Source organism: Fringilla coelebs (genome assembly GCF_963513975.1).
Source record: "Fringilla coelebs genome assembly, chromosome: 24".
Taxonomy (NCBI): Eukaryota; Metazoa; Chordata; class Aves; order Passeriformes; family Fringillidae; genus Fringilla; species Fringilla coelebs.
The window spans coordinates 3,502,868-3,781,832 of record NC_140050.1 but is presented as its reverse complement, the minus strand read 5'-3'; the positions used below and the strand labels follow the sequence as shown (position 1 = coordinate 3,781,832).

The 278,965-nt window shown below is 51.9% G+C and overlaps 10 protein-coding genes and 1 pseudogene across 20 annotated transcripts; 7 read left to right on the top strand and 4 right to left on the bottom strand.

Annotated features, from left to right (window-relative positions):
• Positions 1 to 13,123: 13,123 nt before the first annotated feature.
• Positions 13,124 to 14,938, top strand: LINGO3 (leucine rich repeat and Ig domain containing 3; the record flags this gene model as incomplete). Its single annotated transcript, XM_084220977.1, has 1 exon — positions 13,124 to 14,938. The coding sequence occupies one exon, from the start codon at positions 13,124 to 13,126 to the stop codon at positions 14,936 to 14,938; it is 1,815 nt and encodes a 604-aa protein (XP_084077103.1).
• Positions 14,939 to 22,672: 7,734 nt separating this feature from the next.
• PEAK3 (PEAK family member 3) lies at positions 22,673 to 25,913 on the top strand. Its single transcript, XM_084220908.1, has 3 exons — positions 22,673 to 22,785; positions 23,242 to 23,873; positions 24,346 to 25,913. The coding sequence occupies exons 1-3, from the start codon at positions 22,719 to 22,721 to the stop codon at positions 25,336 to 25,338; spliced, it is 1,692 nt and encodes a 563-aa protein (XP_084077034.1). The 5' UTR covers positions 22,673 to 22,718; the 3' UTR covers positions 25,339 to 25,913.
• A 2,561-nt stretch (positions 25,914 to 28,474) lies between these two features.
• OAZ1 (ornithine decarboxylase antizyme 1) lies at positions 28,475 to 32,159 on the bottom strand. Its single transcript, XM_084220969.1, is given in 6 exon segments — positions 28,475 to 28,915; positions 29,025 to 29,110; positions 29,613 to 29,785; positions 29,894 to 29,980; positions 29,982 to 30,039; positions 31,984 to 32,159. Coding segments are annotated over 6 exon segments (651 nt in total). The 5' UTR covers positions 32,100 to 32,159; the 3' UTR covers positions 28,475 to 28,784.
• A 36,817-nt stretch (positions 32,160 to 68,976) lies between these two features.
• On the bottom strand, positions 68,977 to 72,858 carry AMH (anti-Mullerian hormone; the record flags this gene model as incomplete). Its single annotated transcript, XM_084220941.1, has 5 exons — positions 68,977 to 69,892; positions 70,055 to 70,256; positions 70,410 to 70,530; positions 71,136 to 71,314; positions 72,309 to 72,858. The coding sequence occupies 5 exons, from the start codon at positions 72,856 to 72,858 to the stop codon at positions 68,977 to 68,979; spliced, it is 1,968 nt and encodes a 655-aa protein (XP_084077067.1).
• A 1,986-nt stretch (positions 72,859 to 74,844) lies between these two features.
• On the bottom strand, positions 74,845 to 86,448 carry SF3A2 (splicing factor 3a subunit 2). Of its 2 annotated transcripts, none has more exons than XM_084221032.1 (9): positions 86,387 to 86,448; positions 84,429 to 84,599; positions 83,419 to 83,490; positions 82,084 to 82,130; positions 81,205 to 81,314; positions 79,932 to 79,981; positions 78,606 to 78,746; positions 76,388 to 76,456; positions 74,845 to 75,314 (listed from the first exon to the last, which is right to left on the bottom strand). In XM_084221032.1, exons 2-9 carry the CDS (start codon positions 84,552 to 84,554, stop codon positions 74,982 to 74,984), a joined length of 948 nt encoding a protein of 315 aa, XP_084077158.1. In that variant the 5' UTR covers positions 84,555 to 84,599; positions 86,387 to 86,448; the 3' UTR covers positions 74,845 to 74,981. The 2 variants fall into 2 exon arrangements, with proteins under 2 accessions (XP_084077158.1, XP_084077159.1); XM_084221033.1 differs by lacking the exon at positions 86,387 to 86,448 and adding an exon at positions 86,307 to 86,358.
• A 52-nt stretch (positions 86,449 to 86,500) lies between these two features.
• On the top strand, positions 86,501 to 93,626 carry PLEKHJ1 (pleckstrin homology domain containing J1). Its single transcript, XM_084220949.1, has 6 exons — positions 86,501 to 86,630; positions 88,083 to 88,150; positions 89,148 to 89,214; positions 90,856 to 90,946; positions 91,131 to 91,194; positions 91,648 to 93,626. The coding sequence occupies exons 1-6, from the start codon at positions 86,516 to 86,518 to the stop codon at positions 91,711 to 91,713; spliced, it is 471 nt and encodes a 156-aa protein (XP_084077075.1). The 5' UTR covers positions 86,501 to 86,515; the 3' UTR covers positions 91,714 to 93,626.
• A 1,243-nt stretch (positions 93,627 to 94,869) lies between these two features.
• DOT1L (DOT1 like histone lysine methyltransferase) lies at positions 94,870 to 184,659 on the bottom strand. 8 transcript variants are annotated; one of them, XM_084221302.1, is made up of 29 exons: positions 184,407 to 184,659; positions 165,503 to 165,546; positions 163,034 to 163,108; positions 160,745 to 160,808; positions 155,423 to 155,651; positions 152,795 to 152,889; positions 150,152 to 150,214; positions 141,033 to 141,088; positions 137,886 to 137,965; positions 136,363 to 136,431; positions 131,883 to 131,989; positions 130,374 to 130,415; positions 128,229 to 128,312; positions 126,496 to 126,730; positions 125,603 to 125,716; positions 123,345 to 123,436; positions 120,481 to 120,582; positions 119,789 to 119,926; positions 118,816 to 118,941; positions 117,348 to 117,829; positions 116,380 to 116,503; positions 115,479 to 115,625; positions 114,148 to 114,274; positions 112,249 to 112,838; positions 109,389 to 109,594; positions 108,001 to 108,065; positions 106,150 to 107,109; positions 104,408 to 105,005; positions 94,870 to 101,975 (listed from the first exon to the last, which is right to left on the bottom strand). In XM_084221302.1, the coding sequence occupies exons 1-28, from the start codon at positions 184,485 to 184,487 to the stop codon at positions 104,443 to 104,445; spliced, it is 5,160 nt and encodes a 1,719-aa protein (XP_084077428.1). In that variant the 5' UTR covers positions 184,488 to 184,659; the 3' UTR covers positions 94,870 to 101,975; positions 104,408 to 104,442. The 8 variants fall into 8 exon arrangements, 5 of the variants coding, with proteins under 5 accessions (XP_084077428.1, XP_084077427.1, XP_084077429.1 ...); XR_014616734.1 differs by lacking the exon at positions 94,870 to 101,975 and adding an exon at positions 105,231 to 105,986 and having other exon boundaries at positions 104,867 to 105,005; positions 184,407 to 184,658; XR_014616732.1 differs by lacking the exon at positions 104,408 to 105,005 and having other exon boundaries at positions 105,830 to 107,109; positions 184,407 to 184,658.
• An 11,369-nt stretch (positions 184,660 to 196,028) lies between these two features.
• On the top strand, positions 196,029 to 238,534 carry AP3D1 (adaptor related protein complex 3 subunit delta 1). Of its 2 annotated transcripts, XM_084221089.1 has the most exons (33): positions 196,029 to 196,336; positions 209,673 to 209,768; positions 210,585 to 210,665; positions 211,248 to 211,328; positions 213,150 to 213,257; positions 213,585 to 213,714; positions 215,028 to 215,167; positions 215,430 to 215,503; positions 217,237 to 217,286; positions 218,777 to 218,826; positions 219,232 to 219,280; positions 219,727 to 219,872; positions 220,609 to 220,757; positions 220,843 to 221,073; positions 222,493 to 222,724; positions 223,112 to 223,257; positions 223,383 to 223,524; positions 224,271 to 224,342; positions 225,101 to 225,176; positions 225,897 to 226,096; positions 226,739 to 226,812; positions 227,943 to 227,966; positions 228,983 to 229,190; positions 230,399 to 230,461; positions 231,085 to 231,183; positions 231,938 to 232,087; positions 232,208 to 232,255; positions 232,584 to 232,773; positions 233,828 to 233,916; positions 234,872 to 234,957; positions 235,296 to 235,417; positions 236,137 to 236,216; positions 236,359 to 238,534. In XM_084221089.1, the coding sequence occupies exons 1-33, from the start codon at positions 196,241 to 196,243 to the stop codon at positions 236,452 to 236,454; spliced, it is 3,678 nt and encodes a 1,225-aa protein (XP_084077215.1). In that variant the 5' UTR covers positions 196,029 to 196,240; the 3' UTR covers positions 236,455 to 238,534. The 2 variants fall into 2 exon arrangements, with proteins under 2 accessions (XP_084077215.1, XP_084077216.1); XM_084221090.1 differs by lacking the exon at positions 227,943 to 227,966.
• A 2,207-nt stretch (positions 238,535 to 240,741) lies between these two features.
• Positions 240,742 to 255,847, top strand: MOB3A (MOB kinase activator 3A). Its single transcript, XM_084220893.1, has 4 exons — positions 240,742 to 241,585; positions 251,598 to 252,140; positions 253,719 to 253,921; positions 254,754 to 255,847. The coding sequence occupies exons 2-4, from the start codon at positions 251,723 to 251,725 to the stop codon at positions 254,781 to 254,783; spliced, it is 651 nt and encodes a 216-aa protein (XP_084077019.1). The 5' UTR covers positions 240,742 to 241,585; positions 251,598 to 251,722; the 3' UTR covers positions 254,784 to 255,847.
• Positions 254,906 to 255,927, top strand: LOC311162791 (annotated as a pseudogene). Its single transcript has 2 exons — positions 254,906 to 254,917; positions 255,106 to 255,927. The product of its transcript is annotated as an uncharacterized misc_RNA (transcript).
• Positions 255,928 to 264,959: 9,032 nt separating this feature from the next.
• Positions 264,960 to 276,212, top strand: MKNK2 (MAPK interacting serine/threonine kinase 2). Its single transcript, XM_084221300.1, has 14 exons — positions 264,960 to 265,044; positions 265,136 to 265,322; positions 267,239 to 267,320; positions 267,482 to 267,583; positions 267,705 to 267,802; positions 268,733 to 268,812; positions 269,267 to 269,340; positions 269,431 to 269,535; positions 269,873 to 269,928; positions 270,258 to 270,353; positions 271,717 to 271,911; positions 272,003 to 272,167; positions 272,269 to 272,312; positions 272,555 to 276,212. The coding sequence occupies exons 2-14, from the start codon at positions 265,275 to 265,277 to the stop codon at positions 272,820 to 272,822; spliced, it is 1,413 nt and encodes a 470-aa protein (XP_084077426.1). The 5' UTR covers positions 264,960 to 265,044; positions 265,136 to 265,274; the 3' UTR covers positions 272,823 to 276,212.
• The last annotated feature ends 2,753 nt before the right edge of the window (positions 276,213 to 278,965 follow it).

Below are 278,965 nucleotides of genomic sequence, written 5' to 3'. Positions count from 1 at the left end.
AGGGAGCTATTTAAACTCCCTCTTCCTTTGCAACAGGCAAATTAAACTTGATCCACAGAGCTGAAAGCAATTCGGTAAAACCACAGCGAATCATTTGTTCAGCATCTGCTGCATCAGTGCTGGGAGCATCTCCCGACCCCCCCAGGTCCCCCAAAATCCCCAGGGTGGGGACACGGGGCTGATATAATTTTATATTTCTATAAAACACAAATATATAATATTTATATGTTATAAAATATACTTGTTATAAGATATGCATATTATATCATTAATAATAATATTTAATATTATTCTATTTTATATTATATATGTTTGTATGTTTTATAGAATAATGTATATTTAATATAGATAAAATATATATAGCATGCAGTAAATATGACTTGAAATATAATATAATATAATATAATATAATATAATATAATATAATATAATATAATATAATATATAGCTTGTTTTAAATATAATCTATTGGGAATATATTATAAAATATTTTAAATATATAATATTTTATGTAAAATCATATCTAATATTTATATATTTACAGATAATATATAAGTGGTCAGGTCACACATCTGGCTGGAGCAGCTCTGAGGATGTTCCTCCTCTCTGGGAAGTGCCTGGGTGCCACATGCCTGGCCTTTGGAGGAGTTTATTTGGGATTTCTGTGGCAGACACTGGGGAAGGGGACTGACAGAGCTCTCCCTGTGCTTTCTGTGCAGAGGAGCCGAGGCTGGCTGTGCTGGACTCTTCACCATGTGAACATCCCCAGGCTCCAATGCCTCAGCAGATCCCCATGTCGGAGCTGCCCTGGACCTGCAGAACGGTGAGAACTCCCTGGGCTCCAGTGGGACTGGGGGTTGTGCACTGGGACACTCCAAATCCAGCTCATTTTGACCTCGTGGCCACCCCTGCTTGGTGGCATTGGCCCCCTCCTTGTCCCCACTCAGCTGGTCCCGTGGAGCAGCTGGGAGATGTCCAGCCTGTTGTCACCACCCCAGAATGAGCCCGAAGAAGCTCAGGCAGAGCTGTGGTCTGAAACTTTGGGCTGCTGAGCTCAGGTACTTGCTCAGGGTAGTGGAAGGCAGCAGTGGGACCCCAGCCTTGGTCTCTGTTGGACCCTCAGCCTTGACCATGCCAGGATCCATGTGCAGCAGTGGGTTTGGATGGATTTCCTGGGATCTGGGAGTTCATCAGCTCAGAGAGGAGCTCTGGAGGCTTTGCCCCTGCTCTGCTGTCAGATGCCAGACAGGGAGTGAAGCCACACAGCCCCACCATCCCCCTTCCCTTCCCCCATGGAGATTTCTGGCTTTTGGGATCCTCTTGGGGCTGCACATGGCAAGGAGCTGAGCTGCTCTCCTGGTGCCCCAGCTGATGCCCTGCAGCCACAGATCCGGGACTGACGCCAGCGTGTCTCGCTCCAAATGTCACCGCTGCCACATCAGTGTCACCCTCCAGCCCCGGGGGGGGTTTGGGGCTGGCACAGCTGGGCCCCCCTGGGCTCTGCTGGGCCCCCCTGGGATCTGGAGTGAGGCCAGGAGGGATCAGTGCCGGATACCCCTGTCCCCTCCCCTCTCCAGGATGATCCTGAGAGTTGGTCCCGCTCCCGCACCCCACCAGGGCTGGGCTGGGATGTCAGGAGCTGTGTCACCCCTGCCATGGGCTGGGATGTCAGGGGCTGTGTCACCCCTGCCATGGGCTGGGATGTCAGGAGCTGTGTCACCCCTGCCATGGGCTGGGATGTCAGGGGCTGTGTCACCCCTGCCATGGGCTGGGATGTCAGGGGCTGTGTCACCCCTGCCATGGGCTGGGATGTCAGGGGCTGTGTCACCTCTGCAATGGGCTGGGATGTCAGGGGCTGTGTCACCTCTGCAATGGGCTGGGATGTCAGGGGCTGTGTCACCCCTGCCATGGGTTGGTTTGTCAGCAGTCATTTCACCCCTGCCATGGGCTGGGATGTCAGGAGCCATTTCACCCCTGCCATGGGTTGGTTTGTCAGCAGCCGTTTCACCCCTGCCATGGCATTTTGCTCTCGCTGCTCCCATGATCACAATTGGGATGGCAATAAAATCTCCAGTGAAGCAGCAGCTGTAGACAGATCTTAAAAGATGCTCTCAGCTCAGGACTGATGCTGAGCAGAGCTGGGAGGGGGAGGGAAAGCTGTCACTCTGTGCTGCTCCTGGCTGGAATTCCCACTCCCAGCAGGGTTTCCAGCAAATTGGGGGCTCCACCTCTGCCCCCTTTCCCCCCTGCCCCTGCAGAGCTCCAATCTGGGTTCTGCAGAGCCGAGCAGTCCTGCTGGGACCAGGCTGCTCTCCAGCCACAGCTGCCTGTCCCTGCTGGCCTCAGAACAGGCAGCTGTCCATCAGTCTGGCCTGTCAGTCTGCTCCTCTGCCCACATGTCCAGCAGTCCAGTGGGATTAAAGCCTCTGGAATGATGGATCATCCTGCTGAGGTGCAGGGACTGGCTGGGGGCAGCCAGGACTCTGAGCTCCCTCTCCAGAGGGCAGCTGGCCTCGCTGGGCACCCCTGCCATGGATGAAGGCTGCCATGGGGCTGAGCCCTCAGGAGCAGGGTGGGTCAAGGCTGCAAAGAGCCTTTGTTTTATCCAGGAGCTCAGAGGGGTGGCCAGGACTGCCCTGACCGGTGTCACCGCAGCTCAGGTGAGGGATTAGGAGGAGATTTTGCCATCAGAGGTCCAGCACTGGCAGCCAGTGACAGCAATCAGGGTTGATTTATGTGCCAGCCCCCCGAGGGGCTCAGGCCAGCCTTACTGAAATGATGCTGAGCTTAATGAAGGAGCTGATCTAACGAGGGCTGGCACGGCTGGGCCGGCTGGACAAATGAGGTCGTGTGCTGGGGCAAAGCCCCTGGGAGGCAGCTGGCACTGAAATCACCAGGAAATCACTGTCCAGCAGCAGGGCAGGGCTCTGCAGGCACTGAAATCACTGTCCAGCAGCAGGGCAGGGCTCTGCAGGCACTGAAATCACTGTCCAGCAGCAGGGCAGGGCTCTGCAGGCACTGAAATCACTGTCCAGCAGCAGGGCAGGGCTCTGCAGGCACTGAAATCACTGTCCAGCAGCAGGGCAGGGCTCTGCTGGGCACCTCTGGGCAGACTGGGACCAGTGCTGGCACTGGGGGGTGGCTGCACGTCAGCATCCCAGCGCTCTGCACGCCCCCGAGCAGCGTCATCGTCATCATCGTCACCCATCAGCGCTCTGCAAGGTGCCTAATTACAGCCTCTGCTTTCCTGTTCCCTTACTCATCCCCCTGCCCCAGCACCTCCTTTGCTACCCAGCTGCTGGGCTGGAGCTGCCTGGGTTGGAGCAGTGAAGGCACAGGGTCCCTTCCTGTGACAAGGTCTCACGTCCTCCCTGCTGCTCAGAGCCCCTGTGGGTGATTTGTCCCCCCCAGCAGGATGAGACACCCCCAGAGGTGTCCCCACCATGTCCCAGTGCTGTGCCTGGGGATGTCCTGCCTGGTCATTCCCTCTGTCCCTTCCCACGTGGGGTGCTCTCAGTTTGCTCCCAAGCTGTGTTTTGGTGCAGAAGGTGAGGGATGAGCTCAGGAGGGAGGCAGGAGGAGGAGGCAGCTGCAGAGGAAGAAGCAAATTCCCCTCTCTCATTTAATGCTCTGTATTTGTGTCTCTGTGGGGGCAGGAGCCCTTGCCAGGAGCGTGGTCCTGCTTTTCTCTGCCTGTGGCTGTCCCTGGCTGTCCCCTCTGTGCTGCTGGGGCTCTCGTGGGCTCGTGCTTTGTACATCCAGCAGCAACAAATGTCATGTGAACCCTACAACTGAGGTGCCAGGACAGTTGCCAGGGGTTTGGGTTCCTTGTCCCTGCTCCCAGGCTGGGGACAAACCTGAGGCCAGGCAAGCCCTGGCCAAATGGTTGGGATGGGCACCTGTGGGCTTGGAGGGAGCTTGGCAAAGCCCAGCTTTGGTGGGAGAGGACAGAGCTGGGTTTGCAGTGGGAGTCTCCTGGGCTGTCACCCTGCTGCTGGGTGGCTCAGTGCTCAGGGACAAGGACACCAGGGGACTGTGGGCAGCACCCAGTCCTGGTGACAGACTGGGATGGGACAACACCAGGAAGTCCTGGCACCGTGGGCCATGGGCTGTCACCCTGCAGTTGCCTCCCAGCCCCTCCTCATCCTGCCCCTGATGTTAATGAGCTTCTGCAAATTAAAAGTTCTCACTTGAACCCTCCAAATCTGGGCCCCTGCTGTCCTTGCAGGGACCAGAGCCACTGTGTGGAGTTCAGCTCCAGGGCTCCTGGTGCCATCAGTGGAACAGCTCAGTGGCAGCTCTGGGATGCAGCTGAAGAGGGGGAGTCAAGCTCAGCCTCTGCTCCGCTCCTGCAGGTTCTGAGGCTGTTGAGATCCAGGTCAGGTTCACTCTCAGCCTCCATTTCCCAGCAGCAGTCGAGATTCAGCTCCGACTGTGGTTCAGTCAACCTGCCTTGGGTGGAAACCAGCCCACACCCACCTGCCCTGCCCCCCTCCCCTACTTTTAGAAGAGTTATCCACTTTGGTAGAGAAATAGAGATGCTCATGGAATATTAAACACCTCCCTAAAGCCCCTGTTGCTGATGAGTGGCTTCTGCTCCTCATTGCCTGGTGCAGGCAGTGACCTTTCAGAAATGTTGTACGTTGTGGTCGTCTCCAAATGTCTCCTCTCCTGGGAGCATCTTGTGGAGATAGAGATTCAGACATGATGTCTGTCAAGAAGAAAAGCAGATTGTGGCCAATCTGGGGCTGCCTGTGCAGTGTTGCCTGGGCCACGTGCTTGGGAATCAGAAGGTTGGCTCTAAAAATAAGCGGTGGCTTCTTTCAGGTCGTCTCCTTGGTGCCGTGGCTCATCAGGGAATCCTCGGTGCTGGGGAGTTCCCACGTGGGAGAGGAGTGGAGAGTCCTGTGGCCACAGCTGCTGAGGACTCAGGATGGGATCCTGGGGTGGGAAGACAGTGTGGAGACGCCAGGGAAGGAAGGGCAGATCCTGCCTCCCTGGGAGCTGCTCCAGCGCCGCCCGGCCGCCCCGAGACCTGGGGCTGCTGAGCAGGAGGAGCCTCGTGAGAGGCAGCAGCTGCCACTCACCAAAATAACTCCCTTCTGTGGAAGCTTTGCATGTTCTCCAGGCATCCCTGAAGTGACACTTGGGATGGTTCAGTGGTGACCCAGCCAGCTCCTTCCACACTCCCCTCCCCTCCTGTGCCTTGCCAGCAACATCTGCTCTGCCTGAGCAGCCTTGAGAGGGACACCAGGGTGACATCACCAGCACGGCCACCACAGGGCTGTTGGGGATGGCCACTTGGCCACCTGGTGGCCTGAAGACCCTCAAGGTGTCCCCCAGGTCCTGTGGGGTGGAAGATGCTCTGTAGGGCCCCTGCTGGGTGCCCTCAGTGCCCACCTGGTTCTCCCTCTACTCCTCCAGCCCTGCCCAGCCCAGCCCTGACCCAGAAAAGTGTGCTGAGAGCCTCAGAGCCAGAAGAATTTGTTTCCCAGCCAGCCCCTGATGGGATTAGGAATAACTCTCTCCTGGATAATTCTCCATTAGGTCTGGTGATTGATTTCCTTCTGTCTTACCCCCAGCTCTGTCCCGCTCTCCCTGTTTCAGCTGGATTATTTATTTTCATGCTTGGCTTGCTAATTGCCTGATCACCAGAGCTGAGGCTTGGACACATCCCTGGCCTCCTTTGACCCTCCAGTTTCTGCCTCTTTATTTCTGTCTCAGCTCTGATTTAATCCCCTCCACACCCCAGCATAAACCAGGATCTTTCTGCTGCCCTGTGCAGAGGGAGAAGCCTGCTGGTGTCACCCCAGGAGCCAGGGAAGGTCCAAGGGAAGCTCCTGAAGCTTCTCCCCATCACCCCTATCCCCCCCATGCCCCTCTGTCTTCTCTGGGGTTTTGCCAAGCTCATTGTGGCTCCAACCCCACTGACTTTGCAGACTCGAGGCAAGGGCTAAAATAAACCTGCAGCAGCTTTTGGTTTGTTTTTGGAGGGTGGCACAGGTCACCTTTGGTCCTCATTTCAGTACCCCTGGGAACTGTGCTCCGCTCTGAGCTGCAGCAACAGCTGGAAAAACACAGTTGGATTCCCTGAGTTCACATTTGGGCATCAAACTGGGCTCTGCCAGCTCTGAAGGATGCCAGGACACCCCCCTGGGCATCCCCAGCAGCCCTGGTGGCCCCATCAGTGTGGGTGGTGTCACCAGTGAAGCTCAGCATGGAGCAGACCCCAGGGACCCACTTTTTTTGCCATTTCAGCCTAAAACCATACAAGGGGAAGGGTGTTTTTGGAAGGTGTGACAGGGTTCAGGGTTTTCCAGCAGGGAAGAAGGAGCAGACGTCTGGACAGGCTTTGGCACAGGACTGGGGCCTGGGCTCCTCTTCAGGTCTGGAGGAGCTCTGTCCTGGGACAGCTCTGGCTGCAGTTTTCCCTTCCCTGTGGGCAGAGCTTGGAGCCAGGGAATTGTTGGCATCAGCAGCCAGAGTGCCCCATCCTCTGCTCCGAGCCCCTGCCAGCAGCTCGGGGAGGCTCGAGCCCTTGGAGCCTGCTGGGTCCAGCACAGCCCTGCTCCTGGCAGTGCAGATCTCATCCTGCTCACACCCAGGACAGGCAAGTGTTAGAACAGGCTCTTCGAGCCAAGTCTCATAAGCTCTTAAAGGCCTGTAACACACCCAGGATAGCTCAGCTATGCTTGGAAGCATCAAAATTAACAAGATAGCTTCTGTTGCAGTGTTAGAAACAAAAAAGTTTAATAAAAAGCAAAATAACAAACAAAGAAAATCCAAGCCAAGTGCAAAAAGTCCTTGCTCCTTATAAAACACCTTACAAAAGTGATTAGTTTCTTTGTTCACTTCTTTTTCTAGTAAATTACCTAAGCATGACTTTTTAGCTTCTGTCCAGTTAGCTATCCTTAAGGTAAAGTCCCTTACGCCTATGAAGTAGCTTTTTCACCTAATTGAAGAGAAAAACTTCTAGGCTTCTTTCCTTTTTGAAAAGACAAAAGATAGTTTGGTCACTCTGTCAACAAAGAGCACATTCCTGCAGGGGGGCCCACGGAGAGTCCAGCAGCAATCCTGGACAGCTGCCAGTGAGCTGGGGAGCACCCAGGGGTGCTTGGATGCTCCATCCAAGTGTCTGAGCAGGGTGACAGTGTCTGTGAGGATGCTGGCACAGCCCAGCATGGTTGGCATTGCCTTCCCTGGCACGGAGCTGGGCTGGGGACAGCAGCCAGCCAGTGGGGATGGCGTGGGGACACTCAGCTGCCAGGCAGGGCTGGGCAGCACTCAGGGTGTTCCCAACAGCACTTGGCTGCTGCTGGTGTTTGTAGGAGCCCTCTGCTGTCTCGTGCCAAGTTTGGGAGACACTGGCACTGGCAGGAGGTGCTGGCAGCTCCCTGATACCCGTGTGACAGAGCACTGGGGTTATCCCCCCTGTTGGTGTTTTCAGGGTGGGCATCCCACAGTCGCGTTCTGTCCATTTGCTCCCTCCCTGCCTTGGGGTCTCCATCCTCTCCTGGGGTTCCCTGCATCCCTGGAAAGATGCAGCAGCATCCCCTGGCTGCCCCTGGCCCCCACTGTGGGCCTGGAGCAGCAGCTGTGGGGTGTTGGAATGAGGAGAGCTCAGCAGGAGCATTTTACATCCTGCTTGTCAAGGGAAGGATAAAACAAGACCTTGCTCTGACTGAGGTGTTGGTGCTCATGTGATGTCTGAGCAGGGGAACCTGGAAATGACAGCCTGGGCTGAATTTTTGGTCTTTATTCACAAAAAGGGAGAAATCATGGCAGCTGAGGAGCAGCTGCTCTTGGAGGAGCTGGCAGGGCCAGAGGAGCAGGAGCTGTTTGAAGGGTGCAGAGGGAGCAAAATCCCACCTGCAGGAGTTGTGGAGTCCCAGAGTGGTTTGGGATGGAAAGGACTTTAAAAACCATCTCATTCCACCCCCTGCCATGGGCAGGGACCCCTTCCACTATCCCAGGCTTCTCCAAGCCCTGTCCAACCTGGCCTTGGATATTTCAGGGATCCAGAGGCAGCCACGGCTTCCCTGGGGAGCCCCAAGCCAGGGTGGCTGGAGAGCAGCAGTTCCTCTGTGCTGCTGGTGCCTGGGACAAAACAAGCTCAGTGGTCACAGATCTTGGTGGGGAAGAAGGGAATGAGGCAGGGAAGGCTCCAGGGGCTCACAGAATTGTCAAATTGTCCAAAATTGCTCTGCTCCGCTTCCCCCATCGCAGCCCCTCAGCCCCGGGCTTTGCTGGCTCCGTCCCCAGTGCTGCATGCAGCAAGCTTGTTATTTTTAAAAACAAATTAAATGAGGAGAAGAGCCTCTATCTAGGCCTTGCTCTGGATCTTAATTGCCCTGGCTCCCCAGGGGCCGGGCGAGCCCGGAGAGCGCTGCACAATCGCCGTAATGAGCTATTAATAAACAGCCCGGCTCCGCCTGGCTCTGCCCGGCACGGAGGGACCGCGGGTCCCGATGTCCCTGCAGGGGACACAGCGGCCCTGCAGCTCCCTGCGGGATGTCCTGGGGCCGGCAGAGACCCCGGCAGAGCCAGCCTTGCTCCAGAGCTCGGGTCTGCCTGGGTTTGCAGGGAATGGCTCATCCAGCTGTGGGGTTTGCTATGGGGGCAGTGGAGCATCCCTGGCTGGGGCTGGGGGCAGCAGGGCTGGGTGTGGGCAGGGAGGGTGAGCCCGGGGCTGGGGGCAGCAGGGCTGGGTGATGCTCTGGGTTAGGAGAAGGAAGGAGAGCCCAGGGCTGGGGGCAGCAGGGCTGGGTGATGCTCTGGCTCTGGAGGAGGAAGGTGAGCCCAGGGCTGAGGAGCAGCAGGGCTGGTTCTTGGCAGGGAAGGTGAGCCCAGGGCTGGCTGATGCTCTGGCTCTAGAGAGGGAAGCTGAGCCCAGGGCTGTGGCTCCCGCTCTCCATCTGCCAGGGAAAACAACTCCAGTGGGGCTGGAGCTTTGCTTAGAGGATCAGGTGGCCGGAGTAGGAAGCAAAAGTGGAGTTGGGTTACTCCAGGCTCATCCATAATGAACACGGGGCAGAGCCTCAGGCAGGGAGGGGAAGGGCTGGATCCTCCCAGGGCTGGCAGGGCGACACCATTAAAGAGGCTCCAGGGCACATTTATTTAATGTAGAGACTCTGAATAGATGAAAAAGTGTCACAATAAATGGGGAGGGTTTTGTCCTGTGGGTTTGCAGGTCGTGCTTGGGGCATCCTTCCCATGCAGCCCCAGGGCAGAGCAAGAGTGGGGCCTCCAGAACCAGGGGGACCAAGGGGAGCTGCCCCCTCTTCACCCCAGGGCCAGCTCAGGTTCATGGGGCCACCAGCCAGGCAGAGCCTTCACAAAGTGGCTGCCGGGCAGCTCCAGTGTCTAGGTGGCATTTGGGGACCTCCAGTCCCCAAAGGGGGTTTGGTGCAAGGAGTGAAGCTGAGCAGTGCTGGAGAGAGGGGAGAAAGGGGTAGGGGCAGCAGTGGGGTCAGTGCTTCCACCCCCCTGACCCCCAGCTGCATCCACAATCCTGTGGTTGTGTGAAATAGTGACACTTTCCACTTGGTTTGATTTGTTGGAAGAAAAAGGGAAATGTGGCAAAATTAAGACACACAAAATAAAAGGAAAAGGTGTCACAGAATCAGAGTAGAGTTGGTGAGGTTGGAAATCCCTCAAAGACCATCGAGTCCAAGCCCAGCACTGCCAAGGACAGCGTGGTCTCTCAGGGCACATCCCCACATCTGTAAAAGATCACAGAACTCTGGGGTGTCCTGAGGGGAAGGGACCCTCAGGGATCATCAGGCCAACCCCTGGCCCTGCACAGACACCCAACAATCCCACCTGAGCATCCCTGACAGCGCTGTCCAAACACTCCTTGAAGATCTCCCATCCTTCCAAAACTGCACTGGGCAATGGGTTTAATGCCAGGGATTGCTCCTCTGGGATAATGGGATCAGGAGAGGAAATTACCCGTGGAGATGGCATCCTTCCCTGAGGCCTGAGCACAGAGAGGCAATCACAGCCCCCCAAGGCTGTCCCATGTGCCACCAGCCCGTGGGGACAGGAGGGAGGGTGACACCAGCCTTTGGGGTCCTTAATCAGCACAGTGAGGAGCAGGACATGCTGGGCTGGGCCAGCTCCTGCTGTCCCTGCTCCAGCAGTGTCACCCCTCTGGGGGATCTGGGTCCCCATCACTCTCCTGCTGTCCCCCCCTAAGCCAAGCAGCAGCCACCTCAAAATGGGCCTTTTGGGGACCTTTTGGGGACCTTTTGGGCCCTGAGGACCTGCAGTGGCACCAAGGTGGGGCACTTCAGCAGCCACAGATGTCCCATTGTCCTCTTCCCATCCTGCTGGGCTCCCACAGGCAGGTTTGGGACAGAAGGGAGTGTGAGAGGGGCTCCCTGGAGGTCAGAGGGGCTGGATCCACCCCCAGGGACTGCACCCCAGTTTGTCCCAGTGCTGTGGGAGCGATGGCACAAAGCCCCCCGTGCTGGAGGTGTCAGTGCCCCACTCCCTGCACCTCCCCAGGGGCTGGCTCTGCTCCTGGTACCCCAAATATTCTCTTGCCAGGCTCTAAAACACCCCGCAGCTCCCCAACCGAGCAACTCTGCCACTTAATTAGGTTAATGACCGTGCTTCATTAAGGAAAGGCGGCTGAGGAGTTCGTGGTGGCGTTTCCAGGCAGATTTGGGGCACGGATGGGGACAGGGAACGGGAAAGGGGAAGCAAAGAAAAGGGAAAGCAGCAGCCAAGTGCTAATCCCTGGAAAGGAGGGCAGCCGGGGCACGGCGCCGCGGGGTCAGTGCTAATCCCTCCTCGGCAAAGATTGTGCCCGGGGCCGCCTTAATCTGGGATCCGAGAGGGCGGGACGGGGACGGGACGGGGATGGGGACAGGGGGGACGGGACGGGGATGGGGACAGGGACGGGGACAGGGACGGGGATGGGGATGGGGACGGGGACGGGGACGGGGATGGGGATGGGGACGGGGACGGGGACGGGGACGGGGATGGGGACGGGGATGGGGATGGGGACGGGGATGGGGATGGGGATGGGGACAGGGAAGGGGATGGGGATGGAGACAGGGATGGGGATGGGGATGGAGACAGGGATGGGGATGGGGATGGAGACAGGGATGGGGATGGGGATGGAGACGGGGATAGGGATGGGGATGGGGACGGGGACGGGGACGGGGACGGGGACGGGGATGGGGATGGGGATGGGGACAGGGAAGGGGATGGGGATGGAGACAGGGATGGGGATGGGGATGGAGACGGGGATAGGGATGGGGATGGGGATGGGGATGGGGATGGGGACGGGGATGGGGACGGGGATGGGGATGGGGATGGGGACGGGGATGGGGACGGGGATGGGGACAGGGATGGGGACAGGGAAGGGGATGGGGATGGGGACAGGGATGGGGATGGGGATGGGGATGGGGACAGGGAAGGGGATGGGGATGGAGACAGGGATGGGGATGGGGATGGAGACGGGGATAGGGATGGGGATGGGGATGGGGATGGGGATGGGGATGGGGATGGGGACGGGGATGGGGACGGGGATGGGGATGGGGACGGGGATGGGGACGGGGATGGGGATGGGGATGGGGATGGGGACGGGGATGGGGACGGGGATGGGGACAGGGATGGGGACAGGGAAGGGGATGGGGATGGGGATGGGGACAGGGATGGGGACGGGGATGGGGACCGCGCCTCTATGGGACCCCTCCAAGGCGGGGGCCTTGGATAATTTGTGCCACTGGATGAGACCTCACACCAGGAGCAGAGGAAATGGGACATCCCAGCTGTGTCACCAGAGGGAATGGGACATCCCAGCTGTGTCACGAGTTGGCAGCGTCTCTGCCAGCATCTCTTTGCTCCTTCCCTGCCCTTGGGGCAGTGTCTGTGCATGATCCCAGGGCGCTCACCACCCCCTCTGCCCATGCCTGCACCATCAGGGGCACAGGCAGGGATGAGCCAGTGGGAGCAGAGGCTCAGGTGTGGGTCTGCAGCCCTGGCTCCTCTCACAGACCTCTATCCCTGCCTCAGATTCCCTGTTCTGATGGAGAGTGAGGCTCGTTTACCCCAGCTTTGCACAGGGCAGGATCCCCAGGTTGCATGGTCAGTTAAAGGGATCCAGAAGGTTTCCTGGAGAGCACAGGGCCTCATCAACCCCAGGGGCTTGGGGAGCAGTGTCCAGTCCCAGCTCACAGACAGGCGATCTGTGGGGCCAGGTACTTTTGCGCTGTGATTTCAGGGTTCACCCCAGAACCTCAGCTCCCTCCCCTGATGATTCCCCCCAGGTGTGTCAGTCCCCTCTCCTTTCCCCTCCCAGCACTGTCTGTCAGTCCTGGCATTCCAGAAGGGCCTCGAGTGACTGGCAGGTTCAAAGGATGCCCTCTACCCCCGGGGGCACTGGGCCATCCAGGTGTCCTTTGTCCCTTGAGACCTCCCCTCCTGTGCCTGGCTGGTGGCTCCTGCCCCTTCCCTGCCCCTCTCCCGGGGTTAAAGGAGCAGCAAACACACAGTCAGGAGTTCTGCTGGAGCTGCTGTGGGTTCAGAGGCTGTGGGCCAGAATAAAGCTCTGGATCCAAACCCTCCATCAGAACCCACTCCTTTCCTTCCCCATCACCTTCAAGCTTCTCCACAGAGGGAACCCTGAGGAGCAGCCCCTGATACAGGGGGAAGCTCCATCCCAGCACCACCAGAGCTCCTGCACACCTGGGCTTGTCCCCACGTGCCCAGGGCAGCACCCAGCCAGCCCAAAGTGTCTGTGGGGTGAAACACCACACAGCCATGGCCAAAAGTGTCTGTGGGGTGAAACACCACACACCCATGGCCAAAAGTGTCTCTGGGGTGAAATACCACACACCCATGGCCAAAAGTGTCTCTGGGGTGAAACACCACACAGCCAGCCAGCCAAAAGTGTCCCTGGGGTGAAACACCACACAGCCAGCCAGCCAAAAGCGTCTCTGGGGTGAAACACCACAGTGCTGCTGTTTGGTTCAGCAGCAGGGCCAGACAAGCTCAGGACATCCCATCTGGCTGTATTGGCAATATTCCAATAGGGTACGACCTCGTCCCCCCTGACTTGGCTCTCTCTCTGTCACAGGCGCATGGCAGAACGGCAGTGAGCCCCTAGACCATGCCCCACACAATGACATGGTGGCTCCTGGTGCTGGCCCTGCGCGTGCTCCCGCTGTCCCCGCGGGCGGGCGCGTGCCCCGCGCGCTGCGAGTGCGCTCCGCAGCTGCGCTCGGTGCTGTGCCACCGCCGGCGCCTCACCGCCATCCCCGAGGGCATCCCCAGCGAGACGCGCGTCCTGGAGCTCAACAAGAACCGCATCCGCTGCCTGAACCCCGGGGACCTGGCCCCCTACCCGCTGCTGGAGGAGCTGGATTTCAGCGAGAACATCATCTCCAATGTGGAGCCCGGCGCCTTCAGCAACCTGTTCAACCTGCAGACCCTGCGGCTGCGCGGGAACCAGCTCAAGCTCATCCCCCCGGGGGTCTTCACCAAGCTGACCAACCTGACCCTGCTGGACATCAGCGAGAACAAGCTGGTCATCCTGCTGGACTACATGTTCCAGGACCTGCGCAACCTGAAGAGCCTGGAGGTGGGTGACAACGACCTGGTGTACATCTCCCAGCGCGCCTTCTCGGGGCTGCTGGGCCTGGAGCAGCTGACCATTGAGAAGTGCAACCTGACCTCCATCTCGGCAGAGTCGCTGTCCTACCTCCAGAACCTGGAGGTGCTGCGGCTCCGGCACCTCAGCATCTCTGCGCTGGAGGACCAGAACTTCAAGAAGCTCTACAATCTCCTGCAGCTGGAGATCGACAACTGGCCGCTGCTGGAGGAGGTGTCCCCCACCAGCTTCCAGGGCCTCAACCTCACCTCGCTCTCCATCACCTACACCAACATCACAGCCGTGCCCGCCGCTGCCTTGAGGAACTTGGTGTACCTGCGGTACCTCAACCTGTCCTACAACCCCATTAGCACTGTGCTGAAGGGCTCCTTCAAAGACCTGATCCGGCTCCAGGAGCTCCACATCGTGGGCGCTCTCCTGGTGTCCGTGGAGCCGCAGGCTTTCTCCGGCCTGAGACAGATCCGGCTGCTCAACCTCTCCAGCAACTTCCTGTCCACGCTGGAGGAGAGCACTTTCCACTCGGTCAACACGCTGGAGACGCTGCGGGTGGACAGGAACCCCCTGGCCTGCGACTGCCGCCTCCTCTGGATCCTGCAGCGGCGGAAGACGCTCAACTTCGACGGGCAGCAGCCCATGTGCTCCTCGCCGCCCGAAATCCAGGGCAACGCCCTGCGCGACTTCCCGGACTCGGTGCTCTTCGAGTACTTCACCTGCCAGAAGCCCAAGATCCGCGATCGGAAGCTGCAGCACGTGACGGCGCGGGAGGGGCAGTCCGTGTCCTTCCTGTGCCGCGCCGACGGGGAGCCCGACCCCTCCATCGCCTGGGTGTCCCCCCAGCACCGCATGATCACCACCCGCAGCACGGGGCGGGCCACGGTGCTGCCCGGGGGCACCCTGGAGATCCGTTTCGCCCAGGTGCAGGACAGCGGCACCTACATCTGCATCGCCAGCAACGCCGGTGGCAACGACACCTACTTTGCCACGCTGACGGTCAAGGGGCGCCCGGCCGACGGCGCCCACCACGCCAACCGGACTTTGTACCTCAGCGACTTCAACGACACCTTCCACAACAACACCCAGGTCTTCCTGAAGTTCACCTTGGACCTCAAGACCATCCTGGTCTCTACGGCCATGGGTTGCATCACCTTCCTGGGCGTGGTGCTCTTCTGCTTCCTCCTGCTCTTCGTCTGGAGCCGCGGCCGGGGGCAGCACAAGAACAACTTCTCCGTGGAATATTCCTTCCGCAAGGTGGACGGTCCCACCACCACCACCGGCCAAGGAGGGGCCAGGAAGTTCAACATGAAGATGATCTGAGCCTCTCCCAGAGGAGAACCTTTTTCTGCAGCCCGGCCCTGGGCACGGCCGTGGCGGGACGGGGCTGGGAGGGCCATGGGAGCGCCGGCCGTGTCCGGAGCTGGCAAAGTGACCTTGCTGTGCTGGGACATGGCTGGAGACAGAGGTGCCACAGGCCAGCAGGGTCAGAACCGTGGGGACCTCAGGGTCGGGGAGGGATGACCCCGATGTCCCAGCCCTGTGGAGAGCCCTCAGGGCTCAGGGGCTGTCCCAGGGGCTCCTGATGTAGCGAGGTTTTTGCTACCAACTATGCATTTCTTGAGCCAAAAGATCAGCAGTGTTTGGGCCTGGGAGAAAAATGCTTCCTGTTTTCCCCCCACCCTTTCCCTTTTTTTGTAAGGGACTCTTCAGAAAACTTTCCTGGTAGTTGTTTGTGGTTCTTTTCTTGTTGTTGGTGGGGGTTTTGGTCCAATTTTTTTTTTTTTTTTTAATGAATTTCCAAGAGAAATGTCTTCCGGGGCAATGTAGGACTGGGGAGGTTGTGCCCAGCTCGGGGGTCCCCTAGCCCCTTGGCAAAGACAGACCCCCCTCCTCCCGGGCACAGATGTGCCTTGAGAGCTTCTCATCCATGGATTTAAGATCCAGCATCTGCCAATGTGGGTGCCCGGGGACGCTTCTGCACAAGCAATAATAACCCTCCAGGGCCAGGCTCTGAGGAGGTGTCAGCAAGAAAAAAAAGGGAAAAAAGGCAAAATGAGGCCAAAATCATTAAAATCAGGAGGAGCAACCCCAGGGTGATGCAAGGCCACCCTGTCTCTGCATCCAACTGATGAGGGGGGTTGGGATTCCTACGGGTTCAAAAGGCACTTTTGGGTTAATTTTCTTGGAGTTGCAAAGTCAAAATCTGCAGGAGAGCGGGACCTGGCTCATCCAGTGCAGGGAGGCCCTACGGCCCAGGAAAGAAGAGGAGAGAAAAGCTGGGAAGAAGCAGTTCTGGGAGAACGTCCTGGCTGGCACCTCCATCCCAGATCCTGCAACCTCCAGCAATGAGGACCTTGGGTCGATGTCCCTGGGGCTGCTCCTGCTGCCACAGGGCTGGTTCCTGCCATCCCATCCCACTCCTTCCCAGGCTTTGCCCTGGCTCTGCATCAGGGCATGGATTTTTGTGTGAGGGAGAGGGAATAAAGCTGGAATGGAAGAGCCTGGATGTGACCTGGAGGATCTAGGGAGTTCATTGCTTCCTCCTCCTCTTCCTCCTCCCACATGCACCCTGGGGGTTGCTACAGGTCCCACCTCTGTCCCCATTCCTGCAGGGATATTCCCCACCTGGATGTCCCTTCTCCAGCCAGTGATGGTCAGGCTGGGAGCTGGAGGGGGCAGCTGCCCATTCCCTGACAGGCATCCCAGAGTGGCACCAGGGCATCCGAGGGGTTGGGAGCTTTGTGGGGCACAAGTGGCTGCTCAGAATATACCCCCAGCCCTGTTCTGCTGCCACAGGGTGCCCCCATCCATCCATCCATCCATCCATCCATCCATCCATCCATCCATCCATCATCCATCCATCCATCCATCCATCCATCCATCCATCCATCCATCCATCCATCCTCCATCCATCCATCATCCATCCATCCATCCATCCATCCATCCATCCATCCATCCTCCATCCATCCATCATCCATCCATCCATCCCTCCATCCATCCCTCCATCCATCCATCCATCCATCCATCCATCCATCCATCCCTGTCCATCCATCCATCCATCCATCATCCATCCATCCATCCATCCATCCATCATCCATCCATCCATCCCTCCATCCATCCCTCCATCCATCCATCCATCCATCCATCCATCCATCCATCCATCCCCATCCATCCATCCATCCATCCATCCATCCATCCATCCATAATCCATCCATCCTCCATCCATCCATCCATCCATCATCCATCCATCCATCCATCCATCCATCCATCCATCCATCCATCCATCCATCCATCCCTGCCATGGGTCTGTCTGTCTGTCCTGCTGGGCCCTCATGCCCGGTTCCCCTCGCCCCCAGCCGTGCATGCCGTGTCCTCCCAGGGTCCTGTTTGGTGTCTGGGGTTTTTTATCCTTGGGGAATGGGTGGGAGGGGGGTGGGAGGGTGGGGAGGGGGTCAGGCATGGACCCTCACAGTGGGAGCAAAGGGCAGTGCAGACCTGGCACAGTTTTCTATGTAACGAGCATGTGAGATGTATTTGTGAGCAAAACAAAGCAAAAACAAAAACAAAAAAAAAAAGGAACAAAGGGACTTTTGTGGCTCATTTGGGTTTTTCTCCTCCTTGATAAGAAAAGGCAAAATCAGTGGGCAAAGCCTGAGTGAGCAGGAGCTGGAAAGCGCAGGTCCACCAGAATTCACACCTCTGAGCTCTCCAGACCTGCTGCAAGCTGGGAAGCTCCTGGAATTCCACACACCTTCCCCCCTTCCCAGGGCTCTGCTGGGATTTGCAGCCCCTGAGTCCATCCCCACCATCAGTCCCACAAACCCCCATAAACAATGGGAAACCACCTCCCAGAGGGTACCAAAGTCCATATTAATAACTAATAAATGATTAATGCACGTGTGCTAACGGACTGCTGCTGCTATTAATCGATTATTAATTATTAATGCCATGTTTAGAAGGATGTGCCAAAAGTGGAGGGTGCAAAGGCAGCACCTCGAGTTCTGCTGGCAGGAAAATTGAGGTTTGGAGGGGTGAAAAGGAGTCACATCCACCCCAGAGTGCACACAGGGAGCCAAATCCCTTGGATGGGGCTGGAAAATCCTGCCAGGGGAAACTGAGGCACGGGTGGGGGCACTGCAGTGGGGCAGGAGCCAGTGGGGAAGAGGAGGTGGTTGTTCCTCCACAGGGGACACCTTCCAGTGCCCTCCCCATCCCCCCAGCCCCAAGGCCACCCCTGCCCTTGGCACAGCTGCCACCGCTGTCCCCACCAGGGGTTCAGCCAGCCCAGGGTCCCCTTGCCCAAAGAGAAAGAGAAGCTGGGAAAAAAGTTATGGAAAGAGTGCCTTGGAGCATCCAGGTGTTCCAAGAGATTACAGAAAGTCCCAGGTGCTGCCTGGAAAGATCAGACTCAAACTGAGTGTTCCCATGGGTCAGATCATCCATTCCAACTGCAGGAACTACCAAAAACAAAAATTAAAAAGCAGATTTTCTTGGTCTCTCTATGTATTAACGCCATTTTGCTTGGAAACTCCGAACAGGAGCACATTCACACTGAAACACAGCTATTTTAAACCGTTTCATCCTCTGGTTCTTGGGTAAAAACCTCATTGTTTTAACCTGTTTCACTTCAGAGAGGCCACATCCTGTGAGCTGCACCTGCCATGGGGCAGTGTTACCTTTGCACCAGTTTAATATTTGAGGGGGCCACCTGTCCTTGTGTCCCCCTCAAGGGGGGCAGTGTCCCTCCCCAAACCCCCCCATGTCCCTTTGCCAGGCTCAGTGCCTGCCCTGTGCCCTGCCAGCCCCAGCCTCAGCTCTCCCAGCACAGACTGGGCTGGCACTGGGAGCAAAGCAATATTGCAAATCAAAGGCACCTCCCACAAAGGGGAGAGAATGATGAGGATTCTGTGGCTATCAGAAGCTTAATGAATTACTTCATTTTACCATACTATATACATTTCATCTAAACTGAATCTCTAAGACTCACTTTGCACACAACTGTTTACACTGCCCAGAATCTCGTGACTGTGAGCTGACAGTCTCAACACACACACACAGTTAGCCCTGATAGGCCAAGCAAACAAAACATCTTCACTTTGGATAAACAATCTCTGTATTTGTCCTGGTTTAGGGCAAATTTGGGAGAAAACCTCCAAAAGGGGGCCCCTCCAGAAAGGAAACCCACACAGCCCCTCCTCCCAACCGGTTTGGGAAGGATTCCTCGGAGAGAAGTGGAAGGAACCTGTTTATTGAACAGGCACAGCACCCCCAGCACACAAAATGAACAACACTGGATGACAGCACTCTGTCACCACTCTGGAAAAGATGACAAATTCAGAAAGTCTCTCCTGGGGTGGTCGCTCTGTTATCGGTCCCTCTGGCGCTGGGGCAGCTGCTGCAGCCACAGGGTGCAAACTCTGGGTGTTCCCAGGGCCCAGTCCGGAGCAGGCTCGAGTGGTTCCAAAAAAGGGAAAGGAAAAACAGTGCAGGAAAAAATTCAGAGTGCTTAGCTAAACTAAATAATGAGCAGAAGTGAAAAGCAAGAGCAAAGCAGGAGCAAGAGCAAGAGCAAAGCAAAAAGCCAGGCAAAAAAGCAAAAGCCACACTATGTACTGCCCCATCTCTGTGTCCCACCAGCTGTGGGGGAGCAGGCTGATAACAAAACCAAAACAAAACACTCACTCTTCAGAGGCACAGAACATAATATCCAGCATGAAACAGAACAATTCATGGCAATACAAGCATCATAACGTCACCCTAGGAGAATATTGTATTCTACTTTGGCACAACACAGGCACAGCAAGTGATAAGAATTGTGTTTTCCCTTTTTCTGGGGTTCAGAGAATGTGAACCTCAGAAATCCTTGGGAAGAATTGCGCCTTGCTTTTCTCTGTGAAGAGAAATGTGGCAACAAAGCAACGCCTCCATCTGCTGGAGAAACGAGCCCTGGGCCGCTCCAGCCGGGAATTCCAGCGCCCAAAACCTCCCTGGGGTCGGGGAGGCTCCCACTCCCTCCCCACCACACGAGGGGGTTGGCCCTGGTTGCCAAAGAGTTGCGAGTCTGCAGCCCCCACCAGAGAGAGCTGCCGGGGCAGGAAGGAGGAAATTGGGGTTTTTCTCTCATTTCCTGCTTCAAGATGCATTTCGTGGCAAGGGGAGGTGAAGGGTCCAGGTTCAGCTCCTGCCTGTGCCCAAGGGTGTGGGAGCACCGTGGGAGCCAGGGCTGAACCCCCAGCTCCTTTTGGGGGGTGGTGCAGGATGGAGATGCTGAGAGAGCACCCGGGTGGGTTCAGTGCCCCAGGGATCAGCCCTGAGCTGAGCTCGGAGCATCCCCACAGCACCCTCGGGCTGCTGAACGATGTCATGGCAAAAAAAAAATAAGAACAGCAAAAACCAGAAAACATTTTTAAAAAGACAATTAGAGAGCTGCCATTTTCCAGCGGCTGCGATTAAAGATCCTATCTCCCACTGGGAAGAGAAACCAATTTCCTTACAAAGCAAAAAGGCTGGAGCTAAGAAAAGCTTCCCTGTATCAGTCCCCCAAATCCAGGGGGAAAAGAGCTCAGCAGCTCCTGGACCAGTCTGCAAATGCTGTCAGGGCCATCAGGGCCACCAGGGCTGTGTCCTGCAGCTGATTTATCCACCTGGAACAGGCAGGAGAACCCACCACAGGATCCAGGGATGCTCCATGGCTTGGAGAATTAAATCAGAATTTTGCACAGTCCTGCAGAGGTTGGCAACAGGAAATGACTGATCTTGTTTAAGGACTTGGGTGGCTTTTAAACTTGGCATTTCCTCCTTGGTTGGAATAAGACAAATGAGGAATTTCACAGCTAAAAGGTAATTCTTGGCTGCCCCTCTTTCCCTGGCCACCTCTCTCTAGCTTGGCAGGGTCACAGGCATGGCAGGAATTCTGTAATTTTATTCCTACCATTTTTTGGTACTTCTTAAAGGTAATTTTATTCATTAGGGCAAAACAGTGATGCTTCTAACAAGTTTTTTATCTGGGAGGGTGGGCAGGCCCTGGCACAGGGTGCCCAGAGCAGCTGGGGCTGCCCCTGGATCCCTGGCAGTGCCCAAGGCCAGGCTGGACAGGGCTTGGAGCAGCCTGGGACAGTGGGAGGTGTCCCTGCCATGGCAGGGGTGGCACTGGATGAGCTTTGAGGTCCCTTCCAACCCAAACCAGTCTGGGTTGCTGGTGCACCATGGGGTGGACGGGGGAGGTTGTCTCCTCCCAGAGCCCTGCACCTCCTCCCTGAGCTGGATCCAAGCATGACTCAGCCCCACAGGGTTTTTTATCAGCTCTCACACACGGCCTCAGCACCCAGAAACGGCCCCAGCCAACAGCCACAACCCCGGGCTGGCCTGGGGAAGACAGAAATGAATACACAGGAGGGAGCTGTGGGCTCCTCACAGGGGTGGCTGCAGGCTGCACCCCACCCTGCTGAGCTGCCTGGACCCAGGGTCCTGAGGCTGCTCATCCCAACCTCGCTGCCCCCAGGAGAAATCCCTGCAGCTGCCTTCCCACAGCACCCACAGTGGCACCACTGGTCATTCAAAGAGTGAATAGAAAGGAGGAAATATTGAAATATTTGGGCTTTAGAGTGTTTAAAAAGTTACTTCATCCTAGAGGGGACAGACACCAATGGGAAGATTTTTTTCCAGCTGAGTTGGGTCACTTGGTGCACTTTTAGCATCTGTAAAGCTCTGGGAGACCAAAAAAACAAAACAAAAAAAAAAAAAAAAAGTTTTTTTTCCCAAGGGCTGGGCTCCTCTCGAGCAATGGCTCCAGGAAATCCCAGCAAAAGACAGATCAAAGAATATTCTGAGTTGGAAGAGAAGCACAGGGATCATCAGCTCCAACTCTTAAAGGAACTGAACCCACAACCTCGGTCCATGGAAGAAAATGAAAATATTCCTCCTTGCCAACCCAGCCAAAGGAAGGGGAATTAATTCTGTGACTTGTGGGGGTTTGGGGGGGCAATCCCGTCCCCAGAGCAGCTGCCACCCTTAAAGCCATCCCCGGAGCCATCCAGGACTGAGGAGCAGCTGGAGGGACACAAACCCACAGGTGGCACTGACGGTGACACGGTGACCATGGTGGCACAGTGACCACGGGGCAATGCCGGGGGGCTCCGGGGGCTGCCGGGGGGCGAGGCCAAAGCCCGGCTGAGCCAAGCCCGGCTGAGCCAAGCCCGATTTTTTTGAGCCGAGCACGAAGCAAGTTTTGAAAGCACATCCTGCCCGGCCGGGGCGCAGCGCAAGGCGAGCCCCGAGCGCCATGGGCAGCGCCGGGAGGGGCTGGGATGGGCAGCGGGAGCTGCTGCGGCTCCGGGATGAGCGGCTGGAGCCCCGAGGGATCCCCCCGCTGCCAGGGACACCCCACAGGTACCGAGGGCTCTGCAAAGGGGAAGGAGCTGCTCAGCAGGGCTGCTGCCCCAGCGCTCTGTGGGGTCTGGGCGGCACCGGGGAGTTGGGGGCACTATCTGGGGTCGCTCAGCCAGAGCTGGACTTTGGATATTCAGGCAGAACTGGGAGCTTTAGACAAAGCCACCGTGGTTTCGCTATCGCTGGTGGCAGCAGAGGCAGAGCCCAGCGCCGAGACAGGGAAGTGAAACCAGCGGCTCCATCCAGTGTCCTCCTCCTTGGGGCTCCCTCTGCCCCCTCCCCGTGCCCAGACCCCTGCCCTGTCCCCCTGGGGGTGTCCAAGGCCTTTCCTGCTCTTGTCCCACACCTCTGCCAGCCTTGTGCCCTCCCTGGGGTCACCCAGCGGGGACCGCAGGTGCCACATCGCGTCCTGTCTGTGTCCCATGCGGGTGGGAACCAGCGCGTGTGGAGCCCCTGGGGCAGCCCCCACCCCCAGGATTTCCCAGCGCGGCAGCTGGAGTCACTGGGCCGCCCAACTCCCCGCGTTTCTCCCCAAAACCACCCCGCCACGGCTCCCCAGGCCGCTGCTTCCTCTTTTCTGCGCGTTCCTCCCCTGAGCCGGCACCGGGGGCAGCGGGAACCGGGGGTGACGCCGGTCCCGGCCCCGTGCAGGGCTCGCTCCGCGCTCCGCAGCGCCCGCCCGGACCCGGCTGCCCCCGGACCGGCCGCCCCCATGCCGGACACGCCGGGGGGCTGCCCCCCTCGGTCCCCCAGATCAGCCCTCATCTACAGCAACGTGGGTGAGTGACCTCCTGACCCCGCCGTGCCCCTGCCTGCCGAGGTGTCACCTCGGGCAGTGACACTGCTGTCCCGGTCCTCCCCCCCCGTGTCACCCCTCTGGCTGGTGCTGGGTGCGGCTTTGGGGCTGGAAATATGCGGGGGCAAAGAACAACGTCCTGTACTCTCACCCCATCCCATCCCCACCCCACCCCATCCCACCCCTTCCCATCCCATCCCATCCCATCCCATCCCATCCCATCCCATCCCATCCCATCCCATCCCATCCCATCCCATCCCATCCCATCCCCATCCCCATCCCATCCCATCCCATCCCATCCCATCCCATCCCATCCCATCCCATCCCATCCCATCCCATCCCATCCCATCCCATCCCATCCCATCCCATCCCATCCCATCCCATCCCACTCTTCTCCTCTGTCCTGTCTGTCCTGTCACGTCTGTCCCTCCCTCCCCAGGAGAGCTGCGGGCCCACCTCGTTCCCCGCAAGGCCAGCCGAGGGGAAGGCGCTGGGAGACCCCTCCCCCAGGCCGAGCAGGACCCCCTGCCTCCCCCACTGCCCAAAAAGCAGCTCCAGCGAGCCGAGTCCCTCCCGGAGCCGCCACCATCCCAGCGCTGCCATGACGACCCTGAGCCCCGGGCTGGCAGCATCCTGTACAGCATCCCCGCAGGGCAGGGGGCTCCCCCCCGGGACGGACCCTCCTGGGCACCCAAGAAGCCCCTGAGAAAGTCCCAAAGCCTGGGGGAGCCGCTGGCCCGAAGCAGCTCCCAGAAAGCCCCCTCAGGCATTTTGGAGCTGACATTTGGGACAGCGGACGGGGAGCTGGGGCAGCTCCTGGAGAGCCCGGCCGGGGTCTCTGGGGTGGTTTTGGGGTGCCAGGAGGCCTCCCTGGCCCGGCTCTCGGCTCTCCTGCAGGAGGAGCTGCTGGGGCCCGAGGAGAGGCAGCAGCTGCTGGAGGCAGAGCTGGTGGGGAAGCGCTGGGCAGCTCTCGGCGTCCTGGACCCACAGCCCTGCTGCCAGAGCGGGGACGCCTGGTACTTCAGGGTGGGCTTCACCTTCCAGCACAGCCAGCTGCAGCTTGCAGCCAAGGTAAGGGGGAATTGGGGTGAGAGGTCTGGGTGGTGCAGAGGGAGCCAGGAGATCCAGGAGTGTTGGCTTTTCCACGGAACAAAACACTGGGGCCACTTCCCCTTTCTGCAGCCACTTCTGCATTTGCTGGATGACACAGTGCTGCTGACAGGGGCTGGCTGATGAGGGTGACACTTCCCCTGGGGCCAAGGGACACGTCAAAAACGGCCCTGCTGGGGGACATGTCCTGCTAACTCAGCCAGAGGGGCCAGCACATGCAGAGGAGAGGCTGGAGCAGAGCTGGCTGCCCAGGAGAGCAGGATGAGAGCCTGGCCCACCTGGGAGCTGCAGCTCTGGCTCCATTCCTGGGTTCAGAGGGTGCAGGGGGACCCCAGCACCATGGTGGGGCTGTGGCCCTGTGCTGGCAGGGTGGCCCAGCCCAGGACAAGGCTCTATCCTTGCACAGCTGGCGCTGTCCTGTGTGTCCCTGCAGGTCCCCAAGTTGTGCTGCTCCAGCCCGGGGGTGCAGAGCTCCCTGGGGACTCACTGCAGCATCCAGCGCCTGCTCGGCCGCTTCACCGACCGCCTCCCTCGGGAGCTGGTGCTCCCAGGAATCCCTGGAGCGCAGAGCCAGGGCCCTTCCAGAGAGGAGCCAGCCTGTCCTGCCCCCCAGCCGGCCCTGCAGGTGCTCCTTTGTGCCGAGGTTCCCCAGCAGACCCTGGCAGACTTTGTGAAGGGCTCCTACGCTCTGCACAGGACCAGCCCCGGGCACTACGAACGCCTGGGCTGCCTCCTGCTGCTGCAGCTCTGCATGGGGCTGGAGCACCTCCGGGGGCAGAACGTGGTCCAGGGGGACCTGTGCCCCGAGAACCTGCTGCTGGTGCAGTGCCCCTGTCCCCCCCAGAGGCAGGAGGAGCCGCTGGGACTGTCCCTTCCACGGCTGCTCATCAGCAGCTTCTTCAAGGTGCAAGAGAAGCAGAGACCTCAATCCAGCAGCCAGGAGCTGGACTGGAGCCAGGCTCTCGCTGCACCCTCTCCTCCAACAGCAGCTGAGCTGAACTTGGGCAGGCTGATCTTTCAGATCTTGCACGTGGACATCTCCCTGGAGAACATTTTGGGCTTCAGAAGCAAAAGGCTTCCCGAAATCCCCTCGCTGTCCATCTACTCGGCGGGACTGAAGCGCTTGGCATCGCTGCTGCTGCACAGGGATCCTCACCAGAGGGTGTCCATCCAGCAGGCCAGGGCCATCCTGCAGGTGCTGCTCTGGGGGCCACGCCAGGAGCTCTTTGCCAGGAGCAGGAAGAGCCTCGAGCTGCTCCAGAGCTGGCTGCAGGTCAAGAGGGCTCTGCTGCTCCTGAAGTTTGCAGAGAACTCGGCTGGGGCTGGGGTCAGACCTGGACTGGAGGAGTGGCTGTGCTGCCAGTACTTTCAGGGGGTCACTGAACACACCCTCTACCAGGTCACCCAGCTTCTCTATGCTCCCTAAACAGCCTCCAGGTCAGCCCACCCAAAGGTCTCTTCAAAGCTCATGAGACCCCAGCCAAACCTGTCCCTGCCCAAACCTGTCCCTGCCCATGCAGGGGAGTTGAAACTAAATTATTTTTAGGGTCCTTTCAGCCAAAATCATTCCACAATTCTGTGAAATCCATCAGTTTCTGAGAAATCCCAGCAGGTCTTCACTGGGAAAGCTCTGCAAACCCAAACCCAGTCCCCCCATAGCTCATGGATGATGAAGTGTGTAAAACCACAGGGTACTCTCAAACCATTTTTGTTTGATACTCTGGTTTATCAGAGCAACTGAGGAAAGGCAGCTGGATGTGAGTCCCAAGCACCAATTTAGTGGCTGATAATCCCAAATAAAGTTTATGGGGTTCACACTTTGAACAAAACCCCCTCAGAGCCTTTTTGCAGCTACCAGGTTTTTTGCTGCTTTAAATAACTCCCAAAGTGACCCATCACAGCTCACCCTTCTCAGCAAAGGAGAAACAACAGCTCCTTCAGCCTGTGCTTCCCAGAGACAATTTGTGGCACAGTCACTAATAAAAATGACATTTTAAATGGAAAAATACAGCTTCAATAAAACCTGGAGCCAAGCTCTCAAACACTGGTCCTTTATGTGCTTCTCTGGCAACACTACACACTCCAGGGATGGATCCAGAGGGAAACACAAAGCCAAACTGCCCTGGACAGTGGTGATTACCCAGAACAGCCTCCATAGGCTCTGGTGAACAGCTCAGGTGAGTTCATGGGCACCAAGGCAGGGCTGTGGCATCTGCTCCTTGCTGTGAAACACCTGGCAGCACATGGGACCTGAACCCAGTCCTCAAATCCACACAGATGTTAAGGGATCAGCATGGTGAAAGTGATTTAAATTATTCCTCAGCAATTATGAATTCCCTCACAGCCATCTAGACTGGGTATCAGGAAAAATTCCTTCACTGAAAGAGTGATCAGGCATCAGCACAGGCTGCCCAGGGCAGTGCTGGGGTCACCACCCCTGGGAGTGTTCAATCAATGTGTGGATGTGGCACTTGGGGACATGGCTTAGTGCTGATGGGGTAATGGTCAGACTCAGGGTCTTAGGAGGCTTTTCCAACCTAAACAATTCCATGATTCAGTGACTCCATCCCCTGTGCACACCATGGGACAGAGCCTCCCCACAGCTGCTGTGCCCATGGATGTGGCAGTGGCTCCCCAAGCAGTCACCAGAGCCTGGGGCATGGCTGGAGTGGGGAGGATTCCTCCTAGGAGTCCCTGAGCTCCAAAAAACCAAAAATAAACCAGAGCTGAGACCCTGCAGAGAGCAGCTCAGTCCCAACTCCATGGTTGGTTTGCTCCCACCTGGAGCAGCACCCAACTCCCCCAGTGCAGCCTCCCTGGCCGGGCTGGACCCCATCAAGCCTGGCACAGCAATGGGGCTCAGATCTCATTCCAGGCACCCCGGGAGAGCCCAGCCCTGCTGTCCCAGTGTCTCCTGCAGTATTTGCCGTGGCTACCAGAGGGCAGTAAAGGCCATGGCACAGCCCCTCATCCCGGGGAGACAAAGCCAAACCCGCTCCCGCGGCTCCGGCCCGGCAGCTCCAAGGCCCCCCAGCCCCCCAGTTCTGGTTTGCAGCGTGGGTGACCCCCTCCCCTCCTGCCAGGAGCATCCAAAGTCAGCTGGAGGCAGGACCAGGCACATTCCACACTCCTGTCCCTGGGGAGAGCAGAACATGGCACAGGTACCACACTGCAGAGGAAAACAGGGATTTTTCCAGATAACCAGAGCAGGAGTTCAGCCCTGTGCCAGCCTGTTGAGAAAAACAAGGACACCCTCCTCCCTTGGTCATGCCACCACCATGAAATCCTGAAATATCCTAAGTGGGAAAGGACCCTCAGGGATGATCAGTGCAGCCCCTGTCCCTGCACAGGCAACCCAACAACACCCCCAACAATCCCCCTAGAGCTCTGGCAGCCTTGGCACCATTCCCTGGGGAACCTGGGCAGTGCCCAGCAGCCTCGGGGGGAAGAACCTTTCCCTGAGCTCCATCCCAAACCTCTCCCAGCCCAGCTTTGGGCAGTTTCCCAGAGTCCTGTCACTGGCCTTCCAAAAATCCCCCCAGGACATGCACAATTGTAGGGCCAGGAGAGAATTGGGAAGAGCCAATTTAAGAGCCCCCACTTAGCTGCACAGCACTGCTCACACACCCCCAGGTTACTCTGTGCTGCATCTCTGAGCAGTTTCAGAGAATATTTCAGTGTATTCCATGAGATCCCAGCACTGCTGAGCCCAGGGATGGGCTGTGGGGGAAACTTTAAGGCCTCACTCACACATTTCACAGCACTCAGACCTCCTAGGGCCCCACTCAGAGACTTCTCACACCCAGCAGAACCCGGTGAAATAAACCCATCCCAAGGATTCCCTGCTCCAAGGTTTTATACAGGAAAGATTCATTAGCTCCAAACAAGCCTGCAAGTATTGAAAAACGTGGAAATACCCCACTTTATAGCTCAGCCCCTTTAGAGACTTATTTGTTGTAACTTCAGTTCAAGGTTTGTTAATGCCAGCATCTCAAGGAGCCCCTTTCCCGTTCTGCTCACCATCCTGAGCACCAAGGGGTGTCTGTGGAGCCCCAGCACAGCCCCCTCCTCCTCACCCCTCCACCACAATGTGCCCCCCAAGAAGCCTGTCCAGCCTCGGTGACACCACTGAGCTGCAGGAGTGCCACAAACCTTCCCAGCTCACAGCCAGAACTCCTGGAGTCACCTGCACACACTGGAAAGGCTGCACTGTTACAGGAACACTAAAATTAAAGTTGCATATTTGGTATTTAAAGCAGCCATGGGTTGAGCTGATCACATTCCACTTGAGACTTCCCAAGCAAATCATACCCTGAATATCCTACAAAACACTGGCAGAGCAGGCAAGCACTGGTCCTAATTAGCACACCTGCTAATTACCCATTAAAAGTAGACTTTTCCAGGATTGCTGGATTATTCCAAGCCCTGTCAGAGCACACCCACGAGTTCCAGTCAAGCAAAGAACAAGCAAAGCCTTTCCACACCTGCAACTTTAATGGTTGGGGCAGTTCCAGAGCCACCTCTTCAAGAGTGCAAGTCTTTAAACAGCTTAAAACCAGCAATAAAAAGTAAAATATAAATTTTTATTTAGAATTAAAGCAAATACTTCCGTATCACAAACACAATATTAAACTTCAAGAAATATACTGCTAAATTTGGAGGGAGCATTTATTTTTGCACAACCACGACATGCGCACAAAATCCAGAGAAAGATGTGGAGTCTGAAATTTTCAACATCTCACCACCAAAGCAGCTGGGTCACACAAAGTTTCGTACAGGAGTTAAGATAGACTGGAATAAGATGTTGACAAAATTTCTACAGAATCATCTTTATAGACAACAAGAAAGCTCTAAAGAGGCAAACATTGCAATCTAGTCTTCTTCTGCTGAGTCTCTCTCAAACGTGTAGGCCATGAAGCAAGCATCTGGTCTCTTGGGGACAAGGGGATGCCCTGGTCTCACAATCTCAAAGCCCAAAAAGCTGAAAGTACGGAGCAGTGCAGCTAGAAAATAAAGCAGGAGACAGGTTTCACCCATGGGATACTGAAAAAAAAACCCTTAAATTTCCACCAGAAGGCATTTTGTGTTTCTGGAGGCGCAGGGAACACCCACCTCTGTCATCTCTGTTCTTGTGGAAACAGATGAACACGTGCTCAACTCGGAGCTGCTCTTCAGCAAACTCGAGAAGAACTGCAAAACTGCAAGGGAAACACCAGGGGTTCAGTGCACAGAGAATGTCCTGGGATGGGAGGGACACACAGGGATCATCCAGGCCAAACCCTGGCCCTGCACAGGCACCCCAGCAATCCCACCCTGATTGTTGGAACAATCCCAGAGCTCTGGCAGCAAGTGCTTCTTCAGAGAGAGTTACAAGGCCCTGAGAGCCAATCCACACAGGAATTCCTAGGGAACAGGCACAGGTTGGACCTGTCACACCACCAGATCCCTGAACCCCAGGCAGAACTCAAGGGCAGGACTCCTCAGTGGCACAGAAAAAGCTGAAGGAGCTGCAGTGACTGGAAATCTCAGTGCCTAAACCAGCCCAAAATCCCAGACTTTGGGCTGGTTCTGCCTGCAGCCCTGAAAGCAGGCTCACAAGAGAGCCTCAAACCCCAAAATTAAAAATACAAAGAGCAAAGTGTTCTCCCATCCTCCTGAGAGGCCTCATATTAACCCACAGCCAAGTTTTCCCTGACCCACCTGTCCTTGCTCCCCTCAGGCAGAGCACCACTGGGAATTTCAATGTAGAGGTTGTTGTTGTTCAGCACTGCTCTCCAACTGATGTGTTTGGCATCTGTAAGCCTTGACTGGACATTGAGAATTCTTGTCCTGTTGTTAGGTGTTAGTTCTTCTGTGACATTCAGCCGATTATCCTGCAGCAGGGACAAGGGCAGAGTGATTTTCCTGTTCATTTTCAGAGGGATTGAGGCAGCAGGGAATGCTGTCAAGCTCACCACGAGCTCTTTACACCTCATACTCACCGAATAAAATAAATTAGCTGAAAGATTGTGATCCCTCTGACTATTCCCTCGCCCACCTGGGATCTTCAGGGGTGGGTGAGGGACATCAGGAGCACCACCGAGGCCCCGGACCCAGGTTACTACAGCAATTGAAGGGAACCCTGGAACTGCAAAGGGAGCATGGTTACACAGGCAGGAGGCCTTGGACACAGCCCTGGGACCTGCAGGATTTAAAGAGTGTTAAAAAACCCAAACCTAGGCCAAAGGACTCCTCCTACTGCAAGTGGGAAGACAAAGGAAGCTCCACAGCAGGGACAGTGCCCAGGGAGCTGCCAGTGCAGTATTTTGAGTGAAGACTCACTTGGAGATGACAAATACTCAGGCTGAGCGAGCCAGGTGTGTTTCTGTGCCAGGACAGGCCTGATGTGAGCTCAGGAGAACCTTTCTGCAGGAATGTGCTGGTTTCTGCCTTCCTTGTTCTGAGGCAGCACAAACCCCAGCCCAGCAAGGCAGGGATCACTGTTCCCTGGGATATTCACCACCAGAGCTTCCCATGCAATTCCAGGGAATCATCTCCACCTCCAGAATTTTCTGTTTGAGCTGAGGCCACACCTGAACCTCTGCAAAACCTCCAAACCTCTTCCCACTGCACTCCTCAGAGCGATCCCACAACGCTCAGCACTCGAGGAGAAAAACACTGTATTCCTGAAGACGTGAGGAATATTTTTAAGTTTCTCCCCATCCTTTTCAAGGCTGTTTCACTCCTCCCGTGGCAGAGCAGCGCTGGCCCCTCCCTCTGCACCATCCTTCACCCGCAGGCTCCATTCTTGAGTTGCGTCATCTCAGCAGATGCAGCAATCGAGGCCCTTGGGGGAATTTTCACAATCGTCCTGTCTCCGGGTGCCAGCAGCAGCCACTGCAGCCATTTGCAAATCCGAATAAACAGCTACAAAATAATCCACCATTTTGCACCCGAGTTGCGGGGTTTGGATTGGTCTGGGGTTTTTTTAATTTCTTTTTTGGTTTGTTTTGGTGTTTTGTTTTTTTTTTTAATGAGCTTGAAAACTTGTGTTGAATAATCCGTATTAGAAAGGCTGGGAATGGGCAGAGAAGCTAAATATTATGTGCTGGAAGGTAAATTATATTTATATTTTAATATAAAGCAAGGGTAACAATTGCAAAGTTTCATTAAAAATACCAAATCTGTGCTAACTGAATGCGTTATTTTAATTAAATAAGTATCCAACCCACTATTTTAAGCTCTTTGAAAGAGACATTTTTCTTTAGTACCAACATTATTTATTTTTATCTGAGAATGACTATGAACTATGTATTTTTAATTTGCCTTACAAATAAACCTTTAAAAACCTTTCCCTAAGGTGTGTGCTGTGGCAATCTTCAATTATTTCACGTTTCTGCCTCAAAAAGGTGGCGCAGAAGGAAGGTTTGCAGCCATAAACATATTTTAGCGATGTTTACGTGCTCTTAGGGAGGGAAAAAAACCAATCTTTAGCTCACAAACAAAAAAAAAAAACGTTAAAGAACTCCTTCCACAGTCCACACACGAGGTGGAAAGGGCAGATCGATGTCCTGAGCATCCACCGCTCCACACCAGCCACCTTAATTCAGGTATTTTCTTTCTTCCCAGCACCTGTGGGGGGTGTTTTAATCTTTCGGTTGAGTTTTTAACCAACAGCTCTCGTAACACTCTTACCCTCGATTCGTTTTGCGGAGTATCCACGGTTACATAAGGGGATAACAGCCTTCAATCCTTCAATATCTTTGCTTAATTGTTATTTTCCCCTCGGCCCCCCCCCACCCTCCCCCCCCCAGCCCTGCCCGGAGCCTCTCCCAGCCCGGGGTGCCCTCGGGGGTCCCTCCCAGGGCCGGGACAGCTCTGGGGTCTCAAAATCTCCTTTTTTCTGTGCTTTTTCCACCCTCCCCTACCGCCTTTCCCCGCGCGGCGGGGGCCAGGCCGCCCCTCCCCCGCTGGCCACGCAGCGTCCCCCGCCCCTCTCCGGCCACCAGGGAGGCGACAACGAGGACAAGGACGAGGAAGGAGGCAGCGAGGGCCCAGCGGTGCGAGGCTGAGGGAGGCCGCGGCGCCTCACCTGCTCTGTCCGGTACTGAGGCTCAGCACAGCGGGCATGATGGTGCTTTTATTCCCCTCTTTCTCTCTAGCGAAGCAGTGGCTGTTGAGTATCCGTTGCAGGGAGGATTTCACCATCCGGCCGCTCTGGTCCGAACCCCGAAACCCTCCGCCGCCTCCGCCCCCCGCTCCCCAGGCGCTGCTACACAAAATGGCACCGCGGCCTCACTGCCTCCTTATATACCCTCTCTCTGCCTCGCCCCCTAAGAGACCACGCCCCTCAGGGCGTGCCACGCCCTCGCACGGGGAGAGTCTTCTATTGGACACTTCAGGTGTCTATTAGACTATCTCGTTGAGTATTGGCTGAATGGAGCGCGGGGGGCGGGACATCGACGAGGGGGTGCTGCACGGGAGACGGAGGTAACGGCGCGTGATTGGCTGTGCGCGCCGCGGGCGGGGCGGGGCCTGGCGGGGCATCGGCCGGCGGGCGCTCCGCAACCCCTCACTGCCCTCGGAGCCGCCGGTTCGAGTCCCGCGCCCGCGCCCCGCCCGGCTGAGGTAACCGGGGGGGCCGGGGGAGGAGCGGGGTGTGAGGGAGTACAGGGAGGGAGAGACGTGAAGAGTCATGGAAAAACACGGGCACGTCCGTAGGGTGCAGCCCTGGGGCTGGAAGCAGCGGAGGGGCGGCCGCAGGACCACCTGTGGGACCGCCGGGGGCATCCCGCCCTCAGAGCTTCGCACAGAGCTCGGTGCTGAGGGAAAGTTTTAATTAAAAACTAATTATAAACCCAGCACAAGTAGTGGGGTGGGTCCCTGAAAAGTCGGGCTCTGGAGTTGTGAGCTGGTTTTGTGGGGAGTGTTTGGGCTGGTCCCCTTTGGCCTTGCTGTGGTTTATGGATTTATAGGGGAATGGGGATGGGGAGTAGTTGGTTTGTGGGTTTAGAATGGAATAAGGATGGGAAATAGTTGGTTTATGGATTTATAAGGGAATAGGGATGGGGAATAGTTAGGTCAAGGATTTATAAGGGAATAGGGATGGGTAACAGTGAGTTTATGGGTTTATAGTGGAAAAGGGATAAGGAATGGATGGTTTATGGATTAATAGGGGAATAGGGATGGGAAAGGTTGGTTCATGGATTTATAGTGAAATAGGGATGAGGAAAAGGTTGGTTTATGGATTTCTAAGGGAGTAGGGATGGGAAATAGTTGATTTATAGGGGAATGGGGATGGGGAATGGTTGGTTCATGGATTTATAGGGGAATAGGGATGGGAAATGGTTGGTTCGTGGATTTATAGGGGAATAGGGATGGGGAATGGTTGGTTCGTGGATTTATAGGGGAATAGGGATGGGGAATGGTTGGTTCATACATTTATAGGGGAATGGGGATGGGGAATGGTTGGTTCGTGGGTTTGTAGTGAAATAAGGATGGGGAAGAGTTGGTTAATTGATAATAGGGGACTGGGGGTAGGGAATGGTTGAGGATCTTTTAGGCTAAAAAGGTTTTTTTGCTGTGCCTTCACCAAGAAGTGAGTAAATTCTGGTTATTTGCACAGCAGAAGTTGGGCTCATCCCTGTAATGGCCAAGCCATGCCCTCTGCTTTCCATCTCCTGCCAGGGGCTTGGAAATCCGAGGCTGGGGGGTGTGGTTGGGTCTTTCTGCAGTCCCACAACAAGAACAGTCAGAGGAAAGGATGGGGATTTGGAAACAGGACACCCCCACTGCACTTCTGGACTGATGGAAACACAGCTTCATGCCTTGGGGGTGAGGGTCAGCCCTCAAAATCCAAAAGCCTTCAAAATCCATCTTGAAGCAGGAAATGTGCACAAAAAGCTAAATAGGTTGTCATTCCCATAGGTTTGGGAATCAAATCTTTGTCTGAGCCGTTTCTGATAATTTCAGCCTGAAAACCAAGGCAGAGCCACATCCAGGGCACATCCTGAGCAGTGGATTTTATCCTCTATAGAAAGAGCTCAAAATAATGGTGTAAGTGATGGTGTTTGCAGGCAGGGATGCCTTGCAAGTGAAGTGGGGAAAGGTGTTTATAGTACCAAATAAAACTGCTAAAGAGACATTGTAATGGTTTTAAAAAATGATGGTTGTCTATTAAAAAACTTGTAGATGGCTGAATTTCTTTTTTCTTCATCAACTTGGGCCACAACACACCTGTTTTATTGCCTGCAGCTACCAGAGCTGCATTTGGCCACTTCTTAGGGGGTTTTATTACTACCTTATTTTTATTTGCTTGAAAATATCCCCATCCAGGAGCTCTGAGCACAATGGATTGATCAGCTCCACTTTGCAGAAGGATCATTGTCTAAACCTCCACTCACCTTTTGTGTCCTGAAGCTGGAGGGATAACCCAGGATGGAAAAAAGTGTCAAAATAAAACAGTGTTTGCTCTGCAGCTGAGAGGAGAAGCCTGGCCTGGCCAGCAGCCAGGGGAAAAAAAATATTGGAGTCCTGAAAAGTAAAAGGGATGAGAAGAAAGTCCTTTTCCTGCTGCAGGCATCTGCCCTTAGCTCCCAGAACAGGACATAAACAGAGCTTGTGCTCACCTCAGCCTCGAGGGTGTTGATTTATGGAGGGGAAACTCTTCTGTTTAATGCATTGCCCAGAGTCCAGCCTGAAACAATGGGAGAGCTGCAATTCCGGAATATCCGGAGCACATCAGAGGAGATTTAGCAATTCCTGGTTTGTGTATTGTGGTAGGCAGGTTTTCCTGCTGGGGGCTGAGGGTGTCAGGGGGTGGAAGGGCCACATTAGCATTCGGTGATAGATTTCATTATTTCCAATAATGGCATTTATTATTCCTGTAGTAATCCTCCTGTAATTCCTTATAATGGCTCTGTGTGAGCAGAATCAGCGCTGCAGCTGTTTCCTCTTCCCTGAGAACTGGGAACAGCTTTGCCCTTTGAATCCCTGTCACCTCCATGGTCCATCACTCCATTTCACAGCTGAGTGCCTGGAGAGCTCTGCAAAAGCCCAAGCAACCTGTGCTGGGTTTGTGTTAAACACGACGGGGGATTAGTTCCAGCTGCAGTTTTGCTGAGATAGCCCAACTTCCACTTTAGCAGGGACACTGATTCAGAAATCCTCACACAGAAGGCTCTGACTCACAATTTCAGGATTATGTCTGAGGGAGTTGGAGATGCTGCCATCCCCAGCTGGTTTTTGCCATGACTGCCCTTCCTGTGGCAGAATAACTCTGCAGCAGGGTTGTTGCTCCAGCTGCATTCCCAGTTTGGCATCGCAGTCCCTGGAATTACCTAATTCAGGGGCCAGTGAACCCTGAGAGTCTCAGCAGCCCAGCTCTGCTGTGGCACAGCAGCTTTCAACACACAGGGAAATTCACAGAATCCCAGAATATCCTGAGCTGGAAGGGACCCTCAGGGATGATCAGTGCAGCCTCTGTCCCTGCACAGGCACCCCAACACCCCCACCCTGAGCAGCCCTGAGAGCTCCTGCAGCTCTGGCAGCCTTGGCACCATTCCCTGGGGAGCCTGGGCAGTGCCCAGCAGCCTCGGGGGGAAGAACCTTTCCCTGAGCTCCATGCCAAGCCCTGGCACAGCTCCAGCCCTTCCTGGCCCCCTGTCCCTGTCCCAGAGCAGAGCTCAGCCCCTGCCCCTGTGCCTGCCCTGGGCAGGAGCTGCAGCCCCCGAGGAGCCTCCCCTCAGTCTCCTGTGCTCCAGCTGAACCAGCCAAGTGCCCTCAGCTGCTCCTCAGCCCCTTCCCCAGCTCCGTGTCCCTCCTTTGGGCACTCTCCAACAGCTCTGGATCCTTCTGATCCTGTGGTGCCCAAAGTGCCCCCAGCACTGGAGGTGAGGCTGCCCCAGGGCAGAGCAGAGTGGGACAATCCCTCCCTGGGCCTGGTGCCCCCAGGACAGGGTGGCCCTTTGGGCTGCCAGGACCCAGCAGTGACTCAGATCCAACTTGCCACTGACCAGGACCCCCAGGTCTCTTTCTGCAGTGGTCTGAGATCAGCCAGAATTGCTGTGATGCATGGAACAGCTGCTGTGCACATCCCAAGGGATGCTCCTGCCTTAGAAGAGCTCAACTTGGGCACCTTGGTCTGGTTCTCTGGATGTCTGCTGATTTCCAGGACATCTGGGTCCTGGTTGGCTTTGGGATTTGCTGCTGAACTTCTTTTTTCCTCAGACCCTTCCCCAGCTCTGTGTCCCTCCTTTGGACACTCTCCAACAGCTTTGGATCCTTCTTTATTTCTTTATTACATTGCATTTTTACAACCATTGCAAACAGAGAATCTCATCCATCACGTTCATCCCAAATGCTGTGCAGGTGTCATCAAACACACAAAGTCCTCCTCATTCCAGCTGCCACAGCCTTCCCTTCTCCAACAACTGCATTCCCAAGGACTCTCCCAGTCCCACAGCCAGGAGCTGGTGTTTGTTCTCCGCTGTTGAGGGAGCTCTCCAAAGAGCCCCAGCAGGTCCCAGTTGCTCTGTGCTCTTACCCCAAGCAGGTCACAGCAACTGGGCTGCCTGAAACCTCCTGGGAAAGGATCTTGTACAGCTGAGTTACTCAATAACCAGAGCAGTTAATGAGGAAAGGACACAAGCACCAACAAACTGATCTCTGTTAAGCATCCAAGTTGAAATTGTTTCAGGCTGAGAAAAGCCAAGGTGTTGATTTTCCCAGATTTTCCTTTCTTAGTTTGTTTCCTTCTGCTTTTTACCCTCTTTTCGCAAAAGGGGTCTCAAACAATAGTTAAAATCGCTAGTCAGTGATTCTTTCTCAAGTTTTTATGGGTTTTACCTTCTGAAATAGTCTGGAAGATGAGTTTATGGCAGCACAGGAAGAAAACCAGATTAAAAACCGTTGTGAACGTATGAGAGCAAGAAATGGGTGTGGGATAAGTGACTGTCTTCCCTCTTCCCTGTGTTTTCAGGTGTGCAAGTGTTTGTGATCAGATAACACAAGATCAGTGCTTAGAAAGACGTTCAGGAGCTGAAACACTCATAAATCTCCCAAGGTTCTGAAATCCTGCACGTCGAAACCACAGCTCTGTAACATCATTTATTCCAAGAAGGAGAGATAAACCCTTCTGTCATTCAGGTGATTAAAGCAGGATTAAATCACACAGCTGCAAAAACTGCTGCTTCTGCCTGGTTTTCTGCCACTGATGGAGCTGAGGCTGCTCCTGCCTCTGTGTTTTAGAGGAGCAACAAAGCTCCAGGGAGGGGGAATGGGACAAAAATCCTTTTTGAAGAGTAGCAGAAGGCCCTGTGTGTTTTGTGCTGTGCTGCATCACGCTCTCAGGGCTCTCCTGGAAGGTGGAAATGGATGTTTGTGGCATTTAGCAGCATCAGGGGAATCCATCCTGCTCTGATTTGCTGACAGGGAAGAACATGAGAGAAAAAACATGAGCTCCCTTCCAAAGCATGTGCACTCCATGCATAGCATTGCCCATTTAGTACCTCCCCAAAAATGGGAATGAAATAAAGTAATTTATTGATTTATTGAAGCAGGCTTTCAAATCAAGTGGATGTGATGCCTTTTCTCTCCATTCCACTGCAAGAAGACTCTGCTTATTCTTGCAGTTTTGAGAGGTGTCTGTAGATACAGCCAAGCACCAAAACAGGACAGAAGCTGAGGCAGAGATGTCCATCAGGACATGTTTTCATAGAAATCATTGTCTGTGATGACTTCACCCTCTCATTTAGCTGATTTTAGTCATGGAATAATTTAAATGTTCCTGTTGGTCAGCTCTCTGGGGAGACAAGGGACAGCAAAAACTTGTGAGGCATTATCAAAACACTGGAGAGTCATTTTTCTACACTTATCAGACCTATCTTTTATAAGTCTTAATAAAAAAATGGCTCTTAAATCTACCCCTCTCCTTCCTTAGTACTTCTGGTTCATCTCCTCACAGGTAACAGTTAAGTACCAGTTATCTAATTTTAAATACTCCCCCACTAAATCACTCTTTAGTGTGTCAGAATCTATTCTGATCTTTGTGGGACAAGTAATTAGAACACCTTTCCTAGCAGGAAAACCTCATTTTCATTGTCATCCCCGTGAGAATGATTTCATTTGAAGGTCAGGCTTTCTGCAGACCCACTTGTGCTGGAAGGAGACTCTGCCAAATGAAGCCAGAATTTTTAGGTGTTTACCAGCACAGGGAAGAATTTATTTTTCCAAGATCTTTTTGAGATACTGAACTAGAAGAAAACAGTCATCAGGCCAACAAAAAAAAAGTCTGTGCTCTCAAAAAAAAAAAAAAACAACTTTGGATCTCTGTTTTTCCACTTCAAAACAGCTGGCATGGAGAGGGATTGAATGCAGATGAGGTAATAGATGTTTAAAATGCTGTAAATTCTCATTTATCTGAATTAAGGGTGGAATCCAACATCAGTTGAGCACCTGGGAAAGGCTGAGTTGTTCTTTTTGAGTTTGCAGCATCAAACAGAGCAGTTTCCACATAAAAAATAATGTGGGGGCAGAGGGAGGAGATTGAAGTGAGAACAGGAAATCAGCTGGAAAGGGGCTTGGCCAAGAGCAGGAGCTCAGAGGGTGGCACCTTGTGATTTCTGGGAAGTGTGCTGGGGCACTCTGATGTTATGGGTCTGCAATTTAGGGATAATGTTCCACAACACTGATTCCTGTATTGATTTTTCTCTGGCTGTTGCTGCCAGTTATGAACAAATGGCCCTGAGGAATTTGGAGGTGGTTGCAACACAATGGAGTGAAAGAAGTTGCATCAGCCTCCCCTCCCCACCCCATTTTCTGTTTCGTTTCTGCTGGGCCAGAGGCAGCTCAGCCCCAGCCCCTGTCCCAAGTTACCCAGAGGTGATGGATGTTGGATTATGCTCCTTTCTGAGATTTTTCAGATTTTTCTGAGATTTTTCAGATTTTTCAGAGGTTTTTCATGCTCTATTCTCAGCTACCCAGGGATGGGGCAACTGAGAGGCGTTTTAAAAACTTTTATTCTATCTTCAGTCTCATGTGAAGGGTGAGAAAATATAGATGTTATCATTCACACCATCACCATGGGAAGCCAACTGTTTTCTAATTGTAATACATTTTAAGCATTACCTGGCCTATCAGCTTTAGCCACATCATACTGTAAATACCTTAAAGCCAGTTATCTAAAATTTCCCTTCATGGGTAAATTTCCTCATTTTAATAATTTTGTACAAATCCATTTCCCAAATTGGAGCTCTTTGTCTTGCTGAGGAGTCACAGAGGGGAGTTAATTTGGGGGAGATGAAGCCTTGTCCCTCCTGTTTGTATGGAAAGGGTGTTGGGGTCCTGAGCAAACCCTTTGCAAACCCCTCACAATCAATCCCATCATAATCAGCATTTCAGGCTCCCTGGAATTCCTCCATGACCATTTTCCTTCCTCTCTCTTCCTTGCTGGAGCCTGTGTGGTGGATTTAGGAGTTTATTTTTTGTTTCCATTCCCCCCCACCCAGAATCCACCACCATTCCAGGTTTTCCTGCAGGACAATCCCTTTGCCCAGCCCATGCTGAAAAGGGGAATGGGACAACCTGGCTTGTTTTCCTCCAGTTCCTCTTGTGCTTGGCTCAGGCAGCCTCAGGGATGAGGAAGTGCACGGTGCAGCTCTGCTTTTGTAACCCCTAATTTCGTTTGGAAATGTTATCCAAACAAACAGCTGCCAGCAGGATGAGCGTTAAGACCTGTGCAGAGGCTGCTCTGTCAGAAACCAGCTCAGAGGGAGCTGTGCCTGCTGAAACATCTCACCCAGCAGCTCATTAACGTGGAGATACTCAAAGGAGACTTTCCCCCCCATTAGATCCTGCCTGTGATAAGAGCATTAACGAGCATATTTTCCCATAAATAAAATGAGCAGGCCTGGAGGGCAGGGAAGGTTATTTTGCCTGGAATCAGTTCTATCCCACACTCACCCCTTGGAGAGCTGAGGCTGAGGGAACCAGTTCACCCTGAGAGCCAGAGACCAACGGGCTAAGGTGGATTTCTTCCAGCTCTGTGTGCTTTATTTTGGGGATAATCCATGTGGATTCTGTCACTGGCCAGAAATCCCTGTGCTCAAAGCCAGGACAGCCCTTGGGGTGCTGCAGGAGGAACAGGAAGGTCCAACTTTGGTAAAAAGTTTCTCTTGCCAGGCTGGTTTTTGAGCTGCAGGAGGGACAGGAAGGTGCAGCCTGGGGAAAGCTGCTTTGGCCAGGCTGTTTGTTGAGCTGCAGGCGGCCTCGTGCTCTCTGCATCCGTGTCTGAACCAATATTTACTCAGGGCTCTGTGTACTGGGATTGTCAGCAATCCCTGCAGTGAGAGCAGGGCTGGAGCCTGCCCAGCTGAGCAGCTTCCCTTGTTTACATCTTTTTTAAAAATACTCCTGACTTCCAGGCTGGGGAGAGGTGGCAGCGTGACAGCTCTGGTGAGCACCAGCCCTCCCTGCAGCAAACTGCCCACCCCAGAGCCTCTGCAGGCAAAAATCCCCTCTGGAAGGGTGTGGGCAGCAGCCCCCCAGCCTGGGCAGGCCTTGGCATCTCCCCAGGAAGTGACAAACCTGCTTTGGAAGTGACAAACCAAAGTCCAAAGACTCAGTGCTCCCTAAGGGCCTGGCACTGCCGTCAAAGGAGCCCCCAGGCTGCCACCACACTCAGGAGTGGAGGCTTTAAAATGAAAGCAGCTCTAGTTCAGTGCCAGAATGTTCCAGTTTTATTTATGAAGCTGTTCTAGCTACAGATTAACTTCCCCTGCCTCCTGTTGGTCATTAACTCTGGGAGAAGCTGATGTTTGAAGCGTTCATTGCTCCAGCAGAGGGGTGAGCAGTGCAGTGTTTCACAGCCACCATCCTGATGTTCCAGAGAAGCCAGACTCCAGGGAGCTGGTTATTCCCATGTGTCACACACAGACACCCTGCCTCCTCTCTGGGAGAGCAAAACCCCACTTCCAGCAGAGCTGAGCACGTGCCCTGAGCTCTTAATGAGAGCAGCAGATTTCCTAATGTGCTGTGAGATAAAGAGGTGGCATAAGGAAGGTAAAGACCCTTGAAATTACTGCTCAGGCTTGGAGCTGTGACCTACTTAGTTTGATTTCCTGCTCACGGTGACTTTTGCCAGCTACATCAGGTGATGAGCTGAAAATCTCTCTCCTCAGAGGTGTGTGGAAGACTGGGAATGGCTGTGAGTACTGGAAATAAACTGGACAGGAGCTGAGATTTCGTTGTCAAATCTGTTTTCTGGGGTATTTAGCACCTTGCTGATTCCCCTTATAAATGTTTTTCTGGTTTTGGGTCAGAGTTTCCCTGTTGGATTGTCCAGTGAGTAAATCCTTTCAGATTTTGGTGGTGCTCTGCCTTCCTGCTGCTTCCCTGCTCTTTTGTCCTACAGCACTTTCATTTTCCAGTTCTCAGTTCCTTGTTCCTCTCAACATTCCCGTGTTTGTTTGGCTTCACACACAGCCTCACCTGGCTCCAGGATCATAGACTGGGCCCTCTCAGCCCATCTTCAGCCTCCTTGGGCTCTTTAGGGAGGAAAATATCACCAGGAACCCTTGGAGGAACAGGATGTGACAGGAAGCAATGGGAGTCAGCAGGTCAGGCCTTAGCAATGTGCACAGAGCCACCACTCTGCAGCTCTGCTAAACCCAGGCTCTGGCTTAACTTAAACCTGATCCCTGCAGGGTGCATCCCACAGCATCCCTGGGACTTTGAAAAGTCTCTTTTGTAAATAATGTTCCAAAGCAAAATGTGCCTTTTAACAGAAAATATCTGTCCTAATCCTACCTCAGCTCCCTTTTTTTTTTAAATTTTATTTTATTGATCTCCTTGTCACCTTTAAAAGTATGGGAAATCACTTTGGCACTGATAATCATGTTTAATTCTCTTTTCTGTCCCATTTGGCTTATTTTCCCATGGTTTCTCTGCTGTTTTGGCATTTGGTTTATGTTCTGCAATTTTAAGGCTTTAACTGTGATCAGGAATATTGCAGCTGGGGGGAACTGGATGCTTTTCCCCATGTTATGGATGTGTCTGCAGGATATCAGTTTATAGAAAACTGGATTTATTTGATCATTTTCAGGGTAATGGGCAGGAGCCACCCCTGTCCTTGCCATGAATGGCACCAAAGCTCTGGTTATTTGTGTCATTGCTCTCAGTGTCCCTGGGACCTAGAAAACTCTGAATTTTACCAACAAGCCTTTCCTGAGGCTTCCATGTAAATCAGTGCAAATAAAGTTAAATAATATGATTAATCCTTTATCATTCTGGTCCAAACTGTGATCCCAAGGTTGGGACCAGGGTGTTCAGCTGCTTCAGGAGGTGTTTCCAGGTCACTGTGGGATGTGCAGGGTCCCTGGGGTTCCTGCTGGCAGCCAGCAGCAGTTCTGTGTCCAGCTTTGGCCAGAGGGGGTCAGAGGAGCCCATTTTGGGTCACAGGTGGTGTTAGTTGCCATTGTAGGACAAATAACCCAGGATCCTGCCCTAAAAAAGCAAGGGATTTTCAGGAACCCTTCCTGACACAGCTGTTCAGAAAACCCTTCAGAGAGAGGGAGGCCAAGCTTTCCCTACACAATCCCTTCCAGTGCTTGCTGTGTTCACAAAGTATTTGGGGTTTTCCCCTTAAATCCATGGCTGCTGTTCATCCCTCACTTCCCCAGTTTCTCTCCATTCTGTCTTCACTGGATTCAGCCAGGACACATCCAAAGTCTTTTCTTTAATCCAAAATACTTATTAGTTCCAATGAGGTCTTTTTTCCATGACTTTTTTTTCCCCTGACCTCCAGGTATGACAGCTCTGACGTGTTGGGAGGAAACTGGGATTTGAGAAAACGAGCTGAACTTCATTTTCCTTGGAAATCAGCTATTGTTGCAGCTCTCCCAGATCCCTGCTTGTTGGAATGTTTTGAAAAGTTCCAAGGCATTCCCAATCTTTGGATTGACTTTTCATCTGGGAAGGTTTCAAGTGCTCTTGGTGCAGCTTCATGGGGACATTGAGCATTCTCCACCTGCAAAGTTTGGCTTCCCAGTTTGAAGACTTGGATGTGGAATGTGTTTGCTGTTGGAGGGGTAGGGCAGGGAGGGACCTTCTGAGCCCAATCCTGCTGTCCACAGGTGGTCCAAGGATCCATAAAGGCCCAGAGCTCCCCCTTCAGCTCCCAGTGTGTCCCTTGCACAAGCTGGGAGCTCTCAGAGTTACAAAGCTCCTCTTTAATTCCAGTTTTATTTATTTTAGCCAATTTTTTTCCCCTGTTGGTTTCATGCCAGCATTGTCTTTATGCTTAAATTGGCATCTTGGCTCTCTCTTGGTGCTTTTGTGTGTAGCAATCCAACCCCTTTGTTTTGGTAGGCAAAGCAAACTGAGACTTTCCTCTGTAAATCTTCCTTTCTGCTTTCCCTGCTTCTTGTCAAGGAAGCCTCTCAGCCATCCAGAATCATTCCCACACAAGTTATTTACAGAAAGCATCTCTCCACGACCACCTCAGTGCCATCACCTCTTAGGTAAAACCCAAGTGTTTCTAAATTCATTTGCTGAATGTTGGAAACAGAGCTAAAAAAGCACAAACACCCAAGCAGAACAAGGAGGGAAGAGTTTGGCACATCTACATGGCAGGGTTAGGATTTGACAAGGATCACAGAATCCTGCAGTGCTTTGGGTTGGAGGGACCTCAAAGCCCATCCAGTGCCACCCCTGCCATGGCAGGGACACCTCCCACTGTCCCAGGCTGCTCCCAGCCCTGTCCAGCCTGGCCTTGGGCACTGCCAGGGATCCAGGGGCAGCCACAGCTGCTCTGGGCACCCTGTGCCAGGGCCTGCCCACCCTGCCAGGGAACAATTCCTGCCCAAGATCCCATCTGAATGTTGCTGTTGGATCCTCACACTGGATCCTGTGATCCCTGTGGGTCTCTGCTGTGATGTTCTGTTGGAAGCTGCCTCCAGTGCTCTGGCAAAGGGATCCAAACCAGCCCTGGCTGAGCCCCTGCCTCCGGAGGATGGAGGTGGAAGGAGTTTGGTGGAAGGAAAACCTCACTGCACCACAAAAATGTTGTTTAGAGATCTCCAGGCAGGAGTTTGGGTCTGTTTAGCTCCTGTGTGCTGATCTTTGATAAGGAACTAAGAATTCTTGTGGGGGGCTTTGTGGAAACGGTGGGCTTTTCGTATTTCTTCACAGCCAGAGCTAGGGGTCCTCTTGGTAGGATTCCCACAAGACCAGAGGTGCTCCCAGAGGGTTTAACAGGCACACCCCAGGGAAGAGGAACAAAAGGGGCTCAGAAATGGTGTCATGACTTGATGTGCAAGAGCAGCAAAGCTACCAGACCAAATCACACCTCCTGCTGTCCTGCAGGTCCCAGAGATGGACATTTCAAAGTTCTCTTTGGTTCAGAAATCTGAAGCTCTTCCTTGGGGCAGGTCTGGGCTATAAAATTTGATCTTCTCACAGGTTTGACACCTGGGGAGGGAATTTCTAAAGACCCTTTCTCCTGGGGGGTGGGTGGGTAGCTGAGGGTGAAGCTTGGAGTGAGGGATGAAATTCCTCCCTCTGAAGAGAGACTTGGGACAAGGACTGCAGAGGCAGGACAAGGGGGAATGGCTTTCACTGCCAGAGGGCAGGGTTGGATGGGATATTGGATGGGTGAGGGTGGGCAGGCCCTGGCACAGGGTGCCCAGAGCAGCTGTGGCTGCCCCTGGATCCCTGGCAGTGCCCAAGGCCAGGCTGGACAGGGCTTGGAACATCCTGGAACAATGGAAGGTGTCCCTGCCATGGCAGGGGATGGCACTGGATGGGCTTTGAGGTCCCCTCCAACACAGACCATTCCAGGACTCTTTGAAAGGAGTTGGGATGGGAAGGGAATCAGGGACCAAGGGGAAAAAGGATCCTGGCAAGGCTTTGCTTGACTTGGAGTTCACCCCACTGTGCTGCAGGACTGACCCCACTGCCAGGTCCTGCCCCTGCCCCACCGCTGCCCAGCCCCCTTCGGGCTGCGGGGGATGATGCTGAGGGTGCCCAGGGCTCCTTGCTCCCCTCTAAAGCTTCTCCCCAGGTGGTGCCAGGATCCATCCTGTCCCCAGGGAGCAACCCTTGGATGGGGCAGGGGTCTCCGTGTGAGCAAGGGCTGGATCCCGGGAGAAATCGGGCACAAGGCTGAAGCAAAAACCGCTGTGAAGTCACAGTGGGCTCCTTCCTCCCCCGGACTCTCTCTGCATCAAACCCGAAGATGCCCCCGAATCCCAAACCCGAAACCCACGGGTGCCTTCTCCCCGTACCAAAGCCGCCCGTCCCCTCTCCCGTCCCTGGGCAGGGCGGGGGCTGTGCCCGGCCTGCCCGGGGCTGACTCAGAGCCGGCTCCAGCCATCCCCTGCCCAGGGAGCGGAGCTGCAGCATCTCCCCCGCTCCTCCCGTCCCCCGCACCTCGGCACCGGCGGCTGGAGCAAGACACGACCGGTCCCTGCATGTGCATCGCCTTTGTGTGCCGGGGATGAGCACGAACTGCTGCAGGGAAGCGTTTGAACCAGAAAAACCGTGCGGGGCTCGATTGTTCCCTGCATCCGTGGAAAATTACTCCCGTTCGCTCTCCCCTTTGCTCCAGCAGCTCCAAAACATGCGGGGAGGGGAGGGGGAGGGGGAGGAGGAGGAGGGAGGTGTCTGCGCCTTTGGGGTCGGAGCTGCTGCTTTTTTCTCTCTCTGCCTCAAAATGATTAATTCGGAAAGGCGCCTGCCTTGGTGTCACTGGGGCAAGCAAAGCAATCAGAAAGCGTTTTGGGGCCAGCCGCTTAAATGGCACCGGGAAAAGAACGGGAAGAAATGAATCCCCGCCATCCTAGCGATGCGGCTCCATCCCCCATCCCTCCCTCCCTCCCCTGCCCATCTGGCACAAGGAGCAGCAGATGGGAGAGGTGCCCGTGGCGGAGTGTGCTGGTCCCACTCCCGCGGGGGCTGTGCTCCATCCCTGAGCTCCTCTGGAGCTTCGGGAACGCTTCCCTGGGCAGGGGAGGGCAGAAATGGACAGGGACACCCTCCAGTTCCCAGTCGCATTCCTGCAGCCTGTGGGTCCATCCCTCTTCCCATCACTCCCGTCCTCCAGGGCTGCCCGGGCTGCTTCTTCCCCAGGGGTTTTTGCTGGGCTGCTCCGTTTTCCGTTCATTGCCTTTTTCAGACCCTGCTTTTTTAACCCGAATTTTTGGCTCGTTTGCTCGCCCACGTCCCCGATTCTTTTCCTTCTTCCTTTTGCATTCCCTCCTCCCTGTGCTCCCAGTGCTGCCCAGCTTTTCTCTTTACCTCCCGCTCTCACTCTCGTTGTATTTTCCTGGTGGTCCTGCCAACAACCTTCTGGGATGTAAAAAAAGCAAAATCTCAGGCCTACACAGCTGAGAAGCTTCCCTTGGGAACTGAGGCTGGCTGGAATGACTTTTTAACTCCATTTTCTTAAATTCTTTTTTAATTGTGCCTTCCCTTGCTGCTGCATTCCCAGCTGGATCCCTGGAGCTGTGGGACGCACCCCGACCCCAGCTGCATTGCAGGGATGGAGGTGGGAAAGCTCAGGGCAGAAACAGGAGCTGGCTCTGTGCTGGACCTGGTTTTATCCCCAAAAACCAGGGAAAATCAGATATTGAAGTTTTGACTGAGCAGTTGCTGCCATAGCCAGGCACTTCCAAAGGAGGAAGGCAGAGGCTTGGCTGGAGTGTTGTGAAAGGGATGAAGGGAAAGGAATGGAGTTACAGGCTGGGGGAATCAGGGATGATTCCTGGTTGTGGGAAGGTGAAAGAGGATCAAGGATGATTCCTGGTTGTGGGAAGGTGAAAGTGGATCAAGGATGATTCCTGGTTGTGGGAATGCAAACACTGGATCAGGGACGATTCCTTGTTATGAGAATGTGAAAGTGGATCATGGACAGCTGTTCCTGGCTCCTGCAATATTTTTGCACCTGAGGAACTGGGGTTGGGCTTTTTTCCTTGAATTTTTGCCTTTCTGATTTGTTTTCTTCTGCTTTGAAATCCCTCTTGTGCCCCTGGTATTTCTGAAACTCGGTGAGATCTTCTTCCCAAGGAGGTGGAACATTCCAGGTCCTCAGCAGGGGCTGTCTGTGGGATGCTCCAGGGATGTGACAGGACCCACCTGACTGCCATGGCAATTCCTGTCACTCAAATTCAGCTTTGTTGCAAAATCCTGACTCTGACAATGACCAAAGGAAGGAGGAATTGTAGAATCATGAAATGTCCTGAGCTGGGAGAGACCCACAAGGATCATCCAAGGAGCTGGAGGCATCTCCTTGTACAATCAGGGAGCTGCTCCTGACATTTCTCTGCATTTGTTCACCTTTTCTTCCCAAAACCTTGAGCTTTGAGCTTTCTCTGCAGTACCCAGGCCTGGTCAGACCAGCAGGGATTGGTGTTGAAAGTGTTTTATTTCAAGTTCTTTAAAGCATTTGTGAAACTGCTGCTGAGCTGGAGGAGCTCTGCAGTGACCTCCTCTCCCTCCTGGCCTTTGGATTCCTCACTTCCCTCTTTTCCCTGGTAGTGGGGAGCTGCTCTGTTTAATGGCTGGTGAATTCCTCATCAGAGGCATCCCCAGCAGCAGGTTCCTGTGGCTCTTGGAGTCCAGATTCCCTGCTTTGCTCTGGAATGATGGTGTGAGGAGCCAGGCTCAGCACAGCTCTCTCCAAGCCAATCTCTTTTCCCAGCAGTCTTTCACTGCAACCTCCCTTCTCCCTTCTGCACAAACCCAGCAGCCTCTCCCTCCTCACTTTTTGAAATTCTTCCACTCAGGGATCAAGAATTGTGAGCTGAGCTCATGGGACCAGTTAGTTCTGGGATTGAAGCAATCCCACAGCATTTTTTCCATGTGAATAACACTGAGGATCCCTTTCTGGGCACACATTGCCTCCCACCATGGGCACTGCTACACTGTGGGGGATGAGCAGGGCAGGGAAACCTCAGCAAAACTGGAGAAAGGTTCTCCTGGCAGTGGGTGGGGTGGAAGTGTGTCAGTCCAGAGTCATTCTGTCAGTTCCACCAGAGTCACAGCAGTGTCAGTGTCACCCACATCGCAGCCCTGACACTTTTCCATGTGGGATTCCAGCCTGAAGGACACAGGTCATTTAAGCAATGAGGAATTTCATGGCAGTCACCTTCGTGCCAAGAGGCAGAATTCAGGGTAGGAGCAAAAACAGCAGCTGGAGGTTGGATCTAGGCTGGATCCTTCCATCCTGTGCCCAGGAGTTTCTTCCCTGTTTTCTTGCTGCAAGTCCACCTTTGCCTCACTTAGTTTGTAAATCCCCCTCCCTTTGCACATCTCTGTATCCAAAATTGGCAGAGGTTCCTCAGCTTTCTCCCTTATGCCATTTTCTGGCCTGTTTATATCCCATAAATCAAGTCAGTGATGAGCTTGGCATGGGATGGGGAAGATTTTCATGGCAGGATCAGTTTCTCCCCTTTAATTAAACATTACAGGTTCCTCATGAGCCCTCCCCCTGTGAAACAGTTTGGAAAAGCTTTAACAGAGTAATTTATGGGGAATCTGTTTTGATGTGCAGATCTGGCCCCCAGTTCTAGCCTTGCACACAATTCCAGAGCTCCTGTAAATCATCTGCCTTTACTGGATCTGCCCTGGCACTGGGAGTCAGGGGGTAAGGCTGGGCTGGGCAGAAGAGTGACCAGCTTGCCCAGCTTTGGGCTCTGGAGTCAGGATTTGGGATCTCAAGTATGAATTTGGTGGTGGGTTGATGGTTGGACTTGATCTTAAAAATCTTCTCTCACCTTAATTCCATGGTGTCCTGGTCACTGTGGGATGGAAGATTCCAATGGTGAAGATCTCAGCAATCTGCAGACCAGATCCCAGAGTCTGATTTCACAGATCCTTCCTCCTTTGGGTTTTAAAGCCTTTCCCAGAGTATGGAACCCTTGGCTCCAGTCACATCCCACAGCAAAGAGATCCATGAGTCCCTTCTGCAGGCACTGAAATCTCTGGGACAGGGACAGAGCCCAGGAAGGGCTGGAGCTGTGCCAGGGCTTGGCATGGAGCTCAGGGAAAGGTTCTTCCCCCCGAGGCTGCTGGGCACTGCCCAGGCTCCCCAGGGAATGGTGCCAAGGCTGCCAGAGCTGCAGGAGCTCTCAGGGCTGCTCAGGGTGGGGGTGTTGGGGTGCCTGTGCAGGGACAGGGGCTGGGCTCCCTGATCCCTTCCCACTCAGGAACTCCAGGATTCTATGAAGGGATCTTTGCTGGATTTCAGACTGTGACTTTCCAGTTACCTCTGGACCCAAATTTCTGTGCTTTGTGGGTTAGAGGGAAACTGCTCCTTCTCCAGAGCTCCCTGGGGTTGTTGTTTCTCTTCCAAGCTGACATTTCCCTCTCTTCAGCCTTTCCTCCTGGGGAAGCTTTGCCATTTACACCATTTGCTCCCACACCCATCCCTTTTTCTTGCTTTTCTGTCCTTTTCCAAGGTGACCAAGAGCTGCTGGCAGACGTGGGGAGGCAGGGGCTTCCTGCAAACACAGCATGATCTTTCCAAGCATCAGCCCTGCACCACAGCAATTCCCTGGCAAGGCTTTTTGCTGCCTTAAGCCCCGAGCTGACATTTGCACAGTGACATCCTCTGAGGTCTCTGAGCAGCTTTGGCTCCTTTACAGCCCAGTTCTGCAGAAAAGTTATTATTTTTTAAAGAACCAGAGTGGTTTTGGTTACAAATTGTGCTGTGACTTCACCCCTCCTTCTGATAACTGTAGCAGGTAAACTGGAAGGAAGGAGAAGCATCCCTGGGAGGGGTGATTTTCCCATGGCAGTGAAGAGGGAGATGCAGGGCCTGTGCAACATTGGCAGCAAGGCTGTCTCTGCACCCCCTTGTCCCACCCAGGGACATGGATATAGAGGACAAAAATGGGAAAAAAAATTCCTCCAGTTCCCTTGGGCACAGCTGAAGTTGTCCCATGTGATGGAAACCCCAAATTTCACCTCCTGTCCTGCTGTTGCCTGTCCCAGCCACAGTGTCCAGGGACAAATCCCACATTGCTGGGGCAGGATGGCTCCAGGCAGCTCCCATCAGGGACAAGATGCCCTCTGAGGGGTGCCCAGAAGCTATTTTTGATAAAACCCCAAAATGCTGACACATGTATGAGAAGTGTTCTGCAGAGCCAGCCCATGTCCAATCCCACTGTGGGTGGCAGATCCTTCTCAGCCCTTTTCCACATCAAGTTTTTTCTCCTGTTATTCCCACTGCTCTGCCTACTTCATCCTATTTATAGAGCACCTTTCATTGGAGTCTTCAGGCTTTTAACCTTTATTCTTGGAATATTATTCACTTCTTGGACCTGCCATGGAGCAATTACTCACCAAGGCCCCTCCCCAGCCTGAGTTTAAAAGGAATTCCCACGGGGCAGCTCAGGGTGTCGAGCTCCCCACAGCCAAAATCCCAGTTCTTCCTTGTGCCATGGCCTGTCCCAGCATGTCCCAGGTTCCCAGCCTGGCTCTGCTGCTCATTCACCTGCAGAGAGGCTTTGATGCTTCTCTGGTGAGATCATTCACCTCCCAGTGCAGGAGCAAAACATTCCCAGGGGGATTCTGGCACTGCTTTCTCCAGGTTTCTTCCTCATTCTCTTGTGTCTTGGTTTGAACAGACAGGTGTCTGCTAAGGAAGGCAGGAGCCTTCCTTGAAATGGAAAATGTAAACCCTCTCCTATGAATTATTATAATTTTGAAATTAAAGGGCTCTCAGGCAAAGATATGGGAATAGGAATAACAGTTCTGTATTAGGAAAATTAAAAATACAAATGCAACAGTACAAAAAAGAAAACAAACCACTGACAGAGTCAGGATGGGAGCTCACCCCCTGTGTGTCAGGGTGGGGGCACAGCCCCATCCCAGGGGGGCTCAGCCCTCCTGCAGTGCCAGCTGTGGTTCTGCTGCAGCAGGATCCTGCACAAGGGGGGAGTTCTCCTCTGCAGCTGCAGGGCTGCTGGAGATGGGCCTGCTCTCCCTCTGGGAATGCAGGGCAGGAGAAAGCTGCTCCTCTGGGAATGCAGGGGGCAAAGGCTGCTGTGCTGTTCCAGGGCAGATTGTATCCAGGTAGGAATGCTTGGCTCCTCCCCTGGGCACAGCATCTCCCCATGGGATGGTGGAATTTGATCAGCCCTGCAGGGACACTCAGTGGCCATGGACAGAGGAGATCTCCTGGAGGGAGGATGGGCTGTGGGAGAGATAAAGAAAACTGCCCATGAACAGAGAGAACTGCCCCAGCTCTGACAGGTGGGAATAGAACACACATCTCCATTTCCAACCTAAGACATCTTCTCATCACCTGCTGGGCCAGCACTGTGTCTGTCTGGGAGTGTTCTAAAAATGTCTGGATGTGGCATCTGGGGACATGGCTCAGTGGTGGCCATGGTGGTGGCCTGATGGTTGGACTTGATCTTGAAATTCTTCTCCCACCTTAATGACTCCATGGTTCTCTGGTGCTGGTTGCTGTGGGACAGAAGATCCCAATGGTGATGATCCCAGCAATTGGGGGGGTTTTGTCCCCCATCTGAATTTGGATTTTGTCCCAGCCATCTGGGGATGGCTTCTGTGAGTATGAAAAGGACAAATTGCCCCTTTCCCCCCAGAATTCCTGCAGCACCTTCCTGGCCTTGTGGAGGGTGGGGATAACCAGCAGGCTGTTGGAGATGAGTGGTGTTTGTGATCCACCAACACCACAAGGGGCTGGTGGGGATGGGGAGGTCTCATGTCCCACTTCTCTGCAGGGCAGAGGGGGGTGGAGGGGAGGTGACTTCTCCTCTCTTCACTTTTGCTGTTGAAATCCTTGGATATCTAGACCAGGAAAGCACCTGCTGCACTGCAGGGACCTGAGCCTGGCTCAGGAAATGTGTCCTGCAGGACCTGGCTCCTCCCTGAGCCTGGCAGATGTGGTGTTTGGGTTTGGAGGACACTGCTGCTTGAGACTCCTGCAGCATTTCCTATGGAAAAACCTCCTCATGGATTACAGTGTCTCATTTGGGGCCTGGCTTGGGACTCAAGGAGGGAATTCTTCCAGGCTGTGGCGGGTATTTCAGTGAAACAGTCAAAGAAAACAACAGAAGGATTCCACTGCTTTTGGTTTGGTTCCCCCCAGCTGAAGCAGGCTGGGCACAGGTAGGGAGAGTAGGAGGGAATGGGGAAATTGTGGGTAGTGGTGCCCAAACACTGGTTTTGGAGCTGTGTTGGAGACTTAATGTCCCTTAATGTCCCTTCACTGGAGCCCAGAGGCACCACTTGAGGGCAGCTGAGCTAAAGTGGGGCTGGGAGAGGACACAGAGCTCCTGCCAAACCCCCTTCCACAGCTCTGCCTCCATTTCCTTCCCAGGATGGAGCCTACACCTGGATCCAGGTCCTTGCTCCTCTCCTTGGCATCTACAAAGTCATGGAGTCTGCACTGGTCACTTGAGGAGTCCCAAGACAGGAGATCACAGAAACCAAAATGGTTTGGGCTGGAAGGGACCTTAAATCCCATCTCATCCCACCCCTGCCATGGCAGAGACACCTCCCACTGTCCCAGGCTGCTCCCAGCCCTGTCCAGCCTGGCCTTGGGCACTGCCAGGGATCCGGGGGCAGCCACAGCTGCTCTGGGCACCCTGTGCCAGGGCCTGCCCATCCTGCCAGGGAACAATTCCTGCCCAAGATCCCATCCAGCCCTGCCCTCTGGCACTGGCAGCCATTCCCTGTGTCCTGTCCCTCCATCCTTGTCCCCAGTCCCTCTCCAGCTCTCCTGGAGCCCCTCCAGGCCCTGCCTGGAGCCTTGTCCAGGTGAGCACCCCCAGCTCTGCCAGCCTGGCTCCCCAGGGATGTGAGGGTACTCTCAGGGACAGATCCTGGCTGCAGGGACACTGAGCACTTTTTTGCTGGCAGAAGCCTGGGCAGCAGCAGCTCCTCTCCTGCTCTTCTGCCCACCCCTACACCCATGTTGCCATGTTTTAATAATTCCATCATCACTTTCAGGATTGTTACCACCAGAGCCTGCAGGCTTCTGCCTCAGCTCCTGGGCACGCTGCCCTTCCCCTGCATGTCTCTGCACCTTCCTGCCCCATCCTGGGGCACATTTTCATTCCTTTGTGCCTTTTTGCCAACAAATACCAGACTGGTGTCGTATCTGATCATGGGAACCACTTCAGTCTGTGTTGAACTCTGTGATCCAAGGTGTGATCACAGCCCTGCCCAAAGTGCAGCACAGGCTGTGTGGGAGTGAGGGTGCTTGGGCAGGAGGGAGGAGAGAAGGCTCAGTTCTCACATCTCCATGTGGTGTTGGTGAGAACACAGCCTAAAGTCCAGGGCAGTGCTTCAGGCTGGAGGATTCCTATGCTCAGGAGCTGCCTGGGTGGAGGTGCTTGTCCAAATCCCTTGGATCACCTTCCCCCAGCCAGGTGGGCAGAGCCACTGCAGGTTCATTCCTGAAGCCTCTTGTCTGTCACTCAGTGAAAGATTCCACCTGACTTTGCATTAATCACAAGCTGGTGGAGGCAGCCTGGCTTTCGTAGGACATTTGCTTTCTCCTGGTGCTGGCAAGGAGCTGAGGAGGAGGAACACTCCTAAAGCTGTTTGATGCCTGTGAGCTCTGTGATTTCCTTCTAAAACTCCTGTAGCCCCATGAGAGCTGGGGGTGCTCACCTGGACAAGAGAAGGCTCCAGGGAGAGCTCAGAGCCCCTGTCAGGGCCTGAAGGGGCTCCAGGAGAGCTGGAGAGGGACTGGGGACAAGGATGGAGGGATAGGACACAGGGAATGGCTGCCAGTGCCAGAGGGCAGGGCTGGATGGGATCTTGGGCAGGAATTGTTCCCTGGCAGGGTGGGCAGGCCCTGGCACAGGGTGCCCAGAGCAGCTGTGGCTGCCCCTGGATCCCTGGCAGTGCCCAAGGCCAGGCTGGACAGGGCTGGGAGCAGCCTGGGACAGTGGGAGGTGTCCCTGCCATGGCAGGGGTGGCACTGGATGGGCTTTAAGGCCATCCCAACCCAAACTCTGACTCCCTGACTCAGTGGAGCTGCCTCAGATGTATCCAGCTCCAATGCAGCACCCAAAGCCCAGCCCTGGCAGCTGTGGGTGTGAGGGGTGACCATGACATCAGACACAGCCACATCCCTGCCCTCAGTGCCACACAGATGGCCCTGCCCAGCTGTCCCAAGGGCTTTGTGTTTGTGCTCCAGGCTGGAGGAGACATTTCACTGCTTGGCTGCTGCTCCAGCCCAAACCAGGCTGTCTCTGGTGTGGTGGAGCTGGGTCCTGGCTTCCAGGGCCAGGCTGATGGCAATCCAAGATCCAGGATCATGGCAGGGAGGGTGAACTTCTGTCTGTCTCTCTCTTCCCTTCCACTCATTCTCTGGCTTTCCTGCAGGTTGGTGATGCCTTGAGGAGGCTCAAGCTTTATTTTAAACACAAATCTTGTTGTTTGAGCAGGATGTGTCTTAGGATGTGTCCAGCAAGGACATGTTGGGGAAGAACTGAAAAACATTAAAGACCCTGAGCTTTGTCATCTCCTCATTGCACTGGAATGGCCAGCACTGGACAAAGCCTGGTCTGCAAGGGTGGTGAGCAAAAATGAGAGAAAACTGACTCATTCAGAGTGTGGCTTTGGAAAGGGAGTTTCCTGCTGTTTGCAGTCCTTGCTGGTTCGGTTCTTGCTTGTTCCCATTACATAATATATTGCATTTGGCACTGCTGTGTGAAAGTAGGAAGAGGGAAAGCTGGAGCAGAAGGGGCTTCACTCACAAACCTCATCCCCAGGTCCCAGCCCTTCCTGTCCCGCTATAAATCAGGGGAGTTTGGACACCAGCTACAATTTTGGAGAGGTAAAGTCATCATCAAAGTTTCCAGACCTCAGAGAGATGACAAGGCCCTTCCATGCAGACCCCAGCAAGTGCCTTATGGGGACAAAGAGCCCCAGAGCACAGGAGCACAGTCCTGGTTTTGGCAAGGGGATCAGGAAGGAACCCAAACCCATCCAGCCTTCCTAGAGAGTCCCAAAGGAACTGAGAAATCCGTGGTGTGAGGCAGGCAGGGGAGAGCAGAGGGGCCTGGCAGGGTGAAACTTCTGCTCTTGGTGTCTGGAGGCTGCTAAGTTTTAATTTGGGAATTCCTGGTCTGATAACAGAGAGAGAAAATGGGGAACAGTGTAGGAGACACAGAGAAACTGGGAAACCCCAGCTGAGGTCTGGAGGTGGGTAGGAAGTTCCTGCTATTCCTGCTGTCCCTGCAGGACTTTTTGCTGTACTTTGTGGTGGATTTTGTACTTTTATGACTCTTTTAAGACCTGAAGCCTGCCTGGAGCATCTCCTCCCTCCCCATGTCCCACAGCCCAGCAGCTCTCAGCTGCCAAGTCTGGGATCATCCCCATGGCACAGGGATGTTTCTCTGGACATGGATTTGTTGCTTCAGAACTGGCTGTTCAGTGCTGTGGGGCCAACCTGGAGCCCTGGGAAAGGTGTTAAATCCACCAGGACCTACTCTCCAGTGGGTGCCACCATCCCAAAGAGGCTGGTGGCTCTGTGGGAGGAGCTGAGGAACAGCTCCTTATTCCTACAGGAGGCAGAGCCCTCTCGTTCCTGCTGCCCTGGGTTGTTTGCAGGTCTGTTCAGAGCAGAGGGAAGCAGCTCCTTCACTGGGAATTATTTGGGATCTGCAACCCCCAGTGCCAGAACCTGTCTGGGTAAATGCACCAATGCTCCACCCATCAGGAAGGCCAAAAAAGGGGAGGATTTGTGATCGTTGGGTTTAAATATTGCCAGGCTGTTCCACTTCCCCTAAATCTCCCTTTGCCTCAGTTTCCCATGGCATGGCTGTTCCAGACTGAGTGTGCCACAGCCCCAGCCCTTGGCTGGACAAATATCATGGCCACTTTCCCAATCCCAAATGGCACTTCCAGGGATAATTCCTTGGAGTGGAGTCACATCCTCCTGTTCTCCTGGGAGTGATAAATTGCAAATCTTTAAAGTGATCAGCCCTGAGTGGTGCTGAGCTGTGAGAAAAGGGATCATGGAGCAATTACAACAAGGAGCCAAGACTAAAAGCAGGATTTAACAGGATCTGGATCTTCTGTCCCCCTGACCTGAATGAGCTCCTGCTGCCAGGGAAAAGAGCAAAACCTCTGAGATTTGTGAATTGGAGTTTTTAGGGCACACATGGATTTGAGGCTGGGCAGAGTGGCTTTAATGTGGAGCTGCTCCAGATAGCTGTGGGTCATTCCAGGGGGTGATGGGATGAGCCCATGGAAGGCTCTCCATCCACTGTCACTGTGGTCTTCTGCCCTGGCTGGTGGCCTGAGGGTGTCCCTCACCCCTGTGGGGTCCCAGTCACACCCACAGGGCAGGGTCCTGTGCTGTGCTCAGGCTCAGACACCAATGTCACAGCAGGATGTCCCTCTCTGTTGCCTCTCTGCTCTTCACAGACCCTGCCAAGCTCATTTCACCCAACAGCACATCCACAGCCCCTGACTGGTGACAAAGGAGTTCCATGTGTGTTTTGTGTCCCTGCCAGCCTGATCTTGTCACCGTGCTGGGTGGCCTGAGCTCCAGCCTGTCCTGGGACTGAGATCTGTGACAGGACCACAGTGACCTGCAGGCACCAGGACCAGAGAGCAGGACCTTGTGTGCTCCTTGTCCTGCTCAGCTCTGCCAAACCTGTCCCCAGCAGGACTCCTCCATCACTGGGAGTGACTGAGACAGCCCCGACCCTGGAGGTGACCAGGACACTGCTGTCAGGTGCACTGCTCCAAGGATGGATGGATGGATGATGGATGGATGATGGATGGATGGATGGATGGATGGATGGATGGATGGATGGATGGATGGATGATGGAGCGATGGATGGAGCGATGGATGGATGGATGGATGGATGGATGGATGATGGATGGATGGATGGATGGATGGATGGATGATGGAGCGATGGATGGAGCGATGGATGGATGGATGGATGGATGGATGGATGGATGGATGGATGATGGATGGATGGATGGAGCGATGGATGGAGCAATGGATGGAGCTGGGATGATGGATGGATGGATGGATGGATGGATGGATGGATGGATGGATGGATGGATGGATGGATCCAGCTCAGGGCTGGGAAGACAGAGGTGACATGGGAGAAATTTTCCCTTTTTCCATGCTCAGCTGGAGGAATGTGTTAAGCTGCAGTACCTGCTCCCAAAACCCTGTGGTGGGGTGTCCTCTCTTCCTGGGACCCCTTCCCTCTAAACAAAGAGCCATCATTTTTCTGGCTTGCATTCCCTCCAGACTAAAAGGGTAAAAGAAAGAAGATCCTCCAAAATCCCAGAATCCCAGACTCATTTATGTTGGAAAAGACCTCTAAGACCATTGAGTCCAACCTGTGCCTGATCCCCACCTTTTCTTCAGCCCAGAGCACTGAGTTGTTCTGTTCAACCACCTCCAGGTGTTCCTTGGTGACTCCACCACCTCCCTGGGCAGCCCCTTCCCATGCCTGACCACCCTTCCCGTGAAGAAATTCCTCCTGATGTCCATCCTGAACCTCTCCTGGAGCAGTTTGAGGCCATTTCCTCTTGTCCCATCAGTGCTTCGAGCTGTGGCTCATTAAACCAAGGTGGTACCAGCCCAGAGAACTCCCATCTTCCCTCACCAGTTCCACACCACCTCAAACCCAGGAGAGGAGGCAGAAGATCTCCTTGGCTGTGTTTTCCAGCTTAACCAAATCCCTGAAGCCACGAGGGAGGGCTCAGGTCTGAGTTCTTGGTCAGAACAGGCATCAGAAGCTTTGCAGGCCCATGATGTGCAGTCAGCCCTCCTGGGCACGTGGAGCCTGCCCAGGTATCAGCTGTGGGAATCAGCTCATGCAGAGGATGCTCCATCTCCTGCTGGCTCCCTCCAGCCCTGCTGCAACACCTGGGGATGTGGAGCCACAGGAACATCCAGCATCCAAACTGCTCCAGGCCTTCCATCGTCCACACCTCTGCAAGGAGATGGCTCAGCTTGGCAGATCTGAAATCTCCATGCTGACAGATGGGATCTGACAGGAGCAGCACAGCTGGCAGAAAGGAGACATTCCTTCCCTTCCTGAAACCTCCCAAGGGCTCCTCAATAACGCCAGTGCTCGGGAAGCTCTGTGGTTCCTGCAGGAATCATCTCCCACGTGGATGTTTGGTTCCTCAGGGGAAGGAGGCAGCAGCTGTGCATCAGCACAACCATTGCACAACCCCCCCAGCTGGAGCTGATGGATCCAGCTGAAAGAGGAATTTTGGGTCAGTGGAATATCGCTGTCAGCACTGGGCTGTGCCCAGGTTGCCATGGGGACACCTGTGCCTTTAGGGTTTGGGTCATGCAGGGAATCAAGGTGCTCTTTCACCCCATTTCCTGGAGAATTTTGGTGTTTCTGTGATCCTCTCTTCCACCAGCCCTGCTCTGAATGCATCCCCAACCACATCTGAGGGAAGGGTGGAGGGCTGGGAGACACCAAGCTCCTCCAACAAGCCTGTGCAGCACCTGGGTGAGCTCCACGTGCATCTCCAGCAGGACTTTGGTGCCAGCAGTGGGGGACCTGCCCTGTGCAGCCTCAGACCTGTGGCCCCCAAGGGACAATGCCAGCATGGGGGTGACACAGCTGAAGCTGGGCATTACCTGCATAGCTGTGCTGTGCCCAGGGCACTGGGCTTGGCAGACAACATCCAAATTCCCATCTCTAAAATCAAGCCAAGAGCCCAACCCTGCCCAGGTTAGAGGGTAAAGGCTCCAAAGGCTGGGAAGTGTTTTGGAGTCCCAAGCCTTGGGAGCATGGTCAGGCAGGTTCTGATGGAGCCAGGGATGAAATCCAAGGGGAAAAAAACCTGCAGCCAGCCTGGTGAGCAGTGGGAAAGCCACCTGAGCAGCCAGCTCGAGCATCTGCCACCCCTCACACCCGTGGCAGGAGGAGACAGAGTCAGGCAGGGGCCGGGGGCTCTGGCGGGAGAGGGAATTGTGAGAATTGAGAGAAGATCCATCCCCAGAACCAACCTGTGCCAAAGATACTCAGTGACTAATTTTATGCCTTTCGGATTGCCTTTTAACTGTGAGTTATTAAAAACGGGGAGAAGGGAGATGATGTCCTGGTGGGAGGAGAAGTGAGCGTTGCCATGGCAGTGAGGGGATGCTGCAGCACAGCCCGGACCACAGTTCCTGAGGACACAGGCTAGGAGGCAGCCCGGGAAGCCAGGGAAGAGGGGCTGGGCCATCCAGCCCAATCCAAAGTCACTCTTTGGCCTGGACGCTGCTCCGCTGCCCTCCCTGCTCCCCCACCTGGCTCCCTCCTCCTGCAGTCCCAGCCGGATCGGGTTTCCCCCTCCCTGAGCTCACCCCGTCCCAGAAACACTTTTGTCAGGCTCAGGGCACGGAAGAAGCCGGGATTTGGGGGGGTTCAAGAGATTAGGAAAGAATTTGCCTCCGGGAATCTCTTTCCTCCATCTGCCCAGGATAAATTGTGCGGTGGAGGTGGAGGCTTTGCAGCTCCACGGGGAACTGCTCCGAGCTACACGTGTGGAGGCAGAAACGCTGCCGGCCCCTCCCCGCTGCGGGAAGGGGGTGTTGAAAGGTCCTAGGAAGGGTGAGGAGAGCTCTCTATCCTCTGGCTCCATGTAAGGATGAGGTGGGAGGGTGTTTTGCCCGAGCTCTGCGAGTGCAGACGGTGCCGGTTCAGCCCCTGGCATCTTTCCTGGAAGGACCAGCTCAGCCACGGGAGGCAGGAGCAGGGAACAAACCTGGGGGCAGCATGAGGAACGTGATTAACTGGGAGGAAAAGGGATTTTATTTGGCCTGTTGATGATTTTCTTCTTTCATCACCTCCCTATAAAGCAAATGCCATGCCGGTGAACAGCTCTGACCCTGCTGGAATGGGAATACAACCGGGAAAACCCTCCTGAGGGTGTGTCCAGCACTCCGGCTGCTCTGGGGGCTCTGTGCAGCCCCTCCCTCCGGCTTCCACGGCACATTGTTCTTCCCTCCGTGTGCTGAGTCCTGTCCCTGCCAGAGAGGGCAAATCCCTGCCCTGGGGAGCAGAGGCTGCTCCTGAGCCCCCTAAAGCAGGACCTGGATCCAGCCTCAACTGGACAAGGCAGTACCTGGTTTATTCCTCCTTTAGATCTTGCTAAAGAAAAATGTCAATACTGCAGGTAGGAAATGTTGCAGTTTCAGGGACTTGGGGGTTTTTGAGCCTGAAGCCTCTGCCTGACAGCAATGTCCTCAAAGTGGGATGTGCCAGACTGGTCCCAGGCACTGCTGCACCACATCCCTGGCACAGGAGCTCCTGCCTGGGGCTGTTCCTGCCCGCGCTGAGCTGGGGCTCGGGATAACCCCCACAGGCAGGGCCAGAGCCCAGGGTCTTTTGCTGCTCCCCAGATGGGATTCTTCATCTCTTCCCTGTATGCTGGGGTGGGTGGGATGAGGCATCCCCACTCCCACCTGCCCAGGAGGTGCCTGTGGCTGTGACAGGCTCCTGGGGACAGGAACAGGGACATCAGAGGGGTGGGAGGGCAATGGGCCTCTCCAAACACTGCAAAACGGGATTTTCACTGGGGTTGTCTGAGCATGCTGCCCCCAGGGGGATTTCTCATCCTCTCTCCTCACCTGTGCCTGGCTCCACCTCTGCACCTACAGCACTCACATCCATTCATCCATCCATCCATCCATCCATCCATCCATCCATCCATCCATCCATCATCCATCCATCCATCCATCATCCATCCATCCATCCATCCATCCATCCATCCATCCATCCATCCTTTATCCATCCACCCATCCATCCATCATCCATCCATCCATCCATCCATCCATCCATCCATCCATCATCCATCCATCCATCCATCCATCCTTTATCCATCCATCCTTTATCCATCCATCCATCCATCCATCCATCCATCCATCCATCCATCCTTTATCCATCCATCCTTTATCCATCCATCCATCCATCCATCCATCCATCCATCCATCATCCATCCATCCTTACCCATCCATCCATCCATCCATCCATCCATCCCAGCTCCATCCATCCATCCATCCATCCCTCCATCCATCCATCATCCATCCATCCATCCATCCATCCATCCATCCATCCATCCATCCATCCATCCATCATCCATCCATCCATCCATCATCCATCCATCATCCATCCATCCATCCATCCATCCATCCATCCATCCTTTATCCATCCACCCATCCATCCATCATCCATCCATCCATCCATCCATCCATCCATCATCCATCCATCCATCCATCCATCCATCCATCCATCCATCCATCCATCCATCATCCATCCATCATCCATCCATCCATCCATCCATCCATCCATCCATCCATCCATCCATCCATCCACCCCTCCATCCCTCCCACACCTGGCTCAGTCACCCGGGGCCGGGGCCCTGTCCCCCTGTCCCCTCCCCGTGCTCCCCGGGGGTGTCACAGAGGGACAAACCCCTCGCAGGTGCCCCGAGAGCCGCCGCCCGTGCCCGGGGCAGCCGCTGCGCTCGGGGCCGGGGCTGAGCTGCCTTTTCTGGCGCTCGGGCCCCGGTGATTGGGCGCTATTTTGCTCCGGCTCCCTCCGGCAGCTGTTGCTGTTCTTTACCCGCGAGAGCCGGGGCCGCCCGGGGGCTGCAGCCGAGGAGGAGGCGGCGCCGACCCCAGGTAGGGATTTCTGGAGCTTTTAAGCTCTGATGTGGGGCAGCCCCCGGGCAGCCCTGGCCACAGCCCGGCTCTGTGTGGGGAGCGGGAGCCACGGGGCTCATCCCCGGGCGGGGGTGACCGGGACAGCGGGGCAGGCGAGGGCACTATTTTTGGAAGTTTCTTCGACGTGAGTCAGCGGTGAAGGCGACCTCGGGAGCCCGTGCAGGAGCAGAACCAGGGGCAGCAGAGCGGAGCTGATTATTTGTTAAGTGCCTGCGATTTTGAGCCTTTACGGGCGGATCTGGCGGGCGGGAAGGGAGTCCCGGAGAGGGATGGGCGGGGGAGAGGGAGGGAGGGAGGGAGGGAGGGAGGGAGGGAGGGAGGGATGGATGGATGGATGGATGGATGGATGGATGGATGGATGGATGGATGGATGGATGGATGGATGGATGGATGGATGGATGGGAGCACTCCTGGGCAGGCGCACTGCAAGCAAGGACTTGGGGGCTGTGGGTGACCAGCCCTGCCATGGGCAAAGTGTCCCTGGCACGGGTGGCCATCCCTGGCACTGTGGCCATCCCTGGCACTGATGGCCTCACATGGCACTGTGGCCACCCGTGTCATCCCTGCCCTGCTTGGCCTGGCAGTGGCTGTGCCTGGACCACCAGCCCAGGCCAGCTGTTCCTGCAGGTGACACGGCCCATCCTGCCTGGGGACAAGGACCCTGCGTGGGCTGTGGAGCTCCAGAGTGCATCCACCCCCTGCCAGGGCGTGGAGCCCCATCTCCTGCCAGAGGGGACAGACCTGCACATGGATCTGGTCAGCTCTGGGGCCCAGTTAATGCCTTTGGGGCCCATGGCAGGGAAGGGCACCTGCCTGCCCCTGTGTCTGGAGGCTGTTTGGGCTCCTCCATCAGGGTGGAGACGTGGAAAGAGCCTGGCACTCTGTGACAGGGCACTGGGCTCAGCTGAGGACTGGGGAGCCCAGCAGGAGTGTGCTGTGGGCACAGTGTTTGAACCCTCTCCGTTTGGTGAGGGTCCCTCAAGGTGACATTGTCCCTGTGTGGTGTTGGAGAAAGAGTTGGGATGTCCTGAGGCCACCTAAGGGCTGTCCAGGTGGGCAGGGAAAGCTCAGAGGTGGCCAGGGAAGGACAGGAGAAGAGGTTCCTTGTTCTCACCGTGAGCCATGGCCACTGGTGAGGTGTGTGAGACTCTGCAGGACACAGCTCAGCCTGGCAGAGATGGTTCTTCGTGGTGGTGTCACTTCAGGTGTCACTTCAGAGTGACCTCAGGCACTGAGGGACACCTCTGTGACACCAGCCCCATGGGAGCATGGATCATGGCCAGGCAGAAAGGAACAGAGTCTCTGGCCCTCCTCCACCTTCCTGGTGCTCATCTGTGCCCCAAGCCAGGGTGAATGATTGAGAAGCTCAAAAACAGGGCAAGCACATGGGGGGAAAACACTTTGAGGAAAAGTTCCTCAGTTTTGTGCTTTCCCTGGGTCTGGAACCCCCCCAGGCACCACCAGAGTCCTGGGGCAGCTCCATCCCTTCCCAGCAGAGAAAGGACCAGACTTGCATCACTTAAAACAAACCAAAGACTCTTTTATTGTCTCTTGAAAGACCTTTCAGATCATGGCCAAAAGGTTTCCTCATATTTATCTGTTCTGCTTCCAACATTGAGTGGTAGGTTTCATCCTGGGTACTGGTCTCTTTTTCTCAGTGTTCCACAGGGGGAAATCAACCAAATCTGGTGCAAAGGGGGCAAAAATTCTTCCTTCTGGGGAGGATGTGGCACCTGAGGCCCTGGACTCAGAGATGCCAAAAGGGCTGGGGCCAGCCAGGGGTGCTGGGACCTTGTGGTGCCTTTTCCCCCTGCAGCTCCCCCAGGGCAGAGAAACCCCCAGGACCCCCTCCCCAGCCCTTCTTGGTGTCAGAGCCCTGGGGACATTCAGTTTGCTCTGCCACTTCCCAGCTGGGAGAAGCCCTGAGAGTCCCCCCTGAGCTCCCTTGAGCTCCTTTTGGAGCTCTGGTTCCTCCATGGTAGCTGGGCCTCTCCTGCTGCCAGGCTCCGGCCCCCCAGTGTCCAGCCTTGTGGTTTTGGGGTGTCCAAGCCCACCCTGGGCTGCTGGTGCCCCCATGTGCCTTGGCAGGGAGGTCACTGTCCCTTTGGCTGCCACCCCCCTGGGATATGCAGGCTGGTGACCTTTTGGGGCTCAGAGTCCCAGAGCTCCCCTTGCACCCCTCGATGCCTGGGGTTTTTTTTGCCTGGCTTGGGACCCCTCTGTCCATCCACGGGGGACACGGGAGCACCAACAGGGGAATCATGGCCAGATGTCCCCTCTGTGCAGGCTGGGGGTGTCCCTGAGGGGCCCACACCCCCCAGCCCCTGGTGATTCCCACCTGCCCAGGTTTATCACCTGAGGAGCTGAGCCGTGCTGGTCTGTGACAGATGGCAGCGCCGCGGTGAGCAGCGACAGCCACGGAGAGCGCGGAGCCCATGTGAGTGCCCGGGGCAGGGAGGGGCCTGGGGGATCCTGTGCCAGGGCAGGGGGGCCTGGGGGATCCCTGTGCCAGGGCAGGGGGGGCAGGGATGGATCCCTGTGCCAGGGCAGGGGGGCAGGGGTGGATCCCTGTGCCAGGGATGGATCCCTGTGCCAGGGAAGGGCAGGGGGGCCAGGGATGGATCCCTGTGCCAGGGAAGGGTGGGGATGCTGGGGATGGATCCCTATGCCAGGAAAGGGTGGGGGTGCCAGGGGGGATCCCTGTGCCAGCGATGGATCCCTGTGCCAGGGCAGGGTGGGGATGCCAGGGATGGATCCCTGTGACTGGAAAGGGTGGGGGTGCTGGGGATGGATCCCTGTGCCAGGGAAGGGTGGGGGTGCCAGAGATGGATCCCTGTGCTGGGTCCGGGGGTGCCAGGGATGGATCCCTGTGCCAGGGCAGGGTAGGGCGCCAGGGATGGATCCCTGTTCAGAGCAGGGGGTGCTAGGGATGGATCCCTGTTCAGAGCAGGGGGTGCCAGGGATGGATCCCTGTGCTGGATCAGGAGGTGCAGGAATGGATCCCTGTTCAGAGCAGGGAGTGCACGGATGGATCCCTGTGCCGGGTCAGGGTTAGGGGGCCGGGCCGGGGCTGTCCCGCAGTGACATTCCGCCCGGCAGGGTTGCAGCACGTCCATCCCGGGGCAGCCCGAGGTCCCCCAGCTGTCGCTGTCACTGATCCGTGCCGGTGGGCAGCTCTCTCTGGTGGCACTGACCAACGCCCAGCCCGGCCGCCACAGCCCCGCTCAGCACCGGGCCCGGAGCACAGCGCGGCTCCCTCCGCTCCCCGCACACCGACCCTGTCCTCGGTGGATGCTGCAGCCCCAATCCAGCCCCGGGGACATCCCAAACACAGCCTCAGTCGCCAGCCCGCCCATGTGTTAGCCGGGGTTAACTTGTGGCTAAATCCAGCTTAAATAACATAAAATACACGCCCGTTTTAAGGCTGTTGAGGTGAACACACGCCCCGGGTGCTGCAGGAGCCGGGCTGGTGCCTCTCGCTGGGGCAGCCCCGGGGACCCCCGGAGCAGCGTGTCCCTGTCCCTGTCCCCCCAGCCACTCCCGTGCCCTCCCCGCAGGGAATAGAGGAGAAGAGTCTCTCCGAGCAGGACCGGGAGCAGCCCGAGGCAGAGCCAGGAGCCGGACATGCCAGAGCCAGCCCCGCTCGGCGGGGACAGGAAAGCGGCGGAGAAGAAGCGGGTGGAGAAGGTGGGAGCCAAGGGCAGCGCTGCAGGGCCGCCAGGTGGGTGTGTGGGAAAGGCCTTCCCTGCCCCAGAACGGCCACCCCGGCCCCAGCTGGGCACAGAGGCACAAGCCCGTGTCCCCGGCCAGCCTGGGAGGCGGTGTAGGGCCATGGAAAGGGGAAATCAGTGGGGAAATCACTCACACGGGGATGGACATGGGGCTCCTCAGCCGCCTGCCAGATCCTCCTCCTCCTCCTCTCCTCCCTGCCCAGATTTGCTGCTGGAGGAGGAGAACGGGCAGAGCTTTTCCCAGCTTGATGGCCAGGATACTCTAATGCCACCATGGCCCAAACCCCTCGGTCTCAGCCCCCGGGACACTCTTGTCCCCACTCCTGCAGTGCAAACACTTGGTGGGAGCAGCTCCTGCCCCTGTTCCTGCCCCCTGTCCCTGTCCCCTGCTTCTGTCCCTGTCTCCTGTCCCCTGCTCCTGTTCTTATCCCTGTCCCATCCCTGTCCCTGCCCCTGCTCCTGTCCCTCTCCCTGTCCCTGCCCTGAGCGGGCTGTGCAGGACGATGTTAAGAGCTCTTCCCGCTCCCCAGCTCAGAGCCTTTTGCCTCTTCCCAGTTCCCCCCAGTAACATTTTCCATGCCCCAGTCCCCAGGAGCCTCCCTGTGCAGAGCAAGGCGGAGCCGCCCAGCCTGGACCCCGCGGAGGAGCCGCTGCTCTGGGAGGGGCTCACCCTCAACAAATGCATCCTGGTGGCCTCCGTGGTGGCCCTGCTCAGCGTCACCTTCCAGGTGCTCCAAGGTGAGTCGGGAGCCGGGCGGAGCGGGAAGGGGTGGCCAGCCCGTGCTGCCAGCTCCTGCCTCCTGTCCCCTCCTGTCCCCTCCTGTCCCCTCCTGTCCCCTCCTGTCCCCTCCTGTCTTGCAGCGCCATGCTCCAAGGAGGGACTCGCCCGCGGCCGCCAGGAGCCTCCGCCCCCTCCCGTTCCCGGTGGGTCCGACCGTCCGTCCCTGCCCCATCCCTCGGGTCCGGCCTGAGACGCGGCCGCAGCCCGCGGAGCCCCTGGCTGGGATATCCCGCCCAAGCGGCCTCATTCATCCTCAGCTGACAGTGGCCTGTCCCTCTCCCCTCCCAGAGGCCGTGAGCCCCAAGGTGGAGATCCCAGAGGCGGTGACTGCCCAGCCTGCGCCGCCACCCGAGAGCAGCGCGGTGGAGGATGATGATGATGATGAAGACGGTGACGATGACTATGACAGCGAAGCTGACAGCAACCTGGTACGGGTCAGGGTGGCACCTGGCGGGGCAGGGAGCATCTTGTCCCCAGGGGGAGGGATGGACAGGGGTTCAGGTCCCCTGAGCTACATCTTCAGTTCCTGGTCCCCTCTGTCCCCACAGGCAGAACCCTGGATCTTCAAGAAATGGTTTGGCCGTGCAACACCAGAGGATGAGGACAAGGATGGGGACAAGGATGAAGACAAGGATGAGGACAAGGATGAGGACAAGGATGAGGATGAGGACAAGGATGAAGAATCTGCAGATGTCCCCGAGGTGACAATGGCTGTGACAGAGGGGAAGAAGAGCCAGGAGAAGAAGGTGGAGAAGGAGGAGGAGGAGGAGGAGGAGGAGGAGGAAGAAAAGGAGGAGAAAGAGGAAGAAAAAGAGGAGAATGAGGGGGAGGAGGATGAGGAGGAGGAGGAGGAGAAGGAGGACAAGAAGAAGGATGAGAAGAAGGAGAAAGCCCGGGAAGGCCGGGCTGTCCATGTGGAGCGGAGCAGCCGGAGGGAGGCACGAGCCAAGGACAGGACAGCGGGGGACAGACCCGGCCGAGCCCCCAGGGCCCCCAGGGAACCGGAGCAGCAGCCCCAGAAGAAGCGGGACCGGGAGAGGAAGGAGAGGAAGGAGAGACGGCGGGAGCGGGATGAGTCCAGGAGGGAGGGGTGGAGGGGCCGTCCCGGCAGGGCTGACGGCGGCCGGGAGAGCCCGAGGCGGGACTGGAAGCAGCAGAAGGGCAGGAAGCCCTGGGAGCCGGCGCCGGGCAGGGACGGCAGGGCCAGGGAGGGGAAGAGGCGCGACTGAGGCCGGGGTGGGCGCGGGGCTGGATGGCGCTGGATCCAGGGGGATCCAATCCCAGCCCTGCCAGCCCTCCAGAGACACCCCCGGGCACGGGCAGCCCCAGGACCCCCGAGCAGCAGCAGAGCAGCCCAGGAGCCTGGCACGAGCCTCCCCGGGGACTTTGGGCTCCTCTGGATCAATGGTGACCCGAAAGGACTCATGGAAGGAGCTTCTTTGGGCCTCCTGCCTTCTCCATCCCCACCCAAACCCCTCTGCAGTTGCCTTCCTCGTGGTTCTGGGGATCCCAGTGAACAGAGTTGTGTCCAGACCGTGCAGCTCTTGGGTTAATGGTTTTATTGAAAGCAAATCAAGAGAGAAGAATAATCTGGGTTACGGAACCAGGCTGCAGCCATCCTCAGAGGGACATCAGGGACAGACCCCCGACCTCAGCCAGCCCAGTGCCATTGCTGGGGGGTGGCCCAGAAGGTGCTGGTGACAGAGCAGGGCTGGAGCCCTTCACCCAAGGATCCCTGCGGGCCTCGCCTTCTCCGAGTCGCTTTAGGAAGGAAACACAAGAGCAATATCACACAGCCAGAGATGTTCACAGCCCCCACCCATGGCAGGTTTCAGTATTTGCTAAAACAACAGTGGTTAAAATAAACTATTTTCATTTTTAATAAGGTATTCAAGTGGATGTTTTTAAAAAATAGGGTAAAAAACAAAGGAAAACAAGAAAAGCCCTTATCCCTGGTTATGTGTTTTGTCCCTGGTTATGTGTGTGTGTGTTTTCAGAGTTAATCCTGCAGGGCTGTGAGGTGGGATTGGTGGGCACCAACCTCCAGCCGTGTCTCCCTGTGAGGACACTGCAAAACCCAAGGAGGTGTAGCCAGGACAAGCCCAGGAGCTGCTCCCGGGGGTTTGGCTCCCCGGCTGAGGGCCAGGCTCCGCTGGAAGATGATCTGGGGCAGGCGGCCGTGCTGACGCCGGCGGGGACACGGAGCAGGTGGTCTGGCAGCCGTTTGCTCCCGCTCCCATTAATGGTGTGAGCAGCCCGGGAGGTGTAACGGGATCGCTCCCTCCCTCCTCCCCTCGCCCCGGCAGCGGGGTCAGCGCGGGGTGACGCAGATGTGACCTGGCCGGGAGCCCCAAGGCACGGCCAGCGGCTCCTCACACAGAGCCGTGTCCCCAGGGCAAGGCTGGTCTCTGCCAGGGGATTTGGCCTCTTGCTCTGCTGTCACAGGTGGAGCCGTGTGGCCAGGGGGGTCTCGTCATGGGCCGTGGGCTGGGGAATGGCCAGAGGATGCTGCAAGGCTTGGAGGAAGCAGCAGCTGCCCTTCCCAGCCACCACAGGAGCAGAGAGTGAGGGATAAACAAGAATGGTCCTGCCTGGATCTGCCAAGCCTTGTCCTCCCCCACGGCCCTGCCGTGCCCGTACCCAGCGGAGGCAGAGCCCGCGGGCACCTCGGGCACCCTCGGCAGCGGCGGGGGCACATCCCCAGGGGGACACGGAGCAGCCCCAGGGACAGGCATGGATGAACCCAGAACCAGAGCGATGCTAACGAGCCAAACCACGGGGAAAGGACGCACGGGAGCTCCCGTCTCGGGAGAAGTACCGGATCCCGAGCCGGGAGGGCAAACCGGGAGAGGGGCCGGGGTGGGGCGAGCGGGGAGGCCGGCGGGAGCCTCACCGGCAGCCGCACTCCTCTGCCACCATGTTGGGGAACTTGCGGATCTCCAGCCCGTCCGAGGAGAGGCTGATGATGAGCTGGTCCGAGTAGCGCACGGGCACGCAGCAGGGAGCCCTGCGCAGCGGCGAGCCCTGGTCCTGCATGCCCAGCAGCAGCACCGTGTGCGAGAAGTAGCTGGGGATGCGCGCGGAGAGCGGCAGCCGGCAGGGCCCCTCGCAGTTGTTGGCCGCGTACATGGTGGGCATGAGGATGAAGTGGCGGTCGCGCAGGTCGATGGTGAGCTCCTGCAGCCGGCAGTGCGCCTGCTGCCGGGCGCTGCGGTTCTGCCGCTGCACCTTCCTGCGCTCCTGCCAGCGCGCCCGCACCGACTGCAGCGCCTTCAGCAGCAGCAGCGTGCGCAGCTTCCGAGAGCCCGGGCCCCGCTCGGCCGCCTCGGCCTGCCCCGGCTCCGCGGGGTAGTAGCAGAAGGTCAGGAGGTGCTGGAAAAGCGCCGCGTTGGCTTGGAAAGCCGGGATGTCCCTGAGCTCCTGGATGACCACCTGCAGTTTGCCCATCAGCAGCTGCAGCACGGTGTCCTCCGGCTGCCAGTCCCCCAGGTGCTGCTCCAGCACGGCCCCGCTGTCCTGGGCCAGCAGCAGCACCGAGGGCTCCTCCGACTGCACCAGCCGCTCCAGCGCCGCCTCCTCCGACAGGTTGAGCAGCTGGTGGGGGAGGGTCTCCATCATCTCGAAGTCCAGCCGGTGGTGGGCACTGGGCTGGGGGGGCGGCTCGCTGGAGGAGCTCAGGAGCTGCCGGATGAAGTGGCTCAGGGTTGCCAGGAACTGGGCGCTGCCCCCGGGAGCTGGGGACGAGGTGTTGGCGTGGCCCGGGGCAGTGGGGGTCGGCAGCTCCTCGGTGCTGGCCTGGGGTGGGCTGCAAGGAGAACACGGGGAGAGTCACGGGGCCCCCGTGTAGCCCGGGGGTCCCACCAGGCTGTGCCCTACAGCCATCCCTGGTCCCACAGCTGGGGCTGCCCCTGTCCCACTCATCTCCCAGCCCCTGTGTTCTCCCGTGCCTGCAGCGACGGCCACGGACCTGAGTTGTGGGTACGGAGCTGTGTCCACCACCCCCTCAGCAGAGAGGTAGGAGGATGGGGCCAAAGCCTCCTCTTCCTCCTCTTCCTCCTCCTGCTGCCGTGACTTGGCCAGCAGCAGCAGCACCGGGGTCATGCGGGTGAAACATTTGTCATCGGAGCCGAACAGGAGCTGCTGCACCTCCGTGCGGGGCAGGGGGGCACCTCCTGCGGCCACGAGAGGAGAGGACGTCGGTCGGTCTGGGGTCTCCTGCATGTCCCCACCACCTCTCGCCGGCCCGAGAGGACCCCAAAGGCCCAAGCGAGGACACGAGGGCAGGGATGCTGCTGTCCCCAGGGCGTCCCCCCCGTCCCTACCTCCCGCGCCGCCGTGGATGGTCAGGGAAGCCGAGAAGCGGAGCCGCTCTGCGCTGCGGGTGACCGAGGCTGCGGCGGCTGCCAGGGCCAGGTACTGCGTGTCCCTGGAGAGGCAGAGCCTCTGCACCGAGGCAGAAACCACAGAAGCCCCGAGGGCGTGAGTGCGACATCACGGGGGACACACTCACCCCCGTGTCACCCCGCTGCGGTCCCTGGTTCTGGTCACCCAGCCCGCGGCGGCCCAGGGAGCAGCGGCAGGGAGGGTGGGGAGCACTGGGAGCTTCGCCCCCTGCCCCAGAGCTGCTCCGGGGGCCGCGGGGTGCAGGGAACCCAGAGAACCCCCGAGGGGCTGGGCTCAGGACCCCAGACCGGGCTCGGTACCGGGGCAGCCCCGCCGGCCCTGCGGCAGCTGCGGACAGGGTGAGAGCTCCATCTTCAGGCACGGCGGGAGCGGGAGACGGGGCGGAGCAGCCGGGCTGGGGACGGCAAAGGGACTGGGAGGGTTGGCCAAGGGGCTGGAGGGGTGACAAAGGGGCTGGGAGGGGATTGTGAATGGATTGGAAGTGGATGGTGAATGGACTGGGAGGAACGATGAATGAATCGGGAGGGGATAGCAAAGGGAGCTGGAGGGGCTGTTGAATGGACTGGGAGGGATGACAGCGGCACTGGGCAGCAGAGCCGGGACACCCCCTCCCGCCCCCTGCTCCCACCAAGGCCCGGACCCACCTGGTCCCGCGGCAGCCCCGGCCCGGTGGCCAGCAGCTCCTGCGGGTGCCCGGAGCCCCGGCCCTCCCGGCGGCCCAGGTAGAAGAGCATCACGGCCGCCTGCAGCTCTCCCACAGCCCGTCCCACCTCCGCCTGGAAAACCAGCTGGAACCGCAGCTTCACCTGCGCCTCCCACTGCACTGCAACGGGGGAGACACGGCCGTGAACCCCCCCCGCCGCCGGGGCTCCGGGGGTGGGGAAGGGGCTTCGGGCTGAGCACTGTCCCCGTGAAGGGACCGGAGCACCGGGACGGGAGCCGAGGGGGAGAAGGGACGCAGCAAATCCCATCCCCGGCTCCATGGAGATGGAAAGCGGGACACACCCCGCACCCCGCGGGCAGGGAGCTGCCTCCCCCCAGAGCCCACGGAAATCTGCTCTCCGGTGCCTCGGGGACGCTGTGGCCGCTGCCCGGGGAAGAGGCACTTCCCCGCTGCCCGGCACTGCAGAGTGCAGCTGAAAATCCAAAGCCCAGGAGAGGCGGAAGATTTCAGGACCTCTCGTTAGGGATTAAATTTGAGTCTGTAACCCCCCTTCCAGGACCAGGATCACCCCCGGGATGGGACAGGGGAATGTGTGTTGAGGATCTCCCACAAGGCTGAAGCTACAGGAGCTCCACAGCCCGAGTGGAGATCAGCACGGGCCAGGCTCCCGGCACAGCAGGAGCAGCTGGGTCCGAGCTCCTCCTTTCTCCCCAGAGCTGGGATGGGACCCAAACCCATCTGCCACGTTAAGGCAGAAAGTGAGAAACACTGATGAGAGTGGAGCCAACAAGAGTCATAGAATGTCCTGAGCTGGAAGGGAATCACCAAGAATCACCAGTCCCACCTCTGGCCCTGCACAGATTCCCCAACAATCCCACCCTGTGCATCCCTGAGAGCGTGTCCCAAACGCTGCTGGAATGTGGACCTTGGTCAGAGGCGGGGACAGATGGCAGAGCCACGCTGCCATCCTCACCTCCTTCAAAACATGCCCAGAAACATTTTACTCCATCACTTTTTAAAGGGAACCCAACCCCCAGATTTAATTCTGTGTTTAAATCTCTGACTTCGGGCCAGCAAACAGCACCACCACCCCAAGCCCTGCATCCTTCCCCTCCCTGCTCCACCTCGGAGCCCGCAGGGCTCTCCCACCAACCTTCCTCCAGGTGCAGGACGAGGAATCTCTCCAGCCCCGGCTCCAGCACGTGCTCGTGGATCCTCTGCAGGGGATGGGGAGCAGCCCCGGCCTCCCCGGGCCGGCACAGCCCGAAGGTCCCCGGGAAGTTCCCGTCCCAGCTCCGGCGCCGTCTCAGCAGTTTGATGAAGCTGCTCTCGTAGTGGCTGAGCACCCCCACCACCTCCAGCTGCCTCGGGGTGGCCCCGTCCTGCTCCATCCTCACCCTGCACACGGGCCCTTCCAGGCCCCCGAGGGGCCAGGGCTGCGGGCTAGAGCGGGACCAGCCCGGGCCCTCCTCCTCAGCCACTCCCTGCGGGCATTTGGCTCCCGGCTCGGGCTTGGAGAAGAGGCGAGTGGCAGCAGCCCTCCTGGACCTGGGTGTCTCCTCTGAACTTCCATTTCCCACCTTTCTCCCTTCTGCTTCCAGCAGGCTCAGCTCCACCAGGGAATCCCTTCCCTCTTTCCTGGGCAGAGCTGCAGAGGGGAGCAGCAGCACCAGGCACAGCAGGAGCCCCCTGAGAGCGCTCATGGTCCCACCTCAGCTCTTCCCTGGAGCAGCTCAGGATCCCAAGCCTGGGCAGGAAGAGGGAGGACAGCTCTCCCTTTTAACCACGGGTGGCCTTGAGTGGCCGAGGCGCAGCCACCTCCCCTGAGCCGCCCCGGGGCTGTCGCGCTGCAGAGCAGCGAGGGAGGTGGCAAAGAAACTTTTTCTTGTTCTATTTTTGGGTCTGCGGCTCGTTTTGGAAACGTGCAAAGATCGAAGCTGTTGCACCCGCTCGTAGGGATGCACGGCCTTGACTTTGGATGTTTTCTAAAGGAGGATGAGTGTCTGGAATGGGATCCTCATGGGGACTGGCACGTACGACCCCACCAGCACTGAAACACCAGGAGGGGAGAGAGCCAGAGAAGGAGGAGGGGGAGAGGGGCAGATAATGGGCTGAAATCAGTAAATGTATGGAAAGCATTCCTTCTTCTGGCTGGAAAACCTTCACCCTGCAGCTCAACAGGCTGCCCTGGAATAGGGCTTCATCCTGGGAATGAGAATCATGGGGGGCAGCAGCAGCCTGAGGACTTTGAGCACTCAGTACAACCCTTAGAGAGTCTCACACACACACCATTGTAAAGACCTTTCCCTCCATGAGATGCCCAAACCTACTGGAGCAGCTGGAATTGCCAATGCCACCCGCCTAAACCATCCTGGAAACCCATTCCAAGAGAGTTCCTCATTTTGGGGAAATGTCCAACAAAAAAGTTCCAGACCCTTCCCTGAGTTTCCAAGTATTTGCAGTCTGGAGCTCAGGATCCTCAGAAAAGGATGGAGCACCCAAACTGGAGCAGGACATGGACACAGCGAGGCCTGGAGGCGTCTGAGGTCATTTCTAGAAGAGCTGACAAAGGCCAGGGAGCTGCTCCAGGGCTGGAGCCGGGCTGGCAGAGCTGGGAGTGCTCACCTGGACAAGAGAAGGCTCCAGGGACACCTCAGAGCCCCTGGCAGGGCCTGGAGGGGCTCCAGGAGAGCTGGAGAGGGACTGGGGACAAGGATGGAGGGACAGGACACAGGGAATGGCTGCCAGTGCCAGAGGGCAGGGCTGGATGGGATCTTGGGCAGGAATTGTTCCCTGGCAGGGTGGGCAGGCCCTGGCACAGGGTGCCCAGAGCAGCTGTGGCTGCCCCTGGATCCCTGGCAGTGCCCAAGGCCAGGCTGGACAGGGCTGGGAGCAGCCTGGGACAGTGGGAGGTGTCCCTGCCATGGCAGGGGTGGCACTGGATGGGATTTAATGTCCCTCCCAATCAAACCAGTCTGGGATTTTTAACTAACTGGGACCATCTCAGCCCAGTAGCAGAGGAAGGTTTTGATTCCCCCATCAAGGGGGTGCAGCTGCAGGGCTCCCATGGCCTCTCAAACAACCAGAACTGGTCAGGAACCCCAGCCCTGGCCATGCCCTCACCCACTGAGCCCCCCAGGATCCCCCACTGATCCCCCAGTTCAGGGACAGAATCCTGGGAAAGGGCAGAGTAATGGCAGAACTGCTGCTGGTGCTGCTTTTTTATGGGAACCAAGTGATGGCTGGAAGGAAACATTCAGGATAAATAAACCCACAGAGAACTAAAAACTTGCCTGAACAGAGCTGTCAGTGGGAGGAGGGCACACAATAGAATCATGTGACAGCAGGTGCTACACCATGGTACTGACACTTAATGAATTATAACAATAAACAAAGATTTAGTATCAGCAACAGGAGCCTTTCCATGTCCCCCCCCAGTGAATGAAGAGAGATGAAGGGCTTTGGTTGAATCAAAACTGATTAATGGGGGCTAATTAATAGGACACTCTCAGGCAGCCTAAGGGGGATTCCTCAGGCCAAGACAGCTGATGGAAGGAGATGCCTTGAGATTCCCAATTCTTTGCCTCCTCTTTGGAGAATTTCCAAAATATAACCAGCTTGGGAATGTTTCCTTTATCCAAGGGGTGAGGAAAATGAACCCACAGCAGCACAGGAAAGCAGAGGGGAAGGAGAATCAAAAACCTTTTAATGAACCTACAGAGTTCAGTCAGCTTTCCAGAGGTACAAAAAGGATCTGTTCCCTGAATGGGGGGTGAGCTGCAGTTAAAAAGACACAAATCCCGGGGGATGGAGTCCAGGAGGGGCCTCAGTTGGAGGGAGGGGGAGGGGGGATGGTGCCCGGCCCCTCGGTGGGGAGCGGCGGCCGCATCATGGGGGGCAGGGGAGCAGGGGGGGGCACCCCGGGCGCTGGGGGCAGCTGGGGGGGCACTGGGGGGGGTGGCACCGGCCCCGAGGGGGGCATGGGGGGCAGGGCCATGCCCCCAGGGGGAGGGGGGGGCATGGAGTCGGGCAGGGGGGGCCGCGGGGGCAGCCCGTTCATCAGGGGAGGGGGCGGCGGCCGCTTGACGGTCGGGGGCCCTGGGGGGAGGTTGGGGGGGGCCGGGGGCTTCTCCATCTTGAAGTGGAATTGAAGGAAGAACTGGGAGAGAAAAGGGAACAATTAATCAGGGATTGACAGAATCCTGGAGTGCCCTGAGCTGGGAGGGACCCACAGGGATCATTGATCCAACTCCTGTCCCTGCACAGCCACCCCAACACCCCCACCCTGAGCAGCCCTGAGAGCTCCTGCAGCTCTGGCAGCCTTGGGGCCATTCCCTGGGGAGCCTGGGCAGTGCCCAGCACCCTGGGGACAGCTCTGCCAGCACCCAGGAGGTGCTCTCTGCCCCACAGCACAGCTCAGGCCCCTCCTGTCACCCTCAGATGTCCCAGTCCCAGCAGCATCTGTGACTGGCACCAGTCTTGCCCCAGATTTGAACTCCTCTGGACTCTGAGCACTGAGGTTCCTGTGAGGGTGGGCACCCCCCCAGGCACTGTTCCCTGGATACAGGGGAGCAGCCCCAGCCCCAGGCTCCCTCAGGCAGGTGTGTGCAGGGAACACAGGGCACAGAACCATGGAGAGGACACGGTGCTGCACATTAATCATGGAATCATCAGGCTGGGAAAAGCCAAACCTAACCCTAAGATCAACAAGTCCAGCCACCAGCCCAGCAGCACCACCACATTCACCACTAAGCCATGGCCATAAATGCCACATTCACACGTTTTTGAACACTTTCAGGGGTGGTGATTTCACCACTGCCCTGGGCAGTCTGTTCCAATGCCTGACAATTATTTCAGTGAAGGAATTTTCCCAGTATCCAACCTAAACCTCCCCTGGCACAATTTGAGGCCGTTCCCTCTGGTCTCTTGTCCTGCTCCCTGGGAGCAGAGCCTGACCCTCCTCTGGCTGCACCCTCCTGTCAGGGAGTGTAAGAGCAAGAAGGTTCCCCCTGAGCCTCCTTTTCTCTGGGTATTTGTGCCCCATCTTGCTGCTGCTGCCAGAAATTGAATCCTCTCCAAGATCCCACACAGGAGGATCTCTGTCAGCTCCCACTGCACAGGTGCACTAAGGGAATGGAGATTTGAACAGCAGAGGCAGCAGGACAGAACTGATGTCACTCTCTCAAGTTGCTCTGCTCTCCTTAAGGACAGACATTACAAAACCTCAGTTACCTGTTTGGTTTCTCTGTTCCAGTGAGTCCAAAATTTTCCCTCTGCTTTATCAATTTCTCTGCTTGGCACCTGCACCAAAAGAGAACACAGAGCTATTCTTAGCAGCACCAGATTAGCTCAAAGGCCCTTTTTAGCCCCAGAGCCTGAGAGATAAGCACAGTTATTCCAGGCCTTGCAGGGCTGTTATTAGACAGAGGTGGGGGCAGGAAAGAATTAAGTTACTTCCCTATCGGTCAAGGACAACCAGCAAAAATCCCTCCCTGAACATCTGCACAGAGACTGAGGAGTGAAGCCCAGGAGGCTCCTGTCTGTGCCAGACACTGGGAATTCACAGCTCCCCAGGGCTCTGCACAGTCTGGTTTTCATGCCAGAGTCCTCCACCAAACCTCAGTGGGGTTTAATGACTTCCAGCCATGTCTTCCTGACCCCCCCCTTCCACTCCATTAACCCCTGAGGGTTAGCACAGACCATTCATTAGGAATTACAGAACGTCCTCAGTTGGAAGGGACCCTCAGGGATGATCAGTGCAGCCCCTGTCCCTGAACAGCCACCCCAACACCCCCACCCTGAGCAGCCCTGAGAGCTCCTGCAGCTCTGGCAGCCTTGGCACCATTCCCTGGGGAGCCTGGGCAGTGCCCAGCAGCCTCGGGGGGAAGAACCTTTCCCTGAGCTCCATGCCAAGCCCTGGCACAGCTCCAGCCCTTCCTGGCCCCCTGTCCCTGTCCCAGAGGAGAGCTCAGCCCCTGCCCCTGTGCCTGCCCTGGGCAGGAGCTGCAGCCCCCGAGGAGCCTCCCCTCAGTCTCCTGTGCTCCAGCTGAACCAGCCAAGTGCCCTCAGCTGCTCCTCAGCCCCTTCCCCAGCTCCGTGTCCCTCCTTTGGGCACTCTCCACCAGCTCTGGATCCTTCTGATCCTGTGGTGCCCAAAGTGCCCCCAGCACTGGAGGTGAGGCTGCCCCAGGGCAGAGCAGAGTGGGACAATCCCTCCCTGGGCCTGGTGCCCCCAGGACAGGGTGGCCCTTTGGGCTGCCAGGACACAGCAGTGACTCAGATCCAACTTGCCACTAACCAGGACCCCCAGGTCTCTTTCTGCAGTGGTCTGAGATGAGCCAGAATTGCTGTGATGCATGGAACAGCTGCTGTGCACATCCCAAGGGATGCTCCTGCCTTAGAACAGCTCAACTTGGGCACCTTGGTCTGGTTCTCTGGATGTCTGCTGATTTCCAGGACATCTGGGTCCTGTTTGGCTTTGGGATTTGCTGCTGAACTTTTTCCCTCAGACCCTTCCCCAGCTCTGTGTCCCTCCTTTGGACACTCTCTAAAATAGCTCAGTATGTTCCTCACAACACTGATGGTGAGGGCACCCCAGTGCAGAGCAGAGCAGAGCAGAGCAGGAAGGGAACCCTCCCAGCTTTCCCAGGATTCCTCTCTGTCTTAAGTAGGAAACAGGCAGACTCTATTCCCATCTGTCAGAGCTGGGGCAGTTCTCTCTGTTCATGGGGCAGTTTTCTTTATCTCTCCCACAGCCCATCCTCCCTCCAGGAGATCTCCTCTGTCCATGGCCACTGAGTGTCCCTGCAGGGCTGATCAAATTCCACCATCCCATGGGGAGATGCTCTGCCCAGGGCAGGAGCCAAGCATTCCTACCTGGATACAATCTGCCCTGGAACAGCACAGCAGCCTTTGCCCACTGCATTCCCAGAGGAGCAGCTTTCTCCTGCCCTGCATTCCCAGAGGGAGAGCAGGCCCATCTCCAGCAGCCCTGGAGCTGCAGAGGAGAACTCCCCCCTTATGCAGAATCTCTGCTCCAGCAGAACCACAGAACCAGGAGGTGCTCTCTGCCCCAGAGCACAGCTCAGGCCCCCCTGTCACCCTCAGATGTCCCAGCCCTGGCAGCATCTGTGACTGGCACTGCAGGAGGGCTGAGCCCCCGTGGGATGGTACTGTGCCACCAGCCTGACACACAGGGTGTCAGTTCTATTCTCTGTCAGTAAGGTTTTTTTTTTTTAATACTATAACACTTGTATTTTCAGTTTTCCTAGTAAAGAACTGTTATTCCTGCTCCCACTCTTTGCCTGAGAGCCTTCTAATTTCAAAATTATAATAACTCAGAGGGAGGAGGTTTACATTTTCCATTTCAGGGCAGACTGCTGCCTTCCTTAGCACACACCTGTCTGGTCAAACCAAGGCAGTGTGCCAGGTTTCCCCTGGCAGGTCTCACCTTGAAGGCGATGGTCTCGTAGGGCTCTGCTGCCATCAGCAGGTACTGCCAGCGCCGGTCCGGGGGCTCGATGCGCTGCTCGTAGGCCGACATGAAGCGGTGCCGGGGCATGATGCTCTCAGCTATCTCTGGGTAATCGATCTGGGGGGACAGGGCAGCATTAACAACCCCTCCTCTGCACCCCCAGCTCTGCTCAGAATCACAGAATAATGAGGTTGGAAGAGACCTCTAGCCTATGCCCTAACACCTCAACTAGACTGTAGCACCAAGTGCTGTGTCCAGTCTTTTTTAAACACATCCAGAGATGGTGATTCTACCACCTCCCTGGGAAGAGCATTCCAGTACTTTATTATTCTTTTGGTGCAAAATTTCTTCCTAATATCCAACTTGCACCTTCCCTGATGTAGCTTGAGACTGTGTCCTCTGGTTCAGTCAGTGCTGCCTGGTGGAAGAGACGACCCCACCTGGCTACAACCTCCCTTCAGGGAGTTGTAGAGAGCAATAAGGGCACCTCTGAGCCTCCTCTTCTCCAGGCTAAACAACCCCAGCTCCTTCAAACATTCCTCACAGGGCTTGTGTTCCCAGCCCCTCACCAGCCTTGCTGCCCTTCTCTGGATGTGCTCAAGTGTCTCACCATCCTTCCTAAACTGAGGGGCCAGAACTGGACACAGCACTCAAGGTGTGCCCTCACCAGCACTGAGTACAGGGGCAGAATGACCTCCCTGCTCCTGCTGGCCACACAATTCCCAATGCAGGCCAGGAGCCATTGGCCTTCCTGGCCACCAAATACATCCCCCAGTGTGGAGCAAACCCAGAGCAATCCCCAATGCAAAGGAAACAAAGAGCAGAGGAAAGGCTGAGAATCTCAAAATGGTTTGGGATTAAAGACCCCAGACTGAATTAGGGGCAATTCAGGAGACATGTTGGGAAGGAATTGCTCCCTGTGATGGGTGGGAGGGCCTAGTGTAGGTTAAGCTGTGGCTGCTCCACCCCTGGAAATGTCCAGGGTCAGGGTTAGAGCACCCTGGTCTCATGGAAGGTGTCCCTGCCCATCGCAGGGGGATGGAAATAGATCATTTTAAAGGTCCCTCCCAGCCCAAACTCTCCTGTGATTCTCATCTCATTCCACCTCAGACTCCATGTTCCTCTCCCACTACACAGCCGATAGCTGAGCTCAGGGATTTGCTCAACACAACCAGCTCCAGCAACTAGGAAGATAAGGCCTCCTTATTATTACTGATTTCATGGATCCTGCAAAGAACTGCTCATTTAGCAGCAGTTCTACCTGGAAAACCCTGACAAGGAGAGTTTGAACCCTGCCCTTACCTGGAAGAGAAGACTCTGCTGGCCTGTTTCTGGGTCTCTCTGTTTGGTCACTGTAAAAAAAAAATATAAGAAAGCTGAGAACATGCCACAGCAGGGTGAGAGCAGCATTAATCTGCCCTGGGAAACACACAAAGTTTCCAACAATTAAATATTACGAGACTTTTCTCCTGTTTATCAAACAAAATGTCACATTATCTTTAACCAAAGCTATTTCTGTGAGGGTGGGCAGGCCCTGGCACAGGGTGCCCAGAGCAGCTGGGGCTGCCCCTGGATCCCTGGAAGTGCCCAAGGCCAGGCTGGACAGGGCTGGGAGCAGCCTGGGACAGTGGGAGGTGTCCCTGCCATGGCAGGGGTGGCTCTGGATGAGCTTTGGGGTCCCTCCCAACCCAAACCATTCTGGGATTGTGTCCCTGCAATGGGCAGGTTTGGGCCCCTCTCCCCAAGGACACTGAGGGACTGGGGGTGTCCAGAGAAGGGAGCAGAGCTGGGGAAGGGTCTGGAGCTCCAGGAGAGGCTGAGGGAGCTGGGAAGTGGCTCAGCCTGGAGCAGAGGAGGCTCAGGGGGGAGCCTTGTGGCTCTGCACAACTTCCTGACAGGAGGGGACAGGTGGGGGTGTCAGGCTCTGCTCCGAGGGAACAGCCACAAGCTGTGGCAGATTTAGGTTGGATATTGGGAAAACTCCTTCCCTGAAAGGGCTGTAAAGCATTGGAAGGAGCTGTCCAGGAATCACTGACCCTGGAAGTGTTAAAACATCTGTGGATGTGCTACCTGGGGACATGGTTTAGTTGTGGCCTTGGCAGTGCTAAGTCTACTGTTGGACTCAATGATCTCAAAGATATTTTCCAACCTAAATTATTCCATGATTCTCCTCTACTGAAGTTCAGCTGCTGTGGAGCGAAGCACTGGTGAGATTAAAAAGCCAAATTTTGTAATGAAGGCCAAAAAACCATGAAAAACAGAATAAAACCCCACGAGTTCTGCATAGAGTGAGTGATTTACAGCATTAATGAAAGGTGCTGCAGCACAAGAGAAGGAGGAGACGAAATGCCATCATCTCCCTGGCAGCCTGAGACACACCCATCTATTATTGAAGTGGTTCTCCCTGCCTGTCAGCCATAAAGAGATATTCCATGAGCAATTTAAACAATAAAAAGACTCCAGGAAAGAGCCCATATCTTATTCATGGGCAAAGGTGCTCAAAAGACTAATGAATAATTCACATCCCACCAGGCAGGGACTGCCCATCAGGGACCTCCTTGCCACCCTGACTCACCTTTGTAGCCTGGGCGCCCAATTTTCACAAATTTCTTCACTTCCACTTTGACCTTCTCAGGGGCAGGCTGGGCAGGGGCTTCCTTGGCTTCCTTGGCAGCTCGTCGGGCCCTGGGGATTAATTCAGAATTTAAGGGTTACCTGCCCTTGTTTCTAAAGGAAACCCAGGAGCAGTTTGAATCCCTCAGCACAGCATTCCACAGGAATCATGCCAGGAAATCCTATTTTATCCCCAGCTGTATCCATCCTCCCCCTGGCTAAAGGCTGTCACTCAACCATCTGATCCACCCTCACCATGACCTTGAGGCCAGGCTCCACAGATGGATTTGAGAAGACTTTAATTCTTGAAATCAACATGAAAAAAAAAGAAGCAAAAAGAAAGCCAAACCCACAGATCAAGCAAAGCAAACTGGATTCCTTAAATCAAAACGTACAAACTTCTCCAAACCTGTATTGACAAATCGAGATTTACAGAATCTTGGAATCTCCTGAGTTGGAAGGACTCACAGGGATCATCAAATTCACCCCCTGGCCCTGCACAGACACCCCAACAATCCCACCCTGAGACCATTGTCCAAATGTTCCTGGAGCTCTGGCAGGCAGTGTTCCTATTACCTAGACTCAGACAATTTGCTTTTAAAACTCTCCCTCCCTCTTCCTTCAGCAATTTCACAGCTGGATTTGAACTTTAGCTTAAAAGGGAGATCTTCAGCACCATTTTTCAAGTAGATCCAGGCTGTTCCTCCTGGCTGCATGAGGAACCACAGAAAAATAACAATCAAGCAGAGTGCAATGAAGTTAAATGACTACAGACACCCAACATGATAATATTAAAGTGCTTCAGTAATGGAGAATAAAGTTAGGGTAGAGGATAACTTACAAATTGGTCTGATGCTTCTTCCCCTGGGTATGTGCTAAGTAACTCCCCTGAAATAAAAACCAAGGGAGAAGTTAAATGAAGCCATGACTGAAACATTCCTGTCACTCCCTGAAGAGGGTGTTTTAAACCTCAGCACAGAGGAATCTCACTCCAAAAGTGCAGATTGCTCTCAGCTGCTGAGCTGTCATAATGTCTTGGGTTATAAGATCTGTGTGTATTTTATTTCTTCTATGTTAGAAGTGGGACAGTTATTTTTAGTTAATTGGGCAGTTTACTTTATCTCTTCTACAACTAATCTTCCTTCTGAGATCTTTTGTTAATGGGCTATTGAATCTCACTACATAACTGATAAAATTACATCATCTCATTGAGAGATGTCCTGCTCAAGGAGAGGAGCTAAGCATTCTTACTTAGATATAATCTGAGATTTAGAACACTAGAAGCAAAGTTTCTCTACTAGATTCTAAGAAGAACAGCTTTCTTTTTTACTACATTCTCAGAGGAAGACCAAGCTTATCTACACTACTACTGAACCTTCAGAAGAAAACGACACCCCTCAACAAAATCACAGTGCACACTGTGTCAGGTTTAACCCCTGTCCTACACTGCAAGGCAATGTGCATTCTGTTCCCATCTGTCAGAGCTGGGGCAGTTCTCTCTGTTCATGGGGCAGTTTTCTTTATCTCTCCCACACCCAATCCTCCCTCCAGGAGATCTCCTCTGTCCATGGCCACTGAGTGTCCCTGCAGGGCTGATCCAATTCCATCATCCCATGGGGAGATGCTGTGCCCAGGGGAGGAGCCAAGCATTCCTACATGGATACAATCTGAGATGTTGGGACACCAGAACAGCCTTTGCACTGCATTCCCAGAGGAGCAGCTGCCTTTTCCATTGGACCTTCAGAGGAAAACTCCCCCCTTGTGCAGGATCCTGCTGCAGCAGAACCTCAGCTGGCACTGCAGGAGGGCTGAGCCCCCATGGGATGGGGCTGTGCGATGGGACACACAGGGAACAGGGACTGCTCTGACTCTGGCAGTGTTGTTTTGTATTACTGCATTGTTTATTTTATTTTTATTTTCTTCCCTAATACATAACTGTTATTCCTGCTCCCCTATCTTTGCCTGAAAGCCCCTTAATTTCAAATTTATAACAATTCAGAGAGAGGGAGTTCACATTTTCCATTTCAGGGGAGGCTCCTGCCTTCCTGAGCAGACACCTGTCTTTTCAAACCCAGATACCATCCCTCACATCTCAGCAGTCACTGCCCAGGTGCTGAAACTCCTGTTATTCCCAAGTTGCTGCTGCTGGGATCAGGACAGGCAGGTGTTCCCTCACCTCATTGTTGTGGAGCGTCAGGCAAAGCTTGCACTCGTAGGAGCCCAGATGATTTTTCATAAAATAGGGGTCCTGGGAAAAGAATGATGGACAAGTTATGAGCAAAATCCATTGGCAAAGCAGGAGAATAACCAAAATACTGCAGAGTTCTGCACTGGAGAAAGTGATTCTTCCCCCGAGGCTGCTGGGCACTGCCCAGGCTCCCCAGGGAATGGACCCAGTCCAAGGACAGAGCTCCAGGAGCACTGGGACAGCGCTCTCAGGGCTGCTCAGGGTGGCGGTGTTGGGGTGCCTGTGCAGGGACAGGGGCTGCACTGATCATCCCTGTGGGTCCCTCCCAGCTCAGGAAATCCCAGGATCCTGTAGCTGAGTTTACATTTTAAATTAAAAGCACAGGAGAGCTTTAGGAGGAGGAAACAGAGAGAACCAACAGCAGCTGTGTGCATTGGTGACAGAATCCCCAACTGCAGCAGGAAACACCCCAACCCAAACCAGCCCTGGGAAGACTGGAAATAAATGGATACACAAGAGCTGGCACCTTCTTGTCACTCTGCCCCAAATATTCCTTATTCAAACAGAATAAATACTTCCACAAACAGAAGTATTTAAAGCCAATCCACACCTCAGCCTGGACACAAGAAGGCTCTGGGGTGACCATGGAGCCTAAAGGGGCTCCAAGAGAGCTGGAGGGGAACTTTGGAAAAGGGCCTGGGGGGACAGGACAAAGGGGAATGGCTTCAAATAGACCAAGAATAGGTTTAGATGGGATATGGGGAAGAAATTCTTGGCTGTGAGGGTGGGGAGGCCCTGGCATGGACTTCCCAGAGCAGCTGTGGCTGCCCCTGCATCCCTGGAAGTGTCCCAGGCCAGGCTGGACAGGGTTTGGAGCCCCCTGAGATAGCTGCAGATGTCCCTGAATGAACTTTAATGCTCCTTTCAACCCAAACCCCTCCCTGACCCCATGGATGTGACCCTGCACCGTGTCCCCCGGGCCGTGGGGGTCCCTGCACCTTGTTGATGTCGATGGTCTCCAGGGCCAGCTGCCGCAGCCGCTCCCGCCGGTCGCGGTTGCTCTCGGAGGCCGAGGCCACGCCCCCGCTGCCCGTTTTACCCCCGGGGCGGTGCTGGAAATCCATGGTGGGGATTCCTGGGCTTCAGCTCCTCCTGGAGAAACAGCCAGGCTGGAAAAGAAAGTGGTAACTGAACCCCAGGATTGTTCAGCCCCAGCAGCGAGGATGGGGGTGACACCCAGACATGCCCCGGGCACACACCATGGGATGCGATCCCACACGGGGCACATCGGGTACCACCAACTCAGGAAAGCAGAGTAAAAGGATCCAGAAAATCCCCCCGGAGCCCTTCCCATCTCCTCAGCCACTCCCAAGCCCAGCTGCACCCCAGCGAGGCCAAGCAGCCCCACCAGAGGCCCCCCAAGCCCCCCAACAGGAGCCTTCCTCCCTCACCTGAGGCACCAACAGCCCCTGAGCTCTCCCCTCTCCACCAGCAGAACTGCTGCTCCCCCACCACCCCCCAAAACCCCCGGGCCACCCTCCCACTATGGGAGGCTCAGAGCCCCCCAAGCCCCCCCAACAAGGTCAGGGGCTCTGAGCAGTGTCCCCAAGCCCCAGATGAGGTCCTGGAGACCCCCCTGCTCACAGCAGGTCAGAGCCCCCCCCAAACCTCCCCACACAGAGCACTAACACTGGAAAGACCTTTGAGGTACCCCAAATCCCTCCCCACAGAGCACCCAGCTCTCCCAGTGTCCCTCCCCCAGTCCCTCTCCACCCACATCCCTCAGTAGCTCCAGTCCTGATTCTCCAGCCAAGGCCCCCTGACTCCCACTCAGGTGCTCCTCTGATCCTCCCCTGGCCCTACTCCAGCTTCCCACTTGTGATTCTCCAGTTCTCCCAGTCCTGTCCTGATCCTACCCCTGGTTTCCCAGCCTGGATTTCCCAGAGTCTCCCAGTCCCTCTCCTCTACCTCCAGGCCTGATTTTCCTATTGAGGCCCCCCAAATACTCCCAGTCCTGCTTCTCCATTACCCTCAGTCCTCCCACCCACCCCACCCAGTTCTCCCAGTCCCCCTCCAGCAACTCCAGTCCTGATTCTGCACCCAGGGGCCTCAGTCCTGCCCTTCCAATGCTCCCAGTATCCCCAGTGCTGCTCTGCTCCTACCCCAGTTTCTCACTTGTCATTCTCCAGTTCCCCCAACCCCACATCCCAGTTCTCCTAGTCCTGCCTTTTCCAGCATCCTCAGTTTCCCCAGCACCCCCAGTCCTCCCACCCAGGGCACCCAGTACTTTTCCAGTAACTCCATCCCAGTTCTGCACTTGGGGCTCCCCAGCTGCCCCCAGTCCTGCCTTGCTGATCCTCCCAGTAGCCCAAACCCTGCCTTGGCCCTACCCCCAGTTTCCTACTCGTGATTCTCTGTCTCCCTCAGCCCCACCACCCAAGCTGCCCAGCTCTCCCAGTCCCTCCATGCCCAACACTTCCAGTCCCTCCTCATCCAGCTCTCCCAGTCCCTCCATACCCAACACTCCCAGTCCTTCCTCACCCAGTTCTTTCAGTCTCTCCTTATCCAGCTCTCCCAGTCCCTCCATACCCAACACTCTCAGTCCCTCCCTACCCAGCTCTCCCAGTCCTTCCTCACCCAATTCTCTCGGTCTCTCCCTACCCAGCTCTCCCGGTCTCTCCCTACCCAGCTCTCCCAGTCCCTCCTCCCCAGCTCTCCCGGTCTCTCCGCACCCAACACTCTCAGTCCCTCCATACCCAGCTCTCCCAGTCCCTCCATACCCAACACTCCCAGTCCTTCCTCACCCAATTCTCTCGGTCCCTCCTCACCCAGCTCTCCCGGGCTCTCCGCACCCAGCTCTCCCAGCCCCTCCTCACCCAGCTCTCCCGGTTTCCCAGCTCCAGTTCCCCCAGTCCTGCCCAGTTTCCCCTCACGGCCCCTTCCCCCCTCTCCGTACCTGGCCCCGCTCTCTCCCCGGCGCATGCGCGCTCCCGTCCCGGCGCATGCGCGCTCCCGCCGCCCCGCCAGCGCTTCCGGTGCCGCTGAGGGCGCTTCCGGCGGCGCTGGCGGCGGCCCGGGCGGGGCCATGGGCCGGGGCGGGCCCGCCATGCGCTACAACGAGCGGGAGCTGCTGTCCCTGGCCCGCCAGCCCGCCGAGAAAGCGGCCGAGATCCGCATGAGCGTCCCCAAGAAGGGCAACGGTGAGGGGGAGTGCGCGGAGGGGCCTGTGTGGAGAGTCAGGGCTGGAGTTACTGCGGTGGGAGCAGGGCAGGATCGGGAGGATCGGGGGGGACCGGACCGGGGGTACCTGAGGGGCCCCGAGTGGGGAATCAGAGCTGGGGTTACAGGGAGTGGGGAATCAGGGCTGGGAGAGGGACTGGGAGAGCTGGGGATACTGGAGGATCCGGGAGTAGGGGGCGAGGAGAGACTGGGAGAACTGGAGTGGTGGGACTGAGGGGACTGGAGAATCACCAGTGGGAAACTGGGGTAGGACCGAGTGCTGGGGGAAGCAAGGTTGGAGGGCGGTGTGGGGAGAAAGGTGAAGGTGGGTCAGGACCGGGGGTTCTGGGGGGCCCCAACTGCAGAATCAGAACTGGGGATACTGGGCAGGGACTGGGAGAGAGAGAGGCTCGGTGCCCTGGGTGGTGGGGCTGAGGGAACTGGAGAATCATGAGTGAGAAACTGGGGGTAGGACCAGGGAGGGACTGGGGGTACTTGAGGGGCCCCAACTGCAGGATCAGAACTGGAGTTACTGGGGGGCAAGGCCAGAGAGGGACTGGGGGAGCTGGGTGGGAGGATTGAGGGTGCTGGAGAATCCAGGCTGGGAAACCAGAGCAGCACTGGGCACAGGGGCAGGGTGGGACTGGCTGTATTGGGTGGGCAGCACTGGGAGCACTGGGCACAGGGGCAGGGTGGGACTGGCTGTTTGGCTGTTTGGGTGGGCAGCACTGGGAGTGCTGGGCACAGGGGCAGGGTGGGACTGGCTGTTTGGGTGGGCAGCACTGGGCACAGGGGCAGGGTGGGACTGGCTGTTTGGGGTGGGCAGCACTGGGCACAGGGGCAGGGTAGGACTGGCTGTTTGGGTGGGCAGCACTGGGAGTGCTGGGAGGCAGGACTGGGGACAGGCAGACTGGGAGGGCTGGAGTGTGGGAATGAGGAGCATGAGTGGTGGGGTCCAGTCTGGGTGTGGAGGGAGGTTCTGGGATTGGGCTGGGGCCAGGGAGATCCCCTATTTCCAGGGGATGTGGGGAAGAAACTTCCCTGAAATCTCCCAGCAAAATTCCCTTGCAAACCAGCCCTGGAGTGTTGTACTCACTCCCTTGTCCTGAGCCTTTCCTCCTCTGAGGACCTGCTGGACTTTGTCCCTTGGAGGTGACACCCATGCTGGCAGCTCCAGGCAGGGCTCCTGTGTTCTGGAGCTTTTCCTGGAGTGCCTGAGGCCCTGTGGTGCTGCTGTGAGCTCTGACTGCCCAGGACCTGCTGGAGGAGCTGCTCAGGGGCTCTGTCACCCTGAGGACACTTTGTCACCCCCAGGCAGTGTTTGGGGTGGGTGCAGGGGGTGCTTTGGGGGGGTCAGTGCCGTTCTCAGGGCTGGCAGGGTGCCCTCTGCTCCCTGTGCCTCAGCCCTGCCCTGCTCCCCCGTGTCCCTGCAGTGCTGAAGAAGCGCCTGGTGAAGCTCGTGGTGAATTTTCTCTTCTACTTCCGCACCGATGAGGCCGAGGTAGGGATTGGGCCTCTGGCTGGGGTTTGTTCCTCTCCTCCTTTCTTCTTTTTCTCTGCCTGGATTGTGTGGGCTGGGAAAAGGGTGCAGGAACAGGGTCTACCTTCCCTCTTCCACCAGCTCAGCAGGGCTCCAGGAGAGCTGGAGAGGGACTGGGGACAAGGCCTGGAGGGACAGGACACAGGGAATGGCTGCCAGTGCCAGAGGGCAGGGCTGGATGGGATCTTGGGCAGGAATTGTTCCCTGGCAGGGAAAATGGATTGGAATGGATTTCCCAGAGCAGCTATGGCTGCCCCTGGATCCCTGGCAGTGCCCAAGGCCAGGCTGGACAGGGCTGGGAGCAGCCTGGGAACAGTGGGAGGTGTCCCTGCCATGGCAGGGGTGGCTCTGGATGGGCTTTGAGGTCTCTTCCAACCCAAAAAATTCTATGAAATACAAGATAAATCAGATTTTCAGTCCCTTCCCTGCTGTCTGATTTGTTTCTGACACTTTGGTTCACTTCAGCAAGGATTTCCTGTGGTTGCTCTTGTTCATGGTCAGTGTCAACCACTGTCTTCACATCCCTGAGTAGTACCAAGGGGATTTTTGTCCATCCTGAGCTGCTCCAGCTCCCCTCACACTGTTTAACCCCTTGCAAGGCTCCAGGACAGCCCTTACACAGCTCAGTGTTGGTTATTCTGGGTGTGACAGTAAATGTTTCATCTTTGATTTTAAAACCAAAAGTTCTTCTCTGGTATCACAGAGTGGTGAAGACTAGGCTGAATCTGAGCCAGTAGAGGTGATTAACATTTAATTAACAAATGCAAAGTGCTACAGGTGAGACTGGCATGAAGAGGTTGATTAAAGGAACATGAAATATGGTGCAATCAGACTGAATTTTTTAAAAGCAGCACCAGCTTGTGAAAGTTGCTTTAAAGGCTCCAGGGAAGCACTGTGGGTTCAGCCCTCGTGGTGTGGGGGCTCTGTGGGTTAAACCCTCTCTATTTGTGTTTTCCAGCCCATTGGAGCTCTGCTGCTGGAGCACTGTAAGATCACCAAAGAGGAGGAGAACGTCTTCTCCATCAGTGAGTGCTGCCTGTGCACCCTTTGCCTTCCCCTGGGGCACATGGGGAGGAAATGTTGGACTGCTCAGTTCCTGCTCTCCCTGTTTCCTTGGTGGCCCTGGGGTCAGCTCAGCCCTTCCCCTCCTCACTGGGGTCACTGTCCCCAGCCCTTCTCCTCTCCCTCTGTGGGATCAGGCTCTGCTACCAGGGAACAGGACAAGAGGGAATGACCTCCAGTTGTGCCCAGAGCAGGTTTAGGTTGGGTGCTGAGGGAAATGTGCTCACCAAAAATGTTTGGAAGCGCTGGCACAGGCTGCCCAGGGCAGTGGTGGAGTCCCCATCCCTGGGAGTGTTCAGAAGATTTGTGGCTGTGGACCTGGGGACAGGGGTGAGGGGTGAACCCGGTGGTGCTGGGCTGATGGTTGGATCTGATGATCTCAAAGGCCTTTTCCAACTTTACCAATTCCTCAGCCTTTCCCTTCCCCAGCTGCCAGCTGTTCCTCACTGTGCCCATGGCCCATCCCAAGGAGATCCCAGGGATATCCCATGGCACAGCCTGTGGGCTTTGCACAGCTGCACGTGCAGAGCAGCACTAAGAGCAGCCAGGCCCCTGGGTGCCTGTGCAATCCCTGGCAGGGGGAGCTTGGTTATTGACAGATCTGCTCTGTGCTGCTGCATTTTATCCAAAAAACACCCTGGAGAGGCTCAGATAAAGCTGCTCCAGCCCCATCCTCCCCTCTGTGTGTCCTTGTGCAGCTGCAGCTGGGCCAGCTCTCCCCTGGGAGCAGCCTTTCATCCCCTGTGCCAGAGGTATGTGGCCACAATAACAGGATGTTTCTCCAAGGCCATCCCTGTATCTTTTGGCCTGGCTGCCAGGCACAGCTGTGGCTCTGCTCTGTGCTTCCAAAGGGCCCTCAAACAGCTTGAACACACTGAGCCCACAGCACCACGTGCTGGATTTTGGGGCTTTAGGGATGTTGGGAGCTCTGGTGAGGGGGGATTCCTGAGCAGGGTTAAACCCAGCAGTACCTGGTGTTGGGATGTGTCCACAGCACATCCCAAGGTGCTGGAGCAGCCTGAGCCAGGTGTTTGGCAGCAGCAGCCCTGTGGGTCTGCTCAGCAGAGCTCTGGGGACAGGAACTGGGGACATGTCAAGAGCTGGAGTGGCACCAGGACCTGCTCTCCATGGTGAGAGTGCCATGTGAGTGCCACATTCCCAAAAGCCTCCAGCAAAGGCACCTCAGGGCCTTCTCCCAGTGCAGTTTATCTCCTTGGTTGGCTGCTCCCTGTAGGTATCCCAGTTCCTCTCTCAGGGCTGTTTCCCACTTGGATTTAAATCCTGGTGTCTTTGCAAGGGGCCTCAGGGAGTCAGTCCTGGATCTGGCCATGCTGGTCCTGTTCAGGTCACCCTCAGTTTGGGAAGTTGCCCTTCCCAAGGTCTCTGGCTTCTGTAAGCTGGGAAATGCTGTGGGCAGCTGCTCCAGGTACCCAGAGCCACCCAGGGAACAGGAAAGGGGCTGGAAGTGGGGGTGGCAGAGTCATTGCCAGCTCATCTTAGTTAACAGAGCTGCTAATTGTGGCCTGGCAGAGTGGGGAGGGAGTCAGGGGAGCAGCAGCAGTTCTGCCAGGACCTGCCTGGAGCCTTTTCCTTGTCCTTGGCAGGTTTCATCGAGGAGCCAGAGAGGAAATACTGCTTCGAGTGTGCCACAGAGGAGCAGTGCCAGGAGTGGGTCGAGGCACTCAGGAGAGCCAGGTGGGCTGAGCCCTCAGAGCCAGGGCAGTGCTGGGGGCTCTGGGCTGTGTTCTGGGATCAGGAACTGGGAGGGCAGTGCTTATCTCCTCCCAGCCAAGCTTCCCTCCAGCTCTAAAATAGCATCTGAAACTTCCCCACATCTCTCTCTGCTCAGCCCTTCCCGTGCTCTGTTCCTGTCTTGCAGCTATGAGTTCCTGAGGAGGAGCCTGATTTTCTACAGGAATGAGATCCAGAAGATGACAGGGAAGGTGAGTGAGTCCCTGCAGGGCATTGCTCAGGTGTGACTGATGGCTTTGGGTGGCAGCAGGGGCTGTGGCTGCCAGTCCTGCCCAGGCTGTGTGTGGGAAGGAGATCCCAGATCCCATAGGGAGCCATGGTCTCCACAGCCAGACCTGAGCACCTTGCCCTGGTGCTCACTCCAACCCTGATGCACACATTCTGTGCTGGAGTGGCCAAAGGCTTGGAGCTGGACAGGTCCAGAGCTGGCCTGGCCTCCCATGGACTCTCTGGAACAGTTCACAGCACCCTGGGCAGATCCATGGGTGGAGATTCTGCTCACCCCCTGCCAGGGGCCTGGGGCATCCCAGCTCCAGGGAGGGAGGTGGCTCCCCTGGACCTTGGCTCCCTGTGATGTCCTGCATGTCCCAAGGGCTGCTGGGCTTTATCTGCATCTCACTGGTGCCTCCCTGTGCTCCCCACAGGACCCCCTGGAGCAGTATGGAATCTCTGAGGAAGCTCGTTTCCAGCTGGGAGCACACAGGCAGTAACCCTCACCTGCTGCAGCTGCCTCCACAGCAGCTCCCCACACTGGCCACGTGACTTTTTTATTTATTACCCCAATCATTTTGTATTTTTTTAAAAGGAATTCGTTGCACATTCCCAGTGCCCCAGCTGGGGGGGCTGAGCTGCTCTGTGGGTGCTGCAGTGGGAGCAGAGCCCCCAGCCCTGGGGTGGGCAGGGGCAGGGGCTGACAGAGCTCCCAGCTCCTCCAGGCCATGCTGGGGCCACCCAGGCCAGCTCCACCCTTCTGCTCAGCTTCCCTGGCTCAGGATCCTCCTGCAGGCTCCCAGGAGCCAGCTCAGAGCTCATCCCTGGCTGTAAGAGGATGTGACTGATGCATTTCTGGGCTCCAACTGAACCCCCTCCTGCTCTCCAGGGAGGAGTGGGAATTCCTCCAGCTGATGGAGAGGGGCATCTGAAGCCCTGTGCAGCCACGGCCTTTTGGGGTCTTCTGTTCCCTCCCCTGGGCAGGTGCTGCAGTTCCTGGGGGCTGGATAAGCCCACCCAAAAGGACAAAGCTGCAGAGCACGAGGGAACAAAGACAGGGAGAGATCCTTGTGTGATCCTGCCTGCCTGCAGAGCTCTGCAGTGATCCAGCTTCCCAGGGAGCAGAGGCAGATGGAGAAGCTGGCAAAGGCAGGAGCTGCTCCCTTTGGCTGGAGGATGGAGCTGCAGGAACTGCACCAGCTCAGCCAGGCATTAACCCTTCACTCCCTGAGCCACTGCTGCAGCTTTTCTCCTCTCTGTGTGTCCCCTTTGTCCAAAGGGACAGACCAAAAACCTGTGCCAAGGTCACAGTGAGCTGCCAGGGAGCCAGGGCTGCCTGTGCTGGAGCTCCTGCAGGGAGGAGATAAGGATTAGGAACAACCACCCCATAGGATCAGCCCTGGCTCTGGCTGCACCAAGGAAAACTGCCCGGACATGAGGGATGGAGGACACTCCCCACACCCAGGGCTGCAGCAGCCCCAGATTCTTGACTGCCTGAGCAGCTTCCCTGGAACCAGCCCGGGAAAACTCCCAGGAAAGGCCTCTGGGAAGGTCCCAGGAGTCACTGTCAGAGGCTGCTGGCAGCAGAAACGGGGCTGGGGCTGGGGCAGGGCGGGGGCTTGGCCTGGGCTTTGGGAGCTGCAGCTCTGGGCATTGTTCTCCTCCAGCTGCCCAGCCCAGGGAGGGGGTGGAGCAGCCTCTGAGCTGGGCTTGAAAGGAATTTTGGGGTCTTTTCTCCTTGACTGGCAGTAATGCCCAAAGCAGAGCTCACACTGCAGCTTTTGGCATCCTGGTGTTCCCTCTTTACCTCATGCAGCTGAGTACCAGCAGTGACACTTGTCACTGAGGCTTTAGTTTTTGTCTCAAAGCTGAGATTTTTCCCTTTTTCCTCCCCAAATACTCCTTTTCCCTTGAAGCATTCCAGGTGCTCCAGAAATTACCAAAATCAGCCAAGGGGCAGCTGCCCTGGGGAATCAGCTGAGGGCAGCAGGGAGGGAGCAAAATCCAGGGGGGGTTACAGACAGATGGCAGCTCCAGGAGAAGCAGCAGTGAGGGATTAAGAGCAGGAACACACAGGAGCTGTGCTTTAGGGAATCAGTATCCTTGGATGACTCCAAAGGGCATTTTAATGCTGCCCAGCCTGCATTTTTACAAAGCAGAGCTGAGTTCTCAGCTGGGCCTGCCACCACTGTAGCAAATGTGTCACCTGTGCCTTGCAGGACACCTTTCCCCAGGTGCAGCTGCCACCCTCCAGTGTCACTGTGCAGAAAATGGGTGTTTTATTTGCTGTTCCAGGGAACATTGATTTGAATGTTCATCACCAATGACATTTCTTAACTGAATGTACAACAAAAGCTGTGAAGAGTTGCCAGGGCCAGGCCAGGCCCAGGGACTCAGATCCATTGTAGGCAGGGCTGGGACACGGGGTGGGGGAGGGAGGGAGGTTGGTACTTTGCAGACACTTTGAAATTTGCATCAACTGCTGGTGACTTACAATTGTTCATTTTTCACATTCTGATGACTTTGCTTGTTGTGTTTCAGCTAGAGCCAGCTCCAGGCTCCCTGAGAGCCATTTCTGTGTTGTACAGTGAACATTCCCAATAAATCCTGTTTTAATCTTTGTGATGGTCACAACTGTTCTACAACACCAAAACCTCCCTGGGAGGGGTGGCTGGAGCCAGCCCAGGGGCACCAGGGGTGGTTCTTGCTGAGGAGCCAGTTGGGGATGGCTCCACAAGGGCCTTGGGGAGGCTTTTTCAGGCAATCAGACCTTTAAAGGTCTTCTAATCCAACTGGTTTTGGTACTGGAGCCAGGCTGGGGCAGGTGACAAACCGGTGTAGGAAGAGGGGCTGGGGGCTCAGGGTGAAGGTGGGGCTGTGTTTTGTTTTAAACCCTACAGGGACTTGGCTCAGGAAGTGTTTGTGGCCTCCAGCTCTGAGGTTTAAGCACATCCCTGGCTGCCTGTGGGGTTGGTGCACTGGTGCCACTGCTGGCTAAAAGGGAACAAAGCTTGGATGGGTTGGGAATCATGAAAGTGTTTAGGTTGGAAAAGACCCCTAGAAAAATTGAGTCCAGCCATGACCCAGCACTGCCATGGCCACCACTGCCCTGTGTCCCCAGGAGCCATGTCCACACTTTGTCCCAATGCTCCTGGGGCTGGTGACTCCAGCAGTGCCCTGGGCAGCTCCTTCCAATGCTTTACAAACCTTTCAGTGAGGAAATTTCCCCAGTATCCAACCTAAAACCTCCCCTGGCCCAGCCTGAGGCCGTTCCCTCTCCTCCTGTCCCTGTTCTGGGAGCAGAGCCCGACCCCTGGGCTGTCCCTCCTGTCAGGAGTTGTGCAGAGCCACAAGGTCCCCCCTGAGCCTCCTCTGCTCCAGGCTGAGCCCCTTCCCAGCTCCCTCAGCCTCTCCTGGAGCTCCAGACCCTTCCCCAGCTCTGTTCCCTGCCCTGGACCTGCTCCAGCCCCCAGTGTCCCTTGATGGGCCCAGAGCTGTCCCCAGGCCCTGCTGTCCCTCCCCAGTGCCAGCACAGGATCCCAAATCCCCAAACCCCAGAGCTGGAGGTGCTGCCTGGCTCAGGGATCCCCACAAAAGCCCCAAACCTCATTTCCCTCCTGATTGTGCTGAGGCAGTGAAAGGCCACACGAGCTCGGTGTATTAAAATACAGACACTTTAATATAAAGACAAAACTTCAAAGCATCATTTCAATTACAAATCAAGGGAGACACAAGAAATTAAGTGGAGGGAGGGGAGCAAAAACTAACTCTTACATTGTGGAGAATTAGAAAGGCCGGGTGGAAATATATATATTATACATACATATATACACACCAGAATTCACACTACTGCTAGGCAGGAATGAAAGGAATGACAGAACAACTTACCAGTATAAAAAAAAAAAAAAATCCAAAAACAAACCAACCAAAAAAAAACAAAAAAAAAAAGATAAATTAGGGGAAGTTTGAATTTTAAATAATTCAGTTTAATAGGCTAAACTATATAAACTAATTCCTATTCACTAGGAAACATCCCATATCACTGTCCTAAGAAAATGGGTTTTTCTAAAAATCCATTGAAAAATGGATTTTTATTAGTAGTTAAAAGTTTACTAATCAATTCCTGAGCAACAGCAACCTCATCATCTACTGCTTTCCCCATCCAAGTCCCACTCAGCGAGGGCAGGCTCTCACTCCTAAAAAATTTAAGTAGAACAGAGACCTAAAAAGTTGGGTTTTAATTGGAAATCGATCACTTCAAAGATTAATAGGTTAAAAAAGCCAAGCAGGATGGATCAACCCATTCCACCTTTTCCTCAATAACTCCAGAGACAAAACCTTTTAAAAAATTATTTGACTGCACCAGAAAAGCAACCAGATGTACCTCGAGAAAACCAAAGGATCACAAACCTGAGAACTTCAGGGTTAGCATTGTCAAACTTGGAATTTTCAGATGAGATTTTGTTTTTACACCAAAAAGAACTCAAGGAGCCTCTTCAGGAAAAAGGTCCCAAACAGTAAAAACACTGGAGAATTATTTCCCAATTTTTTTCTGTCTCGGGTTTAAACCCTGAAGTTCCCAATAACAGCATCTTTTAATGCAATATTCAGTCTAAATATATATTTATATATTTATAATGTATAAGGATAAATAAAATATGGCACAGCAACATTTTGAAACAGCTTTTAGTGAAAACCTGATCCGCAAATGGAGCGGAAAATGGAAATGGAGCAAAAAAAAAAAAAAAAGAAAAAGAAAAAACCCTTTAAAACCAGTAAGACTTCAAATATTCATCCACTGACTGCACATCTCTACGCCCAAAACTCCAATTCCTGTGATTTTTCCTCAGTGCTGCAAAGATAGTTCACAAAAACACTGTGAAGTTTCTGCTCCCCAAAAGCATTTTGGGTTCACAGCCCTGTCCAAGGCCCTCCCCTGCTCTCAGTCCTTAATCCCCTCTGTGCTCTTGGCTCAGGCAAAACAAGAAAAGCAGAATTTTCCACAACAGCCACCCCTGGAAGTTGGGATCTTTCCAGGGTGGAGTTAAACACACTGAGACCCCTCAGGTTTCCATGCCCTGGAGCAGAGGGAGAATTCCAGCACCAAAATCACACAGGACATGACCAAGCAAAGGCCCCAGTGCCAGGAGAGCCCAGGAGCAGCTCCTGGGGACAGTGACCCTGGGCCAGGCCCTGCAGGTGGCCCCAGGGCTCAGGGGAGCTCCAGCTCTGCTGAGGATGGAAGGAAGGGCCCAGGGAGGGCTGAGGAGGGAGGGGGATCCCCAGCAGCAGCCTGACAACAGCTCCCAGCACTGGGAGTCCCAATCAGCTGGAGCTGGAGCAGGGCAGGGGAGGCAGAGCATCCTGAGGGCACAGGGGACACAGGGGACACAGGGGACACAGATCCCCAGCACCAAGGGGGGCCCAAAGGGACTCAGAGGAGCTGGAAGCACTGGCTGTCCCCTCCCTGAGCCAGGGCTGGGTGTCCCCAGCAGCTCTGCACTGCTGGGACTGGGACTGTCCCTGCCACCACTCCCTCAGCCTCTCCTTTGCCTGGACTCTCTTCGAAGTGGAAAAATATCCACTGGTAGCAGATGCTGAACACAACCCCAGCAAGAACCAAAGCCCAGCAAGAACCAAAGCCCAGCAAGAACCAAAGCCCAGCAAGAACCAAAGCCCAGGCTGCCTGCCCATGGCCACAGGAAAGGACCTGGAAGGGGCAGCCCAGCAGAGCAGGAAGATCCAGGTCCTTCCAGGGGAAGGCTGGGCTGAGATGGAAACAATGACCACAGGCAGTAAATTCACTGTGGAGGGGAGCCCCTGAGCTGTGGTACCCACAGAGCTGGGTGAAGGTGCAGGAGCAGCAGGTGAGGCAGGTCTGGCTCTCACCCATCTCCTCCCAGATGTGTCTGAACAGAATCAGAACAGTTTGGAAGATTGGAAAGCACCAATAAAGGTCATTTAGTCCAACCCCAAAGAAGGCCAAAGTGACCCCAGCACACGTCTCAAACCTGTCCCCAGGGGTGAGGGCAGGGACACAGCCCCAAACAGCCTGGGAGCAATGCTGCAGCTGGATGTGTTTCCAGGTGGGATGGAAGAGCTGATCAGACTGGAAACCTCTCCACTCCCAGGCTGCAATTGCTCAAGTGACTTCCTCAAGGATTAAATTTGACCAAAGAAAGAAGAAAGTGACTCAGCTGAACTGAGTGTGACCCAGAGCTGGGCGAGTTTCACTCTAAGGAGTGTCAAGTCCTGGGGATTTGGAATCTCTGGATTGAAAAAGAGATGAGTAAATCCATTCATGAGCAAGTGATGTCACCTTCCTGCCTGCAGGACCCCAGGGACTGTGGGTGTGATCCCAGACTTGATCCCAGCAATGAGGGGGAATCCCACTTCCCATGCCAGGCTGAGCCCAGAGCCCAACCCCAGCCAGGAGCAGAGGGAGCACAGAGCCTGAACTGGAAGATAAAATGCTGCCCCAACAGCAAGGAAGGTAAAGAGATGGAAGCACAAGAATTTCTGATCTGTGTGGTTGAGGAGACACAAATTCCTGGTGATCAGAAGGAACTGGAGATGAGCTCACCCCAGAATGGCAGGACAGTGAGGATGTGCTGCCCTCCCTCCTCCTCTTTCCCACTGATGGGCGATGAAGATGCTCCCTGCTTGTCCAGACTGATCCACACCTTCCTGCAGGGAACAGTTTGTGCCAAGCCTAGAGGGGATGGAGGGAACCCTCCAACCCCCTTTATCCCCTGCAGCAGCTCAGATCCAGCCTCCACATCCTCAGCAATGCTTTCCCACTCTCTCCCTCGGCAATCCAGCTGCTGGGTGTGGAGTAATCAGATTGCTGCTGAATTACTCATCTGCAGCAAATCCCAAATTTAGGTGCAGTGCCTTTGGAGCCCTCCCAGCACTGTGGGTCCCAGGGGACTGGGCCTGGCGAGCCAGAGGTGGCAAATGCCCAAGGAAGGAAGAGCCCACGCAGGCCTTGTTCCTCAAGGCTGACATTCAGCAGCAGGGACAGGTTTTCCTCAGCACAGCACTCAGGAAGTTCCATTTTTTTGGCAGCAGACTTGCTCCAAGATGTGTTTTTGCTTCCTGGCGAGTCCTTTGCTGGCAGCAGGGGCCTGGAGGAGGGAGAATGGTGTGACAGCCCCAGAAGGACTGGACCCAGCACCAGCAGGAGAAATTCTCCTTTTTGGAACTGTTTGGCTTTGATTGCTCCAGAGGATCTTCAATTATTGCAAACAGGTTTCAGCTCCTGGCTCAGTGTTCCAGCAGTGGGGTCACAGCTGTGGCCACACGGATCCAAGGTCTGCCTCCAGCCAGGTGAGAGCTCTTCCCAATGAACAGACAGAGCAGCAAGAGACCGGCCAGGAGCTGGGCTGCAGGAGCCTCCAGGTCCCTTCCAACTCAGGATGTTCTCTGAGTCCAAGATTTTAAGCTGAGCTTGCCCCAGATAATGGCAAAGCAATAAAAGGTCAGGGAGAGGGAAGACAAAACCAGGAATCTCTTGGCAAAAACATCTCCCAGCTCAGCCAGTGCCAAGGCACCAGCCCCAAAGTGTCCCCTTGGCTTCCCTCAGTGCTGAGCAGGCCCCCTCTGGAAGCACAACCTGGGATTCACAACCAGCAGCAGCTGCAGGGCAGGGCCTGGGGTGGGGGGACACCAGCAAGGCTGGAGCAGCTCCAGATCCCCCCAGAACGGGATGGCAGGGTGGGAACAGAGGGCACTGGGATGGCAGCAGGCAGTGGTGCACAGGCAGGGGGAGGCTGAGGCTCAGGCAGACTGGATCCCTCTCCAGGAACCCCAAAGATTCACTCCTGGGTCTGCTTCCCTTCCTGGGAGATGTCTGGAGAGTCACAGAGTCAGAACTCAGTCCAGGTGAGTGCTGAGCTCCAGGGGCTGTGCTGCCCCTTCTGAGGCTGCTCCTGAGCCAGCCCTGCCCTGGGCAGTGGCTGGCCACCAAGGCAGTGACAAAGGTGACACTGAGGCACAGACAGGCTTTGCTTTTCCACAGCACCCAGCAAAGAGCAGGGGACAAACTCCTCACCCAAAGCCTTTGCTCCAAAGGCTCCTGGAATCACAGAATTGTTCAGGTTGGAAAAGATCTTTCAGATCAGCTGTGAGGTGACAGTGGCCAGGCCACCCTGACCTCTGACAGCTCAGCCTGGCTCCCCAGAGCTGCTGGATGCAGAACACATCATTCCCAAAGGATCTGTCCCTCCTCACCACGCAGGGAGTGTCAGGGGCCAGCAGGGTGGGTGACACAGGTGACACAGGTGACACAGGCCTGGAGCAGAGCACAGAGGGTTCCATGGGATCTGTGGGTTGGTTCCTTCTCCAGCAGGAATCCTGGGAGTGCCTTGGGCACCACCCAAGCCAGGACAGGGATGGCAGCTGAGTTTTCTTCCTGGATCTCTGTGGCTGGAGGTGAAGGGAGGCACAAGAGCTCCAAGGAGCACCAAATCCTGGTCCCTCTGCAGGAAAGGATCTGATCAAAGCAGGGAGATGAAAAGCTTCTACTTGAACTTCCTCCTCTCTCTCTTTCACCAGAGATATAAACAATGGGGGAGAGGTAATTAGGAAATTAATTAAGGCTGCTGCCCCTCCAGCAATCACTCATTTACAGTCTCCAGAGGCCCCAGCACTCTGCTGTGTGCTGGGGCAGAAGCTGGAGCTGCCCAACTCCCAGCTGCAAAACATCTGGGTTACTGTGCTCCTGGATTCCAGGACATACACTGTGTTTGGCTCCTACGAGAAGCTACTGGATGTTCCTCTCACCCTCTGAGCATTCCTGCCCTTCTCCAGGCTCTCCCTGTGCTGCCAGTCCCTCAGCAGGACACACCCTGTCCCACACAAAGCAGAAATCCCAAAACACCCCCAAGGGGCTTTCAGTCCCTCCCCAGAGGATGAGGAGGCCGAGCCAGCCCCCAGAGGCTGCACAGAGGCTGCCATGGAAGACACAGCCAGGAATCCACAGCACAACTGCACCTGGTCCTAAACCTCCCCAAGACTGCCCAGGGTGAGGCACAGAGCTGAATGAACCCTGCAGAGGGAGGGAGCAGCCCCTGAGCCCCTCCCCAAACACTCCCAGCCCTGCTGGACAGGAGGAGGCAGCAGCAGAGCCCAGGAGGGCACAGGGACCTCCCTGCCCCAAAGCCAGAGCAGCTCCTTGTGACCCTGGGGGCTCACAGGGGCTCCTGCCAGTGCAGGGAGAGACTCACCAGGGAGCACCAGAAGGGATTTAAAGACACTGCTGCCCCTCTGAGCACCAGGGTCAGCAGGGAGGTGTTTTCCAAAGCCTGAATGGGATTTTTTTTCCAGTCATTTTGCTGTTGCAATCCCCTTTCTACTGTAGTTATTTTAATGGGTGCTTGGCCCAGCCTGAACTCAGACCAGCCTGATTTCTACTTAAATGGACCCTCCTTCTCCTCCTCACTTTATGCACTTGAATAAATAAGTTTTTACAGGTTCATTGTGCATTATACAAACTAAAAACAAAGGAAATAAAGCATAGGAAACTCAGAAGTTTTCATCACAGCTCTATAAAATCAGCCCTTCCTGCACACACGACACCGAGTCACGACGCAGGTCCCTGCCCCAGGGGGGCAGTGACAGCACAGGCAGCCAGGTCAGGGTGTTTTTGTGAACTACCATTCAAGAACCTACTCAAAAGCAAAGGAACACAAAAGCAAAATGCACCTTGTTAATCCATGTACACGGCCAAGCCGGGTCAGAGTCAAGTATCAAAACCCTACCAACGAAACAAGTCGTGCTTGGAAGGAAAGAACAACGAGCTGAGCAAAGTCTGCAGCCTGCAGCAGGACAGAAACACAACGTTCAATCTTCCCAAAACTGGGAAAAGGGCTGCACCAGCACCAGCCAGCACACACCCTGCTCAAACACCAAGGCCAGCCCCAAGGAGCGAGTTACCAGACCAGCTACCAAAATTCACAGTGACCCCAGCGCCACCAGCAACTGCAAATGGCCCAGGGAAGGAGCTTGGATGGGGCAGGACTTGGGATTTCTCCTGTTCCAGCTGTGCCTGCGTGGGCTGTGCCTGCCCAGGCTGCTCCAGAGGGGAGCACAGAGCCCTCGTTAGTCACAAACTCAATTAAAACCCACCCAGTTAAAAAGGGCCCGGCTCAGTCCGAACCAAACCCCGGGGGGAGAATTCCTTCCCCTGTCAGCCCCGGCTGCCAACCAAGAGGATTTTGGGATATGAACACAGTCAGGGGAATAAATAATCTGCAGACCTTTAAAAACTGGGTTTGGCATTGGTCAACCCCCAAAATCAGCACCAAGGATTCAAACCAGAGGCACAGTTCTGACGGACAAAATAGCACCGAGGAGGCTCTTTTACATCTCTGCTGGTGTGCCAGTCCTTTAGTATTCAGAGAATTTAATAATAATAACTTGTATTTATGAATCTAGGTGGAATAAAATAAGTCAAAATTGTTTTCACTTTAAAAAAAAGATAAATACTTTTATCTAAACTATCAACAATACAAACTGGAGCTTTAAGCATTTCTTTTGCCTTTTTTTTTTCCTTTTTTCTTTTTTTTTTTGTTTTTAGTCAGATTCACAGTAAATGTTTGCTCTGTTGTTTAGGTCTTTTTTATGGTTTTTATTTTGTCCAGTAGTAAGAGTAGAAACCCCTGCACAGGCCAGGTGAGCACCTTTCAGTGGAAGCCGAGTGAAGTTGGTCCACGTTGTCCTTGCATAGGTCACATTGGGTTGAGGTAGAAATCCTAGTTACCTGCACAACAGGAGGAGAGGAAGAGACTCATCTAAATAAAAGGCAAAAATCTGTTGTGTTCTTAGATGTGTCACTCATTCCTACATTGCTCCAAGACCTCCTCAGATGAAGCAAATCTTGACCCAATCCCAATTAGAGGACAGGATGGATGTTCCAAGGGACGTGTGCCCCCTCCAAATGCTGCAGTTTTTCAAGCTGTGGCTGTGTTGAACTCTGTCCTATGGGACTGAAATCAAGTGAGGGGGAAAGAGTAAAAAAGGTATTTCCCCCCTCAGTATTTCACCTTTTTATAGTAAAAGTTAATCTGCTTTGAGATTTGTTATTATTGTGGAGGAGGGACATTATGAATCAGAGAAAGGTTTGGTTGGGAGGGATCTCAAAGCCCATCCAGAGCCACCCCTGCCATGGCAGGGACACCTCCCACTGTCCCAGGCTGCTCCCAGCCCTGTCCAGCCTGGCCTTGGGCACTGCCAGGGATCCAGGGGCAGCCACAGCTGCTCTGGGCACCCTGTGCCAGGGCCTGCCCACCCTGCCAGGGAACAATTCCTGCCCAAGATCCCATCCAGCCCTGCCCTCTGGCACTGGCAGCCATTCCCTGTGTCCTGTCCCTCCATCCTTGTCCCCAGTCCCTCTCCAGCTCTCCTGGAGCCCCTTTGTGCCCTGCCAGGGGCTCTGAGCTCTCCCTGGAGCCTTCTCCTCTCCAGGTGAGCACCCCCAGCTCTCCCAGCAAAGCAAAGCAGATTATTTCAGTCCCCAGTTCCTGCTTCCAGCCCTGGTTCCCAAGGACTGAACACATCTGAGCCCATTTCTGTTCTCACTGAAATCAAGGGCACTGCTCCAACACCTTGGCTTCAGTCACAGGGCTTGGGATCACAACCAGCTCTGGTGCCATCAGTTCTGCTCCTGTGCTCCACAACCCAGCTTTGACACCCAGCTACTCTTCTACAAGTTCTTTTTGTGCTTTGTCTCTATTTTAGTATTTTTCAGTGACAGGGACTGTCCCACCTGATGAATCCTAGTCCAGCATGGTCTCAGTTCCAGGTAATTTCAACAAGAGACTCTCACACTGTCCTCACACACAGACCCTCCTCATCATCCCCATCTTCCTTCATCCCCATCCTCTCTCCTTTTGGGATTTTCCAAGCCCACCTCTCTGCTGGCACACAAAGCCCTTCCTCAGCCTCCCTTTCCTGCAGGGAAGGACCTGGCAATACTTACGTGCCTCCCAAAAGCCTAACCAGGGGTTTGTGGTGTCTGAGGAGGAATTTGATGAGGAAGACACTACACACAATGCACAGAGGCTCTCTCAGGTGTGTTGTAATCGAGTTTTATAAGCAGCAAAGTGTGTTCAACCACGTTTGTAGCTTTGGTACCAGTGGACAGCAACAACATCACAGACCTACAAGGAAAGCAGGGAGCCAGCTCTGGGGCTGGACACACTGGATGCACTTGGCAAGCACGAGTTGGTACAGCAGGATTGCCACAGAGTGTTTGCATGAACCACAGGACCCAGCTCTGTGGTGGTACAGTTTATTCTAGAGACAGTTCAATAAATACCTGCTGCAGGAGAAATGCACACAGCCTCCAGAGCCCTCCTCTCCTACAGCCTTTGTGGAGAGTGGAGCCCACTTCCCTCTGCACATTCCCTGTGCCCCCAGGGCTTGTGAGCAAAAATAAAACATCTGCTGGGGCTGTTCCTGCTGGCCCTGGCAGCAAGTCCAGCACAGGGAAGTGACAGGGAGTCACAGCCCTTCTCTGCCACCTGTGGCTGTGTTTCCAGTGATGCAGGGACACTGACTGCACTGCAGGCCCAGGGAATTTGCTCTCCAAGCAAAGCTGAAGCTTATAACCTAGAGATTCTTAACTTTATGACTATGTAGAGCAGCTGTTGCTGACTGGCAGTTTTTACTGACCACCACATTGTCACACAGAGTCACAAAGAGGCACCTGTGGGCACCTCAACGCTACAGACAAGGGCTGGTTTGGGATGAACAGGCTGTGCAAGAGGGGAGGGGGATCAGATGGGCAACACCCACTTCCAAAAACTGTATAAAACCACATGGAAAACAGACATGTTCTCCTGTTCCTACCTCCAGAAAGAACATTTTCTCTTTCTATGAAGAGACTTCAGCCTGAACATAACCCTGAGCCAGAGCAGAGTTACCCCTGTGAGCACTCCTTGTCGAGAAATCCTGACTCCCAGAACAGAGAGCACCAACACTTCCCATCCTCTGCCACCAGCTGGTTTGCTCCCCACATTTTGGAGATTCCTCTGCCCATTTTAGAGGTTTCTCTGCCCCATTTTAGGGCTCACTTTCCCCGTTTCAGAGGTTCCTGTTTAACAGAGCCTGGCCCCAACCTCTCTCTGCAAAGGAAGAAGCGTCAGTGAGCATCTCGCACGCAAACTCCTCTGGTTTTGTGTCTGGCCTTACCTTACAAAACAAGAACTGTTAGCTAAGCAAGCTCTTTATCGTGGCTTAACCCCCGAAAGGTGCGAAGCATAAGGAGGCTGCATGCCAAGGGTCACCCACATAGCGGCCGTGCCAGCGGCGTTGGGCTGCGGGAGCACGCGGGGCAGGGGCGGGTGGTGCACGGTAAAGGAGGGGCGGGAGGGTTTGTGCTGGAGAGAAGCCAGTTTGAGAGACAAAGAAGAGTTAGACTGGACAGGAGCAGAGGAGGAGGAGGGCAGGAACGTCTCGCCAGGAGGGATGGAGGGCAGGTTCTGCAGGAGAGCAGGCTCGGAGTTAGAAGCGAGTAAAGGAGGAGGGGGAGGCAAGGACACGTTAGGAGGGGGTGGAGGGGGATGGAAGACAGATTGCACTGGAGCTCTGTTGAGGTGCTGAGCAGGTCTAGTCTCACTAGATGTTACTAAATTAGAGGAAGAGGGTGGGAAGGATGAGGATGAGGTGCTGGCAACAGCCTGCAGAGGGTTTAAGCTTAGCACGGTGCTGCTAGAGACAGCACTGCTGCTGAAACTGGCTCCAAACTGATGAGGAGAGGAGGCAGAAGGCACCGCATGGTTAAAAATACCTGCAAACAGGAGAGAAAAACTCAGCTTCAACAGATGGGCTTTGTACAGTCTCAAGTGACAAGAGAAACAAAACAAAAAAGAAAACAAACAAAAAAAAGAAAACAAACAAACAAAAGCAAAATTATAATAAGTTACAGCCCCATACAAAAATATGCAGCGTGAGAAGGCAGCAAGCAATGAAGAGATAATGGTGCAGGCCAGGAGGTACAAAAGGTTCCACTTACCTTTCCTACTGCCAACCTCTAAAGGCCACGAGGAAAAATGGTCAGACCCAAGAACTGTCACTTCTATACCACACAGGCAGAGTTTTGATGAGATTAGAAGTGATCTTTAGAGTTGCTTATCTGAAGACTCAAAGTGCTGCTCTTCCCTCCCCACCCTCCTGCTCCCCCACTTACAGGGCAGCAGAGGGGAGGTGTAATTCCAGCAAATCTACGTGCTGAGAGATGTGAGAGTTAGGATTTCCCGACATGGTGCCTGAATGATTATGGACAGGTAAGAAAAACTGCCCTAGACACTTAGAAATGGCAGGTTCAGCCTATCTTCTGGTCCTGCCAGCTTGTCCCCGGTGTGGGCCACAGAAGCCAAGCCTGTGCAGAATCCCAGAAGTGCAAGGTGCATATGGCATTGCCCCTCCTGGCCAAGAAATGCTCTTCGTGTCCATTCAAGGGCCAGAATGCTACAGAACTCCCAACACCAGCTCCTCTGATGTTCTGCTCCTCCTGGATCATGCTAAATCCATTCAAGGCCTAAACTCAACTTTTACTCCAGTTGACAAGTTAGAGATCCTTAACATGGTACCAGGACAAGTCAAATCTGTTACCTGCAGGCAGACCTAAGTTGGTTCCAACACAGCAACATCTGAACAAGCAAACATTATCAATCACAAAGTCTGGGTGTATTGTTTCATTAAGGTGGTACAACAAGCTCATCTAGCAGACAAAGCTCATGAGATTTCACTGTAGGGAACTGAAATCATCCTAGCAATTCCAAGAGAGAAAGAGAGAGAGAGAGAAAGGAGACCGGTTATGTGGGACAGATCTGCTTCGCATCCTGTAGAAATGAAAGGGTTTCACCCCTGGAGAGGCAGCGTCAGACTTTCCTTTAGGCCCTGTCTTATACCAGAGAAAGAGTTCTGCCTACCTCCAACTGTTCCACCTGTAACCCCAGGAGAGAAGTTCCCCATAGTGTGAGAATTAGTCAGTCTGGTTGCAGCTGATGACACGTGGACCAGACTGGCAGCAGCTGGCATTGAATTAAATAAGGACTGCAATACTGAGGAATTTGTCACCGAGTTGAGGTTTGCTTGCAAGGCCATGGGGCCGAGGGGGAACTGTGATCCAGTGGTCAGAGTGTTGAGGAAGGGATGGTGCGTCGGGACAGACGGCGCTGGGTTCCCTGCTGAGGAAACAGCAGTAGAAAGGCTTTTACCATTCAGAAGGCCACCAGACGAAACAGCAGCAGAAATGAAAAGGTTGTGGCCGTTTTTGAACTCCACGTCTCGGTCCCTTCCCTTGCCGACCTTCCCGTTGTGCTGCACAGAGTTTTTCTCCGCGGCCCCCCCGGCTCGGGCGCTCAGCTCGCTGAGCTCCTTGCCCTTCACCCCCGGCCGGCTCAGCTCTTCTCCCTTGGTGCCCAGAGCTTCCAGCTGCCTCTTGTTCAGGAACAGGTTGGTGTCTGACACCCCCAGGTCCTTGCCTCGCTGCGAGGGGAAGCCCAGGGAGCAGTTGGGAGCCGAGCCATCCCCAGCCTTGTGAGGGTGAGCGGCGCCGTCCATGAAGCCGTGCAGGCCCAGCTCGGAGGACAGGCCCCCGTTGTAGCTGAAGCCATTGGGGGCGTTTGTGCCGGGGCTCAGCCCGTCCGAGGGCACTGCCAGGCTCTTCCTGGGGTGTCCTGGCACCTTGGTGTCCATGGGCAGCCCGTCCTCGGAGGGCGGCCTGAAGGCAAACAGGGAGTTCTGGCTCAGGGCTGACACGGCCTGCAAGGGGCTGTCGGTGGTTTTGGTCAGGTTGATGTCAGATATCGGTGAAAAAGTCGATTTCCATTTGCTGCTGTTCATGTTCTCGTTGCTTTGTGCTTGTTTCCTCCCCGATATGCTGCCACCTGGTTGGGGGGGGGAAGTTTACAAATGTCAATAAATAGCATTGACTCAATCTGCCCCTTGAGAGCAGGGTTTTATAGAATCATAAAGTCCTTAAGGCTGGAAGACACCCTCAGGATCATCATCCAATCATCACCAGCACCCCCACGGTGGTTATCACTAAACCATGTCCCCAAGTGCCCCATCCATTGGTTTTTTGAACACTTCCAGGGATGTGTTTTGAACACTTCCACCACTGCCCTGGGCTGCCCCTTCCAATGACAACCCCTGTAGTGAAGAAATTCTCACAATATCAAATCTAAACCTTTCCTGGCACAGCTTGAGGCTGTTTTTCCCCATCCTGTGCCTTGTTTCCTGAGAGCAGAGCCTGATTCCCCATGGCTGTCCCCTCCTATCAGGGAGTTGTGGAGAGTAAGGACTCCCTGAGCCTCCTTTTCTCCAGGCTGAGCTCCCCCAGCTCCCTCAGCTGCTCCTGGTGATTCAGACCCTTCTCTGGGCAGCACCCACGTTTTTTATCCTTCAAAACCCACCTTTTATCAGTCTGTAATTCTATTTCTGAACCAAAGAAATATTTGTGAAGTCACCTAAAAGTCCTTAAAATTTACTTTAACACTCTGGAAAAGTCTGAGAACACTGATCTGGTTTTTCCCCCTATATTTGTACTACAGATCCCTTCTCAAACCCTGAGTCAGTGAAAAAACTGGTCAGACCTTTGGTGACCTGTCACTACAGAAAGAAGTGACCCAAAACCTGTAATTAGCAGCCACCTGGCTTAATGATGATTAAGAATGACACTTGGTCCAGCAGCAGAGAGAAACATCCCACTGACTGTCAGGCTCACCCATGCCCAGGCCCAGGCACTGCCACCAACAATTCCCATTCCTCACACGTACCATTTTCAACAGTCTTCTGTGGAGATTTGCTTTCCAATGATATTGTTGCAATTTTCCTCTCAATTCTAGTGGGAAAATAGAAAGGTTATAGCACCTATAGCAAACCTTCTGTGGCACATTTCCCCTCACAATCTATACTCCTCATGATCAGGTCTTATCAGAGAGAGTGTAAAAAACAACTCAGTCCCACAGTTTTGTGTCACTAAAGGAATTTATAAACATCCAAAAAGCCACCATAAACTTTAGGCAGGAGCTATTACAGAATTACTGATTTTTGACAGGATTAGTGCACGTTCAGAGAACTTTGTTGTTTTCTTTCAAAACAAGAAGCAGAACCACATTACTGTAGTGTTTATTTTTCTCAGAACCATAGGATGATTTGGCTTGGGATGGACCTTAAAGCTCATCTCATCCCACCCCTGCCATGGCAGGGACACCTCCCACTGTCCCAGGCTGCTCCCAGCCCTGTCCAGCCTGGCCCTGGACACTGCCAGGGATCCAGGGGCAGCCACAGCTGCTCTGGGCACCCTGTGCCAGGGCCCTCCCAGGGGCTCCTGCCCTCCCTGGGCTGGCCCCCTCCTGTCCCTGGCTGCAGCCCCTGATGTTGTGCCTTCTCCCACTCCTGGCTGAATCAAGGGGAGCAGAGGGGCAAACCAGGCTGGTTTGGGGGCTGCCAGCAGCACCTTCCTGCATTAGCAGAGCAAACAGAAACCCCACAGCTGCCGGGATGGGAAAATGAGCTGGGAAATGCTGGCCCCACTGGTCAAGTGGAATAAATCATCAGCTGTGGGGAATAAATCCCAGAATATCCTCAGTGGGAAGGGACCCTCAGGGATGATCAGCCCAGCCCCTGTCCCTGCACAGCCACCCCAACACCCCCACCCTGAGCAGCCCTGAGAGCTCCTGCAGCTCTGGCAGCCTTGGCACCATTCCCTGGGGAGCCTGGGCAGTGCCCAGCAGCCTCGGGGGGAAGAACCTTTCCCTGAGCTCCATGCCAAGCCCTGGCACAGCTCCAGCCCTTCCTGGCCCCCTGTCCCTGTCCCAGAGCAGAGCTCAGCCCCTGCCCCTGTGCCTGCCCTGGGCAGGAGCTGCAGCCCCCGAGGAGCCTCCCCTCAGTCTCCTCCATTTCTCAGTCATTTCTCCAGCAGTTATCTCCAAGGCCAGACCCTGCCAGCTTTGCAAACACAGCAGCAGCAACAGCAGGTTCCCACATTCTACTGCCTGAATACCTTCCCTGTTCACAGCTTCAGCCACATAAGAGGTTTGGGTTAATGGGATAGGCCTTTAAGCAAGGAGAACAAAGAGGCTTTAAACACACCCCTCCTGCTGAGAGCAGCGTTATCAGCCCTGAGAGAAACCCTGGCCTGAAACTGTGCCTGTGCATTCACCTGCTGCTATTGTGCTCATCCTCAGAGCCCTGCTCGTCATCCGATGTCAGGGGGGAGTAATGGACACCGTTGCTCTGAACGAGGGGCTTCTCTTTTTTCAGCACTGGGGGCTGGTCATTGTCCTGGTAAGGAACAGGAGAGTTCTTCAGGGAGTTTTCAGGAGAGGAAATGGCTGTTATTTCTAAAGGCTGGTTAATGTTATTGACCTGGGTGAAAAGGAAAGAAAGTAGTTACACATGAGAGTATCCCTGGAAAGGCATTTTGTTAAGGATTTTAATGCAGGTTTAACGTGCTCTGGGACATTCAACAGCTGCTGATTTAGCACTGCTGCTGCTGTCTTCCACCTCCTGCATCAGAATCTGGGGTGAAAGCTTAAATGTAACTTGGAAAAATAGCTAATTTTCATTCTTTGATTTCATGTTTGACATCAGAAATGACGACCTGGGATAAACCTTTTCTTCTCAAACTACACTGCAGGATCACATGCACACAACTCTCTAGCTGGCTTCATTAGCAAGAATGCCATATGCTTCTGGCACTCCTCTGCTGTTTAGTCAATCTTAGCTTAAACTATTTTCAAAATATTGAATCTACATCCTCAAAAATCAACTTCACTGCAGAAACAAGCTCTTTGTCGTGAGGGAGGAGATTATTTTTAATTTTTAATGCTCTGACAGCAAAGAGCTCTTTGAAGACATTCTGCTTTTACACAAACTGTTCACCAACCTAGTGAAAACAAGAGGCAGGAGAATTGCTGCACAGAGCCTCCATGGCAATTCCAGCTCCAGTCTGGGAGCCTGGAGCTTATCCCTTGTGGAATCCTCTGGTTCCTTCCCCCTCAGGGAAATCCCCAGAGCCTTGCCTTGGAGAGACTTACCATAGTCTTTCCATAGTCTTACCATAGAGTTTACCCCACCTGGGTGGACAGAAAAGACTTCCCTATGGAGTCTTGCCCAACACTGATTCCTCCCCGTTCCTTGCCCCATATGTCCCAGCTTCCCCTGGTTTCTCCTTGGTTGTGGTACCCCTGGTGGCCAGCCCCACCTTCCCTGAAAGCCAAAGCCCTTTGTGCCACCTCTATGCCTTCCCCTACTTAACCTTGTGCACAGAACATGATTTGTCTTTTGTCTCTGGTTCCCCTTCAGTGTTCTAAAATAAACCTTGCTTGAACTCACCATATCTTATAGATACATATTATAATATTGGCTTTTCACAAATATGAAATTGGATTTTATATATGTGGTATTAAAGTAACTTTGTTATAAAGATATAGCTTTTATTTCTGTTATTAATTAAGCTTAGATATAGTAGTGGAATAGCTGATATAAGGGTGCTTGTGTTGAAATGCCTGCTTGGATGGGATAACATCCAATGAACACAGGATGAGGACACCTGTACAGATCTGCCAACTATCAGCATCTGCTGTCTGAAGTGTGGACCAAGACCCAAAAACTGGAAGTGATAAAGGAAAGGAACCAAAACCACAGCCAAGACACACACATGCTCTCAAAAGGAGGACCCAAGGAGGGGCCATGTAAAATAATTCCTGGAATATGTAAACTAGTTATGGATATGCATAAGGATCTATGAATATGCAACAGGCTGATCTAAGGAAAAAGGTATTTAAGGGGTATCCCCAAAGGTTGAGTGCCAAGATGCACCTGGCTGTAATAACCTTTGCTCTATGGTCCTTGTCTCCTAATGGTCCTTGATTAAACTTCTTAAACTTTCACAGGAGAGTGAAGGTGTTTTCCACACCCTACAAAATGCCCTTCTGCCTCTCTTTGCTGAGCTTGCCATGGTGAGTGTGCTGTGTGTGGACTTGCCTGCCTTGCCTGAATGTTCACCCAAACAGCTTTTGCATTGGAGATGCTTACTGGGGAACTATAGCAATGTGCCCCCTGTTGACTGAGTGACAAAGCTATCCTTGGTCCCCTCAAAAAGGAAATAAGCCCAGAAGTTTCTCTCCTCAATTAGGTGAAAAGGCATCTCATAGGACCTGGGGGACTTCACCTCAAACTTAGGGATAGGACAGGAGCCAAAAAGTCCCACCTAAGCAATTAACTAGAAAAAGAAGAGAACAAAGAAATGAATGGCTTTTGTGAGGTGTTTTAGCAGGAGCGAGAACCTCTTGCACCTGGCTTGGTTTTTCTCTGTAAAGAGTTTGTTATTTTGCCTTTTATTAAACCTTTTTGTTTCCAACACTACCACAGAAGCCATCCTGCTGATTTTATACCTTCTGAGGTAGCTGAGCTATCTTGGGTGTGAAATAAATCTCCAAGAGCTTATGAGACCTGGCTCAAGGAGATATTTCAGGGATATCCCGTATTTCAGGGAACAGGTAACAGCAACCACCCTCTAAACCAACACTTTTTGTTTCCAACACTACCACAGAAGCCATCCTACTGATTTTATGCCTTCTAATGTAGCTGAGCTATCTTGGGTGTGAAATAGATCTCCAAGAGTTTATGAGACTCGAGGAGACCCATATTTCAGGGAACAGGTAACAGCCACCACCCTCTAAACACTTTTTGATTCCAACACTACCGCAGCAGCCATCCTGCTGATTTTATGCCTTCTAAGGAAGCTGAGCTATTTTTCAGGGATATCCCATATTTCAGGGAACAGGTAACAGCAACCACCCTCTGAACCAACACTTTTTGTTTCCAACACTACCACAAATCCTGTTGATTTTATGCCTTCTAAGGCAGCTGAGCTATCCTGGGTGTGAAATAAATCTCCAAGAGCAAGACGAGACCTGGCTCGAGGACACCCCTATTTCAGGGAACAGGTAACAGCCACGGCCCACGCTGCGATCCCAACTCCCAGAGCTCTCCCAAAGCCCAGCTGATGCCCTTACCATGGAGTTGATGTTGAGGGGTGAGCCCGAGGGCTGCGTGAAGAGCCCGGCCAGCGAGGGCAGGGCTTTGCGTTTCGGGGAGACGGCGCCGTTCCCGCTGGCACTGCCCGTGTTGGATCTCTTCCGCCGGCCCCGCTTCTTCCCGTCCTGCCCGTGGGCCTGGCAGCTGCCGGCCACGGGGCTGTGCTTGCTGCAAGGGGATTGTTTTACATGTCCTGTATTAGGAGAGATTGTAAAGATGATTCTCCTCTTGGCCTCGTTCTCAGGATCTGAAAACGCTGCATCACACTGCGGGTCCCCCTTTGTTCCTTCGGCAAAGATCTTCTGAGCCTCTGCACTCTGCAGTCCCCCTGCCAGGCTCTGGGCCGGGCCACCTAAGCGGGGGCTCGAGTGCTGCTGAGCAGGGGAGTTCTGCCCAGAGTTCCTCATCATTAGCAAAGGATGTTGTGGAGTGGAACTCCGAGACCCTACAGAGTTAAAGAGACTCCCAGAGTCGTCCAGAGCTGCCTGATCAACACTATGGTTAAGATGGGCTGGGCTGTTTGTAAGATTTCCATTGACTGCCACGGAGCCAGAAGAGTAAGAAAAACCTGTTGAGAGGGAAAGTATAGATCATTGCTGGGGCTGAGCAAGAGAGAGGTCACTGAGAACAGGGCTGGGAGGGCCAGGAGGGAATCCAGCTCTGCCTGGAGGACAGCCAGTGGCCCTGGATCACACGGGAAACGCAGGGCTGATTTTCCATGGGGCAGTGAGAACGTGGCTCTCTGGGTGTTGAGGTGCCAGTTGGAGGTTAGGGATTTCCACTGCTCCCTTGCCAGTTCAGGAAAATTCACCTGGTATATGGAGGTACCCACAGAACTTGTGCTCCTCCCAGTTTTACATGGAATTCAAGCTACAGCTTTGTTTAAACTATTATTCCTTTTGAAATCAGGGCTCCTCTACTCTCAACTCCTTCCTTTCATCAAGGAAATGGATGGCTAAACTCAGTCCTTCTCTTCCCCAAAAAGAGAAGGACTTTGCCATCCACACAGCCCACCTCCTCCAAATTCAACAAAAGGCTGGGAGTGACAGGGGACCTTCAAAGACATAGTGGCAGAAAAATTCCACAAGGGAGGAATCTTGGGAAGGGAATTCAGTATTTGTTATGGGCTATCAGAAATGGGCTTAGTGCTCTAGGATGGCCTGGGCTATCTAAATGAAAAGGGCAGAAGGGAACAACAAGGTTTTTTTAAATACTTCATTTGCTTTATAGATAAATGCAGCCAAGCCCTTTGCAAAACAGATACTGAAACAACCCAAGCCCCTCGGGTGGTAAACCCTGAGACCAAAAGCACTCTCTGGTGAGGGATCAGCTGTAGAACCTACTTTTCCTGGCCCACAACATTCCCAGGGTAGCTAAAGACCATGATTTCCACAGATGAGTGAGTCAGAAGCAATGTCTGCACCTAAAGGGATCCTCATCCTCTCCCATTTGAGCTTTTCCCACCCAGGTTGTTGTGCCTTTACAGCTGCTCACGAGACACCTCCATAACCTGCCCCCAAAAATTCATTCTGCTATTTAAAGACCCTGTAAAATAAAACTTTTAGAGCCAGATCACCAGCTGCTGACACTCTGCAGGTTTGCCACACTATAAACCTGTGGGAATCTCTGGATCCCCACAGAATTCCCAGAAGCAATTGTTTATTTACAAGTAAAGGCACATCAATCCAACCCTTTATGCCAGATGCACCCAAGCTGGAGGCACATCAGAGCATCATCCATGAGTTTCTGGTCTCACCCACAGTTATCCAGCACTCCAGGGCCTGCAGCACCTGGCAAGAAGTGCTTGGAAAACTCATCTGGGGGCATTTGGGTGCTGCCCTAATACAGGGGCAGCTGAGCACAGGTGAGGCTGTTACCTGAGGTAGCCAAAGCCAGAGGCTTGTTTCCAGCAGCATTGCTTATGCCATTATGAGAACTAGCACCAATCTGCTTTTCAAGTGTTGATGAGTCTCTGCTCTGGTGAACTGGGCTGGGTGTGCTTCTCTGGGGAGAGAAAAAGGCATTTCAGGAAACAGCATCGGAAATCTCCAGCTTAAACCAAATTCACATGCATTAGAACATCTGCCTGGGAAGTGGCACTGCTTCCTGTAGGCCCCAGAATCAGCTTGTTTTGAGAAAAGCATGGGTCAGCACGTTTTGGCCCCAAATGTAGTGAGTAATTATGCTGCAGTGGTATCTCACACACAGCAGGCACCCTGCAGAGAGGGAGGCTCCTCATCACAGCATGCTCAGACTCAGGACAGCTCTGGCAGGAGCAGGAATGCCTCAGCCCACTGCTGCAGCACAGAGGGGACTGATGGTTGTATCATGTCCCCAGCCTGTGCCCACAAAGCTCCCCAAAACAGCCCCAAAGGGAACATCAAGTGCATCAGGCCATGTTCTCTGGGACATTCTCTGAGGATGTTCTCCTAAACATGGAAAACACCTGTGAAGTGGCAGCCTGAACAAACAGGGAGGTGCCACCAAGGGCTGGCACTGCCCTAAGGACACCCAGAGCTGAGCAGACTCTGGTTCTGCTACAGCCAGAAGTCTTCAGCTGGAAAAATGCAATGGGTTCAATTCTGTGAAGCAACTCCAGCTTTCCCAAAATGGGAGTGAAAGACAAGCCATGGATGGATTCTAACCCAGAGCTCTCAGCAAAAGCAGCAAATGCCTCTCAGTTCTCTGCTGCAGCACTTCTGTGACAAATGGTGTGAGGAACTGCACCAGGGCTTTTTGAACTCCTCCTCCACTCAGAGAGGGAAGGACTTGTCACATCTCAAAAAGAGATGGCCCCAGCTTTCTGCTACAGAGCAGTCACTCACATGTGAGGCATCCCAGCCCCAAGGGGCTGCTCAAGCTCACCCTGCACACGTGAGGAGAAGGGGCAGCTTTGAGGTGACTGAAGCAGAATTCTCTCCCAGGTCCCCAAGAACAAATTGACACATGCAATTCTCTGCTTCCACTGCCACAAACACACATTCCAGATTAAGCTCTCCTGAAGCATTTACTTTACTCTCCTTTGTGGCTGAACCCCCTCCACCCCACAGAGAAAGGAGACGAAAAATCTACAGGATCATCCCCCAACAGCCACCCCGAGGAGCAGAGCTCCAGGATGAGCAGCCCATGGAGGATCCTGGGGCACAGCACCCCATTCCTGCCCACTGGGATTTGATTTAGGGATGGAAATTGACAATCCCTTACTCACCACCTTCTCAACACGGCTAGGTAGGACTACGCTGGCCAGAGGGATACTAACAGGGAGTTTATTGGGCTGCACTGTGCTCAGAGGAATACTGATAGGGAGGCTGGTGATAGTTTCTCCATTACTCACTGAGGTTCTCTCTCTCAAAACCTGTAAAATCAAAAGAGAAAGCAAAGTTTTTACACAGGATATTGAAAAGGTTTTTAAGGTAATGATAATTTGCTTGTTTCTATGTGTGTGTCTTTCCCCCACTCCCTTTTTTTTTTTTTTTTAAGGAATTTTTAAAGGAATGACTGCACATCAGACAGGGCAGGCCTGGAGCAGCTTGGTTATCAGCACCAGGCTCCTGGGCAGCAACACCCCACAGCACAGAAATGGGTAAATTAAGGCCACTGCTGGCCCCCAGCATCAGGAAAAGGAAGCCTTAGGCAAGCTCATTTCCCTGTGTTTTGGTTAGAGCTCTGTGAAAAGCACTCAGATGTCAGATTTTGTATCTTGAGGCCCTCTGTAGCAGCCAGATGCATTTCCATGGCAACCTGCTACTGCAGGGCACCTGCTGCTCTGCGAGCCCCAATATGCTCCATGGCTGCACCAATTACATGGACCAGATTTTTCATTTCTTATTTTTATAACTATGAAAGAGCCTCCTTTCCCAGTTCAAGCAGATCAAACAGCATTCCCACTGCATTACTGGTGCTCAGAAAGAAGCACATCTTTCTTTCCCTCTGATTTATTTCATCACACCCACTGTAGTTTGTATCATTTCCCATTCCAAGCTGGTCACAGAAAGCAGCATTTCTGCATTTTCCAGCTTGGTCAACCGGGCATTTTCAGGCCATTTCTGCATTTTCCAGCCTGGCCAACCTGCCCTTTGTTGCCCCAGGATCAGCAGCAGATCCTTTACCTTCTCTCCTGCACTGGGTAAGGCCGCGGGGGAGGAGGGCCGAGTTTCCTGAGGACTCAGCTTTATGCCATTTGCAATTCCAGGGCTTGGATACGTAAGGCCATTCTCTTTGACATGCTCAGCTCTGGAAGAGAGATGTACAATGGTCAGGATGCAAAAGCCAGTGACAAGGAATTCCTGTACCACACTCAAGGCACTGTCCCGCCTTATTTACCCCATTAGCTTTCACAGCTCGTTTTTGTGAAACAGAACTTTTTAAAACAGATAAACCTCCACTTTGACAAATATCTTTTCCCAATGTAAATTACCAATTTGCAACACTACCTGTTGCAGTAAGGTAGAAAAATTATAAAGAAAGGCTTGCTCTCCTGGAATCAGTGGCTGGCCTTGTTGAGCTGGCACTTTGCAAGTTTCCATGTGAAAGCAATCCTGGTGTGAGCAGTTTGTTAATATATAATGTAATGTAATGTAATGTAATGTAATATATAATATATAATATATAATATATAATATATAATATATAATATATAATATATAATATATAATATATAATATATAATATATAATATATAATATATAATATATAATATATAATATATAATATATAATATATAATATAATCAGTTTGTTAATATAATCTATTCCTGGGTGACTAACAACCAGAACCTGTATAAACTGGTTTTAAATAGAAAAATGAAAACTATCTCTCACAAACAACTTTCCCTGCATATACACCCCAGGGGTCTGAATGCCCAATTAATACAGGGTAACAACTTGTTACTAACTAATAATAATAATTGGCAAGAAAACTACTAACCAATTGGAGCCACACACGAGGCCTGTATAAAAATGTATAAAACTGTATGAAAATGAGTTATGTGAACAAAAAAGGGGCTTTTCCCACCATGAAGAAAATGGAGTCCATGTGATTTATCCTGCTGTCCACCCTCCTTCCCCAGCCCTCTCACCTCTGTATCTCACTAGCTGTGGCTTTCCCATTGACTCCGTGGTCCTGATTCAAGTGTCTGCGCAGGGCGATTTTGGCAGGGGAGAACCTGGTGTAATCAGGGAGGGCCAGGCTGGTCACCTTGTCTGCCTTCTGCCTGCTGCTGTGGTTGGGGGTGCAGGGCACAATGTCTTGGTCCAGGTGGGAGTTGGGGTACTGGGGGGTGTTCTGCTTGGAGGAGGGCCGGCTGAAGGCGTGCTGCAGCTCGTAGGGGGTGGCGTGGCCGTTCATGGACAGCTCGGGGCTCATGCCGTTGATGTGGGGCATGGGGAACTTGGAGCACTCCAGCTCCAGCTGGAACCTGCCCTGCTCAGCCTCGGGGTCACGGCTCAGGTGGCTTTTGCTGTGCAGCTGCACTGGCAGGGGCTCCTCTGAGGGTGTGTAGGACTTGAGCTGCAGCAGCTCCTGCTGCCGCTGACTCTTCTCGAGTTCCACGATGCTGATCTTTAAATGAAGAGGAAAACAAAAATTAAAGACTACACCTAATAATTCTATCACATCGTGGAGTTTTGGTTCCAAATTCTTCTAAGGAAAGGTGTCTCTGCTTCTGGGAACAATGCAGAACAAGGGACTCTAAAGTTTTGAGAGAAAATTTCTGCTCTGAGCTTAAGACCAAAAGGCCCAGGTGAGGGGAGTGGTTCAGAGATCCTGAGAAAGAACACTTCAGATCTTAAAAACAAAAGGAAAATATCTCAAACTTACAGAGAGAGTCTGGAGCACCTCAGTACTGCACAGTCCCTCTGTGCCAAGGCATCCAGCAAAAGGCTGGAATAGCTCTGGAGCCAATCTCACAGGGAAAGAAAAGCTCTTCACACAAAGGAGTCCAATTTCTTGTCACTATGAGAAATGTAACTCTGGGGGAAATGATTCCCACCCTGTCCCTGGAAGTATCCAAGGCAAGGTTGGAAGGGGCTTGGAGCAACCTGGAATGGTGGAAGGTGTCCCTGCCCATGGCAGGGGTGGAATGAGATGAGCTTTAAGATCTCTTTCAAGCCAAACCAGTCTGGGACCCTGTGATTCCCAAAGTGAGACATCAGAGCACATATGAAAATCATCAGCTAGTGAATTTTAATTTTATGCAATGATAAACCATGATTCCTCTTTCCACAGCATCACCAAGGAATCAGGTCATGGTATCTACTGCCTTTAAAGTTATCTACATCATTATTTATTAAAATCCTCTAATAGACAGCTCAATTTCTGGGGGAATAAAAAAAGAAAAAACAAAACAGCAACACCTGGCTCATCCTTTCCCATCATATTTAGTGTAACACCCATAACTGGCCCATTGCCCAAGAGCTACCCCAAACTGGTCACTCTGCATTTGTTTTTTGATCCCTACCTGCAGTTCCAAACAGGTCACTGCATTTGTTTTTTGATCCCTACCTGCAGTTCCAAACAGGTCACCGCATTTGTTTTTTGATCTTTACCTGCAGCTCCAAACAGTGCTTTTGCTTCTCAGAAATCTGATTCTTCAAGGCCTGCTTCTCTTTCAGCAAGTTCTCCAGTGACAGCGTTGACCAATCCAGCTTCAGTTCTTCACAGCGAGCCTTCAGCTGCAGGGACACACAGGGACAGGGACACAGAGGTCAGAACAGAGCACTCAGCCCTGCACACCACCTGGGTCCCAGCTGAAAGCACGAACTTGGCACTGAGTGTGCAAGAACCCCTCATCCCCCTGAGCCTCCCAGCTTCGTGCTAGGCAGTGTGGCACGTTCTAAAATAGTGTTATCAGCCACCCTCACTGCTTCACATCCAGATATTCCCCTCACCCACCTCCTGAGGAGGCTCAGCCTGGAGCAGAGGAGGCTCAGGGGGGATCTTGTGGCTCTGCACAGCTCCTGACAGGAGGGGACAGCCAGGGGGATTGGGCTCTGCTCCAGGGAACAGGGACAGGAGCAGAGGGAACGGCCTCAGCTTGTGCCAGGAGAGGTTTAGATTGGTAAAATCTCCTCACTGAAGGTGGTCAGGCATTGGAACAGATTTTCAGGGCAGTGGTGGAGTCCCCACCCCTGGCAGTGTTCAAACAACAAGTGGCTGTGACACTTGAGGATGTGGTGTTTTGGTGCTGCTGTTTGATGGTTGCAGTTGCAGATCTCATAGATCTTTTCCCACATTACCATTTCCATGATTCTCCAGGTCTGAGTTACCAAGATGAGCAGCACAGAGCAAGCCCTGCACAAACTCCCTGCCCAGCCAGATCCAGGCCCAGTGACATCCAGAGCTGTTTGGGGACACAGCTGAGGCCAGAGCCAAGTGCCACTTCAGGATTTGCTATGGGGTCAATCAAAGGTAAAAAAGGACTCCTGCAGGTTTCCCCCTTCATCCCTGAGCAGCTGGGTGATGTTTCACCCCCAGCTTGTGCCCTGCCCTCAGCCCAAGGGCAGCATCCCCTGGACCCACCAGCTGCAAGCTCTGGTTCCTGAGTTCACTGTTGTCCTTCTCCAGTTGTTTTGTCTGTTCTTTCAGCTGCTGGTTGTGAGCAGAGATTTCCTTCTGAGCCTGGATCAGGTCGTTGTACGTCAGAGCTTTAACTCCCAGCTAAAAGGTGAAGGGTGAGATCAGTCAATGAGGTCCTGACACCCTCATTCCTGGTGACTGCCACATTCCCAAGTGACACTGAGGAGATCTGCAGAACTCTGCAGCTCTCAGGACCTCCCCCAGCATTCTCCAAAGCACTTTGTGGCTGCTGGGGAACAACAAGGAGGGACACAAGGACCTTGGAGCTGCTGTTCCACCATTCAACTGTGAAACTGGATTTAGGCTTTGCCAGCCAACAGAACTGTCTGTGGAGAGCCCCCACATTTTCCTCCTGAGCTAGGTTGGCAGCACAGAGTTTGCTTGAGCAGCAGAGGATGCATCCTCCAGCAAACACCACCTGGCTGTGGGTTGTTCCCTTCCTTGGGCAGCAGGCACACAACAATTCCAACAGCAAATACAAAACATCACCAGAGAGTGACAGACACTGCACCTTTCTGAGCCTGATCTGCTACAAAGAACAGGCTGAAGAGCTGAGACTGCTCTGGTCTCACTTAGCTGGGCTAGAAAAGTTTGCATGCAGCTGGCTCAGAAGCATCCCCCCAGCACAGAGGTACCTCATCGAGCTTCTGCTGGAACAGCCGCTTGATTTCCTCCTTCTGGGCCTGGCAGTGGGTGAACAACTGCTGGGCTGTCCCCAGCAGCTGAGCATTCTTCTCCTGGAGGAGGGAAAAAACACACTTTGAGCACCAGCTGCAGCATGGGCCATCTCAAGGAGATTTGTGGAGCAATTTAGGAGAGAACCTGGATGCAAGAGAGCTCATCCAGCCCTGCCCCAGACTCCAGAGAGCCTGGATTTGTTGGGTGTGATACTGGTGGAGTCAGGTCAGCTGAAAAGAGCTTTTAAGCAGTAAATTTCTGACTAAATTTAAGTAGGTTTTTCCTCCTGTATGGTAAAATACAGTCAAGACAGTCTTAGAAACTCATTTTTATCCTCCTAGTGCATTGTGAAGCAGCAGCAATAATCACATCCCACAGAGCAGAAATAGAACTGGAAAAGATTATCTGCATGAAATCTGCTCCCAAACAGGGAACTGGCTCTAAATCCCCAGAGCCCCAGCTCAGAGTTTCCCTGTGCAACACTCATGGAAGAGATGCAGTAAATGAAAATACACTGAGGGGGGAGGCAGAAACAAAGTCCTAAATAAGCCAGACCAGTTTTCCTACTTGTGCCACCATTATTCCAGCAGGTCACCTGAGCCCCTCACAGCAATTCCCTACCCAGAACATTCCTTAACCAGGTCCCTGCTCCCTCAGTCCATGGCCATGCACAGCAAAGGGCAGGAAAGCACAGCCCCAAAAGCAGGATTAATGCAGCTTTGGAGCTGCACAGGGAGCTTTGGGATTATCCTCTTCTCCACCTTGTGCTGCAGAGGCAGGGCAGGGATTGCACAGACTGAGCCACTGCTCCAGGAAAAGTGGGGAACAAGGGCAAAAAGCACCTTGATCCTTTCCAACCTTAATAATTCCATGGCTGATATTGCAAGCAGGGAAGCAGCAGTGCTGGAAATTGCCCATGTGCAGGAACACACAAACCTGGCTTGGGAAAAGTCCATGCAATGCTAAAGGGGCTGCTCTGGGGGATGCTGGAAAATCAGTTTTGTTTTCAACACCAGGCATTTCATTCAGCCTTCCCAGGCACTGCAGGGGCTGACAGCTCCATCTAAGGGCACTCTGGGAAGCAGCAGCTGATATCAAAATCATTATGGAGAGATTTTTATTGTACTTGAAAACCTTCCTGTAAGAGGGAGTTACTGAACAGACCATACCCAGCCCCTCACCCAGCCAAGTTTTGCCTCTGTCAGGTTTCATTTGCCATGTAACACTCCATAAAAAAATATTTTCATACTGAATTCCTCATTTTAATTTTTAAAAGTGTGGAGCAGCTGTTGGACACCAGCACCAAGTGATGACTTTTCCACAACCCTGATTCATTCTCTGTGCAGGGCACAACCCTTGCACACCATCATTTCATTTGTGCAGGAGACAAGTTCACTTCATGCTGACTTTCCTGACAAGTGCAGAACAAGCAGAAAAATCTGCTGCTTAAGGAAAAAGATGAAAGTTCACATTGACTGTGAAAGCAAATGGAAATAACCACAGCAAAAGAGGTTTCCATGAACACCAGAGCAGCATCGACCACTTCTCAGGAAGGAATGGGGTGGCAAAACTTAATTTCTCTCTTATGGAGAGTTCCCAGTGTGGAAAACACGATAAAAAAGCCCTGTGGCTTTTTTCTGACACTCTCACAAAGACTACAGAGCAAAGGAAAGCTTCCACAGGGAATGCCAAAAGCAGAACCTGGACACAATTCCAGACTGCTTTGGGTTGGGATGGACATTGAAGCCCATCCAGTGCCACCCCTGCCATGGCACGGACACCTCCCACTGTCCCAGGCTGCTCCCAGCCCTGTCCAGCCTGGCCTTGGGCACTGCCAGGGATCCAGGGGCAGCCACAGCTGCTCTGGGCACCCTGTGCCAGGGCCTGCCCACCCTGCCAGGGAACAATTCCTGCCCAAGATCCCATCCAGCCCTGCCCTCTGGCACTGGCAGCCATTCCCTGTGTCCTGTCCCTCCATCCTTGTCCCCAGTCCCTCTCCAGCTCTCCTGGAGGCCCTTTAGGTCCTAGAAGGTTTTAAGTGGAAGTTCAAGTTTAATTCTGAGCATTATGGGGAAAGCTCCTCCACAGAAGCAGCAGAACAGACTCACCAGGGCTAACTGCCACAGCAATGGAATCATTCATCCCTGAGACAAAGCAGCACAAGGAGCTGTTCAGGCAGGAGATCTCCTCCCTCTGCTGGTGGCTCCATGGCAGACAAACCCGCAGTGCACAGCTCCAGGACCCTCCTTGCCTTTCCAACTTTTCCAGTCCATGATTTGGGACATTTTCATTTTGCCCATCAGTGCAATCCAATCCATTCTGATATCAATGCCAGGGATGCTGTGCTAAATCCCCACCACCCCACAAGCAGCGATGACACTTTGGGTTCAATGGTTTCTTAATCCATAATCCTATGAACTATGGTTGATAAAATCCTGGAATTGGTTTGGGCTGGGGCTGCCCCTGGATCCCTGGCCAGGCTGGACAGGGCTGGGAGCAGCCTGGGGCAGTGGGAGGTGTCCCTGCCATGGCAGGGGTGGCACTGGATGGGCTTTGAGGTCTCTCACATCCCAAACCATTCCAGGATTCTCTGATTTTAAGTCAGCATTGTCAGGTGTCAGAGGGGAGGTGCAGCTCTCTCATTTTTGTTTGATTTAAACACACAAAAAATGAGTTTAGCACCAAAATCCCCTGGCAGTTGTTCAGCCTAAGCAGGACTGGTGTAAATGCACACAATTCCCAACCCCAGCACTCTTCCCCACATCCAAGGAACTTCAGAGTCTGGTAATTTTGTTTAGAAATGTGAAAAAGTGAGACCCACCTTTTCCTGCTCCAGTAACTGCTGCAGGCTTGCTTTGTACTGAGGAGTTTTCATGTATGCCATGAACTGCATGTACTGGATCTTAAATGAGTCTGAAAAATAAATCAGAGGAGGAATTTCAGCAGGGTAAATGCCATGTCCCTGTTCACCCCCATTTCCTCCCTGGCCACCTCTCCTCACTTGCCTCTCCCTTGCTTTTGATTTGGACTCTTAAGTCAAATAAAGTCATTGAGGATGGATTTAGGAACATGCTGGAAATGCCTCTCCTGGCACAAAAGGAGCTCTTGGATCCATCAGATCCAATGGAATCCATGACCCCAACTACCCTGCCTGAAAACATTCCTCAAAATCACTCCTTTGACATAAATATCTCTGAAAAATCACACTTTTGCCCCAAAGTATCCCTCAAAAATCACTCTTTTGCCTCAAAATATGACACAAAATATCCCCCCCCAAAAAAATCACTCTTTTGTCACAAAATAACCCTTCAAATCACTACTTTGCCACAAAGTATCCCTCAAAAATCACTCTCTGGCCACAAAACATCCCATAAAACATCCCTCAAAAATTACTCTTTTGCCATAAAATAACCCTTCAAAAATCACTCTTTGGCCACAAAATATCCCCAAAAATATCCCTCAAAATAAGAAATCACTCTTTTTGCCACAGACTGTGGAGAGCCCAAGGTAAGGACACCCCTGACACCCTTGGTCCCTTCTGCCCCATCCCCAGAGCATCCTGGCCAGAAACAGCTGGGAGGGGACAGGCACAGAACAACAAAAAGTTTAGAATTTCCTTTAACCACCTCCTGCATTTTCCAACCACACCTTTGTGACCTCAGCCTCCCAGGCAGGGCCTCATTTATGGGCTCTGAGCTCAGCTGAGCAATTGGAGTGGTGCCACCAGATATTTTATGAAAAATCCCTTTGCCAGGATTTTTCTCCTGAGAAGCTTCAGCTTCTCCATGTTTTGCTCCTCTAGAATATAACCTGGACGTTGTTTATCCAAACATGTGAATTGTTTTTAATTAATGGCTAATCACAGCTAGCTGGGTCAGATTCTCTGAGTCTGTCACAGCTTTTTATTATTCTTCTTGTCTAGCTTCCTGATATTTCCTTTCTCTTGCTTTAGTATCGTTTTAATACATCATTTTCATAATATCATATATGATGTAATATGATATATTATGGCATACTATGGTATGATAATATAGTATAATATAATAAAGTATAATATAATATTTTTATAATAATATTATAATATGGTGTAGTACTAATAATTTTAATATAATATAAATGTAATGTTAATATAATATAGTGTAATATAGTATAATATTATATAGTATACTGCAATATAGTATAGTTACTATAACACAGTATAATATAGTATAATATAGTATAATATAGTAAATATAGTAAATATAATATAATATAATATAATATAATATAATATAATATAATATAATATAATATAATATAATATAATATAATATAATATAATATAATATAAAATAATATAAATTATATACAATATATTATATTATATTATATTATATTATATTATATTATATTATATTATATTATATTACATAATATATTATTATATTACATAACATAACATAAATTATGTTATATTATGTTATGTTATATTATATTCTCAAGGTTGTTTTGGGTTTTTTTTTAACTATTCCATTCTTTCTCTGCCCTGCTGAGGTCTGTCCAGCAGACTGGCACACTGACCACCCTTGGGGTGGTGTTGGCTTTTTATACTAAGAACTACCTGTACTTTATTTACAATAATTTCCCAATACCCATCACCTATGTTAGACAGTCTGTCTCTACTCTAAACCAACCCAGAAGTGTCACTATCACAGCAGAAGATGGAGGACAACAAGAAGAAGGAGAAAGACAGAACACATCCAGATTCCTCCATCTTGCCTCTTGAACCCCCATTCTAAAAACTCAAAAATTCTACATCTTCACTTGCTAATAAATTCACTATCATTCCATTCAAACTCTTGTGGCTTGTAACTCTTCACACAAAGTTGGGAATTGTTTCATGGGCTAAAATCCAAGGCACAGGTGTGTTTGTCTCTGTGCCAAGGTCTCTGAGCCCCCTGTCAGGGTCTCGAGTCCTCCAGGGCAGCCAGAGGAATGTGCTGGGTTCTGACAGATGTGGGGCAGGCAGGGGAAGGTGGGGAGGAGAGGATCCCCCTCCTGCCCCATGCAAAGCCCCAGAGGGGGGTGGGCAGGCCTTACCTAGCAGCTTCTGTAGTGCAGGGGGGGTGGGTGTCACCAGGAGCTGGTTGGACGAATGCCGTTGCACTTTAGGAGGTAGTTGGTAAAATGGGCTATGAGGTGACTTGTAGGCATCTGGAGAGACACAAACACAACCTCAGGTCAGCACAAACACAAGCTCAGGTCAGCACTCAGTGTTTGGGACAAGGAAAGGAGCTTCACCACTGAAAGGATGGCACAGAATCCTGGAATTGGTTTGGGTTGGGAGATACCATCCCTGGAAGTGTCCAAGGATGGACTGGACAGGGCTGGAGCAGCCTGGGACAGTGGGAGGTGTCCCTGCCATGGCAGGGGTGGCACTGGATGGGCTCTGAGGTCTCTTCCAAGCCAAACCATCCTGGGATTCTGTGATTTTAAGTCAGCATTGCCAGGTGGAGCACAGAGGGGGATTTGTAATGAGATCCAACAGCTTAGTCCATCAACAGAGAGCTCCCAACACATGCACACACTGCTCCAAAGAGCTTGGAAGGGTCTCTGTGATCCATCCTAAGAGCAGCAGCTCAGAGAAGGCAACAGCCCCAGCTCCTGGCTGAGTACCCACAGACAGACCCCACCCCAGCCCCATCAATGCATTAATCACCATCAATCACCATTAATCCCACCCCCAAACCATCAGTGCATGAATGGCATCCCCATTAACACATTAATCACCATCAATCCATTAATCCCACCCACATCCCCATTAACACATCCATCACCATCAATCCCCCCACCACCACCTCAAGGGCAGCTCTGCTCTGGTGACAACAGGGAAATTATGCCACAAAATCCAACTCAACCCGGCAATAAAGGAAAAACCAGCACATGCAGAGCTTCAGAGAGTTACCCAGGCTCTTCCACAGCCCTGCACTCACCCTGAGGAGAGGATGAAGATGTCTGGGAGACAGTCTGAGCATGCAGAAGTTCTAGTGCAGTTTGGTTCTTCTTGGTCTTGCGCTCAGTGCTCGCCGTGTTCATTTTCTTGGGGCGCCCTCGTTTCCTCCCTGCCATTTTCCTGCCCTTCTTACTCAGCTTCTTCTTCCTGGCCTTGGAGGGAGATGGCTTTTTAACAGAATTTGCTGCAGCTTTTTCTTCTTCAGCACCAGAATCCTGAGAGATTTTGAAAAAATTTGGTCATTTCTACCTCCATGTGCAGCATTCCTTTTCAGCAAACATTAATAATGGTGTTTCATCTTTATCAATGAAATCTATTTCTGATATGATACATATATATCAGAAATAGTGATGTTTTATTATTATTAATGAAAAATATTTCTGATTTTTTATATATATATATGATCTATCATATCAGAAATTATGCTTCTCAAAGGAAACTGATGCATTGGAGACATTGTGGACTTGCTTGGGATAAGAGTTGTTCCCAAGGGGTTGTGCTCATTCTCTTCTGGACATATTCATTGTGGGAAATGGATTTACAGAACATTTTTAAAGTTTGACAGAAGAGTTACACAGAGAGTATCTGTATGCAAACTTTGAATTAAGAAATACTAACTTAGAAATGCCAGGGAATAGGGACAGACAGTGTTGAGAAAGAAATGGAACTAGAAACAAGTTTTAAAGGTAGCTTTACAAAAAAACCTAAATACTTTAGAGAAATAGAACTATGAAAGATGCATTGCAGTAGGACCCACGAGAGATAATTTTAGATGATTGGCTTGAAGGCATTTACAGCATGGTGTGGCTAAAGCTGACAGGCCAGGAAATGTTTATAATAAATTGTAATTGGGAAATAATTAACTTCTGATTGTGAAGGTGTGAATTATAACATCTGTATTGTCTCACCCTTCACATGAGAGTAAAAATGGAATAAAAGTTTTTCAGTTGCCCCATCTCTGGGTCAGAAAAAGATCTAGTCCAAGAATTCCATAAAGAAAAGAAAATGCTGAGGTAGGGGAACTTCAGGCAGGGCTGGATGGGATCTTGGGCAGGAATTGTTCCCTGGCAGGGTGGGCAGGCCCTGGCACAGGGTGCCCAGAGCAGCTGGGGCTGCCCCTGGATCCCTGGCAGTGCCCAAGGCCAGGCTGGACAGGGCTGGGAGCAGCCTGGGACAGTGGGAGGTGACCCTGCCATGGCAGGGGTGGCACTGGGTGAGCTTTGAGGTCCTTTTCAGCCCAAACTGTTCTGTGATCCTGTTAAGTCTGTACCTGCTGTCTAACAAAAGCTGATTATTCATCCTTCCCTGACTACATTCTTCAACTGAATTTCAGTCAAAACTCAGAGCACAATCAATACTTTATATTTTTGGCCATGAACAGGCAGTGCATTTCTCACAGCATTACCCAAGAAAGGAAATGAGTCTTTGCAGAAAACTCAGCACACTCTGAGCTCCATTCAGTGAGCTGTGACTCAGGGACAGCTCTGCAAACTCCTGCTGGATGCAAGCGAGGGTGGACAACCAACTATTCATCTTGCAACACCTTTTTTTTCTTCCTTCCAGAATTAGTGCAGCTTTTATTAACTCACTCCATCATATTTTTGGGCACAGCAACAGCTCCAGAGTAAAACCTTCCCACAGAGGCTCCTCCTGACTCAGAGCATGAGCTCAGCCCCAGGGAAGCCTCAGCAGGCAGAAATGCAGGATGCTCACCTTGTTTTCTTGGACCTTCGTTGGAGTCGTTGTGTTACTTTTGTTTTCTCTTTGTTGACGACGTCTAGCTGCCTCTTGTTCCTCCTGGGGACAAGGGAGGGCACATTTCACCATTCCTCATTTTTTATCACTTTTTAATACAGATCCCCTTCTTTCCCAGCTTCATTTTCCACAAGAAAAGGGAACAAAATTCCCCTTGGCTTAGGCCACACTCAGGTGTGAACAAACCCTTTTCCACCTTCAGAGGGAATTAAATCTCAGCCTCTTCCCATATTCTCCCCTCCCAGCCCCTGCTCTATAAGGTTTCATTATTAATAATAATAATAATAATAATAATAATAATAATAATAATAATAATAATAATAATAATAATAATAATAATAATAGCAATAATAATAGCAATAATAATAGCAATAATAATAGCAATAATAATCATAATAGCAATAATAAAAGTTATTATTATAGTTATTATAGTTATTTGTTGTTGTTGTCACACCAGCCTTATATTAATACTATATTAATATTTCATTAATGGTTAATATTATTAATATGAGTGTTGTTATTTTTATTATTGTTGTTGTTATTATTTATTATATATCATAATTTAAAATTATGGTAACATATATTAAACTATAGTATATACACATGATTTTGATCAAAAACCAATAATAGAAATAATAGTAATAATAACAGTAATAATACTAATAACACTAACAATAATACAAGGATAATATTATAATACTATTATATCAATAATATATCAATGATATATAAATATTCTATTAATAGTGTTAATATTAGTGTTGCTATTATTACTATTGTTTAATATATAATATGTAAAAATATGGTAAAATGTATATAAAAATATAGTATATAATTATTATTATTATTATTATTATTATTATTATTATTATTATTATTATTATTATTATTATTATTATTATTATTATTATCCAATATCAACAATTAAAATAGCAATAATCTTAGTAATATTAGTAGTAATAATAATGCTAAAAACACTAACAATACTAACAATAATAAGAAATAATAATAATAGTAGTAGTGTTTGTGATTATTTTAATAATAATTTCAATAGCTTTCCTACATCCCCAACATTTCATGGTGACAATTTAAAAATCTCCCATGACTGGAAATGGCAAAGCCATTAATCATCATCTCATCAAGTTTATTGAGGTGACTAATAAATAACAAAAGCAGCAACTTTTCAGGCTGATTTTCTCCCAGGCTGACAGGAAATTTCCGTTCAGAGAAAAAAATCTCTTTTTCTCTCAGAAAAAAAACCCAACTTCTTTCAGACAGGAAATTTCCAAGAGCTCAATCAAAGCCTTTCCTGCACCTTCCAGGTGAGGTTTAATCTGCTTAAGATTTCTGGCAATTCCAACACTCCTTTGATTTAAGTACATTATCAACCAACCAGTGGCAGGTTGAAGTGTGAAAAGCAGGGAAGGTCAGAAGTATTCTGATTTTTATATTTTTTTTCTCAAAGAAGTCTTATTTGCCCCAAATTTGAGTGGAGCAATCTGAAACAATTCCCTTTCAGAGCCCCCATGAGTCTCTTCTTACAGAGCCAGTCAGCCTGAGGATGAACATTCACCTGAAATTTTAAATTAAATGGCCTCACTTAATTCTCTTCCTGGGAATCCATTGATTATTTCAGGTTAACCCAGCCCAGCACAGCCCCAAAAACTCTCTGGCATTTTAATTCCACGTGCAACAGCTCAGACTGCAGTAAATGACAGCTCACTCTGTGCCTCCAATGGCACATCCCAAAAGGAACATTTCAGAGCATTGCTCAGCTTCATTTCAGGAGCTGAGCACTGGGACAGATTCAAAGCATCATCCCTTTCTTTAATTCCAGTTCTTTAATGAAGAAATAGCTCATTACAGACCTCCAGTGCAAGGTAAAAGCACCTTGGGGCTGCCCCATTAATTCTCTATTAGAAATCCCTTGGACATGATTGAATTAGTGCTTGATGGCATCTGAGACTTCCCTTCAATTAGCTCCATGTTCTTTGCTTAGCAAGAAAATCTGATTTCCAATCAATCCTGTCCACCTGTGATTAAATTCCTCACAGTGGCTGTTCCCTTACTTGGAGTTTTCTACAGAAAATGATTGAAACTTACCCTGAGTTTTGGATTTTTGAGACTAGAAAAATAGTTTTCAAGCTGAAAATAGAAAGAGAAGAGAGTCATCCTCAAAACCATGACAGATGAACACAGAAGAATAAAATATTAGCTTAAAACAAGTGCAGAACTGCAGAAATTCTGACTGCTTTGCTTTGATAAGCTACATCAAGAAACCATTTACATTCATTCTTTTCAGGCACCCAGCCTGTTGTGTAACAGGGCATAATCCAACCTCTTCAAGGTTTTATCATCCCCCAGCACTCCTGGCCTTGTTTTAAAGCTTTGTGTCACATATCTCCCCTCAGCACAGGCTGATTTTCAATGAAATTATTTGCACTGAAGCTGCTGCACCCTCGCACTCCACCATTTATCTGCACTCTGGCACATTCCTGAACAAAAGCTTTATTAGACTCCAGCAGAGGAAGGAAAAGCATTTCTATCCCACTGCAAAAACCTTGGAGTGGGATAAATGATTTGCCCACATAAATTTTCATTTCCAAAGGGTTTGTTGGGTTTTATGAGAGGCTTGGGGGCTTTTTGGTGGGGGGTTGGTGGGGTTTTTTTCGGGGGGCTGTTGCATGGGTTGTTTATTGTTGTTGGTTGGGTTTGGGGGTTTTTTTGTTTAGTTTTCTTTAATTAAAAAAAAAAAACAGTGAATGCATCATCATTGTTATGGAGCTTGGGCTGCTTCTACAGCAGCTGAGAATTCTACTAAAATTGAGATTTACTGGTTGAATATGACTGAATGAAATGGTCTGTGCACCACAGAGGAATCAAAGCCCCACTGAGTCTTTCCTCAGGACAGCAGGAGAGCCCAATTCTGAGCAGCTGCAGAAGGAATTTTATCAGGGAATGTCAGCAGCTTCAGTAAACCAGCAGTGCCCTTAACCCCAGGGGATGTGGAACCCTGGAGCAGGCAGTGTGCACACCCAGGTGTGCAAACCCACCAAGGGACAGGAACACAAGTGGAACCCTGGAGCAGGCAGTGTGCACAGCCAGGTGTGTAAGCCCACCAAGGGACAGGAACACAAGTGGAACCCTGGAGCAGGCAGTGTGCACAGCCAGGTGTGTAAGCCCACCAAGGGACAGGAACACAAGTGGAACCCTGGAGCAGGCAGTGTGCACAGCCAGGTGTGTAAGCCCCCAAAGGGACAGGAACACAAGTGGAACCCTGGAGCAGCAGGCAGTGAGCACAGCCAGATGTGTAAACCCACCAAGGGACAGGAACACAAGTGGAACCCTGGAGCAGGCAGTGAGCACACCCAGGTGTGTAAACCCACCAAGGGACAGGAACACAAGTGGAACCCTGGAGCAGGCAGGAGCACAGCCAGGTGTGTAAGCCCACCAAGGGACAGGAACACAAGTGGAACCCTGGAGCAGCAGGCAGTGAGCACACCCAGGTGTGCAAACCCACCAAGGGACAGGAACACAAGGGTCAGGCAGAAGGATGTGGAGCTGGAGGTGGTGCCAGGAGCAGGGCACGGCTCTGGCAGCCCTGGTACTCACTATGGTTCTGTCAATGGTGTGCAGGTAGTAGGAGACTGGCTTCCCCGTCCAGGACACAGAGCCCTTCAGTGGTGACAGCTCCACAACCCTCATGATAGTGCCAATATCTGTGGGAGGAGAGGGGAAACTCAGCTGAGACCAGCCAGGCACCAAGTGCAGCATTCACATGCCCTCTGAACAGAGAGAGACACAATTCTCTGCCTCAGGTTTTTTCCTGGAGAAGCACAGAGGGAAAACAATTCTTATCTCATTTACTGCTCCTGTTGTTTTGTGAACATGTAGAATGTGTTAGAAGATTATTTACCTGAAAAAATTCAATTATTGGATTCTAGTGATGGTGTTTGAATTCATTAATCAATTAGATCCACAAATGTGTGTCAGGACTGCCAGCTGACAGTCACAAGTTTTCAATAGTAGTTAGAAGTAAGTATTATTTATTATGAGGTATATATATTATCATTATTATAATATAATTAATATAGTATATTCTATCATATGCTATATTATAGTTAATACAATTAATATACTATAATGTAATATACTATAATATATTGTAATATACTATACTATACTATAATATAATATAATACATTATACTATAATATACTATACTGTAATATACTATACTGTAATGTAATATACTATAATGTAATATACTATAATATAATGTAATATACTGTAATATACTGTAATATACTGTAATATACTGTAATATACTGTAATATACTGTAATATACTGTAATATACTGTAATATACTGTAATACACTGTAATACACTGTAATACACTGTAATACACTGTAATACACTGTAATACACTGTAATACACTGTAATACACTGTAATATACTGTAATATACTGTAATATACTGTAATATACTATATTATACTATATTATACTATAATATACTATAATATACTATAATATACTATAATATACTATAATAGAATAGAATAGAATAGAATAGAATAGAATATAACATAATAGAATATACCTTAATAGAATACTATATTATATATAATATAGTATACAATATTCTATTCTGTTCTATTCTATTATTATATAATATTATATAGCATGATATAATATGATAATATAATATATTGTATTATATACTATGATATAGCATTATATAATTATATGATGTGATATAATATAGGATGATATGATATAAGATGATATTATATAATATTATATAATATAATGTGATATATCATATCATATAGTATAATGTAATGTAATATAACATGATATTATATAAGATTACGATATGATATTATGATATATGATATGATATAATATAGGATGATATAAGATGATTTGATATAATGTAATGCAATGTAATGCAATGTATTGTAAACTTTTCATTATAGTCTAATACAGTTTTAATAAAGCAGGTATTCAGCATTCCAAAGCCATGGAGTCAGATGCTAATCATTTTCCTTTCAGGGGTGCCCTGATTTTACAATAATCAACACAGAGAAATCTGGCTTGCAGATCCTCCAGGAAAACACTGCTGGAAGTTTCAAGGGAATTTCTTCCTCTCTGCTACGTGCACCCCACAGGAAACACCATGTGGGACATGTACCTTTGAGCCAGCCAGCCCAGAGAGTGAGTTCTGGCCAGCAGAGCTGTGTCCCACAGCTTTTCCAAGGAACAGCACATGTGTGTGACAGGGATGAATTAAACAGCCCCAGAACGTCACCAGCCCAGCCCCTGGCAGCTGCAGCTGCCCCATATTTGGACTGGGCACAAACATGTTTTGGGTTTGCTTTCTTGTCTATATTTGTTTTGTTCTCCAGAATTAATAGCTTGGGGATGTGCCTTAAACATTCCCACAACCACTGAGCCAGTGGCAGGGCTAAAGGAGAAATTATGGCACGTTTCTAATTAAACAAAAATGACCCAGAAGAGGCTAAAAGCAACGTTTGGGATTCAGCAACCTCAACCACTACTTTAACCACATTTTAATGCTTGTTTTCATTTGTCCCAACTCTTTCCACATTTCCACTTCTGTCTACAGATGGAACCACTAAGGACAAAAGTAGAATTGAGGGAACTGGTGCCTCCTTCTTAAAGCTTGATCTTTCCCAGGGTTTTGTATAAATTATTTAAATGTTCATATCCCAGATCAGAGCATTTGACAGACAGGTGAGACGTGACTCAGGGCATGCTCAGACACCAAAAAAAGCCTTGATGAACACAAGTGTCCTGGAAAACCTTGTGGGTTTTCCAGAAGTGCCATTCCCTGCTGCATGTGCAGGACCCTGGCCATGCTGGGGATGGCATTTCCTTGGGAGTGTCACTTGGAACAGGCCACTGGAACAAGCCCCTGGCCCAGCACATCCCACACAAGCTCATTTGATGTTGGTATTTCCCAACATAATTTGGTCTCAGAGAGGGATCAGGCCCTAAAATTTACTCACACAATTCCCCCTGTTTGCAGCAGACTAAGTTAATTTTTTTCAGAGCCTTTTATCTGAATCCCTGGAAGTTTCCTACTGGCAGGAGCTGTTTGCTCTCCTTTTGCCAGAGCCTCTCACCCATCCAAGCTCCAATTAATCATCTCAGTATAATTTTACCATCAGCATTTCCATTCAGCATTAAAAAACAGCTGAGATCTGAGAGTTCAGCATTCTAGAAAACACTCCCAATGAATGCAGGCTGGGCTGAGAGCTGGGGTGGGATAAAGGCAGAGGTAGCCAGGGCTGCTCTGAGGTGGAAGAGCAGCACATGCTGGCCTCAGTCTCCCAAATGCAGCAGAGAGAGAAGAGAATGGGAAAAATCCAGGAAAGAAAAGGCTTGAGAGGCCAGAGCCCTGTGTCTGATTGAAACATCTCCAAATGCATTCCTGGATTTCCTCAAGCTCTGGTGGGCTCTGCAAGGGGGCCCAAGCTTCACTCAGGCTCTCTTTGCCTCATCAGCAAACTGACAGCCTGGTCCCAGCTCTCCCAGTTGTTCCAGGAGCATCATTCCATCCTTTTTCCCTTTTATTTTCAAGTCCATGCCTCTAAAGAATTGGCAGTCCAGAACCCAAAGTTCAACAAGGTTCCAAACCACCAGAGGCCTCAGAAGAGAATTTCTAATAGGAAAGAAAAGTGCAGGTTTGGGTGCCTGATGTGTGGGACATCCACAAGAATTTCAGCTTAAAAAAACTCCCAAGGGCACAATTTACTTCAGGACAGTCCAAAAATTACTGTTCTTCAAAAGCAGTTTAGGCCAAAATTAGAGAGCACAGTTTGAGATTTGGAACTCAGTGAGTTGCTCCCCATGTTTGCACAGGGAGGGAATGAGGGGGGTTTGATTTAAGGAAAATTTAGCACTGGACACAGTAAATAAATGTAAAGCCCAGCTTGGACTGCTCTTCTGCTTGAGAAATTTCATTTAAAAACCTGAACTGGAAGGGACCCACAAAGAACATCAGTGCAGCTTCTGCACAGACACCCCAGGTTCAACAGTGAAAGTCTGAAAATGTCAAAACCAACCACATGGAATGTCCCAAAACCTCCTTAAACTGCAGCTCATGTCCTTGCAGGGAACAAGGCTGCCAAACATCGAGGCTGGCCTGTTCAGAGGAGAAGGAAACCACGACCCTGAGCTGGCAAAGAACCAGACCCAGGGCCTGGGTGTGTCTGGGAGAGGTTTGTTTGCTCAATGCACAGCACAGGAGATGTTCAAAGTTGAACATTTCACACAATCCTGGAATGGTTTGAGTTGGGAGGGACCTCAAAGCCCATCAAATGCCATGGCAGGGACACCTCCCACTGTCCCAGGCTGCTCCCAGCCCTGTCCAGCCTGGCCTTGGGCAGTGCCAGGGATCCAGGGGCAGCCACAGCTGCTCTGGGCACCCTGTGCCAGGGCCTGCCCACCCTGCCAGGGAACAATTCCTGCCCAAGATCCCATCCAGCCCTGCCCTCTGGCACTGGCAGCCATTCCCTGTGTCCTGTCCCTCCATCCCTTCTCCCCAGTCTCCCTCCTGGAGCCCCTCCAGGCCCTGCCAGGGGCTCTGAGCTCTCCCTGGAGCCTTCTCCTGTCCAGGTGAGCATCCCCAGCCCTGCCAGCCTGGCTCCATGACCTCTAAGCCTTAGGAATGCTGCCTGGTGGGATTTACCTGCCTGGATTTAGGGTGCAGGGAACTCCCCTGTGAGTCAGGGCTGCTCGTTGTGGCTGAAGGAATGAATCACACCCTTGAACTCCTGATTCCTCTGCAGCTCAGGGACACATTGATGGAATCAACACCAAAACACAGCAGCACAAACCCCATCAAAAGTGTCTGCTCCTCTGTTTAAATTGATTCTAAATTGATTTTAAATTGTCCTCTCCTCTTTTTAAATTGATTTTTAAGTACCTGTCACTTGGTGTGCCCTAACAATCCAACAGCATTTTCTACTTAAACAACTCTAAAAAGCAGCAACACCCCCCAGACATTTTCAGATAATGAACATCCACAACTGTAATGAACAATAAAAAGGGCAATCATACCACTCAAGTTTCGACTGTTAATTCTAAAATTTAGAGGTGCAAAAGGTTTTGAGGACACAATTCTCCCACCTGGAAAAAAGAGGGAAAAAAACCAAAAAGCACAGTCAGCTCCATTATTTGTTCTAGAGTAATTACTTATTAAATATAACCCAGTAAAGAGCAGTCCTATAAAACTGCCCCTTGTATAGCATTAAAAAATAAATAAATCCCTTAATTCTCATTCTGAGAGCCCCAAGAAAGCAAATCCATGATTCCTGCCAGGTGACACCTCAAGGATTGTTTGAAATGACAGATTTGAAACACTTGAAAAAAAAAAGAGCATGTTAATTCTCAGTGGCAATCTAAGGAAATTTCAATTATCTCCATCCTACTTGGGATCTTTTATACACAAGCCCCCAAAGCCCTTTAATTTAGAGGCCACTAATCTTCATTTCATGGGTATTTGGGGTCATTCAGCAGAGCCTGAAGCACACACTGGGAAGAGAAATCAGGTTTCATCATTGTAAAGGGTTCTTGAAACATCTCCACCTTCCCACTGCTCTCAAGCCACCATTAAACAAGTTTGAAAACTTAAAAACAATCCAGTTAAGTTAAAGAAAACAGCTTAAGTTTGGGGGTTTTATGGTTTGCAGCAGAGCCCAAAAGTCACATTATTTATTTCAGCACAAAGCTGTGCCATGGGAAGCCACAGCTGCTTTGTTCACACCACATATTTTTCTTTTCAGAAATTGTTATTTTTGTCTTTTCTGCCACAACCAAATAAAAATGTTGCTTTTCCCAGTGGTTAAGAGCAAAGAAAAGACCCCCAGGGCAATGGGGTGAGGAGGTGTCCCCAGGCTGCAGTGTGGCTTCTCAGGAGCACCCAGTGCCACTGGCCCACACTTTGTGGAATTGTGGAACAATTAAGGTTGGAAAAGACCTTTAAGACCATCAAGTCCAACCATCAAAGTCCATCCCACCAAACCCTTTCCCCAGGTGCCACATCCCCACAGGTTTGGAGCATTTCCAAAATCAGGAGTTAACACCCAGCAGAAGTGAATTCTGTATGGAATTACAGAGTGGCCTTCCAAAGCTGTGCCTCAGCAGCCAGGAATCATGGAATGGGTTGGGTTGGAAGGAGTTTAAAGCTCACCCAGTGCCACCCCTGCCATGGCAGGGACACCTTCCATTGTCCCAGGCTGCTCCAAGCCCTGTCCAGCCTGATCCTGGACACTTCCAAGGATCCAGGAAGTTTGGCTTTGGCTGTTGGGTGCTTTGTGGGCTCCCAAAAGAGGGAAGGATGGAGCAGCAGCTCCTCCCACCCCAACCCTGCTCCAGAGTTTTCCCAGCAGAGGGGATGCTCCAAGGAGACAGGCAGACCCCAAAGGGGGGAAGAACAAACCCCACTGTGCTGCAGCCTCCTGGCCCCAAGGCACAGAACAAACCCCAAAGCCTGGCTTTGCCAGCTGGAACTGAGCCCCCCTCCCACCCCAGCTCCCACAGGAATCAGGAAACAAGGAGGAAACATTTCCAGTTGGATTTACCTTCCTTCATGTTGGCAAAGCGCTCCTTCAGCTGGTGATCCACCTCGGGCCCAAAGGCAAAATTATTCACAAAAATAACACTGCAAAACAATGATCCAGGTAAAGATCAGGGAGCCAGGAACAGCCCACAAGGACCCCCAGTCACACCAGAGCCACTTGGAGCCTTCCCAGCCACTCCTGCCATGGACAAACCTGCTTGACCCCAACTCTACAGCTCCTGTCACCAAAAATATGGAGAGCAACTCAGCTCTTCATCCTGCTACTTCTTGGGGGGGGACTTAAAATCTTACAGCAAAATATCAAAATTTTAGAATCATACAATTGTTTGGGTTGGAAGGGACCTTAAAGCTCATCCAGTGCCACCCCTGCCATGGCAGGGACACCTCCCACTGTGCTCCCAGCCCTGTCCAGCCTGGCCTTGGACACTGCCAGGGATCTGGGGCAGCCACAGCTGCTCTGGGCAATCTGTTTCAATTCCAGCTCCAAATTCCCCATAATGCCAGAAGAAATCTGACCACATCTCCCCTGTCCTAAACCCAGCACTTCAGCCCTACACACTACAGAGGAATTACATCTTTGGTTATGGGTTAAGAAATTCAGTGAGGGGAGAGGTTGTTCCTAGGAAAAAACCAATCATATGGAAACAAAGAAATCTGCACAAAGTTAGAATCCCACATATGATAAAAGGGCTTAGGAAAGAAACAGAACATGCCACAGATTAAAAAAGAAACACCCCTTTAGTTGAAAGGTCTAATCAGCCTGGCCTCATTGTCCCTGGTGCCCAATTGGTGCCCAGGATGCAACAAGAGTCCTCAACACCTCCTGGAAGTGGTTGAGCTCCCTGCTGAATGAACATGCCAGGGCTTGGCATGGAGCTTCCCCCCGAGGCTGCTGGGCACTGCCCAGGCTCCCCAGGGAATGGTGCCAAGGCTGCCAGAGCTGCAGGAGCGTTGGGACACAGAATCCCAGAATTCACAGAATTCCAGAATCACTGGGTTGGAAGAGACCTCCAAGATCACCGAGTCCAGCCCAGCCCCAACTGAGCCCTGGCACCCAGTGCCACATCCAGGCTTTGTTAAACACACCCAGGGATGGGGACTCCACCACCTCCCTGGGCAGCCATTCCAGAACTTTATCACCCTTTATGTAAAAAACTTTTTCCTGCTATCCAGCCTGAATTTCCCTTGGTGCAGCCTGAGGCTGTGTGCTCTGGTTGTGTCAGTGCTGCTGCAGACAGAGCCCAGCCCCAGCTGAGCACAGGCACCTTTCAGGAGCTGTGAGAGCCATGAGGGCACCCCTGAGCCTCCTTTGCTCCAGGCTGAGCTCCCCCAGCTCCCTCAGGGCTCCTCTCAGGGTTTGTGTTCCCAGCCCCTCTGACAGCGCTCTCAGGGCTGCTCAGGGTGGGGTTTGGGGTGGCTGTGCAGGGACAGGGCTGGATTGATGATCCCTTCCAGCTCAGGATACTCCAGGATTCTATGAAGTGTAAAAGCCATCCTGGGCCATTGTTCCCACATGAAGAACTGATTTCTTTGCAGGAGAACTCCCTTCCCAGTGCCTCCACACATGAAACGTGTTCAACAAGGACACAGGGAGTTTAAGAGCAGCACTCAAAGCTATTAAAAACCACCAATGAAAAAAATGTTTATGCACCAAGGGAAAAAAAAAGTTATTCTTGCTACGCCTTGCTCTTGGAAATTTGGGAAACCCTGCCTGGCAAGTAAAGCTAGCAGGGGTTTCTTCCTCCTCCTTCCCTTGTGCCAAAAAAAAAAATGAAAAAGGCCTTGCAAAAGAGCCAAACATATTAATGGGACTAGAAAACATCCAGGAGAGGAAGGGGGAAAAGCCAGAGGCTGCAGATGTGTTTTTATAGTGCTCACTCTGGCACAGGATTCTGTGAGTGCAGGCAGGGCACAGGAACCCCCAATCCCCTTGGGCTCAGCCTCCTTCCAGGAGGTTTTGCCAAGCCACAGGGATCCCCTGGAACACAGAGGGATCCATGTCTTGGTAGCAGCCCCATCCCTGCAGTGTCCAAGGCCAGACTGAACAGGGCCTGAGGTGCAGGAAGCTGTCAGAGGTGGCACTGGATGGAATTTAAGGTCCCTTCCAACCCAAAGCATTCCAGAATTCCCTGATCCTGCCCCAGAGCGAGGTGGAGCAGCACTGAGACACACAGTGAGCGCCATGCCACACAAACCAAACATCTCCCAGCACTTCTGGGTGCAGCCAGAGCTCCTGCAGCCAAAAATTTCTCTTAAAAATTTAAATTAATTCCGAGGAAAGTTGCCCGGGCAGCAGAGGATTGTGCACTTGGAATAACAAGCAACAAAGCCAAACCCAAGTGTGCTGCAAGGCTGGGACAAGTCTGTCCACAAATTAAAAGGCACCTCCAGAAGAAAGTGAGGGGCAGAATCCTGCAGGAGTCACCAGCCTGGCAGACGCCTGCTCCAGGCTCTCACAAGCAGAGCTTTGGGAGCAATCCAGGAATTGCCACGAGTCTCAAGGATTTCAGGGCTCTCTTTGACAACTGCCTTCCATTCCCCCACATTACAGGGTGGCCCAGAAGGTCATATAAAAATAAAGAGGTTTTTTTTCTACCCATAAGGCTTGAAAGAATGCAAAGCTTTAAAAATACAGACGACTTTTATTGCTTTTAACAAATTTACTCCCTTTCTGTTCCTTAAGAAAGGAGCCCAACCCTCTGCATTTAGTTCTCCACATAAATAAATCTTCAAGACAATTAGTTGAAATGAACTTTCAATTTAAGTTGAAACTAACTCACTTGGGTCTTTTCCTTTTTATTAGAGGGAAAGTAAGCTTGTGAGCCCCAATAGCCAAGAGAAGGAGTGATTTGCCAGAATCCCTGACATGAACTATAGGGATATGCAAAACAAATGGAGGTTTGTGCTCCTCTTATAAGCAGAATTTATCTTGGATACACCCTTGTATGGAATATCATGGGACATGCACTCCAAGCCATTCTTCTAGTCAGAAAACAGGATCTAAAGAGGCCACTGTAAGAGTTGGCAGATAGACTTTGGGTATTTGCTGTGGAAATTCTATATAAAAAGCTGGCCAGCCTCCCAATTTCCATTATACAAACTCCCAAATATCCAGCTCAGAAAGGAGCATTCAAGTGCTGTACTGTACCTTGTGTTTGCAATCCTCTCCCTCCATTCTTCTGAGAGGAAGTCACCTCTTTCCAGCTGCAAACAAGAGAAAGCACAGAAACACAGAGGGGTTAACAGGGCTCCCTCCAGAGAGGGACAAACGGGCTGCACCAGCTCCCTGAGCCCACAACAACCAGAGACAAGTGAAACCTTTTGGAAAGCCAGAAGTGGAGCAGGGAAAGCTGACCCTGAGGTTTCTCCCTCCTTGCTCCCACCCTCAGCCCCTCTCCTGCGTGGGAAGAACAGGGAAGGGTCCCTGGCTGCTCCATGGAGAAACCAAAAGTGCTGGCACTGCAAAACTGCCCAGCAAACGCCTCCTGAAGGCCCCCAGGGCTGGTGACCCCCCCTCAGCACAGGGAGCTGAGCCTGGATTGGGAACAGCTCCTGCTGGGAGCCCTGGCTCCCAATTCAGGCTCTTGCTGCACTGCAGAAACAATAATCTGATTTTTGAGCTGCTAAATATAAACCCTGAGCGCTTCTAACACTTTCAAGTTGGAAATGAAGTAACATAAAGACCTTGTTTGAAAATAAGTACAGTTATGACTTCAGTGGTTGTGGAGCACCTTGCTGGTGACACCACATCAAGCCCCAGGGGAGCACAGAGCTCTGGCACAGACTGAAGGTTCCTCAGGGGTGTGCTGGAAATGAGAGAGGAGCCCATGGGCCACTCCTCTGCTGTGCCACAAGCCAGGCTGGAGGAGGGCTGGGGGAGGAAGATAAAGAGGAGGAGAGAAAAAATCAGGTGCAAGTCTCTAATTAATGCTGATGACTCCCTTTGAAGATGATGGTTTGTGCCAGAACTTCAGGAACATCAAAGCAGCTGCTGAGGATCCTTTTCCTGCACTGATTTCTTTGTCTGGGAAGGAGTGAGGGTTTCACATGGCAGCACTAATTCTCATTAGTGACAACTCCACTTCCATGCCTCAGGGCTGGGAGCATCCAAAGGGAGCTCCTGGTGCCAGGCAGGGACACAGAGGGGGTGACAAACCTGCCTGAGCCACTGGGAAGGACAAAGCCACAGGTGCCAACAGGGATGGGGCTCCTTCCAGGAGGAAAGGAAGGGGAAGAGCACCAAAATGTCCTGCTGCTACACAAGAGGGCTGAGAAAAGTGGACATCCAGGGTTCTCAGGCAAGAGATCAAGAACTTCATCAAGAGCCTGAAGTGCTAGAAACTGAAGAGAGCAGGTAAGATTAGCTCAAGTTATTCAGAAATACCTGTTCCATCAGCTGGGCTGAAATCAGAGTTAAACCAGAATTGCTACCTGTGATCTCCCACCTGCTGGGAGGGGAAGCACCTTTGACATCCCTGCTGTAATAAAAGCAAAGGATAAGCTGGAAGCTGAACTCAAAGATCCAAGCCAAGGACATCTTGCTGGGTACTGTCAGAATGTAAACCAGAGACTCAACATCACAAAAGTTCTGAGAAGAGTGTTTTCTCATATAAGGAAAGAGTTTTTCTGGATGCCTATATGTGGACACCACCTCTAGATTGATTTTAAGAGCTAATTTTGTCTCAGTCATATCTATTCTTATAGTGAACAGCTCCATGGTTGAGTAACCAAGACAAAGTCAAAGAAAAACCACATGACAGGCAACAGTGTTTATTTTCTAACAACTTTTCCAAGTCAGCTTCTTGATAGCACCCTCTACACCACCAGTTTCTAAAGTCTCCACAGGGTTTTCCTACACTAACAGGGAAAGAAAAACATTGGGAAAACCAGGAACCACAAACATCACAGCCTGCAAGAGAACAGAAAAGAAGAGAAACATGAAACTATTTTGAAATGCTAAACTTCATAATAAAGGTCTTGAAATCCAAACTATGTGGCTGCAAGGCCTCACTTGGGTCCAGTTTCAATGTGTATTTACCCTGTCTTTGTGGTTAGAAAAGCACTTTTAACCAAAATCTCCAGGTTTTAACCTGATATCACCCATGGAGGATGAACACTTTGCAAGCCAGAGCCTTTTAACAATTCAAATGAAGCACAGCCCAGCTTAAACACATCTATTTTTGCATGGCACTGCTTCCCCAGCTCATGCTTAGCCAAGAGTCAAGGGAAAAAACTTCCCCAGGAAAAACACTGGAGCACAGAAATAATCAGATGAGCAACTGTGCCTGGGAGAAAATGGGTTATTTTTTCCCTCTGGAAGCAAGGCAGTGATTCCTGGATGCTCCCCTGCAGCAGGGACCGAGCTGCCTGACCCTGTACCCAGCTCCTTACCACTGTGCTGGGGCACTGAGCAATAAATGATCACTAAAAGAAGGAAAGGAGCTCTTTACTCATCAACTGAAACAGAGAATCCAAAAAAAATCCACACCAAAAAACCCACTCAGCTCGGTGGTTTGCAATAATTTTAAGAGTGAAACAAGAACTGGGAAGGAAAATCCAGCTGATTAAGGAAGGTCCAGTCTGCTGAAACAGCAGAACTGGTCCTTGCTGGTCACTCAGGGGAAACATCCACACAGTGACAGCCACAGGGCCACACTCAATCTCTCCTCCACTGTCCCCTCCCTCACCCTGGTCCTCCTCTCTCAGAAACTTAATCTCCTTAGTGAATAATGAATGGAAGGGACCATCTGTAACACAGATATTTTCATCTGATTAGACAATGCAGGGGATGCTTTATCTAACAGGATAATGAGCTCAGAGAAATCGCCTCCAGAGCTGCTGCCTGCATTGCTTCTAAATTTAGAAGCCAGACCAGGTTTTTATTCAGGTTTTTCAAACAGCCACTGCAGGAATACACTCAGCAGCATCTGATTCCTGTAACTCTTCCTGCAGCTGGATTGAAAGCAGCAGGGCCCAGCCTGGGGGAGGCAGCCAGAGCTACACAGAGGGTGTGAGTTCAGGTGACTACAGAACAAATCACGCTGCAATTTTGTGTGGGAACATGGCTCAGGGTTTTTTTTTATATATAATTGTGGACAAAACTGGGTGGAAATACACCTGGACCATTGGGGTTTATTTTAAATAAACTGGGCCTTGCTCTCCAGAATTCATGGCCAAGCTCACAACTTCCAGCACTAACAAGAACAATCCAGTGGGGAAGGCCAGATGCTGAATTTCAAGGCTGCAGAACAGTTTGGTGAGGGGACAGTGACTGCTCTTCTCTCCAAGGGATCTCAAACACAACTTCATTGCTTGCAGAGTTTGGGGGGTCCTGGGGTTTTCTTTGATTACATTCCTAGCAACTTTCCTCTAATGGCAAGCTGAAAAAATCCTGCTGGGAGGATTTGGGGCAGGTTACAGAAACATCATGAGGTTCTGAGTCCCTTGGATGCTGCAACAGGCAACAAGGACACAAAATCTTTCTCAGCAAGATTCCAGCAGCTGGGAAGGCTGCAGATGGTGAAAAGCTACACAGATCATGATTTCCCAAGTAAATCAAGGAACTGCTGAGATGCACAAACCCAAACAAGCATGGAACACTCTGCAAAAGTCAACTTCTCAGCAGATCACTTTTCAGGGAGAACCCTAAATCCATTTCAATTGGAAATCTCTAACTGTGCTGGGATCTTGGCTGTAAAAATAACCTAAAACCCAGCATGACCCTGCAGGGCAACTCCAGGATTTACTGCTGCCTTATGCACCACAGTTTTTACTTTTACAGCAAGAGAGAAGCAGCATCCACAAAGTTCAGCCAGAGCTGCAGGTGGGATCTGAAATTCTTCCCACTGAACTGCCACCAAGCCCTCCCCTCCTCCAGCACTTGATTTTTCTCCAAACACAAAAACATTATGAGGTTCTGAGTCCCTTGCACTGCTGCAATAGGCAAAAAGGACAGAAAATATTTCTCAGCAAGATTCTACCAGCTGAGAAGGCTGGACAAGGTGAAAAGCTACAGAGATCATGATTCCTAAGTAGGAAGGAGCAGAGCAGGAATTTGGGAAGGTCAGGCCCCTGTGCTGGGTTCTCAGCCCAGTGCTGGCCAGGGAGGCTCTGTGCTGCTGGAGCCATAAATTCACAAATTCAGGATGCCTCAGTGCAAACACTTGGCTCCCAAACCCCAGCATTTCTGCCTGGAAAAGTACACATGGTTATTTTTAGGTCCTTGTTCTTTTCAAAAATAACCAGAGGCATGAATCCAAACCTCCAAAATGTGGCATCATTTCAAAGCCACAGGGGACGTTTGGAGGGATTTTCAAATGCCAAAACATAAAATTTCTGCTGAAATGGGGAGGTCAAAAATCCCAGGAGCAAACAGCTGGCTCATCCTGCCCTGAGAGCAGCTCCTAGAGCAGGAGGTTTTCAGGTGCAGGTGATGTCAGTCTCCATCACAAAGCAGCTCCTGGGCACTGGAACTCCCACACAGCTCCTTGCTTGTGCTCAGAACAGGAGAAATATCAAATAAAGCAGGCAGAAAGGCATCCCAAATTTAGCACTGATGCTCAAAACTCACCCCTGATCCTCAGGGCTGAACCACCTGCAGGCACCAGAAACAGAAGCAGCCATCCAGCCCAAATCCCACCTTTAGGAATGCTGAGTTTGACAGTCACTGCCACCTCCTAAAGAAGCTTTTCTGGAGCAGGGCAGGAATTCTGTTATAACAACCCTGAGTAAATAAACACAAAACTAAGCCTGGTTCTCAGCAGAGTCCAACATGAGACTGCACCAACTCCCAACTGCTCTGAGCTCAGCCTGGGATCCTTCAAGTTGTGCTTATTTTGTCTCCAGCATTTTTAATTTTGAAAACTCACAAAGAATTTTGAAAGGAGAAAGTTTTCAGAAAGACAAAGGTAACAGGCTTTCCATTCCACACCTTCCTGTGTCCTCCAGCCAGTCTGCTCTGTGTTTTCTTCTCTCAGGAAAAGGCAACAACGGGTCACAGGCACTGAGAACTCACCAAAAACTACAAAAAATACCAAAACTTTTTCCAAGGGGAGCCCACAAGAGAAGAATTTTGTGCTACTCAGCAATCTCAGCCTCCTGCCCCAGATACCTGAGATGGCTCTGATTCTGAGGCCACATGAGGATATTTACAGTTAGAAACCATGAAAACCCATCTGCCTCTTAATTGTCATGCAGGGTTTTAATTGGATGGCTGCACATATGCAGGAATTCCCCATGAAAGACTCACTAATTAGCCAGGCCTAATGACCTTCCCAAAGTCTCCTGCTTCCTTCAGACAAGTTTACTTGAAAAGAGTGGGGTAAAGTTAATCTTGGAAACTTCTGAGCTCCATGGGAAGAGAAAGGAGAAGAAAAAAGGAGTTGGAACAAAGGGACATGTGGTGGAAGTGGGACATTCTAGTCCAAAAAGCTGAAGCAGATGATGATGATGAAAAGCTCTAGAGGAGGAGGATCCTCCCTTGGAATACAGGAGAGAAGAGCAGCAAAGAATCTGATTTTCCCTAAATGAGCAGGAATTGCACATTCCCAAAGAGCAGGGGATGTAAATATTCATTTAAGAGGATTATGAGACTCAGTGACCAACAACAGCTGGAGATCAGGAGCCTCCCAAGGCAAGGCCTGAGGAGCAAATCCCTCCCTCTCCTCTCATGGATCTTCCCCCCCTCCAGCTGTGGCTCTGCAGCCTTGGGCATCCAACACCCCCAGGACACTTTGCCACCTGCACCTGGAGAAATTTAATGTCCTTTCCTCATCAAGAGACTACAAAACAAATGAAGCTACAATTTGTGTGGGAACATGGCCAATTTGTGGACATACACACCTGGACCATTGGGGTTTATTTTAAATAAACTGGGCCTTGCTCTCCAGAATTCATGGCCAAGCTCACAACTTCCAGCACTAACAAGAACAATCCAGTGGGGAAGGCCAGATGCTGAATTTCAAGGCTGCAGAACAGTTTGGTGAGGGGACAGGGACTACACTTCTCTCCAAGGGATCTCAAACACAACTTCATTGCTTGCAGAGTTTGGGGGGTCCTGGGGTTTTCTTTGATTACATTCCTAGCAACCTTCCTCTAATGGTAAGCTGAAAAAATCCTGCTGGGAGGATTTGGGGCAGGTTACAGAAACATCATGAGGTTCTGAGTCCCTTGGATGCTGCAACAGGCAACAAGGACACAAAATCTTTCTCAGCAAGATTCCAGCAGCTGGGAAGGCTGCAGATGGTGAAAAGCTACACAGATCATGATTTCCCAAGTAACAAGGAACTGCTGAGATGCACAAACCCAAACAAGCATGGAACACTCTGCAAAAGTCAACTTCTCAGCAGATCACTTTTCAGGGAGAACCCTAAATCCATTTCAGTTGGAAATCTCTAACTGTGCTGGGATCTTGGCTGTTAAAATAACCTAAAACCCAGCATGACCCTGCAGGGCATCTCCAGGATTTACTGCTGCCTTATGCACCACAGTTTTTACTTTTACAGCAAGAGAGAAGCAGCATCCACAAAGTTCAGCCAGAGCTGCAGGTGGGATCTGAAATTCTTCCCACTGAACTCCCACCAAGCCCTCCCCTCCAGCTTCTCAAATGATTCTTCTCAAAATGCTGATTTTTCATATGACTGCCTCTAACACTGGAGTGGAACTCACGAGTTGAGCTCTGCTGATGACAGATTATTTCAATTTGTTCTTATTTTGTCTCCAACTTTTGGAATTTTGGGACTTCACAAAGCATTCTGCAGAAACAAAGCTGTTTTCCAGAAAGACAAAGATGTCAAGCTTTCAATTCCACATCTTCCTGTGTCCCCCAGCTGCATCATGAGCAAGTTTGCTCTGTGTTTATAGATGTGTTTAACAGTCACCTATAGCAGATGCTGCTAAGGGGTTCCTAAAGAAAATAAACTGCCTGGCAAAAGTCTGTTTGATGAATAAAAACTCAATAAAATCTGCCCTGTGGGCCTCCTGTAAAAGCCCAAAATCTGTGTTCAAGCATCACTCCCAGGTAACAGGAAACCAATTTTCCTTCAGACAAGAAGTGCTGCAAGTATTTAACTCTTCCCAAAAAAACCCTCAGATTGCATATTCAGGGAAATTTTACTCTAAACACTGCAGAAAACAGAGTTATAAAAGCCAAAGAACCTGGCAAAAATAAATCACTTTGTTTCAATATAGCACCAGACTCTGTCACTCGGAATGCTCAATATGGAAATGCTGCCTAAGGCAAGCAATATGCTTCCAATATTTTAGTCCAAGTTCCTCTCCTATTCCTTAAATTACCCAGCTCAGAAGCAGAGCATCCTCAGGAACAATTCCTTTCAAGTCATGCCAGCTGGGTGACACAATGGAAAAATGCCATATGGCCACTTCAGGGAAAGGAAAGCACTCCCAGTGCTCCTACAGCAGGAAGGAATTATCAATCCTGCTGCAGAGCAGGCCCAGCATCCCTGGAAGGGAATCCCTCTGTCCAGAGCAGGAATTGCAGGAGGGAGGAGCCAGGGCCAGGTGGGACCATCACCCTGCCAGCCTGCTTCCCCAGGGAGAGCTGGAGCAGCTTCTCTGCAAGATGAGGGCACCAAGGGTGCCAGCAGACAGAAAATTGGGAAATAAAGGCAGGACAGCTCCAAGTGATCCCACATGGATCACAGCAGCCCAGGGACAGGGCAGGGAGGGAAGGGAGGGAGAAGGGAAAGAGGAAGGGAAGGAGGAAGGGAAGGAGGAAGGGAAGGAGGAAGGGAAGGAGAAAGGGAAAGAGGAAGGGAAGGAGGAAGGGAAGGAGGAAGGGAAGGAGGAAGGGAAAGAGGAAGGGAAGGAGGAAGGGAAGGAGGAAGGGAAGGAGGAAGGGAAGGAGGAAGGGAAGGACAAGGGAAGGAGAAGGGAAGGACAAGGGAAGGAGAAAGGGAAGGAGAAGGGAAGGAGAAAGGGAAGGAGAAAGGGAAGGAGAAAGGGAAGGAGAAAGGGAAGGAGAAGGGAAGGGGAGAAGAAGGAGAAGGGAAGGGAAGGGGAAGGAAAGGGGAAGGGAAAGGGAAGGAGAAGGGAAGGAAGAAGGGGAGGAAGAAGGGAGAGAAGGGGAGGGAGAAGGGAGGGAGAAGGGGAGGGGAGAAGAAGAAGGAAAGGGAAGGGGAAGGAAAGGGAAGGAGAAGGGAAAGAAGAACGGGAGGAAGAAGGAGAGGAAGAAGGGGAGGAAGAACAGGAGGAAGAAGGGAGGGAAGAAGGGGGGGAGAAGGGAAGGGGAGAAGAAGGAGAAGGGAAGGAAAGGGAAGGAAAAGGAAAAGGCAGTTTGCCAATCCTTGCTCACACATGGATGCAGGACACATGGCCAGCTACAGCCTCTGAGCAGTGACCTGTCTTCCCTGGGATATTTGGGAATACCCCTGATCCAGCCAGGCTCTCCCCTGCCCACAGGGAAGTGGCAGAAGCAGAAATAGATGTGTTTTCAAAACTCCCAGTGGGTTGCTATCCATCTCCTGACTGGAAAGTGATTAAGCAGAGAGCAGATTTTCTTAATGACAAAGGGGAAGAAAGGCAAAAGGGAAGGAATGGACAGGACAGTGCATGGATTTGCAGATGCCTCACACCATCCTTGGAGAGCAAAACATCCTCAGACATAAAGAAACATCAAATTTCAACACAACCCTTGCCCCAGGCAGGAAGATCCCTCATAATGGCCCAATTACTCCTCCTGCTGCAGCTCCACCTTCAGAGCATCCAATTCCAAACCCTTCCAAAGCAGAACCCCCCTCCCCTGAGAACCATCCAGCCTGTTACCTGCTCCTGGAGCTCCCTACTCCAATCTCCACCCACCCAGAACCTCCAGAACTGGGCCCAGGTGGCCCCACCTTCCCCTGCCTGCAGAACTAAAGCTTCAGCTTTTATTTCCAGTTCAGAACCCCAAAAAGGAGCTGCCATACCTGACAAAAACCCCAAGCCATGGAGAGAGGGAGAGGAAAAAGAAATGGGATTTAACACAAACAGAAGACTCATGGCAGCCCCAGTCAGAACAAGATTTCAGAAGAAAAAATCTTCCCAAAGTTTCTGGAAAGACCTGGAAGTGCTCCCAATAACACCATACCCCACATCAGGCAAGACAAGAGAGGGTCTGGGAGGATAAATTGGAAACATCATCCCCAGGATCAACACAAGAACCAGGGAGCAGCTGTGCCTCAGCTGCTGGTGCCCAAGGAAAGGCTGGAGGGGACTTTCCAAACTCTGCACAGGGGTGAGGATCCCAATCTGCAGCTGAGTGTCACTCACTGTGTATTCTGCATGTTTCTTCCCATACCATTTCATCCATTTTCTGAACTCTCTGTCCATCGTCTGCAAGAGGGAAGAAAACCAAAAGCAGCCATTAGGACATCTCACATTCCCAATTCCATCACAGCAATGCAGACACAGCTCTGAAGCACTCATGGATCCCCAGGAATTCTGTCTGGTTGGAAGTTTTTTTGCCATGAATGTTCCAAGGACAGGCAAACACAGAGCTGCTGCTGTTCAGTTTCCTTTAAAAACCCAACCCTCACTTTTTTAGGGCCAAGGCAAAGCTGGCATTTTCACCCCCCCCTTTCCATGGAAGTTCCATGTTCTAAGAAAAGCTTTTACACTGCCCAGCACTAGAAATAGCCAGGTTTAAGTTGTGGTGCATAATCCCAGCAGGAGGAGGGGGGTGAGCCCAGCCTAAGCCCAGGGAGCAAAGGGACAATCAGGACAAGGCCAGGTCTGCTGGGATCACTGAGGAGGCAGAAAGCAGCAGGCAAAGCATCCCAGCAGCAAAGAGGGAGAATCCTGCAGCAAATCTGCTTCCCACAGCAACTGGGAGTGCTTCAAACTGCACCCAAACACTCCAGGGCTGCTGAGCAGGGAGGGCTCTGCTGGTTTTTCTTGTCCAAAGAAGGGAGAAAGGAACAAAATCCCATATCCAGGCAGCTCAGTGCCTCACACATCCCCACACCACCCTGGCCCAGCTGATCTTGAGGATTTGGCCCATATTTGGAGGAGAGTCTCCCTCCCTGGAGACATTCCAAAGCCACCTGGACACATTCCTGTGTCCCCTGCTCCAGGTGACCCTTCCAACACCAGCTGTGATTCTGTGTGAGAAGCCCAGCAGAAATTCTGATCCCACTGACAACTCAAGCTGGTGGTTGATCAGCTGCCCCATCAGCAGCTCAACAAAACTCTCTGTGTGGACAGGCATTTCATGCTCAAAGGCACTCCAAAGCTGAGCAGGAAAACTCAAAAATCCCCTGTAGTTTTAAAGTAGGAACTTCCATTTTAATTCATTAGTGAACTTCACTAAAATAAATCTGGAACATTCTTCCTCTTTAGGTGAAGCTTTTCAAAATTTATTATCTATTATCATGGTACCCACAGATGTGTGCCAAAGCCAATTTAAGTAGAAACTCAACCCAACTTCTTCCACAAATATGTGGAGGAAAACTGGGCCCTAACAGAGGCCACAAACTCTGACACTGGGAAATAATGCAGAATAACCAGGGAAATAATGCAGAATATTCTGTTCACCCAGTAATCTCATGGAAGACTGAAGGCACCCCAGCAGTGATTCCCCCAAATTCTCCATTTGTGGGTCATTCCTTTGTTTGCTGCTTGCACCAAAGCCTTGTGTTTGCACAGTGACAGGAAGGGGCATTAGTAAAAGTGAGAATTTCACTTTTCTTTATAAAACTGATCTCTAAGTTTCATGGTAAACAAAGGGGATTCCTGGGCTTGTAAATGTCCCAAAGCAAAACCAGGATGTTCACTCAGAGGGACTGCAGAGCCCTCCAGGTAAAAACTTCCACTCAGTCCTGGCAGGGGAAATAAAGTGGATTTGTAGGTCCTTGACTGATGGTCCTCACCACTGTGTTTGTGCATTTTGCCCACATCACTGAAAAGATGGATCAAGGAGTTTTATTTATTCCCTCCCCCCATGAGGGATAATTTTCCAGCCTGTTCAGGCTGAATCTGTGTTTTGACAAATTCAGAGGGATCAGTTTCTGTTCAGGCTATGAAGAAAGCAAACTTCTTGTGGTAAGCCATGACTGACCTCCCCTGTTTGCTCGTGGCCTCCCAGGTTTGCCTTGAACTCATCATCTGTGTGTGTCCCATTGGCACAGAATTAGAAATGTAAAGAAACCTCACTAAAGAAGCCTTACATAAATATTAAAATATACTAAAGAAGCCTGAATAAACATTATCAAACAATCATGGAATGGTTTGGGTTGCAAGGGACCTTAAATGTAATTTAGCTCCACACCCTGCCATGGGACACCTCCCAGCCCTGTCCAGCCTGGCCTTGAGCACTTCCAGGGATTCAGGGGCAGCCCCAGCTGCTCTGGGCACCCTGTGCCACCCTCACAGTCCAGAATTCCTTCCTAATCTCTAATCTGAATCTCCCCTCCTGCAGCTTCAGGCCATTTGATGGTATTTCCTCAGGAAGGTGCCTCCTGAGCAGACACCCAGCACAGGCTCAGGAGGAATTCTGGTGGTTTAATCAGTGAAAAAGGGGCATCACCATCACAGGCAGAGACAGGGCCTTTAAAATACTTAACACTAATTGATTGATGAATTTATTCCTGGATTTGCTGCATGCTGTGGCCTCTGGGAGCTGCATTAGAGCGTTCCAGACATGGAATGACTGCAGGTATTTGGGTGAAGCTTGCACCCTTTGAACACACCCTGATATTACTGTTAAAAGAGCTTTCAGGGCCTGAAATCACTCCAGAAAGATGCTTCTGAACACTCCAGACTGGACACACAGTTTTCCTGAAGCCCATCCTGTATGGCTGATATTTCTGAGCTCCAGGACAGGCTGAGCTGAGCAGCAGATCCCAGCAGGGCTGGAATTCTGCCTCTCCTGCAGCAGAGGGTCCCTGCCCCAGGCAGCACCCCCAGCTCACTCACCTCAGCATACTTGGCTGGAATATCAGCTTTCTCCACTCCGTAGTGATGTTTGCAGTTTGTGGCTGCAGCCACTTGAAGCACCACCTGCCCCACACCTGCAGGGAAGGAACAAAAACCCCAGAGCTGAGAGTTCAGGGAGACCAAGCACTGCCAGGGGAGAGAGGCTTGCAGGGCACACAAAAGCAGCAGGTGAACTGGGGACTGGGCAGGGCTCTGACATTCCCACTGCAGGCACTGGGCACTCCCAAAGTCACTCCCACTGCCCTGCTGCTGCTCAGCCCCAAGACAGAGTGAGGAACACTTGAATTATTTCTGGGGATAGCAGAATAAAGTCTCTGCCATGGGCCTGGGACCCAGCCTGCAGCACTCCCAGATAGGATCTTTAACCTTCCTGGACAAACAATTGTGAGAATCTGTGGAGGTTTTGTTTCCCTCCAGATGGAAAAGAGTTTCTCAGCTCTGATGTCTTTCTAAAGGTCTCATCTGAGCATCAGCCCCTGACAGGAAATTTCAGTCAGTCCCACTGAGAGGGGAAGCAGAGGTAAGAAAATCACTAAGGAGCCTGTCTATATTATATTATATTATATTATATTATATTATATTATATTATATTATATTATATTATATTATATTATATTATATTATATTATATTATATTATATTATATTATATTATATTATATTATGTTTTGCACCTTTTAAATATAATATATAATATATAATATATAATATATAATATATAATATATAATATATAATATATAATATATAATATATAATATATAATATATAATATATAATATATAATATATAATATATAATATATAATATGCAATACCATATTCTATTATATTATGTATATTCTATATTACATATACTATAGAGTATCATTATATATTTTATAAATTTAGTATATTATTGTATTAATATTTTATATTTTCAGTATATATAATATATATCTTACATGTAATATATCTAATATTATATAGTATATAATATTATTATTATATACTATATACAATATAGTATGTATATTTATTATATATCATATGTTAATATGCTTTATCATATGTATACTATATTCTTATAACTTTTAATAGTACACTACTTAATATTAAATTATTCTGCAATCTATTGGTTTACTATGCATAACATACACAAATATCCAATATTTATATATAACTGTTTAATATTTACATATACTTTCCAACACCAAACATAATTTTTTAAAATCTATTTTTCCCCAGAAGTCCTGTATCACACATACTTGTTTGGGTTTAAATGTGTTAAAAGTTCAGAACACATCAAGCAAGAGGGGAAATTCTTATTACTCCTTTCCTGCTCTGAACCAGATTTACCAAGAAAAAGAACATTTTCTTACTCAGTGTCACTGTTGCACATGTGCTTGAGTCATACCTGGTTTCCTCACCAACTAGACACACCAACTTCCTTTTCAAACTCGACTCTGTTGCAGATGTGGGTTAGATTTTTGTGGGTTTCACAACTGTTCAAGTAAACTACAAAAGCTTTTTTGGCACACTGACAAGTCAGAGGCAAAACCCCCTTCATTTCCAGATTCCACACCAAGTGTTCCACATGGGAAGGGTCAAGAAATCCAATTTTCAGACATGAATGGCATAAAGCAAATCCAGTGAAAACAGATGAATCCTTAGGAATGCAACTTGATGGACCAAACATCATTTTTAACATTGCTTCTTCTTCACAAGTGTATCCAACAATACCAACACAAACCAAGGGGTTTGTAACAAGGGTTTATTGCATTGCAGGCTGGTATTTCACTGCCCCCAGAAAAGAGGTCTGGGGGGTTGTTCTGGTCCATTTAATCCTGGCATAAAAATCAGGAGCATGTTTGGGGATTATCTGGAAAAAATGCTTGTGAAAAATGTGTATTTTATGATTGGCTTTTTGCAGATATTCAAATGAATATTGTATGTGTTATGTTAGAAGGTGATGCTGTATTGGTTTTCTTGAGTGGTGTGTGAAATATAGTTTTAGGTTATAACATAAGGTTGGAGTGGAGACCATGCTGTGTGAGATAATTTTTTTATTAAGAAAGGACTCGCACCGAGATGGCAGCCACAGGACACCTCAGTCTTTCAGACAAAAATAATTTATTGCCCCATTATCAGAAGAAATGAACTTCTTCCCACCTCGCTCAGCCCTGAAGACTCCGTTAGGACTCAGAGGAAGAAGCTGACACTGCCCAGACACAATCCTGTGTTTGAATGGAATTGATGCATCGTGTATGAGGTGTATGAATATGCAACAGGCTGTTGTTTTTAAGGGTTACTCCTCTGTTAACTGTGTCCTTTTTCAGGCTTATTTTGCCCAGAAAAAGGTACCCAGACATCCATAACTCTTTGTTTCTATTGTCTCACATTGTCCTAATCCAAATTGTCCAAAATTATTATTACTCTAATTATATTGCTATTTTTACAACCATTTTATTACTGTTAAACATTTAAAATTTTTTTTAAAAGTGATTGGCGTTTTTGACAATGCTTATCCTGTAACACAACCCCCAGCCCAGGGGGTTAGCAAATATGAAGTTTTTAAAGTATAAACAAAAAGAGAAAGCAAAGGAGAAAAAGGAATTACTGCTCACTTACCACTGCCCAAGTCAACGAACAAATCATCCTCTGTCATTTTAATCTCATCAATCATTTGTGCCACCAAGTCAAAGGAGGTTTCCCCGTAGACCTCGGGCGAGAAGGGCTCGTAGTTGTTGAGTTTCTCGGGGTCGGTGACCGAGTGGTTGTAGACCTGCTGCAGGATGTGCCGCAGGAGCCCGTTGGAGGGACGCGTGTTCAGCTTCATGGGCTGCGTGGTGCCCTTCCACTGCAGGGAGCAGAGAGGGATCCTCAGATGGTTGGAGCTACACTGCCTTGTACAGCCAACCTCTTGACCACAGGTTGTCAGGAGCCAGGACATCCCTCTGGCTGTCCTGAGCAGCCAAGACCCCTGCCAGGGGTGTCAGGGACCCTGGCACAGAGCCCAAAGTGCCTGTGGTTTTGATTATGAGCCATGGAGCAAGTCCCCAACCTCATATGAGGATCTGCAAGCCACGACAAATTAAATAGAATAATAGTGAATTTATCACAAGGTGAAAAAGTAGATTTTAGGATTTTTAAAATAGGGATTCAGGGGGGCAAGATGGAGGGATCTGGGCATGTCCAGCCCTTGTTCTTCTTCTTGGCCTCCATCCTTTGCTGTGATGGTGGCACTTTTAGATTGGTTTAGAGTAGAAGCTCACTGTCTAACATAGGTGATAGGTACTGAGAAGTAATTGTAAACATTGTATAGGTAGTTTTTAGTATAAAGACATAACACCACCCTGGGGGCAGGCAGTGCCTCTGACCATCTTGCTGAGCAACCTCGGCAGGACAGGAGACAGAATTTTATAGATAAGATACAATAAACAACCTTGAGACCAAGAAATGAAGAGCTCTGACTCCTTCTTCAAGCGTTGAGCTGGGAAAAGAGACTTTCCAACTTTTCTTGGGGTCACTCTGACAAGCAAGAGACCCTGACAACAGGTGACAGACAAACAGCCCCTGCTGAAGAAACCTTCTCCTGATAAACCGTGCTAAGGAAACCCCACATCCCTCCTGGCAGCTCTAAGACGCTCCAGAAAATCTGTTTGGACATTGTAGACTCAAAATTGTTGGCATTTTGAAAATTTTCTTATGGCCACTTTTAATTGGTTTTTTTTTGTGTTGATTCAGTTTCTCAGGGCTTCAGCTGGCCAGAGTGACCCCCAGATGTGTCACAAAGTCTCTTTCCCCAGCCTGGCGGTTGAAGAAGGAGTCAGAACTCTTCAGTTCTCCTTCTCAACGTTGTTTATTTTGCTTCTTATCTATAAAATTTTTTCTTCTTGCCTGCCGAGGTCCCTCCAGCAGGTCAGACAGAGACACTCTGACTGCCCCTGGGGTGGTGTTATCTTTTTATATTAAATACTATATGTACATTATTTACCATACCTTCCCAATACCCATCACCTATGTTAGACAGTGAGCTTCTACCCTAAACCAATCCAAAAGTGCCAACATCCCAGCAGAAGATGGAGGCCAAGAAGAAGGAGGAGAAAGGCTGGACACGCCCAGATCCCTTCATCTTGTCCCTTGAACCCCATTCTAAAAAACCCAAAAATCTATTTTTCACCCCATGACAAACCAATTATTATTCTACTTAGACTTTCATGGCTTGCAGATCCTCATACAAGATTGGTAATTTTCTCCATGGGTCATAATCAAAGTCACAGGTGTCTTGTGCTCTGTGCCAGGGTCCCTGAGCCCCCTGGCAGGGGTTCTGGCAATCCAGGACAGCCAGAGGGATGTCCTGAACTCCAACATCAGTTGATCCTTCAGAAAAGCTTTCTTAACAATATAAAAAACGGGGAGTTGTGGAGGCCCTGGGGGGGCATCCCCTAAGTTACACCCCCTTGGCTCCTTCCCCTGTTCCTGTGTCTGTCCCTATGTTCCTGAGCCACTCCCTCCCATTTCCCATTTCCCTGACTGCCCCTCATCTTTGTACTGCCCCAGACCAGGGTCAGCCCCTAGAGAGGGAGAGCTGGACTCTCCATGTGTGTGTGCTGGGACCTGAACATCTCACCATGCAGCTGAATTAAACATCTGTGCATCTTATGCAAAGGCCTTTTTTGCTCCTTTACCCTGGACTTCACTAGCAGCAATTCAGGCTGCAACAGGTTGGCTCTCAAAATTACTGTGTGAATATTAGGAAAAGCTTTAGTGATTGTGAGAAACTGTTCACTTTGAAAATTTAAAAAGGTTTATTAAACCTTGACAAAAATACAATGAAAGAACTGTATTAGGGAAAAAGCTGCAGTGCTGGGAACTGCCTCTCGTGCCTGCCATGTGGCCAGTTCATCTATAAGATGGATGCTCAGTCTTTTATACCCCTGGGGGTTGCATCAGCCAGCCCTGGTCCTTCCCAAAGTCTGTCAGTCAGCTCTTCTGTGCCCTTTATCAGTGCAAACTGCTTTCTTGTAACTGGAGTGGAGATCAGGTGTTGCCATGCTCACCCCCTAAGCACCCCCAAGCTTTGCCATTCCCACCTGCCCACGCAAGGGGCACATGTGCAGCCTTCTTACCTGGCCTGGACAGCCCAGGCTGTCTGATGGTCACAATGCAGGGGGAAAGGGAGCTATGGGGAGCACAGAGGACATCTAAACTACAGTAACATAACTAGACATCACTAAGGCTTTTCTTAATATTCACACAGCAGTTATCTTTAATTGCAAGAGCAAATCATCTCCTTAGCCATCTAGAACAGTGATATCTAGTTATGTAGTTTAGATGTCCTCTGTGCTCCCCAGAGCTCCCTTTCCCCCCTGTATTGTTGCCATCAGACAGCCTGGGCTGTCCAGGCCAGGTAAGAAGGCTGCACATACCTGGGGCAGGTGGGAATGGCAAAGCTTGGGGGTGCTTGGGGGTGAGCATGGCAACAGCTGATCTCCACTCCAGTTACAAGAAAGCAGTTTGCACTGATAAAGGGCACAGAAGAGCTGACTGACAGACTCTGGGGGGGCAGGGCTGGCTGGTGCAACCCCCAGGGGTATAAAAGACTGAGCATCCATCTTGAAGATGACGTGGTCTGCATGAGGGGCAGCTCCCAGCACTGCAAATTTTCCCTTATATAGTCCTTTCATTGTATTTTTGTCAAGGTTTAATAAACCTTTTCAAATTTTCAAAGTGAGCAGTTGTTTCTCACAAGTGGGACGAGGGTGAACCCACCATGGGGACAAGGCAGTGACACCAAACCCAGTGGGGAATGAGGGACAGGCCCCTGCCAGCCCCTCACCCTCAGCCTGGGCTGCAGGTGCTGCCTAAAGATAAAAACAGGGATGGAAATGGAGCCAGGCTGGCAGAGCTGGGGGGGCTCACCTGGACAGGAGAGGGCCCTGGGGAGAGCTCAGAGCCCCTGGCAGATCCCAAGCCCTGGGACTTGAAGCCAAGGAGTTGGAGCAGTGCCCTTGATTTCAGTGAGAACAGAAATGGGCTCAGATGTGTTCAGTCCTTGGGAAGCAGGGCTGGAATCAGGAATTGGGGACTGAAATAATCTGCTTTGCTGTGCTGCGAGAGCTGGGGCTGCTCACCTGGAGAGGAGAAGGCTCCAGGGAGAGCTCAGAGCCCCTGGCAGGGCCTCAAGGGGCTCCAGGAGAGCTGGAGAGGGACAGGACACAGGGAATGGCTGCCAGTGCCAGGGGGCAGGGCTGGATGGGATCTTGGGCAGGAATTGTTCCCTGGCAGGGTGGGCAGGCCCTGGCACAGGGTGCCCAGAGCAGCTGTGGCTGCCCCTGGATCCCTGGCAGTGCCCAAGGCCAGGCTGGACAGGGCTGGGAGCAGCCTGGGACAGTGGGAGGTGTCCCTGCCATGGCAGGAGTGGCACTGGATGGGCTTTGAGGTCCCTTCCAACCCAAACCATTCCATGGTACTGCAGAAATTGCACCCCAGCAGTTGCTCTGCACTTTGTCACACCTCAATTAACAGGAAATTTCACAGGTGATAAAGGGGAACCTAAAGAGATGACAAATAATTGTCAATGTAAGGGACAACACTTTGGGGTGGGTGTCAAGGTTTGTTCACTCCTTTGCTCTTTGCTCTCCTCACTGAACTGATGTTGACTGTCAACACAAGAACAGGTTAATTTTGCTCCAGGAGCTGTCACATGGGAGGGATCAGATCACTCAGACTGGGAGTGGCAGGAAAGAGATGGAAATCAAGCTTCCTTTCTTCTTCAGAGAAAACCCCATCCTAAGCAGAAAAGTTGTTAAGTTTTAAAAATGTCTACCTCTCCCCTTGATAAAAACAAACCAAAAAAGGGCAGTTCCAGGACCCCTCCTCAACTTTCCTGTGATATTCAGGGAAGGAAAAAATTAAACCCATCAGGTTTGCCAGTTGAGATAGCAACTGCAAATGCTGAATAGCTGCTAATATTTAGCTATTAACCAACACAGACATGAAGGTGCCTGAATCCAAATAAGCACAAGTTTTAAAGACCCAAAATATTAAGAAAATCCCAGCAAAAAAGGCTTGTTGTCATAATATTGCATATTTCAAATAATTCCCACAAGCACAGCAGAGAAAAAACCACCTATGCTTTCAAATTAAGCAGAATAGTAACATTATTCATTGTTCAGGTTTTGCTTCCTCCAGTTCCACCTTTTTTGGGGGTAAGAGAACCAAAAAGCTCATTAAATTGGCCTGAAAAGAGATTACATTCTACTTTAGCCAGTGATTTCACAGGTCAGAGCAGCTGAACTGTGGCAAGGAAATTCCTAAGCCATGGATCACTTCCACAACACACAGGAGAGTTCATATGGATTATTTAAGTACCCATAAGTCACAGATTTCTCTGTGCAAAAGTCAATCTATATGAGAAATCCCTGTGTTAATTGTAGATAAACTTTTCCTTCTCCCTAAAGGCAAGTCAGCTGTTTCCAAGTGCCAAAATTACAGTGCCAGAAGTGCACAAGGAAGAGGAGCAGCTCTGAATTTGGGAACAAAAAAGTGGTGTTTAATTCCCTTTCTTTCTGTAGGAATGTCCCTCCAATACTAACTCCTTGACTGCCCAGGTGTGATCAAGAAAATAAGTTTAATACCAAACTCGAGCCCCCCAAAAACTGGAAGTGCTGGATTTTGCTGATGTCTCAGGCTGTTCCTGGAACACCACATTTGTCACACCTCAAATAACAGGTAATTTCACAGGTGATAAAGGGGAATTTAAAGAGATGCAAAAACCAATTGGGGTGGGGGGAAAGGTTTGTTCACTCCTTTTTTCTTTGCTATCCCCACTGAACCGATGTTTAATGCAGAACTGAGTCAGTCACAGCTTTCTGCTGTTGTTCACTACCTGAACTCAAAGGTGGCACACAAAAACCATGGCAGCTTTTTGCCAAATTCAATACTCACCAACTGGTGGATGCTGTCAATGGCTCGGTTGTACTTGTCACACAGTCTCTGCATGCTCTCAAAGCTGGGGGGAGAACACAGGGGCAGCTCAAAACAGGCAAGTTTGAAGGTAAAACCTTGTGCTTTTCCATCCTCTTTAGTAGGTATTTAGGGTTTGCTTCTCTCAGGGTATGTAATTACATACATAGATTTAAGACTTTGTTTCCTTTAAATAAAATCCCCAGCAGACCAGGAGTACACGACAAATAATATTAGTTCCTTTATTTTAAGTCATACTTTGAGTACAGCCCTTTTCCTGGTAAACTTCTGTATTCTCAGAACCTCTTCTCCATACTTTCAGCTGCACAGAAATTTAAGAGCTGTGTACATTTTTCTCCTTTTTACTGTCATCTCTCCACCATAATCAGTCCTGAGACAAGCAGATGCTTTTCCAGAAAGTCACCCTGGGAGTGAAAATGCAGACAAAGGCAGCACACAGCCTAAACCATCACCCATCAGGAAAGCCTGGGGATTGCTCCATGGGCTGCCTGGGATTATGGTCAGCCCAGGCAGATGCCCTAATGACACAAGCTGAGAGGATTAAATCAATTCATCTCAGGCCAGGAAAGAAAGCACATTCCTGGGAACATCAATGGTTATGTAACCAGACCCAGAGAGCAGCAGCAAAAACAACACAAGGAGTTCCAGGAGTGACATTAAACCATGGGCATTCCTAAAGCTGGGAAGGGATGGGGGGCAGGGGACATCAGAAGGGACACTTGAGTCTCTTGTGATCCTCAGGGCCACCACACTGGCCAGGACACCTCTCCCATCAGCTCTCCCAGCTGCCTGTGCTGGTTTCCATGCTGGGAAAAGCAAGGCTGCAATGGGGTTTGTCTGCATTTCCATAACCTGCTGCTTCTCCTTCACATCCCTGCCTCAGCCCATCTGCTGCCACGGATTTTTCCAACAAATTTTTTTTCAAAGGAAGAAAAAAGACTGAAATCATTACCAGAATTCCAGTTCATGACTTTCTAGAAAAGCTGCAGGAAGATAGTGGGGGGTGACTTTGGGGAAGAGAGGGGTTTTGCTTTTATCCAGCATCAGTGCCAACCACACTGATGGTCCCCAGTGAAACACATCCAGTGAGGATGTCAGAACCACAAAAACTACAGTAATGCAGCTGCTGGGAGTAATCCACAAATCCAAATTAATGGATTTTAATGACAAAGGATGCTTGACCTTGAATATTCCTTTTGTATTTTCCAGGGGGGCAGGGACTAACAAGTCTTTCAATGAAACAATGAAAATTGAGAGAAGAGGAAGAAATACCTTAAGTAGATCATGACAGAAATATCTAGGGCTGGGGAGGTTCAGGTTGGGAAAGGTTCTTTCTCCCAAGGGTGCACTGCCCAGGCTCCCCAGGGAATGGTGCCAAGGCTGCCAGAGCTGCAGGAGCTCTCAGGGCTGCTCAGGGTGGGGGTGTTGGGGTGGCTGGGCAGGGACAGGGGCTGCACTGATCATCTCTGTGGGATCCAACTCAGGATTCTGGGATTCTACTCACAGCAATGCAGTTTCATCAGTAAACTTTCTTCTAACAGTTTAGTCATTCTGTGCACTTGGATAAATTCAGTCTTTCCCATGAAGGCAACCAGGGAGGTTTTTGTAAACTGCAGCTTGAGCATCCTCCCTTTTCCCAGTGTCAGTGGAGCCAAGTCCATGCACAGAACCTCAGAAGTCTCCACAGACACAGCACAGGTCAGGATCTGCCTCTCCCAGGAGGGGAATGTCCCATAAGAGACATTCATTCTGAACTGCTTGTGGGCATGAACTCCATGGAGCTGAGGCGCCTCAGAGCCCCTCCAACTGCCCACAACACTCCTGGGAAATTCACCTCTGAATTCAGCCCCCAAGCAGCAGGAAGGGGGGGAGGGGAAGGTGCAGCTCCCACTGCCACCCAGCTCAGCCACGGCCTGCTGAGAACAGGAATTCCTGCTTACTACAGGAGCAGGAACCACTGAGATTCCCAGCCTGGCCCTGCTCCAAGGGTGCAGATACCAATCATTGTTTCACAGTGAGTAATTCAATGTACAGCAGAGCTGCACTGGAGCTCGTGGAGCTTCCAATTATGTCCTTAATCCAACTGCCTTTGCCAATGTTGCTGTTACACATTTCCTACCAAAATAACTCCAGCAGAGCCTGAAGCCAGCTCTGAGAGAAAACTTCAGTTGGTAGTGTCTAAGAATAACCAGTTACACACTGGTTCACTACACCCTCAACTCCTGCTGGGAACAAAAACATTCCTCTCACCTTTTTGTATCATAGTCAATTAAAACATAGTTTTCCATGGCAAGCTTGAGATCTGGGATTTCTTCACAGACCCACCTAGAAGGAGAGAAGAAATAATGAATAGAGGTATTGCCAATTAAGTGTAATAAGGTCATTTGTCTCAATTTGGACTGCTTTACATGAAGAGAGGACACTGCAGCTGCCCTGGGAGCTCAAAGTAATTCAGCAAAAAGGCAGACATCATGGGAAACTGCAACAGCTCACATTTGTACTGAATAAACAGCAAGATGCCTGTAGACACTGGCAGGAGCATAAAGCTTCAAAATGAGGTGATGAATATATTCCACGTGTCTAAAAATACTCAAAGTCATGGCTGATGTTAATCTAACATAAAATGCAGAAGTGCAGCATTTCCAAAGAATTCTGATGCTGCAGGAAGCTTTGACAAGGCTGAATGTGGAGAAGACATTTCCCACAGCAGCCCAAAAACTCTGTCACCAACCACTCAGTGCACTCCTCTGGGGAGTGCCTAAACTGCTCTCACACCTTACACACCCAAGCAAAGCAGATTTTTAGAAGTTATTTTGGTAAAAGACCCCTTTGATACTCTGAATTAACACAGCCCTGTGTGCTGTGGCCATCAGAAAGGGGAAGCACATGCCCACTTGCAGTGCATCCAACAATGGCAGCTCACAGGAGAGAGCTTTACTTGTGGAATGGAGGAAGATTAATTCCCTTCAAAGGCAATTTAAAAGCCACAGAAGCTTTGCACACAAATTTCCTCCACAAATATCAAATTGGAAAGCACTGTCAGCATCAGAAAAACCCACATCACAGGATGCATTCCAATAGAAATCACAGAATTTCTTCCTTGTGAACTTTGCTCCATTCTTCACTATTAAAATGGTGAATTAAAAAAAAATGCTGATGACCCAACAGTTCTGTTCCTTCTGGCTGATTCACACATGGCTAATAACTGCACAGGACAGTGAAAACCAGAACTTGGACATGCATGGCTGGCCCTCCTCTGGTACCTCACATCTCCCACAAAAGCACCAGGGCTCAGAGGGAGTGGCTGGAGTGGTTGGTGCTTCTTAAATCCCAGGAACAGGCAGTCAGCAGCTGGATCCTTGTGCCCATTCCAGCTTGGGACATTCCCTGCCTCCACTGCCTGATGAGATAAAGGCTTCCCTGCATTCTCTCACCACCACTTTCACAACACTGTGGGCACTTCACACAAGGCAAAAGCAGCACGAGAGCTTCTGACACCAAGTTCCCTCCAGCCTTGCTGAAAACAGTTGTGAAACATTACCTGACCCAACTGCTTCCTAAGGCAGCTTCCCTTTGCCTCCAGCACAGAAAGCACCAACCACCCCAGCCCCCCCCTCTGAGCCCCTTGGAAAGGGCCTTCTCCACACCCCACTGATAAATGATGCCACAAAACCACAAAACACAAGATCTTATCCCCACCAGTCCAAGCAAACTGGCAGCACCAGTGGCAGTGTTTTGTAGATAGAAAAAGAAACTCCTTTAGGGGAAAAATGTTCAGCTCCAGCCTCATTCCACACCCTCTGCCCCCCAGCCCATGGGAAATGCTCTGATTTCAGGCATGTGAGAGATGTTATCAAGCACTTGGCTCTCTCACACTCACACTGGGAGCACACAAGACTCACTGCCACCTTTGCCTTTGCCATCTGTGACCAGATTTTGAGCTCAGGTGGTTCTGCAGGTAAAACACCTCCTCCCTCACCTGTACCTGCACCACCCAAGCAGTAAACCCTGCTGCAGACACAGCCCTGAGCTGAGCCAAGGGCAGTCTGTGAGGATCTAAAACAGTTAACAAGAGCAGCTTTGTAATGGGGATAACTCATCTTCATCCCTCAGCTGGTTGGGGAATTCGTGTAGCATTTATTAAAAGTTGTTCTTTGGCAAGTCCCCTCCTAATCCTGCTGAAATAACAGCAAGTCACGTCCTGAGAGCCTGTGTTGGGAAATCCTCTGACTTCCTGCTCCTCTCAGTTGTCTTTCACCTTTATCCTCCCATTTTCCCCATGCTGTTCCAACTCTATCAGCAGGATTAAGAGCAATGCTACAGGGAGATCATTGCCAAAGAACCCAAATGCTGCAAGATCACAGCAACAGGGGAAACAGAGAGGGTGGGCAGAGGCAAGATCAGGACATAACACAGCAAGCCAAGGATGTTCCCTTAACCTGGTCTGTCCACAGCTCAAATACCAACTGCCACAAGTATTAAAGCTGAGCACCAGCACTCATTTTGAACTCTGTTCACAACAGAATGGAATATGGCAAGATAAAACAAAAATCTCTTTGGCAGGGAGCTCTGTATTGCAGCAAATTCAGCTTAGAAAAATAACTCAGAGCTGCTAAATGGTAACTGCTGCCCTCCTGTGTGCCCTGACTCCAGCCATCCATTCCCAGAGCTGCAGTGAGGCACAGGAAGGGTCCCAGGCAGGTTGCACCAAGCACTTACCGAATTGTCTCAATAATTTCATGAGCAGCATCATGGTGTTTGTCCTGAAATTAAACAAACAAACAAAAAAAGACACATCAGGTGCTGTTTTTCAGGAGTTTACAGAAATTAAAAACACACTGTTTTTTAGGATACAGGTGTCAAGCATACAGGGAAAGGAGTCTTTGAATTCTACCCATTAAAGCCATCAAAATGAGCCCTCTAAGGAAAAATAAGGCTTAAGGAAATAAATTTTTTAAGTGTCTCTGACTGAACTGTCATTCTACTCATTTCTCTGTCATTCCCTGCAGTTAGGGACTGTGTGGCTGGGGATTATGGGACTGAAGCCTTTGGGATTGTTGGGATGCAGCAGGTACTTGCCTGCAATTTGCCAATGAACAGCTGATTCCCTAGGCCCAGCATCTGGCACAGGCTCCCAGCTCCAGATGGGCAGTGAGATTCTTGCACAGGGAATGGCTTTCCAAAATAAAGCATCCAATAAACAGTGGGAGCAGATGTCAGTGCAGGAAAAACAGCCTCAGAGCAAACAGCAAAAGGCCTGGATATGCAGCCCTGCTCATGAACTGAAAGCCAAAACACACCAAACCCTGAGCATCACATACCCACACCAGGCTGAGACATGGAGGTTTGCTGATTTCATTTGGGAGTTTATTCAGGAGCAACAGAAGCACAAGTTATTACAAATTCATGCTAAAAAAGCTCTTGGAGCTGCATTTATATGCACCATTGTACAAAAAAGTTCTATTTTAGGGAAGCCACAGGAGTTCCTCATACACATTGATGTATCCAGCCTTAGTTACCAGAGTCCATCTGCACAAAGCTGGGGTTATATTTAGACATTTGTTTCTGCAAGTTGCTTTGACCTTTTAATTAGGAGTCTTGTATCTACAGCCCTTCCAGAAATACAAGTGCAAAGGCTCCCTCAAATCATTTCCCTTGCTTTGTGCTGCAGAAATGTCATTTCTGTAGAGTTACCAGGGGAAATTCTGTAGCATAGGGCAGAGAGAGGTAACAAAGCAGAGGACTGGGGGCAGGGAAAGGAAGGGAAGGCAAGAAGAAAACCACTGATGGTTGATAACAGCAAATGGTTGGATTATCTCATTTTCAAGACATGGAAGGACATGATCTGAGTCAAATGGAAGCATTTTCCATCATTATCTCAGCTTTCCCATTTTCAGGAGGAAACACATTTTCCCTTGTATATTCCCACTTCATGCACTTGGGATCAGCCAGGCCTGCAGAAGTTCTCATTCCAAGAAATTTGTACACAGCCCTTTCAATGCCTAGTTAAAAATCTCAGGCAAGAATTTCTGAGGTCTGCCATTCTTCCAGTGCCTTAAAGGGCTCATAAACAGAAGGGAGAGGAAATTTTAATATGGGGAGTTAGTGATAGGACACAGGGAATGGCTGCCAGTGCCAGAGGGCAGGGCTGGATGGGATCTTGGGCAGGAATTGTTCCCTGGCAGGGTGGGCAGGCCCTGGCACAGGGTGCCCAGAGCAGCTGTGGCTGCCCCTGGATCCCTGGCAGTGCCCAAGGCCAGGCTGGACAGGGCTGGGAGCACCCTGGTTTGGTGGAAAATGGAACTAAATTATATTTAAGGTGCCTTCCAACCAAAACCAGGCTGGGATTCTGTACTAAAGCTCTGAGAGAACACAATTTTACCAGAAAAAAAAGCTCTTCTTTTCAGATGACAAAAAGGTAACTCCAAATCTAGAAGTCACGAGCAAGACTAAGCCAAAAAAAACAAATTATTCCAGCTACAACACAGAGAAGGAAAAACAGCCAACAACAGTAGCCAGGACACTTGGGATGGATCACAGAGCCTGGAGCTGAGCACTGCCCTGGCCACATTTAACAACCTGCTGCTGCCACAGCAGCACCCCAAACACCACAGAACAGATTTGGGGCTGTGCTTCCTCCAGTCTCCTGGGCTGGGACAGCCCAAAGCTTAGAGAAAACAGCAGCACCCAGAACCCAGTCTCCCAGGAATGTCACGCAATTCTTTTGATAAGTGTTGGCCTAGAAACCAGGGAAACAAACTAAAACCTGCTCCTGCTTCTCAGTGCACAAATAAAAGAGAATGTGTTGTCTCCTCTTTTCTCTGTGCACTGAAAGGAGGGGACAAGGAGGGAGGAGAACTTCTCTTTCTTTTCATTTCTTATCTGCCAAGTGTAAGAATAACCCAGGACAGCAGCTCATCCATAAACATCTCCCAGAAATGTTCATGTTTCACTCCATGCAGAATCATCCCAGCAGAGCCCCCCTGGGCTGATCCAGCTCTCCCAGTAAACTGTGTTCCTGCAGAGTCACAATTTGCTTTATCAACATAAGCACATTATACCAGAAAAGTGAATTCAGGCTTATTCTGGCCTAACCATTTTCTGGGAGGAAGTTCCATTCCCCACTGCTGGGGTTGGACACTTGCAGAGTGAGCAGAGCACATGAGAGACCCCTGGTCCTACAGGTCTTCATGAAAACACCTCTATAAGCGACAAAAATGTTTAATTTACAGATTCTTCTGTATTGGGTTAAAAAAATTAGTCTAAAAATAGTAATAATAAATCACAATTCACTTCTACAACTACAGATCAGCCAATTGAAGTGACTTTGCAAAACCTCATATGGAAGCTCCAGGCAGAAGGGGCCTTTGAGCTTAGTTTGTGACATTATCTAGGAATAAAGAAATCCAAACCAGTTCCACATCTACTGCTGCTGAGCTCCCCATGCTGAAACACTTCCCAAGTTTACTTCACTCTCAAACAGACTTTGCCTGAGCAGAGAAGCTCCCAAGGTCTCCAGCAAATCTCGCCAAAAAAAATTAAATAAAATAATTTTTTTTTTTAATCCAGTAGGATCTCCTACATTTCTTCAAAGCAGAGCTGGCTGTGGAAAATTGAGGGAAGGGGGAAACATAACTGAAAGGACTACAGAGCAGCTTCTCTTTTCTTAGAGAAACTTCCAGCCCCGTTTCATCATTATGGTTGTATGATTTAATCAGAAAAGACATTGAACAGCAACAAGCATCACATCTGTGTTCAGGCAACTGGACATGGCACTGGCAGGTGTGGAGAGATAGCATGTAAGAAAATAGTGCAGAAGGTAGTCTCACACCTGAGGAGTTGCAGCTGTACTGATCACCAAAGATTAGGAACAGGCCTGCCCTTAATAGGCCACAGCTGTGTCCAATAATGAGAGTGCCACAAAAGAGTGGGTTGGCTGTGCTGAGAGGAGAGTTGGGGTTGTTGGCTGTGGAGAAGGAGTCAGTGCTCTGAGGAGCTGCCCATGAGAAATCACCGAGAAAGTACGAGAGCTTTGAAATATGATGACAACAATTGGTGAGCCTGACGTGATTCTGATGTGATCCCATGGTGATTTGGGCAGAGAACTGTAGAGAGAGCAGTAAGGAGGTGATCCTGTGGTGGTTTGGTAAAAAGGACTTAAATATTAAGCAATGTGATCCCAAGGTGAGTCAGGAAGATGACTGCAGACCTAAGAGAAATAAGATGGTAGAGCTTAGGAGCTGAGCAGGTGGACCAAGAGCCTGGGAGCCTAAAAATCCAGATGAGTTGTAGCCAGGCAGACCTGAGCCTGAAAGAAATGCAGGCAAACCTCAGAGCCTAGAAGTCTGGACAATGTATGAGACACCACCCCCAAGAAGAAGCGTGCTGGGTGTGAGGGGTGGATGCTACACACTTATTTGGCATGTTGGAGCCAGCCCTGCACCCCCCTGCCAGGGTATGGCTGCAGTCCACAGAGGCACAGGGCAGTGCTGGGTTCCCCCAGAATGGCAGTGAGTGCAGCAGGACACAAGCTGCAACACAGAGCTCTGAGAGGCAGAGCTGCACAGACAATATGTAAGAGAAGCCTTCTAAAATTGTACAGTGACCATCTCCACAGTGACCTGATGTGATTGGGATTGGGCTATAGGGCGAGGTGCAGCCAGAGATGGAGCCCAGCATAGCCCTGAGAGCAGCAGGGGATGCTGCCTGCTCCGGACCTGACAGGCTTGGACACCTGGAGTACAGGTGAGCTGCTGGGGACACAATGGGAAATAACATATCGAGAGAAGAACAGATTGCTTCATCTACATGGAAAACAGCAGGGCATGAGAGGCTTGCAGTAGAGCACTAATACAACAGAGAACTGTAAAACGAAGACAAGAATTAGTAAAACAGCCATTGGATCTGGGGACAGAGTAGCTCTATCATTCAGTAGGGTGTATTCCTTTGCTGATGAAACATGCATTTTGTTTGTGAATTGCAACTATTAATCTTTGATTTGGCATAAGTGAAAGTTTATATTCCATAACCATAAGTACACTCGACAGATACTAGATCAATGTTGTTCAAGTCACATAGCTATTGATAAAATTATGTAACTGTTGATTTGTTACTACCCTAATATATGGCCTTTAACTTATTCTTGTGAGTTGTCTTATAAAGCTGTACAGCTGTTGATATTGTCAATATTCTAGAAGTGTAAGTATAAGAGTTTCTGATAATATGTAATGTAAATTTGAGTAATTAATCAAGGTCAGTGCACAGACACATTCCAAAGTTAAACAGAAATTACACAAAAAGATGTTTGTACTGTGTTCACTATCTTTTGCAAAGGGCCCTGCAAAAGAGAGCAAACACAACATTAGTTTATGAAAAGCCTTAGGTTGATGTTCTAGACTGTGAAAAGCAAAACCAAATCAGAACTTAAGAATTAATGTTCTTACTGTGATGTGTTGCCTGAGCATTTGTATACTGTTAGTCCTAAGCGAGATATGTGAATGTTATAATATCAATTTAGTCAAACATGTCCTTCTAAAGATACTGCAACTTTGTAATTAAAAGAAAAGGGGGAATTGTGGAGGGATGGAATGTAAGAAAATAGTGCAGAAGGTAGTCTCACACCTGAGGAGTTGCAGCTGTACTGATCACCAAAGATTAGGAACAGGCCTGCCCTTAATAGGCCACAGCTGTGTCCAATAAGAGTGCCACAAAAGAGTGGGTTGGCTGTGCTGTGAAGAGAGTTGGATTTGTTGGCTGTGAAGGAGTCAGTGCTGTGAGGAGCTGCCCATGAGAAATCACTGAGAAAGTACGAGAGCTTTGAAATATGATGACAACAGGCAGGGAGTCTGAGGCAACCAAAACACAAATGCAGTAGAAAGTGTTGGATTATGCTCTTTTCTGACCCAGAGATGAGACAACTCAGAGGTGTTTTAAGAACTTTTATTCTATTTTTAGTCTCATGTGAAAGCTGAAACAATACAGATGTTATAATTCACACCATCACAATTAGAAGCCAACTATTTCCTACTTACAATCCATTATAAACATTTCTTGACTTATCAGTTTTTGTCACACCATGCTGCAAATACCTCAAAGCCAATATCTAAAATTTCCCCTACTGGGTCCTACTACAATGCATCTTTCACAGTTCTATTTCTCTAAAGCATCCTGTCTTATTTGTAAGGCCACCCTTTGAAACTTATTCCTAGTTCTATTTCTCTCTCAACAATGTCTGTCCTATTCCATGGCATTTCTAAGTCAGCATTTTTTTTTTATCTCAAAGTTCAAGTACAAATACATCCTATACAAACCTTCTATCAAACTTCTAAAATTCTCTACAAATCCATTTCCCACAGAAAGCCCCCCCTCCAAATCCTGACCCTGCTCCATCAGCAGCCCAAGCAGATGCAGTGGTGCAGGGCAGAGCTGGGAGCAGCAGCTTTAACCCAGATCCTTGGGATGGATGAACACTGAACCCAGCAGCCTGGGAGGATGGATGGTGGTTCCTGCTCTGCTGATCAAGCTTACCCTGCTCAGCCAGCAGCCACCCCTGCAGCCCCAAAGGTGGCCTGAAGCTTTTCCCCTTCAGCCAGAGGTCTGACTTTGGGGGTTTTGGTTCAGTTCAGGGGGTTTCTATTCTTTTTCCCAGCTGCAGTGCACATGACTCAGGTTGCAGGCAGGTTGTGCTCGTGTGTCGTGCTGGACTCTGACACCCACAGGGCTTTGGCAGTGGAAGCTCCTGGGAAGAGCCTCCCACACACTGCATCAGTGCTGGAATCCCATGTGCAGGAGCCTTTTGGCCCAGGCTCAAGCAGCCTCTGTGTTCTGTTCCCAGTCACGAGATGAGATGATGCCACCACGGTGCTCCCTGTCACAAAGAGCAGCTCCATTCACCCTCCTCCTGCTCCAGGCTGCCCTCCCTCCCTCTCTCCCTCCTCCCTGCACTGGAGGGGATGGAGCACACTACGTGCTGCTCCTGCCCTGTGTGTACTTTCCAATGTTCCTGTACTTATGTTTTCTGAGAGGCCCTTGGAATCTTCTGAGCCACATAAATGGAAGCTTTTCACAACCAACCTTATCTCTTTAATGTGGAAAGTATTTAAAGTAAAGAGTTACAGTCTGAAGTAATTATTGAGACTGCATAAAGCTCTTCACAACAAGATTTAAACAAACCAAGCTTAAACACACATTGAGTTATTGCAGCCAACCCTCTTCAGCTGAACTTTTCACAGAGTTCTGGTCTTCAACCTAAACGCTGAATTTTAAGTTGAAACGTGAGTTCCCAGAGAAAGTTCAATAGTTTTTGCCAAGATATTTCATTGGAAAAAATAACAGAAAGAAAGCAGATGCTGTCAAAAGTCACGTCAAAGAGTATCCAACATAATCTGTGGAAAAGTGGAGCACAGTTTCAGCCAGCAGGATTGAACAGCTTCACCCTTCTGATTCTTACAACAGGTTTCTCCAACCACACATTCCCACAACTCTGAGCAGAGTTTGGAGCCAGGAACAGCCCCACTGCTGTAACTGAGCATACCAGAGCCCCAGCACACAGAGCTCCTGTCCCACACACACAGAGCTGAGTCCTTCTACAGACACCAACTCCTGTCGCCCTTCAGGCCATGGAGGTTGGACCACAGAGCAATTTTTAAGAGTTTAATCATTCCCTTCACCTCCTCATAAAAAAGACCTTCTGTATCTGGCAGGTATGAGAAGCCCTAATATGTCATTTGAAAGCCAAATAAGACAGTGCCCAAAAGCTCTTTCCAAATATGTATATTAAAGCAATCATTATCCTTTTCTATAATCACATTCTTTGTTTGTTAAATCAAATTTTAAAATCACCAATATGACCAGAACTCAGTGTGCTGGGCACTGCCCAGGCTCCCCAGGAAATGGCTCCAAGGCTGCCAGAGCTCCAGGAGTTCCCGGGGATGTTCAGGGTTGTTGGGGTGGCTGTGCAGGGCCAGGGGCTGCACTGATGATCCCTGAGGGTCCCTTCCAGCTCAGGATATTCAGGACTCAGCAGCAATCACAGCTCTTCCTCTGCCACCAGGGTGAGAAAACTAAAGCAGCCCCAATAACACCCCAATAATAGCCCCAAGAGATCACAGTGTGCATGACGTGATCAGCACCAGCCACAGCTCACTAATCTGTGAACAACTTTCTTCTACAAAGCACCAAATTCCTACTAAAAACAGCCAAATCAGACATTTCTACAGAACACTCTTTAAGAGCAAGGTAGGGTACAACTTAGAGTTGGCAACAATTTTGCCACAAGTTGGCTGTTGAACAGTTTGTAATTCCCCGTGAATACAAAGCCCTACACTCCCCTTCTCCAGGTGTGGCTGCTTTGGTTATATCAAATCTTCAAACTAACATCTCTAAAGATACTTAAATGGCAAGATTTTGATTTAATTCTGAGTTCCAGTACCATATCCCAGACTCCTGGGTGTGTTTGTACAGAGCAGTTAACCCCCGGTGCAACAATCCATAGTCTAAAGCGAATCTATAACCTAAAGCAACAGTTTTGAATGTTCTGGTTTCCATCCTCAAACACAAAGAATTTGTTCAGTTAAATTGGGCAGCCAGCACTGCCTGGAGGCAAGAAACACCACCCCAGTGCCCTTCCAGATTTACATCCTTTTTATTTGAGTTCTTCTTATGAAGCTGTGCTTAGCCTTGGGGTAAGCCTAAATTGGGGACTGAGGGTGAACACCATATTTTTCTAAATTTTATTTTCCCATATGCCAAGCTACACCTCATCCAGGCTGGACAGGGCTTGGAGCACCCTGGGATAGTGGAAGGTGTCCCTGCCACGGCAGGGGGTGGGACTGGATGAGTTTAAGGTCCCTTCCTACCCAAATCTGGGATTCCATAATTCTCTGAAAGGGAGATCTTTGTGAGATCTGATCATCTACACAGCACAGGTAGTGAAAAGGTACCCCAAAAAGCCTGCAGACCTGAGCCGCAAACAAATGGTCTGAAAACATAAGTTCTTAAAAAAAAAAAAAAAAAAAGAAATACAGCCCCTTCAATCTTTCACTCTCCCAGCACCATACAGAGACTTTTATGACCCCTTGTCTCCTCTTCATAGGCAGGAACATTTCTGGGCATAGTTTTGGCTGCCCAGACTAAACTGTCCCACAGCAAACCAACCCTTGCCCTTTCAGAGCCAGTTCTGGCTCACCAGACCATGCTTCCTCCCCTAAAACCAGGCCAGGTGACCAAAGCAGCTCTTCAGAAATGTGAAAAGCAGCTGTGGTCAAGCAGGGGCAGAGCAGGAGGGACAGATCTGATACAGCTTCCACCAGATGTGTGAAAACCAAAGCTGAAACAAGCCAGTAACAAATAATTCAATGGCAACCTTGTGTACCATTTAATGACCTGACTGGATACACTTCCAGCCCTCCCATGTAACACCAGCCCCTCCCCAAATCCTGGACACTGACCCCACTCATGGATTAACAGAAGTCATAGGGATTTGCCAAATTCTGATCTCCACATGACCCATTTAACTTGCAAAACAAAGGAGGTCAGTCCCACCAGCCCCTGGGTTTAAACAACAGCTCGGTTGCCTGCAGTGGCAGCTCTCTCTCCCCAGGCAGCAGTCCATAAATCCAAAGGAGAGGATGTTACAGCTGCAGACAAGATGGTTAGCAGAGATCAAAAAGATGGATTAGGAAAAGCCAATCAATCTTGCAGAAGGCTGGTGGGACAAGTGCCTCTTTCAAGCCCCTTGCCTCCTTCCATCTGGGGAGGATGATAAGGGTTTCTCTGGACACCAGGAAAGGCAACAAGAGCCACTGCAGCTGCAGCTTCCCTGGGAGCCAGGAAAGATCCAGCATTCTGCACAGCACCTGGATGCCCTCACAAGCCAGGGATTTCAGCCTGTCACAGGTCTGTATGCCTCCTCCCACAGGGTTTCATTTCACTTAACCCACCTAGAGAGACTCACCAGCACAGTCCCCCTGCCCAGGGCACCTCCATGGCCAACACACCTGAACACAAGAGGGTCACAAGAGTCTTTGAAAAGCCAAAGCAGTTCCAGCCACTGCAGCAGCCAGGAGCTGCTCAAGAAGGGAGGATCTCAGGCTCCACGTCCTGCCAGCTCTGCCTTCCACCACTTTGCATTTTCAGGTGTTTGCCTTGTGCTCAAATGCCAGTTAAGCCTTGAGCAAGGGAAAGCCTGCTCCATGTAGTATTCCATATTGGATAGCAGGACTTGGTTTAACATTACCAGATTTTATCCCAAATCAAGATTGTGTCATTTTAGCTTCCTTAGCAACAACCATAGCACAGTTTTTCTTACCAAGAGAGACAAGGACCAGTCTCCTCTGAACCACCCAATTACTGTCATTCCCTTAATCAAGAAAGCATAGGGACATTCACAAGAATACATTCTTATTAGAATGTATAAAAAGAGATCTCCTGCAGAGAACACCTTGTAACCATCTTTTCCTCCCAGTTTCAGGGAAGAAAAGACAAGGGAAGGAAGATCTCCCAACACTGCATTTGGATGCCCATCTCCCACACAGCAGGAGGCAGACAAGCCTGAGGTAGTTTCAGTAGTTTCTAGGTTACTGTCACACAAAACCAAGTGGAAAACATTGTGGTCACCATGGCCGCCTTAGTGGCCACACAAGGACATTAAAATAAAAAGAAAAGGTTGGTCCAAGGTCCAAAATAAACTAACATAGGAAACAGGCATTGAGAAAGAAGATCCAGACTGCTCTGGATAATCATTTAGCATGGTTGCAACAGGGATTGCACTTTCACTGCTGCCACTTCAAGCACAGTTACAGTTTTGCCTTTGCACACAGCAATCCCAACTGTTGCTACGGACACTGCACAGATGCAGGAGGGAATGGTTCCCCTGGTACTGCAGGAGGGGCTGGGTCAATCCATTAACATGCAATCAGCCTGCAGGAGTGCTGGAGGCACACAGGACAGCCACAGCAGGATGAGCCAGACAAAAGAAGAAATTCCACTATGCAAAAAGCCAGATTGAAATAATGTTTATGCTAGAATACATAACATAATGTATTCTAACATAAACAGAATACATAGGGGAATGCAATGATTCTGGTAACACAGCAATTCACTGGAGTGTCCCACTGCCCTCCCAGGTGAGTTTTAGGCAGTGGAACACCCTGCCCACAACACAGGCAGGGAGCAGAGGCTGTGGTGATCCCATGTGCACATGCACAAGGACCCAGCCCTGCTTGTCTGGGACAGAGGGAACTGCTGGGCTTTCACTCCCTGGAGCAGAGGAAGGCAGCCCTGCCACCATTTCACAGCCAGTTCAACCCCACCCAGCCACCTGCCCTGCACCACTTCCCCAAAAGTCACCTCTTGCTCTGGGCCAGCAGTGCCTGTGTCTCACACAGCAAAGGCAGGGGAGGCCTGAACTAAAACCAAACCTTGGTGAGGTTTTAGCTCAGCTCCCTTTCAACCAGCCCAGTTCACAAACACTGCTCCAAGGCTGAGAGAAGCTCAGCACAAGGGAACAGAGATGACAAGAGTTACTTCTACCTGCAGATGTCCCAGCCACAAAGCTGCACCTCCCCAGGAGCCCCAGCTGTGCTAGCAGGGAAATACCCCACCCCTGCAGCACAGGGGAGCACAAGACATCTCTGATCATCCACACTGCCAGAAACAACCCTGCACACAGAACCCAAGGGAAGAAATCAACCCTAAAATTGCTGGTGCTGAAAACAGCCACCATCTCCTTCTCAAACCCAGGTCTTCCCACACCCTCAGTGGGAGCTGGGAGGAAGCTCATGGCACAGCCTGAGCCCCATGTCCTGCAGGGAAAACTGGTGAGACAACAGCTTAAATAAACACTTTATATTCTGTAAAGATAACTCAGCCTTGGACAGCTCAGAAATTCTGTTCCTACTTAACACACATAAATATCCCACATCACAGAAATTAGCAGTAAAATTTTGTACTCTTTCTGAAGCTCACTGGGCATGGAGTTTTGCAAGGTACCAAAAAAAAAAAAAATCTATCTATCTATCTATCTATCTATCTATCTATCTATCTATCTATATATATATATATATATATGGGTTTTCCTTTCAAAGCTTCAACTTATGGAGCAGTGCAGTGATCCAGGGAGGTTCTGAACAGCAGACATCAACTTCCAGCCACCAACCATTTCCACAAGCCATTTTACTTTAGACTTATAAAGGACCCTACAGTGTTACAATGCACTCTTCACAGATTGCAGAATTTCAAATGAGTGTTTGCTGTAATGAGCAGGGGTGGAAGCCAAGATCCACAAAGACTCCAAACCCAGCTCCAGAGGTCAGAGGCCACTCTGAGCCAGCACCTGATCTCCCAGGTCTTGTGAGATGTGGGAACCAGAGGGAACCACCTGCAGCCTAGTGGGAATCCCACTGAGGAATGAATGAGAAGTTTCAAAAGCTCACAGCTGTTGGAATTTTACAAGTGTCAAATAATAATATTGCTGAGCTCCAAAAAGTAAATGACACATCATTGACAAAACCTCAAGAAACTGGCCTGCACAGGACACAGAAAATAACAAGCACTATTAAAACCCATTCATTTTTATTAAGAAACTTAATTCAGAACTTTTTGGAAGATTTGGTTCAGAAAAGTTTTCCAATGTTTCATTTATCTGTCTTCAGTAGTTCCTTAGACTTTTCATCCAACACTATGAAGTCCATTCAGTGTAAATGTTTAGAAAACTCTCATTCACTCGTGAAATGAAACAAACCAAAATACTCTGAACAGGAACTTTTTCATTATTCACTGATCTGCTCCTATCTATGAAACCATCATTTCCTGCTGTAAAATATACCCATCCCCTCCTATGCTCTAAAAATAGTCCCTACTTGATAGCTCTAGCAGCATGTGGCCAACTTTTCTATTCAGTTTATTTCTTGTTCCTCTTCAGAGTTAGCTTTGTCTTTAATAATTACCATGAAAGTAAATATGTTCACAATTCCCAACATGAACTTTTCCTCCCTATTTGGATCCCTTCTGTTAGGAAGGAGAAACTAATTGAAGCAAAAATACGTTGAGACAATTTATGATTATCAATCTGTGATAAAAGACACAAAAAATTCACCCCACCCCTGGTCCTTGTGTTGATCATTACAGTGCAAAACTTCCATCAGACAGTTAAAGGTTAACTCAAAGCAGGAAGAAAAAAAAGCAAATCAATGAGAAAGGGGGAAAAGAAAGAAGGAAGAGTACAAAAGTAGACATATGGATGTCTGGGGAGAAGGGTGATTAAATCCCCCATAAATCTCACATACCAAGAGGTAAGATATTTTGCCTAAATTCCCAGAGGCAACACAATTCAGTCCCGTATCTGAGACTTGAAAGGATAATCATCTCCATATATAATAAGGCTGCCAGGAAGGACAAGTGCTGGAGCTGCATGTGGGGGCATGGATTTCCCTTGGCACACTGAAAGCTTTCAGTGCTGTGTCCAACTGGAGCTGATGGGTGAATTTTTAGGTAGATAAATTTGAATTGCCTGGGCTGGAACTTTGGCCTGGACAGGAACATTAATCCTCACTCATCTGCTGATGAATGAAAGGGGGAAAACAAGCAGTCTTGGACAGCTACTCTGTCTTTCAACAGTTGCCTTTCAGATAAATCAGTTATATAAAAAAAATAAACACTAGTGTGGTCTTTAAGATGTAAGACAAGAGACCAACTTTCACTTTTCAAACTGGGCAAAAAAATGTCTGTTAACTGAACTCATGATTTATCTTGTATCCAACGGGTCAGGGCTTGGAACAAAGGAGTTTGAGAACTGAACAAGCACCGATTGTCACTCAGGGCAAGTTCTACTTCAAAGGGTAAAGCCCAGAAGGAAACTGCTCTTCTGTGCTGCCCACGTGCTGCACAATTAACGCTGTAGGGCTCTTGTGCCCCCCAAGAGCACATCCCCGAGTCCCTCTGGCACTGGGGAAAAGGGCAGGAAAAGTGATGTAACTGCGCCAGCTCTGTGATCTGCTGGGCAGCAGAGGAACCCGAGTGCTTTTGAAATGACTGAGTCAATATTTCCCAGCTTCACGCTGCGTGCTCTCCCCACTCCAGGTGGTTTTACAACTGGGGAGGGCAGGCAGAGAGACAGAGGTGCTGAGAAATCGGAACTGTGCTCAATGTTCAAACCTTTCCTTCAGCAGACAAGCTTTTTCTAAGTGATTAGTCATCCCCACAAGCATTTCCCAACAAGCTGAAGCAACAGGGAAAACCCCCGGACTCTGCCGAATTTCTGGGCCATTACTCAGGGGGTGAGGAGGTTTTTGCCTGGCGAAGGCAGAGCAACAGTTTCCTCCTCTGCCTCCTTTGTAGGGCCGGCTGCCCCGGGCAGAACCTGACTCATTTCACAGAGCAGGGCGGGGGGCCGCCTCTGAAAACACTGCAACATTTTTTTCCGGTCCAGATATTTCCAGCGATCCAGTTCCCAGAGCCGCCCCACACACAGCTCCCCAGGCAGCAACACTCCCGACCTCAGGGAGGATCAGGGGGGCTTCACCTTCCCCCTCCAGCTCAGGATGGTTCCAGGGAAAAGCCAGGAGCACAAAACGTGTTTTCCATCGGCTCATCCCACAGGAGGGCTGTGGGGTATGGAATAAGGACCCCAGGGGATGGATCTGTGGCAGAGGGCAGGCTGCACAGGACCACCCTCAGCAGCAGGGCAGCTCCAACCCCAAGGGTACAATTTAGGTTTTCTTTAGGTCCTTCCCAAAATCATCTACAGCACCGTTCTATGGCACTCCCACACCTGCCTCTATGCCTACGAAGTCAAAGCCAGGCATGACAGAATCTCTTCCCAGGAAAGCTGAGTGACACGAACAAAAAAGAGGATTAAATTCTCAGACAAGGTTTGTTATTCATCTCCACCGTTGATCTTTAATTTCAAAGGTGACAATCCCCGCTGGGCTGTGATTTTCATTAACACACCCTGCCCTTGAGGTCTCCCTGCACAGCACATTCCTTTGGTGACAGAATGGTATCAGCTGGATCTCGACAGTAGGGAAAAAAAAAAAAAAACAAACCCCACACCCTGCACCCTCCCATCTGTACAAAATTTAGTAGTAAGAAGCTTGTATCCCATTACTCCCAGTAGCAGCCACACAAACACCTCCAGGTGCAGGGGGATGTTCTGACAACACTCAATTAGAAAATGAGAATTTTCTTGCCATCACAGCTGAGTGGAAAGTCAGCAGTAATGATGAGGAACACAAACAAATAAATTAATTATTCAAGCCAGACTTCTCATCACAGGTGCTGATTTGGAGGTTTAAGCTCCAGCAGCTCAGGGCAGAGGCACCTCACCCTGGTAAGATGTGCACAGTGGCACAACCAGGACTGTCCCCTCCTGGGACAGAGTCAAAGGCTGGAAGAAGGGAAGAAAAATGGTAGATGAAAAGAAATGGTATTACCATATGGTAACTAGGGCAGAAGATAAATTCTTGGCTGTGAGGCTGGTGAGGCCCTGGCACAGGTTGCCCAGAACAGCTGTGGCTGCCCCATCCCTGGAAGTGTCCAAGGCCAGCTTGGACAGGGCTTGGAACAACCTGGGACAGTGGAAGGGGGTGGAACAAGATGGGCTTCAGGGTTCCTTCCCAGCCATGATTCCGTGATCCTATACCCAGAGTACAACCCAGGGGCTGTAGGAGGAGTTCCCAGGTGCTGTCACAGCTCAGCCCACTGGCCCTTGCAAGTCCAACAGGGAGAGGGGAACACAACCCACCACAACCTGATGCACATGGACACTTGCAGGGCCTTCCATGGGAATGCCACCCAGCAGGGATCACAGCACAACAGGCAGATGGCTCATTCTGGACCTGGAAGGGACTTGCACCCTATTGAACACAATAGGCAGCGAGTCACCTGCAGCCAGCAGGGCCAAGGACAAGGTGCCACAAGAGCCCTGCACAGGCAGGGCCTCCCTCAACACCTGGCTGTGTCTCCTGTCCCCTCTGACACTGAGCACTGTCAACCTGCAGTGCAGGCCTTAAGGAGAGCAAATGAATGAAGCACAGTGTCCTAACTCTCTTTGACACACAGAAAAACAAACAGGCTTTTCCACATTCACCAACTCTCTGCTGCAATAGGGTGCAGCCCAGCAAACATCGATTTTGGGGGCAATTATCAGCACCTCCTGTGCAAGCAATCCCTCTCTGGTGCCACAGATATACCAGCAGAACCCTGCCAGACCAGACTGCAGAGCTGATCCACCCCACAACACCCCCACCCCCTTCTCCCTCCTGCACACACAACAGCCTGCCATTCTACACAGGAACTTGTCAGGAGTTCAAAGTACAACCTGAGACACCTCACATATCAGGCAGGCCTTACTGTGGTATAAAAGGAAAAATCTCCACATTTAAACCTAATCCATATTCAAATTTAACTATAGTAGAAGTCAGAGACAAGAGAATGAACCATTTTAAGAAAAATTCTCAGGGAAAAAAACTAAATATGTGCAAGTCTTAAAACTTAACAAGGGGACTTCACTCCTCATACCCTTCAGATCTAAATGATGAGTACCAAGTAATGCTTAGCAACACTTGAAGTACGACTGAAAATGCCACCCTCTACCAGCAGTGGCCTATTTAAGACCAGTTAGATCCATTAACTCTGGTCTCTGGCCCAAACAGTTCCTTTATCTAGGCCTGTATCTTTCGTACTACCAAAATTAAAATTTTAACACCATATCCCTGGGTCTCTTGACAACCTGGCACCAGCAAAAAGTGGGGCAGATACGTGGGAGCCGAGGAGTTAACCGGCACACAAAAGAGTACACTCACTTCAGCTCTGATTAAGCGGGGCAGTCACAAAAACAGAGGTCAACATCAGAAAATATTTTGTGAGTCATGAGGAGAGATTACTCACCATGCACTATTCAACTTACTCATCACAGTGTGGCACGGCCAGCACGGCTCACCACGGCTTCATTAGGGCACCGTGGCCTTTCCTTTGAGGCGGCGGAAGGCGGGGGAAGGAGCCGCACTTTCAGTTTTGTGTGGAAGCCAGTGGGAGGCTGGAGCTGCACCACCGCCGCCGCTCTCTCTCCTCCCACGGCCCTAATTAGACTCGGAGGGAAATACATGTTTCACATCAGCCTCCCCGGCTCTTTTAGCATCCCAACAAGCGCCGGGTTGTCAGCCGGGCTATTATCCGGACTCAGCAGTCTGGAGAGACCCCACTTTTCCTATTATACGCGAAAGAAGCAGCAGCCCAGCAATAAAGAGACACGGTATTAACCCAGGCGTCCATTAATAGGAGAGACCAGCCTTCAACGCAGCAACAGTGACGCCGCTAATTTAAGATGTAGTAAGAGCATAAAAATAGCCAAGTTACTCAAGGCAGGGTTACATCACACCACGGAGCCCGGGCACGCAGCAGGTTCACACTACAGAGCCTCGGATGTTGAGAAAGATGACTCCATGCCACTGCTGCTGCTCTCACCAAAAATAACCTGCCGGGACCGTGAGTTTCCCGTTCCCTTTCCCTACAGCCCTCCTCGGAAAACACATCTCAGAGAGTACAACAGGAAGCAACCAGAACGCTGCTAAATAAAACTCCTTGAATCAGCGTGGTGTGTTTTTTTTTTTTATTTTCCTTCCCCTCAGCTATCCCACCTTGCTTCCTCGGAACCACGGGCGGTGAAACTAAGAAATGTTCTGCTTACGTCAAAGCGAGCCGAGCTCTCCCGGCAGCGCGGGGCCGCGCCAGCGCGGGGAAAGCGCGGCTGCAGTTCAGCAGAGCACGATGTCAGCAGGCCAGGCGCTGCCACGGACACAGGGATTTGTTTGCAGAGCCCCAGGGTTCAGCCGGAGCCGCGGCCAGCGCCGGGGCGTGCGTGTGTGCGAGCACGCCTTGGCCGCGCCGCAGCGCTCCGCTCCCCGGAGCTCCCCGGGGCGCGATGCTGCTCGGCTCCCGGTGAAACATCCACTCGGGAATTACTCTGGAAAGGCTGGCAGTGCCAAGCGGACGGTTTAAGGGCCGGATGTTTGGGGTTTGTGGTATTTCTCAGTATATGGGGGATCACAGCCCCCTCCCCCCCGCCCACTACCACCATCCGCATTTCTGATTAACTGAGAAGAAATTCTATTTATTCTGCCATCCTCAAAACCAGCTGCTCAAGTTTTCCCAAATCAACTAAATCCTTATTTCCCATGCTGCAAAACACAGGTTTCTCCCTTAAAATAAAGGGCGAGGGGTTCGGTTTTTCGGTTTTGAAGCCCGTAGGAATCTCTGTGAACAGACATAAAACCATCCCTCCCTCCCAGAACAATCCCTATCCCGCGTAATCTTTAACCTCCGCTTCACACAACCCGCTCGGAGCGGGGGGGTGGAGGGGACACGAGTTAATATTTGGCGAGGAAAACCGAACCCGGTCATCGCTTGTACTTTCAGTTTCTGACAATTTGAGCAGAGCGCGCGCCCGCCAACACTGACAGAGCTGCCCAAACAGGAAAGGCTGAGCTTAACCAGTGTGTGCTGGGAGACACGCCGGGAACAGCACTGCATGGAGGATGTTTTGGAAAAGCACGGCTACGGCAGCAGCCCCGAAAGGCAGGCGGCAGATAGGAGCAGGCAGCCGTCTCCCCCTGCCACGAGCGATATATTCCTAATCACTCACACAACAAGCGATTGCCAAAGCGAGCAACAACATCAGCAGTATCAGCTGCCCCAGCCTGTGCGTCCCAGCGTGTTCTCGCCGGGAAACGGCTCACGTACAACAGCACAGCCTGGAACGCAGGGATAATCAACAGTGCCTGCGCCAAGTAAACATATAGAGAGACGTTTTGCCTTCGCAAACTGTGCTCCGAGGGGCTACACGCAGTTAGGGAGAGAAATTGCTCAAGGGTTGATAGGAAGCCTACACACATCCAAAAATACCCTTCCCGGAGCCTTTCGGCTCTCGTGGGATTGTCACTAATTTGAACATGGACATTGTTATCAAGGTCACACATCGCTCGTCCGGGCTCGGGAGAAAGTCAGGCAAGTTAAGGAAAAACGCCGCTCGGTAGCTAAGCAAGGACAAGTGACATTTTATTTGGAAGCACGAGGATTGCGGCTGGCTCGAATTCTACTCGGGATAAATAAAAGGGGAGCTCCAAGGGCACGGCTGGAGGGGAACTGGCGGCAGCCCCAGACACCAGCGCTGCCTCCAGACCCACAAGCGCCGCTGGCCGCTGTTTATTCCCACTCTGCGGCTGGTCCTGGGGTCCCCACGACCACCCGAGGCCATCCATAATTTAAGCGCTATTCCCCCATCCAGAATCCCTGGATTCCACCCCGCTCGCAGCAGCACCGGTTATTAACCAGTTACACGAGCCCAGCGAGAGGAAAACACGAAAACTTTTCATTAAGCAGTCCTCCTCCTCCCCGCCCTTCGGTTTAGTCAACCAATTATAAAATGAAATTGGGGATTTGACTTCCAGGCGAGCAGCGGCGGCACCCGGGGCCGGGGCTCCGGGAGGGTTCCCGCACGGGGGGCGATCATCCCGACGGATCCCGGGAAGGGCCGGCGCTGAGGGATCGCCCGGCGGGTGCCAGGGCCGGGGCAGGGCCGGGGGCGCTGACAGGGCGCGGGGCAGGTGCGGGGCCGGGCCATACTCACGTAGACGGGCAGCGGCCAGGGGTACACGGCGGGCTCGGCTCCCACGGGCGACTTCAGCCGCAGCTCCAGCCTCTCGCCCATGTCGGCAGCCGGAGGACGAGGCGGCGGCGGCCCCGCACCATGCTAGAGGGGCCGGCCGGGGCGGGGTGCGGCGGCCGGGCCGGGCCGGGGGCGTGGGCGCGGTGCGGCGGGCGGGGGGCGGCGGGAGCGGCGGGGAGGGGCGGCCGGTGCCGGGGGGGCGGCGGGTCCCGTCCCTCCCTCTATTGTCGTTGGCGGCTCGCGGGGCTCTCGGGCGCCGCCGCCATCTTGGGCCGGCGTGAGGCGAAGCACAATGAGGCGCCGGGGCCGGGCCGGGCCGGGCCCGAGCGACGCGACAGACGCGGGGAGGGGGCGGGCGGGGAGAGGGGCGGGCGCGGCCCCGCGGTCCCTCCCCCCTTCCCTTCCCTCCCCTCCCTCCCCCCTGTCCTCAGCTGCCCCCGCACCGCGCGCGCTCCCGCGGCCCTCTCGCGCGCGCGCACCCGCAGCCCCCCCTCCCCCCCCGCGCGGGATGCGGGCGGGGGTCGCGCGCGGACGGGGGCGGGGGGAGCGAGCGGCGCGCGCGGGGACGGGACCCCCGGACAGGGCGGTGTGACACAGGGGTGGCACAGGGGTGACACAGGGGTGGCACCCGGCACGGAGAGCAGCGCCGGCTGCGGCGTCACACACGTGTGACAGGGCCAGGGTGGCACACGAGAGCAGGATGGGCTGCAGTGTGACACGCGTGTGACAAGGACGAGGGTGGGACATGGCACACGGGAGCAGGACAGACCATGTTGTCACACGCGTTTGACAGGGCCAGGGCAGCACATAGCACACAAGAGCAGGATGGGCTGCAGTGTGACATGTGTGTGACAGGACCCGGGTGGCACATGGCACACGGGAGCAGAATGGGCTGTAGTGTGACATACGTGTGACAGGGACAAGGGTGGCACCTGGCACATGGGAGCAGGACAGGCCATGGTGTCACACGCATGTGACAGGGCCCAGGTGGCACATGGGAGCAGGATGGGCTGCAGTGTCACATGTGTGTGATGGGGCGAAGGTTGCACATGGGCACAGGAAGGTACAGGACACATTGTCACACATGTGTGACAAGGTGAGAGTGGCATATAGGAGCAGGAGGGTCTGTGGTGTAACACGTGACACAGCAAGTGTGGCACATGCGAGCAGAACAGGTTGTGACATGATGTGTGACAAGGCCAAGGTTGGCACGTGGGCACAGGAGTGAGACGGGCCATGTTGTCACATGTGATGGGGAGAGGGTGGCACATGGGAGTAGGACGGGCTGTGGTGTGACACAGGTGACAAAGTGAGGGTGACACATGGCACATGAGAGCAGAATGGGTTGCACTGTGACACGCGTGACAAGGCCAAGGGTGGAACATGGCACACAGGAGCAGGATGGGCCACATTGTCACATGTCAGACGGGACAAGAGTGGCCATGGGGCTCAGGGTCTGTGTGAGGGTGGAGCACCCATGCGACAGTACAAGGCTGGGACCCTCTGTGTGACAGCACCCAACTGGCATGGGACATTCACGGGGCCTCGCAGGCCTGGGTCACTCATGTGGTGGTGTAAGGCTGGCACACACATACGATGGCACAGGGCTGTCACACCCGTGTGGGGGCACAGGGTTGTCACACACATGATGGCACACAGCTGGTACACTTGTGATGGCACAGGTCCGGCACACGCATAAAAGGACACAAGGCTGGCACACATATGATGGCACAGGGCTGTCACACTTGTGATGGCATCCAGCTGTCACACACATGATGGCACAGGGCTGTCACACTCGTGTGAGGCCAGGCTGTGCTTATGGGTCACTGGACAAAGCCTCCAAAGCTCCTGGTGCAAGGTCTGCGCACAAGTGGCCTGTGAGCTTTGCCTGGTGCCACACGGTCACAGTCACGATCGTGGGGGTGTGTCACACGTGGGGGCACAGACAGGGCATCCCCATTGCAGCCTGTGTGTGCCAGGCTGTGCAGGGGGCTCCACACCCCTCCGAGGAGGAGCTTTACGGGCACAGGGGAGCAGAGCTGGGCCCTGGGCACAGCAGTGTTCAGTGGGGGACAAGGGGATAACGGGACAGAGGGACACGGGGATGGAGGGACATGGGGACGGGGTCCATTAGCCACAGGCACCACCACTGGGTGCCGAGAGCAGCATCGGGAGCTCTGTGGTGGCAGCTACAGCCTTACAATACGGTGTAACCTGGAAGTAGAGCTGAGGGCACTCCAGCCGGGCAGCGACTGGACCGGGAGTGTCCTGGGTGGGGGCTGGGAGCTGCATCTCTATAGAGGCCGGTGATGGGCTCAGTGACAGCGTTTTCCATGTCTATAGGTGGCCGCAGGGCAGGGTGACACCGTTTGCATGTCTATAGGTGCCCAACTGGGCGATAAAAACAGGCCGAGCTTCCTCCTTCACAGCCTTTCGGGTGATAATTTCCCTCTTCCGGGGACATCCCATGCCCTGGGGTGCAGGGACATCTGGGGGCCCTGCCACCCTGTCCTGCACTCCGAGGGAAGAGCGCCCAGCACAACCACAGCACCCACAAGCTCTGCTCACACCGCACTGCCCAGGGGGCCAAGGGACAATGACACCGTGGCGGGTGCCGTGCTCCATCTGAGGGTTGGGAGCCAGTGTCTGCTGGGGATGAGCATCCCTGCCGGACAGGAGCATCCTGAGGAGGTGCCCTCAGCCCAGCTGGGCATGGCTGAGCCCGGGCTCTGACCCACAGCCGGGTCCAGTAGAGCCAGTTGGCATCTGGAAGGAAAACCAGACCTTACCAATAAACTGGTGGTGGAAGTTCTGCTGGGAGCTGCTGCCCTGCCATGCCAGCGTGGGCTGGGAACTTTTACCCCTGTGGTTCCTCACTTTCTCAGCCAGACAAGTAAACATGGCTTGGGGCAGGATGCTTTTGCCATCTGGCTCTCCTGGCTGTTGTTCCCAGTTTATTAATCCCATCACTCTTAGGGTGCTGCAAAGGATGTAGCTCAGCCATGCTGGGGAGCTCGGGGGCCATGGAGCTCAGCTTTGGTGCCCCTGTGTCGGTGCCATCACATCCACTCTGCTCCTGCTCTGGGATGTGGCTCCAGGGCCAGGCAAAGCCTGCATTCAGTGAACCTCTGCAAATCCTTTGGAATGGAGACCTGGCATGGAGACATCCAGTGTTAGGGCTGCAAACTGGTGTCCTGGCTGGGGTCACTGCCTGTGGCCCTGTGCTCCTCAGGAAGGCAGGGAATACACCATGCCTGAAATGCATCCAGAGCCAGCGAGTGCCAGAGCAGGATATTCCCTGCACAGGGATTTTGTACATTATTTAACACCTGTATTTCCTGACAGGTCTCTGCCTTCAGCAGAGACAGGAGCTGTTTATTGGGGCAGCTGCACAGCTCTGTGATGGGGGCTGGGATGTGCCCCTGCTCCTGTCCCCATGGCTGCTCCCTAATCCAGAAACTGATCCAAGGCCATCTCCAGACTCATGCACTCCCCTCTTTGGATCCTTTTTCTCCCTCTTAAACGTCTGTACGTGCAGAAAGCTCCGTAGCTAGGAACCCTTTTCTAAGGAAAACACTAAAATCATCAAGTCATCAGTGCTTAAACTGCTCTGACTGCCTCTTAAATAATCAATTCATTTTTAATTAGCTTACCACAAAAATTCCATTAAATTTAAATAAATAGACATGGCAGGAGTTCTCCAAGGCACAGCAGGCTCCATTTAAAGAATTCTCTTTGAGTTTGTTAGGTTGGTCTTTAATCAGTTTGTCGTCCAAGTCCTTGTGTGGCCCAAGCAGGCTCCTGGGCTGCTAATAAAGAGTAATGGAAGCTTCCAGGATTTCCCAGATGAATCCCAACCATCTGGCAGGGGTTCAGTTTTGGAGCTGATGGCTGATGGCTCCTGGCAGGTAGTGGGGAGTGGGTCATTTTTGAAGCACTTGCTTGACTCAGGACATCTTCTCACTGATTTCTCTGAGTTTTACATCTGGAAGAAGAGAGGGAAGCAAGGAAGGGCAATGCCCTGTTTTCTGCTGGTTCAGTGAGCTGAACTGACCCCTGAGAGATGTGAGAATCCCCAAGAGCTGGGAGCCCCTCTGTCCCTTGGACAGCTCCGGATTTTTGGTTTTTTGGGTGTCTTGGGGGTCTATAAGAAATCTTGGGAGTGACAGGTCAGGGGAAAGGCTTCCAAGTGCCAGAGGGCAGGGTTAGGTGGGATTTTGGGAAAGAATTCTTCTCTGTGAGGGCAGTGAGGCCCTGGCACAGGGTGCCCAGAGCAGCAGTTGCTGCCTCTGGATCCCTGGCAGTGCCCAAGGCCAGGCTGGACAGGGCTGGGAGCAGCCTGGCACAGTGGGAGGTGTCCCTGCCATTGCAGGGAGTGGCACTTGATGGGCTTTAATGTTCCTCCCAACCCAAACCATTCCCTGATTCTCTTCCCTCTCACCCTGTGCTCTCCTGCAGGTCCTCTCTGCACTGCACCAGGACATGCCAGGTGCTGCCAGGGTTCCAGAGGCTGATGATTTTCCAGGGACACCAAGCACTGACCTGCAGCATTGGCCCTTCCAGAGAATCAAGAATCCACTTCCAAATCAGCAGCAGTTGGATTTTTCTGGTGTGGAGGCTTGTGGGGGGAGAGGTTCCCATCTCCTCCCCAGTGTACTGGTCCTGCTGCATCCCCCAGCTGCAGCTCCTGGCTCCAGGCTAGCACAAATCAGAGCTGCATTTTTTTTGCCACGACCAGATGAACCAGATTGGATAGGGAGGAATGGGGAAGCTCTGCACAACTCTGTGCACACAACTCTGTTCCTGTAGCACTGGAAAAGAGATTTTTCCCTGTCAAGAGTGTACAGTGGGCAGCTGGTGCCCACAGGCAGCTGGCACTGCCCCTCCTGCCCTGCTCTCCCACATCCCACATCTGCTCCCACACAGCCCCAGCCAGGGATCCCCTAGAATAGGGGTCCTGACTGTGCAGATGTGGGGGGACACAGGGAGGGCATTAATGCACCAAGGACACTTTGCACAGCCAGTGCTCTGACACTCAAATCACGTGCAAAGGCTCCTCTGGAGCTCATCCCACACTGGGGTTACTCCCTTGGGAATGTGGGGTCAGCTTCTATCATGTTCATGTGTCCATTGACCCTCAGGCAGGGTCAGTGCTTGGCACAGGGGCTTGAGGAGCACATCAGCTCCTCTGATGTGAACCTGCCTTCCAGCAACAGCTCATCTTCACTATTGACCCAATTTAGCTGACAACAACAAGCTGGATCACGAGGCAGGTTACGGCAGGCAAGTTTGTTCCCATCAGATGAAACATCCCCAAGGGGAGCCCTGGTAGTGGCAGGGCAGGATGCTGGTGGTCCATAGCCCCAGGGATGGAGGCTCTGATGGCCATGCTCAAATTCCCTTTCTCTCATGCAAAATGCCCCACGTGCAATTTTCCAAGTCCCACTTTAATTTCTTGGGGTCAATCCTGCATGGCACCAGGGAGTTTCCTTCCACATGATGGAGCAACATCTGTCCTTTCCATCTGTCCTGCCAGCTCTATGGGCAAAAGCTCTCCAGGGATGCACTGGCTGCAGTTGCCACAACAACAGTGATGCAACAGTTTCCTCTGCACTGGGAGTCCTGTTGATATTGAGGACCTGGGGTGGGTGAGGCATCAAAGCTGTGCTGGTGCGAGCGGAGGTCCAGGCAGGATAAAGCCACTTGTGGTTGTTAGTGTCTCCCTTTTGGTCCTGGAACTGGTCTCAAACTGGGTTTCAGTCCAGTTTGGGAGCTTTTTCTCCCTAGGGAGACATGGCTGCCACTGCTGGAGCCTCCCTCACACAGCGATGGGAGCACTGTACATGAGGAGCCAGAGCCCCAGATTCAGCAAAGAATGAGATGGACAAAACCAGGGGCACCACCTGTGCCAGGCACAGCTCATGGCAGAAGAGTCACCTGCTCAGCCCCCCAGAGCAGCCCCAAACCCAGGGAAGGTACCAGGAATGTTTTCACTGTGGCTTCCTCCCACACAGCCCTTGGGGGTTCCCATCAGCTCTGCTTTGCCAGGGAAAAGCAAACCAAATTTGGTCCTTTTAGGCTCTGCTGGAGCTTGAGTCGGGGCCGATGCTGCAGCCCTGGCTGTGTCTAACCCCACACTGCCAGAGAGCCCCTGGTGCCATCCAGGGAGCCTCTGCCCTGCCCTGGTCCCCAGCAGAGGGAACAGAGAGGCCAAACCAGGTCCCATGAGTGGGCTGGGATGTCCCTGCTGCTGCCTCCCACTTCTCTCACCCTTTTTTGCCCCCTTGTGTGGGGGCAGCCGGGGCTGGGGGCATCCTGGCTCCATTTATCAGGCAGAGGGGGCAGTGCCCAGCTTTCCCCTGGCTCCAGGCTCTTCCCAGCCTCCACCTTGCCGGCCCGGGCCGCTCCAGTGTGCCATCGTAGGGGACGGATTCCAAGCATTCTATCAGATGTGGAATTTGTGAGCACGAGGAGGATGTTCAACCCTCAGGCTCCATCCAACCCCCATTTCAGAAAGGAATGTGGGGGGACAAAGGCTCTGGCTGGGTGGGGGCGAGGGGACCGTGCCAGCTGCACGTGCAGCGGTGCCAGACCCGAGTCACCCGCCCGGGACCCGGAGCGCCCGAAGGCAGCCGCGGCACACGGAGCCTCCTGAATGGGTCCCTTGTCCCCGCAGCGCCGGCTGGCCACGTGTCCCGCCCCGTGCCTGGCCCGCGGGGACACCGGCTGTCCCCGCGCCCCACCCCACAGCTCATCCGTCACCCACGCCCTAATGTGGGGGTGGGACCATATTTGGGTCACCCTTAATCTAAACGTCAGCGCCCATCGCCTCCACCCGAACGCGGGGCACACATCACCCCCAACCAGACACCACAGACGCGTCACCCCAGCACGACACATGGGGCACCCGTCACCCACACCGGGTGCCCGATCGGGAACCCACCGCCCCATCCAGCCACAGGTCACCCATCACCCAAACACGGGGCATCCATCGCCCCCCCACCTCCCCCCAAAGGCGACAACCCTGCCCCCGACACAGGTCCCCCACGCGTGTCCCCCGGCCCGGCAGGTCCCGCCGTGTCCCCCCGGCTCTCCCTGGCCGTAGGCGCCACCTCGCGGGGACGAGCAGGGACCGGCAGAGCGGGGTCTGTGCCGGGGCAACGCGGACACCCTGACACCGGCACCCCAGGACAGGACACCCCGCATGGGGGACCCCAAAAAGGGCACCCCGGCATGGGGCACCTGGATATGTATGGGACCCCAATAGGGGCACCCCACCACGGGCACCCCGGTAAAGACATTCCAACACAGACACCCCAATATGAGCACCCCAATATGGACACTGGGCCATGGGGCACCCCAGCGCGATGAACCCCAAAACCGACATCCCATAATGGACATCCTGTCATGGACACCTTGGCTGCAACGTGAGGCAGCCCAAAATGGGCACTCCAGAACGGGAACCCCAAAATGGGCATCTTGTCATGGACACCTTGGCATAGGGAGGGACTGCAATATGGGAGCACCCCAATATGGGCACTCCAGAATGGGCACCCCAAAACCCCAGGGCATCCTGTCATGGACACCTTGGTACAGGGACTGCAATATGGGCACTCCACTATTGTCACCAGGGGACAGGACACCCTGGCACAGTCACCCCATCCTGAGCATCAAGGACAACCCTACATGGGACACCCTAAAAAGGACATTTTGACACGGGCATCCCAGCAAAGACACGCCACCACAGGTACCCCAATATGGGCACCCGGGCATGGGGTACCCCAATGTAGGCACCCCAAAATAGGCATCCCAAAATGTGCATCCTGTCACAGATACCTCAGCATGGAGACTGCAACATGGGGCACCTCAATATGGGCACCCCAAAACAGATACCCCAGATACCCCAGTATTGGGGACAGGGCACCCTGGCTCAGTCACCCCCTCCTGAGTGTCCCATAAAGGACACCCCAAAAAGGGCATCCTGGCACGGGATTCCTGGCAAGGTCACTCCAATATGGGTACCTATATGGGTACCCAGGCATGGGACACCCCAAAAGGAGCACTCCAAAATGGACATCCTGTCATGGGAACCTGGCTGGACCCTTGGAGGCTGAACAGCCCCAATTTCATGTTTCTTTCCTTCAATTCCATTGTCTTTCCTTGTGATTTACATAAAAATTACAGTTCATATAACCAAGTACAAGCACTTTAAACATCATTGGGATGTGAAACCCACAGAGTGCTTCGAGTGCCAGGAATGGGGAGAAAGCTTTGGAAGCACTGCCACAGGGGAAAACCAAAAAGCAGCTCAGACCCAGCTCCATCGGGGATGTCACGGCTGGGATTGTGTTTTGTGGGACTCAGCAGAGCTCTCCCAAGGCACAGCATTCCTTAGGGATACTCTGTCAGCAGCTGGAGAGGGAAAATTCCTTCCCTGGAAATGCTGCCTGTGTAAGTGCAACAGGGAAAACAGGAGGTGGCGTAATTTATTTTTAAAAATAATCAAAAATCTCTGAGCTGCATAAGCCAGAAAAGACAAAAGCTGGGAATTTTAAGATTTAGGTATAATCGATGGCAGCAATTAGGTTTAAAGCAATGCTCTTAATTAAAGGTGATCATAAGGGGATTCCAAACCCTTTAGCATTCCCAGGAAGAAGACTGAACAAGTCAATTGTGTCCTAAGTTCAATTCTTAAGGCTGAACTAAGGCTGCCTCAGGAGGTGAAATCTTTGGAAATTCAGTCTGGAGGGATCAAGTCTTGTGTCCAAATCCATCTATAGGAGATGTTCCCCACACCTCGGGGTGCTGCACCTCCCAGCCTGGGCTCCCCTGCCTGGGGCCGTGAGGGTGTGACAGAGTGACAGCGTGACAATGTGATAGTGCGACAGTGTGACAGTGGCTGTGCTCCACTGCAAAGGGCTGCGTTAAAACGAGGGATTTTCACAAGGGTTTTGGGTATCCCCTCAGAGAGCAGCCCAGTCAGAGGCAGGGGGACAGTAGAGGTGACAGTGACAGCACAGGTGGGCACAGACAGCCCTACCCAGCCACAGCCTCAGCCTGGTAGCTGGATGTTCTCCATACCATGAGGACTCCAGCAAACGTAACTCTTCCCTGTGACTTTTTCCTTCAAAAAGGAAACCTCCTGTACAGGGGCTGATGTGCGCAGCTGTTTCGGAATAAAACCAACACAACCCCCGAGCTGGGCTCCTCTCTCTGCCCCTGGGCACAAACAGGCTGCAAAGCCCAGGCTGAAGGCAGAGAACAAAGGGAAAAACACTGGGAGCAAGAGAAATCCTTTTCCTTCCCCTGTTGTGCAGTGGCTCAGAATCCCAGGTGGATCTTGGCAAGGTCATGTCTCCTTTTTGTTTGCAAGCTCCTTTCTCTTTAGTTCCCTCCTTTCCCCGATGCTGGAATCCTGCTCTGGAGATGAAGGTGGGGTGGGAAAGCAGATCATGTACATTTTGTTTACCCTCTCCTGGTCCCTGTCACTACCCACCTGTAGTGGGGACATGTCACCCATGGGAGGGGGTCATTCAGGGAACAAGCTGTGGTCACAGGGACACCAAAACACTGCCCACTCTCCGGCCACAAGTGTGGGGACACCCACAAAGTTCCACACATCATGTCACCTGTCACCTCTCACAGCTTTCCCACACCAACACTGGTCACCTGGGGCAGTGGGTGACGGTGTTTAGTGGTCAGGTGTGGCAGCCTGTGGAGCTGCATCCCCAATAAAAAATGACTCAAAATTTGGCTCTATTGGCTGCGCAGCCACTGCTGATACCCATGGGCAGAGGGGAGAGGTGGAGCTCCGCCAGCCCCACTCTATGGAACCCCCACCCCATGGAGGGTACCTGCAGCCCCCCATCCCTGTGAAGGTACCCCTGACCCCACGGGGGGTGTCTCAGCCCCAGAAAGGACCTGCAGGCTCATGGAGGTGTCTCCATCCCTATGGAGGGTTCTCCGGCCCCATGGAGTGACCCCCGGCCCTATGCAGGAACTCTCAGCCTCAGAAAGGACCCACAAGCCCACAATGCGATCCCCATCCCCATGGAGGGGCCCCCATCCACAATGACGGCCCCTTGTCTGCACGGAGGGATCCTGTCCCCACGGGAGGACCCCCATCCCCATGAAGGACCCCCATCCTCACGGGGGGAGCCCCATCCCCATGGAGGGAGCCCCATTCCCACCGAAGAATCCCGAGTCACCACGCGTGTCCCCGCCGCGCGCGCCCGCGCTGCCACGTGGGAGCGCCAGGCTGGGGGCGTGTCCAGGGGGGCGTGACCCAGGACGGGGGCGTGGCCAGTGCTGGGACAGTGACAACAGTGGCAGCAGTGACGCGGCTGTCGCGGGGCGCGCGGGTGCGGAATGAACCCCAGAATAGTTCAAGTTTGAGTGACCACACCGGGCCATCAGCGCCCACCTTCCTGCTCCGGCAGGGCCATCCTAGAGCACAGGGCACAGGACTGTGTCCAGATGCTTCTGGAATGTCCCCAGTGAGGGGGACCCCACACTTTCCCCGGGCAGTCTGTTCAGTGCTTGGTCAGCTGCACAGCAGAGAAGTTCTGCTCACATCCAGGTGGAAGTTCCTGGGCATCATTTCCTGCCCGTTCCTCTGGTGCCACTGCTGGGCCCCACGGGGCAGAGCCTGGGCCCTGCTCTGAGCCTCCCTGCAGGCACACAGAGCTGAGGGCCCCTCTCACCTGGGTCTGCTCTGAACAGCCCCAGCCCACAGCCGTTCCTTGTATGAGAGATGTTCCAGTCCCTTCATCACATCCACAGCCCCCACGGGCTCACTCCACGTCTCGCTGATCCCGAGGAGCCCAGAGCTGGACACAGCACTCCAGCTGAGCCCCAACAGTACTGAGGAAAGGACAGGAGCAACTGCCATGTCCTACTACCGATGCTCCTCCTAACACAGCCCGGGATCCCACTGGCCCCTAGTTCATGTCCAGCAGCTCATTAAATACTCAGTGCTTGCTCCAAGCGCTTCCAGGGTTGGGGTTTTCTCTCGTGCGTTTGCAGCTATTTGTTGTTTCCAATGCTGTTTCCACCCCAAGAGATGAGAGGGGCACGAACCCTCTCCCGGGCCTGCAGCCTCCTGAGGGGCCGAGTGGGCGGGGCCCACACGAGTTAGTGGGCGTGGCTTCACTGAAGGGGCGGGACGGGACGGGCGGGGGCGTGATCAGACTCGAGAGGCGCGGTCTGCGCGGGGTAGGCGGGGCTGGAGAGCGGCATTGAGATAGGGAAAAGGCGTGGCCAGAGAGGGAGGGGGCGTGTCTGAAGATCAGGGAGGCGGGCAGACGGGGCAGGGGCGGGGGTCAGGGGGCGTGTCCAGACATTTGGAGGCGTGTCCAAGGTGATTAGGGCGTGGCTGGAGAGCGGCGAGGCGGGCGGGGGCGCCAGGGCAGTTCCGGGGGCGTGGCCAGACGGAGGCGCGGCCCGGACGGAGCGGGCGGGGCTGGAGAGCAGCACAGCGGACGGTGTTGGCCCGGGGGCGTGGCCGGTCGGTCGGGGCGTGGCCATGTCGGGGGCGTGGCCGAGCCCTCAGCTGACCGGCCGCCATTTTGTCGGTGCCGGATCCCCAGCGCCGCCTGGAGCTGTGCCCGCGGCCGGGGTCGCCCGTGCCCGCCCGTCCGCCAGGGCAGCTCCGCCCGTGCCCTCCCGCTCCCCTCGGCATGTGAGCGCCCCGGCACCGCTGCTCTCACCCGGCTCGAGCGGCAGTAGCACCGCGGCGGCCCCCCCGGCCGGGCCCGGCCCCTCAGCCCGGCGCAGGCCCCGCCGCTGCCGCCGCCATGGCGCTGAAGATGGTGAAGGGCAGCATCGACCGTATGTTTGACAAGAACCTGCAGGACCTGGTGCGCGGCATCCGCAATCACAAGGAGGATGAGGTGAGGGGAGCCTTCCCCGCGCTCCGGCCCGGGGATGTCACCGCTGGCCGCTGGGGCCGTATCTGGGAAGGGAATGTTGGTTCGGGAAGGGGGAAGCGGGAGTCAGAACGAGGAAGGTGACGCTGGGGTGTGGGGCAGGAGGGACAGGCTGGCTGAGAGCAGGAGAGTTAATAAGGGAGGGTCATGCTTGGTGCTCACCTTTCCATTCAGCGTGGTGTGGTGTTGAGATCTGTGATATACATACGGAGATATAAATAAATATATATACACGCAAATGTATACGTGATTATTATAGAGGAACAATATAGAGGAATTCCTTCCTCTCCAGCCTTACAGTCACGTGCTGTAGTCAGCTATGTGTCCTTCACCCTGAAGCTGTTATACAGAAGTAAGCTCCTAATTCAGCTTTCAGACCATTCATGTTTAGTATCTCCTGACTAAAATGTCCTTCTCTCAGCTTTTCTAGGCAGCAATCACTTCTCCATGTTGGCCTGTTAGAAGCACGTGACCAGGAAATTAGTATAGGTGAAATAATTAGTCATCAAGAACGTGTTATGTGAGACTCCCCAGTGAAGTGTCACATGGTATTTGAGAAGTAACGGGCCCCAATGTCATTTCTGTTCATCTTCAAGTAACTCATGAAGCCTGAGAAGCTTTCTTAATGTTGGTCTAACAGCTGGGCTTTGCTGGTGTGTTGGAGGGTGGCTGTGCTGTCAGTATCAGCTATCAAAAGCTGAAAAGTTGTAAACATGTAACTAAATGAAGACCTTCGCTAGGACAACTGGTCTTTCTTGCTGCTGCTATTGAACTGAAACAAAAAATACAACTTCCAAAATCTCTGTGAAGCCCCTTGTGCCCAGGACAAGGGACTGTTTGGTAGTGAGCATACCTGGGAAATTTCTCTTTTTAACAGAATATGCTGAGTTGGAAGGGACCCACCAGGATGATTGACTTCAATTTATTTCAGCATATGTTAAATTTATGGTGTTGGTTTGGTGGCAGAAGAAGGCAGGGCTACTGTGCAGTGCCCTGAAAAATGTGGGAAACACCATGAAGTAGCAACAGCAAATTTGTGTGGAATTTATAAGCTTAGTGTGTTCTGCCAGAGCAGGACCTGGTGAACAGTATTCTTGTGGAGCCCCTCCACTGTATTGTGCTGTTTTAGTAAATCTACTTTATTCCTTTGTGCATAGGACAGAAGGTGTTTCATCAGCTGTCAAACCCCTGAGGATCCTCCTGGTGAAGGTCCAGGCCTTTGTGGCACCAGTTCTTTGAGAAGAATTGAATGTTCTTCCTAAAATAATTTTGTGACAAACAGCTTCATAAAGAGAATTGAGAGCCACACTGAGCTTGTTCTCAGTCTGTGACGAGAAATGGTTAAAATGCATTTGCTTTGGTGCCCTTTGGAGTTAGGGAAAAACACTCCTTGGACAATTTTGTAGGGCTCTGTGTACTTGGAGGAAGCTGTTACTGGGGTATGTGCACACTCTGGGGTTCAGTGAGGTCAGAGCAATATGTTGTCTCAGAACAGCTGGGCTTCAGCATGATGGGATTTTAAACTCTTCTGTTTAGAGTACAAATGGTGAGATTTTGAAATAGATAACTACAGGGATAATTCCTTTTTATAGCCTCATGAACAACAGCAAAAATTAAAACCCAAACCAGGATGTGTTCAGCTGATTAAGGCATTCCTCTGCTAAAACCTGTGTGTTTGGGAATCCTTCAAACATTTATCTTAATTCCAGAGAGTGGCTGCAAACAGCGCAGGACTGTGCCTTTTCCTGGCTCAGCTGGAGAGAGCTGTAAACCCGCTGTTGAGCTTTTGGGTGGGGATTCAGTGCTTCCCAGGCAATGGCCAGGGACATTGGCTAATTTTCAGGTGAAGTTACAAAATCAGAATGCTGTTTCAGAGGAACTAGCTGCAGAAATTCTTCCTCTTTTCCCTGCAGCATTTCCATTGTTCATTGTATCTGTTGAATGTTTCTCCAGTGCTGTAGTTCAACCAACATTTGTGTGTCTCAAGATAAGTGTCTAAGCCTAAGACAGACACTCCATCCTGTTCAGAAAAGCAAATTTGTTTAAAACAAACAGTGTGCTTTAGTGGGGAGGATATTGACTATTGGTCTTGGCTCAACAGGAGTTTCTCCAGGAAGAGTTGTCTCTGGAAAGGAGCTACTGTGGTTGTTAAATAGCAATGATATGAAGAGAAATGAAGGCAAGATTGTTGTTTTGACTTCTGATTTACTTCTACTTTTTGCAGGAGGTTAGTTTATTCAGGTCTTGGGTTTTGTGTTTTGGAATTTAATCACGTGGAAAAATCTGCCATCACTTATTCCCTCATGTCTCTGGGCAGTCTCTCCTGGTAGATCTGAGATGGAAAGTTTTATTCCTTTCCATTTCTTACTCAGGTACCACATGAGCATATCTGGTATTTCACAGCCCATAGAGGCTGTCACAGTGCTTGACACCTCAGTTCACAGTGGGTTTCTCAGTGCAGCTCTTTGACAGCTCCACTGTCTTCTTGCTTGGTGGGTTTGTGTTCTTCCTGTGTTGCTGTGAGCCTAAATCTCACACCCCAGGTGTGTCCAGAAGTCAGAGCAGGCCACATCTCTCACTGATGAGTTTTGTGTGCTGCTCAGCTCCTTAGAGGAGCTGAGAGTGCTGGAGGCTGCCTGTCCCTCGAGCTCACAGCCTCTCTGCAGCATTTAAATTCCCTGTCAGAGGCATTTCCATTGTGTCACCCGTTTATTTTGAGTCTAAAACACTGAAACTGAAGGGATGGCTGCCCCTAAGGATGCGAGGTAGGAGAGGGGAGGTGGTTAACACAGTCCCTGCTCTGTGCAGACTCACTGTGTCCATTTCTGGTGTTCTGGGGAGTACTGGAGCTGCCTGGTCCTTCTGCAGGCTCCGTGCTGTGTGCAAGGAATGAGGTGGCAGAGCAGCATTAGCTCCCTCCCAGCTCTGACACGTTGTGTTTACTTTGCAACAGATGCTTTCATTCCTGTGGTGTTTCCCAGTGCCAGTTCAAAGCCAGGCTTGATCCTACTGCATTTTCCTGACTCTTAACTTCCAGTACCTCATTCTCTCCCTTTCTTTTGGAAAAGGGATGCTTTTGCTAATGAAAGTGGTGTTTTTCAGCAGTTATTAGGTGGTTTTGTGTGCCATGGAGTAACTTCTCCTACTTTGTACCTACTGCTTCAGGATCTGCTCCACAGCATGCTCAGGAGAAGAATGGCTTGTACCATAGGCTGTTAAAATATACTGGATTTTTGCCAAGATAGTCCAAACTGATAAATTATATTTGTTCTCCTAAATGTGCAATAAGGGACAGGATATTTCTTTGATGCTGTTTGCCCCTTGCACAGTGTTTTTCATTCACAGTTAAAAGTTTGTTTTTCCCAACAAGGAAGCTCCTGTCAGATGCTGATGTGAGATGTTCCTTTAGAAAACTGAAATTAAGTAACAGAAACAGATATTAATGAGTGTGCTTAGGCTCATTCAGACAGTAACCCTCTGTTTTAGTTGTCTTTGATTCGCTGCAGGATATTTAAGGACAGAGAAGGGATTTTAAAAAGTCCTGTACAAAATATCTATCTACTTCTCTTAAAACGTGAGAAGACTGTCCCCCTCCTTTCTCAGAGACTCTGCTGTGTGTGCCTTCATGTTTTTGGTAATTGATACTTTCAGGAAAAATCGTAGTGAAAAATTCACCTTTTCCTGTCTCTGGTGTTGGGTGATAAATATCTTGTTGCTGGTTTACACCTAAACTGTTTCAGAAGAGTGAAAGGAGCTGCTGGTTGGGAAAGAAATTAACTTCAGTTACTAATATAATGCTGAATGAGAGCAGCATTGTGTGTCGTGCTGTGAAATGTGGGATTTACTGTCAGGCTGGGCTTTCCAACCTGCCAGTGGCTTCTTGTTGCTTACTGAGTGTTACCTGAGGACAGGGCACTTGTATTGTTAAAAAAGCTTTTTCCCTCTAAGTAAAGGGTTGCTGTGTTCCACTGCTGATTTCCAGCTTCTTCTGACACATTTTCAGATGAAACAATGATGTGAGGAGTTTTGAGGAATCTTTTCACATCACAAAACTCTTCTGGGCTCAGCCTGTCCTCAGTGAGGCTGAAGGCCGCCTCATGCTGTGGCTTCTGACAGCCTGGCCTCAGCCACTGGTGCAGTATTGGTATTTGATGGTAAAGGATGTGGTATGGAACATAATCAGGGAATTTTGAGATATGCTGAACAGCTTTTTGGTGCCTGACAGAACAGACCAACTGCGGGGCAGTGCAGTTCATTGATGACAGACAGCTCTTTCAGGCACTGCTGCTCGATCAGTTACTGTGTGTCATGTACGTGTTGGTATCTTTGAAGGCAGCTCATTATTCCACCCACTTCCAAGTGCATCTAGAGTTGCTATTGTTAATTCTTTGCGCGTGTGAATCACTGCAAAAGACAAAGTCGGAAGTAGAAACAATACACAAAGAGGGTTGGATAAGGACCTCACACCACTTGGTGAGAAACCAGTCTGCGACTGGCCTGCAGGGCCCAGTGTGACCGTGTCCTGCCTTACCTGCTGTGTCACGGATACAGGGAGCCCGGGGCATGGCACATGAGCCAAGATGTGGGCTTGTTCTCCTGTGATTACAGGCAGGAGCAGCTGAGGCTTTGCATTAGTGCTGCCTTTCATTAGCTTCTTGCTTTCTCCTGTATTAAATATTACTTAATTGACTGTGGCATAAGTGGGGATAATAGCTTTGTTCCCAGTCCTGATCGTTTTATAGCTGCCTCTGCTGAGGGTTTGAAACGCTGCAGACAGATCCATGCTGGCACATGCGGAAGTAAATAAATATTGTGCCTAGGCAGGGCCAGGGGAGAGGAAGAGCTGTCTGGTACCTAAGAAATGGAGTCACCATCCACTGTTCCTTTTGTGAGGCCAGGGGAAAAACAGCCAGAGAAATCAAAGTAAAATATGGATACAGATTACATTTCTGCACTGTGATCAACTGCAAAGAGTTGTTTATTTGGTGCTTTTTCTTGCAGATCTTTGTGCTGCTGCTGAGTGCAGAAAATGGGCTTTTTGTGGTTTCTTTCCATCAGTGTCCGTGAAAGTGACTGCAAACCTCTTCCTCCACAGTGTGGGTTAGTGATGGCATTTGTGTACAGACAGCACCTTTAGGTTTTTCGTTTGGAGGTGTTCTTGGGAGTACATCCTGTTCCTGGTGCCCTGTGAAGGGCAGTGTTACATGACAGGCACAAGAAAGAGCGAAGTCATGGGACTGGTTACAAGGAAGCATTTGTGTTCATTAGGTTATTAAAAACTGCTGATCATTCACACTGCGAAATTGAAATGCTTCATCATCTCAGGGGGAGTCTGCTAAAATCCAGGTGTCAGGAAGCATAAAAATGTTTGAATAGAGTAAAGGTTGCAGAATATAACATTGGTGGTGCTAGTTTTAGTAGCTCAGAAAGTTGATTGAGGGTTTTTTTAAAAATAAGAAGCAAATGTTGAAATTAACTGAAATAAGTGAGCCTGTTGAATCCTGTGTGTAATTGGGTATTAGAAATGTTTGGTTCCTGCCAGCCCCCCTTCAGTCACTGCCCAGCAGGCTGAGCAGTCAGTTTGTAAACCTCATAGCTGAGTGCTGGTTTTTGTATTAGCTTTTCCTTTTGTGTTGTTATTTCCATGATGACCTGGGTGTTCAAACCTGACAACATCTGTGTTGAAAGGTGTGTAAATGGAGGGAGGTGTTGATGTGGGAATGTTGAAACTTTCTTCTGGTTGGCTCAATCTATGGCAAAGTTGTATAAAATATATTGCCCCGAGTGGATCACTGTGTTCATCAGCTTCAGCCTTGAGAGTGGATGTTTGTTTCGTGTGAGTGGTGTGATTGTACAGCAGGGAGGAGGTGAACAAACTTACTTTAATTACACAAATATTTGTGCTGAATTTAAGAAGTCAGGAATGGCCATGAACCATCTTTTTCATTGTCCTCCTTACCTTTCCATAACTGCACAGTACTCACAGCTGTGCATGAATCAGTGTTTGAGCTTTGTAACACTTTGTAGTGTTACATTTTTATTTGGTATTAATACGTCATTAAGCATCTTTTTTTGGTTTCTCTCTGAACTACTTCAGTCATCTGAGTCTCAGCAACAATAGCTACTTTAGTTTCCCAGAAGGAAGCAACTGCTTCCTCTGCATCCAACAAAGCACGTGCTTTGATGAAGCCTGCCTTTATCAGAGGCTGAAACTGCACAGAGATGTCTGGAACAAGCAAGTTGAAAAATCTACTGTAAAAACACTTGCATAGCTTTTTACATAGTAATATAAAATTAAAACTTTGGGTACGTCTTGTATTTGCAAGGATGAGCACTTTTATCTGACACATCTCTCCAGGCTTAAAAGTTGTCTGCTCGGATATGGCTTAGACAGCACAGACCCCTGAGGATTGTTTAATTGCTGTGCAATTAAATTAACAAATACTGTGATCAGACTGGAGATGTGCTTATATTAAGTGACTGATCAGACTGGAGATAATTAAGGGACATCTCTAGACCCTTGCTGCTGCTGCTGCCTGCTTACTGATTTACTGGTGTTTGGGGCTTGCTGATTGCCACTTTCCTGATTCCCAAGGTGCCAGCAGTGATCTTGGCCTTGCCCACCTGGGAGGGGGCCAGGATGTCACATGTAGCTTCAGCTTCCTGCATCAGTGGCCTTCTGTGGGCATTTCAGTGGGAAATCCTGAGTTGTCCTTGGGTAAACCACCAAAGAGGAGCTGTCCATGGGAGGCTGCTAGAACACCCCAGTGCTTGGAGGGGTGCTGCAGGTGCTTGGAGTCACCTGGGACAAGCAGCTGCAACTCTCCAGCTGTTTCTTTCCTGCAACCCAATCTTTGTGTTACAAACCTGTTCAGAAGTTCCTGTGTGTTTTTCTGCTGTGCCTTAAGGGGCTGTAGTGGTAGGTCTGGGGTTGGATATCTGCCCTGAAATTGGTGCACAGTACTTGCATTGATAGCATTTCTCTGATTTGTTAGAATAAGGTTCAAAGGTTTTAATTGGCTTATGAGTCACTTTAGGATGGATATGTGCATGCATCATTCCAGATTTCAGTTGGTGTGTGGAACTCCAGCAAACGTTAACAAAAGAAAAAACTGTAAACCTACTTTTTGCATTCCTTCCTCTGTGTTGTTTGGCCAAGGAGTCTTGTGACCTCACTCTGCTTGTACCAGAAAAGGGGGCAGTGGGTAATGCATCGTGTTTCTAATAAATAATATAGAAGTCTGCTGCAAATGAACCAGCAGAACCTCGTGCCACTGGTGTTGTCACTCAGAACAGTGGGCTGGGATTTTAAGCCTACCTCAGGATGAGCCAGTAAATCCCTGGAAAGCTGGGTACCAAGCACAAAACTAAGGCATGTTAAAACATGTACAGCAATGCTGTTTGTCAACAGCTGAGTGAAAGATAAGCTTGGCTTTTTGAAAATGCCTTTCAGTTTCCTGAGCCCTTTGTTGCAGCTGAGAGCGCTCTGCGCTGCTGGACTCAGGCTGTGTAAACCCATCAAGATGAACATTGTGCAGCTTCCCACTCACTGCTGATCCTCTGTTCTGTTCTCAGTTGCTTTGCCATGGTTTTGGTGAAGTTACTTGTGAGGAGCATGTGTGGGAGCACATGCCTTGGAACTCTTTCTATGCAGCCATGGAGTAGCCTAAACAAAAGATCCTGTTATTTATCTCAAATGACTTTTTCTACAGTAGTTAAATAATACAGTATTTTTATGAAAATAAATATATAATGTGTTGATCTCTAATGCTGTGTCCAAGTCAGTAGGAAGCAGCACATTTTGCCCTTTAATGCCCTTGTCTGTTACTTCAGTTGATTCATTCCATACTGTCATGGTACAACGTGTCCAGGTACTGCAAACACTAGAGGTGTTCTCTGACTGGTTCAGTGCTGTTTGACATCAAGTGCTGCTTTTGGGGCTTTGAGAGAAGTCTGGCAAGCGGTAAATATTTCCTTCCAGCCTTCTTTCTGAGGCAGCTGATCTGTGCTGTGAATGGGATCTGCTGCCTGAAGCACGAACAGACCTGAAAGTTCCTTCACCTCCTCAAGGTGTCTTGGGGTGTGAGTGCCTTTGGTGTTGAGCATGGTGGTCATGTTAGGAAGTTGCAGCAGTGGGCATCTTCCTCTCATGTGACACCATCATGTGCTTCTGCTCAGCGTGATCTCACAAAGTTCATCTCAAAGTCCTACCAAAAACTGATAAATCCTATAGTGCTTAAAACAGAAGAAATGTTACATTTTGTGCATATTTATTTTTATGTTTCAGACATATGAGAAAATATCTTGTTCCTTGTGGCAATCACTGTTACTAATTCTTCCCTTAAAACACTGTATTTCCTTAAAACCCTGGAAGCTCAAGAGAAATAACAACTATTGTTCACTGACATTTTACTCTTTCATGTGGATGGAAGCACTTGGATGTTGCAGTGACAGGTTTGAATCTCAAATCAAGTGCATTTGGTTTGTTGGGCTGCAATCCAAAGTGGTAGGAGTGTGAGTTTGCTTTCTCTTGAGTTTGGAAGGTGGTTTTTGGTTGAGATGAAATACAGTTTCTTAAAGACTACTGGAAGTTAGTAGTTTACATGATTAAATTTAATGTAAAGGTTCTGCAGTGATCTCCATCCCAATCACTGGTGTGTTCCTGTCAGGTAATGACAGAAAGTACAGCATGGAGAATCATGTTTCTTAGGAATGTAATTGTTGTACAAATTAGTGACTTTTTTAAACTTCACATACTGATTGCTTGAGAAAGAGAAGTCTTTTGTGAGCATCTCTGAAATTGTCAGCAAACCCCAAGTTCTGTCTTGGCTTGGAATAAAGCCTTAGTGTTTTTCAAAGTTAAGTCAAAAAACATGGCTGGGAAATGAAAAATCCTATAAAATGGCATTTTTGGCTTCTTACCATGACCCACTCTCCCCTTCCTCCTTTCATTTCAAAGAGACTGTATATTTGATTCATGATGCCTTCTTTCTTATTTTAGCCACTCACATTCATTTAAATGCACATATTTTCTAGGTGAGATCTTGGAATTCTTGAGGAATTTGGGCTTGTTTTTAAAAAAACAAAAAGCTTGTGTATTTTGTTAATGGATATAAAACATTCCAGCATCTCGTTGGTGACATACTTTGAGAATTGCAGTTGTGACTGCTGTTCTCACAGCTTTGTTGGGTACTCTCTGCTCACATCTGCAGGCTGCACTTGGGTTTTAGCTGGGCTGCTCCGGGCATGTTCCTGTAATGCTCCTTGGGAGAGGGAACAATTACCAGAGTGGTTGCTATAGCATTTCATTAAGGAGCCTTTCCACCGAGGCAGGGGAGGCTCCTTTCCCACTTGGCAGCCTAGCAGGAATAAAAGAGCCTCAGCTCCTTGCCTGCTGCCCTCAGAGGCTTCAGCTCTGCTGCTGGCAGGCAGCTCTACCCCTGCTCCCACCCTTCCTCCTGAGAGGGTTCCTGTGCCTCATGGCTCTGCCTGTCCTTCCCACACTGCCTGAGGGGCTGCCTGAGCATTGCCTCCCCCCCCCCCAGAACCATCTGGCTGGGCACATCCACAGGTCTGTAAATGCTGGGGCTTAGAAATGCCCCTCAGTCTACTGGCCAGGATGTGGGAGCCATCAACACAAAACTGCAAATTGTACTGTCACAGAATTAGTAAGGAATTAATAGCTAAGAAATATATTGATATTGTAATGAATACTGGGAGCATAAATGAACTCTGGGTGCTGCTGAGGCCCTGTCTTGAATTCTGGGGTCAATTTTGGGTCCCTCATGATGAGAAAGACATTGAAGGGCTGGAGCATGTCCAGAGCAGGGACTGGAGCAGAAGTGTGATGAGGAGCAGCTACAGGGGCTCAGCCTGGAGAAAAGGAGGTTCAGGAGGGACCTTCTGGCTCTGCACAACTCCCTGACAGGAGGGGACAGCCAGGGGGCTCGGGCTCTGCTAGCAGGGAACAAAGGGACAGGACAGGAGGAAACTGCTTCAGGCTGTACCAGGTGAGGTTTAGATTGGATATTAGGAAAAATTGCTGCATAGAAGGGGTGGTCAGGCATTGGAAGGGGCTGCCCAGGGCAGTGGTAGAGTCACCATCCCTGGAAGTGTTCAAAAAACCACATGGATGTGGCATTTGGGGCATGTTGCAGTGATGAACATGGCAGTGATGGACTAACAACTGGTGAACTTGTTGATCCTTGAGGGCTTTTCCAACCTCAATGATTCTGTGATTCATGGAGCCTCAAAAGCATTTAAGGAAAAATGGAGCTACTTATATCCTGAGAAATATTTGGTTTTAATTACCACACTAGGAAATTCCTATATTAGAAGGATTTATGCAAAAACATAATCGGTGCTGGGCAAGATACCCAGGTTTTTTTGCTGTGTCAGTATGTAAATATTAAGGTTTTTTTCCTTCCAAATACTTAGGCCTTGCTGAGTGACTAGAATTTTCTTCATTGCATCAAGTGATTGTTCTCCTTTTTGCAGTGTGGTGTGACCCCACTGAGCAGCTTGTGGGGTGCAGTGGGGAGTGTGGATATGAGTCAGTGGGAAGTGCTTTGGTGCAGGTCCTGTCCAGCACTGTGCCCAGGTCAGGGTTCCACAGCCAGAGCCTCACTAAGGATCTGCTCCTGCCTCCAGATTTCCCTCTAGTTCTGTGGGTGTGAAATGTGGCAGCAGATTCAGCTGGGTGTGGTGCTTGGCTTTCAGATTTAGGAGGGAGGCTGCATAGATCAGTTTTCCTCATATTGCTCATTCATGGCAGTGCCACTCCACAGGATTAACAAAAAGTTAATACCTGCTGATCCTGTAAAGCTTTCTATATATAGAGCCTGTCATTCCTTGGAGTGTTTTGGGATTTGAAGGACAGCTGTTTCAGAAGGACTTCTTTCTGCTCTCTCTAATCCCCTTTTTCAGTTGCAGATCTGATTCTGAGTTCTGTAATATGCTTTTCCAGAAGCTGGACTAACTGGTAGGCAGGGATTTGCCTGTGGGATGTTGGGGCTGGTGACTCTGGAGCCCGTGTTCAGCTGTGCCAGGCTGGGCACTACTGAACTTCCCTGTGCTCTATTTTTCCTCCTCTCCTGCTCACACTGTGGTTTGTGCTTAACTCTGAAGAGGTTGCCAGAAGATTAAGCTCATGTTTGAATAGTGTGGGGATAGATGCAGTGGGAAATAAGTGAGGGTTTTGGTTATGGATGTAAAGACTGAGGACCTGTGTCAGTCTCCTTCCGCCTTGAGAACCATCACTGGCCTTGCTGCCCAGGACATGGCAACAAGATACACACGTGAAGGATTCTGTGACACTGTTCCAGTGTGCTCTTCTGTGAGCATAAAATATTCAAGGCCAAGTACAATATATTTGTGGATCAGTTGCATGTTGTGTAAGTCACTCTTTCAGCATTTTTAATGAAGTATTTATTTTCTACCCTCAGAAGTTTTTTTTAGTTTATACTTAAGAGTTGACACTTTGCATGTGAGTTGTTAGGACCTGAATCGCTCTCAGGTGAAGGGTTTACAACCCCAAATCTGCTTCTGGGTAAAGTCACCTGGTCACTGTGTTGTTAAGTGTTTGGGGGTGATGCCATCTCCAGTTTTGGCAGATGTGATCTCACCTGTATCTAGGAGAGCAGAGGGAATCTGCGTACAGGAAAGGGTTGTTTGGTGTTTACAGTGCCCTCCTTTAACATGAGAATTCCCACTGTAAGAATAGTATTTCTATCCCAAACACAGGCATTTAGGAATAGCTAAATTCCCTCAAGTTCATTCATCTCTCTGCTGAGCACCCCCAGCTCTGCCAGCCTGGCTCCAGAGCAGAGGGGCTCCAGCCCTTGCAGCATCTCCGTGGCTCCTCTGGCCTGGCTCCAGCAGCTCCACGTCCTCCTGCTGTTGTTGCCCAGGGCTGGGGCAGCTCTGCAGGTGGGGTCTCACCTGAGCACAGGGGCAGAGGGGCAGAATCCCCCCCCTCCCCTGCTGCCCAGGCTGGGGGCTCAGCCCAGCACAGGGGGGGTTTCTGGGTCAGTGCCCATGGCTGGGGCAGGCTGAGCCTCTCACCCACCAACACCCCAAGTCCTTCTCCTCAGGGCTGATTTCCAGCCATTCTCCACCCACTGTTTCTAGCAGCAGACTTTTGTGACTTGAATAGTGTCACTCCAGGACACTTGTAAAAGACTAAAAAATTATTGTATTAATACACAAAAATTAGTGTAAAGGGGAAAAAATATTGATTAAAATCAGGCCACTAGACACTTCTATGGTGAAAATATAATTTTGGAGGAAGGTGGTGGTATTCAGGCAGGGATTAGGTAATCCGGTTCTGACCTGGTTCCCCTGGCAGCTAGTAATGTGAAATACCCTGGTGCATGCATGGCTTTGAAAAAAGAGATTATTTCTTTGCATTTAAATTTTCATTATTTCTGTAGCAGATGCCTTCAGTACTTAAATAATAATTAATTGTGAACTGGAAGAATCTTGGCTGAGCAAATTCTGCTTATAAAGTAAAATCTGTACAGATAATTTTAAATCACATGTTTGCCACAGCCTTCCCACAAGCACAGATGTGATTGCTTGGAAAGATGTGAAGCACCAATATTTAAATGTAAACATTGTGACATTTGGCTCTTTGAATTGCTGAGAAATTCATAGAAGTAGCTATTATTTATCAAAATGTGTAAATGGCAAAAGGGCTCATGAAGTTGAGAACCAGAGAGGGGATTCATGACTTTCCATGGTGGGGGGGATCCAGGAAGCCTCTGTGTCCCATCCAGGCCTTGTGTTGTGTCCCTGTGTTGTGGATGCACACCTACAGTATCATCATTGGCAGCAGGTCCAAAACTGGGGCGTTTTCATCAGTCACCTTTCATTTGTGGGCTGTTAGCAGTGTTTGACAGTTTCTTCTTGTCACGTAATGAGCGGGTGTTCTCTGAAGTCCCTCTGGAGGCAGTGAGTTTTCTAGCAATGGTGAGCTCTGGTTTTGTTCAGACCTCTGCCTACTCTGTCTCCATTGAACAACTTTATGTTTGCAGATTTTTGAATCTAGAGCTTTGGAGTGAGTGGTGTAATTGTGAGGGAGAGGCAGAAGGGGCAACCACCAAAGAAACATCTCGTATTTTTGGTTTTGTAATGGAATTGTGGTGGTTCTTTTTAATGAGTAGTTTTGTCAGAATTAAGTGCTTACTAAATTGTGTGTGTGTGTGAGATTGGTTCTTGCAAATGCTGAATTCTGCTGCTTCTCCCCACCAACATGCTGGAAACTGGTGGAGGAGCTCAAATTTTTGTTTGTTTTCCTCAGGCAAAATACATCTCACAGTGCATTGACGAGATCAAGCAGGAGCTGAAGCAGGACAACATCGCAGTGAAGGCAAACGCAGTCTGCAAACTGACCTATGTAAGTGCCTTGCTGGGATCCCATGGAATTGCAGCTGCATTTTGTTCTTTCCTGCTGATTTGGAGCCAGCCTTGGCTCTGGCTGCCTGCTCTGCCTCAACTGCTCTGAGTGCAGGCTGTGGGGACTTCACTGCCCCAGCTCTGACATCAGAGGCTGCACATTCCTGCTCTGCTTGGTACAACTGGATTCAATTGTGATGGGTCAGGAATTGAATCTCATTTAAAACAAACAAGTTAAAAGAAATTGTTTTCAACTGGATTGGTTCTTATGACATAGTGACATGAGCACTTGAAACTGGGTTTGTTTCTCTTTGCTCAGTCCTTTGTTGACAAGAAGACAGAAATTTTGGTAAAAGATTTATTTTTGGGGCTCTGTTATGGTTTTTATTAAAAGAAAATCAGGAAGAAAACCCTTCACACCAGTGCTTATATAACTGCATATCATAGTCATGGAATGATTTGGATTTGAAGAGACCTTAAAGCTCATCCTCCTGCCACCTCCTGCCATGAGCAGGGACACCTTCCACTATCCCAGGATGCTCTAAGCCCCATCCAGCCTGACCTTGGCCACTTCAGGGATCCAGGGGCAGCCACAGCTGCTCTGGGCAGCCTGGAGCTGATGCAAACTGTTGAAAACTTGTCATGTCTTTCACTTTCTGTGAGTGGTGCAGTAGTGAGTGGTACATTGCTCATAAACCTGTGATGCCTGCAGTATCATTTTCAGACTCCTGTTGCATCTTCAATTTTGGGACATGTCTTGACCTATTTCCTTGAGTCTCTTTATTTTAGAAGTTTATCTTGGCTTCTCTGCTCACAGTTACAGATGCTGGGCTATGACATCAGTTGGGCTGCTTTCAACATTATTGAAGTTATGAGTGCTTCCAAGTTTACATTCAAGGTGAGTTCTCTGTAAATGCAGCTGTCCTGGCCAAGCTGTCAGATCCCTTTTGTGAAAAGCCAGAGTATTTTTATATGAAGACCACCTGAGATTCTTAGTACCAGGCATTTCTTATTCTGTAATAGCTTTATAATTTTTCTTGAAAGATTTATTTTATGTTCTGTTGTAGACCTTTTTCATCAAACATGGTGGGATGTTGCTTCCTAAGAAATTATTCCCTAATGGGGCTTTATACCTGAAACTCAGGAGTCAACACATACAAAATAATTGTAGTAGACAATCCTACCTTTTTTCTGCAGCTTTGTGGTCTCTGAACTGTGTTGTAACAAAATAGAGAAGGTGAAGGTGGTTTTATTTTCCTTAAGACAGATGAATTATCAGTAGAACATTACTTGTCTAAACTTTCTCTTTTTTGATATAAACCCCCTTTTCTAGGTGAGCCCTCTCATGCCTCTTATGTTGTACAAACCTACTCATTCATCTTTTTAATATTGCTTATAAAGCCACAAGCTGTTTTCCACTTAAACATTGTCTAAATCGACTTTAAAACCCAGCCTTGTTTTCCTCCTTGCCTTTTCCCAGCGCATTGGTTACCTGGCTGCCTCCCAGTGCTTTCATGAAGGGACTGATGTCATTATGCTGACAACTAATCAGATCCGAAAGGTAAATGTTCAGTTCTTCATTTCTTCTTGCACTCTCTCCCTACTTGTTCTTTCACATCTGTACTGAGTATTTCTCCATGAGGAATACAGAGGTGTTTCAGTAGAATTCTTGATTTGCAATCTCCTGTTGTTCCACAAGCAGAGGGATTAATGAAACACTCGGGAGCTGTGCACATCCTTCCCTGTGCTGTCTCATACCAGCTCTGTGTTTGTTCAGCACAGAGAATGGGGACAGAAATAACTTTGCTGGTCTCTAGGCAGTGCTCATAAGAGTGTAACAGGCAGGAAAAATGTCCCCATTCCTGAAGTAAAATGAGCAGTGGCTCAGGAGTGACATGGCTCCACAACATTTCTAGTTGTGAGGGATCTTTTTTCTGTAATTCCACATCAGACTTTGACTTCTCTGGTAGAATTGGGTGTAAAAATGGTGAAGAGTGTATGGAAAGTTTTGTTCTGTATTCCTGTACCCACGTGTGTATTCATTTTCATAGAGCTTCATCACTTAGAGTTACTGGTTTGCAGCATAGTTTTCCCATTCTTGGAGTTACAGATATTTTTTTAAGCTCTTGACTTTTATCTTTTAAGTATCACTGCTTTAAAACTTGACTGATCCAGTACAAGATCTGCCTACATTTTTACCATTTTTACCAGGCACCAAAATGTGTTTTTCTGGCTTAAAAAAGAGCAGTGGGATGTTATCCAGTATCTTCCCTAAAGAACTAGTGCTTTTACCTCTGTCTTTTGAACTATTTTGTGCTGAATGTGAATATCTATTGTCTTTATGATGGACACTTTATTTTACTGAATTTCAGTCACTTACTGGCTACTTCCACTTTGTGCCCAAGTTTTTACATAAAAGATAAAAATCTCTTTATGCCTTTTCATGTTTCATTGATCCAACAACTTGAGATTTTGAGTTCTCAAAATACATTAGAGCCTGGATGAATTGCAGTTTTTTGCTCCTTAAGAAGTAGATTGCATTATTCTTAAAGTAGACTCTAATTTCCCACCACCTGCAGCAGGTTTTAAATGAGATGTAAATGGCACAGAACCCCAAAGGCCTGACTATGTTTAGCTCTCCTGAAGCAGCTTCAGTATCCATGTGAATCTGGACTCTTAATTCAGCAATCCATGTGGGAATGCTCTGTGCAGCTTCATGTTTGTGTTTCCTGATACACAATTTACAGTCTATACTTGAATTTACTCATAGATTAATGGGTGAGTGACTTAAGCTTAGAAAGACCTGAAAGAGTATGGAGGGCTGGTTAGGATACTGACTACAAATAGATCCAAGGGAACTTGACCAATAAATGTGTTCCACACACATAACTTGTGTCCTGTCTTTGTGGACTGGTAGTTGTGGTGCTGGCAGCAGCTTAGGAGAAGAATTATCTCATTTCTCTACTAGATTAAGGTGGAACACTACTCACCAAGAGTGCTTGTTCCCAGTGAAATGGACATTTGGAATTGGACTTAGCAGGGTTTGTGTTTAATACCAGTTTTTAAGCACTTTAAATATGTTTGTGGTCCTGTAATGAGTGTTTAAAAACTATTTCCATTCCCAAAACACCACCAAAGTATGATCTCTCTAATTACTTTTATGTTGTAGTCATCCATCTCTTGTTTAATTATGGTTCTTTGTGCCCATTATTAAACCCCAGGCTGGCTGTAGTTTAGCAGGTGTTAGTAGTTGATATATAAATATTCCCATAAAGAAGAAGCTCTGCTTCATTTATGTTGATTGACTAAAATGAGTCTGAGGAGGTTGTTTCTTGACATTCTGTGTGATCTTAAATTTTTGAGCGTGTTTCTCTCTTTTCAGGATCTGAGTAGCCCTAACCAGTATGATACTGGAGTTGCACTGACTGGCTTGTCCTGTTTTGTTACTCCAGATCTTGCCAGGGACTTGGCAAATGACATCATGACATTGGTGAGTTGATAAGGTTGAAAAAACTTTATAACTATAGAATGTTAAGTTATTCAAATTAGGTAAATATCTTAAATTTAGAGCTGATACATGTGAAACCTGCTGCTTCTTGTGGGGGTTCTGGGGAACTTTAGTTATATCAAGAGGATCACTTTGAAGTACATTTATTAGTTCTGGTGATAAACAACAGTATTTTGCTCTTGCCTCAAAGCAGAGTTTTCAAAAAGCAGTTGAGTCTTCCAGGAAGTGCTTTGGTGACAGCAGTGTGAGCACAGGAGCTCTGGAAACACAGATGTGCTCAGACCCTGACTGCAGCTGTTTCATTCACAGATGTCTCACACAAAGCCTTACATCAGGAAGAAGGCAGTGTTAATCATGTACAAAGTTTTTTTGAAGTACCCTGAGTCCCTCCGTCCTGCATTTCCTCGCCTTAAAGAGAAACTTGAAGATCCAGATCCCGGTGAGTGAATTTTAGTGAATTCCTTCTGCTCTCACATGTGGAGGTCCATGTGCTTGTAGAGCTTGTGAAGAAAAGAATACATGAAAAATTCTGTAATCATCTTTTGGGCACTGACTCCCCTGTCTCAGGGTAGGTGAGTATAGGAGAGTTTTGATGGGTGTTGCCGTATTAAAAATACATTCTTTAAAATGTCCATTTCTTCAAACTGAAAGCTACCGAAAATGTATCAGTGGGTTAAACCTTCATGGACAAAGCAGCTTGAAGTTTCCTGATTTGTTGCTTACTGAACTTGGCTATTGAAAATATTTCAGTTGATTTTGGGGGTTTGGGGTTCTGGTTTTGTTACTACTTGTTCTTTTTTAGCAAGCTGCGGCTGTTGACTTGCAGTGGACACACTTGAAAGTATTTAACATTCCATAGTGTACTTTTTATTTATTTGGGTCCATACTGCTCTTTGGACCCCTCAGTACTGTGTCAGTGCAGGTCAGCAGCAGCACAGGAAATCTGCAATTGCTCAGTATCATATTCACATTTTCTGCTCAGTCTTTAGGAAGTGCTGGTGTTCCCTCACTGCACCAAAACACTTGTTTTAGGAATTCTGTGTGGTGTGTATCTGATCTCCACTTGATTTGTATCCGCAATTACAGGGAGAAATTTAATTGCATTTCCCAACTGTTTTATTGTGGGCATGGAATATTTATCTTCCAAGGACAATGTTATTAAGGAAAGCAAAATCCCTCACCTGCAGAGAGAGGAAGAAATTGCCTGTTAAGCTTTGTGGAGTGAAGGATTGCTCTCTGCTAGGACACCCAGCCTGTCTAGACTAAAACATTCCAAACTGACAACAACCCGTGGCAGAGGCTGAGCAATGAGAAGGGAGTGAACATGTCCAGTCAGATTGCTTAAGGAATTATTTTGTTTTGTATTTAAACATTTTTAAATAATACACATCAGAGAAGTCAGGAGGGATTGGAAACTTTCTGGTGGCTGATTATTGATTATGTTGTCTGTGTCCCACAAGCAGCTGCCCACAGTCCAGGGCAGGGATGTGGCAGTGTGCTGTTTTTACTCATGCTGTACCCAAAGCAGATATCTGGCTTGCTGCTATATTAGAAAATAGCCAGAATTAAATCAAACCCTTTCTCAGTTTTTGCATCCCTGTATTTACTGCCTCAGGGTTGGGAATGAGGCCAAACCATTGGACACACAGGTCTGAAGCTTCAGCTGCTTTTGCTGTGGGGGTTCTGCACCAGGAACTTCAATTACAATGAAGGCATTGATGAGATTTGTGCTTCTCCTGTTGTTTTGCCCAGGTGTGCAGTCTGCTGCAGTAAATGTGATTTGTGAGCTGGCTCGACGCAATCCCAAAAATTACCTTTCCCTCGCCCCGCTCTTCTTCAAGCTGATGACGTCGTCAACCAATAATTGGGTTCTCATTAAAATTATAAAACTGGCAAGTATTCTGCTTTTTGTTTACAGGATTAGGGTTCTCATTCAATTACCTTGGGTGTGAAAATGGCTTTCTTGCTGGGAGGCATAGTTACCATTCAGTCTGAATAAAAGGAAACCAGGAATATCTTCTTATGTTTGTGAATGTAACCTAAGAGAAAAATATGTTAATATAGCTTGGTTTAAATACAGTGAGCTGTAATTTACATAATGTTTTGAAGCTGTCGAAAAGCAGCTATTAACTCACTTTTCTTCTTATTGAATAGTTTGGTGCTCTTACTCCATTAGAACCAAGACTGGGAAAGAAACTGATTGAGCCCCTGACCAACCTCATCCACAGGTTTGTGTGACAGGTCCTGCCTTGTTCAGTCAGGACTGGGGAAGGGCCTGGTGGGTGGGTCAGTAGCTGGGGTGAGGATGCATTCTATAATTTTTTGTTGACTTTTGGTATACTGGCTTCAAGTATCAAAAGATATTCTCAGATGAGGGTTGTTTCTGGAAAACCTGAGTGAGGTAAAAATACCTTAAAGGAAAATCTCTGGGTGTCTGACTGTCAGCATGAATTCCTCCAAAGGATGGATGAAAATTGGAGCAATTTACTTTCCTTTCACAGCATTTCAAGCCAGAGATGACTGTGAAGGATGTAGAAAAAGGCTCAGCTGTGTATTTGCCTCTCCTATTCACCTCACACATTTGATTCCTGACTTTTAGGAATGCCTTACCCACCAAAGCAGCGTGACAAGGAATATATTAAAGCCCTTTCTCATGCATTTGGCAGCTCAGATGTGTTTTGAAAGTGGTTTTTACAATATATATGTTCTAAATGTAGATTAAATGAAGTTGAAGTTATTTCCTTGTCCCTTGACTGTTGCTGGTTTGTGGTGGTGTAGTGGTTCTAATTCTGAACTGAAATCAGGAAATAGATGCCTTGGGGGGAATACATGGATTCTCCCTGTTATGAAGAGGAAGTGTGATCTTATGCAGGAGTTGAGTGAAAAAGTTTATTTCTTTTCATGTGACAGAGCAAGGTTTTAAGCAGATATCTGTGTAGCCTTGAGAGCAGCTCTAGCCAGAAGATTTCTGTCCATCCTCATATTCCTTTAAGGCAGGGTCAGAAGGGACCAGCACCCAGGTACCTCCAGGGACTTGTCAGCAGATAATCTAACAAATAGATACAACCCACCAGAAAAAGCAGGAGGGTGGACAGTCCCACCTCCTCTCCCCAGCTACCACGTTAGTAATTCTGAGTTGTGGGGACTGAATCCTCTTTGGCTTGGTCTCCATTCAGTCATTTTGGGTTTCATAATGAGTCACAGCACCCTGAGCTGTCTCACCAAGTGCCCAGGGAGTAGAAGTGTTGGTTTTGCTTCTCAGCATCCCAAGCTGACCCTCAGGGCATCACTGTGCCACTGGAGCTGTGCTCCTTCCCTGTGTGCCCTGCTCTTGGAGCCTGCTGCTCTTTTGAGGCTTGGCAGGTTTCTGGTTCCCTCTTGTACAGATTAGGCTTTGTAAGGAGCTCTGCAGTCCTCAGAACTGCACTGTCTGTGTGTTCAACTGGCACAAGCAGCCTTGAATTTGAGTTTTGGGGGAAATCAGGCACTGGAAATGGGTTGATGATTTCCAGGGATGGGAAGTGTGTTCCTGCATCCCCAGCCTGTGCTGCTGGGGCGTGACTCACTCGCTTGGAGAGAGACTTGAGCTTCTCCATCTGCCTTGTCATGAATTTTTGACCTTGGGCAGAGGATTTAATTTGATTCTTGAACAAGATTGCTTCAGTATTGTGTGACTGGTGCTGGAGTTTGAGTAACCACTTCCTTCCACATTCGTTGTGTCACAGTGCTCTTGCATGCTGCTTTTCCAGGAAGATTTTTGAGTTTTTAAACATTTGTTTAAAAATTCTTCCCCCCAACAGTTTTTAAGTGCAAATCATTTCATCTGCTTGAAGGGATATGGAGCAGAATATTGACAATGTCTTGTGAAGTTCAAGGTGCTAACTAGCTCCAAGATAGTGCTGACAACACTTCAAAATGTGCTGGTTTATTCCTTATTTAATATACCTGATTTCTGTTTCAGCACCTCAGCCATGTCTCTCTTATATGAATGTGTGAACACAGTAATAGCAGGTGAGAACTGAAACTTGGAACCTAGAAAAAAAAAAACGTGATGAACTTTGTCATCAACTGACACCATCTGTAAACCTTTTTTTCTTTAACTTAATGTATTCTTAAATGCAGTAAGTCTCCTGGCAAACTTTGTGTTATTGTGGGGCTGAAATGCTTTGTTGTCAGTGGGTGAGGCAGTCACTATAGCTGTGTTGTGTTTGCTGAAGGCTGAAGCCAGGTACAGACAATGAGATTATTTATATGCCAGATCCTAAATGTTGCTACAACTACAAAATGTACCAGCAGCAATGGAATTAAAACAAGTGATGTCTCTTTGCCAAGTTCTCTTATGTGATGATGGATCAGAATTTTTTTTTTAATTTTGCAACTTTGCAGTTTAAAAATGGGGTGTAATTCCGTAGAGGAGGCAATTGGAATTACTGATTGGCAGTTTCAGTTTCTGGGGAAGGGATATGAACTCCATAACTGGGAGGGTGAGAGAAAACAAAGGCAAAAAGGGATAACACAGTATTGCAGCTCAGGCTTGGCTGTAATATCAGAGTGTGGAGCAGAGGGTTATTGACATTCACAGTTGGTCTGTCTGTCTCCTGTGGGTTCTTTGGATAATGGTGCAGAACTTGCTGTGCTGGGTCAGTTCAGAGAGGGAAGAGAGATCTGTCACTCACTGTGTATTCCTTCAGGGAAATCAGGTGTCATGTTGGGAGGGAGAATAACCCAGAGGGGAATTCCATTGTGGCTGAGAGTGGCCCTCACTGAGATCCAGTGGGGTCATCCTGTGGGTAGAGGGGGAATCACCCACCCAGGACACCTCAGGGATGGTGATGTCAAACTCAGAGCCAGCAAATGAGCCCTGAAACACCAGAGGAGCACCTGGCACCTGCCAGCTCTGGAGGTGACAGTGTCCAGCTCAGTTTCCCTGCAGGGACAGAGGGCAGCACATGGCACCTGCTCAGGCACAGCTGTGCCAGCAGCAGTTACCAGGGTGAGCCCACCTTTTCTGTAGAGGGGCTGTGTGCTGCCAGAGCTTTTAAGTGTCCCAAATAATCAACAATGGCTGGCTTGATTAAAGCTCCAATCTAATCACGTTAAACTCCAAGATCCGTTGCTGCATCCCATTGTATTAGGAAAGTGCACAATTAAAAATTCAGCTGTACAGTAGCTGCTGATATTAAAAGCCTTGACTGCTATGTGATATCAGTGAAATAAACCCTAATGAGAGCAAAAAAGAGCAGCTTTGACCTGGCTGTTGCAGCTTTTTCTACCTTTACACTTTTTTCCTGCCCTCTTATTATTACTGTTATGGTATATGAAATTATAAGTTTATGTCACAACTTTCTCTCCTTCCCCAGAGCTTCAAAAGTCCAGACAAACAGACAAACAGTAATCTAGCACCTTTCCCTGAGAGCTGAGCTGGTGTGGGCTGTTGGGTGTTGTTGTTGCAGTCGCTCCCAGCACAGAAATACTGACTGGAATTTGTGCTTCTGTTTCAGTTCTGATCTCTCTGTCCTCGGGGATGCCCAACCACAGTGCCAGCATCCAGGTGGGACCCTGGGCTTGGGGCTGGTTTGTTCTGCTCTGCTGGGGGATCCCAAGGGCCAGGGAAAATGGGATTGTGTTCCTCGGCCAGAAGTTACAGCAGTAGCTCCCTGAGGTGCTCTCACTGTGCAATCCTGCAGACTGAAGCATTCCCTAGATAAATTTTCCTGCTTAATTCACTCTAAAATGCAAAGTTTGAGAGTTTTCCCAACTCTTCATTCATATCCTGCTATCAATACAGAACCTCATACAGAGGCTCCTTTTGTTTGGAAGTCTGTTAATGCAACAAAACCCTCTCACCTGGAGACCTCAGGTCTTGGTCAGATACTTCCTTGTGTATTGAGTAAACTTCATGGAGACTTAGTTTAATTAAGAACTGTAATAAACATGGTGTGGTCTTTTTTTCCAGCTTTGTGTGCAGAAGTTGAGGATATTGATAGAAGATTCTGACCAGAACTGTAAGTATGGTGCTTTCTTCATGGAGCTCTTGGTCCCTAAGCACTGGGGAGATGCTGCAGCAGCCTCAGAGGGGTTGTAGTGCCTGGTGTGCTGTAAACAGTTGCTAGGGGGTTTAATATGGAAAAAATTTTTCATGGTGAGCACTTCTTTATAATAATACTTTTGAAAATAAATGACAGCAATTATTACTGCTCTTTGTGGTCTTGTAAATCTAAAACAGTTCTTTCCATGCTCTGGATTTCCCTTTTTATAGACTGGCTGCTTGGAGAGCAGTGACAGCTATTTTCAGCAGAGTGAGCATAATAGTAAAATGCAAGAGTGTTGACTTACTTTAGTGACTGCAAAGAATACTGGGAAATTTAAAATCTTAAAGCTTTAAGATTTCATGCTCAGCCCAAAACAGTGTTTCTATATTTGGAAAGAAGTTTTATTTTGTCTTTCACAGTGAAGTACCTGGGCCTGTTAGCTATGTCCAAAATCCTGAAAACGCACCCCAAGTCAGTTCAGTCTCACAAGGATCTCATTCTCCAATGTTTGGATGACAAAGATGAGTCCATCCGACTCAGAGCTTTAGATCTCCTCTATGGCATGGTATGTTCCTACATTTATTTCCTCAGCAGCCCCACTGACCCTGTAGGAATGTGATGTTTAAGGAGAGCATGCAACTTTCTCTGCCCACTCCACAGCAGACTTTTGATAACAACTCCTATATCTTTTCTGGCAGTCCTTTACTAGTCCTACTTAGGACTAGTAAAATATCTGGCTCAGCACGAGGGCTTTAAAAATTCTGATTCACACTTGATGGAGTTTCTCAGTTCAGGCCCTGTTGGAAATCACCCATTTTGAAATCAATTCCATTGGATATTAATCACTCCTAAATTTGTTTCCTTTATAAGCAAAGTGTTTTAAACTCTTAAACTTTCTAATCTGGCAATAGAAGAGTCACTTTCTCTTGGATTTCTGTATTGCTGATAGTAATTCTCATCCTCAGTTCCCCTACAGCAAGGTCATCACAGAATCAGATGGATTGGAAAAAGCCTTGGAGATCATCAAATCCAATGACCTAACACCACTTGTCAGCCAGGCCATGGCTCTAAGTGACACATCCAGTCTTTTCTTAAACTTTGTAACTTATGCTGGCTCTTCTTTAACAAAAACACTGAACACTATTAGACAGGTTTATTTTTGGTTTGGGGCCCACAGAGTGGTTCTGGTTTCCATGTTAATGTGATATGGGTCCAGCAAAGAGCCAGCAGCTGCTTTACTGGAACTGGAAGGACTTGGCAGTGGAGGAAAGTGGCTGAACCCTTTGCCACCTCTTTAACAGGTCTCCAAGAAGAACTTGATGGAGATTGTGAAGAAACTGATGATTCACGTGGATAAAGCCGAAGGGACGACGTACCGAGATGAGCTGCTGACCAAAATCATAGACATCTGCAGCCAGTCCAATTATCAGTACATCACCAACTTTGAATGGTCAGTGCCTTCAGCTGCCAGCTCGGAGCTCATCACAAAGGCAGTGCAGGGTTGTGCTCTGATGCCCACCCATCCCTTTCCATAGGTACATAAGCATCCTGGTGGAGCTGACCCGGCTGGAGGGCACGAGGCACGGGCACCTGATCGCAGCGCAGATGTTGGACGTGGCCATCAGAGTGAAAGCCATCCGCAAGTTCGCGGTGTCGCAGATGGCCATGCTGCTGGACAACGCCCACCTCATCGCCAGCAACACCCAGAGGAACGGCATCTGCGAGGTGCTCTATGCTGCTGCCTGGATCTGCGGGGAGTTCTCTGAGTAAGTGCAGGCAGAGCCTGCTGTGCTCTGAGGGACAGCTTTTGGGCAAAGCTTTTGGTCACTGAAAGGTGTTTTTGAGAGAGGGTTCAGAGTATGTACCCTAATGCCACCAAGGTGACTGTGTTTTTCTTGTTCCTTCATGCTATTGACTCCTCAGCTCTTTCTAGTCAAGACATTTTAAACTATCTGATCATTTTTCCTGTCTCTCCAGCCTTGCCCACTCATGCAGGAAGCCACAGTAGTGAATTATAGAATCACAGAGTATCCTGAGTTGGAAGGGACCCACAGGGATCATTGATCCCGGCCCCTGTCCCTGCACAGCCACCCCAACACCCCCACCCTGAGCAGCCCTGAGAGCTCCTGCAGCTCTGCAGCCTTGGCACCATTCCCTGGGGAGCCTGGGCAGTGCCCAGCAGCCTCGGGGGGAAGAACCTTTCCCTGAGCTCCATGCCAAGCCCTGGCACAGCTCCAGCCCTTCCTGGCCCCCTGTCCCTGGCCCAGAGCAGAGCTCAGCCCCTGCCCCTGTGCCTGCCCTGGGCAGGAGCTGCAGCCCCCGAGGAGCCTCCCCTCAGTCTCCTGTGCTCCAGCTGAACCAGCCAAGTGCCCTCAGCTGCTCCTCAGCCCCTTCCCCAACTCCATGTCCTTCATTTGGACACTCTCCCACAGCTTTGGGTCCTTCTGGTATTGTAGATATAAGCTGTTAGATCTTAAGACATTGAAGGAACTTCTTAATCATTAAGGTCTACCCCCCTTTATATTATAGGGAACATGTGCAATCACCGTGTTTGAATTAGTTGTTTCTCTCCTCCCTATTTTGCCCTTGTTAAAAGGTTTTTGCAGAGCCCCATCTTCCTGGAAATTAAAAGTTGTCATCTTTTTATTCAAAATTTTTCAATGCCCACAGTAGCGCAATTTTCAGTGTTCTTGTACCAATGTTTTTTTAGCATCAACAGGTGTTTTTGTCTCTTGCTTGTGCAGATGTAGCTGTTACCCAGCTTTTATTCTGGTAAATTAGACAGGTGTGGTACTGGAGTCTCCTCTTACCAGCTAGTTTGGTGTCTTCTTCTAATTGCCACTCTGAACACTGTCTCCTGTTTAAATTCACAGTGTAGGAGTGATAGTGGGGGAATGCAAATGCTGGTACAGCTCAGATCTTCATTTTCTTAAAAAAAAAAAAGTTGTACAAAGAAAATATACTCTTCCTTTCCAGTGTTATCAAATTTTTACTTAGAAACAGCTTTAGCTTTCAGTTTGTAATAGTCCAGTAACTTTTTGTGCATCTTCCATTTAGTTGTGAGCAGATAAGAGCATGACATCTGTTCAAGCAAAGTGCTGTGATCTATATTCTTTTTTGTATTAAGCACTGCCTGCTGGATTTTATTTTTGCTTGCCTTTCATTTGTGTATTCTGTCCTTACAGACACCTCGAGGAAGCAAACCAAACCCTGGAAGCAATGTTGAGGCCCAAAGTTACAACCCTGCCAGGCCACATCCAGGCTGTTTATGTGCAGAACATGGTGAAGCTCTATGCATCCATCCTGCAGCAGAAGGAGCAGGCTGGGGAAAAGGAGGCAGCTCAGGAAATTACACAGCTGATGATCGAACGCCTGCCTCAGTTTGTGCAGAGTGCAGATCTGGAGGTTCAGGAGAGGGTAAGAGAATAAAATGACTTTGGGATTTATCATGGGAAGCCTTGGAGCAGGTCTGTGGTTCTCTGTGGCTCTGCACATTTTCTATAAGCTGTTATCAGTGACAAAGCCCAGATCTTATTGCAGTTTGATGCCATCTCTGAAGGCTGCCAGCAAGATCTTCACTCAAAACAATTTAATTTTAAAATTATTCAGGCACTTAAGGGCACAAAAAGGACCCAGCTAAAAGAGAAGCTTAATATGGACTTTTTACATTTGCTCTAAACCTGCAGTTTATGCTGCTTCTCGTAAGTCCCTTAATGGAGTAAAACACCTTCTGTTGACTTCAGTTGATTTGTTTGGTTCAGCTTGTTAAATATTACTCTGAAACACTTCTGCTTTTGTTTTTAGGCTTCTTGCATATTGCAGCTAATAAAATACATTCAGAAGCTACAAGCAAAAGAAGTTCCTGTAGCTGAGGAAGTGATAGCCCTGTTTGCTGGTGAGCTGAACCCTGTGGCTCCTAAAGCACAGAAGAAAGTCCCTGTTCCAGAGGGGTAAAGTTCCTTCTCTCTCCCAAACCTTTATTTAAACTTTGAATAATAAAGCAAAGTATATGATGAGACACTGAAATATTCAGGAGTACTGAGTTGAGCTGTTTGTTTGCTGCAATTCTTCCCAGCCTGGACCTTGATGCCTGGATCAATGAGCCTCCATCAGACAGTGAGTCTGAAGATGAAAAGCCCAAAACAATATTTCATGAGGAGGAACAAAGGCATTCGAGACACAGACAGCCAGAAATAGATGAAGAGGAACTGGCCAGAGTGAGTGACTGCTAAAATGCTTTTCCCTACATAATTCAGTAGTAATCTAAGTGGTGCTGGAGCAGTGGGGGCTGCTGTGAATTCTCCCTGTAGTCAGGGGGCCCTTCTACTCTCCATAGCTCAGGAAAGCTGATCACTGATGTGAGCTGATGCTTATGGACCTGAGCAGCTTCTGTGAATGACTGAAACATGCTTGTGCTCAGCAGTGATCCCACCTTTCCTGCCTCTGACCTCTTTGCTTTCACAGAGAGAACTTGTTGCTATATGAATCTTCACTTCTTTCTCTCCTTGCAGAAATGAAAACAGGAACATTCCAATTGCCATCAAAAATTAATGTCTAGGAAGTTATCTCTAGTCTATAATTAAAAAGCAAAGAAAGCTGTTCTAAGGAATATTAGTTATAGTTTCACATACAATGGCTTGGGACAGGAGAGACCTTAAATCTCATCCCATTCCACTCTCTGCCATAGGCAGGGACACCTTCCTCTATCCCAGGTTGCTCCAAGCCCTTTCCAGCCTGGCCTTGAACTCTTCCAGGGATGGGAATTAGGAATGGTACCTGCAGTTCTATCCTAGTATGTGTGGTAACTCAGAACTGCTTTGTCACACACAAGCTGCTCTGCTCTAGTCTTTTCACAGTAGTTATGTATTGTTCCAAAAATGCAGGGAGCTTTTGTTTTGCACTTTGCTGTCTTTTATGTCTCTGCTTACAAACATTGTAACTGCAAATCATCTTTTGCTTTTAGCGTCGAGAAGCTCGGAAACAAGAGCAGGCAAACAACCCATTTTATATTAAAAGCTCTCCTTCCCCTCAGAAGGTGAGTCTGAATTGCAATATCTCACTGGACTCTGCTGTCACTGTGTGAAGGATCCCTGAATATCAGAGCTGCAGCCTCCTCCAGGATGTTCTGATATTTCCCCTGCACTTTCCCTTTCCCACTTTATAATGCATGGACTGGAGTGGCTGCCTGCAACTGTTTTTGACTCCTCTTTGTGCTGAGAATCTCCTGAGTGATCTGGTAGCCCCAGAGCAGCCGGTGAGAGAGTCTGTGCAGTTTGTCCCAGCCCTGGGTGACGGCATCATTCACATCCTCAGGCACCTCACTTGGAGCCCTGCAGAGGGTGGCCCTGGAAATCACACTGTATTTTGTGGATCAGAAAGTTGTTGTGGTCTCTGAACACCTTTTTCAGGGAAAGAACTTCCTTTATTCCCTCTGTATCTTTCTAGATCTGAAGGACTGCCCCATGTTCCTCAACTCCAATCTCCAAATTTATCTTCTGAAGTGGCAAGTTACTAGCAACAAAACAAACCAAAAATTCTTCAGAGAGCTGCAGTAATTCTTCAGGGCAGTAGTGGGGTTAAAAAACTGTAGCTAAGAGTAGGGTCCTTTATAATAGTTATCAACTGGCTTTAAAATACATTCTGCTACCACACAGAATTGTTAACAAGCTGTTCCAATCCTATCTTTTCAAATGTTCACTTAAGGGACTGAACTGCTTGATGTTTTGTAATATGCCTATTTACAGAAATTTGTGCTGGCAGTGCTCAGAAAGTAACTAATCTTTCTTTTCCCAGCGATACCAAGACACTCCAGGGGTGGAACATATTCCTGTGGTCCAGATTGACCTTTCTGTCCCATTAAAAGTTCCAGGTAAGCACAGCTAATATTTTAAAATTAATTAAAGAAATTCAGTCTAGCAAAAGTTGTAATTCCTTCTTAGGTCTTCCACCTGAGGTTTTGAAGGGCAAGGAACACACTTCTATTAGAATCTTAAATATATCTCCTTAATTTACATTTGAAAATAGTGCTTTGCAGTCTGAGCTCCTTTCAAGATAATATTAGAAATAATTCTGTGATTAGGAATGTCATGCAGCCAGGTCTGTAACATGTAGAGGAGCCACTGTTCCATGTGGGAACAATCCCCTTGAAAATATAGAGGTCTGATGGAGGAGACAGGAAATAGAATCTAATGGTAGAGATACTGTTTGAATATCTTGTTTCAATTATCAAGAATGATTGTATATCTAAGGATACAGCACTGAAAAGCTGTTGATCAAGTGCCTTACATGCAAGTACAGCAGCAATGTCACCAATTCTCCTTAAAATCTCAATGTTTGGATGCTCCTTGTAATGCAATAATGCAGCCAAGAATCAGGGAGCGTGATTGAGCTCTGTCCTGGTTCTGGAGAAATGGAGTGGACAGCAAAGCTGCTGCTTGGGGGGCTGTGTGAGGTGATGTGGAAGCACAGAGAGGTGTGGATCCAGCTGGCTCTGGGAAGCTGGAAGCAGGAGCAGGGCACACTCCTGATGTGGTGTTTCAGTGCTCAGTCCATGTGCTCTGTACCTGAAAGCAGCTTGGCTTTCCCCCAGGAATGCCCATGTCAGACCAGTATGTGAAACTGGAAGAAGAGCGAAGGCATAAACAGAAACTGGAGAAAGACAAGAAAAAGAAAAAGCAGAAAAAGGAGAAGAGAGGGAAACACCATCGCCACAACTCCCTGCACACAGAGAGTGAGGAGGACATTGCTCCAGCTCACCATGTCGACATCATCACAGAGGAGATGCCAGAGGTCAGTTCCTGTGCTTGGGGTCTGGGATTTATCTGGGTGCAGCTCTTGAGAGATTTTTGCCCCCACAACTGCAGCCAGTCTGTGATGTGGCAGTTCCAGAGCTGTTTCAGAAATGACTGAGATGACCCCTGGCTGTTCTTTGCAGGGGAAGAAATAACTGTCTCTTTTTTTAACAAAAATACAAAATTTGCCACTGAAGCTATTAAAAAAAGTCAAAACCAACCAAACAATGTTCATCCCTGCTCTAAAAGTAACACTGTCCAAATAGCATTTATTATGCTCTGCTGCTTCACTTTGACAGTAACTTGCTGTCTAGTCAGCAGCTTTGCAGCTGATGATAATTAATTGCAGATGCTAATGATGTAATCTGTATTTGTGTCTAAAATTTCCTTTAATCAAAACCGAACAGCAGCAATTCAAGTCCTGCTGTTTATGAAGAAGGGGTTTCTGTTCCAAATTAATCTTGAAACTAGATGCTGCACTGAAGTGCATTGTTCCCATAACTTACTGAGCCTGACTGCAGCTGGCCTGCTGCACGGTTCACAGGCTCAAAAAAAATGTCATTTGGGTAGTGTTAAGCTTGAGTTTGAAAATTGCCAGTGGTTTGCTGCCTCAGTGGATGTCTCTGGATCTTTCCTGCAGAATGCTTTGCCCAGTGATGAAGATGACAAAGATCCCAATGATCCCTATAAGGCACTTGACATAGACCTGGATAAGTAAGTGCAGTTTGTGTGTGAGTTCACTGAGTTGCTGAGGGAATGGGTGGGGGCTGAGCAGGCAAAGGCACTGCAGGCCATCCGGGGGAAAAGCTGAAGTCTCTCCCCATGGCTTTGATGGAACTTCAGGTGCTCATCCAGCTTTGGCTCCCACTGCAGCTTGGATGATAAAATCTCAACTCCTGAGTATGAGAGAGGTTTGGGAGGGGCAGGGGAGTCACTAAATGTAGTGTGAGTGTGACTGAAGGAGTCTGGAAGCACAGACAGTGTCACTGGATCAGGTGTGGGTTACTCTGAGGTTTGGGTGTCCCACTGTCTCTCTGCTGTCACCTGTGTTGGCACTGAGTGTGAGCTGTGTCCATCTGTCCCCCTCAAGCTCTGTGTCCGTGGCAAGCCTGTGTTGTGATCACTGACCAGTAACACCCAGGCTGTCCCACCCCACTGCCCTGTGGCCCTTCAGTGTGTCCCACTGTACTGAAGTGTTGTTGTGCTGTGACTGAGCTGAATGTCACAGCTGTGCCCAGGCTGGTCCCCACCCAGCTCTGGGGCTGTGCCAGTACCAGCACTGAGCCCCTGCACCCACGTGCCCATGAGCCCTGGGCTGTGCAGTATTGCACATGGAGATTGGGTTGGATTTTTTTTTTGTAGTTGCTCTTTTACAAAATCACCATGCTAAAAGTAATTGCGGACTTATGGTCCAGGGATGCCTCCTGTAAAGTTTGGAAGACTGTGCAGGCCCATGTGGGTGTGTGTAGGATCTCTCAAGTCTGTGCCTTTCTTTGCAGTTCCAAATTTATGGGGCTTTGGCCCTTCAGTACCTTGTGAAAAAATAAATAAAACAGTTTCTGAGGAACTTCCTTTTTTGGAAGGCCAGTCAAAATCTGCAGGAACAAATGTATAAAAGGAAATTAATTTCTGCCTGTAATCCCTGTGTTTGCATGGTGATTCTCAGCGGCACTGGGCACACCCAGCAGAGCAGGTCCAGGAGGCATCCAGGGCTGGTGGATTGTTCCATCCATTCCCTCCCCTGTGCCATGAGTGCTGTGCTCTCCTGTCATGGTTTCTCATGTCTGTGTCCTCTCTCTTTCTTTCTGTGCTTGCACTGCTCTGTCTGTCACGCTCACACGCAGTCTGGTTTCAGGGAAGCCTTCCAGGTAAGAATATCTCCTGAGTGTTGACCTTCGTCAGGTTGGTTGATTTTGGACAGGGTAAGTCCTTGAAGGGTGGAGGAACTGTTAAATCAGAGACTCTCACATTTTGAGAGTCTGTTTTGTCACTGACTTTCAGCACCAATGCTGTTCCTGTGCAGGTATATCTGAAATAGTAAAAGATGAGGCCTGTTTGTTGTTCAATCTTCCCTTAGTGTCTTAAAGTGAAAAATTAATTGGTTCTCGTTCTTAATGCAATATAAGCAAAAAAAAAATTGAGGCAGTTGAGGCCGTTAGAAATCTTTCTGAAGTGATGTTTGCTGTGCCAATGTGAAAATTAATATTAAATAAAAGCTCTTGCATAGAGAAATATGCAGTTGGTGAAATTCTTGCTGGCTTCTGGAAATGTTTGACAAGACGGAGAGAAATTTTTGTGGTGTTTTTTTCCCAAGTAATGGATTTAGGATACAGTGTAAATATCACCTGCTGTTGGTGCTTTTTGGAAACAAGTGTCTGAAGTTACATTTAACTTACAAAATGTGATAGTGGAGTAGAAGTTCATAGTGCAAACTTTCAAAATAAAAATGACTTAGAATCATTCCCAATTGGACTGATCTATTCATCAAGAACAACAAACCCCACACCCTTCAAGGGCTGCTGGAGCCATGCTGGCATTCCACTGCTCGAATTTCCACATCCTTGCTTTTCCTTGGAGAGGGATTCCATGGAAACACAGTCTAACATGGAGCTGTTCCTCTGTGGGTGTTTCTCAGCCTCTAGCTGGCACCTCTAAGGGTTAAACAGCAAGATCTTGGCTCTCAGTCACCTTCCAGTTGTTTCCTCTGACTCCTAACCCACAAGGGCAATGTTTGCAGTGCAGAAGTAAACTCCAGGTAGAGAAGTATGCACTGATTTTAAGCTTGGGGGCCCAGCTCTCTAAGAACAAAGCATACCTTGTCTTGAACAGGTTATCTGGCTGAGGGAGGCTGTTGGCAGCAGGTAATGGGCTCTTTCTTTTCAAGACCCTTAGCAGACAGTGAGAAGCTGCCAGTGCAGAGACACAGGAATGTCGAGACCCTGAAGTCACCAGACTCAGAAGTTCCCCTAGTAGAGAAGAAGAGCAAGAAACCCAAAAAGAAGGAAAAGAAACATAAAGATAAAGAGAGAGATAAAGGAAAGAAGAAAGAGAAAGAAAAAAAGGTGGTAGAGGAGGAGGAAGAAGTAAAAAAGGTAATTCTCCAAGATTTGCATTATTTTAGCTCCTGCTGTTATTTATTGCTGAGTTCATTTTGTTGCCTAGGAACAGTTGCATTTAACGGTTCAAACAGCTCAATGCATTCAACCTCTATTTCCTTCAATTTTTACTACTGTAGCAGCAGGTATTTAAAGATTTGTTAATAAAAATACCATTTACTTAGCCTCCTAAGTTAGCAGAATTTGGCTTACTGCAGCCTACACAGCAGATCTGCCAGAGCTCACGTGGAAGCTGAGTTTGCTGATATTTTGTCTGTTCTCCAAGTGGGGAACTCCTTAGCAAAATATCTGGAACTAGTTTTGTGAGTGTCATTTGTGGTGCATCCTGTCTCCCATGTGCTCCAGAACCTTTCAGTTATAAACCCTGTGCATAGCTGCCAGTTGCTCTCAGGATTTGAAGCATCCTCCTGTTAACCCCCTGCAGAGCTGCACATTCCCTCTGCACTGCAGCCCTTGGAATGCCAGGGATGCCCTACCCTGGTGCTGTCAGCTGGGCCTGCCTTTGGAAGTGCTCAAAGACTGAAGTGAAGCTTCATGGTGTGTTTGCTCCTGAATGTGTCACAGCATCTGTGCATGAGGAGCACACTGGAGTGATGGAGTGCTGCATTTCCATGGGAACTTAAACTTCTGGTTTAATTGTTGTAGAGTCACAGAATCCCAGACTGGTTTGGGTTCAAAGGAACCTTAAAGCTCATCCAGTGCCACCCCTGCCATGGTAACAGACACCCTCCACTATCCCAGGGTGTTCCAAGCCCTGTCCAAACTGAAACCTGGCCTTGGGCACTGCCAGGGATCCAGGGGCAGCCACAGCTGCTCTGGGCACTGCTCCAGGGCCTGCCCACCCTGCCAGGGAACAATTCCTGCCCAAGATCCCATCCAGCCCTGCCCTCTGGCAGTGGCAGCCATTCCCTGTGTCCTGTCCCTCCAGGCCTTGTCCCCAGTCCCTCTCCAGCTCTCCTGGAGCCCCTTTAGGCCCTGAGGTGTCCCTGGAGCCTTCTCCTCTCCACGTGAACACCCCCAGCTCTCCCAGCCCCTCCTTTTAAGGATGTTCCAACCTTGTGATCTTTTTGTTTTGATTTTCTTTTGTTGCTGTTGTTGGGGGGGTGTTGGGTTTTTAATTTGATTTTTAAGAAAGATATAAAAACAATGATAATGTGTTTCTGTTTTTTTCTCCTGAAATTCAGGGGGAAGACTTGGATTTCTGGCTCTCCACTGCTCCACCAGCTGCTCCCACGCCCCAGCGACAGGTAGGAATCTTCCCCCATCAGAAGAAACTTCTGTGGTTATTCCTTGCCTTGAGCTGTGCAGGAGTGCTGTGTCATGCTGCAGCACAGAGGGGAACATCAGCTTCATCTCCTCAACTTCCTGCTGGGGAGCAGAGATATTGTCTGGCCAGTTCAGAGGAGCTGTAATGGGAGACTTGAGGCTCATTCTGTGCAGATTAAGGAATAGAAATAGAAATACAAATGCAGCTCCAGGCTTGGTTGATTTTGTTATTGATGAGTATAATGTTATACAGTTGTATAGTTTTATTTCCCAGTGTGATGTAGACTCTAGCAATATTAATAGACATGAGAGACAGAGTGTGAAAGAAAAATTCTCATGAATTTTGATGGGAAATTCTAGAGGAAGAGACAAAGATATAAGGGGATGGATTCCTTGGAGGAAATCTTCTGCATCGTGTTCTCAGGTGATCATATTTGCTGGGTTTCAGAGGCACAAAATGAAAGCCTTGATACCATGTTAGCCTAATGTCATTTCTGAAATAACAGTTGTGAGGAGTTGTCACTGTTGAGTTTCTTTTGGTGTGGGATTGGGTTGTTCCAGCTGCTTTCCCTGAGTGTTAGAATCCTTCTGCTCATCTCCTCAGAGCGAGCCTGCAATAAGCACTGCTGTGGTGGCTGAATCTCAAGTGGTAAAAAAAGAAGAAAGGGAAGAACAAGATGAGGAGGAGGAGGATGAAGGAAAGGTAAGTGGCTCAAGTTAAGAGGAAATTGCCTCAAGTTACAAAAGGGGAGGCTTAGATTAGATATTAGGAAGGATTTTGTTGTTATTGTTTTTTAATGGAAAGGATTGTCAGGCATTGGAGCAGGCTGCCCATGGCAGTGGTGGAGTCATTGTCCCTGGAAATGTTCAGAAAATCTGTGGATGTGGCACTTGTGGACATGTTTTAGTGGTGGATGTGGTGACACTGGGCTGATGGCTGGACCTGATGATCTTAAAGGACTTTTCCAACCTTCACAATTGTCTGGTTCTGTGAAGTTGCTGTCACCTTTCAGCCATATTCTCCTGCTGTCTCAAACTCCTTAAAAAGCAGCACACAGGATTTACCAACAGCCTCTGTTCAGTGCAGTGACTGCCTGCAAATGTTACATCCTTGAAGAGCTGTGACCACCTCGTGTCCCTGAGCCAAGGGACAGGTCCCAGTTAAAGCTGAGCTTCCAAACAGTTGGAGAGATTCAGCCTTGTGCTGTTCCCAGGTTACTTTGGGATAAGGTATGGGCAGCTGGGTGGGGAGCAGGGTTTACTGGGACTCCACATGGAGTTACTTTTGGGATTTAAGGAATGGTAGCTCTGTTTTGGGTTCTGCTGTAAAGGGAAACTGCACAATCCAGGAAGTGCAGAGAGCGAGAGTCAAGAGCTGGAAGTGTGGTAGAGGGGTCATTGCTAGAAATCAAGGGTTTCTTTAAGGGTTTGTTGTAGTTTCTCGTTCTTTTTGGTAGAAATCCTCCAAGCATAAGAAGAAAAAGCACAAGAAAGAGAAAGAAGAGAAATCAAAGGATAAAAAGAAATCCAAAAAGAAGAGTCATCACAGCGAGGAGGAGCCCCCGGAGTCGGTGCAGAACGGGACACTAGAGGATGAGCCACTACCAGTGAGTAGCTGTGCCCAGGCCTGGGGACAAGGAGAGCTCAGCTGCTTGGGAGGAAGGACAGTGACAGCTCTTCTCAGAGTCATCAGTTCTGGTGTGACTGTGAGTTCTCTTGTTTTTCAGCCCATGTCCAGTTACCGCCTTCTTGCTGAAAACCCGTACATTAAAATGGTGAGTTGGGGCTGTTTGTTCTGGCTGTTGTCTCTGTGTGCCCTGGGGATGGGGGAGTGACTTTATGTAGCCATCACATAACTGAAGAACTGTTTCGATCCCAGAAGGTAGAATTACAACCAAGCTCCATTTCCTTTCCTTTGGGTGGCCCACTTGAATTTCTGAGTTGATACTTTCTCAATCCTTAGCTGATCACCCGTGTGTTTCCATAAACTCATAGCTATACCAAATTACCTCCCTTTTGAACCTTTTTTTTTTTAATCCCCATGCTGTGTTCTGTTTCTTGAAGTTTGAGTCTTTCCTGTGACATTTTTCACTTCATTTGCAGACCTATGATATTCAAGGAAACCTCCAGAATGACAGCCAAGTTACTGTGTCTGTTATCTTTGAGAACAAAAGCACTAGCTTCCTTAAGAGCATGGAACTGAATGTCCTGGACTCTCTCAACACTAAAATGCTCCGACCAGAAGGATCATCAGTACACGATGGGATACCTGTGCCCTTCCAACTCCCCCCTGGTATGCACAGCTTTGCACAGGGCTCTTGGAGTGTGGCTGGCCCTGCACTGCCCTCCTGTGGAAAGAGCTGCTTGAACTTCTGCTGTTTTCCAGAAAAAGCATCTCTGCCTGGGTGTTGCTGGGCTTTCCCACAGTTCCCTGGAGAGGATAAGCCTTCTCCCAGTATGGCTGTAATGCAGGTGGTTCTGCACAGCAAGAGCAAAGCCTTAATCTAGGGCTGGGAGTCCAAATGTCTGAGTTCCTTTTCCAGATGCCTGCAGGCTGGCACACCTTTGACTACAGGAATCCAAAATTCATTTTGTGTGTTTGCTATGAGATTTAAAATAAAACGAGGTAGTAAATTTGTGAAGCATTAGAATCCACTCTGGATTTATTCTGGAGCTCTTGTCCCACTGTTTGAATGGCAGAGGCCTTTTGCAGTGAAGGTTTGTGATAAGGATGTGCAAGGAGGGCAGCTGAGCCCTCCAGAAGTATTAAGCACAGAAATGAATGATAATGGTTTTGTACAGAGCACAGTAGTACAGTCAAATCTATGAACTTCCCTGAATTTCCCTTCCTTCACTGAGGAGTTAATTTGAATCCTGGAACAACTCACAGAGGGCTGGAGTGGCCTCAGGGAGCTTTTCAATCCCCCATGGAAAGCAGTGGGGTATTTGATTTGTTTTAAATCTGTATGTGGCAGTTCTTGACACAGACTTGTATATTAAAAGCAAAACATAGAAACATTAGAATTCAAATTAGCTCTGAAAGCTACTCTGAAATGTTTATAATATAATTCCAGTTATGCAAATAATTTAAATATGTGACACTGTGACACTTTACTGAGGCACTTGCTCAATAACCTCCATCAAATGCCAGCTCCCATTGCTGCTACTGGGAGTGCTGTAACATTGTTGACTCATCACAGCAGTTGTGTGTAGAACTCTCTTCCAACTCAGAGAATTTCTAACTTGGTTCAAAAATAGTCTGCACATAAGTCAGTTTATTCTAACCATTACTTAGATCTGGAAATCATGTTCTGACCTGACTTTTCCCTCTCCTCTCTTCACACTAGGAATCTCTAACGAAGCCCAGTTTGTGTTTACACTTCAGAGTATTGTTATGGCTCAGAAGTTAAAAGGAACGCTGTCCTTTATAGTCAAAGTAAGTGCAGCTCTCAGCTGCTTCTGCTTCCTTGGGAACTGCGTCAGGGAGCCGGACTCGGGTGGGAAGCTCTGCTCTCGAGCTTTTTTTAGGCATCATTTCATCCCTGCTGCAGCAGCCCATTCTGTGAGGAACATTTTCACATGACATCTTGTGCAAAGAGTGCCCCCCATCCTGCGTCAGCACATCCTAGATTGTCATTTCTGTCAGCGTGTGAGCAAGGCAGCCTGGAACATGTGCCACATTGTCAGCTAGAAAATCACACTGATCTGCTGGGGAGGGGAGAGAGGGGACCAGGGTCTGCTCCTTCTGATCTCAGTTGGACGCTGCAGCCTGGTACAAGGCTGCAAAACAAAAATGAGAATTAGATGCTGTCATTAAGAGTGGAGACCCAGACAAGAGTGAGGTCAGTGGAAGGCATTGTTTAATAGGTATTGAGCTGGGTAAGGCTGTGTGGGTCTCTGATGTTATTTCAGTACAGTTATTAATGAAAGAGCTCGCTTGAAGGAAATGAATGGAGACAGTTGTGGCTACTCCTGAGTCAGCCATTATCTCTATTTTAAGGGTTTCTTAAAAATAGCATTCTCGTCCTATTTTAGTACCTAAGAATCTGGGAACTGTTAATTTATTATTTTGCTCAGGAAATAATGAACTGTAAAACCACATCTCCAAGTGCTAGTTGAAACTCAGTCTGCTCAGTTCATTTCAGCAGAGTGCAGGCAGAACTGCAGCCCAGTGTGTCCCTTACCTGTTGTAGGTGCATGCATCAACCCAGCTGCCCAAATCTTTGAGTGGGCTGATGTTGTGGTGGGATGGTTCTCAGACTGATCCTTCAGGGCCAGCCAGACCATTTCAGGGGGAACTCAGCCCTCAGCTCCTCGCTGGTGCCTCTGTGGTGGGTAGGGGTGGTTGCCTCAGGGCTCCCACTCACCTGCTCTCCTTTGCCCTGTTGCAGGATGATGAAGGTTCAACCCATGAAAAACTAGATTTCAAATTGCACTTCAGTTGTGCTTCGTACTTGATCACGACGCCTTGCTACAGGTGAGTGCCCGCACTGCCCCCTCTGCCCTGCCTACTCCCAAGGGCTTGGCCAGTGTCTCTGTAAGGGGTGGCTGTTCAAATCTGTCCAGTGACTGATTTCAAGTGGCTCTGCAGAGGGAGCTCTGTGCCCTGCAGGCTGGCAGAGGCAGCTCTGGCAGCAAGAGGGCACAAGTTGCTCCAGTGGGCTCTGGAGTGTGGTTTCCGTATTTGCTGTAAACCCATTTTCCTAGAGCTTGGTAGCACTTAAGCTTCTGTATCCTGACATGTTTCATGGGGCTGGTGGGACAGATTTCACTTGCATTTCTAATAAAACATTTACTTTCCTTCCTGCTCTGCAGTGATGCTTTTGCCAAGCTCCTAGAGTCTGGAGATCTGCACATGAGTTCTATTAAAGTAGATGGAATTAGCATTTCTTTCCAGCATCTACTGGCAAAGATCTGTTTTCATCATCATTTTTCAGGTGAGTCTTCCTTGATGCAGAACCTTCTGCAGATTTCCATATTCTGAAATCTCTGCTGTGCTTGGTGGGCATAATACTGCAACCACAGGAGCAGGTGATGTCCAGATTAAATACATTTGGGAGAGTTTTCTCCAGTTTTGCAACACTCAAAGCATGCAGTGTTCTTCAAAATGAATTCTCCTTGTGTCCCTGTGGAATTCCTGCAGCCCAGTGAGGCATGTGACAGTTATCATGGGAGCAGTTGCTGTGGAGTTCAGGCTGTAGCTGTTCTCTGGAGGGTGGGTTTGATCTGCAGGGCTTCAGACTCCCCCTCCCCAGTGCTTCCTTTCAGTGAGGGAGAGCCCCAGCTATTCAGGTTTGGGTTTATTAATTAAAACAAGCACTGGCTGAAGCAAAACAACTGGCTGTTTCATCATGCTCTGGTGTTTGCATTAGACATTGCTTCACTGGAAGTATTTCTGGGGAAGAAATCTACATTCTGAGCAGTGTTTTTGCCACAGAACATTTGTGGCTTAGGAGACAAATGACTCACCTCATTATTGTGAAACGTCCCAGAGAGAAGCCAGGAGGAGCCAGGCACATCTTGACCCTGACTTCCTCCTCCCCTCTGTAGAAGCCACTGTTCCTCAAGGCCAGGCAGAGCAAGGGCTGCTCTCCAGGGGAAGCAGGGCTTGAATTAGAATGGAGTGGAATGAAATGAAATTGCTGTTTCTCTGCAGTTGTGGAACGCGTTGATTCGTGTGCATCCATGTACAGCCGTTCTATCCAAGGCCATCACGTCTGCCTACTGGTAAAAAAGGTGAGAGAAGCTAAACCTGGAGCCTTCCCTGCCTTCCTCTGCCTCTTTCCAGTCCCTGAGTTTGGCTGGCAACACATTTATCCCCACGTGGAAGAGGAGCTAATGTTTTTATTTTCTTTTTTTTTTTTTTTTCCTTTCCAAGGGAGAGAACTCTGTATCCATAGATGGGAAATGTAATGATTCCACCCTGCTTAGCAACTTGTTGGATGAGATGAAAGAGACATTGTCCAAGTGCTGAATATTCCTTATAAAATATTCCAACGACCAGAAACACACCCAACGTGTAAAGACGAGCAGACCCAAGTGTTAAGTTTCTCCCTCGTACGCATGTACTACCCTGGGGCACGTGCTTTCAGTTCACTCCACCATTGGTTGCAGTTTAGACATTTTAAGGCTGTATGTTACCTTTTTATTTTCAGAACTTTTTACAAACTGTGGTGTTAACCCTTTCTAGCCCAAAGAGATCCTGGTGACATGACTGGAGGAGGGAGGGAGGGAGGGGTGGGCACTATTTATTCAGCAGCTCATGATGATCCCATGACCTTCATCTGTGTGGGACGGCGACTGAGCAGGACTTTATCAACAGTAGCACAGTTTGTTGCTTGTGCTTATGCCAGGGAAGGTTGACTTAATCCTTAGCCATGAAAAAATATGTCTTCAGGGCTGCTGTAGTTGATGTATATTTCTAGCAGAGGCTGGTGCTGGACCAGAAGGCCTCTTTTTGTTGTTTTTTTTTTATATATATATATGATTTATTATTATCTCAAGATCTATTGTGATCAGCATATAAATATCCTCCATCTCCTTGAGCTAATCCAAAGGAGCCCTGTGGGAACTGGGATGTTTGAGTTTCTGTTTATAGTAGTTGCCTTGAGCCTTAACCTTCTTTTAGTGACAGCTGGAAGAGTCGAGTGTGGAAGCATGAAATGGGCTGGAAGTGTTACTGTTTGGGTCTGTGCTCCCCTCGACTGCCCCACACACAGAGTATGTCAGGTCTCTCCCCTTTGAGCTGTCTCTGCTGATGTGTTTTATGAGTCCACTTCAATTTCACATTCCTGAGCAGTTAAGCTGTAGCAAGAAACTGGAAATCCAAAGGGGTCTTTTCCTCCTTTTTTATCCTTTTGCTCACCAGCTGAGGTTGACCATTACCAGGTTAGAGAAACAGTCATGGGTGCAGCCCCTTGTGTGCAGGTCCATGTCCTCCCTCTGGGTTCTGAAACCAGCAAGGTCATTCTGTCTCTGTGTCCCCTCAGTGTCCCTCAACTCTGCCCTTGCAGCACTTAGAGCAGATTTGGCAGCACAAGTGCCCCATGGTCCCTGTGGCAGAGCCCTCTCTGCCAGGGTGCAGGAGAGAGGGATGGATGGGGAGCCCCTGTCCCAGATGCAGGAAGGAGGAGGGATGAGGATCCCCTCTCCCTGCCAGGGTGCAGGAGAAGGGGTCATGAGGAGCTGCTCTCCCTTCAGGATGCAGGATGAGGAGGGGACTGAGGAGCTGCAGATTTGGGATTGTAGCAGCTGCTTTAGAGGGAAGAAGGGAGAGTCTGGGAAGTGCCCATTCTGCACTATTGGAATTTTGTGGAGTCACTGACAGGAAAGGGATGTCCTTCTCCAACATCCCTTGCTTTCAACTTATTTTTTATTCCCCTGTTCCGTTTCTTTCCTTGCAGTTCCGTACCCAGTGAGCAAAACTCCATGGAAGGGTTTTGCTTTGAGGCACAGGTCAGGAGCAATTGATTGCTCCAAAAAGGTGCCCAGGGAGCAGCTGGCTGGGTCTGCACGTCTCCAGCACCACCACCACTCCTAAAACACCAAACCCCCATGCAGGGAGCAGGATGAAGTGTTGATCTTATTTGTTGGGTGATGTCCTGTACTTTACGCGTGTCTTGTGCTCTTTACACTCTTCCCACAGGAGGTATTTTGGCAAAGGCTCTGCTCTGGTGCTCTGGGTTCCTTGCCAGGCCCAGCTCCGTGTCCGACCGTGCTGCCACAACGTGGAGGGTTTGGTTTTGGTCAGCCTCCCTTGGTTAGCCAGTTGTGTATTAGAAACTGAACATATTAAAATTGTCTTAAAGGATAATGTTCCTCAATTAGTGTTTGGGTTTTTTAATTCATGGATGAAAACTGTCACTTTAGCATGTAGAGTCTCTTACAGAATCCTGTGCAGTGATTCTAGAATTTTGAAACTGTATGATGTGTTACATTCACAAATTTATTTGCTATCAACATTCCCTGGAAAAAAAGGAAAAAAAAAACAAAAAGAAAACAACATACCACAAGCTGCTGTAATGATTTTGTGTCAAGATGATCCAATAAACTTTCAAAACAAAGTTAAATTTTTGGCTTTATAAATGGTCCTTTCATAAGACCGTTACAGTTTGGATGGACCCAAAACCAAGGCATGGATTTACCCCAGGGCTGAATAATGAATCTTCAGTGGAGGTAAGAGGAATCTCCTTCCTAGAGAAGGTAGGGAATTCCTAGTGCCACCCCCTTAAAAGGCACTAGAGCTGCTGTTGACAGCAGCTCTGCAACAGCAGCTGTCACTAACGCTGAAATTACAGGAAAAAATAATTCAGACCATCTCAGTTAAATCTCCAGTAACTGTTTTAGGTTTTGGATCATGATTGCAGCTAACATTCAGCCCTTGGAAGAATGGGAGCTTTGGGCTGAATGAGGCTGGAATCAGCCCCTGCTGTTGCTTCCTCTTGGCCTCCAGTGAGATTTGTGACAAACGTGGTGACATTGATATGAGGATTAAGGCACTGTCCTGCCACAGCAGGAATGAGGCCTTGGCTTGGCTGATGCCCCCGTGGTTTCCAGTCACACCAGAACTTGTGAGAATCATCTTGGGATAGAAAATCCCTGGGGCTGAGTCAGGAGCCACCAGTTCTGCACTGGGAATTGCCCAGTAGCTTGTTGGCCCCATTGCTGCAGGAAGGATCCAGGTCCTCTGTTCCCAGTACTGCAATCCCACATGGAGCTGCCATGGGCTGGGACTGCACCAATCTGATGGAATGGGATGGAAACAAAAGCAGACTCCAACTCAGGAAGTGCCTGAAGCAAAGCTCAAGTGTGAGATGAGCCACAGGAGCTGATCCTGCCCCTCCCTCAGCCCTGCAGTGCTGTGTCCAGTTCTGGGCTCCTCTGGAGCAGAGCTGGAGCTCCTGGCATGGGGCCTGTGCAGGGCTGTGAGGATGGTGAGGGGATGGAGGATCTCCTGTGGGGAAAGGCTGTGGGAGCTGGGGCAGGGCAGAGATGAATATAGATCTAGACAGCATCGATATATATTTTATATATATGGATATATGCTTTACTGAGTGCCAGAGGCTGGGGCCAAGCAACGGGACCAGAGGTAATGGGAAGAAGCTGAACACAGGAAATTCCACCTGAGCAGGGGAAGGACTTTGCCCTGCACTTGACACAGGACAGTCACAGGCTGCCCAGAGAGGCGGCGGAGTCACCTTCCCTGGAGATCCTCAAACGCCATCTGGCCACAATCCTGCTGTGCTCAGGGGTCCTGCTGAGCCAGGTGAGCTCCAGTGGTGCCTCCCAAGCTCTCTTCTGTGACCGGAGTTGCCCACGAACGAGCCTGGCACACAGGCTCCTGCCCTGGGGCACAGCATCATCTGCTCATGGAGGAACCCAGCCAGAGGGGCCCCGGGCTGCTGGAGCGGGGCCGGGATCAGCTGCTCGGAGGAGCCGCCGAGCTGCTGAGCCCGGGCAGCCAGAGCCCCCCAGGGGCTGAGGATTCACCCCAGGTTCTGCGGCTGGGAGGGGCTGTGAACACCCTGGGGGAGCTCAGCCTGGAGCAAAGGAGGCTCAGGGGTGCCCTCATCACTCTGCACAGCTCCTGAAAGGTGCCTGTGCTCAGCTGGGGCTGGGCTCTGTCTGCAGCAGCACTGACACAACCAGAGCACACAGCCTCAGGCTGCACCAAGGGAAATTCAGGCTGGGTAGCAGGAAAAAGTCTTTTACATAAAGGGTGATAAAGCTCTGGAATGGCTGCCCAGGGAGGTGGTGCAGTCCCCATCCCTGGGTGTGTTTAACAGAACCTGGATGTGGCACTGGGTGCCAGGGCTCAGTTGGGGTGTTGGGGCTGGGTTGGACTCGATGATCTTGGAGGTCTCTTCCAACCCAGTGATTCTGGAATTCTGTGAATTCTGGGATTCTGTGAGTTGGGGTGTGGGCTGGGGGCTGTGAACACCTCCTGGACTGAACTGGGGTCTACAAAGGTTGTGGGGCCCCTGGGCTGGAGAGCTGCCGGCTCCAGCCAGGAGTGTTGGAAAACCCCTCGTGGGGCAGGAGCTCCCAGCTCTGCTTCAGCTTTTGGCACCCTTTGCTTTTGGGCTTCCCAGGGATTTCCCAGCGGGGTTTGACTTTCCCCATCCTGATATTTGTGAGCAGTTCCCTTTGAAGCAGGGGCTGGTTCTGGCCGCTTCTCCTTTTAATGACCTTAAAGTTGAGGTCTGGGCAGGTCCCTGCAGCTGCCCCCGTTGGACCAATGCCCTTCTTGGACCCCCCTGCCTTGTCCCTGCTTCCAAAAACACTGAATAAATGGGAATAAAGGAAAACAAATGGAACAGAATAAAAGGGGAAAAAAATTTAAAAAGAAAATAAAGCAGAAAAGAAACAGAAGGGAAGAGAGGGAAATAACTGGAATGGAATAAATGAAAAAATAAATACAATTACAAAAATAAATACATAGAAACTATTATCTTAATAGTAATTCTATTAATAATAGAATTAAAGAAAATAGAATTAAAGAAAAATAATAAATAGAATTAAAGAAAATAAATAATAACATAAAACCGAAGAAAACAAAAAATAAAATTGGAAACAAAAATGAATAGAAAATTAGAATAAAAATAAAAGAGAAAATAAAAAGATGAAATAGAAAATAAAACAAAATAAAATTAAGATAAACTAGAAAATAAAATAAGGATAAAATAGAAAACAAAATCAAGTAGAAAATACAATTAAAATAGAAAATGAAAGAAAACAGAAGAAAAGAAAGTAAAAGGAATTCCGATAAGTAGAATAAAATACTGAAATAGAATAAAGGAACATAGAGTAAAATAACCTAGAATAAAACTTTAAAAACATGATAAAACACGAACTGCCCCCCCCGCCACCATCCGCTGTGCCTTCCCCGTGCCCCTCCCCCGGCCCGTCCCTCCCGTGGGCGGGGCCGGCGCAGGCGGGGGCGGCCCCTTTAAGAGGAAGTAGCGCCGGCCGCCAGCGGCGCGCGGGAGGGCGCGGGAGCGGCGGGAGCGCGGCGGCCGCGCGGGGCGTGCTGCGGCCCGCGGTGAGGGAGTGCTGCGGCCCGGGGAGCTGTGCGCGTCCGCCGGCGAGCGACCGCGGCCCGGCAGGTGCGGGGGCTCGGGGGCTGGGGGGGGGCTCGGGGCGGTGTGAGGGGACGGGGGAGAGGCTGTGAGGGAGGGGGGCCTTGCGGGACGGGCTCGGAGGAGCCTCCGGGGAAAAGGGGCCTGGAGGGGGCCGCGTGTCCCCAGCCCTGCCCACGTGTTCCCCCAGCCCCGGTGGCCGCGTTCCCCCGGTAGGGCCGGGCCGGGCTCTCCCCGGCCTTGGCGGGACGGGACCTGTTGAGCCGCGGCCACCGCATCTCCGATCTGGGCGTTCTTTACTTGTTTGTGTTGGCCTGGGCGGGGGGCGGTGGCGGCCGCGGCCCGGCCTGAGCCCCCTCAGGAGGGCCCGGAGCCCCCCGGGCGGGCAGGGCGGGGATCAGGGCATGGATCAGGGCATGGCCTGTGCTGGCCCGGCCCGGAGGAGAAACCCCCTGGATGGGGCATCCCCGAGCAGAGCCCTGGCTGCTGGGAACAGCCCCCTCCCTTCAGAGGGGTCGGACCTGCTGCAGGATTCATGAGCAACAGAAAAATTCATAATGAGGAAAAAGAATATATCGCAGAGTGTAAGGGGCTTGCTGGCACAACTGTGGAGTTACAGTTTTCAACTTCCCTATTTCATCCCACCTCTCCTTCCCGACTTTCTCCAGCCCAGCTGCTATAGGTAAAGGCATAGCCCTGAAGTTCCAGCCTTTCAGTCTCTAAACTGGTCGGGGAATGGGGAATTTTCCATTTTTTTTCAGGTCATGGTGAGCCACGGCTCAGCTGTCACGAGGGAGAACGTGTCAGGAGAAGTTGAAAGCAAACTCTTGCTCTCCTTCTGTCTCTTGCTGCAGGCTCAGGAATCCTGATCTTACAGAGCTGCCTCTGCTCTGATCTGGGCACAGTGAGCTCAGCTCCTTCAAAGAACCTCTGTGAGAAGGACAGGCAAAATGGAAGGGCAGGAAGTCCTCTGGAGGGAAAGGAGAGGGGATCTGGAGTTGTCCAGTGTCCAGCACAGATGTTTGGGAAAAGCTTCTCTGTCAGTGCTAGTGAAAGGCAGGATTCCCTCCTCTTAGAGCTTGGAGCTGCAGAGTGGCCACACTTTCTAGATTTCCATCCCTTTGTTAAAAGTCCCTTTCCGGTCTAGAAATCTTCTGCCAAGTTGCAGGGCAGGGAGGGATTTTGCTGGGAGATGTGAAACTTCCCCAGCCACCTGTTTATCACAGTCCCCAGGGCTTTGTCCTTGCACTCTGCTTCCTTTCCCAACTTCAGGCTCACTTCCAGCTCCCTGTTTGTCTGTCGCTGTTCCCTGGACTGTGCATCCCATGTTTCAGATTCACTTTCTGTCTTAGTCACTTCCTGTGAGGTGAACCTGGGGTGAGATTGTGACTCCTCAAAATCCCCAGAAAGAGGGAGGGCAGCATTGGGAACTCTTTCCAGTGCTGGCAAAACCTGGAGCTGTTGGTTTATAGCGAGGAGCTGAGCAGGGAGCTGGTTCCCTGTGCCTGGCTTGCCTTGCAGCTCCTGGGATGCTCTGTTGCACTGTCACCTGTGCCATCAGACATGAAAATGGGCTCTCCCATGTGCTTGGCCAGGGCTTGGGGAGCTCAGAGTACGCTCAGCATCCTGAGCAAAGTTGTCCTGCTTCACTTCAGCTGCCTCTGGAGCTGTTTGCCAGCTGCTTCCTTGTCCACATCTAACATGGCCCTTCTGCTGATGGGGTGAAAAGTCCCCCCACACTGGAATGGGGTGATTTAGTCCCATTTTGGAGGATGGGCTGTCCAGATCTGTGCTGTGCTTGGTCACTCTTGCTCCTCTGTGAGGGCCAGGGATCTCCATGGCCACACTAATGAAAGAGAAAATGTCCCATGTGAGTAGTGAAAGTATCTGGGGTCAGAGCACAGAGATTGCAAAACCTTTCCAATCCTGTCCACAGGCCTGGGAATGGAATTGCTTTCAATTTCTGAGTTTTAATGTCTAGTAAGACAGGGACGTATTTTCTGATTCTTGAGCCATAAATGCTACTGTAAGTGGATCCAGAACCAGCTTTACTGGAGGTTTATCAGCTTATCTTTAGGAATATGTAATACCAGCTAATGCTGTCAATAAAGAGTGCACCTTAGGCTGCACCTTTATCCTCCTTTTTCCAGATGCCCCTGGGAGGCGAGGTATCCCTGAGGCCTGGTTTGGTCTGCTGCCTGCTTCTGTCTGGAGCTGGTGGTGTGGAGATGCTGCTCTGCTCCTGGTGTCTTTGGGTGGGTTTTTGCTCTGGGTACATGAAGCAGAAGGGAGGGCAGAGGAAAGGATGGAGGCAGCGAAGGCCAGAAAAAAAACCCAGCAAAACAGCAACTTTTGCAAGTGGGCAAAGCCAGAGCAAAACAATCCTTCACATCTGACAGCTTTAACTTCCTCCAGAAAACCTGGCAAAGGTCCCAAAGGGCTGGTGCTGGTGCTGGGTCAGTGTGAGTGAGACGAGGCCAGCATGGTGATGCTGCAGACACTCCCATGTGTGACCCTGTGCTGATTCCAGGGAGCTCATGGGGCAGAAGGTGAGCTGGAGCCACCCAGGCTACAGCTGAGCTTGCAGCAGGAGCTGAGCTGGCCCCATGGCTGCACTGAAAGGCCCTGTATTTTCTGCAGACCTCTCTTGGGGCTGTTGTCTGGCTGCCTTTGCTTCCTTCTCTCTTTCCTCTGGCTGTGTGATGTGGTTGGTATTGAGGTGGTCTCCAGCTCCACATCCATGGGCGCCTTCTGTGCCTGGAGCTGTGCTAAGGGATTGAGTTATTCCTGTATCTCCTGCCAGGGCAGGAGAGGCCTCGTGGGCCTCTGCTGTCAGCAAAAACAATCCTGCCATTCATCCCAACGTGTGACATTAACATAGGGAAAAGGGATGTTTGTCCCTGGGATTATCCATGCTCTGGGAAAGGCTGGTTGTGTGGCCAGCTCGTGCTCCAGCTCAGCCCTGGGGTGTGATCCCACACTTCCTGGGATCCCAGCCCACTGTTAGAATGGTGCCATAGTCATTTTATCATCCTAATGCAAATTTCATGCTCCAAACTGATGTTAGCTTTGACTTGGATGGGGGCAGATCCCAAAGTTAGAGGAAATGGAACTGCTGTGGGCCCAGAAATATCCCTGTCCAGTGAGGACAGTACAGAGCCTGCACAATCAGGGAGACACAAACAACTCAGCTGGGACTTAATAAACACCACCCTGCCCTTCCAGCCCTGTAGTGGGGACAGCAAGAGGCCTTCCTGAAGGACCAGGCTGCTCTGGGACCTGGAAAAGTGGGAGCTGCTCCTACTGTGCCATCACTGGCCGTGCTCGTCCCTGGAAATTCTTGTGTGTGCAGTTAACCTGTGCTGGAGTCGTGACCCAGCTTGTCAGCTTAGCACAGCCCTGCAGAGCCCGCAGCGGATTAGCTCTGCCTCCACACGCAGCCCCAGCCCGGCTGGATCCATGGACACCTTCCAGCAGCTCTGGAAGGCTCTGACATTGCAATGGATGCAGATGTCACGTAAGAGCAGCAGGGCTGGCCCTGAGTCAGTAACACCCGGGGCTCCGTGGGGCTCCCTGCAGTCACTGCTCTTCCACGGGAACAGTTGGGGATTGCAGCATCTGCTGCCTGACCTTTCCCTCTGCGGAGGGAAGCAGAAGGGGACCTTTTACAGAACTTACTTTCTCGTGTGGCTTTTCTCCTTCTGTGGCTGTGGGGAGGAAGGCCAGGGGGACAAACCATGCTGGGGTTCTTGCCTTCCCTCTCCCTTGCCAGACTCAGTTTTCCAGCCTCCCCAGCACTCACTGCCTCACCTGCCCTCGCTCAGCATCCCTGTACAGTGTGAGCAGTGTCACCCATAACGTCCCTTCTGTCACTGCCCACGGTCTGAATGTCAGTCCTGATCTCGAAGCCAAGCAATAAATTCCCTGTTCATCCGCCTGCCTGGGATGGATGCTGGTGTCTCACTGCTGGCTGACCTGGACTCTCAGCTCCAAGCAGCAGCATTCACACCTGCAGCTCTTGATGGGCTCTGGCAGAGCTCCCTTCACCTCTGGTGGGTCCTTGGCTGTCCCAGATACTGCTTAATTTAACAGGGCTTTTCCCTTTATTCCATGAACTAACTCAACTTTGGGATTGTCTGGAATGCTTGGCCTTGCAGGGGTGAAGGTGATGCCAGTTAAAGCCCAGGAGAACTATTTTTGGTCTTTTATTATGCTTTTTTCTTTTCTCATGCATATAGCCTTGTCCTGATCCTAAACCAACCTCTTCCCCTAAGCCACCCTCTTTCCAGGAAGGGCATGGAGACGTGGGAAGTCCCAGGAGAGCTGTACCATTTCTTACTCGGGAATTTCCAAATTGTGCAGCACATTGGAATAGCGGGGCCTGGGGGTGGCTGGCAACAGGCAGGGCCTTCTTAAAGCTGACTCTGGTGAAAGACAAAAGGCTCTTTGTTTGCCCAAACCTTGGAATTCAGCATTTCCAGTGTGGCCCTGTTCAGATTTGGTTGCGAAGGCTGCTGCTAAAGCACTTTCTAAAAGAAAATGTAGATGTTGTCCTGCAGAGCAGCAGAATGAAGTGGGGTTGGGGTTGGAGGTGCAGCTGGACCGGGTCGAGCTGCTCCTTCTCCAGAAACTTCTGAGCAGCTTCAGCTGCCGGGGCTGAGCACGGGGGATGAGAGGGGAAGGCAATTCCAAAGGGAACTGGCTCAGCTCTCCTGCAGCAGCATGGAGTGATCCTGCGGGAGGAAAGGCAGAGCTTGCAGAGGGGAAGGATTAATTTTGGGAAAACATTGGCAGCTCCCTGGGCCGGGAGGCTGGAGGCAGTGCCAGACAGGAAGCGGCTGACGTGGAAGTGCCGGCTGGCCGGGATTATGAATGGCCGGGGTGCCTTCCAGCCACACTGAGCCCTCCTTGCCCTGCCCTGCCCTGCCTGAGGTAAGCACGGGGCAGACCTTCGCCCCTCATATCACAAATCCATTCGAAAGAGCAGCTGGAAGTCTCGTCCCAGGAAGACAAGCCCTCGTTTGTTGCCAGACTGGCTCTGGAGGTGCAGAAACTGGCTGCCATTAGTGTAGTGCCGCTGCCAGGATTGTTCTGGTCCCTGCTCTCTGTAGTAAAATCTCTCCTTTGATCAGAGAAAACCAGGATCATCCTGTCCCGAGACACTTAGCTGGTGCAGAGTGGCCATGGGAAGGGATTTGTGAAAGGAGGAGGGGGGTGGAATTGTGGAAGAAATGTGCATCTGTGTCCGTCTTGGCTGTTTTGTGCAAGTTGCCTGTTTGAAGCTGCTTTTCTTCTGTAAATTCAGGTTTTTACTTTAAATGCTCAGTGCATCCAAAATACCTTTATCAGGGCTGCTTTATCAGTCAGGGGGGTTTTGTGTCCTGTGTTGGGAACTCTGGCCTGGCATTGAGGGCCCTGGGAGTGGCTCAGGGGGAAGCAGGATCGTGGCTCCCCTCCCTGGTGAGCTCTGGGGACACGGTGGCTGTCACAGACTCCCTACCCAAGGGTTACAAGCAGCTGGACTCGTTGGGATGCGAGGGCAGCAGCCTGGCTTCCCGGACAGGAAACTGGACAAATCCCTGATTTGAAGAGCTGCCTTGCTGCCTGGGCTGTGCTGAAGGGCTGTTCTACCAGAGGCAGCAGGATGTGGCCGGCCCGGCACTGGGGTCATGGAGGAGGGAGGTGGCCTCGTGTCTGACCCCTCCCCAGCTGCCGAGCCGCCGGTTGTGGCCGCCCATGAAACCAACGGGGAGGTTTTTTCCCTTCTTTTGAAAAAGGAAGCTTGGCCTCGGTGCCTGCCAGCGCTGACAGAGGGTTCAGAGCAGGACTGAGCCCTCTGCAGGAGCGACCTGCTGAGGCCAGAAGCACAGGTAGGAGCTTGCTGACTGCTGCCTTGCTGGTTTTCCCTGGCTGTTGTTAAACCCCTGTGCAGTGCTGGCAGCAGAGGGGAGCATGGAGTGCTGCTAGGGCTGGCACTGATGGAGCAGTCATGGGACTCCTGGATTCCTTTTTGGGCCATTCTGCCTCTGTAGGGAGGGCAGGATCTGTCGGAACTCTGCTGGCTCCTGGAAAACCTCGGGATGGCTCAGCAGGGTGCAAGGGGAGGCAGTTTCCTGGTGTTTTGGAGGGGGTGACTTTTCCCTTTTCCAGACTGCTTTTGCAAGTGACCAAGAGTTGAGAAGCAGCCGCCTGGGCTTCCTTCCTCTGCCCAGAGCCTGGTGTTAGTGCAAGGCAGCTCCTCACGATCCACCATTCCTGGCAAGGGAAGAGTAATGGCAGAACAGTGCCAACAGCCCTGGCAGCAAAACCAGCACAGGACTGGAGCTGCACAAGCAGGGAGTCAGAGAAAAGGAGCTTTTGGGATGGGAGGGGAAGGTAGGGCCAGGCCCTGAGCCCCCTGGGCAGGCAAGTCCAGCATAGTAGGAGCTGCTCCTCCCGTGTCCTTGGGATAAGCTGGAGGTGTGTTTGTGCCCTGGACAGCCCACGGGGGTCATGGGCTCTGATCCTGAGCGCTGGCCAAGGTCCTCTCAGAGCACCAGTGACGTCCGCTGTGATCTTGGCTGGCTGAAAGGAGGAGGCAACAAAATGTACTGAGTTTGTTTAGCGGGGGGAGTGGTTTTCCCCCCACCTTTAAAGCTTGCAGATACCATCCAGGTGCTTTGCATGTCCCATTTCCCAATTGTCTCTAACCTTTCCTTTCCCTTGTGTGCGGGGGCGGTGTCAGCTGTGACTCCTGCCTGTGGAAGTAGGTGTTGTACAGATGATATCATCTCTGAGCAATGTCAGGGATGCTTTGGTCTCTGTGCCTCTTTATTTTTATTTTTTTCCTAGAGCTAAATGTTTCTTTTAGCTCATTGCAGTCAGAGGCCATAATTAAATAGGCTGCATCTGCTTGATGTCTCAGCTACTCATTTTACTAATGCTTCACACAGATGCTGAATAGTCTGAGAGACAATTGCTCTGTGTTGAGCTCCCCAGTTCTCAGGGAGGATGTCTCCATAGGATCAGGGATTTGTTTGTAGGACAAGTACTGCCTCAACACCAATTAAACTGCCCTGCACAGAGACCCTGACAAATGGGGCCTGAGCCACTCCCAGCCATGTGACAAGTGACAAGGGCAAGTGTTGGATCCTGCCCAGGGATGGGGCAGCCCTGGATGCAGGGACAGACTGGGAATGGGAGGCTGGAGAGCAGCACCGTGGGAGGGGACCTGGGGGTCCTGGTCAGTGGCAAGTTGGATCTGAGTCACTGCTGTGTCCTGGCAGCCCAAAGGGCCACCCTGTCCTGGGGGGCACCAGGCCCAGGGAGGGATTGTCCCACTCTGCTCTGCCCTGGGGCAGCCTCACCTCCAGTGCTGGGGGCACTTTGGGCACCACAGGATCAGAAGGATCCAGAGCTGGTGGAGAGTGCCCAAAGGAGGGACACAGAGCTGGGGAAGGGGCTGAGGAGCAGCTGAGGGCACTTGGCTGGTTCAGCTGGAGCACAGGAGACTGAGGGGAGGCTCCTCGGGGGCTGCAGCTCCTGCCCAGGGCAGGCACAGGGGCAGGGGCTGAGCTCTGCTCTGGGACAGGGACAGGGGGCCAGGAAGGGCTGGAGCTGTGCCAGGGCTTGGCATGGAGCTCAGGGAAAGGTTCTTCCCCCCGAGGCTGCTGGGCACTGCCCAGGCTCCCCAGGGAATGGTGCCAAGGCTGCCAGAGCTGCAGGAGCTCTCAGGGCTGCTCAGGGTGGGGGTGTTGGGGTGCCTGTGCAGGGACAGGGGCTGGGCTGATCCTCCCTGAGGGTCCCTCCCAGCTCAGGATATTCTGGGATTCTATGAAAAGTCTCTCCATCCCGCTCATATGAGGAAAATGGTTGGTGTTTCTTGATGTGTGGTGCCAAAGCCAGGGGATGTTTGTTTTTACCCTTAGGTTTTACATCCACATCCATGCCAGGCCCTGCCCTGCAGATCCTCCCGAAAAGAAGCAGGGATGGAGTCACACTGCTGGGGGTGCTCCAGGGAACCACATGGAGAGTGGTGCTGCTGCTGCTGCTTTGTGGTTTCTTGTGTGAGAGGATGTGTTTTCCTCCATCTCCAGTGCAGGGAACTCATCACAAATCCTTCCCTGGACTTTCTGCTGGAAGTAGCAGCAGCCTCAGCACCTGCTGCCCACATTGCTGGTTCTGTGGGGGCCATGCCTCGGTTCCAGGGTGGGCGCAGTCCCTGGAGCTTCCGGCTCTGCCACAGGATGTGGTTAGGCTGTGACACAGCTCCTGCTAACCAGCACTGCTCAGCTGTATCTCCACACCCTTCACTGCTTCCTCTGCCACGTCTGGGGCTGGATCACACTCCAAAGGATGCATCTGCCTGGGGTTTGTGCTGGGTTTGCCTCCCCTGAGGTGGCTCACGGGGTCACAGCAGCTGTTTTGGCAGCAGGAAGGCGAGGTTGGATGTGGCTTGGAGCAACCTGATCTAGTGCAAGGTATCCCTGCCCATGGAAGGTGTCCCTGCCCATGGCAGGGAGTTGCAACTGGATGGTCTTTAAGGTTCCTTCCAACCTAAACCATTCCATGATGACATATCTGCTCTGGATTCACCTCTCAGCCCATGGTGGATCTCACTGAACCACATTAAAATGCTTTTAGGGTTTCTCCCAACGCATCGTAGCCCATGTTGGGGTTTGGATCTCTCAGCTCCTGCATGGAAGAGGTTACTGAGCCCATTCCCACAGGAAATGTTGAGCCTGTTCTTAGTGAGGTGAACTGGAGTGGTTTGGGGTTTCTTCCTCACTGTAATTAAATACGGAAACAAGAGGCCTTGGCTTTAAAGCTTTTTAATCTTTCGTCAGAGAAGAACTGCTGATTAGCACTGCAGCATCTGTTAGAGACGGGCTCGATTGCAGCCATGGTAGTCATGACCTTGAGTTTGGGATGTGCTTGCCAGCATTTGAGGACACTATTTACCTATTGGAACAACACTCATGTAAATCTGAGGCCTCATGTAAATCTAAGTAGACTCTGCTTGGGGAAAGACGGTTTTTTTGCTTGCTTGCTTGCTTATGAAATTATGGAAACTTATTTATGCTATTTAAGGCATCAGCTTAATTTCTGTTACTTTATTCATTTCTCTGTCCAGCACATGTAAAATAATATTTTTGGTACACAAAGCTTTCTCCCTTAAGCTTTCATCAAAGAGCAGCCTGGCACAAATTCTGTGAGGGGCTGGATGTGGGAACAAAGGAGGTATAATTAGCTACAGATAAACAGAGCTGTGTTTCTCGTCAGCATCCCTTCAGATCTCAACTTGTGTCTCACCCTTGGAGCTGATTTTCTACAGTCTGGAAGAGGAAGATGAGCTTCCCTTCATCTTCCAGTTTTTAACTTGTAAACGCAGCTAAACTGAAGTGGGAAATATGTTTATGGTCTGTGTGCACCTGCAGAAGAGGCTGTGGCTGTTCTCGGGGTTGGTGTTATTTCAGGATATTTGCTTTCCGGGTGCCTGAGCTGTGACTTCTTCTTCTCATTGCCCTCCACCCTTTGGTTCCTGTCTGTCACTTTCAGTGGCTGGCTTGGTGGGGGCTGTCTGGCAGCAGCTCTGAGCTGTCATGTGGGCTGGCATGACCTGGCCTGGCCTTGTTCACAAAGGGGAGATGCAGAGGTGAAAATGGGCTCTGGGTGAAACCCAGCTGGTTTTACCCTTCTTTGTCAGTGCTTGTGAGCCAAGCAGGTGGTGGCATTTCTGCAGGCTTGGGGTCTCATGGTGTGGCACTGTTGGGGTGAGTGGCAGCCCTCTCCCATGGCTGTGGGGCCTGTTCCCTCATTCCCACATGGAACAGGTCAGGAGGTGACTCTGTTCAGCCCAGCTCACCCCTCCAGCCTCCCCTCCCCTTTGCTCCAGCCGGGGAGGGAAGGGGGAGGAAGGAAAGCTGCCGTGGGCTCCCCCCCTTCTCAGATGTGGGGCGAGGGCCCAGATGGCATCCCAGATCTCTTCCTATGGGATTTAGACGAGGTTTCCTGTTGAGAAAGCTGCTCCTAATCGCTGCCCTTCTGTGCTGTGTTGCAGATCGGGACCAGATGAGCAGAGGGGGGTTTCTGTGAAGATCAGAGTCGCCCCAGCCGTGCCCCGGGAAGTGGCCGCGCCTCCGGCTGTCACCGCTGCGGGCCTGGAAGACGCGCAAGAGAAGGAAAATGTCCCACGCTTTAAAGCAAGTGTTCAATAAAGACAAAACCTTCCGGCCCAAGCGCAAGTTCGAGCCGGGCACTCAGCGCTTTGAGCTGCACAAGAAGGCCCAGGCCTCGCTCAACGCCGGCCTGGACTTGAAGGTGGCCGTGCAGCTGCCGCCGGGCGAGGAGCAGAACGACTGGGTGGCCGTGCACGTCGTGGACTTCTTCAACCGCATCAACCTCATCTACGGCACCATCAGTGACTATTGCACGGAGCAGTCCTGCCCCGTCATGTCGGGGGGGCCCAAGTACGAGTACCGGTGGCAGGACGAGCACAAGTACCGCAAACCCACGGCCCTGTCCGCGCCCCAGTACATGAACCTGCTCATGGACTGGATCGAGGTGCAGATCAACAACGAGGACATCTTCCCCACCAATGTCGGTGAGTTTGGGTCCCAGCTGGGGCTGCAGGGAGGGAGGGGTGTGGAGCCTTCTCGTGGAGCCCCTGTTGCTGTTCCAGGAGATGCTGCAGCACAGCTGACCCATGTAGCAGAGCTGTTTCCCTCTGTGCTTCTCAGGTGGGCAGTGCAGTGAGCTCTTCCCAGCTCTTCTGCAGTGCTGGAATACCCTGAGCTGTACCAGATCCCACTGGGAGTCACGGATACCTCGAGGCACTGAAACAGGAGGCTGCCCTTAGAGTAGTCAGTGGCTCTGTGGATGCAGGATGGCTCTCTGGGAGCTGATGGCCAGCCCAGGTCTGAGGCACAGCTCTGTGTCACCTGCTATAATCACCCCCTCTGTTATTAGAGGCCACACTGGCTGCCTCTGCCCCTCCTGTGGGATGGGATGCTGGCACAGGCCTGGAGGGAAGGGCCATGTTTCATCTACTGCCAGGACCATGGAAACAGGAGTTTGGCCTAAGACACCTCAATCTCTATATCCAAATGCAGCTTTGGGACAGAGATTGTTAGGTTTTATTTTGTGATGAAGATGGAAGAATTTAGTCTCTAAGTTATCAGGTAAATACAACTGTGCCTATGCAGAGCTTCCATCTCCTGGGATGGAGGAGACAGGGTGCAGCAGAGCTCCCTCCCTTCCTCCTGCCCTGGTGTTTATCCCTTTGGAGCTCTGATGGGATGCAGTTGGTCCCTATTTGGGGCACATCTGCCACTTGAGCATCCACAGGGATCCTCCACTGTGCCAAAATGCTGCTTAAACCTGGTGTGGAGTGGGCAGAGAGGGGAGGGGGGGCCATAAACAGCCAGTTTTGAGATAGCTGCAGCATCAAAGCCTCCCCTGCCATTCTTCTCACGCTGCACAGGCTCTGCTGCAGCTCTCTGGGGACCTCACTGGGGGGTTGGTTCTGTTTGGGCAGCACGAGAGTTGTGGTTTGGGGTTTTTCACTTGTTACTGTCTTCAGCTCAGCTTTAACCAGGTCCTTCAATGCTGACTGAAATGCTGCAGCTCTGGCAGAGCAAGGGTTTAACTGGTCCTTGTTCCTCCAGAAACTGTGTGAACTTTACACCCTGATATCCCATGGAGGTGGCTGCATGGCCAGACTGCTCTGCTGCAGGAGCCCAGCCAAACACAGTCCTGGAACCTTCAAAGAGGAGCTAAACAGCTTTAATTTTTAACCAAAGAGCTAAAGATGTACCAAAACAAGGGATAACTGTGGGGAGTTAACAGCCCTTTCTTTTGGGAAGTTGCTTGGTTGTATCTGGTGTTTTGCACTGTTTATATAAATACATCCAACAAGAGTAGAAGAAACTCTTGTCTGACTGAAACAACTGCTGGGAATGTGGGCTCTGCTTTCAGTCACAGCATTGCATCACTCTGTCACTTAAAAAATCTGTGCTTTGAAAAATGTGATCCAAAGGAAGGGTAAAAGGAGAGGGGAGCTGGAAATTACCAGGAACAGAACTTTTGCCTCAATCTGTCCATTTTACCAATTTATTTTAGCCCTAAGCAACCGGTTTTAACTTGACCAAAGGTTTTTCATGGCCACTCTTCCCCTCCCAAGGTACTCCCTTCCCCAAGAACTTCCTCCCAGTGGTGAAGAAGATTCTGTCCAGGCTCTTCCGGGTGTTTGTCCACGTCTACATCCACCACTTCGACAGGATCACCCAGATGGGCTCGGAGGCCCACGTGAACACCTGCTACAAGCACTTTTACTACTTTGTGAAAGAGTTCAATCTCATAGACACCAAGGAGCTGGAGCCCCTGGTGAGTGTCTGGTGGGGCTCTCAGGGTTTGTGGCCAGCACAGGGCTGGGGGAGTCACAGAGGGCTCTGGAACCTTCTCAGGAGGCCCCACCTCAAATCCTGGGGTCAGTTTTGGGCCCCTCACTCCAGCAAAGACATTGAGGGGCTGGAACATGTCCAGAGATAGGAACAGAGCTGGAGAAGGGTCTGGAGCAACTGAGGGAGCTGGGGGGGCTCAGCCTGGAGAAAAGGAGGCTCAGGGGGGACTTTGTGGCTCTGCACAACTCCCTGACAGGAGGGGCAGCCAGGGGGGCTCAGTCTTGTCCCAGGTAACAAGTGACAGGACAGGAGGGAACTGTCTCAAGCTGTTCCAGTGGAAGTTTATATTGGATTTAAGGGGAAATCTCTTCGCTGAGGTGGGACGGGCATTGGAAAGGTCTGCCCAGGGCAGTGTTGGAGTCATCATCCCTAGGAAAAACACGTGGCTGTGACACTTGGGGACATGGTTTAGTGGTGACACAGCAGTGGTGGGGTAATACTTGGACTTGATCATCTTGGGAGTCTTTCCAACCCTTAAGGATTCCATGATTCCCTTCTAAAGCTGCTTGCCCAAATTCAGGACCAGTTGGCCTTGCAGTGTAACTGTCAGGAACCTGGGAGTCAGGATGTGACTGGGATGTGCTGGGAATGGTGGGGGGAACATGGCCCTGCCCAAACTGGAGCTGTGGGCAGCAGGGTCACCCCGTGCCTGGGAGTGATACTGACAGCTAAACACAGGGGTTTTTTATCTACACCCTCACCTGGGAGCCTGGATCCTCCTTCACAGTCCCTTGTCTTCTCTGTCCCTTTGGCAGAAGGAAATGACCTCCCGGATGTGCCACTGAGCTCAGACCCTCCTGCTCCCACCTCGGCACCTCTTCCGAGGACTCCGAGCCCCAACCCCATATTGGAGACGTGATTCAAGGGGAGAACAGAGACGTTTCGTTTAAGAAATTCTATATTTTTAATGAGTTTCAATGTAAAACTGTGATACTGCAGGAATATTTTTTTAAAGATGCTCTAGATTAACTAATTTTTTATAGTAATTTCTATAAAAAAGAAAGAAAATATTTTGTGGGCCACTTGATGGGAATGTTGGCTCTCGGAGCAGGGAAGAGCTGCCTCCTCCATGTGCCCTGAGTGAGCTGAGCCAGACACTTCACACAGAGTTGTGTCGTGGGGCTGGTGCTGCCATGGAAGCAGTACCTCCCTTGGGATACACATTTCCCACGCCTGCAGGCAGGGCACAGGACTGGTGTACATGGATCCCCCAGGTGTGGATCCCCCAGCACCTCTTCCACTGGCTGTGAGTCCAGGTTTGGGGCAGAGCTGCTCTGTGCCCACCTGTCCCCAAGGCCTGGCTCTCCTGAGCTCCCTCTGAGTGAGCTGGGACTGGGCTTCATCCCATGGCTGCCACTATTGGAGCTGGTGCTGTTGGAGTGGAAATCTGCCCTCGTGTGTCATCCCAGCCCTGAGCTGAGCTCTGCACACACAGCCCAGCTGTGGCTCTGCACTGTCCCCGTGGGGATGCAGATCCACACTGGCAGCTCCTCATGGGAGCCACCAGAGGGAAGGTGCTGGGACAGGCACCAGGAATTCTCCTCGTTCCCTCTCTCCCTGTCCTTCGTGGTACGCCGACCCTGCCGGGACCATCCTGCTTCCCGCTGGGGTATGGAGCCTTCTCCCTGTTCCCCAGCATCACCCCCCACCCAGCTGTGCACATCTGGGACCAAAATCTCTGGTGTGCAGCCAGAGCCCCCCGGCCTCACCTGCTGCTTGCACGAGGAGAGCTTGGCAGTGCCCTGGTAGGTAGTGGGTCTACCTAGGATTTGGGGACCAGTAAGTGACCAAACTGCACCACTAACCACTTCTTCCTTACAAAGCATTCCCGTGCCCTGGAATCTCTGTACATACGTGACTCTCTCATTTCTCATCCTGCCGTTAGGACGCTCGTACAAATACCACTCGTGCTCTGAAATGGAACCAATAAATTATGTTGTATTTACACAGCACACGCCGCCGCCGAGCCTCTCGTGACTGCACGTTCGTCAGAACCTTCCCATCAGCAAAACAAACACAGGGTGTTTGGGCTCCTTGGGGATTGTGCTGGGGGGCTGGGAGCTCGTGGGTGTGTGCTCCTGGCACAGCTCCTGGGGGTTGGTTGGGTTCCTCCTGCTCTCCACGTGCCAGGTCCAGGCTGCTCCGAGCCCTGCGCTGGGTCCCAAGGCCATGGAGCCTGACCAGCAGCCTGGGGTTGTCCTGACTTGTGTCTGCAGTGTCTGTACCCAAGGGCTGAGCTGTTCTCCCAGCTCTGAAACTCAGGTGGAAGTGGGCAGGGGAGGGGAATTCCAGCTCACCAACTTGCCAAGAGGCTCCTCTACCATGGGAAGGAGCCAGAGGTGCAGTCATTGAGGCTGGTGGACTAAATTGGGAAAAGCTCTGCATTTGGGGGTGCACATTGTTTCCCTGGCCAGCAGGGGAGTGAGGGGCTCCCCAGCTGCAGCTCCTCCTGTTCCCTGCCTGCAGCACTGGCTCTTGCCTGTTCCCTTGCCCACTGGAGACCACCCTCCAGCCCTCTCCCAGTGTTTTGTGGGTGCAGCTCAGCTGGAGAACGTGCTGTTCCTTGGTGTGGAATATCTCTTTGGCCAGCCTGGGTCAGCTGTTCCAGCCCTGCTTCCCCCAGTTGCTGTGCCCCTCCTTGCTGGCAGAGCACGGGACACACAAAGTCCTTGGCTTAGGGTAAGCACTGCTCAGCAACACCAAAACATCGGTGTGTTATCAGCATTATTCTCATCCCAGATCCCAAACACGGCCCTGTACCAGCTACTGGGGAGAGAACTGGCTCTGTCCCAGCTGAAACCAGGACACCTGCAAGGCCCCGAGTGCTGAGCTGTGGTGGGGCTGCAGGTGGGTGGTGAGTGGTGCTGGGTCAGCCCTCGGAGCCAGGGCAGCTCCTGCTGCTGTTCCTCAGCTTTCCCTTTCACACCCCCATGGAGCGCTGTGGGTTCTGTCTGGGGATGTGTGGCACCCAACCAGCTGTGATCCACAGGGCTGCCTTCCTCAGCCCCCCTTCCTTTTGGGGGACAGACCCATGCCTGACCAGCTCAGGCAAGGGAGGAGTAGGAAAAGCACCTTTGTAGGAGAAGATGTGGCAGGGCTGGAGGTGGCTGAGCCCGGCCCCACGCCCGGCAGTGCAGGATGTTGCCCAGACAGGTCTGTGGAGCCACAGCTCAGCCTCGCTCTGCCTCTGCCTCGGCAGCCCCAGCCCCACTTTCATCTCCCCGGGCTTTCATCTCGTGTTTACTTGCTCCAGAGCTGCAGCTGTAGTGCTGCAGGGAGCAGGCAGCTGTGAGCCCCTGGGGCTGAGCCCCCAGGGCTGAGTTCCCAGTGCTGAGCCCCCAGGGCTGAGCACCCCAAACTGCAGCCCCAGCACTGAGCACCACAAGCTGAGCCCACCCAAACTGAGCCCCCGAGCTGAGCCCAGCCTGGCCAGGGGGTTGAGCCTTGACCAGGACCTCTGGGTACTTTCACCGCTCATCCCCCTGACACTGGTTGGGTGCAGAGGCATCACAAAGGCTGTGCTGAGAACCCAGAGAACAGCTTTGCAGATCTGCACTGCAGGGCCTGGGCTGAGCAGGTAAAGTGCCCAGGGCTCCAGCAGCCTCCCCTCTGCGGGGCTGATCCCTTCCCAAAAAGCACAGATGGCATCTGCCCTGGAGCTGGAGCGGGCACAGGCTGGCAGCACAGAGGGGGCTGTGGCTGCCGTATGTTCCGAGGGAAATGCTCCTTTCCTGTGCTTCAGAGCAGGGTCTCCTGCTGCTCCCAGGAAGCCGTGGCTCATCATGATCCTCCCCTGCTGGGTTTCTCCATCCCCTGAGCCCTCAGGAGCTTCAAGGCCTCAGTTCTGCCATGAATCTGGATCCTGCCAACAACATCGGTTTGTCACAGATGAGGGATTTAGGGTCACTCAAAGAGTCACTGTCAACTCTGTTAGCAAAAGTTATTTTAATATGAATCTATGAAAGTGTGATTTAACAGGGTACAATGAGGAGGTTCCCTCTGGTACTTCCCTCTGGTACATGGGTGTAAAAGACTAAGGAAAATCAAGTTGGAATTGAGCTGGAATGATTTACACTGAGACTGAGGATATAAAAGGGTAAGAGAGACCCTTCTGTTGAGTACAAGGTTCAGACAAGCTGAACTGCTTCCTAAACTCCTGATGGACGTTAGGTACAGCCCAGTGGTTCGCATTTGAAAGAATTAAATACACGGATTTCATTGGTGTTAATTCAGGGTGTTGTCAGGAACTTGCCGGGGAGCTGTTCCAAGTAAGGGTCTCTCCACCTTGGATGGGGAAGGATCTCTCAGTCTCATCCCAAACCCTGAGATGTGTCCCACCTGCAGAGCAGGTCACAGATGTGCAGTCCAGCTGCAGATTAGGGGGAACTCAAACTGGACTTCCAAAGATCTGTTGTTGGTAGAAAGGTTTCTGTTCCTTAGGGCACAGCTCAGGAAGTGTCCCTGCTCCAGGACACCACGGCACAGTCACTGCCAGGCAGGGAGAGCTCAAGGCACACACTGGTGCCTTGCTGGCAGGGGGATGGGGTGAAGCAGCTGGCTCACAGGGGAAAGTGCAGGAGGCTCCTCGTACCCACAACTTTCATTGTTCCTTGATAAATAAGTCTTGGAAAAGCCACCTGCTCTCCATGTGTTAATCCCACACAAGGTTCTGAGCTCACAAGCATCGATGCTCCCTGGGGCTCTTCGCTCCTTCATGGGTTTCCTGGACTTCTTGGCCTGCTCTGGCCTTTTCCTCCTCTGGATCCCAGGCCAGACCCTTGTTGGGTTGGTGGAAGGGTTGAGCCCATCTGTCATGAGTCCCATCAGGGTTTGCTTAGAGTGGGAAGCTGGGGAGTGGGGGCAGCCTTTGCAGGGACCCTTGGAAAGCAGCCAAGGGGGAGCAGGGGCTCAGGGTCTCCTGTGGCCCCTGTGGCTGTGTGTCTGGGGGGGCTGAGGGTCTCCTGTGGCCCCTGTGGCTGTGTGTCTGGGGGGTCTGTGCCAGAGCTGTGTCCTGCTGTGTGAGGACAGGGGTGTCCCCACCTGCCACCACCTCCCTGCTCAGAGCATTGCTGGGGCTGTGCTGTGACAGAAGGATGTCCTTACACTGCCCTGCCCTGCCCCTCCAGCCCTGGGCATTGTCCCAGAGACAGCAGGGGGACCCCTCCAGAGGGGCCGTGGGGCCCATGGGCCTATGGACTGTGTGCCCATCCCCAGGAGGTGCTGCCTCATTCCATGCACCTTTTGAGTTGGGGAAACAGGAGCACAGGTGGCACAGGAGATGTCCCTGCACAGCTCTGCTGTCACACTCAGCCCCCCACACCCTGGGAGTGCCTCTGTCCCTCATCCCTGCACGGGCAGTGGACACTTTCCAAGCTCTGAAATGTGCTTTTTGTTTGTTCTGTGTTCCCTGGACAGCTGATGCTTCTGGAGCCAGATTCCCCAGGGTCCCTGGCAGCCCCCCAGCCCTGATCTGTGCCCACCTCCTCCCTGCAGGGCCCTGGGTTTGCTCTGCTCCAGTTTTGGGCTCCATGGAGGAGGTGACAGCCGTTGCTGGGACAAGGGAACAGTCACCAGCATGGCACGTGCTCCCTCTGCCTTGTATGGCACAGGCCAGGCCGGGAGCCAGCAGCTCCAGGAACATGGGCAGGACCTGGAATGCTTCTGGGAAAATGCTGGAGCAGGGAGGACATGTCCCATCCGCGTGGTGACACTGATACCCAGGGCACCTGCTGCTCTGGCCCCACGGGGATGGCAGCTCCCTCCTCACCCGCTGCCTCACCAGGAGAAGGGGCCCCAGGATCATTTTTGCTCCTGGTGAACAAATCCCTGCTAACCCCAGAGGCTGCAAGCGCTGACGTCCTCCAGCACGGGGTGTGCAGGCCCTGCTGTGGTTTTGGTGCCCTTTCCAAGGGAGCAGGGGGAATTTTTTGATGGTTTGGGAGTTTTTCTGCTCCTTCTAAGAAAATGTGCAACGTGCCAGCCTGCACCTCTTCCTGCCACGTCCCTGGGCTTCCCCAGAGTGACCCAGCTGCAGGGGCTCAGGGCTGCTGCTGCGGATTTCCCCCTGCCCAGGGAATTGGGAGGGTGGAGGAGGGTGACAAGAGCCTGGGATGTTTGAAGTCCTCCTGGAAATGCTTCTCCCATTTGCTGCTCTCCGCTAAGACAGGACTCCCACTGTGGCACAGCATGAGCCCTGTCCCTGCCCTTCTCCCAGCCACCCCAAAACCACAGCTCCTGCAGCTCCTGCCCCTTGTTTTGGGGGCTGCAGAGATTTCCCTCCTGGAGGACTTGATTCCATCTTTCCAGTAGATCCCTGGGCCAAGCCCCATCCCAGTCCCACCATCTCCATGTCCTTGTCCCCTGGGTTTTGGCTGGTGTGGTGTCAGGGACTGGACGATGGGGGAGGGAGGATGCTCGCCACTGAGCTGGCACCTCCCTTGAAGGACTTTTTGGGGGTGAAACCAGGGTGTGTTTGCACCCTCCCTCAGGACACACTCCCCTGCAGCTTTTGTGCTGGGTTCCAGCTACTCTCTCCCCTTATGGCACCTCTTGCAGCTGGGGAACGACGCCACCATCCCCCTCCTTGTGGCCCCTCTCGCTCTGCCTGTCCCCCTGCTGTCCTGGGACATGCTGGGCAGCTCTGCTGGGGGCTGCTGGGCAAGGGGGCAGCCCTCAAATGGGGGGGTGAAGCAGGAGCTGGGAAAGCCAAGCAGGGCCCACCCCAGCCCCGTCCCTGCAGGGTGGGGACTGAGGGACCAAGGCCGTGTCCTTGGGAGAGCCCCACGGTGGCAGGGGGGGGACTTGGGGTGCACTGGAGGCCTGGCAGGAGCTGCCAAAACTTCCCAGTGGCTTCAAGGTGAGGAGGAAATCCAGGGTCCACCAGCACAGGAACCAGCTCGGCCGTGAGCCCTTGTGTGCCCTGGGCAGGGGGGGAGGGGTGTCCCCTGTGTCCCCGTGTCCCTCCCATCCCTCCTGTCCCACCCCAGCGCCAGGAGTGTCAAACCTCCGATTTCTGCCCAGCAGGAAATTCCAGGATTTTTGCAGGATTTTTTCATTTGACACAGAGCCAGGGCTCCAAATCCTCCTGCTTCCAGGGGCGGGAAGCTGGGCCCTCCTTGGGCCGGGGAAGTAACACACGGAAAAAAAAAAAAAAAAGGTTTATTTATTTTCCCTTCCAAAGCAGAGCAGTGGGGTGGGAGGGGAAGCCCTGCAGAGCCCCGAGCAGTGCCTGCCCACACTGGGGCGCATCCTGGGGGGTGGGCAGCCGCGAGTGGCTCAGGGCACAGAGGGGTGACAGGGTGGCCACGATGCCTCCGGCCCCCGCCGCTCCCTCTGCTCCCTGGCCAACAATAGCCGCCTTCCGGCACAGCCCCGCGCACTTTCCTGTTTTCCCTCGGCCGGTCTTGGAGTGTGGGGCTCCAACAGCTCTTGGAGACCCCACAAGATTGTGAGTCCTGGTATGGGGACAGGTGACACCTTGGGGACACAGCAGGGAGCTCACCATGAGTGGATCCTGGGGAGAACTGGGACATGGGGAATTCACTGCTGCCAGCCCCAGGTTTGCACCCCTGGGATGTGATCAGGAGCAGAGAGGGGGCTCAGATGTATCGAAATTCGCGTTTCCCTGAAAAAAACACTGGGAAGGCCTGAGCTGTGCTCTGTGAGCTGCCAGCCCCGCCAGGGGCCATTTCCACTGTCCACGGGCACGGGAGCAGCCAGTGCAGGGACCTGGGGGCCAGGCTGGGCCCCGGGGGGGGATTTGGCTGCATCCTGTGTCCAGCGGGAGAGGGGGAGAGGGAGAGCCCTGGTCCCGTGGGGGAAACAGCGGTGGTACCCTGGGATGAGCACGTGTGGGCACAAACAACACATGGAAACAGCGGTGGTACCCTGGGATGAGCACGTGTGGGCACAAAACAACACACGGTCACACGTAGGTGTGTCTGTGCTCGTGCAAACACCCCCTGGGCCGTGCTCTGGCCTTGCACACGCGTGTGTGGTTTTGTGCACATTCCCTGGCAGCCAATCCCACAGGGACCAGCACGGGGAAGGGGAGCCTTGGGAAGAAGAGCCTGTTCTGGTGTCCCTGTGCCCAGCGCTGCTGCCACACGAGGCTGGAAACCTCCCCTTGAGTGTGCACGGAGTGTGTGCGACCAGCACAGGGGACAAACACGCAAAGGTCACACCAGGACCCCACAGGGAGCAGGGGTGGGCGCTGGGCACACCCTGGGTGTGCACAGAGGGCACGGTGACATGTGGGGACATGCAGGGGACACGCAGGGGACATGCAGGTAGAGTGACTCGCAGCCAGCACACAGCACCCGTGGCACACACGGTGGACACGCTGGCACTGCCCCAGCTGACACACCCCAGGGACCCCCCATGGGCCGGGTGAGCCCCAGCCCAGCCCCGGGGGTCCCCCCACGCCAGGCACCCCTGGTGGCCCCAGGGCTGTGGGCCCGGCTGTGCTGCCCGGTCACTCCCGGCTCTCGGTCCTGTGGTGGCAGGCACGATTTGGGAATGCCCCAGGAGGGGAAGGGACCGTCCCTGTCCCCCTGCGGAGCCCCCAGCAGTGGGGGCACCACCACTCACCCCCCCCCCCCCGTCCGGATTAATTGGGGAGCCCTCATTAGCGGCACCAACAAACAAAGGCCCGGGCAGGGGCAGGCCGGTGTGCGGGACGCAGGAGGAGCCATTAGGGCCGGGAAAAGCAGGAATTTGGCAGGTTTGGGGGGGTGGCCAGGACCCCACCCTGGGGACCCCACACCGGGCTGGCAGCGGGCTTTGGGGCGATGCGCATCCCCCAAACACCCCCAGGAGCGGGGGAGAGCAGGGTGGGGAGGCAGAGCGGGGCCGGGGCGCTGGGAGGGGGGGGCGGTGCCGATGGGGAGGGGAAGGGTCCGGAGGGGGGGTGGTCTGGGAGTGGGGGGGGGTCTCCATGGCACTGGAGGATGGGGGGGGTCCGGGGGTGCCAATGGTGGCGGGGGCGGCTCCGGGGGTGCCGATGGCTGAGGGGGGGCCTGGGAGTGCCGTGGCAGTGAGGGGCGTCCAGGGGTGCCGATATCGGCGAGGGGAGGGTCCGGGGGTGCCCCTGATGGCGGCGAGGGGGGTCTGGAGGTGCCGATGGCAATAATGGGGGCGTCCCCAATAATGGGGTGGCGATGGAGGCGACGGGGGGGTCCAGGAGTGCCGAGAGTGTTGGGGGGGGGTCCGGGGTGCCGTGGGGGTGACAGGGGGGTCCGGGATGCCGGTGGCGCTGACGGGGGGGTTCGGGGTGCCGGTGGTGGTGACGGAGGGGGTCCGGGATGCTGGTGGCGGTGACGGGGGGGTTCGGGGTGCTGGTGGCGGTGACGGGGGGGTCCGGGGTGCCGTGGCGGTGACGGGGGGGTTCGGGGTGCCGGTGGCGGTGACGGGGGGGTTCGGGGTGCTGGTGGCGGTGACGGGGGGGTTCGGGGTGCCGGTGGCGGTGACGGGGGGGTTCGGGGTGCCGGTGGCGGTGACGGGGGGGTCCGGGGTGCCGTGGCGGCCGCGGGCGCAGCCAATGCGCGGGGCGGGCGGTGAAGTCACCGCGGTGCCGCAGCCATCGGCCCCGGCGCAGCCGCTGCGCGCAACGAGCGCGTCTGCTCTGAGCCTCGCTGGCGTCACACGGCGGGGGGGGACAGGACAGGACAGGACAGGACAGTGGCACACACGCGTGGGGAGGGGCTCCCACGGGGTCACCGCGCCGGGAGGGGGTCCTGCTCCCTACCCTGCTCCCACCGCCACTGGTCTGGTGGCCCGCGGGGACAGACGGACGTGACCCCCCCTGCTCTGCTTCCCCAACCCCCCAACCGGTGCAGGCCGGGCTGAGCTCTGCCCCACTCGTGACCTGAGTGGGCTGGGGGGCTCAGGGGGCTCCCTCTCCCCTGCCACCAGGTCCTGAACACGGAGCCGGAGTGTCCTTGTCCCGGTGCAGGGGGGTCCCCAAGAGGTGTCCCTGTCCCCATCCCTGTGCCCAAGCGTGTCTGAAGGGGGAGGGGGGAATTGGGGTGCCTGGGGGGGGGGGCATTGTCCCCTAAAATAGTGCGGGGGGGTCTGAGGGATGCGGGGGTTGCTCTCCCCCACCCCTGCACCTTCAGTGGGTGCAATTTGGGGGGGACTGGGGCTGTCCCTGTGTCTGGGTGCAACACAGGGGGGTGACAGGGGGGTGTCCATGTGCCTGGGCGCAGCGCAGGGGGGTGACAGGGGGGTGCAGCACAGGGGGTGCCAGGTATGGGGGTGCAGGGACCCTCCCGAGGAGTGTCCCCAGCCTCCCCCGCAGCACAGGAGGGTGCCGGGGGGGTCCCGGTGCCCGGAGCAGCGCAGAGGGTGCCCCGGTGCAGAGAGGGGGGTACCCGAGGGGGGTGCGGTGTTGCCAGAGGGGATCCGGGGGGGTAAGGTCCCGGGTGGGTGCCCGAGAGGGGGTGTGGGTGGTCCCGGGGGGCGTTTGGGGTATCCCCTTAGGGAGGCTGTTTCCCCAGTGAGTGCCCAGGGGGGTCTTTGTGTCTCCAGGAGGAATTGGGATGTCCGGGGGGGCTGTTTGCGTATCCGGGGGGGGCGTTTGTGTCCCCCGGTGCTGCACGGGGGGTGTTTCTGTCCGGGGGCGGGGGGTGCGCTGGGGGAGGTGTTGCTGTCCCTGTGCCCGGGGCTCTGGGGTGTCCTGGGGGGGCTGTTTGTGTGCCCGGGGAGGGGGGACTGTGTCTGTCCTCGGGGGGGAACGTTTGTGTCCCGGTGGGTGCTCGGGGAGGGGTGTTTGTGTCCCGGGGGGGGGGATTTGTGACCCTGGGCGGGGGTGTTTGTGCGCCCGGGGTGGCCGCTTGTGTCCCCGGCGGGGTGTCCCCGTCCCGGGGCGGGCGGGGGGGTGCGGCGGGCCGGGGGCGGGGCGGGGCGGGGCCGCGGCCGTGCCTATAAAGGCGGCGGGGGCGGGGGCGGCGCGTCCCCCCCCGACGGCGGCGGAGCGGCGCGGAGCGGAGCGGGCGGCGGTGCGGGCTGCGGTACCACCAGCAGCGGCGGCTCTGCGGGGCCGCGCCGGTGAGCGCCGGCCCGGGGGGCTCGGGGGCGGAACCGGGCAGGATCCGGGGGGGGCCGCAACCGCCTGACACCCCCGCTCCTCTCCCCGCAGGTCTCGGCCACCCCCCGGACTCCCCTCCGGCTCTGCCCGTCCCTCCGCCTCCCTCCCCCCCGTCCCCTTTTTTTTTTATTTTGCCGCCCCCCCCTCATTTCTCCCAGCAACGCCGCCCCCCGTTCCCCCCCGCAGCAAGATGGTGCAGAAGAAATCAGAGATCCCGGGATTCCACCGCTCCTTCAAGGTAAGGGGCTGTTCCCCGCCCCCACCGGGATGGTCTGGGGGGCTCCGGGGCCGGGGTGCCGGTAGGGCCGGGCTGCGCCCGCATCGCTACATCGCCCGCCCGGGAACGGAGGGGGCCCGGCCGCTTCCTGCCCAACCCCCGACACCCCCAAACTGAGGAGGTCCGGGGGTGCTGCCACCCAAACCGTGCGGGGGGACCCCCCTGTTCCCCCGTGCCGGAGGTCGGGGTGCTCCCGGGGATTGGGTCAGTGTCTCCCCCCCGTGCCTCGGGTGGGCGCTTGGATGCTGCAGCTCCCGCGGGGATCCCCCGTGGGTGACTTGGCTGCACTTTCCCCCCGCCCAGCTGCACCCCTTCGTCCTGGTCCGGCAGTGATGTGGGGGTGGTCTCAGGGCTCCCCAGGCCCGGCCTGGTGGGACCGTGCGAGGCTCGATGCCGCCCGCCCCGGGTGCCCTGGGCACCCCCGGGCCGGGCCCATCACCCACCCCCGTCCCACCTGCCGCTGTCACCTCGGGGGGTGCGGGGGGTCCCTGTGGTCCCGCTCCATTCGCTTCCCCCCTTCCCGAGCCGCCTCCTGGCTGTGGGTTGGGGGGTCCTTTGTTCGGTTTCGCTCCAGCTCCGGGGTGCTGGGGGGGTCCCCCTAACCCCCCCCTCATGGCGGTGACCTCCCGCTCCCGCTCGGGTGGCCTCTGGCCGGGGTTTGTGTCCCCCCGCGGTGGCTGGGGATGGAGGCGGGGGGGACACCTCGGCTGTGCTGATGGAGCCCGTGCGCAGCCTCCCATCCCCCAGACCTTTGTGTAGCAGTGCTGCGGCAGCTGGCAGGGCCCCCCGGCCCCCTATTGCCCCCCCAGTGCCCCCCGTACTTCCCCTGCCCCCCCGTACACCCCGTGCCTCTCCCCGAGGCCCCGACCCCCCCATCCTGCCGGGGCTCGTCCCGGGGGGCAGCAGCTGCGGGGCGATGCTGCGCTCCCCAAATCCAGGTTTTGAGGGGGAGGAAGGCTGGGAAAATGCAGCACAGGAGAGTTTTGGTCCCGGAGATTCAAAGTGGTGCTTGGTGGGGGGGTGATCCTGCTGTGATCCTGCCCCCCGTTCCGCTGGGGACCCCCGGCTTCCCCAGGGCTGCAGTAAACAGGCGCCTTCTGGGTGTTTCTGCCGGTGGCCGGGGTTGGCCGTGCTGGGGCTGGCAGCCGGCCCGGGCACCGGGCGGGTTTGGGAACGCCGCTGGAGCTGCCACCTCCACCCAAACAGATTTCATAATCCTGGGGAGGAGGGGGCCCTTTTGCCCCTAGCACTGCCCCATCCCAAGGGTGGCTCAGGGGAGCAGGAAGCAGAGGGTCCTCGTGTCCCTTCGGGTGTCACTGGGGTTCAGCATGGGGGAAGGAGCAGGTCCCATGCCCTCCATGGAACCCGGGGTGCAGGAGGGTTTGGAGTCAGGCCTGATCCTTCCAGGTCGGGGGTGTCCTGCAGCCCAGTGGACACGATGTCCACAGAGCAGGCTCCAGCCACTGTGACCTTGCAGGGAGCTGGGAGGACATGGAGGGGTGGCTCTGGAGCATGTCTTGCCCTGTGACTTCTCTTCCTCCCCTCCTACCTCACTGTGGTTCAGGTTTGGGTGGAGGTTTGGGGTTGGGTGGTGTGGGCGGCTGCGGTTCCTCTCATCATCCACCGTGTGCTGGCCTGGGGCTGGCTGGAGGAGTGACCCCGCAGCACCATCCCCATCAGGAGATGTGGTCAAAGCCTTCCTCCTCATCCTCTGCCTCTCCCTGGAGCTCTGCCGTGTCCCACCATGAGCTGGTTTCCCGCACCATGGGGCAGTGAGCAGAATGTGTCCCAGAGCATGCTGGGCTGTGTGTCAGGGTGGCAGCCAGTGGTGGCTGATCCAGCAGCTGCCGCCTCACTCCTGCTCTTGGTTCCCACAGGGGCAAAACCCTTTTGACCTGGAGTTCGACCAGTCCAACCACCTGGAGCCCGTCTTCAACTTCGAGTGCCCGCCCCGTCCCGGTGAGTCTGGCTGCCTCCTCACAGGGCTCCCTCCCAGCAGGGCTCCTCCCATCCTGCGCCTGGGATTTGGGCCCTGGAGGCTTTGGGGGCAGCCCTGGTGGTGCTGGGGGAGCTGTGGGTGGACAGGGATGGCTGACACTGCTGGCTTTGTTCTGGTGCAGACATGCCTTCAAGTCAGCCCATCGACATCCCTGATGCCAAGAAAAGGAACAAGAAGAAGAAGCGCTGCAGAGCCACCGACAGCTTCTCCGGCAGGTTCGAAGGTGAGCGGGGCTGCTCAGGGACCCCAGGGGCTTCCCTTGGCCTGGGGCAGGGCTGGGCCTCCTGGTGTCCCCAGGCTGTGTGCAGTGGGGCCAGCAGCTCAGGTGACCTCTCCCCTGCCAGATGTTTACCAGCTGCAGGAGGAGGTGCTGGGAGAAGGGGCCCACGCCAGAGTTCAGTCCTGCGTGAACCTCATCACCAACAAGGAGTACGCGGTGAAGGTAAAGCTCCACTGCTGGGGTTGCAGGGCCGCCCTCCTCCCACCCCCTGCCTCAGTTCCATTCCTGCCCTCCACGCCTGGGGCTCTCCCAGCTCCCAGGACCATTCGGTGCTGGCCCAGGACTGCGGCTCTGTGGGCTGGAGGAAAGGGAGAGGGGCGGGGATGTGGCAGCACTGGGCTGTGGTGGTGGCACACACACCGACCTCTGCCACCACCCAGCTCGGGCTCCTCAGTGAGCCCCCTCAGCCACGCTCCTCTCTGTCAATGAGGGCAGGCCAGAGACTAAATTAATACTTGGGATGTGTCTGGGGATTTGGGGTAGGGTGGTCACCTCCTGCTCAGTCCAGGGAGGTGTCTCTCATGCAGGTGCTGGAGGGGGTTGGGGTGAACTTTTGGGGTCAGTGATGGTGGTCCCGTGGCCCTGCACCCCACAGACTCCAAGCCATGGCATGGGGGCTCCAGGATGGGCCCTGTGTCAAAAAGCAGCCGAATGCTGGGGGAGCTTTGCCTCCCCCATCACTCCATAGGGGCCTTTGGGTGCCCCAGAGGAGAAGCTGAGGCAGCAGGGAGGGCTGTGGTAGTGGAGTCCTCTGTTTGCCCCAAAGGGCGATGACAGCACCCATCTGCCCTCCCCACCATGTGGGGTGTCCCCCTGTCCACCCTTGGCACGGCCAGCGAGCCCCGCTGTGCCAGTGCCCAGTGGGGCATAGGGCCCTTTGCTGCGCCGCTGCTCCGGTGTCACGTGGAGCTCTGCTGGCCCCGGCCCCGGAGGGAGCGGCTTGGCACGGCCGCTGCCGCTTGGCACCAGCGCCGGGAACAGCCCGTTCTGCTGCCGGAGCCCCGCCCGGCCCCGCGGGTCCCCGAGCTGGAGGGGTAGGGGTGCCCCGGCCCCTCCCTGGCAGCGCTCAGCCTCCCCCTCTTTGCCTTCCAGATCATCGAGAAGCGCCTGGGACACATCCGGAGCAGGGTTTTCCGGGAGGTGGAGATGCTCTATCAGTGCCAGGGACACAGGTACGGGGGGGCATCCACACCGGGAGTGGGCTGGGACCCGGCTGATGCTGGTGACACCCATGGGCCGCAGCCAGGCCGCCCTCTGCCCCACGCTCCCTCCCCCTGACCCCCTGGCCGCGGTGGAGCACCCACAGGGGACGCTCAGTGGTTTGCCATGACGACAGGGCCCCGGTGGCCAAGTTGGAGCCGAGCCGAGCCCCTGCTGCTGAGCGGGGCTGTGCGTGGGGCAGGCCAGGAGGGGCTGTGAGCAATTAGGGAGGAGCGGAGCCGGGTGCTGCAAGCCCCTCTCCCTGCTGGAATTCGGCCAGGGGGGCCCTGGCCGTGTGGTTTCAATCACTGCAAGCCCAGCTTTCCCATCCCACATCCCTCCCGGGGTCTTGTGCTGGATGGGGCTGTGGGGGGGACCCCAGGAGGTGTTTGGGGGGATGCTGGACTGATGCCATGGTCCCTGCAGAAACGTCCTGGAGCTGATTGAGTTCTTCGAGGAGGAGGAGAGGTTCTACCTGGTGTTTGAGAAGATGAGGGGAGGTGAGTGCAGCCCTGGGGGGGAGGAAGGGGGGGGAGCTGGGGCAGCAGGACCCCCCCACGAGCCCCAGCTCTGCTCTCACCTGGCCACAGGCTCCATCCTGACCCACATCCACCGGAGACGCCACTTCAACGAGCTGGAGGCCAGCGTGGTGGTGCAGGATATCGCCAGCGCCCTGCACTTTCTGCACAACAAAGGTGAGCTGGGACGCCCCAGGTGCCACCGAGGACACCCTGGGGTGTGCTGGGCCCTCCCAGGGGTGTCACTGCCTCCCCCCATCCTCCTGCCCAGGGGACAGTGCCCGTCCCAGCATGCAGGGTCAGGCCCAGCTGCATCACAAGGGTTTTTGTGGTGCAGATCCTGTTCCTCCAGTTTGGTTGGGATTCGGGGCCAGCAGCGAATGTTGCCTTTTGCCAGGGCGCAGGCAGTGATTTGGGATGGGGAGGGAGGGGTCCCTGTGCCACCCCCAGACTTTACACTATAGCAGTCTTGTAGGAGGGGGATTTTTACCCTCATTGGCTCTTTTGCCCCCAGGGATTGCACACAGGGATCTGAAACCAGAAAATATCCTGTGTGAGAGCCCAGACCAGGTGAGCGGGGAGCAGCCAGGGTGGGTGCAGGGTGTGCTGCCTGGGGGTGGGGGGGTGATTCCTCAGGTGGGGGGTGCAGGAGGGTCCTGCCAGGGACACATGCATACACACACCAGGTCCTGCCAGGGACACATACACACGCAGCAAGTCCTGCCAGGGACACACACGCCCCCCATATGCCACGGCACAGCGTGGTGTGAAGCATGACACAACCTGGCATTGAGCAGCTGTGCTCTGAAAACACGGCCATGGTCCCCGGGGGGCTGCTGGCTGTGCTTCCTGCAGGATGCCGCGGGGGTCACCGACCACTCCTTCCCCTCTCTCCCCAGGTCTCCCCAGTGAAGATCTGCGACTTTGACCTGGGAAGTGGCATCAAACTGAACGGCGACTGCTCCCCCATCTCCACTCCGGAGCTGCTCACCCCGGTAAGCGTGTGAGCCCCTCACACTGTGGGGTCCCCGGGGACCCCCCAGCTGCCTTGCAGCCTCCAGGAGCAGGGCTATGCATGGACACCCCCCTGCTCATCGCTGCTGTCGCTGATGCTGCGCGTCCCCTGTCCCCCCCCGCCGTGGCAGGCGAGATGCGGTTACATAACGCGGGGGGGCCGGGGGCTGGCGCAGCGCCCGGGCTGCCGTGAGCCTTAGCAACAGCCCGAGCGCCGCGGCGGCTGCGCCGAGCCTGCCGGGAGAACTGGGTCAGCACCGGGCTGGGGGGCCCGTGGTTCCCCGGCTCGTGGGCGAGGGAGAGGGGCCGAGCCTCCGTGCTGCGGGAGTGCGGTGCAGCCCGAGAGCTCCCGGGTGTCCCCGTGTCGCACAGATGCCATCTCCTGCAGAAAGCCGCGCTCCCCTTATCGCCAGCCGCAGGTGCCCCCCGTGCAGGGTATCGCCCTGCACCCCGGTTTTTGGGGTGCGAACGTGCCGGGGAGGGCGGAGCCGAGCCCGTGCAGGGTGCCCAACAGCAGGGGCGGCGGCCAGGACACCCCAGCCCCCTCCTTCCTCCGCGTCCGCCTCCTCCCGGGGCGGATCCGAGTTCCTGGGGTGTCCCGAGTTCCCCCTTCTCAGCCCATGGGGGCGGAGCGGGACGGGCGCTCCATTCCCGCCGGGATCGGGCCGGGGGAGTTGTTTTCCTGCGGTGGCATCAGCTGCTGGGGCCGGAGAGGCCCCTCGTCAGGAGGCCTCTCTCGTTACGGGGCGATTATCTGCTGGCTGCAGCTCTTTTCTCCCCTGGTCACGGGGCCTGTGTGGGCTGCGGGTCATGTGCTGGAAAGCCCCAGAGTCCCTGGAGCGATAGGGGAATGGGGCCGCTGCCTCTGCCTCTCCCTGCACAGGGTTAACTCCTCCCGCCCCGGATCCTGCGCGGCAGCTCCGCCTCTGCCGGCCCGGCGAACAGGCACGGTCAGGCGGAGGAACAGGCACAGCAGGCTCGTCCCACCGTGTCCCGTGGCCGCTCCCAGGCGTTGGGGCTGTCCCGCTGAGCCGGTTGGGTGGTGACAATGCTGTGGGTCCTGTGGGTCCGGCTGTGCTGCGCCGTGGGGACTGCACCCTTTAGGCTTTATTTTTTTTTTCCTTCGGGGTGACAGCTGCTGTTGAGTGATCCCAGAGAGGCGGTTCTGTGGCATCCTCAGTGGTGGGAAACCCAGCAGGGTGATGTGGCAGGAGCAGACCTGGGGAGCAGCCATGTCTGCACCTTCCATTCAGAGGTGCAGCCCCGGAGATCTGGCAGGACCCTCCCAGTCCCCCCTGCCCCATCAGTCCCCACCCTTGGGGCTCACCCTGCCTGTCCCTGCAGTGTGGCTCAGCCGAGTACATGGCCCCAGAGGTGGTGGAAGCATTCAACGAGGAGGCCTCAATCTACGACAAGCGCTGTGACCTGTGGAGCCTGGGTGTCATCCTGTACATCATGCTGAGCGGGTACCCTCCCTTTGTGGGCCACTGCGGCTCTGACTGCGGCTGGGACCGGGGTGAGGCGTGCCACACCTGCCAGGTGCGTGGGGGACCCCAGCAGCACACAAACCCACCCCCGGTTTGGCTGCAGCACTTCTGGCTGAGGCCCTGTTATTTCTCCCCCTGCTCAGAACATGCTCTTTGAGAGCATCCAGGAGGGGAAGTATGAGTTTCCTGACAAGGACTGGGCGCACATCTCCTTTGGAGCCAAAGACCTCATTTCCAAGCTGCTGGTGAGAGATGCCAAGAAGCGGCTCAGCGCAGCCCAGGTCCTGGAGCACCCCTGGGTGCAGGGGGTGAGTGTTGATGTCCCCTCCCCACTCTCTGCTTCCAAAAGCCGGGGTGGGGAACACCTGTCTGCACAATCCTGGCTCTGACTGGCTGCATTTTGTTGCAGTGTGCCCCGGACAATACCCTGCCAACACCCATCATCCTGCAGAGGTGAGTGTGGGTTCCAGCCCCCTGAATCCTGACTCCACTCCTCAGCACTACTGTCTGTTCCTTCTGCTTTTTGGGGACTCTGCCATGACTCTGTGTCTGGGCAGCCCTGCCAGTTTGGGTTTGGGTTTTTGGTGTCTGACCAGTCTGGCATGGCTGGCATGTGAGGAGGGGACACCTGGATATTTGATCCCGACCTCCCTCCAGCCCCCCACACCCACCCTGAGCCCGTGCCTCCCCTGCAGGAACAGCAGTGCCAAAGAGCTCACCTCCTTTGCTGCTGAGGCCATTGCTGTCAACCGCCAGCTGACACGGCATGATGAGGACGAGGAGGAAGAGGCGGAGGAGGAAGCACGACCCATCATCATCAAAGCTACCTCACGGGCCATGCAGCTCTCCCCCCCCTCTGAGTCCAAGCTGGCCAAGCGGCGGCAGAAGAGCAGCCTGGCCAAGGCAGTGGCCTCTGGGCAGCACCTGGTGGCCCCGCTGGTCCTGGTGGCCGACCAAGCCTGAGTGGTGCCCCTCACACCTGCTGTACCCCATATCCCCCCTTCTCCTCCTTTCTTTCTTCCCCTTTCCCTCCCTGACCCCACCATTTCTGGCTAGTGACAAGATCAGGACTCGTCCCTGTGGCTGGTTTCCAAGGTTTTGCTGATCTTGTAGGTCTGGGGGTGGGAGGGTTTGTTTAAGATCTTTTTTTTTAAAGGTATTAAATCAAGTGTGAGGTTGCTTCACCCAGGGCACACTCAAGGACATCTGACAGACACATGGACTTTTGTTTCCCGGCTTTTGGTTTCTCCTCTGACTTTTTTTCCCCTCCCTGACACCAAAGGACTCTTTGTATCCGCGGCTGCTTTGACGATTTCAGCTCATTTCATACTGTGAACAAAAGACCCTCGGTCGCGTTTTCAACAACGGGAGTTGCGTTTTAACCTCGTTCCTCCCCTCAGAGCTGCAGGTTTCTCTCCGATGTTGGGGTAGATCCCACAAAAACCCCTTCCTGGGGGTCTGGGAGGCACCTCCCGGGTGTGGGAGGTGTGGGGAGCCCCTCTGTCCTGTGCTTGGGGGTGTCCCCAGCTCAGCTCCAGGGGGACGCAGTGCAGGGAACAGCTCGGGCTGGGGAGAGACGGTGCCAGCAAGGGAGCAGCGTCCAACCCACCTTCTCTCCTCGGCATCCTGCTTCCAGAATAAGCTATTCACCCCTTTTCTTTTTGCCCTTTTTTTTTTCCTTTCCTTTTTAATTACTGTTGGTTTTAAACTGCCAGCTGTGCTTCTCTACAGGGCACAGAGAGATGTCTTCCTTTCCTCCCACGCTCCAGCTGGCGGCTCCCTGGGGATGCATGGGCATCCAGGGCTGGGCTCTTGTGCCAGGTCAGGTGTTGCACCCTGGGTTTTGGAAGGGCTGGTGACTGTGCCCCTGGGGAAGTGCATGGGGGATGAGGTGTTCAGGGTGGCCAGAGCAGCCAGAAACACTCTCTGGGAATTGTGTGCTCTGTGGAAAGCAAGGACCCCCTTAAAGAGCATCAGGACCTGCTGCAGGACAGTGAGACCTGCCGTGGCTTCAGGCTGGCCCTGAGGCTGCTGTGGCAGGAGGGTCAGGGGGCACAGAGGGTGCCCAATGCCCCGAGGGTGCAGTGGGTGAGCAGTCAGGCTGCTGGCAGCGCCCAAAGGCTAGGGCATGGGGGAGCAGCCTGGGGACAGCTCGGGATGTGGGACTGGAAGGTTTGGGGTCAGAGCAGCAGGGTGTTCAGCAGGGAGAGCGCTGGTGTGGGTGGTCATGCAGGTTCATCCGTGGTCACGTGTGTTCAGCCATGCATGGTGTTGTCCTTTCCCTTGGAGTTTGCTTCAGGGTGGGAAGGACTCAGGATGCTGAGTTGGAGCGAGGCCCTTGGCTGGTTTCTGGGTCTGTCCAGGGGAGCAGGGCCTGTGCTCGGGGCCAGACCGGCCTCCAGACTCTCCTGACACCCCCAGCTCCCTGCCACAGGCACTGCTTGGGGTTGTGCCACCAAGCTGCACCTGCTGCCAGCCCCCATCCCACTGGGAGGGCAGTGCCCCCTTCATAGCCTCCGCCTGTCCCTTCTGACTCAGTGCTTTGAGCTTTATATTTTGCAAAAGCAGCCTCGGCCTGTTGTGTGCACAGGTGAGGGTTTGGGAGCTCTGAGCTGAGGAACAGACTTCCCTGGGTCTTCAGCTGAAGACAGTCGCTGTCTCTGGAAAAAAAAAAAAAGAAAAGAAAGTTCTCCTTTTTATTTTAAGACTGCTGACAGCAATACTATGCAATATATGTTGTTTTTTGTTTCAGGGAGGTGTGTGTGTTATCTTGGAAGATGATGATCTCGGGTGTTGATGGAGTTTAGGGCGCAGGGGCTATCTTCTCTTACCCTTCCCAGCCTTTCTGCTGACCCAGGGGGGCTGGGGAGGGTGACTCCATCCCCATCCCACCCCCAAAACTGCCTCGCACTTGTGATCTCCCTCTCCCCTGTGTGTCCCCAATCCCACTGTGCTGGGTGGGGAGGAGCAAGGCAGTAGTGAGGGAGACCCTCCCTCCCCGCAGGCACCAGGACACCCTGGAGAGGCCTCCTTTAACAGAAAGAAAAAAAATCCATCTTGATTGTACATTGTTACTTTTTATAGCTTATTTTGTTTTATCAGTTGTAGATAATTCCTTGTTGTCTTATATTAAGAAATACTTGAATGATGTACAGTACGCGATGCCTTGAGCTGGTATTGTGAAGCTATCGTTGATGCTGCACGCTGCAGCCTTTTTTTAAAAAACACAAAAATCATGGGAAGGGGATGGCAGGGGGATGTCTCGAAAATTTATCTGTCCCCGTGCTGCTTTTGTTGGCAAACTGAGTTTCCCCTTTTCCCCCCACGCATAAGAGCAATCTCTTTTCTATCTCTAATATAAAAAGTACCCCACACACTCTGGGGAAGGCCTGGGTGACCCTGCCTGTGTCCCGTGGGTGTCCTCGGCCAGGGATGTGCAGCCAGAAGATGCTGTGGGAGTTTGTGGGACTTGGAGGATGTGCTGGGGGCATCTGAGCTCAGCCTGGGCTCAGCTTTGCATTTTGGGTGGGGTTTGGTGTGGACCCGACGCTCCCGGCGTGGTACTGGGGGGTGACCCAAGGCCAGCTCTGTGCATTGGTAGAGAATCTCTAAATGCCTCTAGAGCTAGGATGGACTGGAAAACCTCCAGCCTGGCTGGTGGCAGCACTGGGCACCCATAGGTGCCCAGCAGGGCATGGCTGGGGACACCCTTGTGCCAGGGCCAGACATCCCCTCCCCACTGCCAGCACCTCTCCCGGGGCGGTTTCCAGACAGATGCTCCCGTGGTCCAGCACCAGCGACTCCCTCTCGCCAGCACCCTTCTTCCTCCTCTTCCTCTTTCCAAACTTTCCCCCCCATAGAGCATCTATCTTGGAAACCAACTTCAAAAATATTTTTTTTTTTAAGCTGGAAATGTTAAGTGTTTTTGCTTCCTCTCCTTCCCCCCCACCCTTCCTCCAGCCAACTAACTCGACTTAGAACTGGTTAGAAATGTTTACTGTGAAGCTAACTCTTTTTTATCAAACCAGGAGAAACTGTCTCCACTTTACAATTGATGAAGACTGCCAAAGCTGGTTCAACAAGAGTCACGTTAGCGCACTGTTGGTTTGTGCAACAGCGGCCTCTCCTCAGGGGCTGGCTGGGAAATAAAAATGAAAATATTAAAAAAAAAAGACAAAAAAACAAAAACAAAAAAAAGAAAAAAAAAAAAACAAACACACAAAAAGAAGCACTTTACTGTATGTACCAGGTGATCTGATACAGCTGAATTGAAGTTTTCCTTTATAACAATTGTTGATGCCAGAATTTTGTATTCTGTTTTGTAAGAATTTAATAAAAATGCATTGAGACCTATATGGTGGGTAGGTGGCTGTGGCAGGTGGGGCATGTTGGATGGGGGTGTTGGGGAATTGGGTGGCACTCTGTCCAGGGGCTCCTCTCCTCATAATCCTTCCCAGCTCACTTGTTCCTTCCCAGCCTGTTGCTGGCCCAGAGGGGCTGGGAGTGTGGCTGGGGTGGGAGGCCAGGAATAGGGGCTGGCAGTGGCTCAGGCCCTGACTCACTTGTCCCAGCGGGATGGTGTGATCCTCTCAATCCCAATGGGAGCTGGAGGTCACAGGGCAGGGCTCTGCTCCCTGCCAGCTGCACCCCGTGGCCTTGGAACTGCCCTGCCACCCCCAGAGACACTCCTGGCACATCCCCCCCTCACCCCTCCATGGGTCAGGGGCCAGAGGGGGACACTGAAGCAAGAGGAAAGTGTGGTGGGAATAGGGAAGGCAGTGGGGACTGGAGGCTTGGGATCAGGGTGTGGGGAAAAGGCTGTAGCAGCCCAGCTGAGCTTTCTTACATGGACAAGGCAAGACCTTGTGGAACTTAAAATAAAAATTTAAAATCCTGACTTCTCCAGCCCTGCTGCTAGGCTGGGGGATGGAGCTATAGCCTCTGGATGCTATTGCCATGGTGCTGCTGTGCTGGCAGAACCCCATCCACGGCACCCCAGGTTTGGGGAATGGGCTGTGGGCTCTGCCATGGACCAGCTGCTGCTCTGAGCTGAGAGAGACACACTGCAACACTGCTGAGAATCCAGGCTCACTGTTTGGTAAATGCTGCAGCTGCTTTTGCAGTGTCTGGATCAGGATAGGATGGCCCCAGAAGTCTCCCTTCCCTGGCTGTTCCAGGATGGCAGGTGGTGAGAACAGAGCTGGGGTTCCCTCTGTGCTGAGGATGAAGAGCATGTGCCATCCTATGGTGCTGCTCCTGCCTCTGTTGAACAAAGCCACTGCTCCCTCCTGAGCCTGGGGCCACCAGCTGGTGACCCTGGACATTTTAGGAGCATCCAGCTCTCGGCTCTTCTTCCTCTCTTGCATGTTGTTTCACTGTCATTGGGCCCTCAGCTGTGTGCTTCAAAAATCTTTCTTCTTCTGCCTTTTGCTCAAGAGGTGTCCTGCAGACAATCTTTCCAAGATTCCAGCTGGATCCCAGACAGATGTGTCAAAGGCAGCTTTGCTGCAGATGCTGGTTTAACTTTAAATCTCTGAAATTCCTTCACATGGTCCCTCTTCTCCCCCTTCCCCAGTTTCCCCACCCCAGAAAGCGCCTGACAGTTGGAAACCACTCCTGAGCACGTGCAGAGAAGGGCAGCTCTGAAAATAACCCAGCGCTGGGTTAAAATAACCTGTGCTGCTCTGGTGCCTGAGCATCAGCCCAAAATAGGCTTCGCCGGGATAAGGGCGCTATAAATACCCTGGTGTGGATTTGCATTGGAGAAAAGCCCCGCAGCAGGAGCAGCGCCCACGCTGGCCCAGAGGGAAGGGACCTCTGCGGAGCCACCGGGGTGGCCTGGCTGACGCAGGGGGTCAGCCAGGCTTTGGGTGACGTGGTGGCTTTGTGCCAGTCCGCCTGTCTTCGGGATTTAACGGAGCCAGCAGGTCATGGTTGGATCTGAGTGGTCGCAGCGCTGGGGTGGCTGGTCGGGTCACATCTGGCTTCAGCCCAGGGTACTGAAGCACCTGGGCAGGAGCAAAGATGAAGTGTCCTCAGTATTTTGGTTCTGAGCCCAGCTCTGCTGGTGACAAATGATGACCTGGGTGATTAGCCAACATTTTGATTCAACATCTGCCCAAAAAACCACCCTGGAGTGAGTAACATGCATTCCCTCAGACCAGACTGCTCTCCTGAACGGTCAGTGAACCTCAAACTTGCACTGTGCAATGCAGAGTGGAAGGTGTGAAGCATGTTTTGATGCAAAACAGCTGCTTTGCATTCAGAAAATATTTAATTTTCCTTTTCGTGCTTTTAAAGTGTTTTCTGGGATGAGGCAGAGAAGGAAAGAACTCCTGTGCATTTTGCAGAGTCACGTCTCCTATCATGGAAACCCAATCAAGTCATCTGGGGTGGTTTTTTGGTAGGATGTGCCATTTTAGTGTGGTTTTGACTGGTGTGTACAGGTTCTCCCTCTGAAGTCATCTCAGGGAGTGACTGATGTGCTCCCCAGCAGAGCACAGTACACAGGTCTGGCCCTGCCTGTGTTTCCTGTGGCTGCTCCCTCTGCACCAGGAGCCTCAGTGGTACCAGCACAGCATGGCATGTCTCTTTCCTTCACTGTCTGGAAAAGGCTTTGGTCAGCCTTGTTTGTGGTTTTGGATGGTGAAGTGTGAATTTTGGAGAGCCATGGGGTGCAGGTCTGGCTTTCCCACAGGATTCCAGCTCCAGGTGGAATTGCATGGGCAATGGAAGCTGTGGTCAGTGAGTGGGAGCAGAGCAGGGTCAAGTTTTCCCAAAACCCAGGAGAGCTGTGCCCATGGCTGGAGTGGCCCTGGGCCTTGTGAGTCACATTCTCACCTTGCTGGAGGTTTAGATCAGGGTTTTGTGCTAAGGCACAGGGTTTGGCAGGTTCCACTTTGCCCTCCTCTGGCTCACTCGCAGGATGTCTCTGTCTTTGCCATGCAGTCTTCCTTGGAGCTTCCTACATCCTAAAATGCCTCCTTTGAGGTGAGCTGCTCAGCCAGGGAAGAGCTGCATCTGCCTGGATTTTGCTTGGAACACATATTTCCAGCTTTTGCTTGGAGCACACATTCTAAATGTTTTTTTCTGCCTCCATTAGGTGA

Bases quoted from the DNA above. Each gene is read 5' to 3' on its own strand.
- PEAK3 (XM_084220908.1), top strand. From the start codon at position 22,719: ATGCCGGACACGCCGGGGGGCTGCCCCCCTCGGTCCCCCAGATCAGCC. The intron at 22,786-23,241 runs GTGAGTGACCTC...CTCCCTCCCCAG, and splicing joins CCTCATCTACAGCAACGTGG to GAGAGCTGCGGGCCCACCTC. The intron at 23,874-24,345 runs GTAAGGGGGAAT...GTGTCCCTGCAG, and splicing joins AGCTGCAGCTTGCAGCCAAG to GTCCCCAAGTTGTGCTGCTC.
- SF3A2 (XM_084221032.1), bottom strand. From the start codon at position 84,554: ATGGATTTCCAGCACCGCCCCGGGGGTAAAACGGGCAGCGGGGGCGTG. The intron at 81,315-82,083 runs GTAAGTTATCCT...ATTAATCCCCAG, and splicing joins AAGAAGCATCAGACCAATTT to GGCCCGACGAGCTGCCAAGG. The intron at 79,982-81,204 runs GTGAGTCAGGGT...TTTTTTTTACAG, and splicing joins TGGGCGCCCAGGCTACAAAG to TGACCAAACAGAGAGACCCA.
- PLEKHJ1 (XM_084220949.1), top strand. From the start codon at position 86,516: ATGGGCCGGGGCGGGCCCGCCATGCGCTACAACGAGCGGGAGCTGCTG. The intron at 89,215-90,855 runs GTGAGTGCTGCC...TGTCCTTGGCAG, and splicing joins GGAGAACGTCTTCTCCATCA to GTTTCATCGAGGAGCCAGAG. The intron at 91,195-91,647 runs GTGAGTGAGTCC...TGCTCCCCACAG, and splicing joins TCCAGAAGATGACAGGGAAG to GACCCCCTGGAGCAGTATGG.
- DOT1L (XM_084221301.1), bottom strand. From the start codon at position 184,487: ATGGGCGAGAGGCTGGAGCTGCGGCTGAAGTCGCCCGTGGGAGCCGAG. The intron at 131,990-136,362 runs GTATGATTGCCC...CTCCTCCCACAG, and splicing joins TAACAGTCGAAACTTGAGTG to ATATTGGCACTATCATGAGG. The intron at 112,839-114,147 runs GTAACAGCCTCA...CCCTCTCAACAG, and splicing joins TCTGGCTTTGGCTACCTCAG to GTTTTTCTTACTCTTCTGGC.
- AP3D1 (XM_084221089.1), top strand. From the start codon at position 196,241: ATGGCGCTGAAGATGGTGAAGGGCAGCATCGACCGTATGTTTGACAAG. The intron at 223,258-223,382 runs GTAAAGTTCCTT...AATTCTTCCCAG, and splicing joins AAAGTCCCTGTTCCAGAGGG to CCTGGACCTTGATGCCTGGA. The intron at 232,256-232,583 runs GTGAGTTGGGGC...CTTCATTTGCAG, and splicing joins AAAACCCGTACATTAAAATG to ACCTATGATATTCAAGGAAA.
- MOB3A (XM_084220893.1), top strand. From the start codon at position 251,723: ATGTCCCACGCTTTAAAGCAAGTGTTCAATAAAGACAAAACCTTCCGG. The intron at 252,141-253,718 runs GTGAGTTTGGGT...TCCCCTCCCAAG, and splicing joins CATCTTCCCCACCAATGTCG to GTACTCCCTTCCCCAAGAAC. The intron at 253,922-254,753 runs GTGAGTGTCTGG...TCCCTTTGGCAG, and splicing joins CCAAGGAGCTGGAGCCCCTG to AAGGAAATGACCTCCCGGAT.
- MKNK2 (XM_084221300.1), top strand. From the start codon at position 265,275: ATGGTGCAGAAGAAATCAGAGATCCCGGGATTCCACCGCTCCTTCAAG. The intron at 268,813-269,266 runs GTACGGGGGGGC...TGGTCCCTGCAG, and splicing joins TATCAGTGCCAGGGACACAG to AAACGTCCTGGAGCTGATTG. The intron at 269,536-269,872 runs GTGAGCTGGGAC...TTTTGCCCCCAG, and splicing joins GCACTTTCTGCACAACAAAG to GGATTGCACACAGGGATCTG.